The sequence below is a fragment of the Rattus norvegicus genome, chromosome 7 (genome assembly GCF_021556685.1).
Source record: "Rattus norvegicus strain SHRSP/BbbUtx chromosome 7, alternate assembly SHRSP_T2T, whole genome shotgun sequence".
NCBI classification, from domain to species: Eukaryota; Metazoa; Chordata; class Mammalia; order Rodentia; family Muridae; genus Rattus; species Rattus norvegicus.
In genome coordinates, this window is record NC_141540.1 from 119959212 (window position 1) to 120223279 (window position 264068).

At 51.2% G+C, this 264068-nt stretch overlaps 13 protein-coding genes and 3 long non-coding RNA genes across 37 annotated transcripts in view; 12 read left to right on the forward strand and 4 right to left on the reverse strand.

Moving 5' to 3' along the window:
• The first annotated feature begins 5244 nt into the window (after positions 1–5244).
• Positions 5245–13109, forward strand: Cdc42ep1 (CDC42 effector protein 1). 7 transcript variants are annotated; one of them, XM_087557444.1, is made up of 5 exons: positions 5245–5338; positions 6174–6259; positions 8291–8492; positions 9354–10093; positions 11439–13109. In XM_087557444.1, the coding sequence occupies exons 4-5, from the start codon at positions 9631–9633 to the stop codon at positions 12140–12142; spliced, it is 1167 nt and encodes a 388-aa protein (XP_087413570.1). In that variant the 5' UTR covers positions 5245–5338; positions 6174–6259; positions 8291–8492; positions 9354–9630; the 3' UTR covers positions 12143–13109.
• On the reverse strand, positions 13077–19564 carry Lgals2 (galectin 2). Its single transcript, NM_133599.2, has 4 exons — positions 19532–19564; positions 14555–14637; positions 13525–13684; positions 13077–13410 (listed from the first exon to the last, which is right to left on the reverse strand). The coding sequence occupies exons 1-4, from the start codon at positions 19535–19537 to the stop codon at positions 13267–13269; spliced, it is 393 nt and encodes a 130-aa protein (NP_598283.1). The 5' UTR covers positions 19538–19564; the 3' UTR covers positions 13077–13266.
• Positions 19565–38891: 19327 nt separating this feature from the next.
• Positions 38892–44454, forward strand: LOC148004878 (uncharacterized). 2 transcript variants are annotated; one of them, XR_015624902.1, is made up of 5 exons: positions 38892–39046; positions 42429–42730; positions 43198–43263; positions 43575–43740; positions 43855–44454. It is a non-coding gene; the product is annotated as an uncharacterized LOC148004878 (long non-coding RNA). The 2 variants fall into 2 exon arrangements; XR_015624901.1 differs by having other exon boundaries at positions 43861–44454.
• A 1538-nt stretch (positions 44455–45992) lies between these two features.
• Positions 45993–61564, forward strand: Gga1 (golgi associated, gamma adaptin ear containing, ARF binding protein 1). Of its 3 annotated transcripts, XM_087556561.1 has the most exons (18): positions 45999–46067; positions 46402–47512; positions 49000–49084; positions 50177–50252; positions 51176–51274; positions 52031–52154; positions 52875–52975; positions 53497–53577; positions 55425–55562; positions 55709–55790; positions 56302–56409; positions 57086–57238; positions 58386–58450; positions 58878–59050; positions 59397–59584; positions 60133–60302; positions 60507–60617; positions 60718–61564. In XM_087556561.1, the coding sequence occupies exons 5-18, from the start codon at positions 51191–51193 to the stop codon at positions 60826–60828; spliced, it is 1689 nt and encodes a 562-aa protein (XP_087412687.1). In that variant the 5' UTR covers positions 45999–46067; positions 46402–47512; positions 49000–49084; positions 50177–50252; positions 51176–51190; the 3' UTR covers positions 60829–61564.
• LOC120093687 (uncharacterized) lies at positions 50811–67016 on the reverse strand. Of its 2 annotated transcripts, none has more exons than XR_015624900.1 (3): positions 66847–67016; positions 58068–58156; positions 50811–51316 (listed from the first exon to the last, which is right to left on the reverse strand). It is a non-coding gene; the product is annotated as an uncharacterized LOC120093687 (long non-coding RNA). The 2 variants fall into 2 exon arrangements; XR_015624899.1 differs by lacking the exon at positions 66847–67016 and adding an exon at positions 60119–60767 and having other exon boundaries at positions 58068–58187.
• A 97-nt stretch (positions 67017–67113) lies between these two features.
• Sh3bp1 (SH3-domain binding protein 1) lies at positions 67114–79497 on the forward strand. 4 transcript variants are annotated; one of them, XM_087556565.1, is made up of 19 exons: positions 67114–67191; positions 67322–67438; positions 68443–68485; positions 68732–68836; positions 69873–69949; positions 70107–70218; positions 70312–70388; positions 70807–70951; positions 71518–71586; positions 71720–71810; positions 72301–72446; positions 73037–73148; positions 73479–73560; positions 73654–73734; positions 74493–74609; positions 75204–75301; positions 75600–75771; positions 77448–77539; positions 78769–79497. In XM_087556565.1, exons 4-19 carry the CDS (start codon positions 68822–68824, stop codon positions 79158–79160), a joined length of 1878 nt encoding a protein of 625 aa, XP_087412691.1. In that variant the 5' UTR covers positions 67114–67191; positions 67322–67438; positions 68443–68485; positions 68732–68821; the 3' UTR covers positions 79161–79497.
• A 2287-nt stretch (positions 79498–81784) lies between these two features.
• Positions 81785–87234, forward strand: Pdxp (pyridoxal phosphatase). Of its 2 annotated transcripts, none has more exon segments than NM_001135819.1 (2): positions 81785–82378; positions 85840–87234. In NM_001135819.1, coding segments are annotated over 2 exon segments (879 nt in total). In that variant the 5' UTR covers positions 81785–81816; the 3' UTR covers positions 86157–87234.
• LOC134479755 (uncharacterized) lies at positions 86461–95870 on the reverse strand. Its single transcript, XR_015624903.1, has 2 exons — positions 94441–95870; positions 86461–89712 (listed from the first exon to the last, which is right to left on the reverse strand). It is a non-coding gene; the product is annotated as an uncharacterized LOC134479755 (long non-coding RNA).
• Positions 94512–97606, forward strand: Lgals1 (galectin 1). Its single transcript, NM_019904.1, has 4 exons — positions 94512–94556; positions 95771–95850; positions 97027–97198; positions 97398–97606. Exons 1-4 carry the CDS (start codon positions 94548–94550, stop codon positions 97542–97544), a joined length of 408 nt encoding a protein of 135 aa, NP_063969.1. The 5' UTR covers positions 94512–94547; the 3' UTR covers positions 97545–97606.
• Positions 97607–102536: 4930 nt separating this feature from the next.
• On the forward strand, positions 102537–108184 carry Nol12 (nucleolar protein 12). Of its 3 annotated transcripts, XM_087558212.1 has the most exons (8): positions 102537–102662; positions 103503–103595; positions 103897–103903; positions 104205–104310; positions 105194–105242; positions 105694–105836; positions 107369–107469; positions 107760–108184. In XM_087558212.1, the coding sequence occupies exons 1-8, from the start codon at positions 102608–102610 to the stop codon at positions 107926–107928; spliced, it is 723 nt and encodes a 240-aa protein (XP_087414338.1). In that variant the 5' UTR covers positions 102537–102607; the 3' UTR covers positions 107929–108184.
• Positions 108185–115254: 7070 nt separating this feature from the next.
• Triobp (TRIO and F-actin binding protein) lies at positions 115255–178614 on the forward strand. 4 transcript variants are annotated; one of them, NM_001409036.1, is given in 25 exon segments: positions 115255–115322; positions 115513–115669; positions 117745–117896; positions 122522–122621; positions 123610–123755; positions 125247–125433; positions 126565–126721; positions 130475–130995; positions 131068–132881; positions 137154–137265; positions 137874–138914; positions 141250–141321; positions 152633–152689; positions 155456–155524; positions 155618–155707; positions 156000–156109; positions 157662–158190; positions 158826–158936; positions 165584–165731; positions 167072–167174; positions 167610–167769; positions 167846–167959; positions 169536–169622; positions 170259–170419; positions 170946–171618. In NM_001409036.1, coding segments are annotated over 22 exon segments (5910 nt in total). In that variant the 5' UTR covers positions 115255–115322; positions 115513–115669; positions 117745–117873; the 3' UTR covers positions 170418–170419; positions 170946–171618.
• Positions 178615–202118: 23504 nt separating this feature from the next.
• H1f0 (H1.0 linker histone) lies at positions 202119–203977 on the forward strand. Its single transcript, NM_012578.3, is given in 1 exon segment — positions 202119–203977. A coding segment is annotated over 1 exon segment (585 nt). The 5' UTR covers positions 202119–202259; the 3' UTR covers positions 202845–203977.
• Positions 203978–204516: 539 nt separating this feature from the next.
• Gcat (glycine C-acetyltransferase) lies at positions 204517–210734 on the forward strand. The gene is given in 9 exon segments (NM_001024277.1): positions 204517–204704; positions 206817–206947; positions 207829–207930; positions 208172–208318; positions 208690–208844; positions 208936–209018; positions 209490–209661; positions 209974–210095; positions 210364–210734. Coding segments are annotated over 9 exon segments (1251 nt in total). The 5' UTR covers position 204517; the 3' UTR covers positions 210516–210734.
• Positions 210735–214493: 3759 nt separating this feature from the next.
• Galr3 (galanin receptor 3) lies at positions 214494–218250 on the forward strand. Of its 2 annotated transcripts, NM_019173.2 has the most exon segments (3): positions 214494–214514; positions 215387–215749; positions 216176–218250. In NM_019173.2, coding segments are annotated over 2 exon segments (1113 nt in total). In that variant the 5' UTR covers positions 214494–214514; positions 215387–215390; the 3' UTR covers positions 216930–218250.
• Positions 218251–224214: 5964 nt separating this feature from the next.
• Ankrd54 (ankyrin repeat domain 54) lies at positions 224215–236976 on the reverse strand. Of its 2 annotated transcripts, XM_087558215.1 has the most exons (9): positions 236564–236976; positions 234763–234810; positions 231227–231325; positions 229106–229177; positions 228597–228644; positions 228392–228516; positions 227462–227569; positions 226978–227048; positions 224215–225412 (listed from the first exon to the last, which is right to left on the reverse strand). In XM_087558215.1, the coding sequence occupies exons 1-9, from the start codon at positions 236886–236888 to the stop codon at positions 225298–225300; spliced, it is 1011 nt and encodes a 336-aa protein (XP_087414341.1). In that variant the 5' UTR covers positions 236889–236976; the 3' UTR covers positions 224215–225297.
• Positions 236977–251735: 14759 nt separating this feature from the next.
• Positions 251736–264068, forward strand: part of Eif3l (eukaryotic translation initiation factor 3, subunit L) — a 20511-nt gene continuing 8178 nt past the window's right edge. Inside the window, 9 exon segments of the mRNA NM_001034134.2 lie at positions 251736–251799; positions 252257–252305; positions 253402–253612; positions 255154–255233; positions 256103–256164; positions 259521–259590; positions 259790–259863; positions 261352–261523; positions 262487–262641. Of these exon segments, the coding sequence (NP_001029306.2) occupies positions 251767–251799; positions 252257–252305; positions 253402–253612; positions 255154–255233; positions 256103–256164; positions 259521–259590; positions 259790–259863; positions 261352–261523; positions 262487–262641 (906 nt within the window). The 5' untranslated portion in view covers positions 251736–251766.

The following is a 264068-nucleotide window of genomic DNA, read 5'->3' on the forward strand; positions in this document are numbered from 1 at the left end:
CACCTGTCTACTTTCTCCTCAGCTTCATCTCCCCCAGCTCAAATGCCACCACCTCCTCCAAGAAGTCCCCTCCTGATTCCTTTGACTTTTAACCTCTCGTGTTTCCTGTCGCTGCCCACCCTTCTGTCCCCACAAGTCTCAGCCCAGGGTGGCCGGCTCCCAGTTCTTCCCTTGGCACACATGGTTGAATTCTACCACTTAGAAAAAGTAAATGACAACAACAGCCCCCTTCCCCGGCCACAACCACAACTGTGACATCCACTGTTTGCCATAGACCGTGTATGAATGTGTGTGTATAAATAAATAAATAAATAAATAAATAAGAGGTGGGGGCGGTGGTGGTGCATGCCTTTAGGCCCAGCACTTGGGAGGCAGAGGCAGGTGGATTTCTGTGAGTTTGAGGCCAGCCTGGTCTACAAAATGGGTTCTAGGACAGCCAGAGCTACAGAGAAACCCTGTCAAACAAAACAAAACAAAACATCCTCAATAACAACAACAATCAATCAATCAATCAATCAATGATAAAGAAGGGAGAGAGAGCGAGAGAAATTATATCTGGGTTTAATCCCAGAACCTGTGAGTTCAAGGCTACATAGTGAGTTCCAGGCTAGCTAACGCTGCATAGTGAGACCTTGTCTTTAATAAAAAAAAAAAAAAAAAAAAAAAAAAAATGGGCTGGAGGCTGAGTACTCTTCCGGAGGTCCTGAGTTCAAATCCCAGCAACCACATGGTGGCTCACAACCATCTGTAATGGGATCCGATGCCCTCCTCTGGTGTGTCTGGAGACAGCTACAGTGTACTTATTTATATGTAGTAAATAAATAAATCTTTTAAAAAATATGTCTAGAGAGAGCATGGGGTGCAGACACCCCAGTGACCCCCTGCCAATATTCCCTATGTATAAGGAGATCTCACAGCACAAAAAGTATTGGGGACCCCAATGCTGTCCCCTCCCCCTGGGGTGTCCATGAGCTCCTGTGGGAGTCCAGTTCCTGATCAGATACCTGCCTTCGGGAGGTTGGTCTGGATGAAGTGGTGAGGCCCATTTCCCAAACATGCCAGGGTACAAAGTAAGCATCTCCTTGAGCTCTCCCTGGCAAAGAGATATCCCTGTGGAGGCCAGCCCACAGCAGTCAGCTTGAGAGATGGCTTCCAGAGGGCCTCAGAGTGGGCCAACAGTGGGCATGATGCGCGTGTACTTGTGTGTGTGTGTGTGTGTGTGTATGACTGTGTGTATACATGTGTGTGAGTGTGTATGTATGAGTATGTGTGTATGAGTGTTTGTATGTGTATGTGTGTGTGTATATGAGTGTTTGTATGTGTATGTGTGTGTATGTGAGTGAGTGTATGTATGAGTGTATGTGTATGTGTGTATGAGTGTATATGTGTGTATGTGTTGAGTGTATGTATGTATGTGTGTGTGAAAATGTGTATGTCTGTGTATGAGTGTGTATACGTGTGTGTATACATGTGCGTGAGTGTGTGTATATGAGTGTGTGTGTATGTCTGTATATGAGTGTGTGTATGTGTATGTGTGTATATGTGAGTGAGTGTGTATGTATCTGTGTGTATGTGTGTATGAGTGTATATGTGTGTGTGAAAGTGTGTATATGTGTGTATACATGTGTGTATGAGTGTGTATACATGTATATACATGTGCGTGAGTGTGTATGAGTGTGTGTGAGTGTGTATATGAGTGTGTGTGAGTGAGTGTGTATGTATGAGTGTGTGTATGTGTGTGAGTGTATATGTGTGTGTGAGTGTATGTATATATGTATGTGTGTGTGAAAGTGTGTGTGTATGTATGTATGAGTATGTATGTGTGTGAGTGTGTGTATATGTGTGTGTGTATGAGTGTGTGAGCCTGTGCAGGTGCGTGTGTACAGGCTCAGAGGTTCGGTCCCCTGCAGAAAACCAAGAATGGGTCCGTATAAGGAGATCACCGAATGGAGAGTAAAATGAGAAACTGAACAAGATGATTATGCACAGCCGGGTGGCCAGATGGGGCAGTGGTCAGGGATGCTGGGGGAAAGAGGGAATAGACACCTAAGGAGCAGAAGCACCCGTGGGTGGGTGGATGTGGGGTGGATGGGGGACTAGGGCTCAGTGGAGGAGTAGTAAGCGTTTGGGGGAGTGCCTGGACGTATAGGTTGTGGATCAAGAGAAGGGTGGGCAGAGGGTGAGGAGGTATGTGGGAAGGATAGGTAGCTAGGCAGTTGGATAAATCAGCCTTTGCAATTGTGGGTGGATGGACCTCGGGACATGTAAGACACAGAGGCCTGGGAATCCTGGGCCAGTGTGTAGAGAAATACACGGGACAGCAATCCAGCCAGACACTGGAGTTCAAGGAAGCATGCTGCCCAGGAAGACATGGCCGAGCCCACTCAGTCACCCCAAAGTTCTCTGCTCTCTACGAAAGGTTGCTCCAAGTGGGAAGGACCCCATCTCAGCCTGTGTCTTCCCCCCTTCCTAAAGAGCTCCCTGCTCAGACATACTTTCTTCCCATAAATTCCCACCCCAGTCTGTAAGGGCAAAAGTCTGGGCAGCAGAGCCCTGATGGTATACAGCCCTAGGGCTCAGTGCTTATAGTCCAGGAGAATCCCAGGCAACCCTCCTCAGTGGAGGCTCCCCTTCCCTTCCCCAGCTGGGAGCCATTTGTTCTGCATCCTGCGTGGTAATTAGGGCTCTGGTGGAGTTAACCCCTGCACTCCTGGCACAGCCTTGGAGGCAGACAGCGGAGTTCAGGAAATCAGAAGAGGAGAAAGACACCAGAAAAGGGGGCCAGGGATGCTGACCCCTGACTCCTGGCTCCCAAGACTCTTCTTTTCCTTCCATTTTCCAGAGCCTTCAATCAGGAGTGGGACCAGGAGCAGGGAATGCAGCCTACATGGGAGATAGACTTCCCTAGAGACAACCTACAAATGTAAGCAAACCCCTCCACCCCTCAGTTTCCCCATCTGTACAATGGGAAAAGAATGTCTGCCTCCAAGAGAGAGGAAGAAGTACCTGGAATCTGGTCCAGAGGTTGGGAAGTTCTGAACCACTGAGCCAGGGTACAGAGGAGGGCGCAAGAGTGGAGGAGAAAACACTTGCATCCAGACAGCTTCTCAGTCAGCTGCGGTGGTGCAGGCCTTTACTCCCAGCACCCTGGAGGCAGGAGCAGACAGATCTCTGTGAGTTCGAGGCCAGCCTGGTCTATAGAATGAGTTCCAGGCTGCCAGGATGCTCCATCTTTAGTGAGTGAGATGCTGTCTCAACAAACAAAACAAAGACAGCTTTCTGGGCCGTGTCTTTGGGCTTGCAACACACCCTCAGGTATGGTAAATGCCTACCCCGGAGCTAGACCCATTTTAAAGAGAAGTCTACCCTGTGCTCAGGGCTAGCCTGGCACTGCTTCAGGAACCCTGACTGGAGGGATAAGTTGTTTTCCAGCACCAGAACTCCTTTGAGAGCGAAAGCAAAGGGGTTATTGCTAATCACACGGGACCCCTGGTGCTCTCTCTCTCTCTCTCTCTCTCTCTCTCTCTCTCTCTCTCTCAACAGAGCAGGAAATGTGATCATCCTGCCAAAGGAGGAGCCCTTGGACAAGTCGCTTCACCTTTTTGCAAAATGGACATGATGACAGGATTGTCCCCATAGGGCTGTCACAGAGATTAAATGTGATTACGCATGGTATGCATTAGATGCTCAATAAAAGCTGAGACATTTTTAATTGCACCTACGCATGCACAGACACATGGACGTAGTTAAATACCCAGGCCCTGGCCCAGTTCTCTCCACAGTGTTCCAGCTTCCTTGTCCATGAGGTTCTGTGCCTCTGAGTCTTTGGGACAGTGTTCCCAGAGTTCCTGGGCTGCCCCAGGGGAAGCACCACATCTGAGTCTTCTCTGCACGAGACTGGTATTCTTTGCGCCTCAGTTTCATCTTCTGTCCAGCTGGAAAAACTGACGGCTCCCCTGTCGGCTAACTTGAGGATATAGAGTGCCAGCCCAGAAGCACAGCATTCTGTGAGTGAGCAGTAAAGACCCAAGAGCTTGTGTCCTTCATCCTGTCCTTATGGTTCCTCACCCCTCAGGGACAGCACTGTTCTGCTCCATCACTGCCTCAGAACTCAAAGCCTTTGCCCACAGTTTGTCCACTGTGAACTTCCAAGGTCCTCTGTATCTCTGTTTAAGATTTAACCTGGGTTCTGTCTCCTTCAGGGAACCTTGGTCAAAAACCTCACTCCCAGACTACTTTAAGGACATGTCCCGCCATACACAGTCCCAGGATTCCTGTCTGTCCTCACAGAAAAAGCAGAGGGTACATGTGTCGGGGGCCAGGATCTGTCCTCTCTCCTTGAACATGGCTGGCTTTGTGCCTTCTCTGAAGTGGGGGGAGGGGGCTCACTAAAGGTTTCTAAGGTGTGACCTCATTTACCTGTTCCGCAACTCTCCTAGTTGTTAGAGCGGGGAACGGGAGATAATGTAATATCTGATGTCTGGTTTGATAACTCCACTTTAGTTGTGTGTGTGTGTGTGTGTGTGTGTGTGTGTGTGTGTGTGTGTGTGTGTGTTCTGGGAACACAACTTCCAACCTCTGGAAGAGCATGAAGCACTCTTAACTGTGTTGCCCTCTCTCCAGCCCCATGGGGAAACTGAGACACTTGAAAGGCAAGGAGGAACATGGGCCATCCCAGCTTTAGGGTCCATGAGATTATCACTTGTTACACCACCCTCTACATGGTGGTCGGCAGGAATGGCCTCTTCCCCAGAGCAGCTAAATGTTCTGCTGGCAGCCCACCGGGCTTGTATTGGGTTGCCAGAAATGAGGGCTGGAGAAAACGGGAAAGAGTGAATGACCCGCACTTAAAAAACAAAAAACAAAAAAACAAAAAACAACAACAACAACAACAAAAAAGAGTCTTCTGGCCAGTTCCTCCAACTCCAGCAAAGGCCGGAGGCCCAGGACAGAGTTGTCAATCCTGGACTCCCCGAGGTCATCTAAGGAGCAGTGGGCAGCAAAGAGTCCCAGTGGCCTCCTCTGGGTAGTCTGGACTCAGGACAGAGCGAACATTCCCGAGGTCGCCCCGCCTAGGGGCGGTGGGCAGGGGCCTGGTTTGGCATCCTCGCCGCGCCACTGCAGCCCTCCCGGCGTGGCCAGCCCGGGAGGGGGCGCGGCCGCCGCGGGCGGAGCAGGGGCGGAGGGAGCCCGCAGCCCGCCCCCGCCCGGGGATCCGGCCGCCGAGCCCGCGGCCAGGGCGGCGCAGACCGGCCCAGCGACTCTCGGGCAGCGCAGGGACGCGCCGCCGCGCCCGCCCCTGGACCCCCCACCCCACCCCCGGGCTCGACGACACGAGGTAATCGTGGGCGCGGGCCGGGGGAGTGCACACTGTCTTGGGCGCGTGGGGCCAAGCGGTAGAAGGCCAGGGTGTTCAGACTTCTCGGGTGGTTTTGACACGTTGCGGGAGGTCAGGGCACCAAAACCGAAGCACAGCGCTGTGTATACTGGGACTCGGGGAGAGGGCGAGCCTAGGGCCGTCTGCGGCATTTCTGCGCGGGCAACGGAAGGGAAGGGACCCCAGGGCCTCTCGGCGACGCCAGCGCGGGAGCGGGAAGCTGGGGGGTGGGGGAGACGGACGATGGGGACAGGGCACCCTGCCCCCTCCCCAGCTGCATTCCAGGCTGGAGCAGCAGATGAGGTCATCCCGTCCGGTTCCCTTCTGGCCAAGGCAGCCGCTGCCCTCTGTCCGCGCGGGACGGGAGCGAGAGACTCTCCCAAAGTCTCCCTTCCGAGGTCCCCAGAAGTGAGTGTTTCCTGGTTGAAGTCTTTCCTGGACTTCCCATCCCAACTGATTCTGCCCTTCGCCCAACTTTGCAAGACTCACCAAGTTTTGAAGGCCGTTTTCTAGAATGGGAAACTGAGGCTGAGAGAGCACAGCGGTGGAGTGAAGGGCTGTTTAGTTTTAACTCAGGGTGCTGGGGCAGGAAGAAGTCTTAGTCGGTAGTGTCACACAGCTTAATACCACCACTTGGGAAACTGAGGCAGGACGGTCACAATTTCGAGGTCAGCCAGGGCTGTATGTATATCCTACCGGCCGTGAAAGCTCAGAGAAGCCTGAAGTTCAGAGAAGCAGGATCCGGGAAGGTAACTCTGGGTAGCTTGCCTAAGTTTCTCTGTCTTCACCCCCAAAGTGCTGGCCTTTGAGGGGATGCCCCTGGAAGACTTCTAATCCCAAATGTTACAGATTGGGGGAAAATATGAAGCACAGTTTCCACAGGTCAGTGTTGATATCAAAGAGGTTCCCCGTACCTGCCCCACCTGCGCCCCCAGCAGGCTGCCCCGGAGGTAGGGCTCCGCACACCTGCCCGAGGGTGTGTCTGGGTACTCCAAGGAGCGGCGCCTCTGCTCACCCCCCTTCCCCACCATCGGGCCACGTGCCCAGTAAATCTAAGAGTTCTGTGGGGATACTGAGGTCTCACTGTGGCCACCCATGCCCTGGTCACCGACTATGAAGTGCAGAGCCTGGGTCCCATTCCTGCGTGCTAGCTTCCTCATATCTGCTACCTTCATTCAGATGGTTAAGGCAACTCTGCCAGTGTTGGTAGAATGTAAGCTCCAGGGTTCCTGCTATTTTTGTTCTGTAATCTGGATCCCTGCCGCCCCCCCCCCACACTATGTAAGGTGGGAGACATAAGCATTTACAGGTACTATTTCCTGGGCCACCTAAAGGCCAGCAACAGTCTGTGGTTAGTTAGCTCCACGTGGTAGATGGCTGGAAGGAAAGATTCCCCTTCCTCATGAAATGTTGGATTCAAACCCAGCCCTGCCCTGCTCCAGGGTGGGAGAACTGAGTTTCTCCATTCTCTGGCAGAGGCGGCTCCTGCTTTCTCCAAGGGAAAACAGGAGCAGTAGATGAAGTTGAGCCGGGGCGCTCTGCCTCAGTAAGTGGGTGAGGAGGATGCTACCTAGAGGTGCCCAGAGCATTTGGGGGGTGGCTTCATCACAGGGATGGTCAAGGGGTGAGATGGGGACAGGACCTCTCTCCCTGGAAGAACTTCAGACGTTAGAGGATCTGGTGGGAAGGGCACGTGTTCACACGGAGGGGACAGTTGACCCTTCCACGTACCATTTTGCAGAGTGAGCCCTACACAACTCCATAACGCCTTCCTCTGAAGACTAGTTTTTATAGTGCAGGGGAAACCTGGCCAGTGTTTACCTGCCACGGGACCTTGGATGAGTCTGTTGCCTGGCTGGGCTGGCCATGTCAGCCTTCTTTGTAGCCTGAGCCAGCCTTCCAGCCTCAGGGGGGTGTTGGAGACTCATCTGATGACATCATGTCATTGGTCGACCAACAGCAAAGCAGAGTGCTTTATAACTCCAGCAAACATTCCACGAGGACCTCTCGGTACTGGGGGTGCCAGGGAAAAGGATGATTCAGAAGTTGCACCCCCCCAGGTGGGGGAGGAGCTAGGGTTGGAGGAGGATCCAGTGGTAGGACGGAAGAGAATGTAGTCCCAAAACAAAGCAAGCTTTGTCCAGTTCTCCTCTTTGTTTTATCTTGTTAGTTAACCTATTTTGAATTTCAAATAACATTATGGAAGGGCTGCACTGAGAATAGTTCTTATGCTTGGAGGCGGCTCCAGAGCTTTGGAAAATTAAAAACAAAAAAAAAAAAAAAAAAAAAAAAAAAAAAAAACAAGAACCAAAGTTGAAACTCCGGGCTAGATCTTTATCCGCTGAGCAGGTGTGTGGAGGTGACTTGCCCAAGGTCACAGGGTGAGGACTCTGAGTCCCCAGCCTACTCTACCCTCTCAGAAGGTGCCAGGGGGTGGTCCTTTGGCCGGAAGGTTATCTCAGCTAGTGATTAGGCTGGCCACGTGCTGAGTGCTGGGAGGGAGAGAGGCTGGAAAATCCAGGCCTTGCCCCACCCTCACCTTGCTCAGGGAGACAAGACTGGGCCCCAAAAGCTGGTAAGAGCTTGAGTGAGTCAGAGGCACCGAGTTCAAGTCGGGACTAGCTTTTTGATGGGACCTTGAGCAAGCTTGGCCTTCACTAGGTCACAGAAAAATCAGAGTTCAGGGTATAGGATCCCAAATGTTCTCTAACCCCATAAGGAAGGAGAAAGAGAACACAGAGGAACCAGCCAAAAAGGTACAACAGCAGAGGGACCATGAGGGCTCAGAAGGGACATTGATAGGTAGGGAGAAGCTTTCGACACTCACAGGACTTTTTGCCCCCCTAAAACTTGTTCCCCCAACAACAAGACTCCTATATCAACTTGGCCATCAGATAAAGTCCTTTCTTGCAGGCCTTCTCAGAGCCTTGAGTCAGCTTAAGTGTGCAGGAGCCAGCTGGAAAAAGCCACTTCTGACCACAGGGTCCCTTTTCCAGGAAGCACCTCGGAGGCAAAGGCTTCTGTGGAACGTCAGTCGGCTGGCTGTGAGGCAGGCTGTGTACACAGCCGTTCACAAGACCTTGGCAGGGCGCCGCCTTTCTCCTGACCTCCCCAGGTGAATAGATTTGAACCCACAGATCTGAAATTTGCCAGCAAGAGGCACGTTGTACCGGGTCCGGGTTTGCAGGGATGGTGAGCCCAATTCCCCTTCCTCGCTGAGAAGCCCCAGACACTGAGTCACTATAGTTTCTCACTCCTGCCCTGGTGCCTGCCTCCACCGGATCTAGTGTCCGAGTCATCCGACCTGCGCAGGAGAGCCATTGGCACCTCACCCGAGGGTCTTACGTAGAGATTGGTCAATCATTTTTTCTGCTCTGCCGATGCCCGCTGTAGACTCAAAACAGAGTGGAGTCTTTGTGCCTGGTCCATGCAGCGGTACTCAGAGGCTGCCCGTCCACTCTGCCTGTTCTCAAACTCTGACGTGCACTTGTGTGGGCGTGCACGTGTTCAGGTGCTCACGTACAGAAACCAGTGGAGGACATTGGACGCCCCCATTCTGTCACTCTTGCTTAGTCCCTGGAGACGGAGTCGCTTACTGAACCTGAAACTCGTGGTTTTGTTTGGTTGTTTTTTTTTCTAAAGCTAGACTACCTATAATCCCCCTGTCTCCGTCCCTCTCCCTCCAAACACTGGAATTACAGGCACATGCAGCTATGCCCAACTTTTATGTGGCATTGGGGAGCCAAACTCAGGTCCTCAGGCTTGCTCAGTGAGCGTTCCCTCATGCTTCACATCCCCCCCCCCCCAAGCTCTTTTTTGAACTTCCTACACAAGCACCGTGGATCCTCCTTTGTGTGTAAAACCAAGGATCTGTGCGCTGTTGGTCAGCCTCGTTTGTTCTATTGGGTGGCTACTGTTTGGACTCGGATTTCCTCTTCTGCTGACATGTCACAATGCTGTCTTTCTGCCCTTCCAGGTCTCCGCTCCAGGGCAGGGACCACCCTCATTTAAGGCCCATCTCTTATCGCCTTCGAGCAGCCTCACCAGGACCAGGAGCAGGGCCTCTGGGAGAGAGAACCCATAGACTCCCTTGGCCTCAGCACTGGGGACAGTGCCTTAATAGAGTCAAGGGTTTGCCTTCTGCTTGGCCATCTTCATCGAGAGGAAGGGGCTAAAAGGATCCCTGAACCCAGGCTGCCATCTTCCCTGGCCCCAAGGTGGCATGGACTAGCAGTTGTAAGCAACCAAAGCTGATGCCCGGCCCCCAAGGGGGCACAGGAGCCCCCAGCATGAGCCTGGGTAAGCTGTCTCCTGTGGGCTGGGTGCCCAGTTCTCATGGAAAGAGGCGCCTGACAGCAGACATGATCAGTCCCCCGCTCGGGGACTTCCGCCACACCATGCACGTGGGCCGTGGCGGGGACGTCTTCGGTGATACCTCCTTCCTCAGCAACCACGGAGGCCGCTCTGGAAACACCCACCGCTCGCCCCGAAGTTTTCTGGCCAGGAAGCTCCAGCAGGTACGCAGAGTCGGCGTGCCCCCTCGAAGGATGGCTTCCCCGGCTGCAACGTCACCCGCCCCGCCTCCCATCTCTCCCATCATCAAGAATGCCATCTCCCTGCCCCAGCTCAACCAGGCCACCTATGACAGCCTGGTGGTGAGCAAGCTGAGCTTTGATAGCACTCCGGCTAGCTCCACGGATGGCCGCTCCGGTTACGGTGAGGAACTGCGTTCACGGTCTTTTTTTCTTCTGTTGAGATTTTGAGCCCAGAGAGATTCTGCCAAGCCTCCATTTCAGTCTTCCTCCAGAGCTGTTTCATCTCCTAGTGGAAGTCTAGTCCCCAGTCTAGGCTGAGGATGAACGGGATGGGCTTAGGGAGGTGGGGTGTCAGCCTGCTTAGTTAGGTCCTATAACACAGAGGTTGAGATAAATATGGGGTTCGCATCTAACAGGTCTCTGACTCTCTCTGTGGCTCACACAAGCCTCTCCCCCCGACCCCCGTCTCTGAGCTCATAACCTCACAAGCCAGACCTCCCCCTTCCTGGCTCATAACCATTAAGCAACCCCAGTGTCAGAGGTATAACTCTGAGCCCACTCTGGTTTCTAGTTCTCGTTCTTCCGACTGCAGTAAGCGCATGGACCCCCAAGCTCCGATCTTCACCTCCATGGGTCCCCTAGTCTCATTGCTAAGATTCAGTGAAGTCATGAGGCCAGTCTGATCTGCATAGTGAGTTCCAGAACAGCCTGGGGTACTACATTGGGAGACACACACACACACACACACACACACACCCGTCTCAAAATGCAAAACAAAACAAAGAAAACAAAGATAGAGTGAAATCGCACACGCTCTGGGCTGGTTTGTAGCAGATGCTAGGGGCAGGAGCTGTTATTTGGACAAAGGCTTCAGTGACTTGGCAAATTGACCCAGGTGTGAATGCCACCTGGGCCTTGGCAGGACAACTCACCAGGGGACCGTGGGTTACTTCTGCCCCCTCGTGGTCATATTCTGCATTACAGTCTTGCTGCCACTAGGTACTAGGAACTCCATCACCTGTGTCAGGCTTGGGAGTCCCAGAAGCAAGAGTTGTGCTGGTAAACTTTTGGAAGACATGTGCCTGTCCTGAGAGCCTGTGATTTCTCTGTTCTGGCCCTGGCTTCTGGTTCTTTCTGGTATCCACAGATCAACTCAGGTGCTATGAGTTTACCTGCAGCCATCGGTCAGCATCGGAAGCAGGAGCCATGGCCAAGCCCACACCAGGGACTGGGTGTCAAGACTCAAGCTGTATCTATAGTTCCACCCTGACAGACTAGCCTGTGTCTCATGCCAAACTGAACTTCTGTTTTTATTTGCTCTTCTGCAAGTGAGGTTCAGGTTAATTTCACAGAGAGAGCATAGAAGCCTGTGGGGTCCTTACATTAGAAAAGCAGGCAAAATGGAAACCAGCAAGGGGTACAGCTTACCTACTGAGGGCCACACTGTAGGTCAGGGTTGTCCTGACTGTGTGTCCAAGAACAGGCTAGGGACCCCACCCCTGACCTTCTCCCCATTTCTCTGCTAGGCCTGGAGTCTGGGTTCTGCACCATCTCACGCCTTCCACGAGTGGAAAAACACAGCAGCCGTGACCGTGACCATGACCGTGACCCGGACCATTCTCAAGACCGAGAGCAAAGTTCTTCCCCCTCTGAGCCTAACCCTAACCCTGAGCTTCGACGCTCTGACTCTCTCTTGTCCTTCCGTTTTGACCTTGACCTTGGGCCCTCACTCCTCAGTGAGCTGCTAGGAGTCATGAGCCTTTCAGAAGCCCCTGCTGCCAACCCCCCTGCTCCTGCTGCCAACCCTGCCCCTACTGCAAAACCCCCAGCCGATGCAGTAACCACTCTAGACACTGTGACAAGCCTTCCAGCCCCCACGGCAAGCTCCCCATCCAGTGGACGTTTCCCCAATGGGGTAACTGCCGTGTTGGGCCCCGTGGCTGAGGTAAAGGCCAGTCCTGTGGGAGAGGGTCCCCAGGTACCCTCCAAAATGGCCTTTGACAGGCGTGGAGCCAGCTGGGGGGCCATCCGGGCCAGCCGTCACTACACGGAGATGGATGCGCGGCGGGAGCTGGCAGGGGTCCTACCCCAAGTCCATGGCTCCTGGGAGAGTCTGAATGAAGAATGGAGTGCACCTCCGGCCAGCAGCAGGGCTCCTGTGCCCAGCACGGTGCAGGCCAATGCCTTTGAGTTTGCTGACGCTGATGAGGATGACGAGGTCAAGGTGTGAGAGACTGGCCGTGGGCCCAGGTCCTGCCAGCCTAGGGGCTCACACAGAAGGGCTGAGTTAATTTCCTTAACGACTGCGTCTGTCCTCAAGACATGGTCACCTGCCCAACGGGAGTTGCCCCAAACCCTTCCTGCTCTATGCAAGGCAGGCTTGGATGTGGGGAGGGTCCCTGCTGACCTGACCCAGCTCCCTCCATGCCCCTAGGCCCACTAGCCCTTTAGTCATAACATATGCCACCCCCCTGTGGCCTGACAGTATGGCCTTTGTGCCCCAAGATGTTTCCCTGGTGGGTGGGGGTGGGGCAAGGACCACACAGGGCCATTGTCTGAGTGGGACTGCCTGCCCCTGCTCATGGAGAGCTGCCGCAGAAGGCCACCACTGTGTTTTCAATAGCTGGTTCCAGGCTTCTCCTCAGTTCCCTGAGAAAGGTCAGGTGTGACCTCTAAGTAGATTCTATCTTATGTGTACCCCAGAGCTGCCTCCCATGCCTGATTGTAAAAGCCTTTCTGGTAAGATCTGTCTGCCCAAGGAGGCAGGCCTTGGCCCCTGCCGAGGTGTACTTTATCCTCCTGGGAGTTTGGAAAGTTGAGGACCCCCTTCCAGCAACCCCCCTCCAGCTAGGAGAGGGGGGCCAGACGAGGTAATGAGTAACCAGCCTGGAATGTTGGAAGATAAGAGGCCCAGGTGGGACCCTTATCTCCAGTTCCTGGAACACCCCTGCCCCAGGTGCCAGGAACCAGTATCTGCCCCATAATCCCATGGGGCAGCTTGGCAGGTGCTCAGATCACCCGGAGAGAGACAGGTTCCCATGCACAGGGTGGCTCAGGATCACCTCCCGTCCTCTTCTCTTGGCAATGCTATACCCTGTGCCTCAGTTTCCTCCCCTGCACCAAAGACGGGGAGCATTAACACTTATGGAAAGTGCTAACAGTTCTTGCTGTGGAAATAATAAAAATGGATTCTTTTATTTGGCCTTGAACTTGGGGAAGGGGTTAATTAGTTAGGGCAGGAGTTCAGAGTGAACGGTGAGTAAGAGCAGAACCTATAAAGACTGCGGTTCTGGTGGGGGCTTGCTGGAGGGCTGGCTGAAGCTGGTTTGGGGCTAAGGTCTTCTGAGGAGATGCTCACTCGAGCTTGAAGGAGGAGATCTGGAGCCCATCCATGCTTAAGTAGCGCAGGTGGTTGTGGCCCAGCCTGTTGGGGAAGGTCAGCGAGTGTCCATCAGGCAGCGTCACCTTGAAGTCTTTGTCTTGGAAGGTAAGGGTGAGCTGCAAGGGGGAGGAAGCTTGTGAGGAGAGCCTGGGAAGTGTCCTGACAGGTGCCTGGTGGGGCTCCCCAGGCCGGGGCAGGAGGACCACCTTTGGGCTCCCCTTTGACCTCACCTTGACCTCTGACCCTGGACTGAAACAGGAATGGTTTTCTCGTTGCTCTTGTCCCCAGCTGCTACCGTCAAGGGTGTTACAGACAATGGTGGATTCATTGAAGCGAGGGTTAAAATGCAGGTTCAGCGTTTCTTTCCCCTGGCCCAGGTTAATGGTGAAGCTGTAGAGAGTGGTGGGGAGAAGGGCTTAGGACAGGGGGCTTTGGTTGACCACAAGCTGGAAGAGTAAGGGAAGGTGTAACTGAGATCTGTGTTGGGCTGTGCATTGTACTGAGTGTTCTGTTGGGAATAGGTTCTGAGGCTGTTGACAGAGTTACTGGTCTTGACAACTTCAGGAGTCAGAGTTGTCTGTTCCAGGGTCGAGACAGTTGAAGGACTGTCACCAGAGGGGTATGGGCAGGGGTAGGTGGCTCAGCAGGATCACTAGAGGAGCCTGGGTTGGACGTTCAGAGCCCTTGAAAGTGGAACGTTCTGGGTGTGGGATTCTATCATGGGTAGAGGTGCTAAGACCAAATCTGTGTGTTTCTGCAAATGAGGGACCTGGGTAGGAAAGGACTGTTTCTCTTAGGTCTTCCTCTGGGTGCCTGCCTGCCTCCTTCCTAACCAACAATGGCCAGAGGTTCGTTTTAAGAGATACTGCTGTACACTTACCAAGCCTGGTACTAAATAGCAGGGGTGGGGTGTGGCGAGTGGCGCAGTGCTCAGAGGAAACAAGTGAGACCTTTGCTGCCCCCTGGTGGCTGCCTCTGGTTAGAGTCACGGGACCCGGTTTAGAGGGCGGTGTGTGGGAGGATGTATAACAATACAACTTAAGTAGGGACTCAGAGCGCCATCCCTCTCCAATTGAGAGAAGGAACAGAGAGCACAGTTTCAATTCTGACATTCTGAAGGTTCCCAACCCAAAGCTTAGATGCAAAGTCTGTTCCTAACTAGAGCCACCCAGGGGTGTGGTAAGGAGCATTCAAAAAAGAATCGCTCCTTCCTGAGTCTTTGAGGGTCCCAGTCCTCAGCCATCCCCACACCTTACTCACCTGTTAACATCATTGTGGATCTTGCCTTTAATCTTCAGGGACATCCCTGATTTCATGTTCAGGTTTGTGACCTCGAATTTCTCCTAGAGAAAACTTTTGTTAGATCCACAAGGAACCATGAGAGGGATCCGTCGGCCTGCTTCCACCTCACCATCCTGGATGACTCCGTCCCCTCTCTGCCCTCACAGAGACCACAGCGTTCTGACTCAGGCTTCCCAGAGCCCTCTTACCCGCTGTTGGCTCTCCTCCACCCCACAACCCAAAAGGAGACTGACTAGGACTGGAGGTTCACAGAGCGAACAGCCTGACCTTTGCTGATGTTGTAGTTTCCCATTGTTCAAGAAGCACAGTGCCCTCGGCAGACCCAAGCCATCTGAATGATGCAAAAATGACCAGGTTGGGCTGGGTGTGGTGGTATCTGCCTTTAATCCCAGCACTTGGGAGGCTGTGAGCTTGAGGTCAACCTAATCTACCTTCGCAAGTTCTAGGCCAGTCAGAGCTACATCGTGAAACCCTCTCTCAACAAATAAACAAACAACAATGCAATGCAGTGAGGTATATTTGCGATCCAAGTATGAGGAGGTAGAGTCAGGAGGATCTGGGACTCCCCGGCCAGGCAGTCTAGCCTAATTGGCTAATTTTAAGCTCTAGGCTGCGGAGAGACCTTGTCTCAAAGGAAGTGAACAGCATTTCCTGGGGGGTGACAGCTAAGGTTGTGCGTGCACCCCCTCCACACCCACATGCAGCCCTCCACATGCACTGAAAAGGGGAGAACACGCAGAATACATGATGTGCAAGCATACAATTGTCAAACGCCAAAATCAGTTAACCTATCAGGGCTGGGATGTAGCTAAGTGGTAGAGAATTTGCCTAACAGGCATAAGTCCCAGATTTCCAAACCCAGCCCTTGAAAAGAAAAAAAGACTAAAGCATTTGCAGAGTGTCCATTTTGCAGCAGATGCTGAGGGAGACGCCCGCCCTGCCCCGCCCAACCCCCAGACCAATAGCAGCCGTTTTCCGGCAGGTTGCTGGAAGTTCAGCATCCAGTTTGGGAGACCCAAGACCAGGCTGGGCCTAACCCACATGGCAGAATGAGGGTAGCCGCCCTGCCTGTTCTATCTAGCTGTCCCTCTGCTCCTGCTTCCAAACGGAATCGGCAGTTCTCCAGTTGGTTTCCTGGCAGCTGACTCCTCCTCTTCCATCGTTGATGGTTAAAAGGGAAAGGCTGAGTTTTCTAAGCCACCACTTTGAAATGTCCATCTTCTATACTGGTGACCCGAGAGTGACAGTTGAGCTGAGTGGCTCTTACAAGCAGCATTTCTGTACTGTGGGGTTCTGCTTATTGACATGGTTTCTCTGTCTAGATTCTTTTACTATAATTTTTTTTATGTATATGAATGTTTTGCCTGCATGGATGACTGTGCACCATAGGCAGGCCTGGTGCCTTTGAAAGCCAGCAGAGGACATTGGCTGTCCCTGGAACTGGAGTATCATATGGTTGTGAGCTACCATGAGATTCGAACCTGGGTCCTCCAGAAGAGCACCCAGTGCCCTTAACTGCTGAGCCCCTTGACTTGTTATACTCTGTTGACAACCATCACCAAAGATTCCTGTGTCAGCTCCCCTGTATGTGTGTGGGGGGAGAGGGTGGTGCAAACTGGGGGTGAGGCCAAGGGTTGTCTATCCTTTCTTACTACAAAGAAGGATGGAGGATGACTGATTCATGTGCAAGGGGATCTTTAGACCTTGCCCAAATACCCTCTCTTACTACATGTAGCCCAGGCTGGCTTTGAACTGATGATCTTCTTACATTCTTACAGTGACTTCCTAAGTGCTTTGATTATAGGCATGAGTCATGGTGTTAATCCAGACTCATGGGAGGCAGAGGCAGGGGGATCTCTGTGGTGAGAATTTTGAAGGCTTTGGTTTCTTTAAGAGAGAGAGAGAGAGAGAGAGAGAGAGAGAGAGAGAGAGAGAGAGAGAGAGAGATTTTAAGAATATGTTTTCATTTTAATCCCAGGCTTGGGATATGGGGCTGCCTCAGAGTGTCTACGGCAGCTGACTGTGATTTGGTTTGTGCTCTAGCAGAGGCATGGTTTTACCAGCTGCAGATAGTTTCTGCAGTTGTATGACATGGAATGCTGGGGACTTTTCAGAGGGTACATAAACGCTAGGGCCCCGAGAGGTGGAGGGCTGTTTTGGGTTGTCATTGGCCACCTATTGTTAAGTATTTGTGGGCAAAGAAGAAATAACAACAAGAAGTTAAATGGCGAAGATCAAACTTGCCCCAAAGGAACCTTATGCCCCTAATCAAGAGAATGTAGTTTAATGATAACATTGCCCCAGTTTCAACCCCCCACTTTCCTTCCCCCTCTATCCTTTCTTCTCTCTTACCTAGCTAGTATTAGGGCGTTGAAAGGGTGGAAGAAAAAGGGTAGGGAAGGGTGGAAGAAAGAACCCACAAAGTAGCCAACAATAGCTACAGATCTCTGTGAGTTCAAGGCCAGCCTGGTCTACAGAAGAAGTTATAGGACAGCCAGAGCTGTTACACAGAGAAAACCTGTCTAGAAAATAAGTAAAATAAAATAAAGGAAACATTCACTCTGGGAGGGGGAACTCTGACAGCAAAGTCATTTCAGTAGCAAGCACTTTAGAACAGGGTCCTGCACCTCTCCCTAGGGAATGGGGTGGGCAGGTGTCTCTTTGGGGAATCCTGTGTGCCTTGAGATAGCTCACAGTTTCCTTAGCCTCTGCTCTTCCTAGATGGTCACAATGAAAGCATGTTCACTGTGTTCTTGGGGCCGAGAGATCTGGAGTTGGGAAGTGAAACAGCCTCCTGTAGGAACTACTCTGGGTTTAGCCAAGTGAACACTCTGCTCTCTTCAGGCTCTTGGGAGCAGAGCTATCCCAAGGGACATGAGTTGATCCAGAAAGGACAGTTCATGGTTCCTCCCAGAGGAGCTAAGGAGCAGAGGCGTGAAATGGTGACACTCACACATTCTCACTGCGTGTGCACCCATGCCAGTACCCCGGAAACCACGCCATCCACCCTACCCTGGCTTCCTGGGATGGGTGGAATGAGCAACGGACACCTCATCTTTACATCTCTGACTTCCTGGCTAGAGCAGAAGAACTGAGAGCCCTTGAGACTGAGGGTGGAAGCTACCACAAGGGTACAAGGAAGGCCAGGGTTGGGGGCACATTAGTATAAATAGGGACGCTGGGACTTGAGAGCATGTGCAGACCCAGAACCGTGTCCCAACTCAACAAAGCCTAAAACCAGAGAGCTAGAAGGCAAAATCAGGTGGGAGATGGGTAGTTCATAGGTGGTGGGGATGGTAAGGGTGGGTAGGACCAAGTCCCAGCACTACCTCTAGCTGGTCATGTGACTTGGGGCCAGCCTTACCCCACTGAGTGGGTTCCCCACTCGTGCCGTGAAGTGGTTATATGGAAGGAGAAAGAAAAAAAAAGCAAAAGAGTTGAGATGGCCAAAGTAGAGAAAACCGAGGGAGTGTCTGAGGCACCACGGGGCTTCCTGAGAGGCAGAGGCAAGGATAGCAATCTCTCTTCCAGTGACAACACCCAGTCATATAGACATCCTGCACACTGCCTATCTGCGCGCGCGCGCGCACACACACACACACACACACACACACACACACACACACAATTTCAAAGAGGGCACATGAGCACACCCCCAAAACGAAGGCTAGCTGCAGATGGGGCAAAACCTGTAGTTACAAAGCTTCCAGAGAAGGTGCCTACAGGTCCCAAGCACCCACAGGAAACTGGAATAGATAATAAACTGCCTCCTAGATCCTTCAGGGAGTGCCAGGCCCTGCCCACCCTGGATTCCAGACTTGGCCAGGACCATGAGAAAAATCACTATGGTGGTGAGCCCCCTATTTTGAAGTGGTTTGTTCCAACAGTGCTAGGAGATGAACCTATCATTTAAACCCCAGGGGGAGCCATGTGGTCCTATCCTACACACATCAGGGGAGACCAGTTTCCAGAGAGAGGGACGTCAACTTGTCCAAAGTCTACCAGAAGCTTCAGAGGAGCCAGATTGAAACACAGGCTCTCGAGAGTGTGCAATATGTAAATAGCCTCCTATGATTTCATCTTGAGCCTCAGTTTCCCTCCCTCCATCCTTCCCTCCCTTCCTTGTCCTTCCTTTCTCCCTTTCCTTCTCCCTCTCCCCCCCCCCCTCTTTCTTTCTTTTGACAGGATGTCAGTCTATAGCAGGAACTCATTATGTACACCAGGCTGGCCTCAAACTCAGAGATCCCCCCGCCTCTGGGCCTTGAATACTGGGCTTTGTGTATTGCACCATCACATCCAGTCTATGCAGTGCTGGAGACCGAACCCAGGGCTTCATGCATGCTGGACAAGCACTTTACCCACTGAGCAAGACTCCGTGCAGTTCCTTTGAAAATATGCTATTTTCTGGTGCTGGAGATCCAATCCAGGCAGGGCCTTGCACCTGCTGAATCCTTGCCCATGCTCTAGCCCCTGAACTTCAACTTCTCATCTTTACGAGACTCAATAGAGGTTGGCAGTCATAATTAACATGACTATTGCTGTCCTTGCAGAGGGAGAGACAAGTCCTGGCCCTGAACCTGGTGGTAACAGACAGACAGACAACTCCGGTACTAAGGTGTTGAGATTATCCACCAGCTTTCGTTTTTTAGTTTTGGAGACAGGGTCTCTCTACATAGCCCTGGCTATCCTGGAACTCTCTGTAGACCAGGCTGTCCTTGAACTCACAGAGATCCGCCTGCCTCTGCCTCTCTAGTGCTGGGATTAAAGGTGTGTGTGTGTCACCAGCTTGGCAACCCAGCTTTCTTTTTGATTCTCCTGGAGAAACTGAGACAAAGAGAAGGGTGGCAATAATGGACCCCCAAGACACCCCCACCCCACACACTCAAGCAGACAAGTGAACCGAGGGAAGTGGGCCCAGAGGACCAGCATCCTCACCGACATGGTGACGGCTCCTGGACACAGCTCTCCCAGTTGCTCCTAGAGGCTTGAGCTCAAGGTACCCCCTCTCGGTCAGGCTTATAATCCCAGGATATTACACATTAACTACCCCAAGGCCCTAAATAGGGACTTTGGACCTTTATCTCCTAATATCCCCTGGCCTGCATGTGTAAGCACTCCACAAACAGGAAGACGGCGCCTCGCTCGCTCTGCCTCCCCATTCCGAGCGTCCCTCTGGTCCTTCTGGCAATTCCTACCAGCCTCCATGGTCAGTACTCCACAAAGCCCAAGGGAGGAGGCCCTAGGCCACCCCCACACAAACCACAGACACCCCGATCTTGGCAGGCTATCCAACCTCCTTTCTGAGCCCAGCTCCTACAACCACAAAAAGACAGGCTGGCTGTGTAAAAAAAAAATGTCCAGGCTTCTAATTTTCAGTGCGTCATGAGTCATTCAAAGGCTTTTTCCCTTCTCTCATCCGTGCCTTCTCTGATTATACACATAATTTGTTTCTTTTTCCTTCTTCTTGTGAAACAGAGTCTAACCATTTAGCCCAGGTTAGCCCCTCTGTCCTCCTGCTTCTGCCCCAAGTGCTGGGATTACAGGCAGGAAATACCATATCTGGATGCACACATTTTGTTTCAAACGTGATGCATGGCAGACTCAAAGAAACACCTAGGGCCAGTGAGATGGCTTAGCGGATAAATGTGCTTGCTGCCAAGCCTAACCACCCAGGGTTTGATTCCCGGAGCTCACATGATAGAAGGAAAGAATCAATTCTTGCAAATTGTCCCATTTTGACCTCCACACATGTACCGGGGCACACACATGCACACACGAATATGTATAATTTAAGTGCTTAAAAATGGGCAGAAGGAAGATGCCAAAAGTAGACTCTTCTGTGAGGGCTGGGTGGTTCAGTGGTGTGGATGCACACCCTGTGGCTTCTATCCCTGGCACCACGCACAAAACAGTGGGTTCTGCTGGGACAGAGACCAAATGTGCAGAAGGGAACCCAAGGGCTTGGGGATGCTGGGGGTTTATGTGCTTTGCCCTTAGTTTTTGTGAATTGTGTGGTGGTTGGGCTCCACATACACAATTAGATACCGTCAATAAGAAATCCTACGTACATACTTCCTCTGCTGGAAGGGAGCCTGCGCTCTGTCTGTCCTTCCAGCAGGTTTGTGTCCCAGACATGTCTATACAGTTGTCTATCCTCCGCCATTTGGGAACACTGAGGCTCACAGATCTGCCTTTCAGAACCCGGTGTCGCTGGCTGTGAAAGACTCCACTCTCCAAGGCTTAGTATATGGAACCCATGTCCTGCCTCTGATCGCCTCCTTTCATTGTAATTTGCCCCCACTAAAAACGCTACTCCATCAGCACCCCCAACAACCTCCCCAGTACACATTCCCAGAGACAGAACTTTGCCATCGCTCTGGACCGGCAACCCATAGAGCCTTCCGTCCAAGCTGGCAGTGACTGTGCTGGGCTGGGCACTGGGAGACCAGCCCTGCTGAGCCCCATGTAGTGCCAGGAGCTGATGGGTGGCTCACTGCCCAGTGCTCCCATCAGATGCCACCTTCAGTGCCAGGCCAGGAGGGGAGTGGTTGATTTCCTTGTTTTACCCACAAGGAAATGAATTGCTTCTCGGCCTTTCTCCCAGAAGCCAAAGGAGATAAGACATTGGAAAGTGCAATAGAAAGGGGACCTGGTGCTTCTCCGATGACAGCTTAACTCACTCACCACAGAAGTTGTGGAGAGGGGCTGGGGTAGTAGCTCAGTGGTAGAGCACTTGCCTAGGAAGCGCAAGGCCCTGGGTTCGGTCCCCAGCTCCGAAAAAAAAAAAAAAAAGAACCAAAAAAAAAGAAGTTGTGGAGAACAGATATAAAAAGAACAGAAAGTTCATGTTTCTGAAGAGAATCTTTGCAGCCAAAGGGACAGGGCAAGACATAAGGCTGTGTGCCTTTTTGGCTATATGTTATTGTTTGCTTGTTTTTAATACAGGGTGGCCTAGAATTCACTAGTTACCTCAGGCTAGCCTGAGATATCCTCCTGCCTCAGAGTCCCAGGTGCTGGGATTATAATTGTATAAACAAGCCAAGGTTGCATGTAGATCAATTGTGCTCGAGTGGTGTGTGTGTGTGTGTGTGTGCATATGTGGTCCATGCATGCATGCATGGGGAGCACACATCCACACACATGGATTTGGAAGCCAGAGAAGCACATCAGGCCGTTCCTCCACTGCTCCCTGTCTTATGCCTTGAAACAGATCTCACAGAGCCACAAGCTCTTCCTTTTGGCCAAGCTGGCTGACCAGCAAGCTCACAGCATCCTCCTGTCTCCACCCTCCAATGATGGGAGGAGGCGTGCACAGTTATGTGGGTGCTGGGGATTTGAACTCAGATCCTCATGTTCCAGAGCAAGTGCTCTTATACATTGAGCCATCTTTCCCAGAGGACTCCACCCTCTACACACACACTTTCGTAAGACCAGCTGCACTCACATCACTGGCCCTGTGCTTTGCTCCTAACTGAAAGAGTTACAATACACTAGTGATAGGCTGTCATGGCCAAGGTTAGGACTGGGGTCTGAACGTTCGCCCCCAAACTCATGGTGGATTCATCGTCCTCAGCTGGGCACAGTGGTGCAGGCCTACTACTCTAAGGCTTGAGGGGGATCAAGAGTTCAAAGTTATCTTTGGCTATGTGGTAGATGGAGGCCAGTCTGGGCTACTGAAGACTTAATCTCAGGGGAGAAAATGCCATTGGGTCAAAATACAAGGCTGGATCTTGAAGAGACGGTTAGGACACCTAGTCACCTGGTAGATTAATGCCAGAATGGGCTCCTAATAAAAGTGTGGGTTGGGCTCAACTTCCTCCTTGCCTGCCATATGTTCTCTCTTGTTCCTGGCTATGCCATGACACAGCGTAAGAACCCCAGCCTGGTGCAGTGGCACCGTGGAATTCTCATGGACTCTGTGTCCCAGCCTTCGGGACACAGAGAGTGAACATCTCTTGTCAAGCTTTGGTCTGTGGTATTCTGATACAGCAGCAGAAAAGCAGACTGAGACAAGAATATTACCAAGGGACGGTTCTCCCTGTCCTTATTCGGACACAAGCAGCACAGCCCCGTGGTGACGATCCTAATGAGAAGGCCTGTGTGCCAAAGAACTGGTCTCAATCTACACACAGCCTCACGCCACACGGGTGCTCTTGCCCTTGGGTCTGAGCCCACTTCAACCAGGAATGGTTAAATGACATCTCACAAGTGACATCAATGAAGGGCTCAATGACATCTCCTTGCAGCCTGGTAAGGGACTTGAGACTGAGGCGTGACAGACTTATCGCCCCTTCTAGGATTCTTACAGAAACTGTGAGAAATACACGTTTTTTGAGCCAGGGTGTCTTTACCTAGCTCTGACTGTCCTGGAACTCAATATCTAGGGCTGGCCTCAAACTCACAGAGATCTGCTTGTCTCAGCCCTCAAATGCTAAAATTAAAGGCATGTGCCACAACACCTAGCAAGAAAGCTTTTTTTTTTTTTTTAAGATTTATTCTATGTATGTGAGTACACTGTAGCTATTCAGACACACCAGAAGAGGCATCGGATCCCATTACAGATGGTGTGAGCCACCATGTGGTTGCTGGGATTTGAACTCAGGACCTCTGGAAGAGCAGTCAGTGCTCTTAACCACTGAGCCATCTCTCCAGCCCGCAAGAAATCTTTTATCTTAAATCTCTACATTTGGGTAGACTCATTCCCCGAGAACAGATACATGCTCTGTCTCTCCCCGTCTAGAGCTCAGGGAGAGCGATGCTCAGGAGGCAGAAGGAGCCTCTGCCTGGGGTTGCTCTTGCACAGCTGTGCTCTGAGTGGGTTTGATTTTGAGAGGCATCATGGGTTTCTTCTTCCACAAGTAGGCATGAAGGTGTCAGTGCCTATGCGTATGTATGTTTGCATGCGTGTGGGCACACATATATGTGGTGTAAGGGGTGTGTGTACGTGTAGAGGCTCGAGGCTGACCTGAGACATCTTCCTGGATCACTCTCCACCTCACAGGCAGCCCACCGGCTTACTGGGCTTTCTGTGGGTTCTAGGATCCGGACTCCAGCCTTCATGCTTGTATAGCAAATGTTCCATCAGCTAAGCCATCCCCTCCCCAGCTCCTGTTTTTGAAATGGGGTCTTGCTATATAGCCTAGGCTGGCCTGGGACTCTTCATCCTCCTGCCTCAGGCTCCTGAGTGCTGGGGTGGGGTGGGGTAAATGAACCCTTGTACACCCATCTGTGGAGGTACTTCTGTGCCCAGGGCACAGTGGCTAGTGAATGAGACAGAACAGAATCGGGTCTGAGTGCCTCTAAAATAGCTCTGGCTGAGCTGCTCTCATGAACTGGCCATGGAGACCCAGGCTGAGCTCCCTCGGACCGCATGGAAGCTCACAACAACATCTGTCACTCCACTTCCAGAGGACCCAATGCCCTCTTCCGGCTTCTGCAGGCACCAGGCACACATGCAGGCAGCCATATACATACAATCAAATCATTTTTTTAGATTTATTTTATGTGAGTACACTGTGGCTGTCTTCAGACACACCAGAAAAAGGCATCAGATCCCATTACAGATGGTTGTGAGCCACCATGCGGTTGCTGGGATTTGAACTCAGGACCTCTGGAAGAGCAGGCAGTGTTCTTAACCGCTGAGCCATCTCTCCAGGCCTCATCAAATCATTTTTTTAATTAACTAATTTGAACCATTTTGGGGTTAGAGGCCCAGGGTATCCTGTCTGCTGAGCCTAATGGGCCACTCCATCTTCCCTTTCCAGTACCTTTTTCCCACCAGACACCGGCTGTTGGGGGACTTTGGTCCTGAGCCACCAGAGATTCGCTGCCTATCTCTTCTCCTTTCCTCTCCTCCCAGAAAAACAAACAGATCCACACCTTCATGATACCAGGCTGATCCCTCCCAGCCCCACTGAACAGTAGCATCTTTTAGAGGGACAGGACAGAGAGGAAGAGGAAGCAGGTGGGGGTGGGGAAACAGGAGGCGGTGGGCATCAGGAGGGCAAATGTCAAGTCCCAGCTCTGTCACCTGCAAACTGAGTGACTGGGGAAGGACATGTAGACTCCCAGCTTCTTCATCTGCGAAATGGAACTCGAAGCACCTTGAGGGACTGACTGTGGTGGCTCATTGCTGCAACCAGAACATTCGGGAGGTTCACCATGAGTTCTAGACCAACCTCCATTACAGAGTGAATCCCACACCAACCTGAGTTACACGGCAAGACTGTGTGCTGTTTGTTTGTTTGTTTGTTTGTTTGTTTGTTTGTTATTTTCTTGAGACAGGGTTTCTCTGTGCAGCCCTGGCTATCCTGGAACTTGCTGTGGAGACCAGGCTGGCCTTGAACTCACAGAGATCTACCTGCCTCTGCCTCCTGAGTGCTGGGATTGAAAGTATGTAACACTATGCCCTTCTTTTTTTTTTTTAAGATTTATCTATTTATTTATTTACTTATTTATTTACTATCTGTAAGTACACTGTAGCTGTCTTCAGAGACACCAGAAGAGGGCGTCAGATCTCATTACAGATGGTTGTGAGCCACCATGTGGTTGCTGGGATTTGAACTCAGGACCTCTGGTAGGGCAGTCAGTGCTCCTAACCACTGAGCCATCTCTCCAGCCCTGTTTTTTTTTAGAGATTTATTTATTTATTTTAGGCATATGAGTACCCTGTCACTGTCTTCAGACACACATGAGAAGAGGGCATCTGATCCCATTACAGATGGTTGTGAGCCACCATGTGGTTGCTGGGAATTGAGCTCAGGACCTCTGAAAGAGCAGTCAGTGCTCTTAACCACTGAGCCATTATGCCAGCTAGCTAAATTCAGATTATAAGGACATATTAGTTACTTTTGGGGATGCTGTGTCCAAAATACCTTCAAGAAGAGCTTAATGGAGTGTGATGGTTAAGATTGACTGCAGCTTGACAGGATCTAAAACATTGGTTCTCAATCTGTGGGGTCGCGACCCCTTTGAGGGTCACATATCAGATATCCTGTATATCAGATATTCACATTATGATTCACAACAGGAGCAAAATTGCAGTTATGAAATAAGTTTATGGTTTGTGGCAGAAGTGTCACCACAACATAAGAATCTGTATCAACAGGTTGTGAACCACTGGTCTAGAACCATCCAGGAGACACGTGAGGCACACCTACTTTGACTAGGTAGGTTAATGGAAAAGGAAAACTCACCCTAAAATTGGCCAACACCATCCCCTGGGCTTGGGCTCTGGGCTGCATAGGAAGGAGAATTGTACTGGCTGGTTTGCATGTCAACTTGACACAAGCTGGAGTTATCACTGAGAGGAGCCTCCCTTGAGGAAATGCCTCCATGGGACCCAGCTGTAAGGCATTTTCTCAATTAGTGATCAAGGGGGGAGGACCCAGTCCCTTGTGGGTGTTGCCATCCCTGGGCTGGTGGTCTTGGTTTCTATAAGAGAGCAAGCTGAGCAAGCCAGGGGAAGGCAAGCCAGTAAGAGACATCCCTCCGTGGCCTCTGCATCAGCTCCTGCTCCCTGACCAGCTTGAGTTCCCATCCTGACTTTCTTCGGTGATGAACAGCAATGTGGAAGTGTGAGCTGAAGGAACCCTTTCCTCCCAGGCTTGCTCCTTGTTCATGATGTTTGTGCAGGAATAGAAACCCTGACTAAGAATTGAGCTGAGCACCAGAATTTGTATCTCTCTGCTTCCTGACTGCAGATGCAGTGTGACCAGCTGTGTGAGTGCTTGTCACCAGACCTTCCCCACCGTAATAGACTGTAGCCTTGACCTGTTAGCCTAAATATACCCTTCCTCGCTCAAATTGTTTTTCTCCGTATATTTTTTAAAAAGATGTTATTTATTTTATGTATGTTAGCACACTGTCCCTGTCCTTAGACATGCCAGAAGAGGGCATCAGACTCCATTACAGGTGGTTAGGAGTCACCATATGGTTGCTAGGAATTGAACTCAGGATCTCCAGAAGAGCAGTCAGTGCTGAGCCATCTCTCCGGCCCCTTTTCAGGGTATTTTATCACAGCAACGAGATAAGTAACCAATGTAAGGAGAGAATGTTGGTTTGAGCTCACAGTTTCAGAGGGTCCAGCTCATGGTTGTCTGATTCCTTGAACTTGGGTAAAACATCACTGCATGAGGCAGGGCATGTGGTGGGGGAAGCCACCCTCTACAGACCAGAAGAAAATAAAATCAGAATACAGGAAGGGGCCTGGACTAGCTCTTGTCCCCCAGGCCATACTCCTGGTGGCCCACTTTCTCTAAGCAGGATCAACCCTTCCTTTCTCCAATAATGTTATTAAACCACGAATCTACCAGGACACTAGTCCAGGACAGAGTCCAGGATATAAGCCCCCTGTATGCTCTACATGGGCACACCCAGAATTACACTTCACTCGTCCCTCTACACAGTTCCCAATCCAATTAAGTAAACGGCCAAGATTGAGTGTCACAAGGCTCGGCTTGGTGGTGCACACCTTTTTTTTTTTTTTTTTTTTTTTTTTTGGTTCTTTTTTTCGGAGCTGGGGACCGAACCCAGGGCCTTGCGCTTCCTAGGTAAGCGCTCTACCACTGAGCTAAATCCCCAGCCCCGGTGGTGCACACCTTTAATCCCAGCATCTGGGAGACACAGAGGCGGGGAGATCTTTTTGACTTCAAGAGTAGCCTTGTCTACAGAGTGAGTTCGGGGACAGCCAGGGTTACACAGTGAAAGCCTGTCTCAAAACAAACAAACAAGATTAGTCATCACAGTCAAGTGTGGCAATACATCTGGAATTCCAGCACTCAGGATGTGCAGGGAGGGGGCTTGTCACGAGTTCGAGGCCAAGCTTAACTTCATACTTAGACTCTGCCTCAGAGAATAAATGTCAAGCTAGGGGTTATAGCTTAATTGTTTGGGGTGCTTGCTAGTATGTACGAATCCCAGGTTCCCTTCTCCAGCACTACACAGACTCCACACGGTGGCACACTCCTGCAGCCCCAGCCCTCGGGAGACAATAGGGGAACCAGAAGTTTGAGTACTGTTTAAGGCAGACCTAGACTCTCTGAGACCTTGTCTGAAAAAGATAAAAATGAACTCCCCCTTCTTTGGTGTGGGGGATGCCTCACTAGGTTCCCCTGAGAGAAGGCCATGGGTCTAGCAAGGCAATGAGCGTGAATCTATCACGAACTGTAAAACAAGCACCCAGCAACGTTCCGCCCAACTCAGGAGGATGGGTTTCCTTAGAGAGGCAGTTGGGGATTTAGCTCAGTGGTAGAGCGCTTGCCTAGCAAGCGCAAGGCCCTGGGTTCAGTCCCCAGCTCCCCAGCTCCGAAAAAGAGAGAGAGAGAGAGAGAGAGAGAGAGAGAGAGAGGCGGTGCCTGACCTCTGACCTCATGGGCTCAGCATGGGGAAGGAGAAAGATGCCAGAGGCTGACATTGTGACAGCCAACACACCTGCCCAATACCAATGGCTCAGGCCAGCACAGGTTCCTTTAGCAGCACTAGGGCTTAGGTCCCGGATGTGCCGGTCAACATGCATGTATACGCCCATCGCTTTCACAGGAACATGAACCTCAGGATGGAGGAAGCCTTCCACCGCTATGTGACCTTCGGCAAATCACCCAGTCTCTCTGGGCCTCATTTTGCTCGTGGGGAACAGTAATATTTGTCTTTAATAACCTGGTAAGCCAGCCAGCTCTCTGTCATGGGTCTCTGCTGTGGTGTGAGTGAGTTCCTAGGCAGCTCCTATGTAGGCAACTGACTCTATGGATGCTGGGGTTAGCAGGCAGTGAGGCTGGCTTGGAAGTGTGGCCTCACAGGGTGGTGTCTGTGGCTTTATAAGAAGAAGGTGGGGTGGACTGGAGAGATGGCTCAGTGGTTAAGAGCACTGACTGTTCTTGCAGAGGTCCTGAGTTCAAATCCCAGCAACCACATAGTGACACAACCATCTGTGATGCCCTCTTCTGGTGTGTCTGAAGACAGCTATGAGGGGGGAAGAGAGAGAGAGAGAGAGAGAGAGAGAGAGAGAGAGAGAGAGAGAGAGAGAGAGAGAGAGAGAAGGGGCTGGGTATTTGGTGGCACACACCTTTAATTTAATTTTAGTACTGGGGAGGTGGAGGCTGGCAGAGTTCAAGGCCAGCCTGGTCTACAGAGTGAGTTCCAGGACAGCCAGGGCTATGCAGAGAAACCATGTCACAAAAAAAACCAAAAACAAACAAACAAACAAACAAAAAAAACAAAGAAGAGGGAGAGAGGAGAAGGAGGGGGGAGGGGGAGGAGGAAAAGGGACATGACCTCAATGTTTCTCCATCCGACCACATTAATGTGTGGCACAGAGGACTTAGCTGGATGTGGCGACATACCAAATTCCTGACAAAACCAGCTGAAGGAAGAAAGACTTGTGGTTCAAGGCTGGCATGGCAACTGGTCACATGGACCCACAAGTACGAAGTAGAGGGTGCTGGTGCTCAGCCCACTTTCTGCTTTGGATTCGGTCTGCAACCCCTGCCTGTGGGGTGGTGGTGCCCATCTTTAATTAACCCCTGTAGAAACCCCCTCAGGATCAGAGATCTGTTCCTGTCAGATTCTAGATGCATGATACCCACCGCATTCTGTCCTCTAAGTCTCCAGAACCATGAACTAAATAAACCTCTATTCTTTATAAAGCACCCAGTCTCCGGTGTCTTGCTGTAGTACTGGGACAGACTCAGACAAACACCCCCAGAGGCTTGCCTCACAGGATTGGCTTTCCTTGGCCTCATTTCCACGCTCTGCAGTCTTTCCAGTCCTCGCTGCTGGCCACTCTCCCCCACCCTAGAACCTGTAGGGCTCTGGCTCATCCTGCCTTACTGGAATCAGGGCTGGCCTGGAGGGAGAGAGAAACCGTGAAGTTGAAGGAAGAGTACAGGACCCCAACCACATACTGTCCCCTTCTCCAGCCCCGCCCACACTCCTCCAACCACCCTTGGCCTCCTCGTAGACTGTGAATGACAGCAACACATCCTATGCTTCAAGCCTTCCAGGGGCTGCCTCTTGTATTCAGGACAAAATCCACCATTGCCTGTGGCTAACAAAGGACGTGCCATCAGGTCTGTTTTCCTTGTAGCCTCATGTCACTCCCAGATCCTGGGCCACTTCCTCATCTCCTGAGCTCAGGCTCTCCTCTGTCCATGCTGATCCCTCCATCTGGAAGGTCTCCTAGGCCGGATGGAGTTCCTCACTGGGCAGAGCCAGATTCAAAGGTAGGCAGGGTGTGGAGGCCGAGACACTGTGAGTTTGCAGCCTGTGTGAGCTACATGGAGAGACTTTGTCTAAAAACAAACAAACAAAAACAAAGAGAAGGGCTGGGAAGATGGCTTAGTGAATAAAGGATTTGCAAAAGAACAAGGCCTTAAGTTTGATCCCAGCGCGAACAGTACATGACGTCTGTGCTTTGAATCCCAGCACAGAGAGGCAGAGACGGGGAGGTCTCTGGGCAAGTCCCAAGTCCCAGTGAAGAGACCCTGTCTCAAAACAAGGAAGTCAAGGTGTGGCACAGCTTTAATCTCAGCACTCAGGCAACAGAAGCAAGTGGATCTCTGTGAGTTCCAGGTAAGCCTGGGCTACACAGCAAATTCTGGGCCAGCTACATAGTGAGACCTTGTCTCAAACAAAACTAAATAAACCAACAAACAAAAAATCCAACATGGATAGCTCCTGAGATTAGCCTCCGGCCTTCACACACAGTGCACATGTGACTTCATGTAGGAAGCTACTTGTGTGCAAGCGCACACACCCCCAGAGAGAGAGAGAGAGAGAGAGAGAGAGAGAGAGAGAGAGAGAGAGAGAGAGGAGGGAAGAAGGAAGACTGTAGGCTGTAAGGTAGGAGTAGCTCTCCTCTGGGATTGGAGCCTTAACCCTGAGCCCGACTACTCCTCTCAGGCCCAGGACACCCAATCCTCCTGTGCACAATGGAGTCCTCTATTCCTTGGTGCCCCATCCCAGCTGAGAGAGAAAGCGGATATGTGGGGGCATCAGAGATAGATCTAGATTACAGCCTGACCCACATGCCCACCCCAGCCCTTGGCAAACTCTGGAGCAGCAAGGTGTCTCTCTGAGTCAGAAGGAGAGGGGTGGTCACCTGTCTCCCTCATGTGACAAGCAGAGGCGACCAGCCCAGCATGGTCCTAGTCACAGGGGTTTTCCCCCAGCCAAGGCCTCTGGTCCACTCCCAGCACTCAGGGCCACTGGCAGACTTTCTTCCTACTGAGAGCTGTTTCTGGGACTTGGGTCTGCCTGTGCCCACACAAACCCCGTAGGTGCCATGTTAGTCATGGTCCTCCAGTGGATCCGAATCCTCAAAATGGGAATTATCAGATTTGTTTACAGGCTGGGGCTGGGTGGTCCAGCAATGGCTGTCCACACAATAGAGAGCTGGAGAGCCTTGTGGCTGTTCAACCCACAGACTGACACCTTTAGCAGTCCCGGCCTGGTGCTGAAGGCCTGGAGGATTCCTAAAGAGCCACCGGTCTTCAACCCAAGTTCAAAATCCAAAGAGGCTGGATTGCAAAGTCTGTTCAAGATGGTGGTAGCAAGGACAAGATGGGTACACCAGCAAGAAGCGGTGCTGGGCGGGCAATGGCAGCCTAGATGCTCCCTCCTAGGGCTGTAGACGGCTCTCACCCGCTCTGACTGAGAAGCTTCTCTCTCCATCTGTATTCCTTGGACATACTCTCACAGGACCACCCAGAGGCAGGCCTCTAAGTGGACTCCAGATCCAATCAAGTTGACGCTCAACATTCACCATCACAGCTACCCTCACAGGGAGACACTTAATCTTCACCGACTGGACTCGCTTTAGCGTCGCCCAGGAGACGACTTCTGGTAGTGTCTGAGGGAGTTTCCAGAGAGGTTTGATTGAGGAGGGAAGACCACCTCCTTTATCATAGAGCTCATTCCTACCCTTTAGCAATTTATCCAGAGATGCTAAGAGCAACCAACCAGCAAAATAATCACTTTCCTTATTTTCCCCCAAACTAGTCGAAAGTTTTGTATACCGGGTCACCAAAACCATCGCTACTCACGACTGATGGGTCAAGATAAGCAAAGGCATTTGCCTCTGTAAGCCTAAAGCATAGTTTCCATTATGGGCTTTCAGTACCTCCTTCTCTATCCGTGGCAGTCTCATCTCAGAGACTGGGGTCCCTAATGCACAGAGAAGGGAAGAAGGAGGAAAGGGGGGAAGAGGAAAAGGGGAAGCCAGCTGGGTTCCAGCACTCATCTCTGCTTCCTGACTTCAGCATGATCGGCTACCTCTTGTTCCCAAAGCGTGAGTCCAGCCACCATGATGGACCACACTCCCCCTCCCCCATCCGCCCCCAGTGAACCAAAAATCCCTTCCATTTGTGAGTTGCATTGGTCTAGCATCTTGTCACGCTGGCTGACTCCCTCCTGTCTCTTCCCCCACAAGCAGTTTCCTTCCCACAAGAAAGGGCCCTGGTGGGCTGGAGAGATGGCTCAGTGGTTAAGAGCACTGACTGCTCTTCCAGAGGTCCTGAGTTCAATTCCCAGCAACCACATGGTGGCTCACAACCATCTGTAATGAGATCTGGTGCCCTCTTCTGGCCTGCAGTCACATATGCAGGCAGAATGCTGTGCATAAAATAAATAAATAATTCTTTAAAAAAAAAAAAAAAAAAAAAAAGAAAGGGCCCTGGTTCCACATCCCCTTCATTTGTTTGTTTGTTTGTTTTGTTTTGTTTTTCTTCAGTTTTTTTGAGATAGGGTTTCTCTGTGTAGCCCTGGTTGTCCTGGAATTTGTAGAGCAGGCTGGCCTTGAACTCTGTGATTCTCCTGCCTCTGCCTCCCAAATTCTGGGCTTAAAGGTATGTGCCAGCTTCACCCTTTTTTCTTAGAGAAAGGAGCTGGCTTCTCAGGTGCTCCTGTCTGCCCCATCCTCTGCAGAGTGCTTCAGTTGACCCACCCTTAACCAGCCCTCTCAGAGACTGCCACTGTACTCACTGACTGAATAAGGAAACTGAGGCTTGGTCAGGACCACACAGCAGGAGAAGCAGAGAGGGGCCAGTTGCCTCCTGATGCCCAGCCACCTTCAGGAATGAATATGGGAATCTAGGAAAGCTTCCATCCTGGGCAAAAGGAGAGGGACAAACCAGAAAGAAAGGAAGGAAGGAAGGAAGGAAGGAAGGAAGGAAGGAAGGAAGGAAGAAAGAAAGAAAGACAGAAAGAAAGAGAGAGAGAAAGAGGATCAAAGTCTGCAGGACTCCTGGGGAGCCTGATGTAAATAGGCCCAGTTCTTGGGAAATGTCCACTTCAGAAACCTGTTCTTATTTTTCCACAGCGGGACACAGGAATTGGGCTCCTCAATATCAGTTTTAAATGTTTACAATTTTTCTTTCTTTACAAAACAGGGTCGGGGTTGGGGATTTAGCTCAGTAGTAGAGCGCTTGCCTAGGAAGCACAAGGCCCTGGGTTTGGTCCCCAGCTCCGAAAAAAAAAAAAAAAAAAAGAACAAAAAAAAAGAGTAAAAAACAAAAACAAAAACAAAAACAAAAACAAAACAAACAAACAAACAAAAAAAACAGGGTCTTTCTCTGTAACCCTAGTTGTTCTGGAATTCATTCTATTGACCAGGCTGGCCTCACAGAGATCAACCTGCCTCTGCCTCCCGAGTGCTGGGATCAAAGGCCTGTGCCACCACTCAGCTCTGATTCTGTTTCTTCATGGCTGTGCCCGGCAGACCAGGTGGTACAAATATCTCAGCTGGAAGGTATCTGCAAGATTTCTATGTCTCAGAGCTGTCATAGGGCTGGGAGACAGCGTCTGTCACAGTAGGCTTGGCTTTCCAAGGTTGGCACTTAGTAGGAGCTTGTGCTGTGGTTCCTGGCTAACAGGCTGGCGCTGGCTGGATGGTCACAGACCTGTCCCTGTGTCAGTAGAGTATTACTGTCAAACACTCATCAATTGCTGGAGGATGGGGGGGGGGGGAGGACCCGGATGTCTCCTTGGATGCATGGCAATACAAACCTCATTTTCCTCAGCTGCAAACGGAGGGGGTGGATGTGACCACCTGCTGACTCAGCATCCAGGGGGTCTTGGGTCTCAGTTTCCCCTCATCATCTGCTCCTAGCTCTACTAAAATCTCACAGGCTAGAGTTTCACTGCCCTGCCCTTGTCTCTGCAGAATTCTAGAATCTTCTGGCCACTCCCTCCTTTTCATTCCATGCCTAGATGCCAAGAGCAAGAGACCATTAGACTATCTCGGTGCACTTCCTGGCTGACAGTGACGCCTGTTTTGGTGTTTGTTGGCTTGCTTTTGAGACCGGCTCTCCTGTACCCAAGACTCACATGGAACACTTATTTGTTTGTATGGTTTTTTTTTTAAAGATTTATTTATTCCATGTACATTGTCACTGTCTTTGGACAGACCAGAAGAGGGTATCGGATCCCATTACAGATGGTTGTGAGCCACCATGTGGTTGCTGGGATTTGAACTCAGGTCCTCTGGAAGAGCAGTCAGTGCTCTTAACCTCTGAGCCATCTCTCCAGCCCTTGTTTGTATGTTTTAACACAAGGCTGTCCTGGACCTCACTTTGTAGACCAGGCTGGCCTTGAACTCACAGAGAGCCTTTGTCTCCACAATGCCTGGCTCACCTGGAATTCTTCAGCAAATCCTACCAGTGTGCACCACCACAACCCGCTCACCTGGAATTCTTAAGTATCTGCGACCTTGAATTCCTGACCATCCTGCCTTAGCCTCTCAGTTACTAAGGTCACAGACATGAGCCACACAGCAATATAACCATGGTCACAGCAACACTATTCACAAGGGGCAGAAGGTTGAAACACTCCAGCGTCTGTCAACAAACGAAGACAAAAACGTAAGACTTATCCACACAGTACAACGTTATTCAACCATGAAAAGGTACTGAGAGCTGGCACCCACTACTACATGGAGAACCCTTGAAAACACAGCCAGCAAAAGCAGGAAGACGGAAGAGGGCTCCCACAGTAGGAGTCCGCTGTAAAATGTTTACAATAGGCGATTCACGGAGACAGGAAGTGGATTAGACATTCCCAGGGCCTGGGGGGGGGGGGAGAGTGGGGAGTCAGGTTTCAGTGTCTGTTTGGAAATAGATAATTAGGATGGCTGTCCATACTGTAGCTGTAAACAGTACCCCTGAATTGGGCACTTCCAATGTTAGAATGAAAGCCGGCTCTGGGGGCTCGTGCCTGGTGCCAGCACACTAGAGGCTGAGACAGAGGGACAGTTGTCATGGTTAATCCTGATTGTCAGCTTACCTGGATCTGGACTCAACTATGAAATAAGACACTGGGCACACCTGTGTGAGACCTTCTTGACCCTGTTATTTAACCGGAGGAAGACCTGCCCTAAACGTGGCTGCCCCTTTTCAGTGTTGGTCCTGGTAAAAGAAGTTGGAGGGAAATGGCTTTACTTTTTTGCTTCACTGTCTTGGTGTCTTGACGGTGAGTCACCTGCTCTGTTCTGTGGCCACTCTTTAGGCTTCCACAGTTCTCCAGGAATCTCCGGGCCTGCTGCGGCGCCCAGCCTTGTAGAACAGCAATGGCTTCTCAGGCTCTCTAGCATATAGACAGCCATTGTTGACCTACCTACCTGCATACCTGTGTCTACCCTCTGAAAAAAATCTCATCTAACCTGTCATGTAAACCAATCCAATGAATCCCATTTAAAGATTCATGCTATTAGTATTTTTTGGAGGGGAGAGGGGGCGTGTTCCAGACAGGGCCTCACTGTGTAGCCTTGGCTGTCTTGAAACCCGCTCTGTAGACCAGACTGGCTTTGAACTCACAGAGGTCTGCCTGCCTCTGCCTCCCCAGTGCTGGGATTAAAGGTGTGCGCCACCACCACCCAGCTTCATTCTCTTGGTTCTGTTCCTCTAGAGGACCCTGAGTAATGCAAGTGCCATGAGTTTGAGGCCAGCCTGGGCTTACAAACTCTATTCAAGTCTAGACTGTGCTGCAGAGTAAGACTTTATTTCAAAAACAAAAAACAAAAACAAAATAGTTTAAAGGTATACTATTTTAAATTTGATGATGTAATATTTTAAAAAACGTTTTGTACATTGATTGGGGAAGCTGTACAGCATGAGAGTAATATGGCAGTGAAGCCTGTCTACAAATTAGGGGTCAGGGCTGAAGCTCACAGTGCCAGCTTCTCCTTGCAGCTTCAACTGGGCCTTTTTTTTTTTTTTTTACGTTGTTAGGGATCAGACCTGGGCCTGGGCTCCAGCCCTGCACTGCACCCAAGCCCAAGGCCTCAACACTCAAGTCTGCAATCCTGCCACAGAGCTCAGCAACCATCCTGAAGGGCCAATGGGGCTGCCACGTGTAAGAATCAGGAGAAAGTGTTTGCTGCCCCCTGGTGGCCACTAAGAGAATAACCTAGGGGAAAGAAAAAAAAAAAAAAAAAAAAAACGCGCTTGTAAAAAGCCAAACAAAGGCATGTATGGGATTTAAAAATACTTCATGGTGTTGGAGAGGTGGCTCAGCAGTTAGACGAGGTTGCTGTCTTTGCAAAGGACCAAGTTTGATTTCCAATATCCACATTAGGTGACTCACAACCACGTGTAACCCCAGTTTAGGGATAACACCCTCTTCCAGACTTCATATAAAAACAAATCATTTTTACAAATTTAAAAACTGCTGTGCTGGAGAGTTAGCTCAGTGGTCAAGAGCACTGGCTGCTCTCCCAGAGGTCCTGAGTTCAATTCCCAGTACCCACATAGTGGCTCACAACCATCTGTAATGGAATCCAATGGTGTGTCTGGAGACAGCTATAGTATATTCATATAAATGAAAATAAATCTTTAAAAAAATGCCTCCCACAGTTTATCTTATTCTATTTAGGTGAAAGGATACCATGACCAAGGCTTATAAAAGAAGACATTTGGTTGGGGGCTTATAGTTTCAGGGGGTGAGCCCATGATTATCACAGCGGGAAGCAGACAGGCATAGTGCTGGAGAAGTAGCTGGGATTGTAATCTGCAGGCAGAGAGAGACATTGGGACTGACCTAGGCTTCTGAAACAGAAAGCTCACACCCCATGGCTTGTGACACACCTCCAACGAAGTCACGCCTGCTGCTATTTAATATATTCAAAACCTATTTTTAATGACGGCTCTTAAATGCTTTAACCTCCCTTTTAGCCCATACAGATAAGGGGGGACGTGGACCTGTTTAGAAAGGTTCTTTGGAGCAACTCCTGTCTGTGTTGTCTGGAAATTGGCAGTTCAGTTCCTAGGTCAGCAGCGGCAGCTCAAAAACACTTGAAAACACTTTGTGGATACACCAGCAGTCCTGTTAGATAGAGTTAGGAGAGCAAACGGGAATCAGCAGCGGTGGCACTGCCTAGCAGAGACAGCCAGGCCTTGGCCTCAGCTTGTGTCAGCAGGAGGGATCAGAAGGAAAGCCAGATGCTCTTGACTGAGCCTCTCTAAGCAAAGTGACAAGAGACCAAGAAGCACTTAGCTATGTAAGCAAGCCAAGCTCAGCCTCTGTCTCTGTCGTCTCCAGACGTCACGTGTTCTCCAGGGGTCTTGCCTTCGCATGTGCATCTGTCTTAGCTGGCATCACTCTGCCGCTCTGCCCAAGTCCACAGAAGCGTCAAGAAGCCGGAGCACAGTCCGGACAAATGCAGCTCAACTACGTAATGTAAGGCGGACCAATACAGGTGTGTCGTTAGCAAAGAATCCTTAGTCACGTGTCCTTTCACGTGCTTGCTTTAGCAGAACATCCTCTCTTCTGTGTCTGCTTCAGCAAAATATTCCTTCACAAGTCTGCCTTCGTCTTTCAACTGTATCCACTTCAGGAAAACACTCCTCCACGTGTTTGCCCTAGCAAAACTCTATCCTACACAACTGACTTTCCAAAAAAACCCTTAAAGTTTCCACTCACCCTTTCTGTTTAAGAATTGTCTTTTTTTTCTAACATTAACAATTTATACACAATAGAAATAATTATAAGAACCATCACATTTTTAATAAATTCCATTATGTACACTATAGTCAAACAATAGTTAACAAAACAACCTTAAATTTGTGTCGATATACAATGATTCAAACAAAATAACTTTAAATTTCTATTAATATATAATAATTAAACAAAACCTTAAATATCTATTAATATAGAATAATTAAACAAAAACCTTACATTTCTATCAATATAGAGTATAATAATTTAGACAACCGACCACATTAGATGGTCACAACCATAACATATCAAGTGACCAAACTCCCTCCTCCCCCCAGCTTAAGGGACTGGGACAATGGTCTTATACATATTTGTTTCCTAATGAATTGAGGTGAAGAAGTCCTGTTTGGGAGCCCAAAGGAAGAAAATGGTTAGCCTGAGAAAAGCTAGCTAAAGCATGTATTGCCCAGTCTCTGGAGATAAATAAGCATAACCACATCCCCATCTTAAAACTATTGCAGGTCTCCACCCTAATGTCTAATGTCAGCACATCCCCTAGAGTGTATGGGTTGGCCCAGTTCCCCGGGTTTTCCCATAACCCAGTGTCTCTCAGCGGCTGTTGTTCCTTCACCAACATTAAGAAAACTGAGAGTTAGACAATATTTAGTCTGTCCCTTGGCTTTTTTATTCTCCCTTTTTGTTTAATAAGCATCTTTTTTAAGGACGATGGCTCGTTCTAAGATTGCCTGTCCCGTGGGATTGTGTGGTATAGCGGTAACATGCTTTCTATTGTAATCTGCAAAGAACTACTTCATCTTATTGATACATATGCGGGAGCGTTGTCAGTTTTTTTTTTCTTTTTTCTTTTTTTCGGAGCTGGGGACCGAACCCAGGGCCTTGCGCTCTCTAGGCAAGCGCTCTACCGCTGAGCTAAATCCCCAACCCCGCGTTGTCAGTTTTAATTTGTGCAGGTGTCCCCGTAATTGCCACTACTTCCAATAAGTGGGTCACTAAGCAGTCAGCCTTCTAGACCTTAAAGCAGTTGCCCATTCAAACACTGAGCCCGTGTCCATGGTGTCGTTTTCCAAATTCTGTAGCATGAAAGACGTCCATCAGTCAGATGTCGTTTCTTTTGATACCCCTTGGGTTACTACCAGCAGGTAATGGAGTTTGGCTGTATCGAGAACATCTAGGACATGTTAGCACGACCCACACTAGGGGGAGAACTTTACCAGATGGAAATGGGCCGGATTTCCAGGCTTTGTTGATCTGAAGAGTGCACAGTTTGCTCTACCCTTCACCAAAGGATTATGGGTCCAGCTCTAAGAGATCGAGAAAAAAGTCATGGGTGGGAATTGGATTCGGACCAGTTGTCTTCATTCACTGCAGCCTGTGCTGCGTGAGGAGCCTGGAGTGCTGGAGGAAGCCAAGAGACAGGGCTCTGACAGAACCCAGATGCCAGCCCTGCAGCGACTGTCAGCTTAACGTGATCCATGGGACAGAGGGGAGGAACACAGTGATGCTGAGGTGGCCGTTCATAATAGATTTATTATTATGTGGGTGGTGCTGGAGTGCTAATGGAGGTCAGAGGACAACTCGAAAGATGGAAGGAAGGGACCGAGGGAGGGAGGGAGGGAGGGAGGGAGGGACCGAGGGAGGGACCGAGGGAGGGAGGGAGGAAGGTCCACTCCTTCTACCACATGGGACCTGGACATGGAAATCAGGCTGACAGCCTTGGCAGCCAGTGCCCTCGTGACTGAGCTACCAACCCAAAATGTTTTGACCAACTGTCCACAGAGGCTGACTGATCTTTCTCTTGCGGGAAACACAATGCTACAGGACAAGCACGCTGCACAAAAATGCACAAGACTAGAGTTAGGGGCATGGCGGGCAGGTAGAGAAGAACTCTTGTTCGGAAGAAATGATTGTAATAGAGCAGGCTCCATCGGCCTGTAACCCCAGAACTTGGGAAACTGAGGTGGACCATGAGTCAGAGAAGTAGACTAGCTAAATAGATCCTATCTCAAAGGACAACCCACACACAGGGGGAGGTTAGCCTGGGTTTGATTTAAGTTGCTTTCTTGTTTTGGTTGCTGGTTTAAGACAAGATCTCACTCTGTAGTCCAAGTTGTCCTGGAAATCACTAAGCTCAGGCTACCCTCAGACCCAGTGAGCCTCCTGTCTCAGCCTCTGAAGTGCTGCAGCCACCATGCACACCACCATGGCCAGCTCCAAGGCTCAGATCTATAGGAACTTACTTCTCATTCTAAATAACTATATGAGTTTCAACTCAGGCTGGAGAGATGGCTCAGTGGCTAAGAGCACTGACTGCTCCTCCAGAGGTCCTGAGTTCAAATCCCAACAACCATCTGTGATGGGATCCGATGCCCTCTTCTGGTGTGTCTGAAGACAGCAACAGTGTACTCAAATACATAAAATAAATGGGTTTACCCTCAAAAGTTATTTTTATTGCTTCAATTTTATTTTTAAAGATTTTATTATTACTACTATTACTATTATTATTATCATTATTATTATTATTATTAGATAAGATTTCTCTTTGTAGCCTTGGCTTGGCTTCCTGGAACTTACTCTATAGACCAGGCTGGTCTTGAACTCAGAGATGTGACTGAGCACTGGGATCAGAGGTGTGCACCACCACTGCCCAATGCATTTTTTTAAAGATTTATTCATTTATTATATATAAGTACACTGTAGCTGTCTTCAGATACACCAGAAGAGGGAATCAGATCTCTTTACAGATGGTTGTGAGCCACCATGTAGTTTCTGGGAATTGAACTCAGGACCTCTGGAAGAGCAGTCGGGGCTCTTAACCGCTGAGCCATCTCTCCAGCCCCATGCCCAATGCATTTTTAATGATGATGGTGATGATGATGATGATGATGATGTGTGTGTGTGTGTATGAGTGTGTGTGTGTGTGTGTGTGAGAGAGAGAGAGAGAGAGAGAGAGAGAGAGAGAGAGAGAGAGATCTCAGATCGCCTAGAGCTGCGCTACAGGTGATTGTTGGCCAGGGCAGGTGTTCTTAACTGATGAGCCAGTTCTCTAGTGGCCGCCAACCTCCTCTTCCTCCTCCTCTTCCTCCTCCTCTTCCTCCTCCTCCTCTCCCTTCTCCTCCTCCTTTTCCACATTTATTTATTTATAGACACAACTCACTAAGTAGCCTTGACTAGCCTGGAACTCACAGAGTTCTGCCTTTCTCTGAGTTCTGAGGCTGCAGTTTGGGGTGGGGAGAGAAGATGGGGAGCACTCCTGCTAGAATCCTGGCTGACCTAGCACGCTGTATGTGGACCATGCTGGTCTTGATTTTCTTTTTTAAGATGTTCCTAAGTTGTTTATAAACTTTAAGTTCCAAAAAACATTGAGTTTCACTTCATCCTGTAAACACATTTCTCATCTTGAATGTTTTTTTGAAAGATTCCCAGCGGCGCAGTGGTGGTAAACGCCTTTAATCCTAGCACTCGGGAGGCAGAGGCAGGTGGATCTCTGTGACTTTGAGCCCAGCCTGGTCTACAGAGTAAATTCCAGAATAGCCAGCGCTACACAGAGAAACCAGAGGGGTGGGGAGGCGGGGGAAGAGAAGAGAAGAGAAGAGAAGAGAAGAGAAGAGAAGAGAAGAGAAGAGAAGAGAAGAGAAGAGAAGGCAAGGCAAGGCAAGGCAAGGCAAGGCAAGGCAAGGCAAGGCAAGGCAAGGCAAGGCAAGGCAAGGCAAGGCAAGGCAAGGCAAGGCAAGGCAAGACAAGACAAGACAGGCAAGGCAAGGCAAGACCCAAAGGCTCTGGATACTTAGAGGAGACCAAAGACTCCATCATCTCTAAGACTGTCTACATCTGTGGCAAAAGTTCCATCCCCCTCAGCTTCCAGCAGCTGTACTGTCACAGAGCTGCAAGGAAGTCCTTTCTTGGAGTTTTCCAAGGCTTTCCTGCTGTCCTTGGGATCCCTGTCCTGCAAGGTGACAGGGAGATAAAGTGCTAGTGTGTGGCTCTGGCCAGGGCGGGAGGTGAAAACAGGCGCTGTGCAATTACCTCCGTGCTTTGGGGAAGGGGAGAACAAGGGTGGTTCGAGTCATACAATTACCGCTGTTTGCAGCCTTCTTTCATTGGAATAATTAAATGCCAGACTGGGAGTGTAGCTCAGTGGTCAGAGGACTTGTCAAACACGCGCAAAGCCCTAGGTTTGAAAGCCGGCACCACCATATGCAGCCTGGTGTGGGGCCCGCAGGACAGCTCAGTGAGTAAAGGCATCCACACCCAACTGTGTCTGAAAGCAAGGAAAGGGGGAAGAATCCCCTTCGAAAATGGTCCCGTCCTCCACCACGCGTGTGCCGTGGTGTATACACAAATGTAAATAAACAGGTAATAACTTTTTAAAGAATGTGTTTTGTTTGAGACAGGGTCTATGTAGCCTTGGTTATCCTGGAACTTGTGTAGGCTGGCCTCTAACAGCGATCTGCCTACCTCTGCCTCCCAAGTGCTTGTATTAAAGGCATGCACCACCATGTTCAGCCCAAAAGATTTTAATTTGTCTGTGTGTGTGTGTGTGTGTGTGTGTGTGTGTGTGTGTGTGTGTGTGTGCTTTCGTGTGTTTGTATATGAGTGCAGGAGGCCAGATGTGAGGTGTCAGATCCTTGTGAGGCTGATGGAACAGGAGGAGGTTGTGAGCCAACCAATATTAAGTGCCAGGAACTGCACTTGGGTCCCCTGAAAGAGCAGTGTTGGCTTTTTTTTTTTTTCTTTTTTTTTTTTTTTTCGGAGCTGGGGACCGAACCCAGGGCCTTGCGCTTCCTAGGCAAGTGCTCTACCACTGAGCTAAATCCCCAACCCCCAGTGTTGGCTTTTAACTGCTGAGCCATGTCTCCAGATTAAAAATGTAGTAACATTTTTTTTTCAGATTAAAAAAGGGAAGGCTGGAGAAGTGGCTTTATGCTTAAAAGCCTTGGCTGTGTACTTCCAGAAGATGCAGGTTCAACTCCCAGCTCCCACATGGAGGCTCGCAACTGTCTGCATCTCTAGTCCCAGAGGACCCCCACCCTCCACCACACTGAAGCCCACTGTGGAGAGCTGGGCACTGGTGTCCATTTTTTTCAGTGCGTACTTATCAAACACAGCAGGGGAGAAGCATCCTCCTCAGCCTTCCTGGAGTTCCTGGCTAAGTGTGAAATAAAATTGAAGACTGATCAACAGAAGGAAAGGGTAACAAATAGCTTTAATTGGTTTTCTATGTCAGTGCACTTTAAAAGGAAGGGGTAAAGACCCTGGGTAGCATCCAAATTTGCATGCTCCAGTTTGATGAAGCAGTGACAGCCATGGGGAATGCAGCCGGACAAGAGTGTGAGCTGGCAGAGGGAACATAACAGGGAGGCCTGGCAGCCCAGACTCTTCTTCTTACAGTGTGAGGCGGGCCCCTCCTAGAGGAAGGTCTTGTAGCCTAGTATTCGCTGGACACTGATAGGTGAGAGAACCTTCTTCTGGATGGCTTTTCCCTCAAAAGGCTGGGGAGTTTGTGAAAGGGTCAGGCTTTTGAGCAGCTTTGGAGGGGATTGTAGTGTCTATAACTCACCTTGCTGTGGAGAAGTCTAGTTTCTATGGCCTGCCTGGAAGGGAAACAGGAAAAAGGGTGACAGGAGAAGGTGAGTAGGCCTCCTTTGTGTTTCCTTCAGATCCACACGCAATGTGTAAAGGGCTTTCTACCAGGCTCAGCAGCATGGGAATCATGACACCGGCAGGTATGGCCATCCCCGATTCCCTCTCCCTTGCTAAACCATTGGATTACATTCCTGAGGCTGATCACCAAGGTCCAGCAATCCAAATTCATTATTTGGCTACGGTAATAACATGTCCAATTAGGATTTACCAAGTCATCCTAATAGAGACTTCCCCCTTTCTCTCCTTACAAACAAACCACTCCCACTGAGACAGCTGCCGTTCACCTTGCCCCCTGCTTGTCCCCTCCAACGTAAATAAAATCTCTTTTGGCTGAGGATTTGGTGTCTGCCTGTGTTCTGTGCAGACTCTAAGTCTGCTTCAACGTGGGCAGGTGCCATGCTTTGAGGAACTATGGTCTGAACACCAGCACATTCTGGACACCAGCAACTGCTTCAGGACACTGTGACGGCTAGTACGATCAACTTGGCAGATTTAGTATCACCTGGGTGATGAGCTACTGTGGATGCCTCAGGATTATCTTGCCTGAGTTTATTGAGGTGGGAGCATCTGTCCACTTTGGGTGGCGCTATTCTCTACTGGGAACCTGTACTGTGTAAGTGAGAAAGAATGGGGTAGCAGCATGTTTTCAACACTCTCTTCCTGTTTCTCAGCTGCAGGTGTGAGGGGCCCACCTGCTGCCACCTTGATTTCTCTCTCCACCAAGATGGACTGTACCCTTGAATTGTGGGCCAGCACAAACTCTGCCTCCTTTAAATTGTCTTTGTCATAATAGTTTAATCCCAGCAACAGGAAAAGAAACTCAGGGATTTGGCACATGCTATTGCTCAGGGATGGAACTTCCCAGAGGCAGGGAGAGACACGAACCATAAGCACCCAAAGGAATACAAAGTGGGGCAGCTGGAGGTTAGAGCTCAGTTGGTTAAGTGTCTAAGATGTTTGGATGAAACTTTATAGGCTCGATCCCCAAGACTACATAAATCACCAGCTTGGGCTGTGAAGACTTGAAATGGAGGCAGAAGTAGCTGGAGATGTTGCTCAGTTGGTAGCGTGCTGCTTAGCTTGCAAGAAGTCCCACTCCCTTGCAGGTGTGGTGATCCATGCTGAAGGTGGAGAAAGAAGGATCAGAGCTCAAGGCTAGTCTGTTGTGAGTTCAAGGCCTGCCTAGGCTACATGAGACCCTACCTTTGTCATCCCACCAAAAGTGCCAATAAGTGGCGTTCTGACTCTAAATAAATCAATTTGGCAAATGCAGTTTGGGTTTTTGTTTTGGTTTGCTTTGTTGTCGTTGTTTGTTTTTGATATAGGGTTTCTCTGTGTAACCCTGGCTGTCCTGAAACTTTCTCTGTGGATCAGGCTGACTTTGAATTCAGAGATTCCCCTGCCTCTTAAAGGCCAGCTCTACCACTGTCCAGCCTGCAGTTGGGTTTTAGCTCATTAACAATTTTAATAATAAAACAAAAAGGGTCAAGCCCATCTCCTTCTGGCTTATACCCCCTATCCTGTATCTTATAGATTGCAGGAGAGAATTAAATGTCTCGTTGAGAGTTGGGTTCAGAAGAAAAACCGACTGAAACGAGGTCACTGGTTCTGCAAGGTGAGTATAGATCCCTCTCCAAGGCCTCAGGCGCGCGGAACTGGATTCGCCGGTTCCTGGGTCTCAGATGCCCTTTAACTCTTACTGGCACAGGCTCGCTAGAGAGAACACGATGGCCAGTTCCCCCAACGGCCGCCAGAGGCTACAGAGAGCAACTGGCATTCCTGAGAATTGCCTGAGGTGACCGCAGATGATGGAAAAAGCAGGTGAAAGTACTTTAACCACTCCAAAACAAGAGCCTGACTTCGTCACCATCCCAGTTTGGGGAAAGAGACCCTCTCATTTTGCCACCACCCCTTCTGCCTCTGTCTGACAGGTGCTGGAGTTATCCTCATCACCTTGTCTAGCCTTGTCTTTCTCTCCAGGGCTTGTCACAGAATAACCCAAATGCAAAGTGCTCTTCAGGGGTTCTAAGCTGAATGCAGAAGGAAGTAGCCGGTGCAAGCACTGACCCTTAAGAGACCTCAGGCAAACTCATTACCTAGCTCCCAGGTTTGAGTGTGAATTCACGGGTTAAAAAAAAACTTTGCCCTTCGCTGGGCGTAGTGGCGCACTCCTTTAATCTCAGCACTTGGGAGGCGGAAGCAGAAGGATCTCATGAATTCCTGCCGGCTACAGAGCGAGTTTCAGGACTGGCAGGGAAACATAGTGAACCCTTGTCTCAAAGGGGAAAAAATTGCTCAGAACAATGCCCGGGGCTTTAAGAGCTAAACAAACATTAGCTTAACCTCATCATGTTCGCAGCAGCCACTGTACTCAGTTGCCCTTTTAAGGGACATTGATATTTTCCTACTTAAGCGGAAGTACCCCTTGAGGGCTCCGGAAGTGACTTCAGAGACCCTCATAAACATGGCTTCGGAGCGTTGTTCCGGAAGTGGTCACGGGTGTCTGCGTGACGCTAACTGAGTTAGAGCGTCCCGTGGTGTTTCTATGGTGTCGTCCGGAACCCCCAGGCTCTCCTCTTCCTTCCCCGCCTGAGCGTCCGGAGCTGCGAGGCCGTCGACCGGTCCCACCAGCGACTCCGCCAGCCGCCAGGGGGAGGATTGCCAAAGACGTGACGCTCTGGACGGCCCCACCTGCGTCTCGATGGTGCCCAGCGCCCCAGGGCAGCGGCCCGACTCATCTGGGCGGACGCGGCCCCTTTAACCGGCTGAGGGCGGAGCCGAGGAGTTCCCGCGAGAGCGGCGGGGGGCGGGGGGCGGTGCCGAGGCGGGGGCCCGTGGCGGATGGAGCCCGCGATGGAGCCGGAGACTCTGGAGGCACGAATCAGTGAGTGTCCGGGAGGGGCGCGAGCCGGACCGGAACCGGAACCGGGGGCGCGAGGCTGGCCCCTTTCCCGACGGGGCGGGGTCCGCGCGCCCCCTCCTCACGCCCCGCCCCCGACCCGGAGGGGCGGCGCCCCAATTCGGGGCTCGGACCCTAGCAGCTGCGCAGCCTGGTCATGAGCGGGCGCCGCCCACCCACCGGGTGACCCGGTTGCGGGGAGCACCCCGAACCCCCCGAAGGCCCTGCCTGTTGCACCAAAGAGCAGACCCTGGAGTCTTCCCCTTAAGGGACTCCCCCACTTACTCAGGGCCTGAGTCTTTCAACCCTGTTCCCGCAGCTCTTCTTAGATCTGCTCATTCCCCAAGCCGAGGAAGGGGTGGACTCCTGGCCCATCTGATCCAGCTCTGTCCGCGTCTGGAGAAACTCCCAATGTTTGGAAGGGTCCCGTTTAAGACTCCATAAGGAAATCCAAGTTGTTTGTCTATACCCAGACCAGCTTTGCTCTGCATCCCAGATTGCTTTCCTAGCCCCTGCTGAGCTTCCTCCTCAGGCCTCTGCCCTTGTTTCCTGTCTCCTCAGAAACAGCTTCCTAAACTCTGGCTTACAAGCCCCTACTTCCACCCCCTGTTCTCCCTGTCCCACACTGCTGAAAATCTCTGGCTTTGCCAACCCCATTCCTGAATTCTGCCCCTGGGAGCTGCAGGCTCCCTCTTCTGGTCCATCTAGTGACAGGTCTCTCCCAAGGCCTTTCTGGATGTGACCCAGGGAAGCCACTGGGTCCATCCTCAGTTTAACCTCTCGGCCTCGAGGTACAGCAAGGATCTGTGCGGGGTGGTGTGGGAAGACATGGTCAACACCTTTGAAGCCAGCCTTGAACGAACGAAGTTGAACCAGCAGGTCGATGCCAGACCCCACATCTGGCGGGGAGAGGGGGATGTAGGAGAGTCAGTCTGGCAGTGGGGTTGAATGGTGGTTAGGAGGAGACACGCAGTGGCCATGGATTGCATGAGATGCTGTAACTGCACGGGTCTCAGGAGGTCAGAGGTAGTAGAGCTTCCAGGGAGGACCATAGATATTTTCGCCAGTCATGCCCTGTTGTGAAACACCTCTCTCCCTCAAGTACTTTCCCCTGCCACTTGCCAGGGGAGGTGACCCCCCCAGCCCCCGCAGTAGAGGTTGGGGGAAGGGGAGGGAGGCTATCTCTTCTAGCTCTTGAGTTTGCTCAATGCTAGGGAGAAGCTGATCCTGGGCAGTCAGAGTTTCCTTTTCCCTGGCTCCTGACTCCAGATTGACTGGCTCCACCCTTGCTGGGGTTCACGTGCCTTTGACACTTCGAGGACTTCCTATTCTAGCCCTTTTCTCAGTTGTCATTGAGAGGCCAGTACCCTGAACATTCTCTCTGGTTCCAGATTGGAGTCTCTTCCCAGTGTTCAGTGGGGGACTAGGAGGTCAGTAAATGTATAGCATTCCCCAAGGAAGCAGGATATTGCTGGTGTCCCTGGGGGCTCACTGGTGACATCTGTTCCTCTCAAGGACCGCAGGGTCCCACAAGGTTCCTGGGATAGATTTGCACCAAGAAAGAATGCTTCCTCAGCCTCTGGCCATCCATATTGCTTCTGAGCACCTGGGAGAGAGCAGTCTCCCCCATCTCCTGCCATCCTTCCCCCTGCTTGGCCTGTCTTCATAGCCTTTCTGTGATCGCTATTCTGAGTGGTCAAAGATGCTTTGTTTGGGCCAGTGAGTTTCAGGAGAGAAGAGCTTTTTGTCCACCACTGTAATTTTTAAAAATAAATAAAGATTAAGTGCCGGGCACTGAGGGTGTCTAGGCCCCCAGATGCAGCACCAACTGGGCAGGTACCACATACAGGGCCCTAGCCTCTTCCTGTCTACAGATCTTTCACAGCCCCACCTCTTGGGCTGTGATCTTCTGCACCCACAGCTTGGGCAGAAGTGTCTGGAAATCATGAGGACACTTCAGCCTCACCATGCACAGCTATGTTTTGTCCAGATCTACAAGTAGGGAAATGGGGATTCAAGAAGCTTTCCTTACCTCAAAGCTCTTTACCTAGCCAGTGTTGGGGTCCAGAAGGGGGTTGTCCCGTTTGCTGCTCTTTGCTATTACTCATTCCTGCACCCCAGCTTCTTCAGCCCCATCCTGTCACTGATCCCCCAGCAAACCATTAGAGGGGTGTGTTCTCTGCAGGAGTCGCAGTAGCATTGTATAATAGTCCACTGTAACGAATAGTCAGGGTCAGAACCATGGTGAGCAAACTGAAGAGGGTACTAATGAAGTACCCTTAGGAGAGGTGTTCTTGAGCCACTCCCCAGGGACAAGGTCTGGCAGAACTAGGCATGAGGTCCAGGGTACAGTCTTGCCCAGACCCATGTCCTTAACTGAGCAGAGTAGCCCTCAGCCTGGTTAACTCCTTCTAAACTTAGCTGGACTGTTACTCCTTTGGGCAGCTGCCCTGGCCCCAGGCAGATCCAAGTGTCCAGCTCTTGGTTCCTTTGGTTTCTTGGCCACTTACCTTAAGAGCCTAGCTTCTCTTGGCCAATTGCCCAGGCCTACAGCTCCTCCAGGATAGGACCCTGGCCTTTTCCTTACCCCTCAGTTTCCTGAGTACAGAGACCAGGAGAGTTGGAATGCTGTTCTTGAGGACAGAGTCAGAGATGGTAAAGCCAGCATAGTGGGACACAACCACAGGGAGGTGGTGCCTGGGTGTAGTCTCTGAAGATGAGGCCCTTGGGTGAAAGCGAGGTAAGCAGCAGTATGTGTTCTGCCCATTGATTGCAATGGAGCTCAGACTTGGGGGCTGTCCAACAAGTGGAGGGAATCACCTCCCACGCGCTCAATCCCTCTTAACCGTGCCCGTTGCAGGATAGTTAGGGAGGCAGAAATTTCACTCTCCCATTCTGACTCTCTCTGCTCCTGCAGACAGAGCCACAAATCCCCTGAACAAGGAGCTGGACTGGGCCAGCATCAACGGTTTCTGTGAGCAGCTCAACGAAGACTTTGAGGGGTAGGTGGCTCCTTTTGGCTCACACACTCAAGAAAACACACTCTGTCCCTGCCATGCACTCTCCAGATCCTGGTCTTGGGCAGGCTAGAGACCCAGTTTCCACTCTAAATGCAGTCACAGTTAACAAAGACAGTGTCTCTTTCTGCTGGGGGCTATGTGTATGCTGCCCTCTTGAGGGGAACGGTCCTAGATCTCTTTTTTTAATAAATGAAGAGACTGAGGCTCAGCCTTGACCCTTACTGGGGCCCTGGCAGTCCCAAGGTCAGTCAGTCTAAACCTACCGTGCGGCTGATGATTAATTCGGGGCCTTCCAGAGGGCAGACTACATTCTCCAACAGGCCCTTCATGTAAGAATGAACCTGATCTACCTGGAATGAGTGTCCAAAATGCACACTGAGGGCCACTTCTAGAAGTGACTCCCCGAGGGCTTGGTTGGGATGTCCTAGGGTCCCTGGCGCTCCAGGATTGTAGAAACCTCGTCACAGTGTGCTTTGCCCCCACCCTCCCTGCTGGGACGGGTCCTTCACTCTAGCACCCCTTGATGTGGGGTTCATGGGCTGTGGGATAAATGAATTCCACCTCTGGCTGATTGGTCTTGCTCTGAGCCTCCTACCTGTAACATGGCACTGATGAGGTGCATATGGGAGGTTATGGAGGGTTTTCTGCCACTGAGGAAAGCAAGGAGCCCAGCTGCCCATGAGCCACCTTGCATGGCCTTAGCATTCAAGCCATGGCCACCTGTTCTTACCAATCCCTGTGCGGGCCAAGGACACAGCTGCTTTGTTTTTGATGGTGGTGAATGGACACAGGGCCTCACTCGCCCATGCTAGGCAATGGCTCTACCAATAAGCAACTTCTGTAGGCCCATGTCTTGTTCTTAAAGCCAAAGGGGGCTAGGTTTACATCTCTTGAAGGCCTTGCCTTTACTGGACGCCTAGCACTGGCTGTCACCATCCCAGGTCCTGTCTGATCTGGAGACACATGGGCTTTTGTATGTGCTTCGCAGGGCCAGTAGAGGGCTGAAGTGCTACAGGCTGATGTAATGAGTGAATCAGGTACCTTGTCGGTCATGACTCTGTTCCTCCTACCCAGGCCTCCACTTGCTACCCGCTTGCTGGCCCACAAGATCCAGTCCCCACAGGAATGGGAAGCCATCCAGGCCTTGACGGTAAGAAAAGGTCCTGGGGTTTCAGGAGCCCAAGGGGATTGTGACCAGATGATCCAGGATATAGGTCTGGGCCAACCCACAAGGTACCTAACAGCAGCAGTGAGTTAGGCTTGTCACAGCTGGGCCTCTGATGGTGGTGGCACTCTTCACTTCAGCTGCACAATGGGCACCTCCCCAAGATACATGTTAAACACACTGAATCAGCATGTGTGTTTTGCAGTCTGTGTTTGTAAAGCTCCCAGGCTCTCTGCAGGGGCCATCCCGACCACATGGGACCTGCAGCCCCCGGGCAGTGCTATCCTTTGCAGTAAGAGAGGCTCAGGATTGAGGATATGGATACACCAGAAGCAAGAGAGGAGGGACACTGTGACTCCCTTCATAGCCCACACACCAGCTACCTCAGAACAAGATTGTCTGAGGCTAAGGGGAAGCTGCTCTAAGTAACTGTGCAGGTTTCAACAGGTTAGTTTTTGTTTGGGGTTTCTTCCATAAGTATGTGGGGATCTTGTGATCTCCTGGCTTTAGGAAAAGCCAAAGTAGTGTCAAACTGCCGAGCAGTGATGGTGTACACCTTTAATGCCAGCATTCAGGAGGCAGAAACAAGTGGATCTCTGTGACTTTGAGGGCAGCCTGATCTACTGAATGAGTCCCAGGATAACCAGGGCTACACAGAGAAACTCTGTCTCTAAAAATAAGAATAGTAAGAAGGCCATATCCAAGTGATGCATGGTCAAGCCATGGAGGAGCCTATGGTCCAGCAGCTTGAGCAGTGCTGGTCACTAGAAGACCCCTGACCCAGTGCTCTAGGCTGGTGATGAACAGTCTCAGAGACCCGTGAACCTCAGGATCTTGTGCCCTCGAGGGTCATTCCCTTCCTCTGGGCCCTGGCAAAGATGGGGGCTACCTCACTGCTTCCCTTCCAGGTTCTGGAAACATGCATGAAGAGCTGTGGCAAGAGGTTCCATGACGAAGTGGGCAAGTTCCGCTTCCTGAATGAGCTCATCAAGGTTGTGTCTCCCAAGGTGCGTCATAGCCCAGGTCCAGAGTGCCAGCTCTGATGGAGGCTGCAGAAAGAAGGTCCCCATTAGAAACTCAGCACAAATCCCTCTCCAGGACCTGACTGAGTCAGGACAGCCTAGGCCTCTGAGGAACCAATCAGCATGCAGGGAGAGCTGATCCCAGGGCACACACATGCTGTCACTTGGGTGTGCCCAGCCCAGACTGCTTAGGTGTTTGATATTTCTCCCTGTCCACATCACCTAGATGTGGTTCCCTTGCGCCTCAGCATCTAAAGCCACAAACATGAGTCAGTTGTGTTAGCAAATGGGCCACACTTTGCCTATTGGACTTAGGTCAGTTTGGGTACCTATCTGATGCCCAGCCCCCTTCACCTTCCTCTGAACAGACTCTGAGTGGGCCGTGCAGCCCTGTGTCTCCCAGGAGAGAACTATGCAGTGAGAGCCACATCTCTTGGCCTAGTTTGCTGCTGGAGCTGATGTATGGGGCCTCATGGCTGCACACAAGCCCTTCCCTCCTCTACCTGGAGCCCCAGACTCCCTGCTGGGGTCTCTAGGTTCAGTCTTTATGCACTGAGTAGGTAGGTGGTCCTGCTCTGGGCCTCTTCCCTGCACCAGAGCCCTGACACAGCCAGTGGGTGGTCAAGTGCTCCTTGCAGGGCATAGGAGGACTCCAGAGGCATCTAAAAGGCTGCAGGTTTAGGGCTCAAGTGAGGGTGGCTGAGCAGTCTCAGAGAAGTTCCCTTCTGTGTGTCTTTGAAGTACTTGGGCTCCCGGACATCAGAGAAGGTGAAGAATAAGATCTTGGAGCTGCTGTACAGCTGGACAGTCGGCCTCCCTGAGGAGGTGAAGATTGCCGAAGCCTACCAGATGCTGAAGAAGCAGGGTGAGTGACACCCCCCCCCCCCCCCCCGCTCCGCTCTGTGTGGTGGGGCCGGTATCAGCTCCTCCCGCAGCATGGGCTCCAGCAGTCTCAGGCTCCCGCAGGCAAGGCCACAGGTCTGCCTTTAATGTCTTAGAACACAGCCAGTGAAGCCTCTCTGTGCCTGTGCCTATGGCCAGTTTGAGTAGAAAAATGCTGGTATGGGCAAGTTTACCTTCAGAGAGTAGCCTCAAAACATGGCTGCCCAGGAACTAGGACTGTAGCTCTACTGGGAAGGAGCTTGCCTAGCATGCATGGAGCTCTACAAGCCCAGGTCGGTACTCAGGCACTTAGGAAGTGAGGGCAGGAGGATCTGAAGTGAAAGGGCCACTCTGAGCTACATAGTGAACTCAAAAGTAATTACACCCAAAAAATATGTATGGGGGTTTGAGAGATGGCTCAGCAGTTAAGAGCACTTGCTGCTCTTCCAGAGGCTCCAAGTTCGGTTTCCTGCACTCATGTAAGGTAGCTCACAGCCACCCACACCTCCAGCTCTAGGGAAGTGGCTGCTTTATTACCTCACAGGCGCCTGCGTGTTGGGGTTCATTTACTGTGCAAGTCAGAAGTCCCACCATCAAAGTCCCAAGCCGGGAGCTGATAAAGTGTGACCTCCCTTTGACCTTGGCACCCTACTCCAGATCCTCTCCTGCTCTCCCTGGTGCTGACACTTACTGTCTTCCCCAGGGATCGTGAAGTCTGACCCCAAGCTTCCAGAGGATGCCATCTTTCCCCTCCCCCCTCCCCGGCCCAAGAATGTGATCTTTGAAGATGAGGAGAAGTCCAAGGTAAGGCTGAGTAGCTGCTTTCGGGTAGAGATTTCTGGTCTCTGAAGCAGAGGCTTGTGCTGAATGTGATTCCCGGAGAGGTGGTTTCCTATGTGGGAGCCTGCTGAATGCACGGACCCATGCAGGCTTCAGTAAGCAGAGTTCATAACCCAGGGCTTGGTTGAGGAGCTGCATGGCTTTATCTGTCTGTACTAGTGATTAGTTAACAGAGCATTTGCGTGCAGAGGAGCTGTTGAAATAAGTTCCCAGCCAGGTCCCAAGGCTACCACTGTAGTTTCTGGTGTGTCCTCCTAGGGGCCTGTAGGGAGGGGCCATATGCTCAGGACACCCTTCCGCTATGCTCTGTGGAGAGTATGCGCAGTTCCTCGGTTACCCGCATGGACGTCTATCAGGTGTCGATCAGTTTTGACCATTTCACGAAGAGCTTTAGTATCTTCCCCAGGTCCTACAAACAGTAACTGAGGAGCTGGGTTGTAGGCTCCGGCCCGGTGCTGCCCACAGTCATTTACTTGTCTCTGCAGATGCTGGCCCGCCTTCTGAAGAGCTCACACCCCGAAGACCTCCGGGCTGCCAATAAGCTCATCAAAGAGATGGTGCAGGAGGTAATGGCTGACCTGGTGTAGAAGGGATGGGGTGTGGAGCTGGGCCACCAGGCAGGAGCTGTGTGTGTGTACATGTGATGTAAACATGTACATATGATGTCCCATAGTGGCCCAGCAGGACAGCTACCATAGCAAAGAATTGACAGGTGCTCAGTGGCTGATGCTTAGAGGAAGAGCTGCCCAGTAGCCTGAAAGAGCCTGAGATGCATGAGTGTCTGAGCGGCCAGTATTTGTTAGTAATGAGGCCCAAGAATTGGTGGCATTTAATTTTGGAACTCCAGGGGCTGAGGCAGGAGGCTAGTCTGGGCCATATAGCAAGACCATGTTTCAAAAAAAAAAAAAAAGGAACCCACAAGTGCCCTTACTTCCAAGTATACACCATAGCACATGTATACACACACACACACATAAATAAATGCAAACATTTTTAAAAGTACTTCGAGAACATATTGGGGCTTAGGGCCATAACTTAGTGTAGCATACCCCCCCCAAAAAAACCCTGAACCTTAAAATATTTTTAAATACATATGTAAGTATGTATGTATATGATAGACTGCACACACACAGAGCAAAACACAGATGTTAGTATATGTTTAATGTGTAAGCTAGCATGATAGGCGCGTACACTGAAACTTAAGAAGGCCAAGCCAGCATGCTGGCTCACACCTTTAATCCTAGCACTTGGGAGGCAGAGGCAGGAGGAACTCCTGTGAGTCAAGGCCAGCCTGCTCTACAGTGAGTTCCAAGACAGGGCTATGTAGAGAGAGACTGTCTCAAAACATAAATTTTTCAAGAGGTGTTAGCAATGGGCAGGGTGGTTCACACCTCCAATCCCAACACTGGGGAGGCTAAGGCAGGAGGATGGCCTTGAGTTGAACTGAGCTACAGAGTGAAACTTTGTCAGGAACCAAACAAGATTTCAGTTTAGCACTCAAAAGCCAGACAGAAGAGGCCAAATATTAACAGCTCTCTCTGAGCTAAGAATTGACAGCAGGAAATGCAGGGTCAAGGCCACATGGCAGGTACCTCTGAGGCAGGAGACAGCCTATCCTGTGCCCAAGGTGACTACCCACCTGTAACCCTGTGTATCCGGATCATCAGGTGATTTTTTTTTCCTCGAAAATGATCCATAATTTCCTTGAAATCTCCCAGCTCACTAATACAGCAACAAATTTCTCCACGTTTTAAAAGTGTGTGCCCACAGAGACTGCTAGTTCATTCTTCCTCAGAGGCAAGGTCTAGCCATGCAGCATGGTCAGGGTAAGCCTGGGTCCCAGATCGACTGGCGGGGCTACTCTGCCTCCCCTGCAGCAGGAGAGTGTGTCATGGCCTGGACTGCTTACTTCAGGGAAGTCTTAAAGCGCTAAGCCATGTGAGACTGCCAAGAATGTGCCCACCTCCTGCAGAGAAGGACACTGGGGAGCAGAAGGGGCTGAAAGAGTGGGGCTGCCTCCTACGGCTGCACGTAAAGGCCACGGACCCTGCACACTTGCCAGGCACCTGCAGACCAAGGAGGGACACCATACTTGTTTCTGGGTTGTGAGTGCCGAGTTGTCTTCAGGAGGACAGAAGTGATGCGGGCCACAGTCATGATTCTAGAAGCTGCAGTTGTAACTAAGGGCCACCTCTGCAGACTCGCCTGTGCAGAGGCCTAGATCGAGGACTCTGGCAGGAGGGTAGGAACTGGCACAATGGTGTACACTGCTTCTTGGAGAGAGTACTTGTCCTGAGTGTCAGCGGGGCTTGGCCACACAGCTGAAGTCCTGCCCATCCAGCCCTCTTCCCAGACTCATGTACTGTCATCTCCAGAGGCCTGAGACAGCCTTTGGCCATTTGCTGCTCTGCAGGACCAGAAGCGGATGGAGAAGATCTCAAAGCGGGTAAATGCCATTGAGGAGGTCAACAACAATGTGAAGCTGCTGACAGAGATGGTGATGAGCCACAGCCAGGGTGCTGCATCCAGCAGCAGTGAGGACCTCATGAAGGTGCACCTGCCCCGGCCCGGCCTGGCCCAGCCCACTCCCAACTCACTCCCAGCCCGGCCCACTCCCAACTCACTCCCGGCCCAGCCCACTACCAGCCCACACCTGGCCCACTCATAACCCTTGTCTACTTATCCTGTTCCACTCAGGAACTGTACCAGCGCTGTGAGCGCATGCGGCCCACACTCTTCCGACTGGCCAGTGACACAGAAGACAATGATGAGGCCTTAGGTGAGCCCCAGGCAACTGCCAAGATCAGGCCCAACCCTGGCCTACCTCCTCCCACTTGCAGGCCCTGCTAGACACCCACAGTTGGAAGGAACTACCATGAGAGGGCCCCCTTTCTCCAGCACTGATCTGAGAAGGCCACAGACATCAGACTGCTCTTGGAGACCCCATGAACAGGTCCTGTGCAGGCCTCTCATCTGCCCAGGAGGGAGCACTCTCTCATCTCCAAAACAAAATGACTAGCTCAGGTCACACCACCAGTGTGTCAGATCACCCCAGCCCAGTCACTTAGGCCCCTCTGTCTCACTCAGCTCCCTACCTGGCTATCCCTGGACCTTCTGGATATACCTCCACCTCCAAGTATCTACAGCAGCCTGGCTGTCTGGACCCCACAGATGCAGTGGGGCGCCTGGTCCACCCCCTTTACATAGCCTTTGGGGTGGGTGCGGCTCCTCTCCCCTACCCAGAGGCTCCACCGCTCCTTCAATCAGCCTCTCCCTCCTCCCTGTTCCAGCTGAGATCCTGCAGGCTAACGACAATCTCACCCAGGTGATCAACCTGTACAAGCAGCTGGTCCGGGGTGAGGAGCTCAATGGTGAAGCCACAGCCGGCTCCATTCCTGGTAAGAAGAGAGCAGGAGTGCTCTGGGGGGGCCCCCCTGGGTGAAGGGTGGCATGACCTCCAGCTGACCCTGGCCCCTTAAGACCATGAAGGTCCCGAGAAGGGAGCTGAGGCATTGTGTGGAGCCTGAAGCTGTGGAGAAGGGAGCCCAAGTTTGCCATGAAACAGAAGGAAAAACACTTCATCTCATGATGAAGCGGGGGCGGGGCATCCCCTAGGCCTGCTTAGACTACCAGAAAAGGACAGAGCTTTAGATACCAAAGTGGCCGATGTCACTCCACTCTGGGTAATACTGCAGCATGGGGTGGGGTGGGCACGAGGAGTGTCACAGAAATGGCAAGTGGGGAGGACCTCTCCAAGTCAGCCAAGCAGGGGCAGAGCCTTTGGGTATGAGAGAGCAGCAGCCATCTCTTAAAGCTGTGTCTGGAGTCCACCTTAGGGGCCTTAGTTAGTATTGCCCTGCGGTCACACTAATGTCACATTTCTGACATGTCTCTGACCCTAAGCAAAGCTGGTTGATTCTGAACAAAGGTGGCATATGCTAAAGACAGGGCTAGGCAGGCTGGAGTGGCTGCTAGGGGCCAAGAGCCCTGTAAAGAAAAAGGGGCGAGGATTGCTGTGCTCTCCCCTGCTGCTCTGAGTGGCCCCCAGGACTTGCCCCACTCTTTTCCACTCAGGAAGCACCTCAGCCCTGCTGGACCTCTCAGGCCTGGACCTCCCTTCCTCCGGCACCACATACCCAGCCACGCCCACTCGCCCTGGCAACCAGAACAGTCCAGAGCAACTGAGTGCCTCAGTGTCCTTGCTCGATGATGAGCTCATGTCTTTGGGTAAGGAAGAGGACAGTGCAGGGGCAGCCTGCTGCCACCAGCATTCTGTGCACACTCCATTGGGAAGCCAGTGGAGGTCATGGCCCTCCTTATACTGGGTGAAGCCGTGGCTCAGGGAGCCTGAGAACAAGGTCAGCCTGGCGGAGGGGAGGGCTGGCCGGGAGGGCTGACTGAGAGGCGGGGCAATTCCCAGAGTGAAGCTGCCCTGGTGAAGGATCAGTGGGTTCTCCTTCCCTGGGTTCTCAGGACAGCAAGGACAGGATTTAGTAAGCTCCACTCCTAGTGAGCCCAGTACCCTGGGAACAGTAAAAGAGAAAAAGTGAACTCTGTTTTCTTTGGCTTTTTTGTTTGTTTGTTTGGTTGGGGATTTTGTTTGTTTGTTTTTTGAGACATGGTTTCTGTGTAGCCCTGGCTGTTCTGGAACTCACTCTGTAGACCAGGCTGGCCTTGAACTCAGGGATCCACCTGCCTCTGCCTCCCGAGTGCTGAGATTAAAGGTGTGTGCCACCATGCCCAGCCTCCCTGTGGTTTTGAAGGAATGCCATGGGAGAGCTGGCCGCTGCTGCCCGCCTGCTGGAAAGCACTTGCTAAAAACAGGGACACTTGTCCAAGACAAGTACAGGGCAAGCTTGGCTAGGTGTTCAGGATAGACAGGGATCATGCTGACTTCTCTGCCAGCCAGCAGGCTGGTCCCCAGGGCCCTCCAGGACCAATTAACTGGCCTTACTGACTTATGCCAGAGCCTCACCGCCTGCCTGAGCTACCTCCCATTGTCCACACATGGACACGGAGGCTCCCCCAGGATAGCACTCTGCCCACAGATACTCACCTGACACAGCAGGTCAGACTCTCCTTCCTTCCTCACAACCTCAGCTCCTGCTCCTAGCTCCCGAGGGACCGAGGTGAAAGTTCCAGCTCCTACCAAGAAATTGGCTTCTGTGGGGCCTTGCTGGAAGGAGAGGAAGCAAGTGTGGGCTCAGGATGGCTGCCGGGAGGGTGCTTTCTATTTTTGCTCTGCTGCCGGTTCCCTCTGAAACTGAGGGTTTCACTCCTGAGCCTCTAAGGAAGGGAGGAATCCAGGGAGCCCCAGGCAGCACATCCTTGCCTCTGCCCACCAGTCCAGCCAGCTACCCTGCTCTCTCTACAGGCCTAAGTGACCCCACACCACCTTCAGCTCCCAGCTCAGATAGTGTCGGGTGGAACGGCTTCCAGGTAAGAGGGTGAACACTGGCTCAGCCACAACAGACAGGCAAACAGATGGACAGACAGACAGATAGATGGATCCAGGGAAGGGAGGCTGGAGACAGTAGCCTGAGAGATGACAGTCAGCTGGATCCTGGACAAGAGTCCTGGGACAGGGCAGTACCATCCTAGGGAAGAGCCCAACAGTTTCTTAGGGTCCCTGATAGGACCACAGTCCTGCCTTCAAAGTTAAGCTCTTCTTCCCTTAAAAAGGTGACTTAGGGTCCCTGCAGTGGGGAGAACCACATAGGCCCAGTGTTTTGCCCATAGAAAGGTGGTCTATTGTCTTCTCTGCTGTAGCTGTCTCAGATGTAACCTGCAGGGAAGAGAGGGCCTCAGGACTCAGGTGGTGATGCTAACACTTTGGAGAGTCTCATTATGTCTCCTTTGCCCACAGTCATCAGATGGCACTGAACCCTCAGTCCCTCCTCCAGCCCAGGCCCCCTGCATGGACAGCCGACCCCCAGCCCAGGCACCCCCACCAACGAGCAGCGGCCTGGATGACCTGGACCTCTTGGGGAAAACCCTTATGCAACAGGCACTGCCCCCGGAAGCCCAGCAAGTGCGGTGGTGAGTGCTGCCACTGCCAGGGCCCTTCCTGTCCCAGCAAGCCAGCAGCTTCTGGGCCCAGCAGGGAGTCGCCATCCCCTGTAATTCCTGGGAGTCCAGCATTTGGATCACCCACCGTGATGAGGGTGTGCCCAAGGATGGTCCCACACTACATACAAGTTGATGAGAATGGGCACTGTGCCCACTAGCACGCCCCAGAAGATAGAAGGGGGTTCAGCACGGGGGATGCTGAGGCAAAGGAGTGGGGGAGGCTCTCAGTGCTGATGAAGGTGCTCAAAGCTGCCTGCAGGCACAGTGGTGGGTAGCTCACCAGAAAACCACGTGCTAATACACTGTCCCCATTAAGGGAGAAGCAGCAGCCAGCCCCCCGGCTCACCCTCCGTGACCTGCAGAGCAAGAGCAGCTCGCCCAGTCCAGGAGCCACCAGCCTCCTCCACACCACGTCCCCAGAGCCCCCTGGGCCTCAGCCTCAGGCCATACCCACTGAGCTCTCCTTAACCAACATCACTGTGCCCTTGGAGTCTATCAAACCCAGTGAGTGGGGAAGGGTTGGGTAGGGTGGGAAGAACTGGGCCAGGTCAGCCCTTGTCCCCAGAGCCCGTCACTGCTGACTCCAATGTTAGCCTACACAAGGGCCTTCCCATCCTTGAGTGAGGAAAGACTGCTTTCTAATCTCTGGGTTACACAGGAGAGGGCTCCTAGAATTGAACCCTGACCCCTCGTTCCTAGGGAGGGCAGGAGGTCAGAACGAGAAAGCTCCTTATGATTATAAAACAGAGCCTCAAAGAAAGATCCAGGAGGAGGCCCCAAGTATTTCTCACCCAGGAGCAGTCGGTAGCACTGGCTGACTAACTTTCTCAGAAGCTGTGACCAAGAGCCTCAAGCCCTCCCTGTCCTCCTTAGCACTAGAACTCACTCTAACCCCAAAGAATGCATGACCCAGACTTAGAACAGAGCCCTTGACTCCAGCCTGGGAAGGGCCTGGCTGTGACTTGGCTCCAGGGTGGGTGTCCCGCCTCTAGGAGGCCAGACCCGGTGTGATCTGGCTCCACCCACTGATCATCCTACCCTTCTCCCAACAGGCAGCATCTTGCCAGTGACCGTTTATGACCAGCATGGTTTCCGTGTCCTCTTCCATTTTGCTCGCGACCCACTGCCCGGACGCTCTGATGTGCTGGTGGTGGTGGTCTCTATGCTGAGCACGGCTCCCCAGCCCATCCGAAACATTGTTTTCCAGTCAGCTGTCCCCAAGGTGACAGGGCAGACCAGGGAGGCCTTCCTCCCTCAAGGCAGGGTGACCTTAGACTTGGTGGGCAGCCAGCTGCCTGAGCATAGTATATCCTTCACTGGGGAGCTGGGGAAGGGGTGGGAGGCCAGAGAGATTCCTGAGACTCTGGGAAAGGAGCTACTTCCTCCTCAGGGGCTGTCTGACCAACTACCTACCTCCCGCCCTCAGGTCATGAAGGTGAGGCTGCAGCCACCCTCCGGCACAGAGCTGCCAGCATTTAACCCCATCGTCCACCCCTCCGCCATCACCCAGGTCCTGCTCCTTGCTAACCCCCAGAAGGTGAGGGCCCAGCTATGACAGGGCAGTACCCCAGGGTGGCATTAACTTCCCTTCCCCTCCGCACGCTCTGACTGCTGTGCTTCTGCCATTTGTGCCCCAGGAGAAGGTCCGCCTCCGCTACAAGCTCATCTTCACTATGGGTGACCAGACCTACAATGAGATGGGAGATGTGGATCAGTTCCCCCCACCAGAAACCTGGGGAAGCCTCTAGGACAGGGGCTGGAGAGAGGAGGGGCAGCAGGACCTGTACCTGTTCATCCTGGTGCTTCTCTCCTTCCTGTGGCCCCCAGTGACTCTTCCCCCTCCCTCTTCCCCTGCTGAGCCAAACCCAGCAGGAGGCTGTGCCTGGGTTTGCCATAGCTGCTGGGACCTCCATCACCAGTGGGAGCCTGGAGCAGGGAGGGGCTGTATGCCCTAGAAAGGACTCTGGGGTGAGGGAAGAAGCATGGCTGTGAGGCCCAGCCCTGAACCCCAGCCTGAGGTGGGGTTGTCCTCACCTGTCTTTTATGCCTTATGGAAAGGCCCAGCCATAACTTGGAGGCCATGCTGGAACTGGGACCAGCCCAGGCCTCCTCTGTGGGAACCCAGTGACTGGGGGTGACGCCCATGCCCTAGCTGTTTGCACTTGGTGTGTGGTTTGGCTCTTTGCTTTTCTTTTGGAATGGCCCTGTGGTCACAGAGCTGAAGGAGCTCTCCACTCAGCCCCCAGTGCCTCCAGAGGCCTCCCTTTGCTCTCAGGCTCCTAGGGACCATGGAAACTTGAAAGCAAAGCCAGAGGACATGCCCCCTGGAGGGCCATGGAACTCCCAGAGTTCTGTGCTTCATTTATCAGCTTCTGCTGGGGCCTCCCATGAGCACCTCACATCTGCCACCCATCTGTGATCAAAGTAGGGTCAGTAAGGGTGACCATGGGAGTATTTATGAAAATAAAATGACTTTTTCCTGGACTAGCTGTTCGTGCACCCTCATGGGGTGAGGGAGTTAGGGACGATTCAGGAGTTGGGGGCCTAGGGACTGCCCTGTAGATCCGTTCCCATCTACCCATCCTAGCCCCAAGCCCTGCTGGGGCCAGTGGCTGCTACTGAGTCACGCAGGAAACATTGGTCTGTGGTGACCCAGAGCTGTTGTAGCTGAGAATGAGGGGCCACTGAAAGATCTAGCTGCTGCAGAAGCTGAAAGGAAGCTCCCGGCTACTCACTTCCTCCTGCACTCTACAGACCTCTGTGCTTCCCCCTGCCTACACTGCTTGCTCAGAAGCCCTGCACCATGCCGCTCCCCCTCGCCTGGTGTAGTAAAAGGCTGTGCCCAAGTAGGGTGCAGAAACCACACAGCAAGGACAACCTGCCAGTGGGGTACAGTGAGGAGCTGGCTTAGAGCCCCTGCAGTGAGAGGCACAGGCTGTCTACCCTCTCCAGTGAGCAGCTTCATGGCTGCAGGCTCTAGGAAGTCCCACATCTGAGGAAACACTTTCACTCTGTCTCATCTGGCAGTTCCTAATCTGAGGTTGGGTACTAAAACCCTTTCCTTAGATCCTGTGGAGACCTGGGTATGACACATCTGAGTTCCACAGGGCAGGACACCCTGTCAGGCCTACACTGGACATTCCGAGTGAAGGCATCTCAGGGTGGACTGTAAAGAAAAAGACGAGAGGCTCCCCACACAGCACCTGTCCTAGCACTCGCCCTCTCCCCACACAGCACCTGTCCTAGCACCCACCCTCTCTCCCCATCACAGCACCTGTCCTAGCACTCGCCCTCTCCCCATCACAGCACCTGTCCTAGCACCCACCCTCTCTCCCCATCACAGCACCTGTCCTAGCACCCACCCTCTCTCCCCATCACAGCACCTGTCCTAGCACCCACCCTCTCTCCCCATCACAGCACCTGTCCTAGCACCCACCCTCTCTCCCCATCACAGCACCTGTCCTAGCACCCACCCTCTCTCTCCATCACAGCACCTGTCCTAGCACCCACCCTCTCTCCCCATCACAGCACCTGTCCTAACACCCACCCTCTCTCCCCAACACAGCACCTGTCCTAGCACCCGCCCTCTCTCAAAACGGCCTCAAGTTCCCACCTGGGGCCTCGGAAATGTGTCTCCAGTAGAATTTGTTAGGCCACTGGATAGACGAGGTTTGCCCTGGGGCTGTGGGACCATGAACTGGGAGAGTCCCATGAATTGTGTGTGCTGGTTCCAAAGTCAGTGGCTTGCTCTCCCTTTCTAGATTCCTAGTTTGAAAAGGCCACAGGGTTGGTACCCAGGGAGCCACCTCTCCTCTGGCTTTGCCCTCATCAATCTCTATGCACATCTCCTGAGCCAGGCACGGCCCAGGTAGAAACCTGGGAGACTGAAGCCCACCCAGTATTGCACTCTTGGGGAGCTGGGGAACAAAGGGTGTCCCTGGAGCCTGCACCTGTCTTAGCATGGGTACCCTGGGAAGTATTGTCTCTGTCTTACATGAGGAACCCCAGGACCACACCAGAGCAGTGGGGCTTCCCAGACCTCAAAGCCACACTTCCATTTCTGGGACACTGATGAGAGTTCATTCTGCAGTAACCACAGGGCAGGCCGCTCATCTGTTAGCAGAAGTCAAGTGAAGCAGAGGAGCTCTGTTACCCTGGGACACCTTCTGTGACCTCTACTACCCGTAGGGCAGCCAAGGGAAGGCACCCACCCTGGCATGCTTCAGGGCCTGCTGCCAGTAGTCTCCCCCTCCCCAAGTCCTCAGAATTGTCCTGTGAGCAGGAGACTGGACCAGCTGTCTAGAGGGAGTAGACATCGAGATGGCAGACTGTCCTAGCCACTTGAGCCTGCTCTCCAGTTTTGTCAACTGGCCTGCTTTGCTCCCAGCTGGGACCAAGAGCACATATTCTCCCAGGGCTAGCAGCAGCAGGAGGGAGTCCTGCTTCAGCTCCACCCCAGGGTTCCTTGAAGCCTTTTGAACTGTGGAAGTAGGGGTGGGCAAGGAAGTCACCAAAGCCCCAGGAAAACACACCTTGCCTGGCTGCTGTGGGCAGAAACCAATTGGAGGCTTTCGAGTATAGCCACAGTCAAGCTGTGTGGCAGCGGCTCAACTAGTAGAATGAAGCCAACGACCTCCACCCCGGCCTGCCTACCAGCTGCCCTGCCCACATCCGCCCAAGTCACATTAGCAGATGCCACCCAGAGTGTCATAGGGATTGCCGGCAAATCTGTGTGAAGACTGGTCAGTTCCTCAGTGGCCATCAGGAAGGCAGGAGCAAGGGCCAGCCTTGAAGGAGTTTCTAGGCAACAGTGTACACAGCAGAAAGACAGCAATAATGCTTCCTAGGACGTCGGTCTGCCTTCTGACCTGGCCTCTACTGCACAGTCAGTGGGGTGTGCACATCTGCCAAAAGGAGGCAAAGATACCGACCTTAGGGAAGAATGACCCAAGGGACACATCAGTAAATTCTGGCCTAAGGCAGCCATACAAATGTCAAGGGCAACTAAGGCAGGGGTAGTCAAAGCTCTTCTCTCCGTCAGGAAGACATTTGAAAAATAACAGCAGACAATGCCAGGCACTTTTCTGAGAATTTTACACGCTAATTCCTGTAATCCTATTAAGTTATGCTGTTTGTGGCTGAGGGGTGAGCTGTCTTGTCCAAGGTCTTTCAGTTTGTGTGCCGATGAGAAAACCCCCCCTGCCCCACACCCCAAGCCAAATGGCTGTTCTTTGGGGATGCAGGTAATCACAGATCTGATACCGTGAGCCCCAGAGGCTGAGATAGATAAACAGGCTCATAGTTTAGGGAAGGGCCCAGGGAGGGGTTGGCTAGTGACCTCTGAGGTACTTTTGTGCAGTTCTAAAGTCCATGGTCCTTTGAGTGGTTCTTGGCCATATATAACTATAATATCTACTACTGGAGAGACAAGAGCACCACAAGTTCAAGACTAGTTGGACAACTTTGTGGGACTGGCTCCAAAAAAATAAAAAAGGGGGCTGGCAAAACAGCTCAGTGCATGAAGGTTCTGCCATCATGCATGAGAACCTGAGTTTGAACCCCAACCTGGTGGAAGGAGAGAGAGAACTGACTCCCATCCATTGTCCTCCGACTGCCCTACGAGAGTTGTGATCTTTACACACATGTGTGCACACGCACGCAGTCAATAAAAATTGTGACGGAGCTAGAGAGCTGGCTCAGAGGTTAATTTAAGGCTGCCCTTCTAGAGAACGAGGTTCAATTCCCAGCACCCGCATGGTGGTTCACAATAATCTGTCCTCCACTGCATCTCATGGTTCAAAGACACACATGCAGGCAAAACACGTGTATGCATAAAATTAAACTTTAAAAAAATTTAAATTTACTAATCAAAGCTTCTGATTACAACATTCTTTGACGGAATCGCCTGTGATCCAACCTTCAGGGCTTCCAATCCTCAATGATTCAACACCAAGGTCACCCAGCCAAGAAGTACAGCAACTCTATCTGCTCAGATCCAGAAGGTCCCCAGGTCTGGCTGCAGAGAAAGCCAGAACTGGAGACAGGAGGGAGGGGCTAGCAAGGGCTTGGATGGGCTGGTAATACACTCTGGTCATTTCCAAAAGACAGAAAAGAAACCTGCTATTTCAGCCCAGGGAGCTGTCCCCTCCCCAGGCTAGTTAGTACTAGGCCTGGACGAGCCTAGGAGGCATAGAGTATAAGCCAGGCCAACCTAGTGGTACCTTCCCGACCAGCCGACCAGCCATGGACATGAAGGCAGAAGCACCAGAGATCAGAGACTTCCCTAGAGGCGAGAAAGTGCTTCCTGGAGCTGGACTCATCAGCTTCCTAAGCCTCACCCAGTAGAATGTACCCATTGCCAAGGGAGGGAAAACTGAAACGGAAAGAATGTTTTAGGTAGGACCTGGATGATGGGGGGGGGGGGTGGGGGAAAGGCTAGGACTAGAAGCAAGATATCTCAAGTCTTTACACATTAGGAGGCCAGCTCTAGACCACTCTAGTATCCCCCCAAGGCTGGCCCCTCTCTGGAATCTTCTGCCGTCTCTTCTCCAAACACTGGCCAGCAGCCTTCTCTTTAGTAAATGAAAGGTAAGGAGTCTGTGCTGCGGTCTCAACTCCCCACCGCAGAGCCAGGATTCCACTGCTGAGGAGCTGTTCCTGGCTGGGATGTTCTGGTTCTTGCCGCTGGGACCCTTCTGGGCTTCCCCAGTCTCCATAGGACTTTTTTTTTTTTCCCCCCGGAGCTGGGGACCGAACCCAGGGCCTTGCTAGTCAAGCGCTCTACCACTGAGCTAAATCCCCAACCCCCAGGACTTTTTTTTTCTTTCTTTCTTTCTTTCTTTTTTTCCAGAGCTGAGGACGGGACCCAGGGCCTTGCGCTTCCTAGGCAAGCGCTCTACCACTGAGCTAAATCCCCAGCCCCTCCGTAGGGCTTCTTCTTAAATGAGTAAAGTGGCTGCCTGCTCCCAGTGAGTGCCTGTGCTGAGTACAAGATGTCTTGGGCAAAGGGAATGTCTTCAAGAAGCACACCAACTGTCTACCCCCACACAGTAGGTGCTCAAGTGGTGCCGGCTCTGAACTGAAACTAACCGAGCAGAGCAAAGCTCAGTGTGGTGTTCAGGGCTTCCTGTAGCTGCCCCTCCCCCTCCCCAAGCCTGAAGGGTGTACACTAGAGTCAGCTTACTATTGCCTACGGGCTCTCTGGCCCTGTAGTTATGAACACCTAATGTATGCCCAGGCTGGTTTTCAGCCGAGTATTTCGACGAGAAAACTTCTATCTGGTTTGGGGGCTCAGAGCAGCACCCATAGTAAGGCCTGACAAGAAGGAAGGGCAGGGACCAGGGACATTTGCTAGAAGAAATGAGAGTTATGCAGATAGAAGAAGCTGTCCAAGCTCAGGACCCTTAAAGTGTGGAGCGGCGACAGGAGTTCTAGGGCTGAGGAGCAGGCTGGGGTATCTTGTTTACCCTGTGGCATAGACTGGTCCAGGGCAGTTGTCCTATCGAGCCACTATACACAGTGAACTTTGGACATTAGTCCCTGGTGGTCCCCAGGTACCCCAAGTTCCCAGTCAGTTTTCCAGCAGGCATGAGGGATGGTCAGGGAATGGTATGGTGGAGAAGTCTCCAAGGAGCATCTCCTAGTGACTGGCCTGCACAGGTTCCTGAAGGCCTGTCTCTGGCCTGTCCCTTCTAGGCAGCCTTTTTTTCCCTTTAAGAGAGCAAAGGTTGTTTATACCCAGGGCGGTGGTGGCAGGAGCAGCTTACCTGCTTCCCGCCACCCGCCGCGGCGACCGGGCAGGGTGCGGGAAGGAAGAGCCCGCACTCAACTGTGGACCGCAGAGAGACAGACCGGCGGACACTCGGCAGGAGAACGGCCCGGGGGTCGTTGTGGCCCGGAAGCAGTGAGAGAGCGAGACTCCAAACTTGGAGAAAGGAGTGACCTGGGGTCCGGGGGCGGAGTCGTGAGCGGGGGAGGAGAGCGCCCGCGCCAGCGCCAGCACCAGCCGGAGGAGCGCGCCGGCCCAGGAAGCCAGAGCGCCGCCCACCCATCCGGGGCGAAGCGCGCGGGGAAGCAGGCTGGGCCGGGGGCTGCCAGCCTCAACCCCTTAGGTGACTCCTCGGCTCCCAGCCCGGACCCAAGATGATGAAAAGGCAGCTGCACCGCATGCGGCAGCTGGCCCACACGGGCAGCTCGGGACGGTGAGTGTCACCCGCTTCTAGCTGTGCTGTCGTCTCGCAGGACCTGAGCGGGCGCTGGAGAGTGGGGAACCGGTCAAAGAGGTCGAAGACATCTGGATAGCGGCCCTTCGGCATTCCAGAGCCCTGACCTGGCTCCCTGGGGTCTGAAGCCACTGTGGTCGTACAGGCTTAGCTGGCTTTTGCAGGAGGTTGGGGGGTTGGAGGGGCACCTCCATTCCTGATTGAAGAGGCTGCAGAGAGCAGAGAGCAGAATGCGCCCTGAGCCAGGACTCTGCCTGGAACCTCATTTGTCCCCTCTGGACAATGGGAACAATTAACCACCTCTAACTGGAGGGAAGGGGAGGAATGGAGCGAATCGGGGGCGCCCCAGACCCTGGGGGAAGGGACTGGCAGTGTTCTGGCTTGGGGAGGTGGGGCCTGCTCTGCTTTGGGTGTCCGTCCCCTCCCCCAGCCCAGGGGCCTCCTGCCTTTTGGTCCTGCTTCTGCTTTCGCAGGCTCAGGTAGAGACACCGCTTGGTCTTCTCGGTTCCCAGCTCCACAACTATGGGAGCGGAAGTTTGGGGAGTTTCTCGGAGCTTTTCTTTCTGTCCCTCTTCCCCAGCCTGGGAGTTCCCCATTCTTTGGGCCCAGAGAGGTGACTGTGTATCCAGAAACTTGATAGTCCTACAGTGACACAAATACTTACATGTACCTACGGAAGCCAAGCCACTTTGCCCTGAACCTATGTCCCTATGTATCTTTGGGCAGAGTCCCTGGACCTGCCCACAGCCGCAGTTCAATGTCGTGTGCCTGTGGGCCTGGCCACCCCGAGACCAGCTTCCACACTTCCCGTTCTGGGGGCCAGCTTAGGCCTCCTCTTTCCGGGCCAGGCAAACAATTTGGGGGATGGGAAGATGAGAAACTTTTCCTCTGTCCCAAAGTTGGGCCTTGGGTAGCTCCCTCCTGCCTTTTTGGTGTCATGGGTCCACCCTCTCTCAGGACACAGCCCTGGGTGGAGGAGGAAGCAGGCATGGAATGTGCCCCAGCTCCCATGTGGATGGGCCACCCAGGCTTGGTGGGTCCTGGAAGCAACTTGGGCTCAGGTTCCATATGCAGGGGATAGAGGGAGGCAGTGGGTATCCTAACCCAGACTGACTCAGCAGAAGCCCCCTTCCCCCACAGCACCCCTGAGACTGCCGAGTTCTTGGGTGAGGACCTGCTGCAGGTACGTGCCTGGGCGGGCTGGGCTGGGAGGCAGGTCCGTGCAAGCTGTCAGTATAGAGGCTGGCAGGCAGGGACAGCAGTCAAGGGCCTGGTTGTGTCATTCCTTGCTGGCCAGGGGAGGGGGGGGGTGGGGGGTGGGGGGTGGGACAGGGGAAAGGGGTCCTTGTTCTGGTGGAGAAAACAGAGCAATGAGAGAGGGTCCCTCACAATATACAGCCCCCACATGTCCCTCCCCTGTACCTCCCAGGTAGAGCAGCGGTTGGAACCAGCTAAGCGAGCAGCCCACAATGTTCACAAAAGGCTGCAGGCCTGTCTGCAGGGCCAAAGCGGGGCTGACATGGACAAGCGGGTGGTAAGTGGGATCTCCGGGAGGAAGAGACCTGTGAGGTGAAGGACGGGGTGGGAATGAGGCGCTCTGGGTGCTCTGTGGCGTCTGAGCTTTGCTCCCAGCTAGTACGCCCCCAAGTGGTCTAGGTGGGCGGAACACCATCTGAACTGGATGGAGGATGCTCACTGCTACCCAGCAGGCAGCGTTTTCTGACTCCTGCTACTCCCGTTGCTAAGACTGCCAATGCATTGTCTCCCCACTGCTGGCAACGGCCCTGGCGACACCCCCTTGTACAAGTCACCTGTGTATAATGGGAAACCGAGATCTAAACTTAGCAGCCCAAGATCACACAGGTGGCAAGTCACAAAAGTGGCCCTGGGGTCCCTCTGATTGTAAATGTAGTGTTTTCTATAACTCCTGGCGGAAGTCCGGGGATAGTTAAAAATTCACGTGGCCGGAGCTGGAGGATCCTCTCAGCAAAGCACTTGCTCTTGGAGAGACCTGGGTTCAGTTCCTATCACCCACGAGATTCACCACTGTACAGTCGCAGGGACTCCGACATGCTCTCTAGTCTGCTAAGAACACCAAGCATGCCTGCCCCCTCCCCGCTGCCCCAGAAGAGGGTCTGGGTGTGAGGCAATAGATACCTTGGGGAGCTTGGGCTACAGAATGATTGGATTAACCACCAAGGCCATAAGGCTGGGAAAGGAGGTTAGGCCATCCCACCCTAGCCACAAGACCAGCTCTTTGCAGGGGTGTAACCTTGGGACAGCTTACTACTCCCTCCCTCTGCGTAGTCTAGTCTCCCTGGGATTGCTCATTCCTTCTTGTCCAGTCAAGTAGCTTCTAGAAGGGAAAGAGGGAGGGATCCCAGGTCTGTGTGAGATGTGTGCATGAGTTGGGGGGGCACACCATCATCATCCAGTTTCCCCCTATGAATGTGGGTCTGTTCAGTTGGCTCTTCCCTCTGCTGATGTATGGGTTTGGCTGGGTGCTGTGGGCTCAGGTAAGGTGGAGGAAACTCGCAAACTCAGGCTCACTCACCCTTCCCTCCCTGCAGAAGAAGCTTCCCCTCATGGCTCTTTCTACCGCAATGGCTGAAAGCTTCAAGGAGTTGGATCCCGATTCCAGCATGGGGTGAGCATAGTTGGGGCCTGGCTCTTCACTAAAGAATGCCAGGAAGCAATGAGGGGGTCAGATCAGCCAGGGTGTCTACCTGGCTGGGTAGGATGGATGACCAAGCTGGGGTGAGGGACCAAGGGAGCCTTGGCCCACTGGGAATCTCTGTCCACAGGAAAGCCTTAGAGATGAGCTGTGCCATCCAGAACCAGCTGGCCAGAATCCTAGCAGAGTTTGAGATGACCCTGGAGAGAGATGTCCTGCAGCCGCTCAACAGGCTGAGCGAGGTGACTGTGCACCCCCACGCTCCCAGCTTCCCCAGCTTCCTGCTGTCCCTGCCCCCACCAGACCCCCTGAGCCCTCCCTGTGCCTGCCCTCAGGAGGAGCTGCCTGCCATCCTCAAGCGCAAGAAGAGCCTTCAGAAGCTGGTGTCTGACTGGAACACCCTCAAAAGCAGGTGGGCACCTGAGTCTAGGTCAAGTCATAGGTCGAGGGTTCTGCAGGCCCCGCTGGGTCCTTGTGGCCATGCTGGTCCTTGAGAACACATGTGGTAAAGGCATGTGTATGTGAAGGTGTGCATATGTTCCCTTGTGCCACAGGTGACCCCAAACCAGGAAAACCACTAGTCTCCAAGATCCCTAGATGGTTCTAGAGCTCCCTCCTATTCTGTATTCTGGAGCCAAGTAGTTGCGATCACCAGGACCACCACCAGAAGGAGGCCTAGAGCACTTTGGCCTAGTCTGGGCAGAGGCCCAAGGAATTTCTATTTTGCCTCTGTAAACCCTAGAGTCCTGTGTGATTACGTGTATGGAGGGGACACTTAGCTCTGGCCCTGCAATGGGGCCAGTGACCACCCACTTTGGGACCCTCCCCAGGCTCAGCCAGGCAGCCAAGAACTCGGGAAGCAGCCAAAGCCTGGGTGGTGGCTCAAGCAGTCACACCCACATGGCCACTGCCAACAAGGTGGAGACGCTGAAGGAAGACGAGGAGGAGCTGAAGAGAAAGGTGGAACAGTGCAAGGTGAGATGATTTGGGATGTCTGCATAGACGACAGGTGTGGGTCCATTTTACCGACGGGAACATTGAAGTGTGCGGGCAGCACTGTGGGTTTTTTTTTTTTTGTTTGTTTTTTGTTTTTTGTTTTCTTTTTTTCGGAGCTGGGGACCGAACCCAGGGCCTTGCGCTTGCTAGGCAAGCGCTCTACCGCTGAGCTAAATCCCCAACCCCAGCACTGTGTTTTAAACCCAGGCAGAATTTATGTAGTGGGGCACCACCCAGGACCTCTGCTATATTTATCGTGTATGTTAACAGCTGGGATGTGGTTGTTCACTGGATGCTTAACGTTGAATGAATGAATGAATGAATGAATGAATGAGTGGTGTTTGCTGAGTGAATGAATAGTATTTGTAGGATGAATGATTGTTGGGTGTTTTTGCTGGGTAAGATAATGAATGAATGAGTGAGCAGTGTTTGCTGAGTAATGAGTGAATGATGTTCATGGAGTAAAGCAAGAATGAATGAATGAATGATTGCATGGCGAGCACAGGATTCCCCGCCTCACCCATCCTCTCCCTTCTGTCCTCAAGGATGAGTACCTGGCTGATCTCTACCACTTCTCCACCAAGGAGGACTCATATGCCAACTACTTTACTCATGTGAGTCCATGGTCCAGTTCCAGCCACCAGCACCGCTGGGGGCCTCCGAGAGATGGCGGGTGTCTGTTCTGGAGACGCTGGGAAAGTCTCCACTTTTCTCACTGGTCCTGGGGGATGGCCTTTGTCTCCACAGCTCCTGGAGATTCAGGCTGACTACCATCGCAAGTCACTAACCTCCCTTGACACGGCCCTAGCTGAGCTGAGGGACAACCACAGCCAAGCAGGTGGGGACATGAATGAACCAGCCTCACCTCTGACCTTACAATGCTAAACGTTTGCTCCTTACTAGGCAGAGTGACAAACACTTTAATCTGGGGCACTTGGGTGGTGGAGACAGGTGGATCTCTGAGTTTGAAGTCAGCCTAGTCTACATAGAGAGTTCCAGGAGACTACCCTGTCTTGAAAAACAAAAACAAACAAAAAGTTTGCTCCTTATCCTGAAAGGCAGTAGAGAGTTGTGGAGCAGGGAGCAGGCTGGATTAGGTCTTCGGGGGCTGGCTTTCTACTGCTGTGGAGGATGGAGAAGGAACATGAGACCTTCTAGAAGGTTGGGATCTGGGCTAGGCAGAGCAGTGGGGGTGGGCAGATCCAAGATGGTTGTGTGTGTGGTACTGAAACAGGGTGGAAGGCGGATTCCTGGAGGTGCCCTGTCTGCCCTGGCCCTACTGCCTGGGGCAGAAAGGACCAGGCTACTGATGTGTCTCATTCCCACAGACTCCTCCCCCTTGATGACGGCTGCCCCCTTCTCCAGAGTATATGGGGTGTCCCTGAGAACCCACCTGCAAGATCTAGGCCGTGACATTGCCCTGCCCATCGAGGCTTGTGTCCTGTTGCTGCTGTCAGAGGGCATGCAGGAGGAGGTAGGAGCTGAGACATGAGTGGTGGGGGGAGTGACAGGGCTCCATGCCACCCCTTGCTGGTACCCATAGTTCCCTTCTCTGAGAGACCTAACCTCCCATTGCTGACCTGGACTCTGCCTCATTGAATAGGATTTCAGGGGCCTTGCACTGTCCCACAGATACTGAGCAGTCTTTGCTCTAAGATCCTCTTGGACTCTGTTTGGCAAGGGGGAGAGAGTCAAAGATTAAATGGACCAAGAATCATCTGAGGAACCCGGGGTCCTCGGTTCAGTCCATGATCCATGCTGGGCTTTTCCTGAAAATAGGCCTTAGGTGAAAAATGACCCAACCATGAGTGGATTGCTGGCTCCTCACCAACCATGCTGAGCCTTCTTTCCCCTTCCACCCTTAACAAGACTACTTCTCCACTGATCTCCCTGCCCCACACACTTCCCAGTTCTGCCCTCTGCTCAGAATTCCAGACCTTGGGAGTTGGGAGGGCCCATAGACACCATCATATACTGACCACCACCGGCGGGGACACTGAGGCCGGGCAGCCTGCTCCTGCTCTGCCCTCTGTGATGCACAGCCTGTTCCTTCCTGCACCCTAGGGCCTCTTCCGTCTGGCTGCTGGGGCCTCTGTGCTGAAGCGCCTTAAGCAGACCATGGCCTCAGATCCCCACAGCCTGGAGGAATTCTGCTCGGACCCCCATGCTGTAGCAGGTACCTGATCCCCTGGGAGTTCTAGGCAGAAGGGGGGACTGGGGCAGAGCTATCTAAGGTAACACTATCAGAGTTTGGCTTTAGGCCTGATAATGGTACCAAAGAAACACCACTATGGGGCACTTGGGGGTTCCGTGATGAATCCTCTAAAATGTATATGCAGTTTTTTGAGGGCCAGCTTGCTAAATACTATGTTAAAAGGGCCTATAACCCAAAGAAACTATCAGAATAAGACAGGAAGACTTAATATGAATACAGACTAGAGGTTCCTTCTAAGTAGAGAAAGCTGGGTCCTTAGGCTGCCCAAGACCTTCCCCTGCCTTGTTTCAGGTGCCCTCAAGTCCTATCTCCGGGAGCTGCCAGAGCCCCTGATGACCTCTGACCTCTATGATGACTGGATGAGAGCAGCCAGGTGAGCAGGTGGGGATAAGTGGGGGGTGTGTGTGTGAAAGTTCTGGAAACATGGCCCTGGATTGGTGGTGCATTGGTGACTCTCCCTCCTCAGCCTGAAGGAACCAGGAGCCCGCCTGGAGGCCCTTCAGGATGTTTGCAGCCGTCTACCCCAGGAGAACTTCAACAACCTCCGGTGAGCCCTCCCCACCCCATCCCCAGGCGCACAAACTTTGGGTTTGACACTAGCCTACGCTGTGCGTGTCTAGCACAGAACCTCAGCTGTAATGTCGGTTACACTAGACCAGATACCAGAGCAGACAAGCCAGTCGGGTGCAGCGACTCATGCCTACCGTGCCAGCACTCGGGGAGGCAGAGGCAGGTGAATCTCTGAGTTCAAGGCCAACCTGATCTACAGAACGAGTTCCAGGATAGCCAGGGCTATAGAGAGAAACCCTGCCTTGAACAAAACAAAAGAGGAAGGAATCTCCACCTTGTGGTGGAGTCCTTACCTAATATACCTAGCACGTATGAAGCCCTGGGTTTACTCCTCAGTATGTCATGAACTGGAGGTGTTGGTGGATGCCTGCAGTCGCACAGACATGTCAGGGTCATCCTTGGCTGTATAGAGTTCAAGGCCAAGCTGGGCTACGAGACTTTGTCTTAGAAAGCAAGCAGAAAGCCCCCCTGAACCTGTGAAACCATACTGCCTGGCTGCAGGCCCCACCTTGTCATTCTGGGACCCTGTGCTGGCAGTTTAGTGTCAGCACTGGAGACGGTCCCTACCGCTTTTGGTGGCCAGAAGATTCTCAACTTAGCTCGAAAAATAGATCAGGGAACTTCCGTAGTAAAAATGTCACCATGCCGCGTAGTATCTGTTCCCCTCTGCAGAGTCTAGCGTAGGGAGTTCTTGGGCCTTCAAAGACATCTGTGAGCATCCTCTCACCCACCCAGGTACCTGATGAAGTTCTTGGCACTGCTGGCCGAGGAGCAGGACGTGAACAAGATGACACCCAGCAACATCGCCATTGTCTTGGGGCCCAACCTGCTGTGGCCTCCTGAGAAAGAAGGGTGAGGCCCATGAGCCCAGGGAGCCTGTCCCCAGCTAGTCACCAGCTGCTGATTTGCCCAGACCTCCATTCTCTATCCCTGCCGTGGGCTGAACAGTTCTTAAATCTGAAGCTGCTTTAAGGAGCAGCATGAGGGACTGGGGTGAACAGAGTGGGCATGGATGACCTGGTTCGGGTGCTCAAAACCACGAGGTGTGATTGAAGCCTCACTCCCAACCTTCAGACGTGGGGCTTGGAGAGTCATTTTCTCATCTGTCAGTTGGGGAGACATTATACAAATTCTAAGCGGGTGGGGCGTAGGCATTGCTGTGGGAACTGGATGGGAAGTGCTTTACACACTGAAGTTCAAAGACAACACGAGAAGTCACCGCTACTTTTCAGGCCATAGAACTCATCCTATGTCCTGAATTGTAGTTGGGGGAGGGGGGCAGTCAACCCAAGACCTGGGGATAAAGCCCAGAATTGATTAATGATGTCTCTCATCGGTGAAGGAATAGGAGATGGGTTATGTGTGCTACACGTGTAGAATCAACCACGCCCAGCAGAGCCCCGCAATGCTAGTATCACTAAAACTCTTGCTTCTCTTTTATACCAGGGACCAGGCTCAACTGGACGCTGCCTCTGTGTCCTCCATTCAGGTGGTGGGTGTTGTCGAGGCGCTGATACAGAATGCAGACACCCTCTTCCCTGGAGGTGATGTCCTCTATGTCATCTCTAGTCCCCACTTCCTCCAGTTCCAGGACTACAGCCCAAGCTCAAGCCCTGATTGCCCCCAAAACTCTCTATGTGGCTTAAAGGAAGCTGCTTTCTCTGCACTGAGCCTCAGTCTCTCATCTGTAAAATGGGAACAGTGCTATCTGACCCATGGGAGTAGGAAGGCTAAGAAAGAGATGTCCCATCATTTCAAGGAAAGAGAGTAGCCCTGACTCTGGCCAGGGCAGGCAGGCTTGGCTAAGGCTCTGAACTTGAACCCTGTTCATTCTGCCTCTAGATATCAACTTCAGTGTATCAGGCATCTTCTCAGGCCTGGCCCCCCAGGAGAAGCCCAATAGTCAACAGGTCTCAGAGGAATTGGCACCTGTTGCTGTGCCTGCCCCAGCCGCTACCCCAACTCCCACCCCAGCTCCTAGCCCAGCTCCAGCCTCCATGACAGTAAAAGAAAGGTAAGAACTAAACAGGAATAGCCTAATTCTGGCCTGGGGCTCTCAGAGGATTTAGGAATGTAATTTGTGGTATTTGTTCTGTAGATCTGGTCCCACAGGTTGGAGTAGGTGGGAGGAGCCTGTTCTCAGCTCTAAGCATGTTCCCTTCATTGTAGGGCTATTTCTACAGCACCTATTATGTGCCCCAGGCACATGCCCTGGGAATTTAGGGAATTGGGAGGGGATGGTTGGGATTCATAACTTTCCTGTCTTCAATCCTGTAAGTCTGAAAGGTTTTGTGGCAGACTGGCATTTCTCAGTGGTTCACACGATGGGACTCCCTTAAATGAGGCGGGTATATGCCACCCTCAGCCCCTGCCTTGAATGAGGCAGGGAGAGTGGACATTGCCCCATCTACATTCCTGTGATGTCAGGATGCACGTTCTCCTGGAGGGTTATACAGTGTACAGGCAGCATAGAGAGCTGTACCAGCCAGGTAGGAAACAAAGGCCTCTCTGGGGAAATGGCCAATGGACCGACGTTTAGGAAGCCAGCTCTTTCAACTGCTGCTCACATACTCTGACTCTGACTTCTGTTGGCAGAACATTCCCTACAGATCACATGGGGGTGGGGGGGCTAGGGGTGTAGCTTTATTGGTTGCCTGGCACACGGGAAGGCTGGGTTCAAGCCCCAGGAGTGCACAAAATGGGCACAATGATACTTATCAGCACGGAGAGGTGTAGGCAGAAGGATCAGGAGTTCAGGATCCGCTTTCTCGGCATGGAAAGTTCAAGGCCAGCCTAGGCAGTTCCAGAATGAGACAGTCTCAAAAAAGGAAAAAAAAAAAAAAAAGATCACCTAGAAAAGCGGAAGGCTTGCTTGCTTCCAACCTTTGTGGCTCTGATAAACACTGTGAGCAGATCAGCTTGGGAGGGAAAAAAGGGTTTACTTTCTTTCTTTCTTTCTTTTTTTTAAATTTTTTTTAAAAGATCTATTCATTTATTATATATAAGTACACTGTAGCTGTCTTCAGACACACCAGAAGAGGGCATCAGATCTCTTTACAGATGGTTGTGAGCCACCATGTGGTTGCTGGGAATTGAACTCATGATCTCTGGAAGAGCAGTCGGGTGCCCTTAACCACTGAGCCGTCTCTCCAGCCCCCAAGGGTTTACTTTCTTATACTTCACTTAGCAGTCTATCAGGGAGACAGGATCTCAAGCAGGAGCAGAGGCAGGAGCCCTGGACATTGCTTACGGCCTTGTCTGCTGACTGGGCAGTTGGCTTTCTTAGACAACTCCGGATGCTTGTCAGGAGACAGCATGGCCCACAGTGAGCTGGTCCCTCTCACATCAATCTGAAATCAAGACAGTCCCGCACCGGTAGACCCCCACCTCCATGGCCTCAGGCCAGTCTGATTCGGTGATCCCTCAGTTGAGACTCCCTCTTCCCCTGTGACTCTGGCTTGTGTCAAGTTGGCTGTTAAAGTTAACTAAGCCAGGATTAATGGACACAAACCCTGCTGATACCTGAAGTATCTAGTAGAGAGACTAAGACCGAGAACGCATTCTTGGCGCAGCCATAGCTGGTGGGAAGCAAATCCTTCCACCCAACACTTTGGAGTCATGTGGAACCCTAGTAGGAGCTTTCCAGGAAATAGCCAAGCTTGATTGTCGCACCTCTCTTTCCCTCGACAGGACAGAGTCTGAATTGCCCAAACCAGCTTCCCCCAAGGTCAGCAGGAGCCCCACAGATACAACTGCTTTGGCAGAGGACATGACTCGGAAGAGTAAGTGGGCTGTGGGAGAGAAGAGTTGGAGAGTGGGAACTCCCACCCCTGCCGTCTCTACACACCTCCAGAGAGGCTGGCATTAGACGTAGTGAGAAGGTCGGGGTTCGCTGCCCGGCACCTGGACCCGGCTTCCAGTTTATTCCTTGGGCAGGTGGGGCAGCCTGTCAGAGCCTCTACACTCCTCTGTGTGGCCGAACTGTAATTGCCCCCCAACCTTGAAGCGCTGGGACCTCAGGGAGTGTGCAGGGCTCTGGCACACAGGAAGTGCTAGAGAAAGGAAGTCAGTGTCAGAGTGGCGAGTGTTCCAGCCCTCCGGAAGCCCAAGGACTATGAAGGACAGGACCAGAACTGTATTTAAGGGAGAGGGAAGTGAGAAGTTTGCAAGGAGTCTGGAGGCTCCTGGAGCTCCCTGGCACACTCAAGCCAGTCTGGCCCAGGATGGATATAGGTAAGAGGTCAGGGATCCTCATGAGGACTAGGTCACTGCAGAGCACCCATCCCAGTTCTGACAAGGAACTTTAGAGCTGAATGCATCCTGCCGTGCTAGGGGAGCAGCCATAGAAGTCTACAGGCCACACAGAGACCTGGAAACCAGGGTACTGTCAGAGTCACCTGAACTGGCTGGTGACTTACCAGTGAGGAAACAAGCCCCAGAGAGCAAATGAGCCATTCCAGACACCAGAGCCCACAGAGCCAGGGAGAGTTTTGATGTCAGCTCCACCTAGCTTCCCCGCAGCCTCCAACTACCTCACAAGGTTGGAACTTGCTTGAGGACCTGGGGCTTCTGAGAGGCAAGCAGGACCCCTGTGTCCCATGGGTCAATAGGGACAGGAGGCATTTATATAATTAACAGATGTGTAGCCACTCCTGCTTGACGCCTAGACTGAGCTAACTAGCAGCCATGTTGGGTTTATGTTCTGGGGAGAGACACAAGAAAGATGGGCAAGATACTTGTGAGGACAGGTTTTCTGAGAAAGATGATTGGCAGCATAACCGGGGTGGGGTCTGGGATATCTACTGTAAGCTGAGAGGTCCACGGAGGAGGACCACTAGGGAGCACTTCCACCAGAGAGGACAACCAGGGAGCACCTCAGTGATGAGGACCCACTGTGGAAAGTGAAACCACCCCCGCATGAAGAAATGTACAAAGGCCTAGATGCGGGAATGAACATGTGATGTACACAGACACGTGAACCCCTAACTTTCCTGTTTCGCTTCCTCCACAGCCAAGCGCCCAGCACCAGCCCGGCCTACCATGCCACCTCCCCAGCCTTCCAGCTCACGCTCATCCCCTCCAGCTCCATCCCTGCCCGCTGGCTCGGTCAGCCCTGGCACTCCCCAAGCTTTGCCACGCCGTCTGGTGGGCACCAGCCTCCGGGCCCCCACCGTACCTCCCCCATTACCCCCTGCTCCTCCACAACCTGCCCGGCGACAGAGCCGGCGTTTACCAGTCTCCCCCTGCCCAGCCTCCCCTGTCATTTCAAACATGCCTGCTCAGGTGGACCAGGGAGCGGCTACAGAGGACAGAGGAGGCCCTGAGGCTGTGGGTGGGCATCCCCCTACCCCAGTTCTGCCACCCCAGCCCCGGCCCAGGGGCCTCATTTCAGAGACAGATTAAGCAGGCCCTCCTGCCTGGCAAGTCTTCAGTGTCCCCTTTCTCTCCTCCTCTCCCCTTCCTCCCTTGTCTCCCATGATAGCCCTCACCATGTGCCTAGGTGCCTGCTGGGCCGGCCCCTATGGCCAGGAGGGCTCAAGCCAGCCCTCTAAATTTCAAACCTTTCCTCTTCCACTTTGAGCTTGGAGTTCCCACCCGACTCCCCACTCTCTGGCAGGGTTTCAAGGGAGCTACCAGAAGGAAGGACAACAGACATGCCTGTTCCTACGGGACTTTTATTTTTCTCTTGCCAATGTATTTTTGTAAGGCTCGTAAATAAATTATTTTTAACAAAACTGGAGTAAACGGCCAAACAAAAGCTTCCTCTCCTGGAGATACAGAATCTACCCCCATAAGGAGGAAAGGGGACAGATAGAGTATCTTCCCCTCCTTCCTGATTTAATAGCCAAGGGCTTGGGACTTTCTCGGAGCTGCTTGTCTGAATATGGTTCCCATAGACTAGTTTCTCACTGAGGTAATGGCACCACCTGCAGGTGACGTCTCTGAAGCCAGTGAGAGGGGACTGTACAGGCCATGCCAGCCTGAGGTGTAACACATGAGCTTAGTTCTGAAGCCTGGGCTCTTCCTCCCACCCAGGGCAGTTTGCTCAGCCTCTCAGGAGAATGGGTTCCTCTGAGGCAGTCTGTGGTCGGAAGACCAAAGCGCCCATGCACACACACACACACACACACACACACACACACACACACACAAACACACAACCTTCCCAGGAGCAGGGATTGATCTACTCATGGCCTTCCTGAGTTGCTCTGTGTAGACCCAGACTAACACCCCTTACAGCTCTACACCTGAGGGTCTTTTGGGAGTGGGCTGGCAGAATTGAGTCAATACAGCTGGAAGCCCAATTTAATAGCCTAGAGTGGGTGGGGGCATGCTGTCCAGAGTCTTATAGGCCAAGAAGATGGATGACAAAGGGCACAGAGAACAGAAATTAATTGGGCTCAAAGGCGTGGTTTTTCCCTTAGTCTCTTAAAAAGAAAAAAAGACTTATGTATATGAGTACACTGTAGCTGTCTTCAGACACCAGAAGAGGGCATCAGGTCCCATTACAGATGGTTTTGAGCCACCATGTGGTTGTTGGGAATTGAACTCAGGACCTCTGAAAGAACAGTCAGTGTTCTTAACCACTGAGCCATCTCTCCAGCCCTCCCTTGGTCTCTTAACTTCAGTTGCTCTGGAGGTTAGGCAGCTACAGCTCTGCTTAGAACCGCAAAATTGTGACAGTACAGATCCCCATTCATTCCTGGTCCCCACGCTTTGAACTATTGGTTATTCAAAGGCTCGACGGATTAAAAGGTCCCCATCTACAAAATGGAGACTTAGGCAGCTGGGACCACCCCATCAATAACATGGACAACCAATTGGCCCTGATGACCAAAATAATGTCTAGCTGTTTCCCCCACCCCACCCCCCACAAAACACATGAAGTCAGATTTCTAGGTTCCTGTCTTAAATCCATGTAATTGTTTGTTTTGTTTTTTTTATTTTTTGGTTTTCGAGACAGGGTTTCTAGTACAGAATGTTTAGTACTTGCTCTGTAGACTGGGCTGTCCTCGAAATCAGAGATCTTCCTGCCTCTGATTCTGAGTGCTGCGATTAAAGGCATGTGCTACCATTGCCTGGCTACAATGTTTTAACATCCATTTGTGTGTGGATGTGCCTGGGGAGGTCAGAAAACAACTTGAAGGAGTATGTTCTCTCCACCGTGAGGTTTCTGAAGAAGGAACTCAGGTTCTCAGCCTTGACAGAAAACTGCCATCATCTGCTGAACCATTTCACTGACCCTGCATCCGTGTTTTAAAAATCATTTATCCTGGGTTCGGTCCCCAGCTCCGAAAAAAAGAAAAAAAAATCATTTATCGTGGTAGAGCGCTTACCTAGGAAGCGCAAGGCCCTGGGTTCGGTCCCCAGCTCCGAAAAAAAGAACCAAAAAAAAAAAAATCATTTATCTAAAGCCATCGAACTGTAAAGTATACATCTTTTTTTTCGGAGCTGGGGACCGAACCCCGAAACCAGGGCCTTGCGCATGCTAGGCAAGCGCTCTACCACTGAGCTAAATCCCCAACCCTTTTTTAAGTATACATCTTACTAAACGCGAATTATACAACAACAACAAAATCTAATTCCTCGGGGAACTTTACAGCACAGTCAGATGACCAGAAGGGTCACTGGTCAAGCCCAACAGCCTAGACTAGACTGTGAAGACATAGATGATGCGGCCCTTGCTCCTTCCACTTGTTTCTAAATGAGCGTCAATGGTTTGGAGGGCAAGATCTAGCCAGAAGACAACAAATCTCTCAGCCTCTGTTTTTTTTCTCCTAGCAACCAGCTGGCCTACGTTTCTAATTGGCTGGGAAGCGCACGGCGATTCGCTCCAGACCAGTCTGGCTCACCATTGGTCCCCTGGCGCCCTGCGGTCCCGCCCCTTTCTCCGAGCTCCTTCGAGATCGGCTAGAGCCTTCGACTAAACTCTCGTCGCCACTGGCTGAAGCCTGTGATGGTAGCCCCGCCCCAGCCCCGTTCTGCACGTCAATTGGTGGAGCTACCCCTTGTCGGCGGAGGGAGCGCAGCGCGCGCGTGCGAGCGGCCAGCCGGCTGCATGGCGCGCTGCGAGCGGCTGCGCGGCGCGGCCCTGCGCGACGTGCTGGGCCAGGCGCAGGGCGTCTTGTTCGACTGCGACGGGGTGCTGTGGAACGGCGAGCGCATCGTTCCGGGTGCCCCTGAGCTGCTGCAGCGGCTGGCGCAGGCGGGCAAGGCCACGCTGTTCGTGAGCAACAACAGCCGGCGCGCGCGGCCCGAGCTGGCGCTGCGCTTCGCCCGCCTGGGTTTCACGGGGCTGCGCGCCGAGGAGCTCTTCAGCTCCGCGGTGTGTGCCGCCCGCCTCCTGCGCCAGCGCCTGCCCGGGCCTACCGACGCACCGGGCGCCGTGTTCGTGCTGGGTGGCGAGGGGCTGCGCGCCGAGCTGCGTGCCGCGGGGCTGCGCCTGGCGGGAGACCCCGGCGACGACCCGCGCGTGCGCGCTGTGCTCGTAGGCTACGACGAGCATTTTTCCTTCGCCAAGTTGACCGAGGCGTGCGCGCACCTGCGCGACCCCGACTGCCTGCTAGTGGCCACAGATCGCGACCCTTGGCACCCACTCACCGACGGAAGCCGGACCCCCGGTGAGCGCGGGACTGGGCGCTGGGATGTGCGCAGGGCCCCGTCTCACGTCTCGTAATTACTGCAGCTGCCGCCTGTCCGGCAAGTGGCCGAGGACCGGTTTAACAGACGAGCCACCTTAGGCTCACTGTAGCTCAGGGAATTGAAGGTGGGATCCAGGTTTGGAACTGGCCTCCTGGGCTTTTGTTATTGGCCCCACCCACTTTGGCGGTGGGCTTGTAGAATAGGTCTGAAAGGATAATGTTCATGAAGAGCTGGATTCACGCTTCCAGAATCAGGATGGAGGCCAGCGTGGAGACTGGAGGGCAGTGGAGCTTGACCTCAGTTCCAGGTCCGGCCCTACTTGGCTAACCCTGTGAGTTACATAACCTCAGAGCATCTCTGCCTGGGTAAGGGAGTGTGGCTCTTAACCAGGCTGGTCATCCCAGGGCTCCCAAACCCAACCCTTCAGTTTATGAATAGCTTCCTGAAGCCCTTTAATGGTGCCTTCGTTTCCTTTCCAGATTAGTTCAAAATTAAGAGTGTTGGCCCATTTTTCAGTTTCGATGCTCAAAGGAAGTGTGCTGCCCGAGAACACACAGCATAGGGTAGGGGAATCTGAACTTGGCCTTTGGAACACCCCCATCCATCCGTACATCCATCTGTCCATCCGATATCCATCCATCCAAGAGCACTTCGGGCTGTTGTTACTGGGAATACTCAGGCCTACACCTAGACTGGAGCACTGACAGTTGGGAATGAGCCAAGAGGTGGAGCGGCAGAGACAATCAGATAGTGATGAGTGGCTATAGACAGGTTTGGGTCCTCCGGATAAGGCATGGGCGTATCTCTGCCACTCCATCCTGCTAGCCTTTGGCCCAGATAGTCCTTGATACCAAATTCTGGGGTTCTTCAGGGTGGTGTTGAAGGAAGTGAGGCAGTCATGGGTTCATGGTGGGGCAGTGAAATGGGTGCATGTGGAGAGGATCTGGGAAGCCTTCCTGGAGGAGGCATGCTGCAAGGTGGGATGGCAGTGAGCAAAGAGATATTAGCATTCGGTCAAGATGGTGTAGCCGAAAAAGGAAGTTACTGCCTGGGCCTTTCCTGGCTCCTGGCTTTGCGTGATACCTATGGTCCACCTCCTGCATGAGGCTTCTCCCCACAAATCTTGGGGGAGAGGTCACAGCTGCAGCATCCTTTCTCCCATCCTGTTACTGTCAAGTCTGATTTCCCAAAAAGCTTGGGTTGAGGCTGTGGGACAAGAGCTTCTCCTGGGTCCCCTGAAAGGTGGCCTAAGCAGCTTGGGAGAGGCAGGGCCTAGCCCCAAACCTCTGCAGGAACCCTCCTGGCTTCTCCTGTCCAGGCACCCACCTAACTGTACTCGTCCAACCTGCTGGTCACTCCTACTGCCTGGAGGGGGAGACAGAGCATTAGCAGACACAGGCTGGCCGCCACATTTGTGAGTGATGTAGCTTCCAAGCATTGATTAACAAATGCCCTGTGGCCATGCGCTGTAACCAGGAGCAGGGGAAGGTAGACCAACGGTCACTAACAGAGATCTCGATTGTGCATCAGGTCTGAAATAATGTGGAGCCCACCCCATCCCAGTTCTTACCCGACTTCATCACAGGCCTGCGAAATTGTGTGCTTGTTTGCCACTGGGCAGCCCTGTGAGCTGGCAAGTAGAAGTGGCCGCCACTGCGGGAGTAGGCCGTCACACACAGCCGTGAGTTAGGAGTTAGGTGTCACATTCATGGGCTCCCCTGCTGGGATGCTTGCTGCTTAGCCCCAGTGTGGACTGTGGGTTGGAAGCTTAGCAGGATGACTGTAGATGTGGGGCCAAGAGAAACTAGCCCTGCCCTGGGAGCTGGGACAATCTTTTTGCTCACTTCTGTGTTTTTGAGACAGGGTCTCAGCCTCGGCCTGCCTCCCAAGTGCTGGGATTAAAAAGTGTGCACCACTACCTCCCAGCACGAGGCTCAGGTTCTCTGGCTGTGCCCTGGTTGCTAGAGCAACTCCTTGCTTTTCCTGTCCACTCTCTCTGGCTGCTGTAGTTCAGCAATGTCCCTATGAGAGTGGAAAGAGGCCCAGGTATTTGAATCAGACTGGCTTATAGTAAGAAATACTCATGGGAGGGTCTTGACTTATATCTCCAGATGGTGTCTGGTGAGAGCACTCCTCCCTCCTTGGCTGGTGTACCGCCAACAGCCTGGGAAGCTGTTGTTGGTATGGAATTGCCACAATCACCTCAAGAATACAGCAGAGTTAGTGGTGGTGGCAAGTGTTCAGAACTTGGTACTTTTCTTGTGAATAATTCATTGTTGGTGGTGGTGTTCGAGACCGGATCTCACCGTGTAGCCTGGGGAGGCCTCTCACTGAGCCTCCTGCCTCAGCCTCTACAGTGCAAGTCGCTATGCCCTTCTGAAATATGTTCCTTTTCTATGCTGTGATAAAGCACCGTGACCACGGCAGCTCATAGAAGGAAGAGTATATTGGGGGCTTCTGGTTCCAGAGGAAGAAGAGTGGGAAACACAAGTGGTAGGCTTGGTGGCTAGGGCAGTGAACATTGTGAACTACCCCCAGGAAGCTGAGAGCGTACCCTGGGGAGACGGTGGGAAGCTTTCAGACTTCCAAGCTTGTCTCTAGTGGTGCACTTCCTCCGGCAGAGTGGCATCTCATCTCATAAAGTATCCAATTGAGGACGACTATGGGTGATCACATTCAAACCAACACACTAAGGAAGCTCAGCTCTGGGCAGATTTCTTCGTGCCATGGGGTCTTGGCTTTCTCGTCTGTGAAATGGGCTTTCAGTACACTGAATAAAGGGTGCCGCTTCTCTTCATTTAGTTGTAGGTGTTGGTGTAAAGGCAGAATGTTCTGGCACGAGGTCACGCCAGTGGGCAGGAATAGGAGACTCATTGTGCCAGCAGATAGGTGCTGGCTGGGAGGCAGAGCCTAAACAGGCCTCTGTTGTTAGACTCTCTGGCTTCTACCCCAGCCTTGCCACTTCCCATGCTTACTGTAGCTGTAGACATTGTCCAGGGTGTAGCTTTTTGTCTCTGGCTGAAATTTTCTCTAGGGGATCGTTTTCCCTGCGAGGCCGACTGGGTCAGAGGTGTGGATATTGCTGTGCCTTGCTACATTCCAGGCGGGCTGTGCCAAATTTCCATGCCACAAGCGTGGCTTCTTGAAGCAGTAACCACACTGCTAAGTGCCCTTCCCCAGCAAGGCCCACAGCATTCCTTCAGGGGAAGTGTTACATGGACCCTGTCTTACCACAGTTAAGAGAAAGTCAGAGAGGCTGAAGGGCTTACCTACACACAGGAGGTGAGTGTCATTACCAGCTTCATGTTAGATTGAGAAACTAAGACAGTGTGCCCAGTGCAGTGATGATTCTGAATTCAGTGTCTGGGACAGGCAGCGCCCAGCCTTTAGGTCTGGCCCAGCTGCCTCCCCCTTGCTGACCAAGTATCCCTGCCCACAGGTACCGGAAGCCTGGCTGCTGCAGTGGAGACAGCCTCAGGACGCCAGGCCCTAGTGGTAGGCAAGCCCAGCCCTTACATGTTCCAGTGCATCACAGAAGACTTCAGTGTGGACCCTGCCCGCATGCTGATGGTGGGAGACCGCCTGGAGACCGACATACTCTTTGGCCACCGCTGCGGCATGACCACCGTGCTCACGCTCACGGGTGTCTCAAGCCTCGAAGAAGCCCAGGCTTACCTGGCGGCTGGCCAGCATGACCTTGTGCCTCACTACTATGTGGAGAGCATTGCAGACTTGATGGAGGGGCTGGAGGACTGAGTCCACCTCCCCAGTTCCCTGATCCCGTAGATGGAGGCTACAGGCCATGAGTCACACCCAGTACCATGAGCCTCCTGGCGTGGGTGTCTGTATACCAGTGAAGGGAGGCTGGGGTGCAGGAAGGTTTGTGGGCTCTCACACCCCTCCCAGCTGTGCCTGGACACTCTGCTCTTCAGAAGCTGTCCCCCACATCTTGAAGGTTCACCCTGGCCTGACCCCACCAGGTGGCCTTGTTTCCTGCCCTGTCCACCTCCTCTCCTTGGGTTCCGAAGCCAAATGCAGATTTTTTTTTTTTCCAACCTGGAGTACCTAAGCTCCTCCCGTTCTCTGGGACCTCTAGTGCTCTGTCCCTAGGTTCTTGTTGACCAATCAGGTCCAGGGATCTCCAGCCCATTCCTGGCCTGCATAGGCCTGTGGAAGGAAAACTGCTGGCTTATTAGTGTCTCAGAGTGAGCCTTCAGTGGACCAAGTAGGAACTTAAAGAATGCCTTGTGTATCCTGGAGCCCCAGAGCACCAGTCAGAGGCTGAGTGTCCATTAGGACAACAATTAACGGCCACCGTGCTCACGCTCTCTGACCTCTTAGATCCCAAACAGAACAATCTACAAGTCCAGGAGACTTGTGCCCTTTTGACAATCCTGGCCTGACTGGACCAACCAAGCAACCAGGTCCTGGCAGCATAGGGTGATGAATCCCTGTATGGATACCACTTGGGAGGCTGAGGCAGGAGGGTTGCTATGAGTCTGGTGACCTGGGTTGCAGAGTCAGACCTCATCTCAGAGGGTCAACTTTGAAGTCACCCCCCTCCACAGACTGCCCGGTGGGCTCCTCTGTTGGCCTGGGGTGATATGGAGAAGTCCCCCCTCCCACCATAGTACCGTCCAGTGTTGATGGCTTTTACAGCTTGGAGGGGACCCTCAAGTCCCCGCCTGCAGTCAGTGTTTGCAGCTCCACCTCTCCACCTGCCCATTCCCAGCTATTTATTTATTTATTGTGTGCCAGTGAAGGTGGGGGCAGGGCGGGACCGTCCCACCCCCTCCACCTGTTGTGAACTTAATAAAATGTGAATGGAAGTGTCTGTGGGCTGTGTCTGAGCCTGCCTCCCTGAAGCACCAGCCCCCTGCACTCACACCCCACAAGAAAAGATGCCTCCCATTTCTGTGTTCTCAGCACAGATACACCTTGCCTGCTGAGCTTTTAGCATCTCTGAGGCCTTACATTTAGGTCTGTTTCAGTCCCTTAAAAACCCAATGATGGGCCAGGAGTGGTGGCCATTGATTCTAATAGTGGGGAGGCAGAGGCAGGTGGATCGCTCTCTTGAGTTTGCAACCAGCCTGGTCTACAAAGTGAGTTCCAGGACATCCAGGGGTACACTGAGAAACCTTGTTTGAAAAAAGGAAAAGATATTGCTGGAGTGGGGGATGCTTGAGGTCCTCTGGCCTCCACAGAGACATCCATCCACATTACCCAGTACTTGAATTACTCCTAGGAACCCGTAGGTATGTGGTGCAGGCATGTAGCTCAGTGGTAGATCAAATGCTTCCTGTGCCTCAGGTACCAGCGCCATCCAGAAAGAAGAAATGTGATGTGGACTCAGACCAGGACAGACAGCTAATCTTTGCTTTGAACTGGAGATAAATATTTGCCCAGAATGTTGCAGCCCTCTGGAGAGTAGAAACTGGAGGACACAGGATGAGCTCCCCACCCTCAGGCCATCTCGCCATCCCCTCCTTAAATTTTAGATAACGTGGCATTATGCACTCCTTAAAAATCTCTCGGGCTGGAATTTCTTCAAAGGGTGATTCATCCCTGACTCCCTCTCCCTGCTCTGCAGCCTTCGACCCTTCTATCACTGCAATTTATCAGAATAGGTGCAATCCATTTACTTCTCTACTGTGTAGGATACATTTCACACACCTCACAAAACACCAGCATACCTCAGGGCAGTGACCTAGAGCGGTCTTCACTCTTCAATGCGAAGTGCATGACCCTGTCTCAAAAAGCAACAAAGCCACCGCTTGAGACGCCCAGTTAAGAGCACAAACTGTGCTTGCCCTCAGATTGGCAGCTCAAAACCACCTGCAGCTTCAGCTGCAAGGTATCTGACCCAAACACTAACCGAAAAAAGTGGTGCCACATGCCTTTAATCCCATCACTCTGGAGGCAGAGGCAGGTGGATGGATGTCTCTGAGTTCCAGTACAACCAGAACTACACAAAGAAACTCTGTCTCAAAGACAAACAGCGGGACTGGAGGGATGGCTCAGCTGTTAAGAGTACTGACTGCTCTTCCAGAGGTCCTGAGTTCAATTCCCAGCAACCATATGGTGACCCACAACCATCTGTAATGGGATCTGATGCCCTCTTCTGGTGTGTCTGAAGCAGTGACAGTGTAGTCATATACATAAAAATTAAAAAAAAAAAAAAAAAAAGACAAACAGCAAAAAACAGTCATTGGGCTGGAGAGATGGCTCAGTGGTTAAGAGCATTGACTGTTCTTCCAGAGGTCCTGAGCTCAATTCCCAGCAACCATATGGTGACCCACAACCATCTGTAATGAGATCTGATGCCCTCTTCTGGTGTGTCTGAAGACAGGTACCCCATACTCATAAAAATAAATAAATCTTTTTTTTTAAGTCATCTTTGAAGCTAAATGAAGCCCCAAGTAGAGAGTGACCTAAAACCCATGAAAGTCCAGCATGAACATCTTTATACTTTTGTTTACATACTATTTAGGGGGAAAAAAGAAAAGGACCTCCAGATCCAATTGACTAACTGATCCCTAGGAATACCTGGAAATTCAGAGGAAGAAAAGCCCAACTTTCAAAGTCTCATTCCAAAGCAAAAGAAGGCTTGAGACTAGTCCAGTTACTATTTCCTTTGAGCTTCAATACAGTAACCATTTATTTCAGCACTGCATTAATTTTGCCTTTTTGAAAAGAAATGACCAAAATTTATAAGCATTTGCTTGCATGTATGTCTGTATTTGCATGATGTGTGTGCCTGGTACCCACGGAGGTGAGAAAATGGTATTGGACATCCCTGGAACTGGAGTTACAGGAGGTCGTGAGCTACCAAGTGGGTGTTGGGAAGGAGACACAACCTTGAACAGGTCTCTGCTGATATTTCCCAGAAGGGTTAACTGAAGAAGGAAAGCCAACCCTGAATGTGGGCAGCAGCATCCCACAGGCGGGGAACAGTTAAGAAAGAATGAGGACTGAGGCCAGCATTCATCTCTCTCTGCTTGCTGATGGCAAGCATAGTATGACCACCTGTCCCACATTCTGCCACCGTGTCTTCCTCATTGAGGTGGACCGTTTCCCCTCAAACCATGAGCCAAAATACACCCCCCCCCCTTCCTTTTGGTTACTTACAAGGTAGGCAGAGCAATCAGGATCAGTACAGAAAATGCTGTGGGAAGAGGGGCCGCCATTGTGAGGAGCCTTTGCGTGAGGTTGGTATGCCTTCTGACACATCTCTGGGGACACCTGAGAGGATGTTTCCAGAGAAGTCTAACTGATGATGCAAGTCCCATCCTGAATGTGGGTGGCACTGACCCTGGGTGAGGAAAAGAGAAAGTTTGGTGGTCGCCAGGATCCATCCCTCTCTTCTTCCCAAATGCAGAAACAATGTGACCAGCTGCCTCACAACCCTGCCACTATGCCCCTGACACAACAGACTGTATGTACTCACAAGCCCAAATGTAACTAATCCAATAATTTCAAACTAACACTCTAAAGCATATGAAAAAGACTTAGGCCTGGGCTCTGGAGTTTGGGGCCTGGGATCAGACGAGGACAAACCCCAAATAGGAAACAAACTAGATGAGAAAGGTGGCTGTCTGGAAAAGTGGGTCACGGGGCAGCAGCAAGGAGGTGCAGTGGGGGAGGTCAGAAGGGGTACCAACACAAGCTGCCCTTCTATTCTTCATGAAACAGATTTCAGAGTCTTGGTGCCCAGGTCCATGTTGTTCTCCTCAGCCCCAGCTCCCCGTGAGAGCACAGCCAAGTATCCTCCCTTTCTGGTTTCCACAGATGTGGGAGAGCATCTGCGGGGTCCCTCCCTGCTCTGACTTCAAGGACTTTGTGTTGGAGCAAGCTTGGTGGGTGCTGTGGATGGTACTGGTGTGCTCCACGGCACTCTGCCAGTGTTGGCTGCAACCAGTACAGACTGTTGGGGACGGGTAGGAGCTGGAGGGCTAGGAAGGACCTTGCTGGCTGGGACCAGTATGGATAAGCTAAGCCCGGATCCAAGGGCCGGGCTTCGGAACAGAATTCCAGAGGACTCTGCTGCCCTACTGCAGGAGCCTGAGGAGGAATCCTCAGGGCCCAGCTTTGGCCTTAGGGAACGAGGAAGGAAATAGCCATTGCAACTCAATACCCGTGATCCTCAGCTCACCATGGAATGATCGACATCTGCTACCTTCTAGAATCTGGACATTGTTCAGAATAACCAACGCCCAGGGCCACGGCCCCCAAATCCATGCTCGCCTCTGTTCCGCATCCCGCCTCTGTCTGGGATCTGGCCACAGCTGCTGTTCCCTGGACAGAAGTTCACCAGGTGGGCAGAGACGAAGGAGAGATGATACGCTCAAATGAGATAGGCTTTGAAAGCAAGGCGCCGGGCACTGGGCCTGACAGATAAGTAGGTGCCACCACCAGGAGGCCCTGAGCACTTAAGGGTGTGGAGCACAGAAAGGACTTTATCTCTGTCCACCCTGCCTTAAAAACCACAGTGCCTGTTACAGGGGCCATTAGCAAATCCATACCACAGCTCAGGTGGGAGAGGGCCCCAGGAGAGGGTTAACCAGACACCAAGGAAGGTAACCTTGAAAGTCAACAAGGGGACTGTAAAACCTAAGCTCAGCTAGGTATGGTGAACTCTCACCTGTTATCGCAGGCCGGACTGCTTCAAATTCCAGACCAGCCTGGGCTACAGCATCCGATTGTCTCAAGGCAAAGGTCACCTCTGAAGGGCCACAGACCTGAGTCCTGCCCTATGGTGCCCTCAGTAAGGAAAGCAGGACTTACACGTACAGTTGCAAATGGAGAAACTGAACAAGCAGGGATGGAGGCAAAACCAGAATCTCCAGGCCCCAGTCCAGAGACTGATCCTCATACCATGCTCCTCTGTGGCCAGCCTGCTCGGACAGCACCTACAGAGAAGTGTCCTCAGGCCTCAGACACTTCCTGGAGACACAGGCCTTCTATTCAAGTCATGACCTGTCAGGGACGTCTCCTGGAGCCCTGAGCTCTCAGCCCTTGGGTTTGCCTGCCTCACCTCTCTGGTCCTCTTCCTGGAACCCTGCCTGATGTGGGAGAGGGGCACACACAGTTGGAACTGTAGAGGAACTGGCCAGGCTGTAACTGAAGTCTGGAGAGGCCTCAGAGGGAAGACCGAAGCTGCTGTGGTTAGTTTCCCTGGTGGTTACTTGAGGGCGGGGCTGGGGATGATGGGGCAGCCCAGCCTCGCTGCAGATCTGACAGCATCTCCGCTGTGCCCTGCAGGCTCCCCTCTCCTCCCATTCTGGGTGGGCTTTCCACATCTGGAGGAAGGAGCTAGAGATGAGCCTGGGAGGGAAAGGCTGGGTAGGGCAAGGAGGATTGCTGGCCTGGCCTCCAGATGTGACTCACGATTCCTTATCTTTACGACTCTTCCAAGATGGCAGTTTCAGAAGGGGAATGGCAACATGGACTCCCTGTTGCCCTCGCCACCACCACCTGTTTCCCCAGTGTGAGCTGAATACCCCTCTAGCTAACCAGAGATTTTTGGGTAGGAGAGGGGGGCTCTCATAGCCAACCAGTAGAGCTTGGCTTCTACAACCATTAAAGAAATAACTATTTAGTACAATGATCTCTTAGCACCAGTGAAGGTCTGGTTCAGTCCCCATCAAGACTGAGTTGTCACAGGCCTAAAATCCCAGAACTTGAGAGGCAGGAGCAGGAGAAACAGAGGTTTAAAGTCATCCTTAGCACAGCAAGTTGAGGCCAGGCTGTACCACATAAGACTTGTCTAGGGCTGGAGAGATGGCTCAGTGGTTAAGAGCTGAGTTCAGTCCCCAGCAACTACATGGTGGCTCACAACCATCTGTAATGGGATCTGATGCCCTCTTTTGGTGTGTCTGAAGACAGTAACATACAGTGTACTCAGATACATAAAATAAGTAAATCTTTAAAAGACTCTTGTCTAAAAAGAGGCTAGGGCAGCAATGGTAAAAAATACACGGGCTGGAGAGATGGCTCAGCGGTTAAGAGCACCCGACTGCTCTTCCAGAGGTTATGAGTTCAATTCCCAGCAACCACATGGTGGCTCACAACCATCTGTAAAGAGATCCGATGCCCTCTTCTGGTGTGTCTGAAGACAGCTACAGTGTACTCATATATATGATAGATAAATAAATCTTTAAAAAAAATACAAAAGGATTAATTCAATGTGGCTACCCTGTTTTTGGAGACAGGGTTTCTGTATGTAGTTCTGACTATTCTGGAACTTCAATCTGTAAACCAGGCTGCCTTTGAACTCATAAGAGATCTGCCTGTGTCTACATCCTGAATGCTGGGATTAAAAGTGTGTACCATCACTGCCTGGCTAGCTGTTTGAGCCAGTGTCTCATGTAGCAGATGGTGGCCTGGAATTCCTAATTGTCTTGCCTTAGCTTCCCAAGTGCTGGTGTTACAGGCACGAGCCACCATTGTATGTATTTTAAGTTTAAATATTGGAAGAACTGGCACAGACAGCAAGAGGTATGCATACCTGAGCAGACTGGCCTTGTAAGATGGCTCAAAGAGGTCGCATCGCTTAAGGGGACATGTGGGTTCTCGGGAGAGGGTCACTCCGGCTCCTGGGTGTGGGGGTGTGCTGTACAGAGTTACCTGGGGAACACCGGCCCTCATGTGGGGAAGCAGTTGCCCCACAAGTCTTTGCTGGGCTGGTTTGAGACAGTGACTTGTCTTTGTGCCTTTGGCTCAGAAGGGTTAGGTCAGGAAGGCTGAGTCAAGCGGAGTCTGAGCCAAAGGAAAGGAGACAGATACAAGACAAAGGCAGAGAGGGCAAACTCGCCCTTTCAGTAACCTTCTAGCGCTCGGGAGGAGTCCAGGCGTCTTGGCAAGAGCACCCTTGAAGTGCCTTGTTTTATCACAAACCCTCCGCTCTGCTCAGTGAGCCTTCCTAAGTCTCATATCACCCCATGACTATCTGTAGCTCCCCAGGACTCTCAGGTAAACGAACACGAAAACCCTTTTCCTGGCCAATGAGGCCCTTCACAATCCTTAACTCTCAGCTTTCTTCTACATGGTAAGCAGCTCATTCCCCAGGCATGGGCTTCCAGCCCCTGCTTCATATGCCCATCTTCACCCGGCCTGAGTGAGTGGCTGCCCGATGCCAACACGGTGTTATTTCTTATTTCAGCTCATAGTCAGATTCTTTCCAACCCGTGAATTCTGAGAGCAGAGACTAGGAGAGGCTCATCTTCTCTGAGGCCAGCACGGGGCTAGACACATAGTAGGTGCTCAGGAAAATAACTGCTAAATGGATGGGAAGGGATGACCATGTCTCTTCTCCAAAAATAAGAATGAGACCAAGGGTGCAAAGCTAGCACATCCTGGGCTGCCTCGAGGTCTGCCTCTCAGGCCCCAGGGATGTCACAGCCAGGCCCTGCAGTGGGGTGAAATCCAAGGTATAAGCCAAGGACATAGTCTCAGGCCTGGCGCCCAGCCCAGCCCTAGTGAGCAGCACTGAGCCGCAGCGGCAGTCCTCTGCTTCCGGGGAAAACCCGGGTGGGGCCTGTGCTTTGTGGTCCTCCTCAGCCCTCCGCAGAAGCCCACAGAAGGAGCAATAGTGAGAGCCACACCCTGGCCTGCCAGGCGGCAGCCTCTTAAGAGATTGCTTTAATGCTCTGCAGGCGGGGGGTGGGGTGGGGGGTGGGGGGTGGGGGGGTGTCTATACACCCCCTTCCCCACCAGCTGCGCTGGGCCTCAGGGGCTTTCTCCCTGCTGGCCCCAGGCCCCATCCCGCCAACTCTTGAGCTTAACTCATCCTTAAACTATTTTCCACTGGCTCCCCCAATCTCTGCCACAGCACAAATCTTTTTTTAGTGGGAAGAGGGATGAAGAAGAATAAGAGGCGGCGCCTGGACCCTGAGGGAGGGACTAAGAGAGGGGCTCTCCTCTCTGACTGGTCACCTCTGCTCCAAATTGACTTTATAAATCCGTTGACTCCGCTTCTGGTGACCCCCAGCCCTGTCCTGACAGGCAATTGGCTGAATTCTCGGGGAGGGGCGGGACTCACCGGGTCTGATCCAGTTAAAAAGGTCGGAGCGGGCCTGGGGCCCATCTCTCGGGTGGAGTCTTCTGACAGCTGGTGGAGCAGGTCGCAGGAATCTCTTCGCTTCAATCATGGCCTGTGTGAGTGCGGGACCCTCTGTTCCAAGGTCTAGGGGATTGAGCAGAAGCAGATGAACACAGGGGAGTAGCCAATTGGGAAATTGCTTCTAGTCCCAGCTGTGCAGCCTTGGACAGGTGTTTTCTCTGGTCCTCACTGGCTACATCTGTAAAATGGGGGTGGCTGTCATAGTCCCCCCTGAAACTTTCAGCCTCTCTGGGTTAAGAATGTTCTGGATTTCTCTGAGTTGTGGCATGTCTTGCAAGGTCCAGTACTCTGCCACTTTGTAGTTTTCTGAGAAGTGGGAGTGGGAAGGGTGTGGCCCCCGAGGAAGAAGGAGGCAGGGGGACATTTTATCCAAGGCCATTCACTATTCCCTCTGCTCTATTCTAGAGTCTCCTGACCCCTCCCCCGCTGCAGCTGTCCCCAGTCACAGAGCCAGGGCTCAGTTGGTCACCCTCTGCTCCAGAAAACTTTTGGAGAAAAAAAAAACAAAACAAAACAAACAAAAAACACCTCCTGGGCCCGAGATAGGCGGCAGGCTGGTCAGTGGAAGCTGGTCAGGTCTGAGCCGAGGAAACTGCATGCATTTGCACACACAGACACACAGGCAAGCCCTCCGGAATGGGGTTCAAATGTCAAAGAAACTCCTTACCCAAATTAACTCCTGTGCACTCACCCAGGCAGCTGCGCGCAATGCCCAGATAAATGCTGGGCTCTCTAACTTACTAAGTCCACATTGCCACTCTCAGTCTGTCCTCTCCCGCAGAGCAGGCCCGCCTCTTAGCTTCTCCGCTCTAGTTGCTGTGCCTCTGGACTGAGAGCCTTGAATCAGATTGCGGAGGTTCGGGCTGCATTCTCTCAGAGAAGCAGGGCCTTGGGCTAGTAGTCGCCTAACCCTGTCCATCAGCTAAATGAGGATTTAGGTGGTCATATGCCATCTTCCCCTCCACTCTAAGTCCAGATCCCCAAGCTGATGATGGGTGAATCTTCTAGGGCCTGTTCTGTAGGACAGCCACAAGTTTGACACCCTGCTGGGAATGGGGACTCTCTCCAACTGCAGGGATAATCAAGACTAGAACCTACACCCTATCCTGACCACCCATCCTACCTTGGGCTTCCCCTAGGGTTGGTCAGGGTATCCCAGGGTGGAAATGACCCCATTCCCACACCCCAGGCCACTGTAGGTCGCTCCTAACTCCAACCTAAACACAGCTGGGTGGTCTTGTCTACACAGGGTCTGGTCGCCAGCAACCTGAATCTCAAACCTGGGGAATGTCTCAAAGTTCGGGGAGAGCTGGCCCCGGACGCCAAGAGGTGAGATTGGAGAAAGGAATGGAGATGGCAGGGGCGGGGTTCACAGACCTAAAATGCGATGGGCGTGGCCGGCCAGAACCGCTTCTCCCCCCCTACCTAACCCCGCCGCGGGTTAATGGGCAGCTGCAGATGCTGCGTTTTCTGGGTGAGTCATTGCCTCGCCGGGTCTGGTCGACCGACATCGCCGTGGTCTCCCCCTCCCTCCCACCTCCTCTCTCCCGGCTGGAGTTTCTTAAACTAAAACAGCTGCTGCCTCAACTCCAGCTTGCCCCCGCCCCTTCCGAGGAGAAGGAGGGGGACGCGGGGGGGGGGGCGAGGAGGGCGTGGTCACCCTCGTGCCTGCTGCCTGCGGCGGCCCTGCTGAAGCTCAATTCCCCCCCCCCCCCAGCGCTTTCCCCTCATTCATACCGCCTAATTTTTCAGCAGCCATGTGAGCTTGGACCAGTCACCCAAGCTTAAGAGGTCTCGACTTTTTTCTTTTCCAAAGACAGAGTCTGCCTTATAGCCTTGGCTATCATGGAACCTACTATGTTGACCAGGCTGGCCTCCACGGAGACCCACATGCCTCCGTCTCCTCAGAGCTAGGATTGAAAGTGTGCACCTCCGTATTCCACACCCCTAAGAGCCTAGGTTTCCTAATAAAGCCAGAGGAAAAGTGGTGGAGTAGAGAGAGCCAGGGGCCAGTTTCAAGGCGGCAACTGCTGCTGTCTGTTGTCAGATGTTAGTAAGCTCCCGAGCCCTCTTTCCTCTTCCCACCCATACCTCCATGGTGAGCACTGTTGCCAGGCTCCGTGCAGCAAACTCCGAATTATTATTTGCTCTTTTTTCTCCACAGTGAGGGAACATCTATGGTGTGTCCCACTCTGTGCTCAGCACCAGGGACTCAGATACACAAGATGATGGGTGACAACGATCAATGTCTGGGAGAGAGAGCTCCCTTCAGGACAAGCCCTCTGACTGACAGACAGGGAAGGAAATGTGGGTCAGAGAGAATCTGCAGGGTCTAGCTCAGTTCACATGGTGAGGCCAGAAGTAGAATCCAGGTTCCTGGCCTTCCTGTTGACTGAGTTTCACCAGGGCACATTAGTGGCCAGCTGCTGATGTTGCATTTTCTCAGTAAGCCAGCCAGGGGCTAGAGCCATGCAACACGGCTTAAAGCCCACCTGTCATCCTTAGCTTTGTGTTGAACCTGGGGAAAGACAGCAACAACCTGTGCCTACACTTCAACCCCCGCTTCAACGCCCACGGAGATGCCAACACCATTGTGTGTAACAGCAAGGACGATGGGACCTGGGGAACAGAACAACGGGAGACTGCCTTCCCTTTCCAGCCTGGGAGCATCACGGAGGTAGGTAGGACTGGGGCTGGGCAGGGCCCTGGGTGGACTGGACAATGTGGTCAGAGGCGGAGGTTGATCCGTCCTGGCTGTGTGATTACCACTGAATGGCATCCCACTTTGAACATAATGGACCTCACCTATACAGGGGCCATCCCCAGGGCTCTGAGCTGGTCCAGGCCCCAGCTCACTGCCCTTCTCCATCCACCAGGTGTGCATCACCTTTGACCAGGCTGACCTGACCATCAAGCTGCCAGACGGGCATGAATTCAAATTCCCCAACCGCCTCAACATGGAGGCCATCAACTACATGGCGGCGGATGGTGACTTCAAGATTAAGTGTGTGGCCTTTGAGTGAAGCCAGCCAGCCCCAGCCCGTAGCCCCCAATAAAGGCAGCTGCCTCTGCTCCCTGTAACCCAGCCCTTCGTGTGTGAGTGTTTGTGTATGTCTATGTGAGGGGCCCTGCCCAACCTGGTCCATCTGCACTTCCATTCACTCCTCCACGTGTTCTTGGTACCAGTGACCTTTCTTCTTGTGCTCTCCAGGCTAAGGCGAGCCCAGCACATAGAGGGGGCTTAGTGACCGCAGAGTGTGAACCAGTGTACCACTGCAACAGGGCAGAATGGTGGGAGGTGAACTAATGAACAGAACACAGGACTTCATTTGTTTCCATAAAGGCCAGAAAGGGCATGGTGACACATTCTTGAAATTTAGGAGGCCAGGACAGACACATCGTCGTGTGTTTGAGACCATTCCGGACAGCCTGGTCTACATACTGGAGGCAGCTGGGACTAGCTGTGCAGTTCTGTACTGCTAACTACTTGGGAGACTGAGGCAAGAGGACCACTTAGGGCTAGCTGGGGCAATATAGCATGACTTCATATAGAACGGAGGAATCTTGAACTAGGTAAGGGGCTACAACTGTTGTGTGGCCTTGTGCTTGTTAGCTGGTCTCTCTGTGCCTTAGTTTATCATTTTTATGCAGTTCTCGGGAGGGTCGTGGAGTTAAAGGAGATTTTAGTGGAAGCCAAGTTCTGCTCTGGGTACATCATGGCCAATGCCATGTGGGTAGTTTCTGGTCTCCCTCACACTACTACCTTGTTTTTGCCTACAAAGGGAAGGGGAAGAGACGGTCTCTGAGGGACAAAATGACGCACCAGCAGCTGAGGAGCACATGTGAAGCAGGCTTCCTAGTCCTATGATCCTCGGCTACATTCTTCTGCTGTCAAAGGGCAGCTAGAGGCCTAGGCTAGAAGCTGCTAACTCTGTGGCACTGAACAGATCCCCTCCCTAACAATGGGAATCCAGGATGAGGTCACAGCCCTGTAATGTGGTTGGGGGCTCTGAGTGGGTCCCTTCGGAGACGTGGGGTGAGGAATGGGATGGGAAGGCCCAGAAGCAGGTCTTCCAGAGGGCAGGTGGCTCACTGCAAGCTTGCTCCTGCCTTCCAGAGCAGTGGGTGTCTTCCCCTGCCCTCAGCTCAGGTTCTGCTGCCTCGGGATGTGGTTGTTAGCTGAGGCCTGCCCCATCCAGTGCAATTAACTGCATCAAACCGGTGGGCCACCATTGTTCATCCATACCAGTGTCACCACTTCCCAGGAAACAGCTGCAGGAACTGAGCCAAGGTTCTGGAAGGCTTCAACTATAAACCTCACTGGGCTCTCTCCAGCTCTCAAATCCGGGGTTCATATCCTGAGGCTGGGAGGTGGGTGCCTGTGAGATGTGCCATCTCATTTTCTGGGACAACTGGCACCCTCTTGGTAGGGTCCATCCCCCAGCCTCAGTTTCCCAATCCACAGCAAGATGAAGACTTTTCATGGTGGTGGGTCCAGGAAGTGGGGGTACCCATAGGAGAAGGCCAAAGAGAATGGAATACATAAGCCTTGGGCTCCCATGAAACACACCCCAATCACTGTGCTTTTCTGAGGCTCCCAAGTGTGGCTGTGGAGGAATGGCCCTCTGCTGGGTCAAAGAAAATGTGCCTCAGACTGTCTTCCTGTGTTCACAATTTACCCTAGAAGCTAAACATTGATCTTGAACAAGGAAGGGATGACCTCACAGGGAGGTTGTAAGGCTCACCACAGGTGTGGGGCTGGGAGATGGCTCAGTGGGTAGGAGCACTTACTGCCCTTCCAGAGGACCTGGGTTCAATTCCCAGCATTCAGATAGCAGCTCAGAGCCATCTACAGCTGTCTGTAACTCCAGGTTCAGACGATCAAATGCTTTCTTCTGACCTCCTTAGGGAAAACACCTATATAGTGAAATAAATTACAAATAATAATAATAATAACAATAATAATAATAATAATAATAAAGATTATTTGCACGGGTTGCCAGCTTGATGGTGCTTTTACAGAGCTCTGTGAGTTCGAGGACAGCCTGGTCTATATAGTGAGTTTCAGGACAGCCAGGGATATGTAGGGAGACTCTGTCTAAATAATAAAATGAAAATTCAAATTCAAATAATAAATTAAAAAATAAAAAGGGGGGACTGGAGAGGTGGCTCAGCAGTTTAGAGCACTGACTGCTCTTTCATAGGTCCTGAGTTCAACTCCCAGCAACCACATGGTAGATCACCAATATCTGTAATGGGAACTGATGTTCTGGTGTGTTTGAAGACAGCTACAGTGCACTCACATACATAAAATAAATAAATAAATCTTAAAAGTAAAAAAAAAGTAAAAGGAAAAAAAACGAGGGATGAGATGGTGGTAGGGAATGCACAGGCCACAGCCTCAGCCCAGGACACATCCAGCACATGATCCACAGAGAGGGGAGGAGTCTGAGAAGGGGCCGAAGACAGAAGTGCAGGCTCTGACTTACCAAGTCAGACCACAGAACTTCTGTTAGTCCATAGCCACAGGGAGGAGGGGATAGTAGGTGATAGCCCAGTGGCAGAAGGCAGCTCTCAGCTCTCTAGGTTTCTTCAGGGGGACACAGTGTGGCCAGGACAATGCCTCTACCCAGAGAGGAAATGACAAGGGAACAAAAATGACCACCCAGAAACACATGTTGTCTAGTAGCCCTTTTCTTTAGACAGTATCTCTAGCCCAGGCCAGACTCTAGTTTTCTATGTATTGGGATGTCTTTGAACTCCTGATCCTCCTATCTCCACTTGTTAGGATAACAGGCTGTGTTACTCTGCCCGGTTGGTTTGGGGACCCAGCATCTAGCGTAGAGTCTCCAAGTAGGAGACTCATGTGAGAGGAATTTGACATTCGTGGGGTGCCGTGCCTACCTGTAAGTGAGGCTCCTTCAAAACTCATCATCACAGCCTGCTTCCTACCTCTCTAAGCAGACACATTGGCTTCTGAGGGAGTGGCCAGGGAGCTGGGAAGGGAGACCAAACACCAAAGATCAGACAATCCAGCTCACCTTTTAGCACTGGCACAATCCTCCCCCCACCCCACCCTTTCCTTTGTTTTTTTTTTTTGTTTGTTTGTTTGTTTGTTTGTTTTTTGCTTGCTTTTTTTTTTTTTTTTGGACAGGGTTTCTCTGTGGAGGAGCCCTGGCTGTCGTGGAATGTACTCTATAGATCAGGCCAGCCTCAATCTCAAGAGATTCCCCTGCCTCTGCCTCAAGAGTGCTGGGATTAAGGGTGTGTACCACCATGCCTGGCAAGAACAGTCTAGGGTGACAGCTTGCCTCTCTGTGTGCTGGTACACAGTAGGCATTCAATATGTGTAGTTTCCTGGCTCTCAGAGCTTATATCCAGAAGAGGACTGGATCCTAAGAGTCTGTTTTAAGTCTGATTACCTTGTGCATCAACACTGGCTCCAGGACCCCTCCGTACCCTCCACATTGTTGGAGACACCTTTCTTTTAAAAAGATTTATTCATTTATTATATATAGGTACACTGTGGCTGTCTTCAGACACACCAGAAAGGGCATCAGATCTCATTACAGATGGTTGCGAGCCACCATGTGGTTGCTGGGATGTGAACTCAGGACCTCTGGAAGAGTAGTCAGTTCTCTTAACCAGTGAGCCATCTCTCCAGTCCCAAACTGCAATGTTGGAGACATCCTGACCTGCAACTTCCTGAGCTTCTTGCTGCAGACACATCATCTCCAGGACTATCATGAAAACTGACTACAGTCAAAGACATCAGTCCTGCTGCAACACAGGACTGGGTCACCAGATGCACATAGCCTTGAGAATGGGAGGAAGTCTGTACAACAGGGTCAGTAAAGTCCCCTGCCCAGTGTTATTTTATCCCGGGTTTCACGTTCAAACTTTTGTGGTTAGTAGAAGGTGTGTTGTTAAATTTCCTCTCCATACTTGAGGATACTGAGGCACATAGCTGGATACGGCTTGTGCACCAAACCGGAGTATTGCAGACTATTGTGTGACACACTCCTAACAACACACTTATCCCACCACGGTCGTGGCTCTCAGTTTGTTGCACGCAGGAGCAATATTCAGGGCCACAAGAGAATGTGCTAGAAATAGACATTCTGGGATCCTGTCAAATGTGCTGAACCCCCAAGTTCTTGATTTGGATTTCAGCAAGCCTTCTAGTGCATGCCCAGAGTTCTAGAGCCACCTCTTTACAATAACCTTACAAAGTCACTACAGCGATCTGTGTTTTATAAATAGGAAAGTGAGACACAAAGAAAATGGTAATTTGGGGGCTGGAGAGATGACTCAATGGTTAACAGCCCTAACTTCTCTTGCAGAGGACCAGGGTTTGGTTCCCAAAACCCACATGACTCACCATCTGTAACTCTAGTTGCCGGGGATCCGATACCCTCTTCTGGGCACTTACTCATGCGGTGCACACAACTCACTCAGGCACAGTATTTTATTAATCTTATTTATTTATAGACAAGGTCTCTTTATTATGTCGCTCTGCTCTGGTTGTCCTGGAACTCACTATGTAGGGTAGGCCGACCTCGAATCCCCTGCCTCTGCCTCTCAAATGCTGGGATTCAAGACATATGCCACCTTGCCCAGCTCATAATTTATGTTTTTGGTTTTTTTTTGTTTTTTTACGGCAATTGCTCCTGAGTCACATACTTTGTAAAGGAGTACCAGTGTTTGGATCTAGGCAGTTTCCCGCGACCATAGAAATCACAAAAGAGTTGACATCAGAATTCAATTAAAATCAGTAATTCTTGGACATTTATGAATAACTCCAGATTGAGCGTCTGTTTGAGGCAGGGCAGATGATGGAATCAGGAACCTAGTGCTCACTGGAGCCATTCTAGGACAATTACTCAGAAGACCTGAACCAAAGCTAAGACAGGATGGGAGGCTCCTTTAAAAGGTGGAGCCAAATCAGTGGAACTCTGGAACAAGGCCACGATGTGCGCCCCTACCGGAAATATGAAACGGCTCCGCCCGGAAGTGTTTTAGGTCAGAAGCAGCCACGCTGCCGGAAGCTTCACTGTTATGGGCCGCAACAAGAAGAAAAAAAGAGATGGAGATGACCGGCGTCCCCGGCTCATCCTCAACTTTGATGAAGAGAAGCGGCGGTGAGTGCCAGGGTAGAAACAGATTCCCGTCCGGCTGCCGGGGTTAGCGCGCCAGTCCCGGTGCGCACACGCCCTCGCAAAGGGCACTTCCGGTCCCGCCCCTGGATGTGACTGAAGAGCGTGTTCCCCTTTCCCGTGGAGTGAAGTCTCCTGCTCTGCCCCTCACTCGCGGTTTACGGTTCTCAGGGCTATGCCTTGGACCACGCGAGTCCAACATCGTCCTTTATCACGGCATATAGCCGGCTCCCAGTCGTTGTCGACGAATCGACGAAGGACGAGCGAATGGGATGAGAGAGATTTATGTTCATTCGCTCATCAGACCGTGTGCCAACCAAGCTTGAGACCAGAGGCTGAACCTCTGCGTTTCAGTGTTACCGTGGATAAATGGTACCTTGTAGTCCGGTGGTTCTCAACCCGTGGGTCGCGACCCCTTTAGACCCATTGGAAAAGATATTTACATTTACGATTCTTAACAGTAGCAAAATTACAGTTATGAAGTAGCAACAAAAATAATTTTATGGTTAGGGATCACCACAACATAAGGAACTTTTATTAAAAGGTCATTGCATTGGGAAGGTTGAGAACCACTGTTTGCAAAAACCCTGGTGCAGTGTACCAAAGACAATTGCCAAGCATGGTGGTACAGACCTGTAATCCTCAGTCACCCGGAATGCTGAGGCAGGAGGATTGCAGAGTCAAACCCTGTCTGGAAAAGTTCAAGAACAGAATGGGTATTTGGACAATTTATGGAGTCCCTGTCTCCAAGTCAATATAAACTAATTAATCTATTAGACCATTTGTCTAGCTCGAACAAGGTACTAAACTTAATTAACCCTCCAGTACAACAACAAACTCAGGAACAGAGCAGAGATCAGACAGGAAGAGGAAGCAAGAGTCAGGAAGGTGGGGGCACTCCTAGGTCCTGCCACACAGGTGGGTTCAGGAGTCAGGTGTCATTGGGGACAGGGTGTTGGTTGGTTCAGTGAAAGAGTTTTGGGGGTCTGGGTGAAGGTATTATTAGAAAGCTTTACTAGAAATGACTCCTATGAGATAAAGTTTGCCAGTGTAGAAATAGTGACTACTTGCTCTACATGTTGACCACGTAGCCTGGTGTGTACTTACCTAGGGGCAGGAAGCCCAGGTGAGGTAGGTGAGAGACCTTGTCAAGACACACATTGTGTTACGGTGTTTTGGTTAGTAATGGGGCATGTACTGAGACTGTAGCTTGGCATAGGTGTACGGTAGGTTAATACCTCCTAGGATTATATAAGTACACTCTGATGGTCCAGCAAGGACTACCAACTTATTTCTCTTAAGGTACCCTTGTCATTGAATGACTAATAACTGCATTGTCTGTGACCTCGGATAAGTACCCTAGTCTCTTCCTCAAGTCCCTCTCTATAAAGTGAGGACTGGCTGTTGAAAGGGTAAAGTGGGTTAGTGGGTGGGATAGAGCCTGACAACTCATGGAACACTCTAGAGCCCTGCTTTCCCGTGGCCCCTCCTGACTTCCCCCACTTCTCCCCTGCTTCCTTCCTGCAGGGAATACCTGACAGGCTTCCACAAGCGGAAGGTAGAGCGCAAGAAGGCAGCCATTGAAGAGATAAAGCAGCGGCTTAAGCAAGAGCAGAAGAAGCTTCGGGAAGAGGTGCGGTTGAGGGTGGGGTATGGACTGGGTGGGGGCTCAGCTACCAGGGAGGGTCAGCCTTGAATAGGGCTGCTGGAGTCAGCTGTGGGACAGCAGCGTGAGTGTGCTGGGAGCTCTTCATACAAGTGGAGATGCTAAGGATCTCTGTAAAGGACGGTCTCCCCTTGACTTTGCTGTGTGAACCATGGTCCCACACGATGGCAGTGAAGTGCGTGGGACTGTCACAGGGCATGGATGGAAAGGCCGTTCTCAGTGTGTTTATTTCTGTCTTAGTGGCTTTTCCTGGGACTGTGATTAAAAACAAAAAAAAAAAAAAAAAAACTCTTGAAAAAAGGCAGCTTAAGGGAGAAAAGGTTTGGGCTAGAGACATGGCTCAGCAGTTAAGAGCACTGACTGCTCTTCCTGAGGTGCCAAGTTCAATTCCCAGCAACCACATGGTGGCTCACAACCATCTGTAATGAGATCTGATGCCCTCTTCTGGTGTCTGAAGACAGCTGCAGTGTACTTATATATAATAAATAAATAAATCTTGGGCTGGAGAAATCTTGGGCTCAACTGTTAAGAGCACTGCCTGCTCGAGTCAGCTGGTCCCATTGCACCCACAGTCGGGAAGCAGAGTGATGAAACAAATGCTGCCCCTTGACTCCCTTTCCTCACTTAACAAAGACCGGGAATGGCTCACCTATAGTGAGCAACTCCCTTTTCTGACTTACGCAATCCAGGATCCCAGCCCGGGAATAGCACCACCCATAGTGGTCTTCTCACCTCAGTGAACAAAATCAAGATAATATCCCACAGTGTACTCAGAGGCCCATTTCCCAGGCTATCTTAGATTTAGTCAGGTTAACAGTTAACACCTTCACATTTTCCCATTTGGCTTCAGCGCCACCAGGAGTACCTGAAGATGCTGGCAGAAAGAGAGGAGGCACTAGGTAAGTCTTTAACTTATGTGGAGAGCATCCGGTGAGCCTGTGCTTCTGTGTCCCCTCGGGGGCCAAGGGGGAATGGGGAGAGAGCTGTGGAGAGGGTTATTTCCTTAGCGTAGAGATCTTGGTGGTGGTGTGGGGGGCACGGGTGGTCTGAGTACCTCATAGGGTAAGCTGAGGCTGAGCAAAGAACCTGGGGATGGAGCAGCTCTCTCTCCACAGCAGGGATGAACTGGAGCACAAAGGGAAGAGAGGTTCGGGTCCAGCAGTTAACATGTGGGTGGGACTCTGGACCACTCTGTAGATGCGGAAAGAAAGGGAGAGGCAGGGGAAGATGCCAGGAGAACATGGCTGTCTCTAGAAAAGCTGTGTGCCAGTCCCCATCCTCCAGGGCTGGGAGGGAAGCTGGAGCCCGAACTGAGCCAGGCCTAAGAACTACTTTGTACCCACCTTACAGAGGAGGCCGATGAGCTGGAGCGGCTGGTGACAGCAAAGACAGAGTCGGTGCAGTACGACCATCCCAATCACACAGTCACTGTGACCACCGTCAGTGACCTGGACCTCTCAGGGGCCCGGCTGCTAGGTCTACCCCTGCCTGAGGTAGGCCCCAGGACAGCCCTGGGGAAGAAGGGGTTTGGGAGTAGGTGGGTTTGTGGGGGCTGCTCAGAGCTGGTCCATATCAAGAGTCTCGTACTGGAAGTGTGCTCCTGCAGCTTTCTTAACGCAGCTCAGCTCATCAGTTGAGGGTTGCCATGGTAGACTTGACTGGGTATGGAGGTGGGTAACCATGAGGGTGCAGGGATGAGGCCCTTGACACTGACTTGGCTCATCTATAGAAGCTCAGCAGGCTTAGAGGGACTGGAACCCTTGTGTGGCAAACAGTACCCTGTGGCATGTGTGTGCAGGGGCAGTGAGTTTGTAGTGTGGGTACAGTAACAAAACTGTGCCACTTCTGTGCCTGTGGCTTGTGTAGGAATTTCTATGTCAGGGTCCCTTCAGGCCTGCAAATGCTCAAGTCTTTTGAAGAAAATACTATAATATTTGCATAGAGCTTACGAATGTCTTCCCTTGTCCTTTAAATCACCTCTGAGTTACTTAGAAAACTGCATGCTAAGCCAGGCAGTGGTGGCTTCAATCCCAGCACTCAGGAGGCAGAGACAGGCAGCTCTACAGAGTGATTTCCAGGACAGCCAGGGCTACACAGAGAAACCCTGCTTCAAAAAACAAAAAAATGAGGGCATGGGAGAGATCGAGGAGCTGAATGCCGGACCAGCAAGATAGCTTCGGGGTAAAGCACTCTGGAGCACCACATGGTGGAAGGTTATTCTCTGACCTCCTGTACCCATGCTATGGTATTCATGGTGTGTCACACACACACACACACACACACACACACACACACACACACACACCCCAAAATCTGAGTATCCTGTAAGTGTTACTTAAATTGTTACACTACAGTACTCAAAGAGGAAGTCTGGGTCCTGGTTCAGTGGTTAGGAATGCTTTCTGCTCTTGCAGAAGACCCAGGATCAATTGCCATGGAGTCTCAGAAGCATCTATAACTCCATTCCAGAGCACCTGATACCTCTTCTGTCCTCTGCAAGCACCAGGCATGCATGTAGTACACAGACATACAAGCAATATAGACATACACATAAAACAGATTTAGAAATCAAAAACAATTTTTAAAACAAGAAGTCTGTTCTTAGCACAGACACTGTATTTCCTTCCAGATGTTATATTTCTTTCTTCTTTTTTTTTTTTTACGATTTATTTATTTATTATATATAAGTACACTGTAGCTGTCTTCAGACACACCAGAAGAGGGCATCAGATCTCATTATAGATGGTTGTGAACCACCATGTGGTTGCTGGGATTTGAACTTGGGACCTCTGGAAGAACGGTCAGTGCTCTTAACTGCTGAGCCATCTCTCCAACCCCCAGATGTTATATTTCTTAAACCGACAAGGCTCAGCAGATTAGACACAGACAGTACAGTTCTGCCCAGAGCCTTCTCTGAGCTCTACTCAGGCCTTTAAGGTAGCTGGTCAGACTTCTCGGTGAAAGCCAGAACTGCTCAGAGCGACTGTCCACACCCTGTAATGGTCCCTGTCCTTTGTTTCTCTAGCAAGGGGACCAGGATGGGTCCCAGGAGGAGGAGGTGTCATCCATGGAAAAGCCAACAAAAGCCTTGCCCAAAAAGTCCAAGGATCCCCTGCTCTCTCAGCGGTGAGTTCTTCTGTCGTTCTTGGGTCCTCTCCTCTCTGGCACTAGTGACTGGGTATGTGGAACCCCTCGCTTGAGAGGTAGAGGGTAGGAGAGGACGCTGCCAGCCTCGTGGAGCCAGACCAGGCCCAGGTTGAAATGTGTTTGGCACTTGTTGCAGCTTCCCATCCGCAAGTCAAATGATCATACTCATCTGTAACTGAAGATCACTACCTAGCCTCCCGCCCCACCATTGCTTGAGTCTCGAGGGTAAGCCAAGGCCTTGGCCTCACCAGCCTCTACTTTTCCCACAGCATCTCCTCCCTCACAGCTACACTGCATGCACACAGTCGGAAGAAGGTCAAGAGGAAACACCCTCGGCGGGCGCAGGACTCCACCAAGAAACCTCCAAGTGCCACTCGTACCAGCAAGACCCAGCGCCGCCGTCGGATGACTGGAAAAGCCAGGCACAACGGGGAGTGAGCCCTCAAGCTTGTGGGTCCCCAGCCTGAGTCCTTGGCTGCCCCTATAACCCAGCTACACCAAGGGTCACCTGCAGCCTGAGCCTGAAAATCAGGACTTTGCCAGCCTGGGGTCATCCTTGCTTTGAACCACCTGGGGTTTGAGCCCAGAAGAAACGGGCTTCTGAGAACCCCGGGTTCCCGGGGCCTGTAGGACAGTGTTGCGGCTTGTTTGCAAGTGTACGTTCACCTGGGACTGAACAGACTTTTGAAACTCCTCCTGTCTGTGTTTGTGATTTGTCCTGGCTTTGATGCCATGCACTAAAGGTTGACTTCTGGGGTGATGGGAATAGTCAGGGATCCATCAACCTCCAAGTTTTCCTGAGGGTATTACAAGGTCCTATCATAGCTGGGTCCCCTCATCCCAGTTGAAGACCAGCATGTCCCCTGTAGCATCCAGAGCTGTAGTCAGCTTTGGTGGTATATGATAAAACTGTACCAAAGTGGCTGAGGCAGGAGACTAAATTCAAGGTCATCTTCAGCTACACAGGAAGTTTAAGGCCATCTTGGGCTGATGGGCTATCAGGAGTTATCTGAAGACTGAGAGGCAGTGTCAGAAGGCCACATTCAGGGACAGAAAGCTTACTCTGGGCCTTTCCTGGGAGCTGACTTGGCCTGGCCTCGGCCCCTTCTCTCCATTCTGTGCCCTCTGCTCCAAGAGCAGTAACTACCTGTCTGGCTCAGATGAACCTGTGTCTCCAGGAGGTCCTCGTACTCAGCCCAGTGAAGGAGCCCTGGGCCTCACCCTTTAGACCACTGATCAGGACAGAAACCCAGAAGAAGGGAGTTAGTCCCCATGTGAGCCTCAAGTAGTGCTATCCTATTGGTGTTTCCCTGTATGAATCTCCAGGGCCTCCCTGAGGCTGGAGTGGGTATTATAGGATGCTCTGCACCACACTGGGCTCACACCTCATGGCTCACAGCATGTCTGTCTCCTCGGTGGAGATGTCTGCCTCTGGCTATGTGAAGTCATTTCCAGTCTGCACAAGAAGTGAAATGCCTCTGCTCCTCTCTCTCTCTCACTCTCTCACTCTCTCGCTCTTTCCTCTCCCCTGCTCCCCTGCTCTCCCCTTTGTCCCTTCTCTCCCCATCCCCCACTTCCCTCCACTCTCATGGTTGGCCTCCTTTACTTCTCCCCTCTTCTACTCTTCTCTTATTAAACCTTTCCACTTGGAAGAAAAAAGAGAAAAAAAAAGTGAAATGCTATCCACCACTTCCTGTGTGTCACTGGTTTTTCTAGCTGACCAGGGAAATTGAGTCATAGTAATTCAGCCAGTCCTCAGGTCAGGGAGGTAGAGTCAGAAACCCTCAAGGACTTGTGTCTTCTCCAGGACACACACACATACACAGGAGACCCCCCTCTGCATATACACACACAACACGAGACTCCCACACACACAACATACCCTACACATATACTATGTTTCTCTAATCTTGAACTCCTTCCCTGTCTCTCCAGCTGGCCAGAGTTGCATCGGTTGGGGCTTCAGCAGCAGCAGTGAGGGGAGCTGGCATGGTGGCACACACCTCTGGTCCTGGCACTTAGAAGCCTGGGAGGAAGGATTGCTGAAGTTTAGCAGTCCAGCCAGGGCTACAGAGAGCCAGCCTCAAAAGAGCAAGCACAAGAGAAGGGATGATGAGGTTACTAGGCTGTTTGCACATATCACTAGTGCCAGCAGCAGACACTGAGGTAGGGACCCGCAAGTTCTAGGCGAGCTTGGGCTGTGTGGCCAATTCGGATCCATATGACAGCAAAAGATCAGAACTAGTTTGTGTAGTGAGGACTCTCAGACCGACAAAGTTACCAGCCTGGAGCTGGAAAGGCTAGAAGCCTGGGGTGGTGGACTTTTATGTCATTGACTTTTTGACAACTTGGCCTCATATCGTAAGACAGTTGCTTGAGCTATAACCATCATACCTGCATTCCAGTTAGCAGAGAAGAGGAGGGGATGGGAAAGGACATCATAATCTTTTTTAGAAACCTTGACACTTGTGTTCTGTTGGCCTGGGATGGGGAGGGAGGCACTCACTGCCAACCCAGGCCTGTTCTAGGAAGGAAAGCTCCTGGAGGAGACCTAGGGGTGATCTGCTAATGGGGGGAAGAGGAGGTATTGGGATATAACTAGCAGACTTCCCCAAGGAGAGCCTTGGGGAGAGTGTCCAACAGCAAAGAGTTAAAGGCTCCCAGCAGGCTCTGGGCGGGGTCAGCAACAGACAGCTGAGGAACTCCAGAGCAGGACAAGAGCATTTGAGAAGGCTTCTGATCAAAGATGCCCTTTGACATGTCTGGAGAGGCTCTTCCTAAGCTGGGTGACAGGAGGGGATGGAGTGTGGCTCAAGGTCCCTGGAGAGCAAAGGATAGTGGGTCAGAGGAGAGGAGGAAGCTCTGGCTGACGGAATGAAGTCAGGGCCAGGTCTTTATTTTAGAGAGGCCCCCTGGTGGCAGTGAGGGTGTCTGCAGGCAGATCAGAAATTCTGAAATTCAGAGCAAAGGTCCAGGGAGAGATGGGAGGGCTCCTCCTGCCGCCCTTTCACTCTCCAAACACTAAGAGGGCACTTGCCAAGTACAGGGCACGGCAGATCAAGTGCCATGAGCATGCGTCAGGGACTCCAAGAAGGGAACGGAGGGAAGATGGTAACTCTAACATCAATGGGAAAATTAAGTCCACCAAGCTGGCTGACCACACCCAGGGAGAAAGGCCAAAGCACAGGAGCTAGCCTGTAGAGGGGGTTGCTCAGGGGTTCCTGAGGCAAAAGACAACCCACGAGGATTGTGGGTCCTGCCCAGACTCTCAGCTGAGAGCGCTTGCTTCGGGTTGGGGTTGGGGTGGCAGAGAGATCTTCCTGGAGCGAGTGGGATTTGAACCATCGCAAGGCAATGAAGATTTGCTGGGTTCACCACTTCAGAGATGGCACAGGAGAGGCCTCAAGCTAAGAGTGGCTTTAGTCACATGTCAAAAAGCAACCTGACTTCATAGCACCACTTGCGTTCCCTCAGATAAAACAAGCTTTTGCCATCACAGTTGGCTTGACTCTGCCTCCATGCCTTTCGCTGTATCCCCTTAAATTGCGAGCTGAAATCAATATCCACTAATTTCAACTAAGTTTTCCTGTGAAAGTAAAGAAGAGGAGAACAAGCCTGACCGTGTGCAGTTATCACAGACAGCCCTGGCCACAGCCAGTTCTGATGACCCCCATAAAGCCTCATACGCCCTGGTCTGCCCTCTACCTTGCCCACCCAGGCTCTGAACCCTCCATAGCCTGTTAGAGAAGGCTGGGTAAAGACACCGGTTCTGGGGGTTGAACAGAGAGTTGTGGCACTCTGCAGATCTCTGAGGGGGGTTCTCAAACAGGGCAGGCCACAACCTGAGCAAATGTGTGGAACAGAGGCCTAATGAAGTGACTGCAGGTAGATGTTTGTCTTAGTTTTGTTTCTGTTGCTGGGATGAAATACGCTGTGAAAAAGCAATTTATGGAGGAAAGGGTTTATTTTAGTAAATTCCAGATTATATGGTCCATCGTGCAAGGGAAATCAAGGCAGGGACTTGAAGCAGCTAGTCTCATTGCATCCAGTCAAGAGCAGAGAGGAAAAATATATTCATGCTTCTTTGTGCTCAGCTCCCTTCCTCCATTTCGGCAGTTCAGGACCCTCTGTCTAGGGGATGGTGCTGCCCACAGTGGGTGAGTCTTTCCAGATCAACACTAATCAAGACAAACCCCCATAGCCCTGCCCACAAGCCCTGATCTAGGCAGTCAGTCCTTCACTGAGACTTTACACGTGATTGCAGATTGTGAAAAGTTGATGATTAAAATTAACCATCACATCATTTTATTCTGAGAACCTGAGTTTGATCCCCACATAACTATGGAAGGAAAAAAAAGCAATGGTTGTATAAGACTATCCTCTGAGCCAAACTGAAGACATCTTTTAAATTATTATTATTATTATTATTATTATTATTATTATTATTATTAGCGGCGGTGGTGGTGGTTTTTTGAGAGGAGGGTTTCTCTGCGTAACTTTGACTGTCCTGGAACTCGATATATAGACCAGAGTAGCCTCAAACTCATAGAGATCTGCCTGCCTCTGCCTCCCAAGTGTTGAGATTAAATGCATACACCCCCATGCTTGGCATGTATGTAAATGTATCCCATATGTACAGGGCCAGTGGAGGTCAGAAGAAGGTGCTGGATTCTTGGAAAGGAACTTACAGTTGGTGTGAGCTACCATATGGTTGCTGGGAACCAAACCCAGGTCCTTGACGAGAGGAGCATGTGCTGCTAACGGATAAGTCATCTTTCTAGCTCATAGGAGTTCTGCTAGACCTGTTTATAAAAGGTCGCCACGGGCTGGAAAGATGGCTTAACGGTTAAAGGGAACTGACTGCTCTTCCAAAGGTCCTGAGTTCAATTCCCAGCACCACATGGTGGTTCACAACCATCTGTAATGGGATCCGATGCCCTCTGTATGTGTGTTTGAAGACAGTGACAGTGTACTCATATAAATTTAAAAAAAAAATCTTTTTTTTCCCTTTCTTTTTTTCGGAGCTGGGGACCGAACCCAGGGCCTTGCGCTTGCTAGGCAAGCACTCTCCACTGAGCTAAATCCCCAACCCCAATAAAAAAAAAATCTTAAAAAAAAAAATCACCACAACTGGGCCTGTTGACTTTGCTTTCCCTTCTAGGAGGAGATACAGTACCCTCCTGGCCTGAGTCGCCACTCCTCCAAACCAGCCATATGCAGTTCTGCTCTAATAGCATGTGGCTTCAGTCTTGTAGTGGGGACAGGCTAAAGGCTATAGGTGGGAGAAGGGCTAAGGAAGGGGATGGGCTCTATGCATGCAACTCTGGGGAAGCTATAATCCCTGCAGTGTAGCCTTTGTGAAGGAACACCAACATTTCTGTAAGTAACCCCTCACTTGTGTTCCGAAAGGAAGCCCAATAAAACCATTGGTTCCCCTGAGAGGACTGTGGTGGAAAAGTGCCTTGGCTTGTCATTGGGAGGATGGGCAGACACTGTCTAGGGAGAAATTTTAGCAGCGTTCACTCTGCAAAGTTGTCTTCCACAATTGTGCCCTTCACACGTCACATGATAAAACAATACAATTTAAAAGACTCGATGCCGGCAAGTCCAAGCTGGAGGGGGAGACAGGAGGAGGAACAGCGACAGTGGTGACTTGACTGGCCGCCATCACACTACTCTCAACTGAATCCCCTCAACAGCTCACAGAGCTCTGGGACACCGTTCCTAGACAAACACCCTCATGGAGCCACAGTGGAGGTTAGGGGACTCTGGAGAGCTCACTAGAGCGACTTTCTTCTGATAGGATAAGGACTAGGAGGGCTGTATGGTCCCTGTGCCCCAGACTACATGGGAGGAATGGCCACAAAGGGAGGCTTCATTCTTCGGCTGCCACTTTACCAACCCCTAAGAGCTCTCTGGCCTCCACCATCATTCTCCCCGACCCTACAGGAGGGGCCCCTTCCCATAGTCCACTCTGCTCCCTGCCTTCAGCCATTCTCTCGGCAGGCACTCCAAAGTTAAGGTGAGGACATAATCAGGTGCCCACTTGGTCCGGCTCTCCTACTTGTCACTCCAGGTCTTGCTGTCCTTCAGCTTGTGACCTATCCAGACCAACAGGCTCATCCTCTCAGAGTCGCCGCTCAGATGACCGCCCTAAGGTCACTGGCAACCTCTTGGAAACACGCTCCCACTCCACGCCTGCCACTCCATGCCTGCCACTCTCTGCTCTGCTTCTTTCTCTTGCCTGGGTCTGTTTTCCTCCACCACATGACCACACAAAAGCAGTGCTCAGGTCCCTTGTTCTCTGATGAACCCTTGGTAAACATGACTGACAAAGGGCTCCATCCATTTTTAACGAACTGCACTGTCAGGAGTGCCAGCCTCAGTTGGCTCTGGGATGAATAGCCTGGTAGGAGCAGAGGGCTGGGGCCATGTCAGTTCCAACTCAGTGGAAACACCCGTTCCACTCCAGGCTCAGAAAGATCAAGGAATTGTCTCAAGATCACCCAGCCAAGAAGTGCTAGAGGCTGACCCTGAGCCCAGGTCTCACTAGCCCCTTTCTTAGAGCTAGCCAGACCAGGAATAAGCCTATTGTGCTTGTCAGCCAGATTCATGCAGGGTCGGGATGTCTTCACTTTGGAAGAAATTACATTTTTTTTTTCGGAGCTGGGGACCGAACCCAGGGCCTTGCGCTTGCCAGGCAAGCGCTCTACCACTGAGCTAAATCCCCAACCCGGAAGAAATTACATTTTATTCATGCCCCCCCCAGCACAAGTGAATGAAAGTATTAGTAAATGGGGTGGGGGTGTTCCACAGTGGCCTGCACAGTCAGACATTCTGAGATTTTAGTCCGGATTCTGCCCTTTATTAGCTGTGTGACCCTGGCAAGTCTGTTGACATCTCTGATCTTTGTTGCTATGTGTGTAAAGGCCTGGCTTAGGAGCCGGTGTTTAACCAGTGCACAATAGAGCTTAACTTGAAAAGTTGAGGTGGGGCTGCTTGTTTTGTGGGTGAACCCAGGTCAGTGTTCAAATGGAGATGAAGATCCCTGGGCAAGGAATGCTCTGTGGTCCCTGAGACCCTGACTGCAGTGACTTAGAGTGGTGTGATTTTGGTTCTGTGTTCCATTCGTGTTTCACAACTGTTCTGCCGGAACAATATACTTGGTTGGTTGGTTGGTTGGTTTCAGTTTTTGGTGGTTTTACTTTTGTTTGACAGGGTCTCATGTAGACCAGGCAGGCAGAGCTCCAACTGTTTCTGGCCTTAACCTTCTGATTTTCTTCCCCTTACTTCCCTACTGTCTTCACTTCTCAATTTCTGGATTTAGAGGTGTACATCACCAGCCCTCTGGATATGCTTGGAGCGGTGGGCGATTCATCCTCCTGCTTCAGTTTTTCAAGTGCTGGGATAACAAATCTGTGCCCCCGCGCCAGATTAACCACATTTTGTACTTTCCATACACGCATTAATGCCTTTTGGGGGACCTTAGCTAGAGAGAGTCAACGAGAAAGAGACAAGCCCTCAGGTCCTGTCCTCAGCCCCATGGGGACAGGACTGGACCAAGATGCGGGTAGCGCGGGCAGGCGAAACATACCCTGCATCCCGCGCTGCAAGGCGCCTGGGCACCGCCCGCCTCTGCCCCGCCTCTAGTCCTCGGTGTGTCCAATCACACACTGACCAAATGAAGCTCTTAGGGCAAGCCTATTGGAGCTCGGCAGGGGCGTGGTCTTACACGCACCTCCTGGGCATCGTTTTTGATTCATTGTTAAAATAGAGGCTGTGACTCTGGCACTAGTACCTCCATCGCCCCGTGAGTGGAAACCCGAGTCCAGGTCAGAACCCCGCGGCTAGCGGAACTGAGCCGCCTGGAAGGGGAGGCCAGGGGAGGGAAGCTGAGGGACCCCGAGGAGCTGGCTGACTGGCTGCGGGAAGAGGAGATTCAGGGTCTATTCTCCGGGTGGGGCGTGTAGATGTACAAAGGCTTTTTATGGTTAAATTCTTATCATCTAATGTGTATTTTAGGGAGGATTTTTCTTCCAGTTTGTTGGGGGTCGTGAAGAAAACTGGAGTCAGAAGGGGCTCATGAAGAACCCCTGTTTAGCTTCCCTGGAAAAGGAGCCACATTCTCCATCCAAGAGGACGCTCCTCTCGGTGACTGAACCAAAAAAGAACAGCCCAGGTTTGTGTGGCACATCCATCTCTCCATCCATCCATATATCCATCCATCATACAAAACGGGGACTAAGTAGGGCAGATAAGTGGGCACCTTAGGAGAAATCCAAGCCCCGTGGATCTTCCTGTGGGAGTTCCACTCTCCAAAGGAACGACCTAGAGCCCCAGGGGGGGACCCAAATTCCTCAGCTCAGCAGAAATTGGCAACAAAGGTTTGACCCCCCCCACCCCAGTTCCATCATCACCAAGTAGGTCAGGAATGAAGTGACCTGTGGTGCCATGAGGTACTTGGGCTCTGAAGCACGATAGATACCTCTCCTACTTGGGATGAGTGGAGATCAATCTCCCCACCCAGAGCCACTTCTAGGGTGTGGACATTGTAGCCTCCAGAACAGAGAGGACTGGACAGCCTCTCAAGACCTGGCAGTAGGCTAGGTTGGGGGTGTAGCTCAGTAGTACAGCAATTGTCTAATGCCTGCCAGGACTTGGGTTTGAGCTTTAGAAAAGGGAAAAACCAAAACAGTCACACAGGTGCTTTATAACGGTAGATGGTTGTTCACTTTTGTGTTAACCCTTTGTTCTCCAGTCTGGAAATACCTGGCCAGCCCTTTATACCCCTCTGTGTTTGCCAAGGGACCCCAGGTGCCTTGGCAGTATGATCCAGCATCCTCATGTTCACCTCTGAGCTGTAGGAGACAGACCAGAACCTCCAGCTGGACCAGTACCACCTCTGTTGGGGAACCTCTCCGTGCCTCGATTGCTTCCTCTAAAACTGGTGTTAAGTTGAGCTGAATAAGAGGGAAACTCTAAGTTTGTAAAACTACACACTCTGGGATGACCCAGGGTCTCCCTTACATGGTGTAGTATGGGACTCAGCACCTTAGATTCTGACTGGATGGGTCACAGAGAAAACAGAATTCTGGGGGGTTGTTGTTAGCTTCTTCATTTGGTGTGTGTGGGTAAGGGGTGTGCATGTGTATGTGTTTGTGTGTGTGCACGTGTGTATGTGTGTATGAGTGTGTGTGCACATGTGCGCGTGGGCATGTGTGTACATATGTATGTGTTTGTGTGTGCATGTGTGTGTATGTGTGTGCATGTGTATGTGTATGTATTTGTGTATGTACATGTGTATGTATTTATGTATGTGTGTATGCGTGTATGAGTGTGTGTGCCCATGTGTGTGTGGACATGTGTGTACATATGTATGTATTTGTGTGTGCACATGTGTATGTATTTATGTATGTGTGTGTGTGTGTGTGTGTGTGTATGCACGTGCCTGTGGTACACACAGAGGAAAGAGTTTGGGGTTGAGTTTCCTTTTCAGTCACAGTCCACATTACTTTTGGAGACAGGGTCTCACTGAGCCTGGAGTTGGCTGACTCAGCAAGACTGGCTGGGCAGTGAGCACTAGGGATCCCTCAGTTCTCACCCCACTAGCTCCGAATCTCGTGCTTGGGTTCTGGGCTTTCAGATGCAGGTCCTCGTGCTTGTTGGCAGCCCTTTGGCTTTATTTTCCCTTTCAAGAGATGGAGACGGTATGTAGCCCACTTGATCACAAACTTGCATCCTCACAAGGTCCTCCTGCCTCCTACTGGGATCAGGGGCATAGTCACCACCTATGGCTGGGAACTTGCTTTGTTTGTTTGCTTTTTGTTTTGTTTGTTTTCTGAGTTTCTCTGTGTAATAGTCCTGGCTGGCCTCCAACTCACAGAGATCCATCTGTCTCTGCCTCCGTAGTGATGGGATTAAAGGTGTGTTCTATCACACCCAGCTTTTTCAAATCTTTCTTTCTGTCTGTTCATCTGTTTGTCTTTCTTTCTTCCCTTAGTGAAAACTTGGATTTTATGAATAGCACAAGCAGAATATAATCCAGGGTCTGGATTTTCAATCAACACTTTATATTAAAAAATCACATCTAAACACTTGGCAGCATGTTTGGGCACTTAGCTGATGTTACTGTTTGTTGAGTGAATACATGAACAAAAAATGGGTAGACAGTTTTGTCTGGCTTGGACATATCAGAACTAGGGTCTACATAGTGGCCCACCAGTTATCAGGTTCTTGTCCCCCTATCTTTCCTAGGCCCCACCTAGAGAGCCAGCCACTGTGGCTCACCTGCTATGGAGGAAGCGACTATGAATGTTCCAAGTGTACACTCTGAAGCCAGTGTATCTGCCAAGAGCCACTGTCTGAGCTGCTGTCACCCTGGGGATGTCCATGGAGCAAGACACCAGGTAGGCTGGCTTGGTCTTGCAGGTGGTTTGGAATGCAGTCAGTGGCGGGTTGAGCCATGAACATGCAGTTGTTGGAGGGTGCTTCCCCCTGTGCCTTGTGTGCTTGGGCTCTGTTAATATTTCTACACATTGTCACTTTCCAAAGACGTTATTTTTATTTATTTATTTTTATTTTTTGACTCTCCTGGAACTCATTATGTAGGCTAGGCTGGCCTTGAACTCACAGAGATCTGCCTGACTCTCTGACACTGCCTTCTTCCTCTTTTTTTTAAGGTAGGATCTCTTATGATGTAGCCCTAGCTGGATGGCCTGGAGCTTGCTATGTAAACCAGGCTGGCCTTGAACTCAAAGATCCAGCGGTCTGCTTCTCAAATATTGGGATTAAAGGTGCACTCTGTCATGCCTGGCTGTTTTGTTCTGCTTTTGAGATAGGGTTTCTCTGGGCAGCCCCAACTGCCCTGGAATTCACTCTGTAGACCAGGCTAGCCTCAAACTCAGAGATCCACCTGCCTCTGCCTCCTGAGTGCTGGGATTAAAGATGTATGCCACCACTGCCTGGCACGCCCAGCTTATTTAAAGAAAAATTTAAATTATATTTACTTACTTCTATGTCTGTGAGCGCCATGGTCACTCATAGAGATCAGAGAACGATTGGTGGGAATGACTTTCCTCCTTTCACCATGTACATCCCAGAGATTGAACTCAGGTCATGAGACTTGGAGACAAGTGTGGTTGCCCAGTGAGCCATCTTACCAGCCTATGCTTTTATGGTCTTTTTGAACCATAGGCTCATCTAACCTATTCCCGGCTTAGCTGATCTTTTGTCTTGTTTTGTGACAGGGTAACACTCTGTAGCCCTGGTTGACCTAGAACTTACTGTAAAGATCAGGCTGGCTCCAAACTCACAGTCACATGCCCCTGCTTCCCAAGTGCCGGGATTCCTATGATTGTGGCTTCTCAATGATAATGCAGTAAAGCTTCCGGGGGGGGAGATTAAAAATAAATAAATAAATAAATAAATAAAGGCCAGGTGTGAGGGTGCATGCCCATAATCCCAGCGATTGGAGGCCGATGCAGGAGGATTTGCATAGTGTTACCAACATGGCTACCTAGTGATTCTAGGCAAACCTGAGCTACAGAGTGAGACCCTATCTCAAAACACAAAGCAAAACGAAGTGCAGAAGAAGAGACTGAAAGAGACAGGTTGTTAGACTGTTGTCTGTCCACGGCCGCCCTTAAATTCCCACCTCTGTGGGAGAGCTTCCTTGGCAGGTATGAGAGGCAGGGAAAATGCCTGGTGTCTCCTCAGATGCTGGAGTGAAGGAGGAACCATCCTCTCACTCTGCAGTCAGTGTGGGCAGATGCCAAGCTGCAGTCACACACAAGCCCAGAGTGCCCAGGCTCGCACCTTGAGAAGCACAGAGCCTGTGACTCTCCAAGGCTCCTTCAGCCTCCACCTCATGTGTGCCTGTTGTTCCCAGCAGAGTCTGAGTCCTCTCAGCCTGGCAGTCAGCTTCCCAATTGTAAGGGTACCTGTTTGTCTGGAGCGGGCGGCCTGCATGGTAACCTCTGCTGGCCAGTTCCCTACAACACATGCCCCAGGCCATCTAAGCCCTCCTGCTGCCAGCACTGTGGTGAGCACAGCAGTCTCTTTGCTCTGGATACCTGGTATAGCTTAAGCCCTAGATGTAAGGAGCTCTTGCAGGATGTTTGCTTCCTGCCCAGAAACTAAGCTTTGGGAGTTCTATCTACTGCAGACCTAGACCAAAGGGTTACGGATTCAATCAGATCTGAGGTGTACCCTCAGTCCCACAATTCCCCAACAAAGATTCCAGTCAACTCATGTAGTCATTTGGAATAAATAGTTGCTTGAACTGAGCTGTATTCTATCGAATAAGTGTTCTAGCTCAGCGATGTTAAGCAAGCCTGTGACATCACTGGGTCCAGGGGCCTGATGGTCTAGTCAAAGACATGGAGAAGAAGGGAGCGTCCCTGGAAATGGCTGTTTCATCATGATTATGATCTGGACTATGAAGTTGTCAGATCACAAGGAAAGACCTCTGAGGACCTTTGGCCACTTGCTGAAGGCAGCTTGCCAGTGGAGCTGGGGAGAAGAGAAGAGAAGGGGATACTATGGAACATATAAAGGTTTTTTGAGGTAGAAAGGATGAGGGACATCCTAAAGGGGAGAGTCACTCAGAAACAGGATGGAGAACTGTCTGGGGCCTGACTCTTTGTGAACTTCAGTGGACACAGTGAGGGCCTTAGATTCTACCTCAGTTGTCAGGGGCCACACACTAAGGACCCTTAGTAGTCAAGAGAGCGAATGACTAAAGTGATCCGGGTTTCATTTTCAGTGTTTCCTGTGGTTGCTGGGCAAAGTGTGGGATGCAGCCGGGAGAGAGGGAGACAGGGGGATGCTGCGAGTGTGTACTTGGTCCAGAGAGAATGGTGGCCTTGAGATGGGGACACAGGACTGTCCAGCCCCCAGAATCAGGTTTTACTACCATGTCTCATGCAGAGAAATTTGTCCTTCTTAGAGTTGGGTCCCAGGGCTTCCTTGCTGACCTTCTTGGGCTTTCAGAAGTGAGCAGAGCTGTTGTTGTTTTAAGATTTATTTATTTTATTTATTTATATAAGTACACTGTAGGTATTTTGATACACCAGAAAGAGGGCATTGGATCCCATTACAGATGGTTGAGAGCCACCATGTGGTTGCTGGGAATTAACCTCAGGACCTCTGGAAGAGCAGTCAGTGCTCTTAACCACTGAGCCATCTCTCCAGCCCATGAGCAGAGTTTTAAAGCCGAGGTCACCACTGAAACAAATAAGATGTGACTCCAGGGCCCCTTTAAGCAGTGAAGACTCTCAACCTCCTGGGGGAGGAGGGCCACAGGTTGGTGTGTGCCCAGCCCTCTGGCTGCTCATCTCCATCTTAGGGGCCACCTCTGCCTCCTCTGGCTTGAAATTGAAACTGACTGGGGGCCGCAAAATAACTCAGCAAGTGAGCCCAGTGGCGCCCAGTCTGGGTCTGATGACCTGACTTCAATCCCCAGGACCCAAGTGGTAAAAGGTGAGATCTGACTCTTGCAAGTTGTCTTCTGATTTACATACACGCACACACGCACACACAAGTAAATGTTTTAGAAAGGAAGCTGGGGCTGAGAGATGGGTCAGTGGGTCAGTAGTTAAGAGCACTTGCTGCTCTTACGAGGAGTTTGGCTTAGTTCCCAGCCCCATGTCAGGCTGCTTATGACTGCCTGGAACTCCAGTTCTGGGGACTCTAATGCCCTCTTCTGGCCTCCATGGGCCCCTGCACACAGGTGATGTACACACACACACACACACACACACACACACACACACACACACAGACACCTGTCACAGGGGATGGCTTAAGCTTACCTGCTCATGGTTTCAACTGCTCTAGAATATGTAGAAATGGGAGGCTGGAGAGATGGCTCAGAGGTTAAGAGCATTGGTCCTGAGTTCAATTCCCAGCAACCACATGGTGGCTCATACTCATATCCATCTAGAAAGGCATGGTGCCCTCTTCTGGCCTGCAAGCATACGTGCAGGCAGAACGCTGTGTACATAATAAATTAATGAATCGAAATTTAATAAGTATGTAGAAATGGCTTGGGTCACAAGGGGTCCCCTATGACCCAAAGTGGAGCCCTGGGAAAGTCACATAGTACTGAGCAGGCCATGGCCTGGTTTGGAGAGAGGGAGGACAGGTTGCATGAGAGAGCCTTGCTTTATGCTAGGGCCACACAGACCTTTATATTCTATTTTCCGTCATTCCATGCATGCCCCCTCCCCGCCCCTTTTTTAGACAGGGTCTTTTTATACAGCCCAGGCTGGCCTTGAACTCATAACCTTCCAGTCTTAGTGCTTCCATTGCAAGTGTACATTACCACGTCTGGTTAATTTATTTATGTTTTATTGTATTTAATGCGATTCTAGCAACTTAACATTTGTTAGGTTCTACTTAATCGAGTTTTATACTTGGATAGACAAATGTCACATCGTGCAATTCTCCTCATGTCCCCTAGGGGGTGGCTGTGGTTATCGTGACAATTTTATAGGCGAAGTAATTGAGGACAAGTCACCCTCTCCAAGGTTTTGGTCACACCTCTGCCTCCTTTCCATAGATAAGAAGGCCCAGAGAGGGGAAGCCACCGAGTGAGATCATCCAGCTGGGATGGGACCCAGGTCTGTCTATAGCCAGAGACTGTGACACTGACTAGGCAGGAAATCAGAGCTGGGGACTGACAATCGGACTCGTTCATGTGGACAGGGGAGGGGACAGGGCTAAGGATGAAAGCAAGACCCAGGTGCCATGTCAGCCCTGGGGTTCGTGCTGGGTGGGGTTCATGGGAAGTGCAGCGGTTAGGAGAGAGTCTGCTCCTCCTTCATGCCGTGCTGTCCCCTGGGTGGCCAAGGCGCCAGGCTCGACTGTGGATCTGACACCTCCTGCTGCCTGGCTCTGATCAGATTCTGGCTGTGGGGCAGGTGTGAAACCGAATGCTGAAGGGTTGTTCTTTGGCCTGGATATGGCTGCTGACCCTCGCCCTTCCTTAGCACAGCCTGGCCTTGCTCATGGTGACTTTCTTGAATCCTAGAGCACTTCTGCCCACCCAGGGCACTGCCTGGGCTACAGCCTCTGTTCCAGTCGCCAGGCTCCAGGGTCCCCAGGGAGACTCCCACCAGGCCTGCTCTCAGGTGAGCCGACAGGATCGGGTTCCTTCGGTTTCATGTCCCTGCATTGTTCTTGGCTGGGCCCCGGCTTATGAAACAGTAATGAGGGGCCCTGCTCCCGAGGCTGGCCCCTCTAAGGTTTCTGCTGCCTGGAACACTGCAGCCACCACGGCACAGAATCGGGGCCTGGGAGGGTGACAGCGTGGGGGCCTCAGCCGGAGCCCCCCGGGAAAGAGGGTGCTGACAGCCGCCAGCTGCCGCTGCCGGAGCCCGCTGCCCAGGTAACTTGAGAGGAGGCGGGGCACAAGGTGCCATGGCCCTGTCTCCCACCACCAGGGGAGGGCCCTGCCATTCTGGGAGGTGGAAGGAATAGGGGGACCTTCTTTAAGGGGAGCAGTCATTCCTCCTGGCTGAGACCAGTACCAGCCTTTCCAGGTGTGGCCCTGCTGTGGGCAGTGCCAGGGGCTGTACCCCCTGCTTTGGCTCTTGCCTCTCCTGTAGAGGAAGAGAGCCCTTCATTTCTTCTAGAGCTCCCTAGCCCCTCCACCATCAGACTTCCTCAGGCCAATCCCCTTCTTCCCTCTTGTCTTCTGGCTGCGATGGTGTTCTGGGACCTTTAAGTTCCGGTTCTCAGGAATGCACCCGTAGATATGTGTTTACATGGTCTTGCATGCATACATGCATTAGTGTAACTGACAAGTCTGCACACATGCACATATCACTCAACAACAATGCATTCATGGGTGCCCCAAACCACAGATGTACCTGTCCCTAGACCTGTGCATGGGTGCACGTGTATGTATGCAATCGAGGTAGCTTGCCCACTCGCTCTGACCTGGGTCCCCAGGGCACCTCCAGCTGATGGGAGGGCATGTCTTCTTGAGCAGGGAGATCTCAGAAGGTGACTTCTGGAGACACCTACCAGTCTGAGCTGGGAGGGGCTGTCTGGGGGAGGGGGAAGGGGAGTCCCACGTGGGTCTGAGCTGTCTCCTCTCTCCAATGCGGGGCCCAGGAGCCTCACAGCCCTCCCAGTGCTGAGGCACCCTACTGTGACCTGCCTCGCTGCCCACCGGCCCTGCAGGACCCACTCCACACCACCACCTGTGTTGGCCAGTCTGTGGACAACCTTGGTCTTGGCCTTGACCAGGAGCCTCAGAGGTGGGTAGACCCCAGGCTTTAGGAATGGGCTCCCTGGGGGGAAAATGCTCGCCAACCTCCACCATGCATCTCTTCATGACGGCAGGGTCCATCTACAGAAGCTGGCATGGGTCACGTGGTCAGCCCACAAAGTCTGGGCACAGAGGGCTTTAGGCATGATTCTTGGGGTCCCTGGAAAACTCACATTGAGCTGTCCTTGTTTTACTGGGGTCTCTGATCCTAGCCCTGGTTTTCTTTCCTGGTGGTCCTACCCATCCCATAATTCCATGGCGTAAGGAGGGATAGCTATGCACTTCTCCTGGTCCTTGTGTATGTCTTTAAATGATTGAAGGAGCTGGGAGCCGGTGGCAGATGGATGTAATACCAGCACTCAGAGGTGAGAGGATTTGGAGCTCAAGCCTAGCTTGGGTTACATGGCTAGACTCTGTCCCTCTTAGCCCCCCAAAAGGCTGAATGGTCCTCTTGGCAAGGGCACCTCTTATTACCCCTGCTTGATTGGGTTCCCGGGTTTTGAGATTCCTTTCAGTCCAGGCTTGACCCAAGGTTCCCTGCTGGGGTCTTGAGACTTTGGGAGGCCGTGGCTTGAGGGTCCAGAGAGCTAGATCCTGCCTTCGCATCGCTGTGATGGGCTATGGAACCTTTGATATGCTGTTCCACCTCTGTATGCCTTACCTTTCCTGGCTGTAAAATAAGAGAGGCTGAGACTTTAGCTCGATGACAGGAGGTGTGCCTAATATTCTGGGGTTTGATTTCCCATACATCAGACATAAAACTTAAAAAGAAGAGAGGCTATACCAAATCCTCATTGTGTGAGAGAGCAAGTTTTCCCTTCAGGTGGGCTGTGGTGGTCAATGTATTTTAGGAAAATTTGGGGACACATTCGTTAGTGGAATCTTTCCTGCAGGACTTGTCAGAGCATTTGATTTGCAAACCCTCGTCCTGTGGTTTAGGCGTGAGGGTGTACGCCCACGGGTGTGTGTCGAATGTTCCATTCTTCCCTTAATGGTGGCAGATCTCCTTTATCATAGCCTCAGTCCAGCCTGTCTTTTATTTTGGGTTTACTTTTTGCTTTTAACAGCAGAGCCACCACTCCAGCCCTTCTCACTATTTTATGGGCCTGAGTGTGGGTCACTTAGGGAATACCGTGAGCTGCAAGCCTCTTGAACCAGGGCACAGACTTCGTAAAGTGCACTTATTTCCACAGCGCCTGCCCTCGGAGCTTGCTTCACCTCACAATGCTTAACAGCCTTCATCTGCGAGCCCAGCTTAGCGTCCCCATAGCTGCCCACTTCCATGGGAGGGTGCTATGGGTCTAGGAGGTGGTCGATATCCCAGCCCTACACCCTCGGCACTGACTTCCTGTTCAGCAGTGCAGAACAGTTCACACCCTGGCTCGGTGTGAACACACCCACTTTTACCTGGGTGGGCAGGGCTCAGTCCCTGACTCTGTTACCTTCTAGAGGAACGTTACTGATCTCTCACCTCTTCCAGGATTGGGTCCCCAACAACAGCTCTCCCTGCAGACCCAAGGAACAGGCACCGGGACCCCGAGGCGATACCCTATCTGGAGGGCCCGGCCTATAGCACTGACGAACACAAAGACGAGGACCCCAACTCCAATACCAGCTCCAGCCAAGACAGCAATACCCCTCATGATACCAGCAATTCCTCTTCTGTGGTGAGCTGAGGGCAGGCAGGAGTCTGGGAACAAGAACAGGATCACCTAGTGTCCTCAGCCTTGGAGACAGGAGGAGCTCTAAACTTCCAGAGGGCTGAACTTTTTATAGCAGAAAGGCTAGGCCAAACTTAGCCCTTGCCTTTCCTGCTGGGAGGTCAGGGCTGTTGGGCTGGCTTGGGGTGGGGAGGAGGGAGGGTGTGTGGAGAGGAGGAGGGTGTAGTGATGGTGGGTGGTGGGTGGAGTTTCAGTCCACAGGGACTTTCGTTGAGTCACCAGCTGGCTCAGGCCTCAGGACTGAGAAGTAGGAATGGTGTCCAGAGTAAGCATGAGACTGGCCCCAATTGTGCCCTCGCCACGTGCTTGAGTCCATAACCAGTCCTAGTGTTGATTTCCAAAGGTGGAGGGAAGTAACTGGGCTTGGGAGTTGTCAGGGGCTGGCAGGAGAGAGGAGCCTAGAAACTGTCCCTTTGCCTGCACACTCAGACCTGTCCCATAAGACATCCCCACCCCGGGGCTGGGGATTTAACTCAGTGGTAGAGCGCTTACCTAGGAAGCGCAAGGCCCTGGGTTCGGTCCCCAGCTCCGAAAAAAAGAACCAAAAAAAAAAAAAAAAAAAAAAAGACATCCCCACCCCACCAAGAAGGAAATGACGGGGAAAAAAATGGACACCACAGAAACAGCCTAGCCAGCCTCACACCTGTGGCAAGTGCCATGCACAGGGCTTGGCCTGAGCCCAAGGAAAGTTCTCCAACACCCTCTAAGCTCGAGACTGCTGTGGCCCTATAAGGAGCTGAGGCCCAGAGACTGGAAGCTCATCACTGGAGACCACACAGCTGGGAAGCGGTGGGCCTGGGATTTGAATCTATTTCTCCTATCTGTGTGTCTTTTGCCCAGCTTTTGGCTTTAATGACTGTGTCTCCTCAAGACTGACAGATGATCCACTGTGGCTAAGAGCGTCACACAGGCAGCAGGGGTGTCCTTAAAATTCTATTATTCTTTTTTCTTTTTTTTTTTTTTTTTTCGGAGCTGGGGACCGAACCCAGGGAAAATTCTATTATTCTACCCTTCATTCTGGGAGTGCACACCTAACCTAGGGGTCCTCTTCCAACAAACTCTTTTTCTCTCTAGCAGGATTGGGACACTGTTGAGAGGCCTGGGGTGGTCCCCAACAGGAACAGACTCACCATGATGATCCCAAGGAGGCCTCAGGAGGGGTTGAGAACTGACAGTGCTCAAAAGGTCACCAGGTCCCCAGCCAGAGGAGACACAGCAGGCCAGAGGAAGGAGAGTAAGTCCTTCTAGGCTGCTCTCATAACCATGAAGTAGTGATGGCCAAGGGCCCTGGTCTTCCTTTGAGGGATCAATTTTTTAACTAGTTTATTTCTATTTTATGTGCATAGGTGTTTTGGCTTCATGTATGTCTGTGAGAGTGTGTTGGACCCCTGAAATAGGAAATTGTGAACTGACATGTGGGTGCGGGAATTGAACCCAGGGCTTCTGGAGAGCAACCAGTGCTCTTAACAGCTGAGCCATCTCTCCAGCCTTGAGGGCTCAAATCTTGTTTGTTTGATACAAGGTTTCTCTGTGTTCCCTGGCTGTCCTGGCACTTGCTCTGTAGACCAGGCTGGCCTCGAACTCTCAGAGACCTGCCTGCCTCTGCCTCCCGAGTGGTGGGATTAAAGGTGTGCACCACCACTACTGTCCAGCCAAGGGCTTGAATATTAATAATAATAATCTTTAATCTTAATAATAGACATTCTTGTATGTGTCATACTGACTTCTCTTGAAAGATTGGGGTCTCTGAAGCTGCCTGAACACAAATGGAGTACCTACCGTAAACAGAATGATCAGGTGGGACCTCGGGTACGGCTGGGCCCAGGGGTTGAGACGGTAGTGCTGAAGTGGCTTCATTCTTTGTTAAACACTTTTCCAATGATAGCGTGATGATGGTCTGCCTCACACAGAAAAAGGGCGTGCCTTTCCTGTAACTACAGTTAAAGTGTCAGGAAGCTCTCACCAGCACCGTTGTGTGTCGTTTTGATGGCCTCCTCAGGGCAAACGTCATAGCTTGAGCTAAGAGGAGGGAGAGCCTCCAGAGAGCAGTCAGGGTGCTCTTCTGAGAAAGAGAAGGGGATGGAGACGTCTGGTGTGCCAAGTCTATAGAGGCTGGCAAGGTTGGCCAGCATCTTGCTGGGATGTGAGTCCAGTATGGTGGGCACCATGTTCTGGCCCTGGTGTCTTTCTTCAGCATGATCCAGGAGTTGGGGTGAGGATGCCTGCTACCTCCCACCCCCTTCCCTGATGGCAGTCCTGGCTTTTCCTGGTCCCTGCAGAAGTGTCATCAACATGCATGAGTGAAGTTTGGGGTCTCAGAGGGAGTTAGCATGGACCCTTGACCTAGAAAGGTCATACTCCAGCCAAGCAGACAGACAGGAGCCATCCACAGTGACCCAGGACACAGCAAGAGAATACACAGAAATGACCGAAGACATGGGTACAGGGCTGGCACAGGACAGGAGGGCTGTTTGGATCAAGGAGAGCAGGGCAGGGAGGCAGGACTATGTGACCCATTGGCAGCTGCAGTTTAAATGTGGGTAAGGGGACACAATAGGGGTGGGCTGTGCCAGACCTCTCAGCCTTGCCAAGCAGTTGGGATTCTCTAAGCATGGTTTGGACAGAATGCAGTCAGAATGCAGTGAGGCAGGAGGATTTGGAAACAGGTAAACTCGTGGCAGCCACCTGGTAACATCTAGTTCAGTCCAGAACTGATGCTGAGATGCTGAGTTCCAGGGTGAGGGGTTGCTCCCCAACCGGGACGTTCAGGGACCTCACCATGTTCCCCCAGACCACACTTGACCTACAGGGAGAGGCTCCCCGAGTCTGGGGAGCTTTCCAGATACTGCAGCAGCCAAGAGGCCACTCAGCATCAGACAAGCTGTCCCCCTGATGGTTTCCCTGGGGACAGGATCGCAAACAGCCCCTGGGTGTGGGGGGTCCATGCCTCTAACCTGGCACAAATGAGCTTTGGCTATCTGGAGCTGAGGCTAGTCTGGAACTCCAGATCCTCCTGTCTCCACCTCGTCTATGCTGGGATTACAAACAGGCTTTCCTTGGTCCCTCTTGAGAGTGGATGGTATCCTCTCTGTGACCTACTTAGCCAGATTCTGTCTGTGGCCACTGTCCACCTGGTGGCCACTTGCTACATTGCAGTCGGAGGCTAACTAGGCACATCCCAGTTGGCACAGCCTACTGGGGTGCGAGGAGGGGTGCAGGACACAGATCGCCCAAGCACAACTGTGTGTACCTGCCCTGTTTGGAGACCTCATTCTGTGAGAGGCAGGCTCCTAGAGCATCTTGACGGGTGGGGTGGCAGGAGACAGGTCGTCCAGTATGTGGCACAAAGGGTAAGGCAACTGGAGGAGAGGCCAAGCCAGAACCAGAGGTTCTGCATTATGGGTACTGCATCCCTGTGTGCTGCCCACCACTGCAAGTCCCAGAGGCACCATGGGAATGCAAGGCCCTTCCACACAGAGCTGCCAAGGGGGCAGGTAATCAAGGCAACAGTCATAAGGAAGGGCATGGAAGGCAGCCCTTGGGCAGGGAACCTAAGCACTAGAAGGAAATAGGCATCAGCAAGACAAACGGCCTTGGCGTCATGAGGCTCCTGTGCTGTATCGGAGGACCTCAAAGAGTGGGTGCCGGGCCTTGGAGAGTGGGCGAGGAATGGAGAGGGGAAGGGGACAATTCCTGCACAGCCAGAGTCTTATTCCAAATCCAGCGGGGAGCCCCTGGAGGGGTTTTTCCTTCTTTGCATTTTGAAATAATCTGTGGTCAGGAAGCACCTATGCCAGTGGTTCTCAACCTTCCCAATGCTGCGACCCTTTAGTACAGTTCCTTGTTTTAATACAGTTCCTTGTTATGTGGTGACCCCCAAACCATAAAGTTATTTTTGCTGCTGCTTCCTAACTGTGATTTTGCTCCTGTTATGAATTGTAATGTAAATATCCATGTTTTCCAATGGTGGTGGGCAACCCCTATGAAAGGGCCATTCTCCCCACCCAGGTTGCAGCCTCCAGGTAGAGAAACACTGATCTAGACATTCAGCGTAAGCTCCCCCGCCCCGGTGCCCTCTCTTCAAATAGTCATTTATTTATTTTTGTGTGAGTGTGAATTTACACGCATGCATTTGTGCATGTGTTAACGTGCTTATGTGAGGTCAGAAGACAACCTCTCCACTATCTAAGTCCTGGGGATCACACTCAGATCCTGAGCCTTAGCCGCAAACACGTTCACCTGCTGAACCATCTCACTGGCCCTCCCTAAGGAGTCACTCTGGGACCCGAGTGTGGGGGACAGCACTGCCCATATTTCAGCCGGCCCTTTCTTCTTCAGTTAACCCAAACTTGAAACACCCTCACAGACATGCTCAGGGTTGTGTCCCCTAGGTGAGTACATCTTGTTGACAATATCAACTGTCACATGCGGTAACCTGGTTAGGCGCCGCTTCTGCTTGCTAGACCTGGCATTCTGCATCTGCTGCAGACATTCAGGTCACCATTCACCAGCAGCCACACTAACCTTGCACATTTCTAGACTCTGGGATGAGTGTCTGAGACAGGAGGGTAGGAAGGGTCCTTAGGAGTAGGCATAGGTGAGGGCACTATGCCTTGGCACCCATGAAAGAGGGTTCTTAGGAGTGGGGGTGATTTGTGGTCATTTGACTCAGGAAGTAAAAGCGAGGAGCCAAAGTCATCAGGCAGATGCTCCTGGTTCATTCATCCTCTCTGGGGCCACCGTTTTCCACAACTTTGATCTCCTTTGACATATCCATGGCCTTCTCCATCTGGCACCATCCCATGAGTCATTGCGTAGCCTTGACCCGGCAGCAGAGGGGTACCTGTGCTAGTCTCGGCCTAAATAGGAAGAGGGTGTCTCTTTAGAATGGACGCTGAAGCCTATGAGTAGTAGGTTGGGGGCTGCCCTAGTTTTCTGTCCTGCCTGGATTCCTCTCCTCACCTGTTTAATTCTCATCTCTCTCCAGATTCTGGCAGTGGTGGACAGAGTGCTGGCCAGCACTGGGTGAAGCTGCGATCAGAAAGCGGCTACTTCTCTCTGGAGCGACAGCGCTCAGGGCAAACCCAGGCTTCCTCCGGGACACCACCAAGCGGACCTCGGACCACCACCCAGGCTTCTTCTGCTCAAAGGGATGTTTCCCAGGCTGCTTCTGCACAAGAAACTCCCCAAACCTCCTCTCTGCCCCGAAACACCCAAAGGGATACACAGCGAAGCACCCCTAGAACTTCCTCTCCTTCAAGAGTATCCCAGAGGGATACTCCTAGAATCATGTCTACCCAGCGAAAGAATACTCCACTTTCCTCTCCCCTCAGACCCACTCCAGAGACCCTGAAGACCTCTGCTCCAGAAGATGGTCCCCATGTTACATCACCTCTGTGTGCCCAAGACTCCTCTCTCAATAGAACCACCCAGAGGGACAGCTCTCGAACTTCCTGTGCCCAGAGAAACAATCCCAGAACCTCATCTCCCAACAGAACCACCCAGCGTGATAACCCCAGAACTTCTTGTGCCCAGAGGAACAATCCCAGGACCTCCTCCCCCAACAGAACTACCCAGCAGGATAACCCCAGAACTTCTTGTGCCCAGAGAAACAATCCCAGAACCTCATCTCCCAGCAGAACCACCCAGCATGATAACCCCAGAACTTCTTGTGCCCAGAGGGACAATCCCAGGACCTCATCTCCCAGCAGAACCACCCAGCATGATAACCCCAGAACTTCTTGTGCCCAGAGGGACAATCCCAGGACCTCCTCTCCCAACAGAACCACCCAGCAGGATAACCCCAGAATGTCTTGTGCTCAGAGAAACAATCCCAGGACCTCCTCTCCCAACAGAACCACCCAGCGTGATAACCTCAGAACTTCTTGTGCCCAGAGAAACAATCCCAGGACCTCCTCTCCCAACAGAACTATCCAGCAGGATAACCCCAGAACTTCCTGCGTATCACAGAATACCCCCAGGACCTCTTCTACCCAAGTAGACAAGACTACAGCTTCCTGCAGCAGATGGGAACATCTCCGAAGCGCCTGCACCCAACGAGACAACCCCAGGACCCTCTCTCAAGGCTGTACCCAAAAGGACAATCCAGGCCCATCCTCTCCCCACCGTGCCACTCAGGGGAGTAGCTCCAGGAATCCTTCTCCCCACCGTACCAACAAAGATATCCCCTGGGCTTCCTTTCCCCTTCGGCCAACCCAAAGTGACAGTTCCCGAACCTCATCACCATCACGCACCAAACAAAACCAGGTGCCTTGGGCATCCATTTCTCTCCGGCCAACCCAAGGGGACAAGCCTCAAACCTCAGCTCCTAGCAAGCTAGCTCATAATGACCCTCCCCAGCAGTATTCGCCATCCCTGGCCACCTCCTCCTCCTCCTCTCATAACCCTGGCCATCCCAGTGCCTCTAGGACTTCATCGCCTCTTCACCCAGCACCACGAGGGGCTCCCCAGACCTCTTTGGAGCCCTCTCAGCCACCATGTGCTGTGTGCATTGGGCACCGGGATGCACCTCGCGCCTCTTCCCCACCGCGCTATTTTCAGTATGACCCTTTCCCCTTTTTCCCAGATCCCCGCTCGTCTGAGAGCGAATCACCCCACCATGAACCCCCCTACATGCCCCCTGCAGTGTGTATTGGGCATCGTGATGCCCCCCGGGCCACTTCACCACCTCGTCACACCCAGTTCGATCCCTTCCCCTTCCTCCCAGACACATCAGATGCTGAGAATGAGTCCCCCCAGCACGATCCTCCTCAGTTTCCCCCACCAGTGTGCATCGGGTACCGCGATGCTCCGCGGGCCTCTTCCCCACCACGCCAGTTCCCAGAGCCCTCCTTCTTCCAAGATCTCCCCAGGGCCAGCACAGAGAGCCTTGTCCCTTCCACAGACTCAATGCATGAGCCTCCCCACATTCCCACTCCTGTGTGTATTGGGCACAGAGACGCTCCCTCCTTCTCCTCCCCACCACGCCAGGCCCCTGAGCCTTCCCTCTTTTTCCAGGATCCTCCTGGGACCAGTATGGAGAGTCTTGCCCCTTCCGTTGACTCTTTGCATGGCTCCCCACTGCTGCTCCCACAAGTATGCATCGGACATCGAGATGCACCCAGAGCCTCCTCTCCTCCCCGCCACCCACCTAGTGACGTAGGTATCCTGGCACCCTCACCTCCACCAGGTAGCTCAGGCTCCCGGGGCTCAGCACCCCCAGGGGAGACCAGACATAACTTGGAGAGGGAAGAGTACACCATGCTGGCTGACCTGCCCCCACCCAGGAGGCTGGCTCAGAGGGGGCCAGAGCCCCAGGCACAGGGCAGCAACGAGGGCCGTACCCGCAGCCCTGGCCGAGCAGAGGTGGAGCGCCTCTTCGGGCAAGAGCGCAGGTGAGCCAGGGCAGGGGCAGCCAGGTTGGGCTGGGGAGGAGAACAGTTGGAAAGTTCAAGAAGCAAGAGTTCAAGTCCTGCTGCCCACTGGCTGTACAGTCTTGGGCATGTCACTCTCTCCATCTATCTATATCAGTTTTTTTTTCCTTCCTGAGGTTGAAGTAACACTATGGATAGTCAGGTAGTCAAAAACACTGGAGTCTAATGGTCTAAGTTCAAATATGGGGTCAAATCTACCCTATATCTTGTGATACCTGCTTAAAGCAATTTAACTTACTTAAGCCTCAGTTTCCTCATCTGTCAAATGGGGAGAGACTATTTTTTTTTTTTGGTTCTTTTTTTCGGAGCTGGGGACCGGAACCCAGGGCCTTGCGCTTCCCAGGCAAGCGCTCCACCACTGAGCTAAACCCCAACTCCGGGAGAGACTATTATTAGTATATTGATTTCATTGAGGCAAAATTCCAGAAGGGTTTGATCCAGAGTGGTGGGTTTAGTGTTTCTTCCCTGCATGAAGGAGAAAAAGAAAGTACCTGTGACTTTTTCTCTGTGCATTGTGGGAAGAGAGACATGGTTTTGTTTTTTGTTTGTTTGTTTGTTTTTCTTTTCTTTTTTTTTTTTTTCGGAGCTGGGGACCGAACCCAGGGCCTTGCACTTGCTAGGCAAGTGCTCTACCACTGAGCTAAATCCCCAACTCCAGAGAGACATGTTTTACATGTATGGTCAGAGGCTGGGGATGTAGCTCAGTGGTAGCAGCACACACAAGCCCTTGGCAGCATACACAAGCCCTGTGCTTGATCCACGGCTCTGAGTAGATAAATGCCTTGGGCTTTATTCCTCTGGGTGCTGGGGATGGATCCCAAAATGTACACCTGCCAAGGAGATAGTCACCTCAGAGCCATGTGCTTTATGGAAAAGCTCCCAGAATTGCAGACTTTCAAAGGTGAGGCATTACTTTCCAGGGACAGGGTCACAGAGTCCTGAGTCCTTGTGTCCTATGAAAGTCCTATGTCACCAGTAGCATTTTACTTCCGGGACCCCTCCCATCCTCCTGTCCATCTGGCTGGGGTTTCTCTCCTCAGGGAAGGCAGCACCTGAGGCTTTTTTAGAGATGCAGTTCCACTGATTAGAAACAAGAGAAATAAGGTAGGGGTGCCTAGAAGCCTGGAAACATTCTGAGTATTATCTAGTGGGTTTTAGTGTATGACTGAGTGGGACAACCCACACGGGAACGTTAAAGCATTTCCAGCACCTTCTTTTTAGACACAGTTTCTCTGTGTAGCCCTGGCTGTCCTGAAACTCCCTCAGTAGACCAGGTTGGCCTCAAACTCAGAGGTCCACCTGCCTCTGCCTCCCGAGTACTGGGATTAAAGATGTGCACCACTGTGCCAACCCTAGCACCCTAAGATTCTTTTCTTTGCTGGCCCTCAGGCAACATGTCTGTAAGATCTGAATTTGGATGAGAAGTTTTATTCAAATGCCCATCCCAGTAAATCAGATTCATTTACTATCCAAGAGAGAAGCCTTGTCGACCCTGGCATTCGTGTGTCTCTTTCTTTGATCTTTAAAAAATGGAAAACCAATTTTGGGGAAGGAATGGGCTGGAGACAGGGACTCATTGAAGCCCAAGTTGGCACTGAACTCATGGTGCAGCCAAATGCACTGCCGTGCTGGCTCTGTAATAGAGATCACCTATGTGTTTACGCATTTATTAAATATTCCCTCTCAAAGTTACTTTTGAGATAGTGCTTTGCTATGTAGCTCAGGCTGGCCTTGGACTCTCATATTTTCTCCGTCTAGTACATTTCCAGGTTGAGCACCATTTGCCTTCTGTGGACAGCATGTATTTTGTGAGAGGCAGAATTTATGAGGCAGCAGGGTAGGGGGGTGTACAGGGTTGTATTTTTATCGTCTTCAGTTTACTCCTCTGACATGTATTTATTGAGCATCTGCTTTGTCCAAACTTCATTCTAAGCCTGGAACATTTTTCTCAAAGAAAATCTGGAAGAGTCATATCATTAGGCATTTGACTTGGTGTTTCAGCCTTCTTCCCCCAACCCCCATTAGATGCCTGAATTTTAAAACAGTCTTCCTTGGGCCACCTAGACTTGGTGTCTTTGGTTCTTTTAAAAACAAACGAACACAAACTATGTAGCCCTAGTTTGTCTGGAATGTGCTCTGTAGACCAGGTTAGCCTAGAACTCCTAGTTGCTTCTGCCTCCCAGTGCTGGGATTAAAGGTGTGTGCTACCCTGCCCTGTTGGTTCTTTGACACCATTTGGAGGCCCAGAGGCCCATCTGAGTATCCAGAGGAAACTCATTTCCTTGGTCAGCCACATCAGCCCTTGGGAAAAGGTTGCCCCAGGCAGGACCTGTTGCAGAAGAGCTGGCTTTCCACCAGGAGAGGAGGTGTCTCAGGATATTTTAGGGCTTTCAGTCCTGTCTTTCAAAGCTTCAAGAGGGATAAGGGAAGACGTATTGGGAGGAATGGCCATTGAGCAAGCTGGAGTTGGTATGGAAAATGAATGTTTGAAAGAGCTCAAACATTTACACTTTCTTTTTCTTTTTTTTTTTTTTTTTCTTTTTTTCGGAGCTGAGGACCGAACCCAGGGCCTTGCGCTTGCTAGGCAAGTGCTCTACCGCTGAGCTAAATCCCCAACCTCACATTTACACTTTCTTATTAGGTCCCCGTCATGTTTGAGACGTTGCTTCATCGAAGCTCCTACATGTCAGTTCTAGGGGAAACTTGCTCAGAGGCCTTAAAATTGATTAAAAATGGAACCTTATCAGGGATTCCTCAAGCTTAGAATCCAGGGAGCTCAGGATTACTAAGGACTCCAACAGCCTCCAGAACGAATTCTAATGACATCAGCAAAAGCCACAGGACCATAGCAAAGCCTGACGCCACACTTCTGGTAGACAGGGTCTCACGTAGCCCAGCTGGCCTCCAACTTTCCATGTAGTGAGTGATGAGCTTGAACGCCTGGTCTCCCTGCCCTACCACCTGAGCACTGGGATCTCAGGTGTCATCAACCGCCCATGGTCCATTCCTTCTGCAAACCTCTGCAGTGTTCTGCATGGTTCTTCTGCTGTGCAGACTTGGGAGAGACATTCCCCACAGATCCCCTCACAGACCCCCCTCAGGGCCCCCCTCACAAACCCCCTCACAGACCTCCTTCAGGGCCCCCCTCACAGACCCCCTCACAACCCTCCTCTTGTCTCCTTTTGGGACTCTGGGCTCACTGAAAGCTTCTCTTCTTCCTGGTGTCCACAGGCATGGCTCCACTGACTTTACTTAGTTTTGCTGGACTGGGGATGGACCCTGGGATCTCACACACACCTCTTTCCTTTACCAGTTTAGATGAAGTCCAATAGTCAGACCCCACAGAAGGTAAATGTTCACAGAGGCTGGGTCTTTGGTGGTAGCTCCCAGACCAGGAGAGGGAACAGACTGTCCCGGGTCTTAGCCTTCTAATGGCGGTACTGTGCTGAATATAACCTGTGCTGAATATAACCTTGAGTGCTCTTTGTCGACCCACACGAGTATCTGGATTTTGGCACAGGCTGAAGGTCACCTCCGTTGTGTATGGTGACATTTGCTAGTGACCTTTCTGGGATCATTGTGTTGGAGGGAAAAGTTTCTTCCTAGTCACCCAGCCAGGAGCCAGTAGTTAAGAAGGGACCAGCGTTGTGGAAGCTGAGTGATGGAGAGGCCGGTTTAGCTTTAAGAGAAGCAGAGAATGCAGCTGGTTCGAGGAATCTGCAGTGTGCATGTGGACGGGGAAGGGGCAGAAAGAACGGGAAATGGGGTACCCAACATTCACCCCTCTTGTCCTCTCAAAGTAGCTGTACAAAGTGGGACTTCTTGGCACACAAGCGCTTGGCATCTAGAATGTAGGAAGTGCTCAATAAATATTTTTTTTAAACATTGTGATTATTTTTGCTCAGTGCCTGCTACACAATAGATGCTCATTAAATCTGAATCCCCACAAGGACTAGTCTAACCTTTGTTGGGGGGGGTGGCTGGCTACTGGGTGGCTCTTGGCTGAATGAGGTGGCTGAGAGCCATGGGCTCCTCCCTACCCCTCACTCCTGTGTCTTCATGGCCTCATGAGTCAGATTACATGTCCCCATTTTCCAGAAGGGGAAACTGAGACCCTGAGAGGGTCATCCTCATGTTGGGCTTTCAGTGAGTCTTTTATCAGGGTTGGCTGGGAATGCGGGGTGCTGGAGTGGAGTCCCCAGGGCCCTTCGGAACAGCTACGTTTCCTCATAGGAAATCGGAGGCACCGGGGGCCTTCCAGGCTCGGGATGAGGGACGGTCACAGCGGCCCAGCCAAGGTCAGAGCCAACTTCGAAGACAGTCCAGTCCTGCCCCCAGCAGGCAGGTGAGCACCGCTAGCCACCAGCCCTTATGATTTGTCACTGCTTCTCCCAATACCCTCGGTTCCAGGCAGGTGTCCTGGGCAGGGAGGTCCTCTGTGAGAAGGGCAGGGCCCCAGCATAGGATTGAACTCCATTCTTTCCCATGGTCCAAAAACTCTTAGTAAGATGTGAAGGACTCTGTACAAATCTTTTGAAGACATTCCCTCAGTGCTGTCCCCTCGGAGGCACCTGCTATCTTGCTATCTCTGAGAGCCACAGGTGCATCAGGCAAGCTCTTGGGGCTGCCTCATCCAGTCTAGAGATTGGATCTCAAATGAAACTTAGAGGGCAAGGCACACCCCAATGGCACAGTTACCCACGGTGGAAATTCGGGTACCTGATAGCTTACGGAGGGGAGTCTGGAAAGTGAGCAGCTCTCTGCAGATCTCTTTCTGGAGCAGAGGAAAGTGTGTGAGAGGTGAGAGCTGCACACCACAGACAGAGCCGTGACTTCCCACCTGCTTCGATCCAAGCTTTTAGGAAGACACAGCCTCACTTCTGGGGTTTGGCTAAGACAGTCAGCTACCGGGTGCAGTCGGGAGCCTCACCCATCTCTTCACCTCATCCGCAGGTGACCAAACCTTCTGCCAAGCAGGCAGAGCCAACTCGGCAGAGCCGAACAGGACCTCCACATCCTAAGAGTCCGGAGAAGCATTCTGAGGGAGACCGGCAGCTCCAGAGGATCGCACCACCTGCCAGGACATCAGCCAGGCCTCCTGAGAGGAAGGCTCAGATAGAGAGGCATCTGGAGAGTGGCTACACAGGCCTGAGGCAGCCTCTGGGAGGGTGGCAGAGCCGGGAGGGGCTGTCAGGACCCCAAAGTCCTAACAGACACCCAGAAAAGAACTGGGGCAGCCAGGAGGAGGGCCTAAGTCTGGGAGGCTGGCCGGAACTTGGGGGTCCCAGCCTGGAGGGGATATGGAGGGGCCCTCCCCAGGAACACAGGGAAAGGTGGGGACAGTCAGAGGCCTGGGAGGAGCCTCCCAGTAATGGAATACAGGGGGGGCCCCCAAGGGGCCAAGGTAGCCTTCAGGAATTGCCCAGGCCCCACCAGCCTCCACCTTCCCCAGAGAACTCCTGGGCAGGCCCAGCAGAATGCTTTTGTGCTCGGCAGCCTGAAGCTGGCACTGCTATGGGCTGGAGGGCTGAGGGAACATCCCCACACCAGTATAGTGCTGAGAGGCCACCCGACTTAGATTGGAGGGACCTGCTAGGCCTTCTCCGGGCACCTGAGGATGGGGCCTGGACCCGGCTCCCAAGGCTGGACTGGGAAGGCCTCTTGGAGCTCCTGCAGGCTAGACTGCCCCAAAAAGACCCGACTAGGCACTCGCGTGACCCAGCCAAAGCTCCAGGACCAGAGCCGGGTTCCTCAGACACAGAGGACACCCTGAAGACAGAGTCGCAGACCCAGCCTGAAGGATGGGCCAAGGCCACCCTAGCCAATGGACACAGGCCTGGCCAGCAGTCAGAGAGCCCCGCACAGCTACCCAGCCCTGCCTGTACCTCCACCCAGTGGCCAACAACCAAAGTGACAAGTGGACCAGAAACTTCACCTCCGGTTGCTCTGGAGCAGATAGATCACCTAGAAAGCCACAGCCCACCAGACCTGGGGGTAAGTCTGCCCAATATCTGAAGGATGTCCAGCAAAGGCCATTCTTTCAAACTATGCTCCCTGCCCCCTGCCACAGGACAGCAAGACACCTGGCAGTTCTCTCACCAGCTCATAGGCAGTGTGTAGGCCATACACACCATGCACAGTGAAGAAGCAGCTGCCACTGTCCCCAGTTTACAGATGATGAAGCTGAGGCCCACACTCCTTAGAATTTCCCAGGGGTCATACCTGCAGGAGCTTTACTAAAGTGTTCCACCCCAAAGGCCCTGCTTACTACACCGTCAGCCTCTCTCCCACCCTATCCTGTGGACTGTCTATTTCAGTACAGAGACACCAGGATGCAGGGTCAGATGACATGGTCTCAGGTTGGCATTAGGCTATGGAGAGGCAGGCCAATGGCAGGATGCTCAGGGGCCAGGGGTGGGGGTGGGATGGGGATTCAAAGATGCCTCCCAGTGGTCTCTGGCTTGCTTCAGTTTGACTTCTACAGGGGAGATGGGAGGTCAGAAAGATTGGGGTTCCTCTACTTGAGGCTCAGGATCCTTGGGGGGTGTCGTGGAGAACCCATAGTCTTTTTTTTTTTTTTGTTCTTTTTTTTGGAGCTGGGGACCGAACCCAGGGCCTTGCGCTTCCTAGGCAAGCTCTCTACAACTGAGCTAAATCCCCAGCCCCTGCACCGATAGCCTTTTCAGTAGCTCACATAGGCTGTGAAGTGCTCACTGGCTACTCAGGATAGTAGCCAGAACAGATCAGGGGCTAAGCCAGTGATGCCTCCTAGCCCAGAGCACTAATGTGTGTGTGTGTGCGTGCGTGTGTGTTGGGGGTGGCTGCACCCTGGCTGCAGTTCTATAGGAACACATATGTCACACATGAGTCAATCCAGCGTGAAGGAATTTCATGGATGACAAAGCAGAGAACTCTGCTGGTCCTTCCAGGGGCTCCAGGTCCTCCTCTAATGAAGATGCTTTCCATATTATTCAGGGCCCCTTCCTCTGGCTCCCTCCACATATTTTGCTCTCACCATGCGGGGCTGGCTGGAGGACTCTGTACATCATGTTTTTGCACATGCTGTTCCCGTTGCTGCTGCTGATTCTGCCATCCCTTGTCACCTGCCAAATGTCTGTTCACTATCTAAGCCTCAGATCTAATGTTCTCTTTTTTTTTTTTTTTTTTTTTTTTTTTTTTCCGGAGCTGAGGACCGAACCCAGGGCCTTGCACTTGCTAGGCAAGCGCTCTACCACTGAGCTAAATCCCCAACCCCAGATCTAATATTCTGAGAGCACTTGCATATTCATACTTACACAGCATGCTCAAAGCCCTGGGTTCCATTTCCAGCACCATAAAACAAGCAAACATGAGCTCTATGGGGTCAGGGGCCGTGGTGAGTACTTTATCCCTGTGCCTCTGGCTCTCAGCCCAAGACCTGCTAGAGAGGAGATGTTCAACTCAGTGGCTGGTAGATCAGTGAATCCGTGGATGCTTCTTGGCACACAGGAGCGAGTGGACGGGATAGTAGTTAGGTGATGGATGGACAAGAAGGATGACCAAGTGGTGATGGTCAGGTGGCAGATAGACGGGTGGGGGATGGGCAGTGGTGGTTGCTCAGTGACGGGTGAGCATATGGCTAGGTAGGTGAACATTAAGTGGAATATGATGGATGGTATGGCGTGGATGTTTAGTTAATGATGAGTGACCACTGGAAGGATGAGTAGACGGGTGAGTGGATGGGGGTGGGGTCTACATGATGGTAGATGGATGGCTGGGTGACAATCAAATGAAAGTGGCTAACAGTGATGGGCAGTGGGTGGCAGGAGGGTAATGTGGGACACATCCGGGATGGCTGGATGGACACTGGCTGATGTTGGATGAAGAGAAAATAACTGAAAAATTTGGAAGGTAAATGGATGGGTGAATCACAGGGGTGGCCAAGGCTAAGCTGTGATCTTTTCTTCTTTTCTTTCTTTCTTTCCTTCCTTTCTTTCTTTTTTCTTTTTTTTTTTTTCGGAGCTGGGGACCGAACCCAGGGCCTTGCGCTTGCTAGGCAAGTGCTCTACCACTGAGCTAAATCCCCAATCCCCTTTCTTTTTTTTTTTTTTAATTGTGTGTATGCACGCCTATGTGCCTCATGTGTTTTGTTTTTTAATTTTATGTATGTTGGTGTTTTGCCAAATGTATGTCTGTGTGAGGGTATCAGATCTTGGAGTTACAGACAGTTGTGAGCTGCCATTGTGGGTGTTGGGATTTGAACCTGGGTCCTCTGGAAGAGCAGTCAGTGCTCTTAATTGCTGAGCCATCTCTCCAGCCCCAGTTGTGTTTTCTTATCTCCCAATTTCAGCCAGAGGAACCTGAGGCGTCAGAACCAAGCAGAGGCGAAGACTCACTGGCTGACCAGAAGCAGGCTGATTCGGTAGTTGGGTTCTAAGCTTGGGCACATGGGGAGGGGAAAGGAAAGAAAATCAGGTTGGAGGTGGGATGAGCTCTGGGACCATCGTGACCCAGACTGGCTCTGCTATGAGTTCTTGAGAAGGGGAACTTTTGGAGGAGGTGGTCAGCAGAGCCACCATCAAGTGGGGACCTGGGTGGGGATGGTCCTGGGGTCAGAAGCTCAGGGCTCTGCTTCTGACTTACTCGCACACTGTCCTTCCCTAAGCAAATGACAGTTTGGTCCCAATAGTTCCTGGGAGCAATGTTCTTTTGGGTGTAGAGGGCTGGACCAGGCTTCCTGGAGCTAGGGTCTGGAGTAGTAGAGTGGGTTAAAGGAGGCTCTGCAGGGTCCTGGAGGCCAGAGCAGGTGATGGGCTGGGAAGGCGTCCTGGGCCTGGCTGTAGCAGCATAGCTGTGTCCTACTCCTCCTTGAAACCTGCAAACAGACTCTTCTCACCAGAAATCTCTGAAGGAGTGAGGCAGAGGCAGAGAACAGGCAGACGTGAGGGAGGACGCTGTGGCTATGCCTTTTCCTTCCCCAGTGTTCCCCATGCTGTCTCCTGAAAAGCCAGAGGTGACTAGTAGCCAAGACTGGCCAGCCACTGATCAGAGCTAGGGACAGACATGTGCTGTCCAACCCATCTCTACAGACAAGGCAACAGCCACTGTGTGGCTGGACCTAAAGTAGAACCAGGACTCCACTTCCCTACTCAGGGCTCCCTCTGCTCCCCATCCCCACCCTGTCTTCCTGCTTCCTGGCTCTGTAGAGTGTATGTACCTCTATCTGCTTGGTGGCCAGTCTTCTGTGAAATGCGGAGGGGACAGAGGGCTCCTGTCACTAAAAGGGGCCCTGACAGCTCTACTCTTCCTCTTTTGGGGTGATTTCTTCATGCTTCCTGGAGCTTGGGCTTTGTGAGCAAAGAGGAAATTAGCAACATGGAAAGCCCCCACCCCCTCCCCAGGCCACCTCTACTGGACGGAAGTGTTAACTGCCTCATTCAGTCATCATTCGTTCTTTTTTCACCTGTTCCTACTCACAACACGTAGTGAGCATCTCTGCGTGGTGGTGTGAGTTGAGGAGAGCCAGTATGGTGCCATGTGATGGTCAGGGCCGTGGGCTGTGACGGGAGTGTGCTCATGGGGACACGCCTTTTCCCCAAAGCTCCGTGGTACCTGTGCTTCGACACGTCACATACCATTCTAGAGACTTACAGATTCCAGTCAGAGGACAGGGAAATTCTGCCTCCTCTCCTCAACCTGTGGGCTGCTGTGTTGCTGTTGCTTTAGGCCAATCCGTCTGTTTTGCTGGTTGATTCGGTTGCCCCAAGAGAGATGACTTCATAATTGACTCGCTAGGGCTCTGCCATAGGCATCCGTATTAAGCTGATGATTCATTCCTTTCAAGGTAATGCCCGAGAGGCCAGGCAGATTAAGAAGCTCCAGATGAGAGTGAAAGCTGGGGTCACATGTGAGATCCCTTGTCTCTAGATGGTAGCGGCTGAGAGGTTGGTAGACCCAGACCTCCATAGCTTTTAGATGTTTCAAGAGAACTCAGAAATACATATTTAATATTTCTTTAAATGCGGTTTTAATTTGGGCCTGCTGTAGCCCAGGTAGACTTCAAACTGGCAATGTTGCTGAGGCTGCTCTTGAATTCCTGATCCTCCTGCCCTCCACCTCTGAAGTACTGAGATCACGGATGGGCACTACCACACCTGGCTCAGATTTCTTGGTTTTTAATGTTAGAACCAGATTGGCACACACCACATGAGCTAAATGTCTGTGACCCATACCCCACTCCTTGGCAGTCTACGGTTTGACCTTAGGTTTGTAGATACAAATCCCGTTGGGGATTTAGCTCAGTAGTAGAGTGCTTGCCTAGCAAGCGCAAGGCCCTGGGTTCGGTCCCAGCTCCGAAAAAAAAGAAAAAAAAGAAAAAAAAAAGAAAAAAGAAAAAAAATGTAGATACAAATCCCAAGGATGTGTGGGGTCCCAGGGCCCCTGTTGGTCAAACACCATGTAGTACAAGCAAGGTGACAGTTGTCTCCTTCGCAGCTCTGATGGGGAAGGTGGGGGGGAGCCCTGGGCCTTTGCAGTAACAGAATTGTCAGGGGAGGCTGTGGCCAGGGATGCCACATCCCACCAAAGGGACCTACAGCCAACACCGGACCCTGTTTGACAGGCAGACAAGAGGCCAGCAGAGGGCAAGGCTGGGAGCCCACTCAAGGGCCGACTGGTGACTTCATGGCGGATGCCCGGGGACCGGCCCGCGCTGTTCAATCCATACCTGCTGTCTCTGGGGGTCCTCAGGTGGCAAAGGGTAGGCGGGCTCCTGAGGGGTTGGAGGGGTGAGGGTGGATAGAGAAGGGAAGTGGGGAGGAGGCTGGGGCTAGCCAAGAGAGGAGGGGGGGCTACGAGGGAGGAGTGGGGGAACCTCATGGAAGGAGAGGATGGTCCAAAGCTCTGGCAGGCTCTGGAAGGTAGTCTTTTCTGCCTTGGGGCAGCGCACAGATCCTGCAAGCCTTCAGGATGAAGGGTGTTTGGGTAATGTGCAATCAGCAGCTACTAGCCTGGACCAGTGAGCCAGGTTGGGGGAGGGGAGAAGGAGGAGGGCCTAAAGGGGCTCTGAGATTACAGAGAGTGTCTCAGACTTGGGCCTGGGCCAGTTTCACAAACATCTGGCCTTACGTAACCCATCTCCTGCCCAGAGAGGCCTGTAAACATTGGGGCCTCTGGTGGGGGCTTCCTCCAGGGCACTGGGAAGAGATAGCTATGACTTGTCCTCTCCTGCCCCTTCACAGCAGGCAAGAAGCAACCAAGGGCTCACTTTGGGGCGGCAGGGGTAGGAGGTGGGGGGGGGTGTCAATCGTGTCAGTGACTGGGTGATTCTTGGACTTTCTTGTTGATGCTGGGCCCTTGGAGGCAGACACCAATTTTTACAAATTGGGCGCTGGGCTCACTGAAACGAGCTGACAGTCAGGATCTCGTCAGGGTGGTTTTGCAAAGTCCCAAGTGAGAGTGTTACAGAGGAAGTCAGAGCACTGAATGTCACATCTGTCACATCTGTTAGCTAGGGTGGTTCATGGAACTGTCTAGGATTTAGGGGAAGAAGCTCAGGATGCCCAGAAACTGTAGGGGGATGGAGGAGTGGGGGTTGCTGTCCATAATGCTTCCCATTTATGTCATGGAGTCTGTCCTGCTGTTCTTTGTGGGTAGAGGCACCCATGACAGCCAAGCAAACATGGCTACCTGGGTGCAGTGGTCCTTCAAGCATGGGCAGGATTTGCCTTATCAAAATAACTAAAGGTCACCCATACACAGCAGGGTTGGGAGGGGTGGCTGGGAACACCTTGGTGGAGAGATGGGTGAGGGAAGTGTGGGACTGCATACCACCAGCAATTATTGTGTACCTACTGGATTCCCAGCCCCATGTCCCACGCAGGATGTGCCTGACTCTGTTTGGTACAGGTAGCAGTGAGGTGTCTTGTTCCATGCTCTGGCCTGCTCTGGCCAATCTGAGCTTCAAATAGCTACAAACCTACCCGTGTGATGGTGACTTCCCATAGCCCTCTGGCTTGTTTACCCATCATGTTCCCTGACAGACTGTGGCTGCTGAGGCTAGGTAAGTCTGGGGGCAATGATGTCTTTATCTGTGGACTAGAATTGTACCAGAGACCTGGGGCTTCTCTGAGAATTGCTGAGGACCCAGAAAGCTGCCTGGAATTCTATCTCTGCCCATACCTGTCTGTGTGCTCTTGGGCCATTGTCTCTTTTCCTGAGCCACAAACTCAGGTAAGGGGAAGGGCATGAGGAGCACTGAGCAAGGAATCAGATGCAGGGAGCACGGGATGAAGGGTCAAATGTGGGGAACACAGATGGAGGGGTCAGATGCAGGGAGCACGGGATGAAAGGTCAGATGTGGGGAATAAAGGGCGAAGATTTTTTTTCCACCACTGGGGATGGAACCCAGAGCTTTGTGTGTGTGTCGGGCTGTATCCTATAACTATGTGCTCAGGTCTCCTGAGCAAGGTACTTGGATGAAAGGACCAGTAGGTGAGGAATGGGAGCACTGTGCAGTGAGTTTCTAAGTCTGCCTGGAATGTGTTTAGACTGAGGCCTGAAGGCTGAAGAGAATTTTCCAGGCATCTTTTTTATGGGGTAGCAGGAGAGAGAAAACTCTCTGTCTCTCTCTCTGTCTCTCTCCCCACGTGTGTGTGTGTGTGTGTGTGTGTGTGTGTGTGTGTGTGTGTGCGCGCGCGCGCAAATACAGAAGGCAGGAAGGAAAGTGTTCCATACTCGGTAGTCTAGCTTCCAAAGTTCTGCCTTTACAGGGGATTCTAAAAGTCCAGCATTGTGTCCCTTATATGGAAGAAGCACATATAGAAGTTAGCACAGTCCTGGGCAGGTTATAAAGGATTCCTGGGCAAAATCCAGTGTATCGAGCCCATCACCAGCACTGCAGCCCTTGGGTGGAGGTTACCAGAAGGTGAACCTCAGAGGCCAGGAGCCAGGAGGCTGGTGCTTAGCCCAGGCCCCTAGTGGTAGGAGGTTTCCTCTTCTCACTGACTCTCTAAGGGCTGACAACCTCTGAGGATTGCCCACACGGGTGGGAAGCAAATGGGCACCAAATGGCCAGCGTCTAGAGTAAATTAACTTAATACGTGGATTTGTGGGCCGTAATGAGGAGACTCCAACAGAGATGCCACGAAAAGAACTCAGCTCTCTGGGCCTCTGAGTCCTCATCTGTGAAATGGGTAAAGATTCAGAATACCACAGTCATTAAAATATACAATACACATTTATTTCTTTAGTTTTGAGACAGGGTCTTGATAGGAAGCTCAGTCTAGCCCTCAAGTCACCATTTGTGGTGATCCTCCTGCCTCTGTCACCCAAGCGCAGGGATTACAGGTGTGCACCCCTATGTTTTTTGTTTGTTTACTTGTTTGGCAGAATATTGCTATGTAGCTCAGGCTAGCCTAGAATTACACGTGTTACTCATGCTGGATTGGAACTCTTGATCCTCCTGTCCCGTCCCCCCCCTGCCCCGCCCCCAGCCTATATCAGCATGGCCAGCAAGAGCAATGCCTCTCCAAATCAAGGTGGCAGAGTATCTGAAACTGCAAGTGATCCAGGCTTCCTGGCTCACACCTAAGCTAACTACAGACAGAGAAGTTGTTTTAATTACTTGACTGGATTAACATTCATGGGCGATCACATCGACTCATTTTGTCGAGTGTGAGATTCAGGTATAGCGTATTCAAAGTTCCTTGCTTAAGCTAACACGGTTGAATGGCTACTGCCACACAAGCTTCCAGTGCAATCAGCAACTAATTCTAAGGTCCCTCCTCACCTGCAGGACCACAGTTAAAACGTCCACAGGCAAAGAAAATACAGCACATTGATAAGGGAGCTGGGAACATGCGCAACAGGTGTACACCCACATCCGGGAACTCAGCACTTCTTAGCAAAAAGTCCCACCTGGGAAACAGGGCACTTTGAGAAAGTTTTACGTCTCCATCTACCAATCCGGAATTCATTTGGTGTGCAGCTTACTTGCTAGAATTCTCCCCACTCCTCTTTCCCACCCTCCCCAATTCTCCCTCTCCGTGAGACTTCTGCCAAGTAAGTGGGTCCATCTTTGAACCACCGCGTTCTCATGGGTAAAATAGAAACGAATGAGCCCCCTTCTCAGGGGAGCACGAATGCTGACACCGCGGGTAACTTTAGTAGAGTGCTGTACTGCGTTCGCTTTGCAACACTGACGTCTTCGCCAGAGGCATCTATCACTCTGGCGGGGGCACTCAGGCTCTCTGTCTCGGCTGTGCGGCCGGAGTGTCCCGCCCCTACGCGGTCTCCGGCGGAGTCACCTGCACGCAGGCCCTTCCTTCCTGCGAACTACGGCCGGAGCCGGGCCCGCCCGGCCGGCCGCCCCATCCGCCCGCCCCGTCGTACAGGCCCCGCCCCCAGCCCGGCCCTCGCTCCCATTGGTCTTTCCGCCACCCCCGCCAATGTTTGCCCGGGCTTCCAAGTTGCCCATTGGTCCGCCCGGGTCCTCCCAGGAAGTTTGAAAAAAAAAAAAGTTTTATGGGCGGATGGAAGGGGCCGGGGCAACTCCGGGGAAGGGAAGGGCTGGAGCTACGGCGGCCGGCGGCCGAGAGGGGCGGCGGGCTGGGTGCGCCGCGGAGCCCGGCCCGAGAGTCCCGTGCAGCGTCCTCGGGCGCCGCCATGACGGTGAGTGGCCCCGGCTGGAACCCAGCGAGGCTGGGGACCGAGTGCCCGGGCAGCTCGGTCCAGACTTGCCCCCTTGGTTCCCTGCCCTCCTCCCCCCGCGGAGCCCGTGCTGTGGAGGGCAGTAGTCACTGACAGACTAGGGCTATATTTTCTCTGCCCACCAGATCTTATGGTGGAAGCCCGAGTTCTCCAAGGCTGCTTGGCTTGGGCCTCGGAAGAGGTGTTCCCGGCCTTGGTCGGGTCGCGCTGACCTGACCTGAACAGGGATGGTTGTTCAGCCCATGTGGGATCTGGCCAGAGGTTTGGGGTATCCGGCCCCGCCCACCCCATAGTTGGGAGACCGCTCTAGGGTAGCTGAAACTGAGTCTTCACAGCGTTAAGAGCTGGGGCCTTGGGCGGGGTCAGAGGTTTCAGTTTCTCTTGGAGGTCGGCTGTACCAAGACTTGTCAATCAATGGCTGTGCCCTGATCATCCTGTCGAAGCTCACAGTTGAGAGCACTCTTCTCCCTGTTTCACAGCCAAGTGGATTGATACTCGGGGTGGGGTGCTAATGAGGTGTCCTGAATGTAAGAGAAGCAGCAGCCTTGTTTCCAGGTCGGTCTGACCACCTGGCCATCAAGTTCTGGAGTGGAGGGGTGGGGCAGTTTTTGATTTCTGGCTAGTACCCCAGACAGGCTCTGGGAGTCTAGTGGCCCTCCTGGGGTTGGGAGGAGGATGAACAGGGTGTGTATGCACATGCGCAACCCAGCCTTCTAGTGAGGGGTGGGCTGTGCTGCTGGGGGTGTGGTCTGTCTGTGGGGCCCCTGCCCTGTGTGTGTGTGTGTGTGTGTGTGTGTGTGTGTGTGTGTGATGACCTGGCTCTGTTGTCGGGGGGCGTGGTCTGTAGTGCCCCTGCTCTGTGTGTGTGTGTGTGTGTGTGTGTGTGCGTGCGTGTGTGTGTGTGTGTGTGTGTGTGTGTGTGATGACCTGGCTCTGTTGCCTGGACTTCCTCGGCCTCCCCACATCCTGCCACCTCCCTACTGGCCTTTCCTGGCGTCAGCAACCTCCCCTTCCCTGTTAGGGAGCCGAGGGATGTTGGGGGAGGAGTGGAGGCAGTGTCCTGGTGTGGGGGGGAGGTGGTTGCTTGGCTCAGTGGGCCCCTAGCAGATGCTAAACTGGGTGCTTTCATAGTACCAGATTCAAAGTTGACAGACCAACCCCATTGGACAGTTGGGGAAGCTGAGTGTAGGAATGAAGTGTAGAGCCCTGGTGATACAGTTTGGCCTTGGCTAGGCCAAAATTTATGCCTCAGTCAGTCTCAGTTTGCTTTCCAGGGAGAGATAAGAAATGTACACAGTTGCCACTCCCAAGAAGCACGCGCTAGGCGGGGGTGAGTCTGCTGAGCGCCTCCTGTGTGCCTGCATCCTGAGCGAGGGGTGCCAGGAGGCGGGAGAGTACATACATCCCTGCTGCTAGGAGGGCTTCCTGAAGGAGTTGTCCTTTGATTGCAAGACTTTGTCAGATGGTGATGGAATGTGGAGGAAGGGGTGTGTAGATTAAGGCTAGTGGGCAAAATTGGGGATGCTGAAAGCCTAGAGTAGGGTCTGGGGAAGGGCCAGACCATGAGTAGTGAGTATCATGAATGATTTGAAGCAGGGAAGAGGCTTGAGGTTTCCGGCCACACTGCTCACTGGGCTCCTCCTGGGTTCCATTCAGAACCCAGGGCTTGTTTTCAGGTCCTTCCAGCCTTCAAACTCTGTTCATGTCTGCCATCTGACACACACACACACACACACACACACACACACACACACACACACACACAGAGAGAGAGAGAGAGAGAGAGAGAACGCTCACTCCTAACTGAGTAGTGTTCTATACAGAGCAAGTGGCACAGGACCGGGCCGGGTAAGAAAGGCTTCTTCAGGGAGCCAGTGGATCCTGGTTGACCTAGAATCCAGAGCCTCTTTCTCATTTCGCCTTAGCCAGGCCAGACTGTGTTAAGGAGCCTCATTCTGCAGCCACTGCTGCACATCAAATTATATACTTGTTCTGTTCTTATACTGTCTGTCTGTCTGTCTCCTAAGTACCTGGTGCCTTCAGGACTGCTTGGGACTCTGAGCCCTGTCTGTACTGCATCAGCCCACCCAGAGGGAAAATGAAAGCGTTTTATTTTTTTTTTTTTTCTTTTTTTCGGAGCTGGGGACCGAACCCAGGGCCTTGCGCTTCCTAGGCAAGCGCTCTACCACTGAGCTAAATCCCCAACTCCTGAAAGTGTTTTATGAGGGGCCTGATGCCTCAGGGGGCTCTGCAGAGGGAGGGGGGGAGGTGGCTGGGTAGATGATCTTATGGGGTGAGCTCTGGCTTGGTCAGCAGAGGAAGATGCCTAGTATTTCAAGGTGAGGACATGGCAGATGTAAGAGACTTGGAGGGAGGTGTCCTTGTGTGTTGGGGATCTGTGAGCACAGTGTGGTGGAATAAACAGGGTCGGGGCAGACGGGCGGGAGAGATTAAGGCATTTAATGACCCCAGTAAAAGGGTCCCCTTAGCTGTCCGCGCTTAGAAGGGTCAGCAGCTCGGGCTGAATGACAGGCAGGAATGACCTGTGGTACTGGTTGGGGAAGGAGGGTGTTCCTCATGCTAGTCTTGCTGGTGGAGAATGGGCCTCTGGGCCTGAGGAGTTGGGGAAGCTGTGGCCCTCTGAATGCACCTTGTCCAGGTTTTTTCAGTTGTGTGTGTGTGTGTGTGTGTGTGTGTGTGTGTGTGTGTGTGTGTGTAGCTGTGTCTGTGTCTGTCCGTCTGTGGATGCACACTTCTGGAGGAAGCTAGAGGTTGGCTTTGGGAACGCCTCTCTCTTCACTGTATTTTTTTAAGACAGAATCTCTTACTGCATCTGTACTGTATTTTTTTTCTTTTTCTTTTTTTCTTTTTCTTTCTTTTTCTTTTTTCTTTTTTTCAGGGCTGGGGACCGAACCCAGGGCCTTGCACTTGCTAGGCAAGCGCTCTACCACTGAGCTAAATCCCCAACCCCTGTACTGTATTTTTTAAGATAGAATCTCTTACTGCATCTGTACTTTCCAGTTTAGGCTGACTCAGCAAACCAAAGGGATCCTGTGTCTACATTGCCTGGGTAGGATTATAGGCGCGTACCGTCCAATCCAGCTTTTTATATGGGTGCTAGGGGTCCAAACTCTGGTCCTTGGGCTCATGTGGCACACGCTTCACTGACTGAACCACCTCCCTAGTTCTTGTCAGATCTCTCCACCCTGCCCATAGGTTCCCCTCCCAGAAGGATTAAACACTCACTTTGCTGGTCTTCTCTCCCTGAAGTTGCTACGCTGCGTCACACCAGACTTGACATGCCTTCGTTGTTACTGGGCTTGAGTCACCTGGCTCTCTGACTGGGGCAGGGGCAGAACCCATGGTCATTTGCCACACATGAAACAGAGCCTGGATGGGGCCACACTTGTGACGAAGGGAACTGGTCGCTGCTATGGCGCACACTTGGAAAGCAGCATTCTGGGTCCCTGTCTGTCATTGTGCCTGGTGGCCTTCTCCTCTGGATTAGCCCCATCATACCAGCTTTTGGCTGCTTGGAATCAGGGGCTCTGCCCCAAAGCACAGGAATGTATGCGAAGGAGATAAAAATATTCCTACACAGCCTCTCCTGAGACCTGTTGTGTTAGGCCTCTCCTCCAGGTCCTGAGGCTGTGGTCAGGTGTTAGAGTCTATGTTGAAGGGAAGGTTTTTTCAGCCCACCAGATATGGGTGATCACCGTCTTCAGTCTTAGCTGGGAATCATCCTGGGTTGCCTTGTCACAGATGGGAGACGCTCTGACAGAAGAGAAAGCAAACAGGATGAACACAGCCCCAGGGTTTCCGGGCTTGGAGCACAGCCCACCTCCTCCCTCAGACAGGTATACAGGATGAGGGAGCCCCAGCTGTAGCCGTGGATGGCTCTAGGTGTTTAGGCTGCTTGATGGGGGTTCTCTCAGCACACTTACGCTACCTGAGGAAAATGGGGTTCTCTAGAAGAGAACAGGCCCACAGAGATGGCAGGGTCAGGTGGCTCTGGTTCCCAGCTGCCACTGCCACCCTGCTACACGGTCCCAAAGACTATCTTCGTGCAACCAGACACCTTGGCCTGGTGAGGCTCACTTGATGCACATTCTGATAGGTGGGCTCAGAGCCATGGCAACAGGTGGCCACCTCCTCCCCGCCAGCCTGTTTGGTCTGCCCTGTTGTTCTCCCTGCCAGTGGGCAGAAGCTGAGGCTACTGAAGGACAGGGGACCTAGATAGGAGAGGGCCCCAGTGGTCAGAGAGGGTCTGGTGGATGATACATTCCAGATGAGCAGGTCAGGGAAATGCCAGGATGCGCACCCACATGTAGACCCAGGCAGAGACATCCAGCTCACAGCCTCCCTGTGCCTGTGGAACAAGCTGCAGCTGGGGGCTCCCAGACTTCAGGGCTATGCCACCCTGGGTAGGACCTGCCAGGTAGGGCTTGCCAGGATTGAGGTGCTATGGCCTGTCTAAGGAGACATAGGGGAAAGAGGCCCTAGAGTATCTGACCTCAGTCTGGGCCTGGCTCAACCTTTCAGGGTGTCTAGGAGATGAGGGAAGGGCAGGAGTAGCGGCTCGGATAAAGCATTAGGTTGTGCTCTGCATGGCCCACCTAGATCTTATCGAAGAGGACTCGGACATTGGCTAGGCTGTTTCTCGGGGCTACCCTCTGGATTCCCCAGGGCTCTCTTTATAGGCAAAGTTCCTTTTGTTGGCCCCCCATCTTGGGTGGGGCCAGGGAGCTTGGACATCTGGGATGGGTGTTAGCCACTCAGCTCCACCTCTTGGCTCTCAGGAGATGCTGGGGAAAGGTCCAAGGCTATCTCAGTGGCTGGGAGTCTGCTTGGTTCTGCTTGGTTTAGGAGGGGAAGTTAAGTTCTCTGGGTTCTTTGCTCTCTCCATTGGTCTCCCAGGACCTCAGTGTCACAGGACTAGGGCAAGATGACTGTCACGTTTCCTTGTAGCAGCACAGTTGGCTTTCTTACTAAGTCTGACCGTTTGCCTTCTGATCCACACACAGCCCGATCTGCTCAACTTCAAGAAGGGATGGATGTCGATCTTGGATGAGCCTGGAGAGGTAGGAAGCTGGATGGGAGAGGTTGGCTGGGCTGATGCAGGGCTTCTGTGGAACGGCTCTTGGGCTGGGCAAAGAGGTTCATTGTGAGGGCCAGTGACAACCCTAATGGAGTCAAATCTCTGGTCCTAGTGAGTACTCAGGAGGGACCGGTTGCTAGCTTTAGGCTTCCTCATAGTCCTAGTGTGTAAGTCACAGGGTAGAGCTTCTGTACCCTGCACGCTCCAGATCCCATCTTTAGCTCTCACCAGCAGTGTCTTGGCTCTCCTTCCTCAGGACAACACTGGCTAGGAATCTGAGGGTCTTTTCTGTGAAGCCTGAATTGTACCAACTTCCAGACAGTACAGAGTAGGGCACGGAACACAGGCCAGACCTGTCGGTGGAACCACAGCCTCCGTCACCAGATCTGTGACATGGGTGTGATGGAGAACAGAGTCACGGAGGTCACTGCGTTGAGGAGCCAGAAGCCCCTGTTGTCTGGGTTGATAAGCTCAGTTCTTCACCGTCCATCTTTCTAGTCTGCTGTGGCTGTCCGTGGAAATAGCTGGGGCCGTGCTGTCCACTAGCCCTGCTCTTTCAGCTGCCAGGCAGGCCGACGGCTGGGAGCTGCACTGGCTCTCTGCCTACTCTGCCTGCATGCGCCTGTGGCTCAGATCTGCATGTGGCCTGCATGCCGGGCAGGGCTCAGAGCCAAGGGGAATCGCATTGTGTTTCCTGCCCACGCGCTTTAGTCCCCGCAGCCAGCAGCCTTCTGTCCCTCCTGCCTGCTCGCCATCCCTTAGTGGCTGCTCTCCAGGCTCACACAAGGCCTGGCGCCCTGCCAGTGACCCCTCTCTGGCCTCCCTACCCAAAGTCCCCGGAGGGCAGAAGGATTATAGGCCCCACCCAGAACTGGCCGTTATTCATGCTCTAACATTGGGTTTTGGAATGTCCAAACTGGAAGGGCCTTGGGAGGGCAGCCAGCCCAGCCCCTCATGCACAGATGGGAGTCAGGTCCACAAGAATGAGCTCTTTCTGGCTGAGTGATACCCTGGGCAGCCCAGGCCTAGAACCTGGTACCTTGGGCCCTCAGAGCTCCACCAGCTTCTGTTGCAATTAGTGACAGAGTAGGCCTAGACCTCTAAGAAACCATTTTTCATAGAACCCACCTCACTTTGCAGAGACAGTTGAGTTCCCAAGTGGTACCTTAGTCCACTCCAGGAGCAAGATTGTTCTAAGTGGCTGGTGTCTTTGAACTGTCCTCAGGCTCCTGTGCTACATGCCGTGAGAGACACATGGGGGACAGATAACCTCCAACACGACCCAACATCGGGGGACTTCTTGCCAACCCCAGTATACAGTCAGAACACTGAAGGTTGGGGAGAGGTGACCCTTGCACATGGCAAGGCAGCACTCACACTCTGGGTGTTTGGTGCTAAAGCCTGTTTCTCAGGGGAGATGCCTGGGAAGAAGTAGAAAACATCACCCTCAAATGCTAGAAACCATATCATGTCCCTGAGGAATAAAAATAGGAAACAGCCTAGACAGGGTTGGTGCTATTGGGGGAGCCCCAGGAGGTTTCACTGGAAGACACTGATCTTGGAAGAGGGCTGATCTCAGCTGGAATCCCAGTAAAGTGGCCAGATGGGGTCTGAGATACACAGGGGATGCCAGGCTCAGCCGCCCGTGTGGCTCCCCAGCCTGAGGGAGGCACTGCAGAGACTCAAACTGCAGAATCACAAATGTGAGGGGTTAACCAGTGTATTCTCACACTAGAACCTCCCCACACCCCACAGCACAGACCAGGAGGCGGCACTCAGTGGCCTGCCTCAGACCTCTTTCTAGTCCTTCTGAGAGGCCTTTGTCCTTGACCCTGTATCAGTCCAACGGGCCTGTGGAGAAAGACTTGCAGAGGTCTGACCCCACTTAGTCACTGCCCCTGTAGGCATTTAACCTCACAAAGCCCTGTCCCTTCCCTCATCTGCACTGGAGGAAGGCACGTGCTATGCTGAGCTTTGGCGTCCTGAGAGGTCTGGAATGGGCTGCGAATACTTCAGTTAATAGAATGGTTGCCTCCCAGGCAAACAGTGGCCTCGACCCCCAGCATCACATAATCCAGGCATGATGGCACATACCTGTAATTCTAGTGCCCAGAAGGGTGAAGGCCAGACGATCAGAAAAGTTCAGGGTTGAGGCAGCAAGACAGTTTAGCCGCTAAAGCACTTACCATGGCAAACTTGGTGACCTGAGTTAATTCCTGGAATCTGGGAAGAGTAAAGGTGACGGAACAAGAACAGTCTCCACAGAGTTGTCCTCTGACCCATATGCACACTGCTGACATGTACCCTTCCACATGACATACATGTGCACTTACATACATGTACCCACCAACATGCTCTGACACACGTGTGCACTGACATACATATACCATCCACATGCTCTGATACACATGCACATATACCCATCCACATGCTCTATGTGCATTGACATACCTGTACCTGGTCATCCTTGTTCCATCACAAGCTGAAAGCCAGCCCAAGCTACATGCAACTATGTCTCAAAAAACTACAAAAACAGTAGTGTGGGGGTGCCAGCGAGCAGAGAAAGGCTGCACGCTGGAGCACAGAAGGCCTAGTTACTGAGGAGGGGCAGTCCATTTCATAGCCTCTGTCTGCTTGGCTTCAGATCTGATCTGCCCTTCACACCCCTCAGCTGTAGGAACAAGGTTAAAGGATGGACAAGCACACACAGGCTTCCCAGAACCTTTCCTCACTGTCTCCTCTTTCACAGTGGAAAAAGCATTGGTTTGTGCTGACAGATTCAAGCCTCAAATATTACAGAGACTCCACGGCTGAGGAGGTGAGGTGCCTGGGTGGGCGGGCCCCTGGGAGGGCTGGCAGCTGTGGTTGGTGTTCGAGCAGTGGGAACCCATCGTGGATTTTCTTGCTTTAGGCCGATGAGCTGGATGGGGAGATCGACCTGCGATCCTGCACGGACGTCACAGAATATGCAGTCCAGCGCAACTATGGCTTCCAGATCCATGTGAGGCTGCATGTAGATCTGGGAGGCGGAGGGTGTAACCCGAGGCCCTGGGCAGGCAGTGACCTGACTCACTTGCTCATTTACTCTCAGACTACCCTCTGCCAGTCAGCAGTTCTGATGCCCATACTTAACATACCTAGGGAGGCACTTTCCACAGACAGGCAGAGGGTGTCTGTCATACCCTCCACTCACTCAACCCCATACACCCTCCTGGGAAGGAAGGGCTACCTCCCCAAGGGGAGAGAACCCAGGGCTGGCCATGTGTCGAGTTACACGTAAGGTGTCCTTACAGACCAAGGATGCTGTATATACCTTGTCGGCCATGACCTCGGGCATCCGGCGGAACTGGATTGAGGCTCTCAGGAAGACTGTGCGTCCAACTTCAGCCCCAGATGTCACCAAGTATGTATTGGGCTGGACTGGGACCCCGGTGGGGGATGAAGATGTTGTGTCCCTGAGTGGGGTTCTGTGCACTCACCTGAAGGCCCTGTGACTGTACCTTCTGGGGCTCAGTTAATCTAGTAACAAACTGTGGAAAGAGAACACACGTCCTTGGCCATCCAGAGATCCTCTGAGAATGAGGATTTTACCTGCTGTCTCATTATTCCGTCCTCCTATATTCTAACAGCTGGATGGGGTCCTAGTGACTTAGAGAGAAGGCTTGAGAGGCTCTTCTGCTAGCTCGGCCTCGTCACACAGCTGCCTCTAGTTGCCTCGGTTAAGGGGGATGCAAGCATGAGTCCCCAAGCCTGACTAGACCCTGATTATTCAGCCAGAGGGCAAAGGCCTTTCCATCTACACCTCAGGCTCCTCACTTGTCATGTTCGAGCTGTGTAGGCATGTGCCCAGGGCCGTTGGTGAATTCTGCAGAATTGCACTGTTGGGCCGTTCTGGTGTAGGCTAGAGTGCTCTGCAAGACTGGCCCAGAAGTGTGCGGTACAGGACTGGTGTTCAGCACAGCAGCTTGGTCCTCAGGTCAGAAGGCACAGCTGAACTGCAGAGAGAAGGCCCTTTAGAGGGAGTTGCTTCTACCCGCCCCCTAGTAATGTGGTCACGTGATCACATTGCTTCAGGGGATGCTGGGAAACATAGGTAGAGCTGAATGACAGTGAACACAGCCAAGCTGCTGCTGTCACTTACTCGACATCTCAACAACATACACACTGCTCACTCAGGTTTCAGTGTGTCCCCTCGTCAGCAGGGCCTACACTGAGCCCCTGAACCCAGGGCCTGGCCTTACGCATTTTTAAGGTTTCTTTTGTGTGTGTGTATTTGTGTGTATGTGTATGTTGCCTGTATATATGTCTGTCTGTGCACCATGTGTGTACGGTGCCCATGGAGGCCAGAAGAGGGCATAAGATCCCCCGAGTCATAAATGGCCGTGCAAGTGCTGGGAGCCAAACCCAAATCTTCCACGAGAGTAGCTAGCGCTCTTAACTGCTGAGCCATCGCTTCACTATTTGTGTATTTGTTGCTGTTACTGTTGTTTTATGACTTCCGTAACACATGCACAAAGGATGGGATCTCCTGTTTTGCACACTGAGCCCCCACATCCATGCCATATGAGACACTGCTGTCCTGTGTTCCTCATACAGTGACCAGAACTTCAAGAGGGACCAGCCTGGGGGCTGGGGATTTAGCTCAGTGGTAGAGCGCTTACCTAGGAAGCGCAAGGCCCTGGGTTCGGTCCCCAGCTCCAAAAAGAAAAGAACCAAAAAAAAAAAAAAAAAAAAAAAAAAAAGAGGGACCAGCCTGGCAGATGATCTGCTAAGGTCTTCCCAGGGTCTGATAATAATGAGGCGTGAGTTCTCAATCTCTAGGCTGGACTGCTTGCTCACTGGGGTCCATGTCCAGCCCCTGCCCAGGGGCCTGACTTATGAGTAACCCCTCTGCAAGTGCTTGTATGAGACTTGAGTGGACAGAGATCCCCTGACGAGGCTCTGCTGATTCCTAGGCTCTCAGAATGCAATAAGGAAAACACACTGCATGGCTACGGCACTCAGAAGAGCTCCCTGAAGATAGGGGAGCAGCGGACGGGCTCTGAAGTTATCGGCCGGGGTGGTCCTCGAAAGGTGGATGGATCACGGCAGTCACTGGACTATGTGGAACTCTCTCCATTAACGCCAAGCTCCCCACAGCGCGTGCGTACTCTGTCCCGCTCCACTCCTGAACGCCCAAGCAAACAGGAGGATCTGGAGCGGGACCTGGCACAACGCTCTGAGGAAAGACGCAAGTGGTTCGAGTCCACGGACAGCAGGACCCCAGAGACGCCCAGTGGTGATGGGTCTCGAAGGGGCCTGGGTGCCCCACTGACTGATGACCAGCAGAGCAGGCTCAGTGAGGAGATTGAGAAGAAGTGGCAGGAACTGGAAAAGCTGCCCCTGCGGGAGAACAAGCGAGTGCCGCTCACTGCCTTGCTCAACCAAGGCCACAGTGAGCGTCGGGGACCTACAAGTGACAGCCATGAGGCCCTGGAGAAGGAGGTAGGGTTCTCTCCCCAGCTGCTGACTGGGTCAGTGGGCATGGCCTGACATTGGCCCTGCAGCCCTGTGGTGATGAGGAGCTCACCCCTTTCTGACTTGCCAACTGGCACCTCAGGCTCCTCAGAGGGCACTGCCTCTTTGCCTGATTTGCACATTGCCTTTGTTTTGTATGGCTTTTTCTGCCCTTAACCACAGGGAGGAGGCATGAGGAGAGGTGACGAACAGGCCATTTGCTGGATACTGTGACACCCTGAGCCGGGTTAGGTGCCCCTTTGCCCTCCTTGGCTTCTGATCTGCTAGATCCCACTACAGCATTCATCCAGGGGAAGTGAGCACAGGGATGTCACCCCATTCCCTTCATGGGCTGATAGATACTGCGACTACAGTGTGCTCTTCCCAATCTTGTCTTTTCATCTCTGGGCCAAAGCTCACCCGGGTCACTGACCTAGCCATCTTGGACACAGACACAGAGTCCTTTGTTGGTACCTCTCAGGACTGCTGCCCTTCTCCAAACCAGAGCTGTTACTATACAACCCAGGGAACCTGGGCTTGTAATGTATGGAGCTGTGGGCTCCTCCAACCAGCCCCCTTCCCCATTTTAGGACACCCACTGATCTGGGCTTCCTGTGTCCTAGGTCCAGTCTCTTCGTGCCCAGCTGGAGGCTTGGCGTCTCCGAGGGGAAGCTCCTCAGAATGCACCCAGACTCCAGGAGGACAGCCATATCCCTCCAGGCTACATCTCACAGGTAGGGTTGAAGAACTGCTCTGTGGGCCAGGGGCAGGTTTTTGGTTGCTGTGTTGTCAGAGATCACCTGTGTTTGGGAAACCCTCTGTGTGTGAGACTCGTGCCCGGCGGTTGCTACACATCATGTTGTTTAATCTCCCCACAGCTGGTGGGCATGATCACTGTGCCCATTTTACAGACAAGGCCACTGAGCTCTGAGAGGGTATGTGACCTGCCCGAGGTTGCCCAGCCTGCAGGTGTCAGAGGTGGGATTTAAGAATGGGTCCAGCTGACTGCAGAGCCTGTGTGTGAGTCCCCGTGTGACTGGTCTGCACTTGGACCTCTTCCTTGCATCACTGTGGGGAAGTGGGGACCCAGTGGTCCTGGGAGTCACTCCTAATACAGGGAGAGGCTTTCCCTGCCCACCAAGGATGTCCACAGGACTTGGGAGCCTCCAGTTTGCCCTTAGGAGTTTGCCTGAGACAGCAGTTCTCAATGAGGGAGGGTGACTTTCTCCCTCTAGGGCAACCTTGTCTGCCCCTGGGAAATGACTTAGTCCCCTGGGGACATTTGTCTGTGTCTGGGGAAGATTTTGATTCTCACAACTGGATAACTAGCTCACCAGAAAAAAAAAAAATGTGTGTGTGTGCTCATATTTATTATAACTTATAAAAGGTTGTTTACTATATAATGTACAAATAAAGTCTACAATCCTTTTATTGTGAATTCCATACAGAAATGGATTTCCTCGGACGGCTTTAATGATTTCTCCATACTCTTGTGGCCACAGCTGATTAACAGTTACGGGCAGTTCTCAGACGTGTATTGGTTGATATTTTTATACTAATGAGTAGCTTTTCAAGATCAACGTTGTAAGCAAATCTTTGTGGAACTGAACAACAGCTTTCTGTCGAGACCGAGAACATTCTAGTTAGAATAGTTCACCTTTGTGTATTCTGTACAGAAGTAATTGTAGACATGATACAGCGAGAGGCTCCATCTGCGTTCCTAGCATGTTCCCGTCACTTCCAGACAACGTGGAAGGCAGTAACTGAGTCTCAGGATGGGACGTGGAGCAGTTTCCATGGTGTGAGCCTCCCCGTGCGGTGGACCAGCGCTGCTGTGTAGGCTTCCTGCTGTCTGGGTGCAGTAGCCATAAGCAAAACCAAGGCCACACACAATAGAAATGCTTTGCTTTACAGAGGTGGGACGTCAGCCATGACGTCTCTGTCTTCCTTACTTCTGTGTTGTGGTAAAGTATCCTGATACAGGCGCCTCAAGGGAGAGAGGGTTTCTTTGGGTTCAGGCAGGGTCCGTGGTAGGATGGCATGGTCACGGGAGTCAGCCGCCACATCACACCCATGGCCAGGACATAGAGATGAAGGTGCCCAGCTGCTCTTCCTCCATGCAGAATGGGACCCGGGGACAGGGGCAGGAAGTTGGTACATCTCTCCTGTATGGCGGTCTCTCCACCTCAGTTAAACTTCAGGAGACAGTTCCTCACAGACATGGCCAGAGCCTAGCCATAAATAATTTCTCACAGGCGTGTCCGGAGGCTTGTTGCCTAGGTGATTCATGGTCTGTCTAGGTGATAACTGACGCTGATGCATTTAAGTTTTCCAAAGTAGGTTTGCTTAGCAGCAGAGTCATGGTTCTGACTAATCGGATCGTCTACACCATACATACCAGTGCCAAGAGGAGGAGAGAATGCTGGGATGGGAGGAGGGGCACAGACTGAGCTCCTAGTGGCGAGTGGGTGGGGACATTGCGACGGCAGGTGGCAGGCTAACTGGTGCCTACAGTGGAACCTCCAAGAACAAGCTGGAGTTTGTCTCCTGCAGATGTTGGGAGTTCTCCAGTGACACACCAGGATCTCCTGGAGTGCAGTGATCAGAAGAGGACAAGGCCCAAGCTTGAGGAGCTAGGGCAGGCTGACTGAGAATAGATTGGCCGAGGTCAAAGGGAGATTTGGAACCCTGGTGACTGGGGCCTGGGAGGGCAGGGGAGCCCTGGCAGTCCTGGGGCTGGGCTGCTACATTAGCAGGGTCTAGCTGTTGCTGAGTTGTGGGGACAGGGGGTAGCTGAAGGGGCAAAAGTCTGGGTGACTGGTGAGGAGGCTATCCTGGGGTTACCTGAGCTAAGGGAGGGTGGAAGTGGGGACAGTGTTGTCAGGTCCTGTCATGGGTGGTTTCCAACCTGGGGTCCCTGAGTGGACTTCGGAGATCCTCTCTGGGAGGGTTGGTTCTCTGGGATCAGAGCAGCTGTATGTGTTCCCTTTTCTATTAGAGCAGGCTTTAGACTTCATTTAAGAAAAACCCTGTTTTACTCAGCTGAAATTTTAGAGGCACTCACTACAGTAGCTCCCAAGGATGCCCAGAAGTTTGGTGTGATCGTTGAGCTGTAGGCAGACCTGGAGCCTTGCATTCCGCTCCTCTTCTGCCCCACTAGGCACCTCAAACCTGCCAGTGCTCCATCTGCATAAGTTGGCACAGGCTCAGGGCAGGTGAGACTGAGGTGCTAAAAGATGAAGTGGAGGGACTCGGGGAAACAGTGAAGGCGGGACAGCAGACACTAGAGAGAAGAGGAAGCTTATAAGTCCCATGTCCCTTGGCACAGGAGATGGTGGTTGGAAACTCAGCTGATCCTGGAGAGGTGACCACTGGGAAGCAATTCTTCAGCCTGTTCTCTCAGGCTGAGTGGGTGGCCCTCTTGCAGGGCTAAAGGACTCAGAACAGGGGCTTCAACACTGGGCCTACTTGCAGCCCTGAAGTAGCTATAGGAGAAGGGCTCTATCTTGATGTCATAGCAGAGAGGTGGCCAGTGTCAGGACATCTTTATTTTTTTTTAATTTATTTATTCTTTTATGCTATAAGTATACTGTAGCTGTCTTCAGACACACCAGAAGAAGGCATTAAATCCCATTGCAGAGGGTTGTGAGCCACCATGTGGTTGCTGGGAATTGAACTCAGGACCTCTGGAAGAGCAGTCAGTGCTCTTAACCGATGAACCATCTCTCCAGCCCCCAGGACATCTTGAGCACTAAGAAAGGCAGGTCGAAGTTGCCACCTGGCTTGCCCTCACCCCCTTGTGAGGCCTCTCTGGTGGAGGCTGAAGCTCACAGGTGAAGCAGCATGGTAGAGCACAGTCAGCTCATCTCTACTCCCTAGGTGACCTACAGGGAGAGGACAGGGGCAAAGGCCCGGCAGGACAGGTGACCCCCCCACACACACACACTCACACACACTCACACACACACACACACTCAGAACATCGGGACCCAGCCTTTTACATCTACAAGTCTCAGGAGTAGCTGCCCAAGAAGTGGGTGGAGGTCTCAGGGGGAACTACTCCTTCATGTGCCCTTCCGTGTCTCAGCTTCTTCCTGGCCCTGCCCTTTTTAGTGACCTCATACTTGTTTCTTTCTTCTTTTTTCTCTGTGCATGTGGTATGTTCTTGTGTGTGCATGTGTGTACTCACCTGTGTATGCAGGTGAAAGCCAGAAGTTAACTTTTTTTATTTTTTGTTTGCTTGGTTTTGGTTGCTTGGTTTTTGTTTTGTTTGTTTTTACAGACGGAGACTCTGTGTAGCCCAGGCTTCCCTACTACTCACCTGCCTTGCCTCCTGAGTGCTAGGATTAAAGGCATGTGCCACCACACCGGGCCTCTTTATTTTTATTTATGTGTAAGTGTACATGTCCATGTGTGAGCATGTGTACGTGTGTGTATGTGTGAGCATGCGTGTGAATGTATATCTTGTATATGTGGATACCCACCAAGGTCAGAAAAGAGCTTCAGATCCCCTGGAACTTAACAAGGGGTTGAGCCACTGACTTGGGTGCTGAGACGCTCTCTAGACATCCCCTCTTCTTTTCTTTTTGGGACCGAGTTTCACTATGTAGCCTTGTCTGGCCTGCAACTTGGTACGTAGACTAGTCTGGCCTCAAACTCACCTCTGCCTCCCAAGTACTGGGATTAAAAAAGTGTACCGCCATGCCAACTACACATTACGTTTTTCAGACAGGGTCTCTCACTGAACCTAGAGCTCGCTGCGAGCTGGGGGTCTGCCTGATTCATTCCCTGTAGCACCGTGGTTACTACTGTGCTGTTAGGGATCAGGACCCAGGTCCTGAGCCACAGAAAGTAGTTTACCCACTCCCCACTCTGCCATCTCTCGACATCTCTTCAGCCTCCAACCCTTTTTTTAATCATACAAGAAACAGCCCAGCAGGAAAGCACATACCTTTAATCCCAGCACTTAGGAGACAGAGGCAGAGGCAGGCAGATCTCCATGAGTTCAAGGTCAGCCTGGTCTAGTGAGTTTCAGGGCAGCCAGAGATATGTAATGAGATCCTGATTCAAAAAAACCAAGAAATTAATAAGTAAATTACATAAGAACATGTTTTTTAGTTTTTTTTTAAGCAGGGGTGTGTGTGTGTGTGTGTGTGTGTGTGTGTGTGTGTGTGTGTGTGCGTGCGTGTAGTTCTGGCTGTCCTGGATCTAGCTCTCTGTGGACCAGGCTGGCCTTGAATTCACAGAGATCTACCTGCCTCTGCCCTCAGAGTTTGAGTCCTGGGATTATAGGTATGGTCGTGCATCATCCCAGCATTTGGGAAACTGTAGCAGGATCCTCCATGCAAGGCCAGCTTAGCTAGAGGCTAAGGTCTTTAAAAAAAAAAACAAAAAACAAAAAAAAAAAAAAAAAAAAACACAAGATCACAGGATGGGCCTGGGCTTTTCTTTAGTACTAGAACATTTACCTCGGATGCTCAAATCTCGAGGTTCCACTGCAAAATCTATCTAAATCAAAAGGTTGGAAATAAGCTCACAAGTGCCATTAATGACTCAGTGGGTAAAGTTACTTGCCTCCCAGCCCGGTGACCCGAGTTCCACCCCAGGAAATAGAGAACCTTTGACTTCCATATGTGCATGGTGGCGTGCACGGACCCCAGCCCTGTGCATGCCTCTCCCACCATTGCCTTGTCTGGATCAGCTTTCTGTGGCCAAGGGGACCAGTCAGCACCAACAGCTGACTTGATGGCAGACTTGCTGAAGTCCTTACGGGCTGGGGAGCGGGTGTGAGCTGGACACCACTTTTTGGTAGGCCGCAGGCGGGCTCATGGGATCCGCGTCTTTGCTGTGCCTGCTTTCCCAGCTCATGTTCCCTTCCTTCCTTTCAAGGCCTTTCCCTCACTGTTGCTCTCTGCCCTTGTCCCCTGGGCTGTCCTCAAACATCCCTCAGGCCTCCACACTGTCTAGGACAAACTTCTGCTTCTAGAGCCAGCTGGTCAGAAGCCCTAGTTCCTTTGTTCGTGGAGTGAGATGGTCTCAGGTCATATATGGATATCTTTGGAGGGCTGCTATTCTGCGTGCCACAATAGCCTTCCAGCGTTTTCTGTGTTTCTGCATACCTAGACCAGGGCAGGCAGTGGCCTGTTTTGCACCCCTTAGTATTGTCAGGAGTCAGCTTTCATTCCACAGCAGTCCACGTGGCATCCCTGGCCTCCAACAGCCTCCTATTGTGCTTCGCGGTTTAGAGCCCATCACTGAATCAAGGGTCTCCTGGTGAGCATGTCGGTTACCTTCAGATTTCATACCCCAACTTTCAGTGGGAACCCTCTTGTCCCCATCCGTGGGATGCTCCTAGGAGTCAACCTGCCCAAGCAAGGGCTAGAGTGGTAGAAATGCACTGATGCCTGAAATCCCTTGGGAGGCTGAGGCAGAAATGCTGAGAGTTCAAAGCCAGTCTGGCTACATAGCCAGACCCTCTCCCAAACAGATGGTGATGGCTGGGCAGTGGTGGCACACACCTTTAATCCCACCACTCAGGAGGCAGAGACAGGGGGATCTGTGGTTTCCTGGACAGCCTGGGCTAGATAGAGAAATCTTCCCTCAAAAACAAAACAAACAAAAAGATGATGACGGTGATAACCTCAGCTGCCCGTCCACATTCGTCATAGTAGACATGGGTCTAACTGCTTACTATCTGGCCTACAAAACCATTTGCATGCTATGAGCAGTTCCAGCTCATTTACTAAGCCCCTGCCACGTGACCTACCCTGGTCTGTACCCCAGGCCTAAGCTGGGTCAGGTGTATGGTGTCACCAGGCTATTATGTTCCTGAAGAAGCAAGACCTGGGGAGGCAGGGTAGAGGCAGAACTAGGAGAGGTGTTTAAGATGGTCTGTGGGGGAAAGCGAGCGACCCAGGAGAGCATTCCTATCGCAGGCAGAGGTTTCTAAATTGTTGTTATCGAGGGGGTGGGCGGACACACGCATGCCAGAGCATGCATGTTGCACTCCGAAGACAGCTTCGTGCAGTCATTTCTCTCCTTCCGTTCTTGAGCCTGCTCTGGGGATTGAACTGCAGGCTTATACCTGATGAGCCCTTTCACTATCCCAAGAGCTGGTTTCTTAACTATGAGGTTATTTGGCAGTACCAGGCCAGGCAGAGATGGGACTGTGGGAGCCAGACTTAGTCCTGCAAATGGAGAGTAGCTGCAGGGCTTGAGGCTGAAGAGGGACTGGTGAAGTCTGTGAGTGAGGAGAGCTGGGCGGAGGAGGGGAGCAGGTATGGAATCCTGGTGTAGCATTTCAGAGCATGGAAATGAGCCAGGCTCCAGACAAGCCTACAGGGGTCACCACCTCATGACCTCCCTGGCCTCTGGCCCACAGGAAGCCTGTGAGCGCAGCCTGGCAGAGATGGAGTCCTCACACCAGCAGGTGATGGAGCAGCTGCAGCGGCACCATGAGCGAGAGCTGCAGAGGCTGCAGCAGGAGAAGGAGTGGCTACTGGCTGAGGAGACGGCAGCCACGGCCTCAGGTGAGGACCCAGGATGGCCACGGGCAGCGCCTGATGCCTCCTTGTTTGAACTGGGAAGCCCCTTAAGGACATGGGGGAAGGATCCAGTAGCAGTGGAAGCCCCAGAAGTAATCTGCGGTCCAGCTTACAAAGGGGAAAGTGAAGCAGTAAAAGACCCTCCCCTCCCCTTCCTCCCATGGGCTGTGACTTCTCTTCCTTTGGTTCTGTCAACATTGTGAAGGCAGAGGGGAGAGACACCGGTCAGCCACACACTTCTGGTAGAATATCCCCCACCTAGGTACTAGGATCAGACCCTGGGATGCTCAAGAAGTGGTTGTGAGCCTTGCTGTAGCCCACATATTCGCGGCACCGAGTGTTTATGGTGTGCAGCGAGTGAGGAAGCTGGACCTCAGAGAGGTTAGTGGCCTGTCCCAGATGGCACAGCTCAGAAATGGCAGAGCTGCAAAGCTGGCCTCTGAACTGCCCACTTCCCAAGCCAGAAACAGGAAACCCCTGAGACAGACAAACTACCTCCTCCTCTGTCCGTTGCTCACCTGCTGTGTGCCTGGAACATCCTGGGCAGCCCCTCTGGTCATGAATGGGGTCATGTGACCTGGAGCTTGCATCCTGCTGATAACGTCTAAATATTCCCTGTGCTCAGGTCCACTTGGTCCTGCCAAGCCTTGGCTGTGCTCACATTTTAGGGCAGGCCCGCCCAGCAGGCAGCCTAGAGACGCTGCCCCTCCCCAGCAGGATGCAGGCATCGCCCACTGGTCTGCACCAAAGTCTCTGCAGTGAACTTTAGATTGCCCTGTGCAGTATGGGAAAAATATTGGGTTCTTGGGAGCTCACCGTTAGAAACAGCCCACAGGAGCCAGTGTTGGGGCCTTATTCACTGTGTTAGGCCTTACTTAGCACCCTCTGGTGAGGAGAAGCTATAGTTAAGCACCTCCAGGAAGGGTCCTGAGGCAGAGCCATTGAGTCACCCACACAGCATCACACAGGTTTGTGGTGATGGGGTAGCGAGCTGCAGAGCTTGCTATCTGGATCACAGGCAGGGCAGGGCAGATGGGCTGTGACGGATGGTCCTCCAGACAATGCAGAGATGGTGTGAGGCACTGTGCGAGGCTAGCCAGAAACCACTAATAGAAGATACTGACATATCACCCCAGGAGAGCCCTTCACAAAGAATTACCTCAAGAAGGACCCAGAAAGGTTGACCAACTCACACAAGGCCACTGGGTGCAGGACACAGCTTTGACCGTGTTCTTTGCACACCTCTGGCCCTGTCTGCACCAGTACAAACGGAATTGTGATGACCCCCTTCCAACTTGTCCTCTGCCTGTCTGTCCTGCTCCTAGCCATTGAAGCCATGAAGAAGGCTTATCAAGAAGAGCTAAGCCGGGAGCTGAGCAAAACACGGAGTCTCCAGCAGGGCCCAGATAGCCTTCGGAAGCAACACCAGTAAGATGGCGGCAGGGTGGGGCGGGGCCTGGGTGTGGGTGTGGCTCGGAGCCAGGAGCACTAGCCTGACAGATGTGCCTGGGGCTTTGCTGAGGGCCTTGGCAGAGACCACATGGGTCTTCAGTGCCCAGGGCCTAGCCTCTATGCCCCTTCAGTGTCTCCCAGAGCTGCAGTGTTGTTCTTGACCTCTAGGAAAGTCTCCCTGCCCCAACAAAGTTGTGGGTACTGGGGCTGTGGTAGTGTGAGAGGTAGCTCCTGAGCTCATCCTGTCAGCGGACACCCCTACGGGCCAGAGTGCTACCAGCCCACAGCCAGTATAGGCTGAGTTCAAAACCCTGATGTATCTAAAACCAGTAATGTCGAGATGTGACTCCAGGCCAAGTGGTGGCAAGAGAGCCCACATGGTTCATCTCTGCCCCATCCCCTGCTGGCTAGGTTGGACATGGAGGCGCTGAAACAGGAGCTGCAGGTGCTGTCTGAGAGGTACTCGCAGAAGTGCCTGGAGATCGGGGCCCTGACAAGGCAGGCGGAGGAGCGAGAGCACACCCTGCGTTGCTGCCAGCAGGAGGGCCAGGAGCTGCTGCGCCACAACCAGGTAGACTGGCCCCCAGCAGGCTCTGAGTAGGCCAAACGGGCCTGGGGTCTCCGCCCTGACTGCCCTATCCTCTCAGGAGCTGCACTCCCACCTGTCTGAGGAGATCGACCGTCTGCGCAGTTTCATTGCCTCTCAGGGCACAGGCAACAGCTGTGGGCGCAGCAATGAGAGGAGCTCCTGTGAGCTGGAGGTAAACCTTCCCTTCTCCTCCTCCTGTGTGCCAGGCAACCCCTGGCTCAAAGGACTTGTGCGGCAGCTCTCTAGAATACTGGGTGTCTCCCGAAGGTGTCACTCAAAACTCTGCGGTCTTCCAGGCTAAGCCTTCTAGCCTTTGACCCGGGCCTGGCATCTGCCTGCTGAGTGACCTGCTCAGTCTCTGCCTCTGTGAATAAACAGCTAGCGTGCTGGGCACGGTATGTACAGCTGAAGTCCCAGGACTCCAGAGGCAAAGGCAGAGGCAGGCAGATCTCTGTGAGTTCAAGGACAGTCTGGTCTATATAGCAAGTTCCAGGACAGCCAGACTACATAGAGAAACTCTTGTCTCAAGGAATAAAGATTTATTTATTTATGGGGTTGGGGATTTAGCTCAGTGGTAGAGCGCTTGCCTAGCAAGCGGAAGGCCCTGGGTTCGGTCCCCAGCTCCGAAAAAAAGAAAAAAAAAAAGATTTATTTATTTATTTATTTATTTTATTTATGTGAGTACAGAGACATACCTGAAGAGGGCATCAGATCCCATTACAGATGGTCGTGAGCCACTGTGTGGTTGCTGGGAATTGAACTCAGGACCTCTGGAAGAGCAGTCAGTGCTCTTAACCGCTGTTTTCAACTATATCCCTAGCATCTAGTCTCAAGGAATAAATAGATAAAATTAAGGGGGCGCAGGCTGCTGGTGCTCTGTATATGGGGCATTGAAGGTAGAACGTGTGTGTGTTTCCAGGATCACCCAGCTTTTGTTTCATTTATTAGCAAAGATCTCAACATTCCTAGTGCTGTGACCCTGGAGTACAGTTCCTCATGCTGTGGTGACCCCCCAACCATAGAATTATTTTTGTTGCTACTTGATAACTGTAATGTTGCTACTGTTATGAATCATAATGTAAATATATGATATGCAGGATGGTCTTAGGCAGCGTGTGAAAAGGTCGTTTAACTCCCCAAAGGGGTCTCGACCCATAGTTGAGAGCCATTGATACAAGACTCGTTTCTGTGCCCAGAGGCTCTAAACCCTTTGTTCCCTTATCAGCCATCAAACCCATTAGTCAAGCACTGTTACTGTCTGCTTTAAACCAGTGGAGAAACCTAGAGGAGTTGATGGCCTTTTGAAAGGTCACATAGCTATCTGTGTGGGAGCTGGGGCTGGAACAGGGCAGTAGATTGCTAGTCTGAAGTTTAGGGACTTTCCTGCCAGGCTGAGTTTATGTCCGCCACGTGTAAATAGTGCTACTCCTTAGAGTTCAGAGAGCTCAGGGAGTAGGCCCACCACTGTCATACGGCTACTGTTCACAGTGGAGCCACAGTACAGCCTGTGCCAGGGACTGCGTCAGGCCATGCTGAGGGAGCAGGGAGAGACCTACGTACCTTATAGGAGGGGCGAGAGTGAGGAAGAGGAAAGCAGAGGCAGTGGCCTGGGGGAGTAGACTGTGGCTTGCAGGGGCTTTCACTGCTGTGCACGGAGGCTTGAGTCTGCGAAGTCCCAGGCTGCAGGGAAATGGATCTGGATAGCCTTGGCCTCTGGTCCTGCCTCAGCCCAGCACACGTGTCCCTAGGTGCTGCTGCGAGTGAAGGAGAATGAACTCCAGTACCTGAAAAAGGAGGTGCAGTGTCTCCGGGACGAACTCCAGGTGATACAGAAGGTAGGCAGCGCCAGCCTTGGGTTAGGTGAGCACCAGGTGCTGGCCTGGGCCAGCTGCCATTGGCCATGGCCTCGCCTTAGGCCTTCCACTGCCCCACTACACACAAGCATGAGAAGGGAGGGCTGTGACTCATCCAAGGCCATGCCTGGTTTTAGTCATTCAAGGTCATTTGTTACTGTTGAGCACCTAGCAGGTGCTGGGGTTAGACTTGAAAACAGAACAGAACTCTCCCAGCCTGGCTGTGGGTTGATTCCAAGTGTTGCTAGCAATCGGGAAACCTACCCAGTTCTGTACAGCCTGTCTGGCCACCCTTGATGTATTCCTGCCTTCATCTAGCTGTGAATATATGGTGACTCTGAGAGTGTGAGCCAGGGCCACTCTGGCTGTACTTGGGAGAATAGGCAGAGAGAACTCAGTAAAAGACCAGAGCCCCTGACATGCACTCCTTGTGACCCTGGCAAAGGCTTCACCTCCCCAGGCCCTGGCTGCCACCCATCTCATGGGCAAGGAAGGACAATGAAATCCCCATCACTGGGGGAACCTGGCCTTCTACGCGACCAGCAGGGGCCAAAGTGGGTATGTGGCAGGGAGTGGGTGTGGTGGGCTCCAGCCCTCAGTGTTCCTCTGTGGCCCTAGGACAAGCGCTTCACGGGAAAGTACCAGGACGTGTATGTGGAGCTGAACCACATCAAGACTCGGTCAGAGCGTGAGATCGAGCAGCTGAAGGAGCACCTGCGCCTGGCCATGGCTGCCCTGCAGGAGAAGGAGGCTGTAAGGAACAGCTTGGCTGAGTAGAGGTGGGTGAGGACCCTGCAGTGCAGCTTGATGGTCATTTGTGTGCAGCTTGTGGACCAGCACATCCCTTCCCTGGCTCATTTCTCTGACTGCCAGTGACATTGTTGTGCTAGCTACAAAGGGTTGTTATGGCCATAAGACTGTCCGGGTCTGCTCTGTCAGCCTGTACGTGTTTGTCCCCAGGTGATGACACATGGCTAGGTTGGTATCCCGAAGGCCTGCATCTTAGCCATTGTCATGACCACTTCCCTAGTAGTCTGACCCTCCACAGGCTGGTGGTGGCCCCTGGCACATTCCAAACTTGCTTCACGCTGCAGTCAGCACTGACTAAAGAAGCCCTTCCTTCCGGTTTGACACAGCCTGTCTACCTTCCCTTCCTGAAAAGCCACTTGAGTCAGGCCGCTCTAGGCTGTGTGTACAGTGCAGAAGTATGGGTCTGGCCCAGCCTTGAGGGCAGCAGTCACGGCAGTCTCGCTCACACACTTTGGCCCACACTGGCAGTGCTCAGTGCTTACTCTTACCTTTCAGGTCCCTGTGGTTCCCATCAGCTGAGGACCCTCCAGCCCCAGGGGACCAGCCACCCTCCTTCTCTGGCAGAAGTCAGAAGCCAAGCTTTCTCCCCACCCTGGGTCACATGTGCACTCACACCACACACACACACACACACACACACACACACACACACACACACACACATGTACACATATATGCACAGACACACCCTGCGGATCTGAGCTCGTCCCTTGCACAGGGTCTTACCTTGCACCTTCTTCAGGATTTTATATGTGAAGAGATTTTTATATAGATTTTTTTCCGCCTTTTTTTTTCTAAAACATTTGAACTTTTTAAAAAGGCAGTTCTCAATGACGTGTGCCTCAAGCACTGGCTCCTGTTCCTCTCTGATCCCTGGCATGGCCCTCCTTCCGACCCTGGTTTCTCACAAAGGCCCAAGCAGGGTCAGGGTGATTGACCAGAGAGAGAAGGCAGGGAGCAGCCCTCTCTTCCTGCCCTACCTCTACTAACCACTTCCTGCCCTGGCCTCTGGACATGGGGACCAGGGGGCAGAGGGAGGAGCCAGTAGCTGTCCCCATAGTTCCACTCCTCTGAGGGGTGCTGAGTGAGGACCACCAGTGCCACCCATGAAGACGCTTCTCCTCTGTTCCATGAGTCATCCTAACTTAATAAAACCTTCCGGCAACTATGGCTTTGTGGATGCTGGGCAGGGTGGGAAGTGGCAACCAGATTGTTAAAAGTGGCTTCTGTGTCCCACTGTAGCTGAAGCAGAGTCTGTATGCTTCTGAGGCCCGAGCTGACCCCAGTTTATCCCCTGAGCCTGAGACCTAGACATTTGAGTGACGTGAAGGTTAGCAGCAGCAGTAGCAGCCTCAGAACCCAGGCTCCACCCTCATGGCAATCAGAAATTGCACTCTGACCTGGTTCTCTGGTGAAACACCAGTGGCCCCGCCTCAGACTCATTAACTCATCGACTCATTGGCTGAGGAGTTGCAAAGAGGGCTAGTGCCAAGTCTGTCCTCCCCAACCTCCTCCCCATGCACCTCAGTTCGCCTCTCCAGAATATGGGTGTTTCCCATCATTCCCTGCACTGGGCTGAGACTATGCCCAGAGAGTCTCTTCCCCTAGGGAAAAGTAGGAGTGGGAATGGCAGATGCGACCATCATGGCAGGCTGTACCTGTGGTCACTTTCCCAAGATACAGAAACCATATTGGGTTGAGTCCCAGGAATCCCACAGAAGACATTGGCTCAGCCTGCTGCTGGTTTTAGAGCAGCTTCAAGATCAGTTTTCCCAAATGGAAAACTCAAAAAAGGGCCTTCTGAAGCAGAACCACCAGCAAGAGGAATTGCTCTGTGAACATCAATGGTGTGTTTTGGAAAAGACACAGCCCTGCCTCGTAGAGTATAGCAGTGTCTCTCTATATCCTTCCCTGTGATTGGTTTGTGAATGGCAGGCAGTTCCACCAATGAGATACCAGAGAAGAGATGCTGGCCATCTGTGGATGGTAGCTCCAGCACCACACACTCCTCCCTCCCCAGTTCTAGACTAGCTCAAAAGACCGAGTGTTAGCCAAGACGGAGGTGCCAGGGATTGTCATGCTCGGGGCAGAAGCATACTTGGCACACAGTGGGGAGTTTTTTGGCAGTTTCTTTCTGAGACATCTCCCTTCTGACCCAGCCCCTCCCTTCCTGTACAGGCACATAGAGCATCAAGGCCAGCCTTTGCACAACTAGCCCTATTCAAGGTTGCCCAAACCTTACCTGTCAGTCAATGACAGAAGTGTCTGGGGGTGTGGCTTAGTTGGTGCACTGGGTCCCATCCATAACCCCGAGTAAGCTAGGGGCCGTGGTACACATCTGTTAATCCTAGCACTTGAGAGATGGAAGCATGAAGATCAGAGGTTCAAAGTCTCACCCTCGGCTCCATAGCAAGCTCCAGGACCCAATTCCCTGCGCCCAACCAAAGGACAACTGTGGTATAGTTGTATATGGTAATATAATATGACAATAAACCATAGTCACTATATGCAAAAGTACAGGTAAATCATCCAGACTTAATGGTGTAGTAGAAGCCATAGAAATCACATGTGGAGGAGTTCATTCACACGAAGGAGGAGGAGTTCACATGAAGTTCAAAGGCAAGGCCTTGAGCTGGGGACGGAGGGACACTACCTGGCAGTGGGCATAGGGATCTCGAGGTTGCAGCTGTGTACTGCCTCAGTCTGGGTGGTGGTGTCAGGGCACACACCCGTGTAAGAGGTACCGAGCTGCACATGTCTGCATTTTACTGGGTACAAATCTCGTTAGTAAACTTTTTAAAAACTATTTTTTAACATGTGTGTGTGTGTGTGTGTGTGTGTGTGTGTGTGTGTGTGTGTGTGTGCGTGCGCGCGCGCGTGCGCGCGCGCACATGCATTTTGCCTGCATGCAGTTTGGGTGCCTGGTCCTCACAGAAGAGGGAGCTGGATCCCCTGGAACTGGACTTACAGATGGTCCAGTTGTGAGCTGCCATCAGGGTGCCAGGAATTGAACCCAGGTCCTCTGGGAGAGTAGCCAGTGCTCTGAGCAATCTCTTTGGCCCAGTAAACTCACTTTCAAAAGAACAAACCAGGTTTCCAGCAGGTGTCAGGTGAGCTACCTTGGGAGAGGAGCTCAGTCCCCTTCATCATTGGCCATTCGGTCTGTTTGTGGCCTCTAGCCATTGCTCTGTCAGTAGCCTGAACTCCCTTGTACTCCACTACTGCCTCCGGAACTCACTTCCCTCTCGGGCCTTGGTTTCTTCATCTGTTAAATAGGACAGTAATCCCTCCCCTCCAGAAGGCTTGGAGTACTGAACCACAAACATTCAGTCATCTATTGCTTTGTCCACCCTCCTGGACTTACGGTGGGCCTGGACCAGTCTCCTGGGCCTTTCCTGCAGCTCTGTCAGGTGGTGGTCAAAGTGCAGGTCACCCGACGTTCCCTGTGGATGTGCGTGATAGCTTCTTCCTTCACAGGTCTGCCACCTTACTAAGATGTCTGCTCCTCTACAGCTCTCCTCATGGTTCCTGAATATCCTGAGTGGTCCTAAGACATCTGTAGTCTGACTCCCTTCCTGCTGGCTGATTCCGATAAGAAGGGTTTCAGATGCAGAATCCATGGAGTTTATGAGCAGCACTTGGATGCTGTGACATCACTTCCCCTTGTTAATCAAAAACAAGTTAGGGCTAGTCCAGGTTCAAGGGGACAGGACAGTAGCTGGACCTGATCACCAGAGGTGGATCCTTCAGACCAGATCTCTTCCCAGCCTCCTGTTCCTCTACTAAGGTGGGATTCTTTGCAGGGCGTTCTTTAGGGTCTTCTTTTTTTTAAAAAAAAAATTTATTCATTTATTATATGTAAGTACACTGTAGCTGTCTTCAGACACCAGAAGAGGGCATCGGATCTCTTTACAGATGGTTGTGAGCCACCATGTGGTTGCTGGGAATTGAACTCAGGACCTCTGGAAGAGCAGTCGGTGCTCTTAACCGCTGAGCCATCTCTCCAGCCCCCTCTTTAGGGTCTTCTATAGCTGGGTGTTTCTTTGTTCTGACCTTGACCATTTTCCATTACTTGCTTGCATGCATCTAACACACTGATCTATCCCTACCCCGTTTTCAGGAACTCGGGGAACCCCTGTCCCAAGGTTTACCTGCAGGGTGTCGGCTCTCTAACCCAGTGGTTCTCAATCTGTGGGTCATGACCCCTTTCATGGGGAGGGGTCTCATATCTGCTATTCTGCACATCAGATGTTTACATTACCATTCATACCAGTAGCATAATTAATTGTGAAGTAGCAACGAAAATAATATTATGGTTGGAGGTCATCAACATGAGGAACTGTATTAAAGGGCTGCAGCATCAGGAAGGTTGAGAACCAATGACCTGGGCTTTAACTCCTCCTTGTCCTGGGAGCCACCTTCTGGATGAGGCCCCATGAAGCCAGCCTTCCATCCTGAGGCTGCCTTGGCCTATGAAGAAGGTTCGGAAGTTAGAGGCAATCAGCTCATCCAAAAAGCCACCATCAGGGTTGGGGATTTGGCTTGGTAAAAGCGTGGTAGAGCGCTTGCCTAGGAAGCGCAAGGTCCTGGGTTCAATCCCCAGTTCCGAAAAAAAGAAAAAAAAAAAAAAAACCAGCTGGGGAGATCAGGGAGGCTTCTTGGTGAAAGAGGCTCTGGAGCTGAGCAGGAATTAGCCAGGCCAGGGGTTGGAAATGGGTCTGCCTCTGAGCATGGCGTTCAAGGCTGAGTCTGAAGAGATTCTCATCCTAGGAATGTGCTGCTACTATAGCTGGAGCTCCATCTGTGGAGGGGCAGCAGATGAGGCTGGAGCGGGGAAAGTGGGGCCACTGCCCTGAATGAGCTTCAGGAGTTGAGGAGCCTCAGGGGTACATCAAACATCCTGGCTCAGGACAGAAGTCTGGGTAAAGATGCTGGAGCCTGGAGCCCGGTCAGCACAGAAATGCTAGTTAAGGCGTCAGCCCAGGAGTGGGACACAGAGAAGCTCCAGGCACACCAGGTATCAGGTATCAGGGAACACGCAGGCTCCCTGCAGCCAGAGTGGGGAGCAGGTGGCCAGCTAAATGGCCACAGAGGGCTCTTGGGTTGGCCCCAGGGTTGTTTCCAGCCCATCCCCTGTACCCCAAGCTTCTTGCCTGAGGGCCTTCCTTGAAGTGACAGTTTCTATTATCAGAGGTCGGCCTCTCCCTCTCTGTGCTTCCCTGGAGTTCTCCAGTCCTCCTCCCTTCCACAGCGACTCTGCAACCTTACTCTTGGCTTCTGAGGAGGAGGACTCTTGTCCCTGACCTATGGGAATGAAGATGCTCTGAAGAGACACTCACTGTCCCTCAGATGGCTGTGGACCCCAGAGAAATGGGGAGTCTCTGGCTGAGAGAAGGGAAGGCCACCACCAGAAGGGATCTCAGTTCTAACATCTTGTCAGACCCCCATACAGAAGGGCCAGACAATGACCAGTCAACGTTGAATGGGGCTGCCCCTTGACCCCTAAGACTGCCTGAAAATGCAAATCCTTGACCCTCTATCTAAACTTACCTCACTTCAGGACCCGAAAATGGATTTCTCCCTCTTCCCATTGTGGTCACATTGACCAAATCTTTTGCTGCTTTCCAGTATTTATTTATTGGGTTGGCTGAGTGGTTTTGGCTTTTTGAGACAGACCAGGCTGGTGTAGGACTCAGCAGTCCACCCGCCTCTCAATGCTAGGACTAAAGCATGCACCACCAGCACCTGGCTGCTCTCCCTTGTTAATTTGGCTCTTTTGGGTGTCTTATTGAAGATAAATGTCTGAACCTGAGCCAGGCTGAACCCCCAATAAGAAGATGGCCCGAGGAAGCAATTCCCACCCTCTTCCCCTGGGCACCTCTCCCCTCACCCAGCACAGATGCCAAGGGAGGTTTACTAATGGAGAGAGGACAGGTCTGAGAATCAAGGAGACCTCTCCCATATCTGTCCGTAGCTGTGCAACCCGGAGCAGGTGACAAAGTGTCTCTGAACCTCCAGTTCCTCATCCGCACAATAGAGCTGGTGGCTGCTCTGCTGAATATCCCAAAGCTGAAGACAGCAAATGACAGGCACCATACTGAAGAGAGTGACTGTGCCTCACCAAAGGAAATGCAAACACGGGTTGTCACCACATTGTCATTCTCCTCCACATCCGCAGGGGCTGTTGCTCCCTGGCCAGCTGGAGGCCTCCTCTCCCCAGCCCTGGGGTCAGCTTTAAACCTAAATGGCAGCTCTGAGACTGCAGACCCGCCCTTCCATTCAGGCAGAGCCCCATGAATCACTTCTCAGCCATTCCTGGGGCTTCATTAAAGTTGTGGGGCTGACAACAGCTGCTAGGCACAAAGCCAAATGGTCCGTTCTTTGTGATGGCTGAACTTAAGAGTCCTTTGGCTGACAGTGGTGCAAGTGACTCACTGTCCGTGGTGAACCTGTGAATTTGGATCTTTGTCTAGGCCAGCATGACTCCTCCAACTGACCCTCTCTGGGTAGAAAGGCAGGACCTTGAACCAGTCTCAGGGTCAAAAGGGCACCTTGACAGGGAAGTGGGCTAGGTTTCCCCCTGGGTATGTGGGACACCTGGTGGTTCTGCAGGACCTGGTACATTTTCAGAATGGCCACAGGTCTTTGAGGACACAAGCAGAAGAGCCTCTGAAAGTCCCTTGTGGGGCTGGAGAGATGGCTCAGTGGTTAAGAGCACTGACTGCTCTTCCAGAGGTCCTGAGTTCAATTCCCAGCAACCACATGGTGACTCACAACCATGGAGTCTGATGCTCTCTTATGGTATGTCTGAAGACAGCTACAATATACTTATATATAATAAATATTAAAAAAAAAAGAAAGAGGGGCTGGGGATTTAGCTCAGTGGTAGAGCGCTTACCTAGGAAGCGCAAGGCCCTGGGTTCGGTCCCCAGCTCCAAAAAAAAGAACCAAAAAAGAAAGAAAGAAAGAAAGTCCCTTGTGGAGGTACCCATGACACCTTCTGTCAGAGCTCCTGGAACTCGAGTAACAGTTGTGAACAGCCATGTGGGTGCTGGGAATCAAGTGTGGGTCTTCTCAAGAGCACACTGGCTTTTTTTTTTCTTTTCTTTTCTTTTTTTCGGAGCTGGGGACCGAACCCAGGGCCTTGCACTTGCTAGGCAAGGGCTGTACCACTGAGCTAAATCCCCAACCCCGACACTGGCTTTAAAAAAAAAAAAAAAAGCATCATTCTGTCTGTGTAGATATGTATGTACTGGCATATGCATACTGTGGTGTGTGGTATGTGGTGTGGGGTGTGTGTGTGTCTGTCTGTCTGTCTGTCTGTCTGTCTGTCTGTCTGTCTGTCTAGGTCAGAGGCAGTTATATGGCATTGGTTCTTTCCTCCTACTGCAGGTTCCCAGAAAGACTTCTGTGGCAAGCACTCCTGACACACTTGCTTTTCAAAGCAATGCTGTTTCCTCTCCTGAAGTCCTGCCCTGCCCTCCATCACCTTTGTGATGACTCTTGGCACAGTAGCCCCTCACTTGCCCTTGACTTCTACAGGATGCAGCCTGCCTTGCTTTCCACTCCCTGGTCCATGCCCTCCCCAGTGGCAGACCCCTCCCATGCAACCTCAAGGTCCAGCTACCACCTGCCATCCCTCGGATTCCCTCCCAGATGTAGATATTCAGAGTTAGATGCCTGCTCAGGTCCCCACAGTCCCTCCCACATGCCATGATCTCTCCATGGTCTCCCGGACATGAAAGCTCCAAAAGGAAGCCAGCTTCACTTTGCCCATTACCCGGCACCTGACCTCTCAGCTGGGTGAGAATTTGTTGACTGACTGACAGACCGTCTGGAAATGAATGGTTGAGCCAAGCACCCTATAAACGGCCTCAGCTTCACACCAAGCAGCAAGAGGTTGTTCTCCCCCACACCCCTGCCCCCACCCCCAGGAACCCCAGCAGCTAACCTGAAGGGCTGCAGGCTAATAGCAGTTTCTGAACATGAAAGGGCTCAGCTGTAACTGACTCATTTCAGCCACCCTGGCGTCCCATCTGAACTTCACAAGGGCTGGGTGGCCTCTGAGGGCCTGGGAGGGAGGGGTTTACTTTGATGAGTATCTGCGTCAAGCAAACTTCATACACAGCATCTCTCCTAATGTTCACAATAAGCCTTCCAAGTACCGGCAGTTCTCTCTCATTTTACAGGGAGAGGGTGGGGGGAACCCCATGATTAGAGAACAGCATGACTCACTCAGGGACAATAAGGGGCATAGTAACTCACACCTCAGCCACTCTTAGTTAGGGTTTTACTGCTATGAACAGACACCATGACCAAGACAACTCTTATAAGGACAACATCTAGTTGGGGCTGGCTTACAGGTTCAGAGGTTTAGTCCATTATTTTCAAGGTGGAAACATGGTGGCACGCAATCAGGCATGGTGCAGAAGGAGCAAAGTTCTACATCTTCATCTGAAAGCTGCTAGCAGAATACTGGCTTCCAGACAGGTGGGGTGAGGGTCTTAAAGCCCACGCCCACAGTGATACACTTCCTCTGATAAGGCCACGCCCACTCAAGGCCACACCCATTCCAATAAGACCACACCTCCAAATGGTGCCACTCCCTGGGCCAAGCATATACAAACCACAACAGCTCCCAAGCCCAGATCCTGTCCTGACTGGATATGATTCCTTCACTTGACCATTGACAGAGGCAGGCTCTGTAAGAGCATTTCATGGCCATCCCAACACTCCAGTCCCAAGAGTGTACAGCCAGTGTTCTTAACCACTGAGCCATCTCTCCAGCCCTGCCTACTCATGAACATACCTCTTCTGACCCCAGAGGAAAAGCCCCACTCTCTGGACTTGGCTTTCCTGCCCCTATGAGGGTATCAACAACACTGTCCTCAGAGGTGTGTGACACACCTAGGACAGTTTGAGGCACAAGTAGACATAGCTCTTGGCAGCAGCCGGGCCCAGCATGTGGCCTAGGGTCAGGCTGCCTGCCTTCCCCCACCCCATCTCTCTCCCCCACCCCATCTCTCTCTCTCTCTCTCTCTCTCTCTCTCTCTCTCTCTCTCTCTCTCTCTCTCTCTCTCTCTCTCTCGTTTTTCTGTGTAGCACTGGCTGTCCTAGAACTCTCTGTATAGACCAGGCTGGCCTCGAACTCAAAAATCTCCCTGCCTCTGCCTCCCAAATGTTGGGATTAAAAGTGTGAGCTGCCACTGCACAGCATCGGAATTCTTTCTATTGCTTCTTCAAAGATTCATTCCCATGGCCACTATGATGATGACACGTGATGGGGAGATGGGAAAGACAGAAAACAGTGGTGTATGCAGACATGGTGGTGGTGACAGGTGAGAGAGGGTTGACCTGCTGTCATTGCTCAGTAAGGTCCACAGCATGGTGTGTGGCAGCCTGGAGCTTACACAAGTGCGGACTTGGGTCCTGAGCCTGCCACCGGGCCAGGCCACAGAATCACCCTGGCTCTGTGCGAGGACAAAGGCCTGAGATGAGAAAAAGTTCAGTTTCTGGATTGGCCCTCCTGGAAGGACCACCATGGTCCATGATGTCACCAGTGGTCATGTTGGTGTCTGTGTCCGTGCTGCTGCCCCAGGCTGAGGTGAAGCCGGGGATCCACGTGGATGTTAGCAGTGCCTCTGTGCCTCTGACTGAAGCCTTGGTGATGTCATCCAGCTTTCCTGCCTCGGGGTGGGGTGGGGGCATGTTGATGTGAGTGGCTTGTGTAGCCATCTGAAACCATGATGAGACCCGAGGTCCTGCTGAGGGCTATGACTGGGTCAGTGGTCCAGATCCAGACAGAGGCTGTGTTGATGTCTGTGGCTCATGCTACCACTGAAGGTTATGTGGATGTTTGTGGTCTGGGCTGCTGCCTGAAGCCATGCTGATGTCTGTGGGCTGTGCTGAGCTGCCCCACAACCCCGTTCGGCTGCCACTACACCAACTCTGCTCTCACCTAGGCCCAGATCCTTTGAGTTAGCCCGTCCTAACGTTTACTCCATCTGATCATTGCTGGGGTGCACAAGGGGGCCAGTCCTGTAGAGCCAGAGCTGCAGGATCTCCATGACTCTGGGCTACAACCAAATATCTGAGAGGAGTCTCCACAAGGGTCCAATAGCGATCATGTGGCAGAAACTAGAGGCCTCGAACCAGATTCACTGCAATAAACATCTGCAAGTAAACCTGTGTGGGCAAAAGGATATACCATGTGACACACTGCAGCTACAAACGCCACTGCAATGATTATTTTCTTTCAGTTTAATTTAATTTTTGCAATTTTCTTGTGTGGGGGAGGTTACAAGGGTGGGGCAGACATGGAAGGACAGGGAAATGAGTGGAGTTGGTGTGCATGCTGGGAAACTCCCAAAGAATCAATTAAAAATATTATGTTGACAAAAAATGTTTTCATGTATGTATGTGTGCACATGCGTGAGCCTGCGTATCTGTGACTTTAGGATAGCACCTGCATGCAGTGCTCTTGGAGGCCAGAAGAGGGAGTCAGGTCCCCCCAGAACCGAGGTTACAGGCAGTCGTGAGCTGCCTGTTGTGTGGGTTCAAGGAACTAAGCTCAGGGCTGCAAGAGAGGTGAGTGCTCCAGAGGTCCTGAGTTCAATTCCCAGTAACCACGTGGTGGCTCCACATGAACCACCACAACCATCTGGAATGGGATCTGATGCCCTCTTCGGATGCGTTTGGAGAGAGAGAGAGAGAGAGAGAGAGAGAGAGAGAGAGAGAGAGAGAGAGAGAGAGAAAGGGAAAAAAAGACATTCCTTTTCCCAGTCAAACCCTGGCCACTTTGCAAGGAAGGCCTGCACCAAAGAATAAATACAGGGCAGGAGCAGGGGATATGGGGCTTCTGGGACTCCTCTTGTGGGCGCCTGTGCACCCAGACCTGAGGAAAAGAGTCATATAGAGAGCCGGGGAGCTGGAACAGGGCAGGGGAGCCTCGGGCAAGGCCACAGGCAGTATCAGGGTCCTTGTCACAACACATCTGGCTGTGCTTGTTTTTGTCAGCCTGACACAAGCTAGAGCTATCTGGGAAGAGAGGCCCTCAATGGAGAAAAAGCTTCCATCAGATCACCTGTAGGCAAATCTCAATTAATTAATCTTGATTAATTCTTGATTTATGACTGATGTGGGAGGGGCCAGCCCAGTGTGCATGGTGCCCACTGCCTGAGCAGGTGGGTTTGGATTATATAAGAAAGTAAATTGACTAAGCCACTACCCAAAGACTATACATGGACTGACCCTGGACTCTGACCTCATAGGTAGCAATGAATATTCTAGTAAGAGCACCAGTGGAAGGGGAAGCCCTTGGTCCTGCTAAGACTGAACCCCCAGCGAACGTGATTGTTGGGGGGAGGACGGTAATGGGGGGAGGATGGGGAGGGGAACACCCATAAAGAAGGGGAGGGGGAGGGGTTAGGGGGACGTTGGCCCGGAAACCGGGAAAGGGAATAACACTCGAAATGTAAATAAGAAATACTCATGTTATTAAAAAAAAAAAAAAAAGAAAGTAAGTTGAGCAAGTCATGGAGAACAAGCCAGTAAACAGCCTTCCTCTGTGGCTTCTGCGTCAGTCTCTAGCTCCAGGTTTAAGTTCTTGCCTTGACTTCTCTTCATGATGGAATGAATGTAATTTTGTAAGCTGAAATAAACCCTTTCCTCCCTTTGTCACTTTTTCTTTTCTTTTAAAAGATTTATTTATTTTACATATGTGACTCCATTGTTGCTCTCTTCAGACACACAAGAAGAAGGCATCAGATCCCATTACAGATGGTTGTGAGCCACCATGTGGTTTCTGGGAATTGAACTCAGGACCTCTGGAAAAGCAGCCAGTGCTCTTAACCACTGAGCCATCTCTCCAGCCCCACTTTCTTTTTTCTAACGGTGTTTTACCACAGAAATAGATACCTAAGTAATACAAATGGCAAAAACAAAACAAAACAAAACAAGCCAGGCAGTGGTGCCACACACCTTTAGTCCCAGTACTTGGAAGGCAGAGACAGGTGGAGCTCTGAGTTCGAGACCAGCTCAGTCTGTATAGTGAGTTCTAGCACAGTGAGGGCTACCCAGAGAAACCCTGTCTCAAAAAACAAAACCAACCAAACAAACACAAACCAAACAAAGACAAATGCCAGTTAATTTGCTAAAGACCTCCAGGGCGGGGGCTTGGAATGGCTGTCTCCTAGAGCCATAGGATTAGGGCTGATTAGAAGGGTCTGGTTACAGTCTCTACCCTGAGGCTGGACAAAGACCTCTGAGATAGAGATCTGCTGAGGTTCCCCGGCCAGAGGTGCCTGAGGCTGTGGCTCTCAGAACAGGGGAGAAGAGGAGCAGGCTTAGTGGCATTCAGGAACAGACTTGGGCTAGCCTTTGTGAACTGACTAGCTCTGCCTCACTGGCCCTGTTGTGGGCTTGTGGGAGCCTGGCCACCAGACTGACTCTTCAGTGCTTTTTTTCTAACCAGTTGACTCTGTAAGGCCTCAGACCTACAGAAGAGCTGTGTGACTGGATGGCACGGTACTATCTACGCGGATGCCTGGGTTCGCCAGCTACCAGAGTTCTGCCGTCTTGTTATTCTATCGTGTTCCTGATGCTGACACGCCTATGTCTACATGTACTGGCTCTTGGGGATCCTTGGGGATAGAACATCCCTCAGGATGCTGAATCCCCCCACACACACACACGATGGTGTGGTATTTGCAAGTTAACTGTGCACAGCCTTCTAAACACCTTAAGTCAACTCTCCACGAACTCTAGCCAGTCCCTGATACAATGCGATTACTGTGTGCACAGCTTTTTTTTTTTTTTAAGATTTATTTATTTCATGTATATGAGTACACTATCACTGTCTTCAGACACACCAGAAGAGGGCATCAAGATCCCATTACAGATGGTTGTGAGCCACCGTGTGGTTGCTGGGAACTGAACTCAGGACCTCTGGAAGAGCAGTCAGTGCTCTTAACCACTGAGCCATCCCTCCAGCCCGGGTGCACAGCTTTTACGTGGTGTCCGAGACCCAGTCTGGTAAGGTCTGGGCCTCTTCAGCACAGGTAAAGCCTGAGGAGCTTGCTAATGCTGGGTGCTCAACCACTGAGCCACACATCCAGCCCATTAACCTTTTTATTTATTTTAATTGTCGTTGTTGTTATTGAAAGAGCGTACCCCCAAAACGGGGAGCCGCGTCTCTCGCTCCGATCGCAGGGTGGGGTGCCCCCAGGAATCACGAGGAGCCATTCTTGATGTAACAGCAAGAGGTAGCTTTATTAACGAGATCCCAGGTCTTAGTGGGATCCCGGGTCGACACATATCTCACACAGGAGACAGAGGAATCGACCCCGAGCTTCCAAACTCGGGGGTTTTTATAGGGGAGGTAAGGGGCATTCGCGCGGTTACACATGATTGGTCAATTCAAATGGTGCACAGTTACTTTCGGCGCGAAATGACATCAGCAAGGAGTACGTGCTCTCTAGCAGCTCGGCAGGCAGGTACGGTGGCTCATCTCACTCAGGGGGGTGAAGGAAGGGGAGGGGGTGGCTACAGATGATCAATGTCCTTGGGGCTGATAGCTGGTTTGGCAAGTCCTATTTCTGGCTCTCCCTCAGGCACGTCCGGCCCTGCACATCGGACTCTGACAATGAGCAACCTTTATGAAACTCTAGTTCTGCACATTCGGGCTCTGACAATGAGTAACCTTTATGAAACTCTAGTTCTACATTATGATGATGATGATGATGGTGGTAGTGATGATGATGATGTGTGTATTTGTGTGTGTGTGTGTGTGTGTGTGTGTGTGTGTGTGTGTGTGTATACGAAAGTGCAGGCACAAATGTTCCAGGACGTCATTCAAAGATCAGAAACTTTTAGGAGTTGGTTCTCTCTTTCCACCATGGGTTCTGGGAATCAAACCCAAGGTGTCAGGCTTCTTCTACTGCAAGTACTTTTGAAGAGTTAAATTTCAAAAAGTTAGTCTCAAACAAAGTCCAGACATGCCTGAGAGAATTTGAGATAGGGCTCACCGGCCCGATATCAGCTCCCAAGGACACTGGCCATCTGGAGCCACCCCCTCCCCTTCCTTCACTCCCTGCTGCAGTGAGATGAGTTGCCCTGCCCACATTGCTGAGATGCTAGATTACACGTATGCTTTGTTGATGTAACTCCGTGCCAAAAGTAACTGTGCACCATTTGTATTAGCCAATTATGTGTATCCACACGAAACCCCTGGTTTTCCCTATATAAGCTCCTGCCTAGAGAGGCTCGGGGCTTGACTCAATCTCCTGTGTGGGATATGTGTCAGCCCGAGATCTCGTAAATAAAACTGCCTCTTGCTGATTACATCAAGACCGGCTACTCGTGTTTCCTGGGGGTACCCCAACCCGTGACTGGAGTGAGAGTCTCCCCAAGTTTGGGGGTCTTTCATTGGGGGCTCGTCCGGGATAGGAGCGTGACCCCCGGAGACCTCTTGGAGGTACGTTGGTGTGAGTGTTGAAAGCGGCCGCTGTGTGTGTGTGTGTGTGTGTATGTTGTGTATTACGTACTGTATATTGTGCCATGGTCTAGGTTTAATTTGAGTGCGCTCGGGTGGATGGGCTTCCCACCCCGAATTTGAGTGCACCCCGTTTTTGAGTGCACTCGGGCAAAAGGGTTTCCTGTCCCTGACAGACGCCTGTAAGTACACTTGGGTAGATGGGTTTCCTGCCCCGTATTTAAGTGTGCTTGGGTGGAAGGGTTTCCCACCCCGGACAGACGCCTGTGAGTAGGTGCTGGGTTCCTACTCCGAATAGCCGTTTTCTTTTTGTTTTCTTTTTTTAGATAGCAGAAGTGGGGACGCCCCAGCTCTGGGAGACGTTCCAAGAGCCGAATATTGTCGGGAGAACCCGGCGACTGACAGTCGAAAAGATCTGACTGTGACTTGACTTCGGAGGTTGTGTTCGGCTGCCTATTTAAGTATAGGCAGGGACAAGTGTGCGTAGATGTGTTAGTGTCTGTTGTCTGTATTCTGTTTCTGTGTTTGGTATCCCAGAAGCAGCTAAGGTTAAGCTGCAGTTTGGGCCAGGTACTGAAGGTACCAGGCATCTGTGGAAATTGGTTATAGGATGCTTTGTCTTGGTCTTGTTTGTCTGGATTGTTTTCTGTGGTATTGTCCAGTGTCTTTTTGACTTTTGTTTTGTGTTTGAATTTGGACTGACGACTGTGTTTAAAATCTTGGACTGACGACTGTGTTTGAAATCATGAAACTGTTTGCTTTGTTTGTCAAGGAGTTTTACTTGGTCCTCTTGGTGCTTAACTTAAAAGTTAAAAATAATTTGCTTGAGAGAAATTGTTTTCTGCCGGGGAGTTTTGTCTTTCTCTCTTGAGCCTCCTCCCCAAGGAGAGCTGCCCCTTTCTTTACTCCCATTGTCCAGCCCAGCTGCTGTTAACCATTGTGTATGAAGGATTCCAGGTTAGCGAGTGATCCGTCTGAAGCAGGCATTAACAAGAACCTGAAAACTTTACCTTAGATCCTGAAGAAAAATTCTCCCTGTTGCTTAAACATTCACAGCTTCTAATGAAGGGACAGCACAGAGTAGGAAAATGTAGGGGCTGAGGGTGGCAAGCATGCAGGCCTGCTGGCAAGCTACAGGCTGTGCGTGGGCAGCAGCGCAGCTCTGGCCAAGTCAGCGTAAGAGGAGTTTCAAGGTAAGGAGGCCGGCTGGGGTTGATGCTTTGACAACAAAAAGATAGCATAGGGGGCTGGGGATTTAGCTCAGTGGTAGAGCGCTTACCTAGGAAGCGCAAGGCCCTGGGTTCGGTCCCCAGCTCCGAAAAAAAGAACCAAAAAAAAGAAAAAAAAAAAAAAAGATAGCGTAGAGTTAGTGGTTGTATTATGAGAAGACTTTTGGCCCTGAAAAAAAAAAATTCCAGTTGCTGCCTTCAGTGGCCAGACCTTCAACACTTGCTCACAAAAGGAGAGTGTTCATTAAGAGAAGTTCTTTAAGGGAGCCTGCCTTATCTGCTGGCCCTATTCCAAGAGAGGAGTTGATCTCCAACATTAAGTAACCTTCCCTGTTAGTCATCATTGACATGGAGAGTGGCTTTGATCCTATCCCCACAGCAGCCAGTTCCTGCCCCTGTGGTCAAAATGCCCCAGGTTGGGGGGCAGAGAAGCCCCTAAAATAGTTTCAAAGAATCTACAACAAACTGTGAAGAACTTTGTTTTGCCAGTCAAAATTTTGAATTCAGGCTTTGGCCGTGGCCAAGGTCAGGATTAATGTTTTCTTTTCCATGGGCCTTTAACCCAGTGAGACAGTTTGGTAAAGGGCTGCTACTGAGGTCCTGATAGCCCCAGGTGAACTGGTTACAATTCTTTTGTCAGCCACTTAGTATCTAACACCCAGGTTCTAACCCTCTCTCCATCCTTTTGTTATTAGTTCTTACTAGAAGCCTAGTGTCCTTCAGAGGCTGGGTTTATTGAGAGACAGAGCCACTGAGCTGGCACTGAAGGGAGAGGTACTTCTTAAGTAAAATCTAAGTCCAGAGAAATAGTCGATAACAGATCAGCTGCCTCTCTGCTTGCCTTTCTGTTTCACAGACACAAAGCTTGTGCTTATTTCTACAACGGCCTTTTTGTCCCAAGAAGGCCTCCTGGTTTAGCTGTGTGACTAAATGCTATTTGTCCTCTTCAGTGGACCTCTATTCTCAAGATTCTCTTGTTTTCTCACCATCCCATCTGAGATGCTTGTTAGTAACTGTTACAGGTCTTCTTTACCACTGAGGAAAGACGGAATCCTACTAGAGGCCAGAAAGAATGTTCCAGACACGGATGGAAGGCCCTCACTTCTGCCTGTTAACTTCAATACGCCTAAAGGTAGGGAGTGCCAGGTCTGCCGCCAGGCTCCAAGGGTGGGTCTCAGAGGGGCTAGAAAATGCCCCACCAATCTGGTTAAGATAAAGAAAGGATATAAAGAAAAAAATTACAGAAATTTAAAGGGTTAAGTTAAGTTGCTGAGAGTTAGTGTAAGTTACAGAGAAAGTAAAGTTAAAGTGTGGTTAAGTGGACAGCATCTAATAGCTGTAGAAGAAGATACAGAAGATATGAGAGAGACTGTGGAAGAGAAAGAGGAAAAAAGAAGGTAAAAAGAACAGGAAGCTAGGGAAGAAAAAAGACAAGAGAGGAACATATACTGGCCACAGTAGTTAGGGAACCTAGGAAGATAGTACCTGGCAACAGAAGAGAATTCCTGGCTAAAGATCAATGTGCCTAATACAAAGAAAAAGGACACTGGGTCAGGGACTGCCCAAGAAAGAACAAGAGGGGCCACTGGAGAGCTTCTTGGTCCTAGAGTGCTGGCTATGTACAGAGATAGAAGGGAAGTGTGGATACAGGGACCCAATGCTCTGTGCTCCTATGCCCCCCCCCCCCAGTGGGCCAATATCCAAAGACTTTGAGTGCAAGAGGCTACTGGCAACGAACAATACTTATGGACTGCCCGAAGAACAGTGGACCTTGGCGTGGGCCGGGTAACCCACCCACTAGTTCATGGTCATCCCTGACTGCCCCTATCCCTTGCTCATGAGAAAATTGCTCTCCAAAATGGCTTGCGTGGGCTAAAATGGCTGGGTGAGGCCATGTGTATGCATATCTACAGACTGCGTATGTGGAGCTTAAGACCTGTCTCAGTGCACCAGTACCTGATGCTGGGAGATGTGTGTGTGTGGCTTAGTGCCGTTCTGCCTGGAACACATCATTCCTGCCAGCCGGGCTCTGACAATTATCACCCAATCCAGGACTTAAACTGTGGTAGAGTGGCTGATGTTTTGCCTTTAAATGAAATGTCCCAGAGGATGGGATCACTGATCAGCTGACATGGACTAGATTCTCCACCTGTTGGGGGCAATCTGGTCACCTTGCTGCCCAATCCTGACCTGGAGCCACTGCAACATGAGTGTCAAGCACTGGCAGAAGCCCATGGGTGGAGAAAAGACCTCTGTGACTGGTTGATTGACCCCTGCTGAAAGCCGAGGCTACCTTGTCTACAGATGGGAACAGTTCTCTTCATGAAGGTCAGAGATAAGTGGGTGCTGCCGTGGTGGACAACACAATGTCATCTGGGATGGCTGAACTTCTACCCCCCAGCACATCAGTGCTGCAGATGCCTTTACCATCTCTTGGATGCCCTGGTGAAGCCAACAACTGTGAGTATTATTCATTGCTCAGGATATCAGAAGGAAGAGATTCAGTGGCATGGGGCAGTAACAAAGCAGATAAAGTGGCTCAGGAAATGGCTATACAGAAGCCTATCCTGGTTACAGACCTATAAGAGACAGCCACTGGGGGGCTGGGGATTTAGCTCAGTGGTAGAGCGCTTACCTAGGAAGCGCAAGGCCCTGGGTTCGGTCCCCAGCTCCGAAAAAAAGAACCAAAAAAAAAAAAAAAAAAAAAAGAGACAGCCACTGGGAACTGGGATTGGACTAAGGGATGGCCTCACTTAGAATGTACAACAGAAGAAAAGGCCCAAATTGCTTAAAAAAAAAAATAAAAAAGACAATGGCACACTTGAGAAAGCTATACTCCTCAGAGAACAAAGAAAAAAACTCACTTTGCCAAATACAGAAATGGACTCATTTAAGAGATAAAAAGTTTGTCCAAGTAGTTAAGTGTATATAATAGACTTTAAGATTTTAACCAGAGAGACAGTAAAAAGTATAAGGTATGTCAATAAGTGAATACTTAACAAGTAAACAGGGCAAAGAGACCTAGAGAGTTTAATGAAAAGTCGAAGTAAACTTCACTGAGATGAAACCAGGAAAATATGATCACAAGTATCTCCTAGTGCTTGTAGATACCTTTTCAGGAATAGACAAAAACTTTCCTCACCAAACAAGAGACGGCCTCTACAATCATCAAGAAGATACTGGAAGAAATCTTTCCCCGGATTTGGAATGCCCAAGGTAATCTGGTCAGACAATGGCCCTACTTTCGTTGCCAAGGTAAGCCAGGGTGTGGCCAAGTATTTAGAGGTCGATTACATTCTATTTACAGACCTCAAAGTTCAGGACAGGTAGAGTAAATAAATAAAACTCTAAAAGAGACCCTGACCAAATTAAATTGACCATGGAGACTGGCGTAGACTGGGTGGCCCTCCTTCCCTCTTGCTCTCTTCAGAGCAAGAAATACCCCTTCCAGATTCAGCTTTACCCCCTTTGAGATCTTATATGGGGCCTCAGATCCTCTGACTGTATTAGATGATGTTACTGAACCAACATGTCATAGTAATAATGATTTATGTGCCAGGCTAAAAGACCTACAGGTGATACAGAAAGAAATCTGCTCACAGCTGGCAGCAGCCTATGCCCCAGGGACCTCCGAGACATCTCATCCATTCCAGGTCGGAGACTGTAGGTACATACAATGACACGGAGCCCAGACACTGGAGCCTTGCTGGAAAGGACCGTACCTGGTGCTGCTGACCACCCTGACAGCTGTCAATTCTCAGCCCTCACCAGTCGCATACTAGCTGTTGGGGCTGAGAGCTGGGACCTAGAGGGACACTCAGATCTTCAAAAAGCTCCCTAGACTTACACATCAGATAAGTGACTGGGAGGTTGTTATAATGCTCACTTGAGGAGTGTGCTTTAGAAACAAGAATTTCATGTTTGCCCTGGGTTCCATCGAGAAAAATATAGAGATAGGCTTGATTTCTATTACAAATGATGTAACATTACATATGTTAATACTCCTAACACTTCTTGGGACTGTGCCTCAGGGGCCATAAGTTTAAAAGTTCTAAGATAGTCATGACCTTGGTGTATAGGTTTAGATAGTGTTCAGATTGGAATCCTAAAGACTTTTTAGCTGACCTCCAAGAATACCTAACCTCCCTCTCAGAAGTAGTCCTTCAAAATAGGAGAAGATTAGACTGATATTCCTTAAAGAAAGAGGGCTATGTGCTGCTTTGAGGGAAGAATGTTGTTTTTACCTCGATCACTCCGGGACCATTAAAGATTCTATGGCTAAACTTAGAGAGAGGTTGGACAAGAGACGACGAGAACGAGAAACCACTGATAACTGGTTTCAAAGCTGGTTCGATAGGTCCCCATGGCTTACCACCCTGCTGTCAGCCTTAGCTGGTCCCTTGATTATCTTCCTCCTTTTGCTCACTTTTGGGCCCTACATCATTAATCGCCTTTTAGCTTTTGTCAGGGAGCAGATTAGCACTGTACGCATCCTCATGTTAAGACAACAGTACCAAGCTGTTATGCCAGATGAAGCTGAACTCTCCATGTAGTTCTAAGATTAGAACTACTCACAACAAGTAGAGGGGAATGAAGAGTTAAATTTCAAAAAGTTGGGGCTGGAGAGATGACTCAGTGGTTAGGAGCACTGACTGCTCTTCCAGAGGTCCTGAGTTCAAGTCCCAGCAACCACATGGTGGCTCACAACCATCTGTAATGAGATCTGATGCCCTCTTCTAGTGTGTCTGAAGACAGCTACAGTGTACCTATATATAGTAGATAAATAAATCTTTAAAAAATTTTTTTCAAAAAGTTAGTCTCAAACAAAGTCCAGACATGCCTGAGAGAATTTGAGATAGGGCTCACCGGCCCGACTATCAGCTCCTAAGAACACTGGCCATCTGGAGCCACCCCCTCCCCTTCCTTCACTCCCTGCTGCAGTGAGATGAGTTGCCCTGCCCACATTGCTGAGATGCTAGATTACATGTATGCTTTGTTGATGTAACTCCGTGCCAAAAGTAACTGTGCACCATTTGTATTAGCCAATTATGTGTATCCACACGAAACCCCTGGTTTTCCCTATATAAGCTCCTGCCTAGAGAGGCTCGGGGCTTGACTCAATCTCCTGTGTGGGATATGTGTCAGCCCGAGATCTCGTAAATAAAACTGCCTCTTGCTGATTACATCAAGACCAGCTACTCGTGTTTCCTGGGGGTACCCCAACCCGTGACTGGAGCGAGAGTCTCCCCAAGTTTGGGGGTCTTTCACTTTCATCTCAGTTCTCCCCCACCCGACCCCAGTCTGTTCTCTGACTTTCTCTTCTAAATATTTTTGAGTGTCAGTTGCTTGAATCTATGCCTGAAGAGAGCCTGCGGTGTTCAGCCGAGGACATCTCTGAGTTGATGGTGCGTGGCACTGAGTGGAATGACTGCAGACACCACGCCTGTCTTGGTTAGACCTATTTCTATTGCCATAAAACATCATGACCAAGGAAATTTATAAAAGAAACCATTTAAATTGGAGCTCACAGTTCCAGAGGGTTAGTTCCACGATCGTCATGGCCGGGAGCTTGAGAGCAGGCAGGCAGGCATGGCGCTGCAGCAATAGCTGAGAGCAGGTATCTTGATGCATGAGTGTGAGGCAGAGAGACGCAGGAAATGTCCTGGGCTTCTGAAGCCAAAACCTCACCCCCAGTGACACACCTTCTTCAATAAGGCCACGACTCTTTTAGCTTGTTTGTTTGGTTATGGAAACAGGGTTTCTCTGTGTAGCCTTGGCTGTCCTGGAACTTACTCTATAGACCAAGCTAGCTTTGAGCTCACAGAGATCTGCCTACCTCTGCCTCCCAGGAGCTGGGATTAAAGGCGTGCACCACTGCAGCCGCCACCGCCGCCACCACCACCACCACCACCACCACCACCCAGCAAGATTTTTCTTTATTTCTTTTTGCTTGTGTGCAATATAATGACAGTAGCAACAGCTTGGGGTGAAAGCCCATGTGCTAGTCAAATGTTCCTCCATTCCTATGCCTCACTACCTTTTTTCTTTTCTTTCTTTTTCTTTTTTTAAGAATTATCGGGGACTGGAGAGATGGCTCAGTGGTTAAGAGCACCAACTGCTCTTCCTGAGGTCCTGAGTTCAAATCCCAGCAACCACATGGTGGCTCACAACCATCTGTAATGAGATCTGATGCCCTCTTCTGGTGTGTCTGAAGGCACAGTGTACTCATACAATAAAATAAAATCTTAAAAAAAATAAATTTATAAAAAAGAATTATCTTATGTATATGAGTATGCTCTCACCCTCTTCGGACACACCAGAAGAGGGCATCAGATCCCCATTGCAGATGGTTGTGAGCCACCATGTGGTTGCTGGGAATTGAACTCAGGACCTCTGGAAGAGCAGTCGGCGCTCTTAACCACTGAGCCATCTCTCCAGCCCCTCTCTCTTTCAACAGAAACACTGTCTTCTGGATGTGACACGGCCATTACACTCATGTACTCAGAAGTTGTGGCTACTGTAACAAGACCTGTACAGGATGAAGGCTGTCAACATTCCATTGTGGATAAAGGGGGGCCCTATCCTTAGCTGAGGTGCTATTGGTGATTAATAACTGCTAGGAAGGGGGAGTCATATTTCTTCATTGATGTAGTGACCGGTAAGTTGCCGTGTGCTTCAAAATAACCCGTTTACAAGTGTGCCTGCCACTCAGTTCAGTGGCTCACACGCATATGGCATTACATACATGTATGGAATTGTCAGAGAATACGTTTAAAAATACAATCAAAGTGGGGAAGTATGTGCTGGCTGTTTATAGAGAACTACAACAGTACAGGAGCTCATGGAGTGAAAAATAAAAACCAACAAACTGGGGCTGGAGAGATGGCTCTGTGGTTAGGTGTGGTACTGTGAAAGGCATCCTGGTTCCAGGTTGAGAAGGCTTGAAACCCCAGTGACCCTGAAGGGGATGGTAGGCACTCGCCTGACTCCCAGCAAACCAGGCAAATCATTAGCTGCCACCCTTCATAGACTTGTGGCCATCAGTCACGTAAGGGCAACGTCCCAAGCCCCTCCACAGGTAGAGGACGTGACCACAGGCTCAAGACAGAGCTCCATTATAATGAGGTAACCAAAGGCCTGGAGGTTTAGCCAATAAGCTTTCCTTCCCAGACACTCCACCCTGCAAAAGATATCTAACCTCAGGTCCACCCTGGGAAGTGGAGTACAATCCTACTCATCCACTCTCCACCATGATAATCAACCTCATAGGGATCCACCGTGGGGAGCCACAGAGAAGGCCTTCGCCTACACAGCTGATGTCTCATCTCCCATAGGAGGCCTCCCTGTGCTCTCAGCCAGGTCTGCCACCAACCCTGCAGCCTACTGTCCAGCCAAGGACTACCCCTCGGGACCAGCCAGAGCACCCCTTCATTCCCCCCTTGGCTCGGGCTAGATCCAGCCTGTGGGCCCCCACTCTGTTCTCAGCTCTTCTGTGGCATCCCAGCAGTGCCTGGATACCTAAGAGCCAGAGAACCAACCTTGGTCTCCTTGCAGGTCCGGGGACCCCCGAGTCAGCTCTGGCTGTGTCCTGCACTCACCCCCAGAGTGATGTCCCGCAGCTTCCCACAGCCCGACACCCGCCCAGCGGTGGTGTGTGGTAAACCCCACCAACTTCCCACATCTTGACCCAGAGTGACCTGAGCCCTGCGGCGGAGCATATGCAGGACCCCAATAACACTACAGTTAGGAGCACTGACTGCACTTCCGGAGGTCATGAGTTCAATTCCCAGCACCCAAATGGTGGCTCACAGCTGTATCTCCAGCTTCAGGGGATCTGACACCTTCACATAGACACTGATCGGGCAAAACACCAGTGAACATAAAGTAAGAATAAGTAAATATTTATTTATCATTAAGCAATGTGACCACTGCATTGAGGTGGGTTTTCTAGATGAGGTCTTATTTCTCAGGCTGGCCTAGAACTCACAATCCTCCTGCCCCAGATTTCCCCAGACCCTGTTGTGCACTCCTGAGTTAGTTAAAAGACCAGAGTCTCCCTCTTGAGGTCTCTTACAGAATAGTCTGGAAGTCCTGCTGCCTCCAAAAGAGGCTGGCCTCTGGAGGGCCCCGCGGTCATAACCTTCCCATTTCCCACTTCCTGTGCATGCCCTGGGCTCCTGGAAAAGGGAATGGATGGAATTTGTGGGTTCAATGTGGCCACTGGCTTAAAGCACATGAGTCATTGCACACCCCAATGCCTGGCCTCCGGCTCTAAGTAATATAGGTCACCACTGGTCAGCAACTTGCCACACCGTGAGGCGTCTCCTTTGAAGTCCAAGTGTCCTCTCTGCCAGCTGACCTGGGACAGGCCTACCCTGATGAGCCAGGTGGCAGCTAGTCCCACTGAACCTCACACAGGATGAGAGGCCTGAAACTCTTTCCTATCAGCAGGCTCTTCAGTCATCTTCAAATTTACCCCCTTGTCCCCAGTTACGGGAGGAGCAGCTTTGAGCTGGTGAAGTAGGGGAGTCAGACTTGACTCAGTCCTCATCTGGCCATCAAAGTGATCACAGCACAAGGGCACAGAAAAAAGGGAGGCCTTCCAGAGGAAGGGTCTGCACTCAAGTCTCAGCCATCACATCTCCAACCCGCCCATCCCACCCATCTGCTGCTGAAAGCAGAGAGTTCTCCCCACTCCTCCCTGACCCCCGTCTTTCTTTCTTTCCTTCTTTCCTCTTTGTTATTTAAAAATATTTATTATGTATATATCACATAGCTTTCTGCCTGCATGAATGCCTATAGGCCAGAGGAGAGCACCAGATCTCCTTACAGATGGTTGTGAGCCACCATGTGGTTGCTGGGAATCGAACTCAAGACCCCTGGAAGAGCAGACAGTGCTCTTAACCTCTGAGCCATCTCTCCAGCCATCCTCTTTCTCTTCTTGAGACAGGGTTTCTCTGTGTAGCCCTGGCTATCCTGGAACTTGATCTGTAGAACAGGCTGGCCTAAAACTCAGAGACCCCTCTGCCTCCTGAGTGCTGGGATTAAAGGCATGCACTGCCACCACTGTCTTGGCTGTGCCCTGTCTTCTTACATATACAAATGTATCACTCCGTATATCACACGTCTGCAGTGGGCTAAGTTTACCGAGCCAACTGGGTCATGTCCCTTCTGGAGGCACCAGTGGAGAAGCCTCTCTGTTATGGTCACCTTGCCCAGCTCCCCCAGCTGTCTGCCTCCAACTCCTACTTAGGTGCAAGTTCTTTCTGGGGGTTGGAGGGGAGAAATCCATTTCAAAAAGAGGTCTTTTAGGGCTTTGGTGACCAGGAGACAGTTGAAATGAAGTCTCTCAATACAGCCTTGGCTGTCCTGGACTTGATGTGCACACCAAGTTGGCCTGGAATTCACAGAGATCCACCTGCCTCTGCCTCCCAAGTGCTAGGATTAAAGGGGTCCACCATGCCTGGCTGCAAGGGCTTTTATCTACTGAGCCATCCCCTCCCCTGGCAACAGTGAATCAGGCATGCTTTTTTCTTCTTTCATTTTCTCTCCTCCACCACCAAGTTTCTTACGTTGACTACAGAGAATTGTACAAATGTGACCTACTTTTTTGGTGGGCAGTAGATGCTGTAATTTTTTTTTTTTTTTTTTGGTTCTTTTTTTTTCGGAGCCGGGGACCGAACCCAGGGCCTTGCGCTTCCTAGGTAAGCGCTCGACCACTGAGCTAAATCCCCAGCCCCAATGCTGTAATTTTGTATGCCATAATTTAACGTGTTTACTTTAAAATAACTGTATTATTATTATTTTTTTGGTTCTTTTTTTGGAGCTGGGGACCGAACCCAGGGCCTTGCGCTTCCTAGGCAAGCACTCTACCACTGAGCTAAATCCCCAACCCCAACTGTATTATTTTTATAAAGTATAATGTTTCTATTGTAGATTCTCCAGTGTTTTCTGACTGCCCCGTGAACAAATTCCAAGCCCTCCCATAACTTAAAGGCCATATGACCTGGCCTGAGCACCTCTCCGCCCACATTCTCCTTTAATGTCCTCAAACCACCTACACAGCCTTCCCTGGCACCTGGCACCTGGCACCTGGCGCGCGCGCGCGCGCGCGCGCGCGCGCGCGCACACACACACACACACACACACACACACACACACACACACACACTCCTTCCATTGTCCCCAGCTCCCTCTTTCTGCTGGATCTCCTCCTTTCAGGCCCCCTACTCTCTATAGTGCCCAATTTTCCCACCGATGGGCTCTACTCAAGTTGTCCTGTCAGGCTGGAGCTGTTGCACGGCTCTATAAAAGCCTTCCTCTGGTGCTCCAAAGCCCAGCTCTTTCCTTCCACTGAGCTCCCTCAGCTCCTCCTGCCCTTCAGCCCCCACCCCGCATTAACCTCAGCAAGGCCTTGCTTCTGGAGAAGACGGGTTAGAAACTGAACTTTGACCCCCACAGAGGTTTGCAGACTCTGGGGATCCTTTGTCAGACTTTCATCTCCTGGAGGGTAGCAGCCTTACAACAGGGTGGACTATGTCCTTGTTACCCTGGCTGGTGGCATCTGATATGACTGGCCTTTTTTCCTGCCTGACACTTTCCTTCGTCATTGGCCACTGCTGCTCCTTGTGCTCCACCCACTCACCTTGGCCCTTCTGTGTCTCTTTCACAGTATCTGATGTCAGCTTCTACACACAGAGACACAGAGACTGTGGGTGAGGTTGTGTCCCTCCGGTGGCTCCCACCTCACTGACTGAAATCCAAAGTCTCTAGTCACACACACAGACCCCTACACCAGGTGTGCCTCCTTCTGCGGCCACCTCCTCGTGTCACTTAAACGCACCTGTGCCCACTGTGTTTGTTTTAGCCATTCTGCACATCCCTTTCTGCACATCCCTGCCACATGTCCCTAGTGACAGCTGTTTCCTTGGCATAAAAGTCTTCCCCCTTGTAATAGGAACGGCTCCTTTCCTTCCCTCCTTCAAATAGTTGCTTAAACGTTGGCTGCTTTTAAAAATGGTTTCATCAAAAGAAAAAAAAAGAAGAAGAAAAGTGGTTGGGGATTTGGCTCAGTGGTAGAGCGCTTGCCTAGGAAGCGCAAGGTCCTGGGTTCGGTCCCCAGCCCCCAGCCCCGAAAAAAAGAAGAAGAAAAAATGGTTAAATCAGTCGGGCAGTGGTGACGCATGCATGCCTTTAATCCCAGCAGGGGCAGGGGCAGGGGCAGGGGCAGGGGCAGGGGCAGGGGCAGGGGCAGGGGCAGGGGCAGGGGCAGGGGCAGGGGCAGGGGCAGGGGCAGGGGCAGGGGCAGGGGCAGGGGCAGGGGCAGGGGCAGGGGCAGGGGCAGGGGCAGGGGCAGGGGCAGGGGCAGAGGCAGGTGGATCTTTGTGAGTTTGAGGCCAATCTGACCTACAGAGTGAGTTCTAGGACAGCCAGGGCTACACAGAGAGACCCTGTCTTAGAAACAAAAAGCAAAACAAAAAGTGACACTTATTGTCTGTGCACACACATGAACTTATCACAAGCCATGGGCTGGGGTCAGAAGAAAATTACCTGGAGGGCAGATCTCTTCTCCAGCTTTGTGGGTCTGGGTACTTGACCTGGGGTCCTTAGGTTTGGTTGCAAGCACCTTTATCTACTGAGCCATCTCACCTGCCCAATGTTGGTGCCTTTTATTTTTATTCATATATGTGTGTATGTGAGGGTGTCCGGTAAGGACACCAGGAAAGGACACTGGATCCCCTGGGACTGGAGTAACAGCCCGTGAGCCTGCTGTCATAGGTGCTGGGACTGAAACTCAGGTGTTCTGGGAGAGTAGCAAGTGCTTTTAACAAAGGAGCCACCTTCTCCAGGTCTCTGTTGGTTTTTTGTTAAATAATTTTAGAGGGCTGGAGTGATGACTCAGCAGTTAAGAGCACTTAACCACTGCTTTTCCAGAGGTCCTGAGTTCAAATCCCAGCAACCACATGGTGGCTCCCAACAATCTGTAATGGGATCCGATGTCCTCTTCTGGCCTGCAGGTATACATAGAGATCACTCATATACATAAAATAAATAAATCTTAGAAAAATAAAGAAAATATAATTTTAATTTCGTGTGTGAGAGTTTTGCATGTATGTATGTCTGTGCACACGAGTGCCAGGAAAAGGTGGAAGCCTAGAAAGGATGTCAGATCGCTGAGAACTGGGGTCACAGATGGTCATGAGCCACCACGTGGATGCTGGGAATTGAATCCAGGTCCTCTGGAAAAGCAGCCAGTGCTCTTAGCCTCTGAGTCATTTCTCCTGCCCCCAGATGGGTTCTGAATGGAGCTTCAGTCCCTCTGAAGACCTCTACTTGTCTGTCTGTGATCATCCCTTTCTTTTTTTTTTTTTTTTTTCAGGAGCTAGGGACCAAACCCAGGGCCTTGCGCTTGCTAGGCAAGCGCTCTACCACTGAGCCAAATCCCCAACCCCCGATCATCCCTTTCCAACAAACACATTTTCTTTTCTTTTTTGAAAGAAGGACCTATGTAGCTCAGCCTACTTCAAACTCTCCAGTCTTCCTGACTCAACCTCCCCTGGGCTGAGGTTACTGATGTGCATCACTGTGCCCATCGGATTTAATGGTTACCGTTCATTTTCTGCTTTGTGCGTCTATTTTCCACTGCAATTTCATCCCCCACACAGGCAGGCATCTCTTTTCAGCTCCTGGCTTTACACTCAGTGCCTAACACATACTAAACACATTAGGAATCTTGAGCTCAGAATGAGCCAGGGGGTCTTACCAGGAGATGGAAGGAAAGGAGTCAGCCACCCTGTAGAGTCACTAAGCCTTTCAGGGCTCCCGTGTATAACTTGCAGATGCTATCGTCAAGAGCATAAGCCCCACTGCCCGACAAGAACCTGATTCCCACTGTAATGAGATGTATGTTTTTCCCCTCAAGGTTTCATTTTTCTGTCACCGAGGTGGCAAGGCCCCTTTTTGGCCAGTAGAGAAACAGCCCGGGAAGCAGCGAGACTCCACTCTATAGAGACTACATTTCCCAGGAAGGTTGCCTGCAGCGCCGCAGCTCTGAGGCTTTTAAAGAGCCTCAGCTGCTAAATCTCGAGCGATCTGGTCGGGAGTCCGGGATGGGGTGGGGGCTGCCGGATGGAAGCCGGCCACGGAGAGCCACCTGCGAGGGGGATTGTGTGAGCAGGCAGGAGTCACCAAGCCTCCTGGCTCTGTAGTGTCCCGGAAGTAAGCCTAGGTTATTCCAGCGGCAGCCCCTCTCATCTTGCCCAACTCGGCATCTCTCAGAAAACCCCGATTCTTCCCTTAACTCCCCAGAACCATAAGGAGGTGGAGTTGTTAATCTTGTGTCTCAGCGGGAGGTGCCTCCCCCACTTCCCTACACGCCCCTCCTAGTTCCAACCCAAGGAGTCCCCTTCCTTCCACAATTCTGTCTTCAGGAGATATACTGTTTTGGGATGGGGTCGGGCGCAGGAGTGGGGCAGGTAATAGATGTTAGAGGACTGTGTGGGGCGGTAAAGATGTTGTTAGAACTGCGAGACTAAATGAAGGTCTGGGGTTTGTGTGGACCTGAGCCTCACTGCATAAAGGCTCTCACCTCTCCTTCCAAGCCCCAAAACCTCCCGGTAAAGGTGAGTATGAGGTCCTGATCCTAATACACAGCCTCTCTGCCAAAGAATCGAGGAACTGCTGGAAAGCATCTTGCAAACTGTAATGGATATGAGGATAAAAAAATTTCAACATTGTGTGATCGGATTAATTTCGTTTGTATTCGTGGGGAGCATTGTACATTATCTCAGAGGTAAGGGCATGTGGGTGCCTTCTCCATAAAGATTTTAGCGGGAACCCAGAGAATCTGTTTTCAAAATATCCCAAACCAACCTACTAGAATGTATTTTCAAATTAGGAGCCTGCAGGGTCACTGACAGAATCAGAATTAAAATTAAAAACCTTGACCTTTTGAACTAACCCGGCCTCCAACAGCAACTCATCCCTTCACCTAGATAAGCCTGCAAGGAAGGCACCCGACTTGGTTCCTCCTTCCCCTCCTCCAATCATTGGGATTAACCTATAGAGTGTGGTGTGTGTGTGTGTGTGTGTGTGTGTGTGTGTGTGTGTGTGTGCGCGCGCGCGCGCGCGCGCGCTACCTTGGTCTCAGGGACTCCCAAGTCCAGTAGAGCTCTCCCCATACCTCCCCCAGCTCCATCATCTAAGCTGCTCCTTCTGGTGTGACAAACAGCCCCAGGCCTTAGCAGACATTAGTTCATCTAGATCAGCTACAATTCCCCACTCCCGGGTTACTGTTTAATTAAACAGCTTCGTGCCTTTTTGATAGGGAATGAAAACACTGGGGGGTCCAGGGATCGCGTTCAGGCAGGCAAGACCACCAGAACCGTACTTCAGGGCCGCTGCCAAGAGGACCTGCCATTGGGAATAGGATGTCCGCTGCAGACAAGAGGTTCTGGGCTCTCTGGGGGTGTCTTCGGCAGATCTCGGAGCCTCTAAACTCTCTCGGAGCCTAGGACTCCCAACAGCCCCAGGTCGGACTACAGATGGTTGAGCCCCTTCCTCACTTCGTGGATTTTTGCCAAGCAGGGAGAGGAAGATGGATACATTTTAACAAAGACACAGCATCTTCCAAGCAAAATGGCGGTGGTCCGGCTCACGGCTCCTTGGTGGACTACATACCTCCTATATACCTAAGTCACAACTTGCGAAACGAGGACTCCCTCCCCGGCTTCTCCCTCTGCTCCCATTTTTCCAAGTCTCTAAAGCACACGGAGCCCTCTGCTCATCCCAAGGGTCCCCAGGGCAGTTTGCTCAGAGCCATGGGGCAGCACCTATGATATAGACTGCACCCCCCATCAAGGCACACCCCACCTTGAAAAGGCAGTGGGAGAGGGGACCTTCCCCCCCCAGGGTGGGCCTCGGCGTCCTGCTTCTCACACCCCCAAAACTCCCAAGCTAGCAAGGCATGTAAATGAACTCTTATACTCAGGTATATGGAAGATGTGGGGGGGTCTTTGAGGAGAGCAGTCCACCCGGGAGGCCGGTCCGCATCTCCCAGGGGTCTCAGGAAGCTTTGGGGGGCTCGGGCTTAGGGAGCAATCTCCTCGCGGAGGTCCGGGGGTGCATCGAGGGGAGAGGAGACTCAAGAGGGGGAAGGGACAAAGTTTGAAAGTGCCCTTCCAACTCTTCCTGGGAAAGTTTCCTTGAGGTCCCCGCAGGCAAAGAGGGGGTAGGGGTGTCAGGGGAGCTGTGGTCCGGTGACCCCCGAGAGGTGACCGGACCCCGGGGAGGCGACCCCTCCCCCCTTGTCCCGACTCGGCCCGGTTGGGAGTCGCCCAGCTCAGGGCCGCGTGTGTTAGTTGTGGCCGCTTCTGAGCCGCTCCGCCAGGTTGGGGGACCCCGCAGGCAGCCGGGAGTGGGGTCCCTGGTAGTCCCAGGGGAGAGCTTTCCTACGGGGGGTCTCAAGTCCCGGGGCTCCCCGCCTCCGCAGAGCCAGTCCCCCGCAAAGGGGAAATGTGCCGGTGCCCCAGCGCTCCTCGGCGCCGTTTGGGGCTTGTGGCGGGCGCGGGGGGCGGCGGCCGGGGCGCCAGGGTCCCCAGCGGGGAAGCCTAGGGAGCCGAGCAGAGACCCTGAGAGACGGCGGGCAGCGGGAGGGCCCGGGCCGCTGGGAAAGGTCGAGTTTGCTCGGCGGAAGAAACACAGATGGCGGCAGCGCGGCGCCATTCCGGGCCGGGAGCAGGCAGCCAGCAGCCCAGTCCTCACCGCGGTCCGCCCGCCGCCGCTAAATACCCGGATGCGCCGCCCGAGCGCCAGACGCAGAACTGGGAAAAGGGAGGCCGTGGAGGCGGAGGCGGAGGCAGCGCCAGGCGCCCGGAGAGCGACGGAACACTGGGGGCTGGGCGCGCAGAGCAGCTCGCGACCCGCGCCGGGAGGACAGGAGCCACGCGTCTTCCGTGTCCCCGGCAGCCACACTTTAGTCTGGCCTGCTAGTGGAGCGGAAGAACAGATCGCGAGTCAGGTTCTGCACAGCCTCCGGCGAAGGCTGGCCCTTTGGAAGGCTCCTTGAACAGCCGGAGCAGGCCGGCCACCATGACCGAGAACTCCACCTCCACCCCGGCGGCGAAGCCCAAGCGGGCCAAGGCCGCCAAGAAGTCCACGGACCACCCCAAGTATTCAGACATGATCGTGGCTGCCATCCAGGCAGAGAAGAACCGCGCCGGCTCCTCGCGCCAGTCCATCCAAAAGTATATCAAGAGCCACTACAAGGTGGGTGAGAACGCCGACTCCCAGATCAAGTTGTCCATCAAGCGCCTAGTGACCACCGGTGTTCTCAAGCAAACCAAAGGGGTGGGCGCCTCGGGGTCCTTCAGGCTGGCCAAGGGCGATGAGCCCAAGAGGTCGGTGGCTTTCAAGAAGACCAAGAAGGAAGTCAAGAAAGTGGCCACTCCAAAGAAGGCAGCCAAGCCCAAGAAGGCTGCTTCCAAAGCCCCAAGCAAGAAACCCAAAGCCACCCCGGTCAAGAAGGCCAAGAAGAAGCCGGCTGCCACGCCCAAGAAAGCCAAAAAGCCCAAGATTGTCAAAGTCAAGCCAGTCAAGGCATCCAAACCCAAGAAGGCCAAACCCGTGAAGCCCAAAGCCAAGTCGAGTGCCAAGAGAGCCAGCAAGAAGAAATGACAATGAAGGCTTTGCTTGGGGACACTCCTTCCTCCCTCCTGTTTTCTGTAAATACATTTCTCTCTTGATCCCATCTGCAACCCTTTGCCCATTCTATTTGGACTCTATATAGAGGACAGAGTTTGGCTTCCTCAGACAGACTTTGTGGAATATTTTCCTTAACCCATTGTTCAAGGACAGCAAACAGACCTCATCTTTATAATGATGGAGATGTACTTTTTTCTTGATTTGATATTAACCTTACGGGGTTGTGGGGGGGGGCGTTGTGTGTTTCCTTCGGTGGTTTGTTTACTATGAAGGTAAATGGAACTGGCAAAGTTCTGGGTAGGTGAGGACCCAGGAACTAGGTTGCTTGTCCCTAGTGAGCGTTTCAGAACCTTTGATGAGCAGGTGATACCCCATCTACCTGGCCAAGGGGGGTTGTGGGGGAGAAGAGGATAAACTCCCTGGGCTGCCCTACCAATGGTGGTAAGTTGGGGGACCTGATTTCTTTTTCTCTTCTGCCCTAGTGCCTCTCCAAGTGACAGCTGGTTAGAGAAGCCATAGCTTCTCACAACCGGGATTTAGCCATTGGGAAGGAAGGGTCTTCTCAGCAGTCTCTGGTTAAATGGGAGTGGACTTAGGGGGAGGGGTGCAGAGTCAGCCAAGTGCCTCAGTGTGCCTATGGAAACTTGGGTCTTTCCACACGGTTGATGGATTGTGTCCTAGGAGGACGTTGTTCGTTTCCTTTCCCCTCTTCCTGTGTAAGATGTGGCATTGCTTGGTGCCACTTCAGTTCTACCAGCTGCCACTTAAAACCCCTCCAAGCTTTTGAGTCTTTTCTAAGTAGCCGAGGAGGGGGAGAGGCAGGGAGTGGACTGTGGGATATACTCCCGTGGATTCGAATTTGCTAGGTAGCTTTAGAGAAGCGGGATTGTGTGCATGTGTGTATATGTATATATCCATATCTAAGACTAGTACTTAGTCTCACCTCGGGAGCTGGGAGAAAAACTCTGTACAGTTGTCCTCTTATTTTAATAAAGTAGGAAACTCGGGTACCCTACCCCACTTTTTAAACAAGTGTAACTAGTGCCGGGAAAAAATTACTGTGGTTGTAATTTTAAAACTTTAAAATAAAACTGGAAAGGAAAAAATCTGAGTGGTGCATTTTTTTTTTTTTTGGTTCTTTTTTTCGGAGCTGGGGACCGAACCCAGGGCCTTGCGCTTCCTAGGTAAGCGCTCTACCACTGAGCTAAATCCCCAGCCCCAGGTGCATTTTTCTTTAACTGGAGAAGAGAGGAGCAATCTGACGGGCAATGTGGGGAGAGCTGGTGGTGCCACGTTCGCGCCAGAGAACAGCAAAGCTTTGGAGGGACCGGAATGCTCAAGCAGGTTCGCTGAGCACGTAGGTGGGTCTTTGGGAGAGGTGTGTTGGTAGGCTCTAAGAAGGAGAGGCATTGAAGTCGCTTTTCTCCCCCTACTCAGCTTCCCCAGCGCGGACCTTCCCAGTCTCGACTTACAAATCAATCTTTGCGTCGCGGGCAAACGCTGTCAGGCTCCGCCTGCGGGTGGGGTTAACCATCCAGTTAAAGTAAGCTCCTGTTGTTCTGATTGGCTGCCTGGGCCCTGCCCACACCTCGTGACGGGGAGCTCTAGGCGGCAGGCTGGCCGGCACACTTCAGTCCGTGGGCGCGATGTGGGTCAACTTCTTGTGGCGCGCGGCGCTGTCCCCCGGCCGCCGTGCTCACTCAGCGCTGGCTCAGCTGCGCTGCGTCCTGGACCGCGAGCTGGAAGGGATCCGCGGAGCCGGCACCTGGAAGAGTGAGCGGGTGATCACGTCCCGCCAGGGACCGTGTATCCGCGTGGAAGGCATCTCCGGAGGTAACTTCCCCTCCTGGGAGTCCTCGTACCTGACCAAGAGCCCTTCCAGGGCTTGCATGTGAATGGAGGACCTAGAGTGGGTGTGGGAGAAGCACATGCACTCGTAGCTGCTTGGCTGTCTGGGGCACACTATGGCCTCCTAGTGTTAATTCCACCTGTTTAAACCTGTTTCACACTGGTGATTTACCCGTCAGCACCTTTTGGGTGCTGAGGGCTGGGCTGCAACAAGACCCAACCCTGTGAGAAAAAGAGAGCGATATCCAGCTGCATCAGCTCCCCCTTACACCCAGGTTCCAGGAGGAACAAAACCCTCCTACAGCTGTGTGTGAAGGGCTCCAGTTGCTACACCTTTATTCCTGACGACATCTGCTTGTGAGAGAGACCATTTCCCCCCTTGACTTTTCAAGACTTTTCTCTGCATAGCTCTGGCTATCCTGAAACATACTTACTCTGTAGACCAGGCTGGCCTTGAACTCCGAGATCCTTCTGTCTCTGCCCCCAAATTGCTGAGATTAAAGATGTACAGCACCATGCCTGGTTTGAGAGACCAATTCTTACACGGAAAGGAAGCATGCTTTTAATCCCAGCATTCAGGTCTACAGAGAAACCCTGTCTCGAAAAACATAAATAGGAAAGGAAGAAGGTGAAATGCAACCAGAATTCTCCAGACCCTCTACTGGCCAGCTCCAGTGTCATAGGATATTGGAGTGGAAGGCCAGCCTCCACCAAAGAGGCTAAAGTCTAAGCAAACAAGCAAGGGGATTAGGGCTGCAGAAGTTCGGTACCTGTCTTTCCTTAAAGAGGACCATAGAATGAACCTCTTGTCTCCTAACAAAACTTTCAGTCAGACCAGAGAGCTATATAATCAATCGGATGGGGATGTGGCTCAATGGCAGAGCACTTGCTCAGCCCACATAAGGCTACAGGTTCAATTCCCAGCACTCACACCACACACAAATGATAAGACATCAAGAGAATCAAGTTCTTGGGCTGTTTTGTTTCTTTTTACTTTATGTGCCTTGGTGTTTTGTCTACATGTATACCTTTGTGAGGGTGCCAGATATTAGAGTTAAAGACAGTTGTGAGCTGCCACATGGGTGCTGGGAATTAAACCTGGGTCCTCTAGAAGAACAGTCAGTGCAAGTAACCGCCGAGTCATCCCTCCAGCCCCGCCTTCTTAGCTTTTTAAGAGGGATAACTGAGGTCTCTGGGACATCCCTCTAGAGATGGCAATGTTATGGTAGCAGATGTGTGAGCTTTGGAGCTGGAGGACCTAGTCAGGCCCCTTTCACAATCAAGAAAAATAAAACCAAGATGGCCTTCCTTGGTCTTGGGGCTGCAGAACCTTTGAGGAAGGTCTGGGATCCTCATAGATGGAATGTTATTCAAAGCCAGCTATTAAACTTCTCATCCTTCAAGGTAGAAAGCTGAGAGGGACAGATCTCGTATAACCCTCCTACACTGTGGCAGTGGATTCAAAGGCTTCTGGCCTCTCTGGAGAATGGGATCATCTATGCAGTTGTCGCCTCTCAAGGACAAATCCAAGTTGACTTCCTCTGGCCCCTGTCCCAGGTCCTAGCACTATGGTCTTTGCAGGCCCTTCCTTTTCCTGTCTCCGTCTCCTTCTCCGTCTCCCTCTCCCTCTCCCTTTCCCTCTCCCTCTCCCTCTCACTCCCCCTCCCTCTCCCCCTCTCCTTCTCCCTCTCTCTGAACTTACTCTGTAGACCTTGGTTGGCCTCAAATCCAGAGACCCACCTGCCTCGGTCTCCTGTGTGCTGGGATTGAAAGGGTGCACCACCATGTCCAGGTTCCCTTCCTTGAATTCCTTCTTTTCTTTTCTTTTTCTTTCTTCTTTTTTTCTTTTCTTTCTTTTTCTTTTCTTTTTTTTTCTTTTCTTTTTTTTCTTTTTTTGAGACAGGGTTTTTCTGTATAGCCCTGGCTGTCCTGGAACTTGCTCTATAGACTAGACTGGTCTCAAAATCAGAGGGATTCCTCTGCCTCTGCCTCCCAGTTACAGAGATGTGCCTGCCTCTGCCCTCTGAGTGCTGGGATTAAAGACATGGGTCCCCTCTTTGCATTTCTAAGCTGCAATCTTGGTCTTCTCCACCTTAGGAATCCTCAACTTCTGTGCCAATAACTACCTGGGCCTGAGCAGCCACCCTGAGGTGATCCAGGCAGGTCTGCAGGCTCTGGAGGAGTTTGGAGCTGGCCTCAGTTCTACTCGCTTTATATGTGGGACCCAGGTATACAGCATGTGTTGGGTGGGCACTGGCTTTGGTTATCTGTGTGTTCAGCCAATTTAACTAGCCCCAGGGCAGGGCCCACTGTCAGCCCCAGAGCTTCAGTGCTACTAGGCTGGGGCAGGCCTCTTCTGAGAAGCCCGGGACCAGGAACCTGACCTCTGAGTTTCCATTTCCCCGCCTGTAGGACAGACAGACCTGCCATGGCCATGCTGCAGGAAATGGGCAGAAGACAGAGCTGGAGCTCAGTCTCCAGAATGTCTGCTAGAAGCTGTGCCACTGAAGGTGGTAGCCTTCTTTTTGTTTTTTTGAGACAGGGTTTCTCTGTTTAGCCCTGGCTGTCCTGGAACTCCCTCTGTAGACCAGGCTAGACTTCAACTTCAACTTCAACTTCAACTTCCACCTGCCTCTGCTTCCTGAGTGCTAAGTGCTGGGCTGGGATAAAGTGTATGCCTGGCCGTACATCTGTTTTCTAACAAAACTCTTAGGTCAGACCAAGCAGCTTCCAACTGTAAGTGGTAGAGTCCCAGATAAGCATAACCTCTCTTAATGTGATCCTTTCTTTGCTATGGAGAAACCAAAAGGACAGTCTGATGTGAAGACATGTCTTCTGACCCCCAGCATCAGTCAGAATCCCAGTACTAGACAGACCGCCACTGCAGACAAAGGTCCACTCAGGATTGGACCTGCCAGGCCCCAACTTCCAAGATGGGAGCAGCTGCTATAGTCCAAGGCTTCAAAAGTCACCTGTGCCTAAGGAAAGGTGTGGCTGAGGCTGTAGGCTTCCTGCACTAGGTCTGTTGATGGCTATATAAGCCTCTGTCCTCTGGGACTTGTCCCCCAAAGCCTGTAGGCACTGATCTTTACTTTCCTGTGTCCTTTAGAGCATCCATAAGAATCTAGAAGCCAAGATAGCCCGCTTCCACCAGCGCGAGGACGCCATCCTCTATCCCAGCTGTTTCGATGCCAACACTGGCCTATTTGAGGTATGTAGAGACTGTGGATGACTTGGCGTTGGGCAGCTGGGGGAGCTCGGCAGCACGTCGGTCAGCACGTCAGTACTACAGAAAAACCTACGTAAACTAGAAGGCAGGAGTGATGGGGGCCTGGTACTAACCTGATGTTTTCATCTGGCCCTAGGCACCTGGTAGAGGGAGAGGTTTGCCTCTAGGGGAGTTATGAGGGAAGGGGAACTTCTGGTGGCTACTTAAGAGCTCCTCCCCGTAGGCTCTGCTGACCCCAGAGGATGCAGTTCTGTCAGATGAGCTGAACCACGCTTCCGTCATCGACGGCATCCGACTGTGCAAGGCCCACAAGTACCGTTACCGCCACCTGGACATGGCTGACTTGGAAGCTAAGCTGAAGGAGGCTCAGGTGGGGTGAGGCCCTGGGGCTCCAGAGAAAGGACTGCATTTCCCTGCTCAAGGAAATCAAGTTTGGAGGGTTTCCCTCTTCACAGAGAGCCGGAAGAGCAGAGGAAACTATTTTGACTTTCTCATCCCTAATGCCCAAGACTGTTCTATAGCTCCATGTTACCTGAGATCAGGAAGCACCTTTTGAGCAGAAGGTGTGTGGGTGTGACTAGGACCTGTCCCCGTCCCACCTTGTCTTAGCCCTTTCTCAGGGACAGGGCTAAAGTTGCTAAGCCTAGGAGAGATGGGCAAGACTCAGGATACAGCCTCAAGGCCGTAGAAGAGCAGCTGGGTTGGTCCTACTCCGCATCACCTGCTCTTCTTGTCCCACAGAAGCACAGGCTGCGCCTGGTGGCCACGGATGGAGCCTTCTCCATGGATGGTGATGTCGCTCCCCTACAGGAGATCTGCCGCCTTGCTGCTCAATATGGTGCCCTGGTCTTTGTGGATGAATGCCACGCCACTGGCTTTCTTGGGCCCACTGGAAGGTGGGAACATTTGAGGCCTGGGTGGGGGCTTCTGGAGGTGCGTGGGGAGTCGGGAGGAGGCCAGTGACAGCAGTGGTTGCTTTCTTTGCAGAGGCACAGATGAGCTGCTAGGTGTGATGGACCAGGTCACCATCATCAACTCCACTCTGGGGAAGGCGCTGGGTGGAGCATCAGGTGCCTACAGAATCCTGTCTATGGGGTCTCCTTCCCTGCACGCAGGGCCTGTCTTGTAGCTGTAGAGAAAGTGGGGACAGAAATCAGAGAGGAGGATGGTATGAACTAGAGGAGGGGTTTCGGGCAGTTCCTGGCCCCTGACTGGCCCCTCTTCAACTTTTTTTTTTTTTTTTTTTTGGTTCTTTTTTTCGGAGCTGGGGACCGAACCCAGGGCCTTGTGCTTCCTAGGCAAGCGCTTTACCACTGAGCTAAATCCCCAACTTTTTTTTTTTAAAGATTTATTCATTTATTATATATAAGTACACTGTAGCTGTCTTCAGATACACCAGAAGAGGGAATCGGATCTCTTTACAGATGGTTGTGAGCCACCATGTGGTTGCTGGGAATTGAACTCATGACCTCTGGAAGAGCAGTCGGGTGCTCTTAACCACCGAGCCATCTCTCCAGCCCAACTTTTTTTTCTGTTTCCAGGAGGCTACACCACGGGGCCTGAGCCGCTGATCTCCCTGATGCGGCAGCGTTCTAGGCCCTACCTCTTCTCCAACAGCCTGCCCCCTGCTGTTGTTGGCTGTGCTTCTAAGGCCCTGGACCTGCTCATGGAGAGTAATACCATCGTTCAGTCCATGGCCGCCAAGACCCGGCGGTATGGTGCCCACAGGGGTGGATCAGAGAGGGAGATGGTAGCCACACATCTTTCTGCTTTCTCCTGCCCACCTCCCTCTTTTCCCTCCCACCCCCTCTGCCGCATTCTCTTCCTTCAGTCTCCAGTGCCCTCTCTTGTTACGCCTATTTTCCCACCTCCTGTTGCCCTTCCTGCCCCTGCCTGTGCTCCACCTGCTCTTTGGGCCTGTACCTCTGTCTTTTTTCCTTCCTCTCACTGGTGGACATAGATCCTGAGCCTCTTCCTCAGGCTCCATGGCCTTCAGCTACCCGTGACACTCAGCTGTGCCCCCAGGTTCCGAAGTAAGATGGAAGCCGCCGGCTTCACTATCTCAGGAGCTGATCACCCCATCTGTCCTGTGATGCTTGGTGATGCCCGGCTGTCCTCTCAAATGGCTGAGGACATGCTAAAGAAAGGTAAGAGGATTGGGGCCAGAGTCATCCTTAGAGAAAAGAACGCCTGTAAACTGTAGCTCCTCCCTAGAGCCACATCCTGCTTCTTGCTGCCCACATCTCCTTAGATCAACTATCTTCCAAATTTAACAAACCACAGGTTATCCCGTGGTCCCGTATCTGTGAGGTTGGGTGTCCCTTGTTCTTGTGGGTGGACCATGGGGCAGTAGGCTCTTATATGTCATAGCCCCAAAGCCTGTCTGCCTCTGGTGTACCCCTGTTATTTTCCCAGGTATCTTTGTCATTGGATTTAGCTACCCTGTGGTCCCGAAGGGCAAGGCCCGGATCCGGGTGCAGATCTCAGCCGTACACAGTGAGGAAGACATCGACCGCTGTGTGGAGGCCTTTGTGGAGGTGGGGAAGCTGCACGGAGCTCTGCCCTAGGCTCAGACCAGAGGCTCTGACTCAACCCAGAGTTCTAGAGCCTGGTTAAAAATGGGCCTGTAGGGGTTGGGGATTTAGCTCAGTGGTAGAGCGCTTGCCTAGGAAGCGCAAGGCCCTGGGTTCGGTCCCCAGCTCCGAAAAAAAGAACCAAAAAAAAAAAAAAAAAAAATGGGCCTGTACCTGTGGTTAGAGAGACAACAATGTGGAAATTGACTTTGACACTTGAGTCTGCTTTATTCTTTCTGGGTAGGCCTAGTCCTCTGGCTAACTGACGAATCCGGTAGGAGCTGGATCTCTGAGGGGAGTCCTCTGTATGAGATGCACCCTTCTCCCAAATTGAGTCTGGATGCTTTGTTTGGGAGCCGCCATTACATACAGGAGTGTCCTGAGTTGCTATGCCGGGCAGTGGGGAACCAACCCTGTGGATCCTTTCCACAGTCCAACCGTGGTGGGCACCTTGTCAACTGTGCCCTATCCGAAAGACAGAATGTAACTGCTAAATGAGGATTGTTCCTGCACCTGTGTTTGGGAGGAAGGGGGCAGAGATTCAGGCCTCAGAAAGAAGAAAGCAGGTCGCAACTGAAGGACCTCTAACTCCTGTTTTCTAGAGCTCTCTGTCCTTAACTCCGTGGCCTTAAGTCCCTGGGCATGTCCCTCAGTTTCCCCCATTTTAGTGTTCCATAGGAAACCACACCTTTCTGACTGTGGTTCAAAGCCGATAGTCTGTTGGTCAGCCGCCAGGGGGCGCAGCGCGTTCAGCCTGCAGCCTCTGGCTGCCCCGCCTCTTTGAGCTGAGGGCCTTGGACCAGGCTGTTAGGCAGCCCTGAGGCAAGGCCAGAAGGGCTGGTTTGCTGCTGCGAGGGCCGTGTCCTTTGTCTTCTTGCTGCTTCATTACCATAGGTGTTGTCTCCTTCCCTGGTTGCTGACTGTATCTTGCTGTAGGAAGAGAGGGGCGGAATCTGGCAGGCTCAGCCTAGCAGGCTTCTGAATGCATCTGCAGGCTGAGCGTGGAGGTGTGGCCTTGGGAAGCTTCTTAGTTTTCTTGAAGTAGAACTGAGAACAAATGGCACTTGCTTTTTCATTAAAAAAACAAACAAACAAACACCCCAGGAATTAAGCCAGTGCCTCTCCCCCCAGCTCACCTGACTGGAACCTGAACAGCCTGGGAGGGACAGACCATCAGAGCAAACTCCAACCTAACCTTGCACAGTCTTAAAGCTGGGATTCTGGGAGTCCTCCTTTGCAACCCTAGTGCTGAAAGGGTTGCAGCCTAGCAGGAGGCGGCTGTGGCTGCGTCTGTTATGAAATACAAAGCGATGGTAGAGAGAGTAAGGGGGTCCCTGGAGGGCCCAGGCCAAGGTGTCCCCCTGAGAAATCACACCACACATCAGACCTAATATGAGAAAGTTTATTGTGGGGGAAGGGATTAGAGACCTGGAAAAGGGGTGGAGGCAGAGAAGGGGACGGGGGGGGGGGGGGGGGACAGAAGGAGAAAGAGAGGCCAGCCAGGAACACATGGAAACAGAAAAAGAGAGAAGGAAGGACTGGGCTGAGGAGCTATCCTCTTTATAGGCTGCGGTTGCAGTTGGCAGGCTATGTCAGCAGGTAATGATGCAAGCTGTTGCTAGGGCGCTGGTGGGAGGAGCCTAGCGGAACTGTCTATAAACCAACAATGTCAAGAACAGAAACACCTGCAGGCCTCCGCTGCCAGCAGGTTGGGCACCTGATGCTAGGTATCCCAGCAGCAGCTTGATGTGTGTGTCCTGTGCAGGCTGACAGCTCATACCCAGGGACCAAAGAGCAGCCAGTAGGTGATGTGTGTGGCATACCAGCCAGGTCCAGAACACCAGGTCCGGGCCCACCCACACCTACATGAGGCTGTCATCCAGCCGCACAGCAGGAGAGCCACCTCCTGCAGCTCCCAGTCACTGCTGCTGGCACTGTCAGGAGGCACTTCCTGTAGCAGCTGCACCATGATGCCCCTAGTTGGCCGCGGTGTTACTCCATGCTGTCAAGGAGCATGGGGCTCAGCAAACCCTGCCGTCCAGAAGGGGTCATGGAAGGTACCCAGTAGGCACAGCATGTGATCCAGAGTGGGCACATAGCATTAGTCTCCAGGGCCCTGTGACAAACTGTAAGGCATTGGAAGACCAGCTGTGGATCAGCCTTAAGTCCTCATCTTGTTTATTCCAGGCTCCAGCTCTCAGGCCAAGTTGTCCTTGTTCTCTGTATCAAGCATGGGGTTAGGGTGGGGTGGGGGTTCAGGATGGAGGCTGGCAGGAGCAAGGGGATGAGGGGGTGGTAAAGACACCTTGAGGCTCCAGCCATTATGGTCCTGATCCATAACCAGACTCTCTGACTGACACACTTCCCTTCTCTCCTTCACAATTGTATCAGCCCAACCCTGCTGCTTCTAAGAACCCCCTACACTGGTACTTTGGAGCCCAACCCCAGCATGGAAGGAGGGGTTCCAAGGGGTGGGAAGAGGTCATGGAGTCCATCTGAGTCTGGGATTCAGGTATGGATATGTGGATCCCCACTTCTGGAAGTAAGTTTACTGCATAGACACCCATGATTTTAAAAAATTCACATTAAGTCTAGAGACCTACAAATGCCCTGTCCAGGGATCTGAAGAGCCTGGCTTTCTGATCATCTGCTCCAAAGGTTCTGAAGTTCAACTTTGTGGTCTGGGTCTGATTTCCTAATCACTTCAATCCAGTGAGTCTCTGGGGGATGGGGCTTGGTGACACTAGAGAGGCCCCTGAAACACTGGGAACCGCATAGGGGCTTCCCACAGGACTGATCTTGAAGAGCGTTCCCTAGATCTTCCAGTCCTGACTCTATGGAACACTCTTCTCTGATGTACCCTCCACTTTCAGTTCTAGAAGGATTCTTTACCCTTCTCAACCCTTGATACGGTTGCCCAATATCCAATCTCTTGGTTGCCAAGTTTACTGCCCCTTCCTCCCCAAGTGGCAGCTGCTCTACCCCTGGAAGCTTTTGGCCACAGACCACTCCCCCAAAGGTTCATGCCAACCATTCAGCAACATGTCCTAGCCTGGTTTGTGCCTGGGCAAGAGGCTCTCAGGTGAACTAAATGTACGTCCTCTTCTTTTCACCTCAACCTTAACAAACTTGTTACAAAATGGAAAGGCACAGGTCATGTTCTCCCTCCGGAACCTTCTCTAGGGCCCCCGTGGCTTTCAGGCTAAACCAAGGCCCGGTTTCCAGTAGATGAAGCTCTCTGAAACCAGCTTAGGGAATGAAACGGGTCTTTGGGGATTCACAGAAACTGAAGCTTGGGTTCATACCCGAAGTCCACAACAAAGAGCTTTTGGTCCTGGTTTCCCAGCCTCGGAAACTCGGAAACTCCGTTTAAAAGTAGAAATCCTGGGGTTGGGGATTTAGCTCAGTGGTAGAGCGCTTGCCTAGGAAGCGCAAGGCCCTGGGTTCGGTCCCCAGCTCCGAAAAAAGAACCAAAAAAAAAAAAAAAAAAAAAAAGTAGAAATCCTTTCTGAGCTTAGATCAGAGTTCTACTTAGAGCCAGAGAAGCTCGGCACTAGGGGGAGGAGTCACAGGCCACAGAAGGTGGGAGGTGCCAGGAATGGGCTGAGCCCTGGGCATCATGGGGTTAACCACGAAGCCAATCTCATAGAGCGGAGATCAGTGGGTTACTGCCCGTGAAAGCGAGAATGAGGTAGCGACAACGCAGACAGGCAGAAAAGAGCCGGGCTGAAGAGCATGCCACCCCGGGGAAATCGGGGTCTGAGGAGGAGGTGGCCGGTCCACTCCGGAGCAGTAGGAGCAGTAGCGAGTGCCCACATCCAACTCAGGGGACTGCTGAGGGCAGGGGAGAGGAGAGGAGGGGCCTTGAAGATGAAGAGAGACAAATAGGAAGCAGAGGCGTACCTGCATGGAGGCGACCAAGGGCTGAATCAAGAAGCTCCAGCCTAGGCGTTCTACCCGGAAGAATGCAGGGGCCCAGTACCTAGGACTGAGGTGGGTTCCGCCTATGCTGGGCTTGGGGGTCTGCTGCATGCTGGTGCTGTGTAGGGGCAGATGTCCCCCTTCTTCCTTCCTCCCTGCCTCATCCCCTGCTCCTAAGTCATTCCATTGCTGCACTGGTCCTAGAGTACCAGGGGATCCACAGGTTAGAAACTGTGGGGATGAAACCCAGCAATGTGGAACCCAGACACATGCACTGGGACATATGTGAGCAGTTGGGAACCACCTGTTGCAGTCTTTCAGATGCGCATTCCAGCCTAGGAGTCAGGATCATGGCAGCCCGAGATCTGTCACTCATGTGTGATATTAGCCACTCGTGTCACCTCTCTAGGCCTCAGTTTCCCTATGTGCAGCGTGGAGGCAGTGACTCCTGCAGTCTTCCTGGCTCTGCTGCTGTAGTACTTTCTACTCTCGTAAGGAAGGACTCTCCAATGACTCAGGGGTGTCACTGGTGCGACCTGTCACCCCAAAAATGCCCCTAAATGCAAAGGTCTCTTCTGAGCTTCCAACGTGGTTGGGAAAAAAAAAACACACACACAGCCAGAGTTTATGTTGCGTCTCACTAGTTGCAGCTTTTTCGTCTTATTCTGCCTGTGTCTTCATGTGCCTTATAAATCCAGAACAACCCGAACACACACACACACACACACACACACACACACACACACACACACACACACACGTCACTGTGGCAGGTTCTTGCTCAAACGCTGACTTTGGTTTTGCTCTACCCTCTTCTATCCATCATGAACTTCTAGCCCAGATACCTGGTCAGATCCAGGCTGGAGGAACCAGGTCCCTGGGTCGAGTGCCTGGAGACCTGGCCTCCTGTCTAAAGACCCATTTTTCTCTCCCTCCTCTGATAGGAAGATGGCTGACATCCAGAACATTTCGCTGGACAGCCCAGGGAGCGTAGGGGCTGTGGCAGTGCCTGTGATCTTTGCCCTCATCTTCCTGTTGGGCATGGTGGGCAATGGGCTGGTGTTGGCTGTGCTACTGCAGCCTGGCCCAAGTGCCTGGCAGGAGCCAAGGAGTACCACAGATCTCTTCATCCTCAACTTGGCCGTGGCCGACCTTTGCTTCATCCTGTGCTGCGTGCCCTTCCAGGCAGCCATCTACACACTGGATGCCTGGCTCTTTGGGGCTTTCGTGTGCAAGACGGTACATCTGCTCATCTACCTCACCATGTATGCCAGCAGCTTCACCCTGGCGGCCGTCTCCCTGGACAGGTGAGCCATACCTGGGGCAGGCTGGAGAGGGACCTGGACAGACTCTTATTAGCTTGGAGTAGAGACTAGGGACCAGGCTTTGGTGGGAAGAAAGGAAGGCCTCAGTGGTACCTTCCAGCCTACAGTGTGAACTTCCGGAGGGCATTTCTGTGTCCCAAGTGTCAGCGCAGGGCCTGGTATAAATTTGAATTGTGTAGCAACAAAAGAAACTTTCAATGCATTTTTTCAGATGCTGAGGTCCCTATACCTGGCCCGCATTACCCTCACATCTGCTTCCATGCTCGAAATTCCTGAGATGATGAGTCTCTTTTAGCCCTCTTCTGGATGCCAGTCGAGGGGGTGGGATGGGAAAATTAAGGCAGGCACGGGGGGCCGGCTCTCGGGAGGCCCCGCCCCTGATCCCCCCCCCGTCACCCCCCCCCGCAGGTACCTGGCTGTGCGGCACCCACTGCGCTCCAGAGCCCTGCGCACCCCGCGCAACGCGCGCGCCGCCGTGGGGCTCGTGTGGCTGCTGGCGGCTCTCTTTTCCGCGCCCTACCTAAGCTACTACGGCACGGTGCGCTACGGCGCGCTCGAGCTCTGCGTGCCCGCTTGGGAGGACGCGCGGCGGCGCGCGCTGGACGTGGCCACCTTCGCCGCGGGCTACCTGCTGCCGGTGGCCGTGGTGAGCCTGGCCTACGGACGCACGCTATGTTTCCTATGGGCCGCCGTGGGTCCCGCGGGCGCGGCGGCAGCAGAGGCGCGCAGACGGGCGACCGGCCGGGCGGGACGCGCCATGCTGGCAGTGGCCGCGCTCTACGCGCTTTGCTGGGGCCCGCACCACGCGCTCATCCTCTGCTTCTGGTACGGTCGCTTCGCCTTCAGCCCGGCCACCTACGCCTGTCGCCTGGCCTCGCACTGCCTCGCCTACGCCAACTCCTGCCTTAACCCGCTCGTCTACTCGCTCGCCTCGCGCCACTTCCGCGCGCGCTTCCGCCGCCTGTGGCCCTGCGGCCGTCGCCGCCACCGCCACCACCACCGCGCTCATCGAGCCCTCCGTCGTGTCCAGCCGGCGTCTTCGGGCCCCGCCGGTTATCCCGGCGACGCCAGGCCTCGTGGTTGGAGTATGGAGCCCAGAGGGGATGCTCTGCGTGGTGGTGGAGAGACTAGACTAACCCTGTCCCCCAGGGGACCTCAATAACCCTGCCCGCTTGGACTCTGACGTCTGTCAGAATGCCACCAAGGAACATCTAGGGAACGGCAGTCTCGCCAGGCTCCACCAAAAAGCAGAGGCAAAGTTGCAGGGACACATAGGTGATTAAAATTGGTCCACCCAACTAGACACGGTCCCAAAGCAGGCAGCCTCAGCCCTATCCAGAGCCAGTCTGGCAGGACAACAGCCCATTCGCCTGGCGGTACCTTCCAAGCCCAGTTTGTTCTATCACCTCTGACTAGACCCTTTTGGTCCCAAGCTCTGAACTAACTTAAGTAATTCTGGGAAGAAGCAGCGGAGACTAATAGTCCAGGCTGATCTAGAACTGGCTATTATAGCCAAGGACGACCTTGAATTTCTGATCCTCCAGTTTATATGACCCAAGTGCTGGGATGATGAGTGCCCCAGACTCCTAGCTGGTTCAAGCAGGGAATAACAAATATCCCTTTAGCTCTTACTGTGTACCTCGCAGAATGCTAAGTTCCTTAGTAATCAAGGCGTTAAGGTAGATATGGTTAGCTTTCTTTTACACGCATAGAAATCAAGGGTCAGAGCAGTCACCTTGGGAATGTTTGGTAGAGGCTGGATCTAAATCTATGACTGTCTAACAGATTTATGCTCCGTGGCTGGCCTTTTTTTGTACCTTGAAGTTTCTTTGGTTTCCATTGGTTTATTTTTTTAAGCATTCATTTTTTTTTCCTAAAGATTTATTTATTTAGTATATGTAAGTACACTGTAGCTGTCTTCAGACACACCAGAAGAGGGCATCAGATCTCATTACAGATGGTTGTGAGCCACCATGTGGTTGCTGGGAATTGAACTCAGGACCTCTGGAAGAGCAGTCAGTGTTCTTAACCACTGAGCCATCTCTCCAGCCCTGTTTGTTCTTATGATGCTTTTTAGGGAATCCAAGCCTTTGTGAATGGTAGGCAAGTACTCTACCACTGAGCTATATCCCCAGCTTCAACTTGCAGCTCCTTGTCTGCACCCCACATCTGATTCCATGTTCTAGAAGCTTCAGAGCTCCTAGGTACCTTCCTTCAGAATTATCCTTCTGAGGCAGTGTGGCCAGTGGGCTTCCTGTATTCGTGTGGTCTTGGGTCAGTAGCCCAGATACCTTGTAGTATTCCCTGAGCTCTTTGGTATTCCTGGCTGACAAGAGACACTGAGCCTCACTTTGGCCCCAGCTGGCCTCCTATGGGCCTTGACTGCCTTACCCGCCCCACCCCCTTCCTCATACACAGCTGAGGAAGCCCTGGGGCTGTAGAAAAGACTAATTAACCAATAAATCAGCCTTGCTGGGTCCCAAGCTGCCGGCTTCTGCCCTCTCTTCCCACATGTCAATAATGTTGATTAGCTTTGTGGCTGAAGTCTGCACACCCTGACACACCTCCTGTCTGCTGGGTAGCACTCTGTGAAGGGCTCTCCCTATGAGGAGGCAGCTGCTTGCTGGTCATTATGACCTGCCACCTGCCACTGATCAGTCAGTAGTGAGAAGAAGCTGACATTAGCCAGGAAAGCAGCTGCTTCCAAGGCCCAGCCAGGCCCCACACCGGGCCTAGTGTCTTCTCCCACCGTTTCGCCAGGATTCCAGGCTCAGTGGGGTAGGGAGTGTGTCGTTACCTCTGAGTAGCACCCACAGTGGCTGACACTTCTGTGCCTCATCCAACACTGGTGAGCAAAGGGGAATGTCTCCATTGTCAGAAGAGACACCTTGGGCACAGGGAGGCAGGTTAACAGGAACCAGAGACAAACAGAAAGGAGAGCTGGATGGTAGTAGCATCATTTAAGCGGATGTGGAAAGAACCAGAGTGTTTACCAGCCCGAGTGAAATGTGGATCCCCACACTGGCATTTCTTTCCATCCATAAATAGGAATATCAGTCACAGAGGTCAGGCCTTGAAAATAGGCAAATATGTATCTCCATCCTCCGTTTTCATAAAGTTCCAGGAATCAACAAATGTATAAAGACAAACAACCGTTTGCTGTCTGCTGAGGTCCAGGGGTGGTGGACAGGTGAGAGTGCTACTAGGTGGTACTGAGTTTCTTCTGGGTTGGTCGATAGAGTGAATTACAGGCCAGCTAGGGTGTAGTGACAACAACAACAACAACAAAAATAACAAAAAACCAACCAAACCAAAAAAAACAAGAAACAAAAAACCTTAGCCTTGCTTATGTAGCAAGTTCAAAGCCAGCATGAGACCCCATCTCAAAAGGAAAAAAAAATGGTCTCAAAAGGAAAAAAAAAATGGTGGAAGGGAGGGAGTGGGCAGGAAAAATGACTCATCAGGTGGAGGAGCCTGACAACCCGTGTTTGGTTTCCCACAACCCACTCCTACGTGTGAAGACCTGACCTCCACATGTGTGTGGTGGCATGTATGAATATGAATGTACTCTCCCTACATACACACTCATACAGGCACATACCGTGTTCCTACAAGCGGGACGTTATGGTGCACGACTTGAGTTCCATCCCTCAGGAGACAGAAGCAGATTTCTGAATTTGAGGCTAGCCTGGTCTACATAGCAAGTATCAGGCCAGCCAGGGATAAACAGATCCTGCCTCAAAAGAAAAAGAAAAGCAAAAGTAAAGTAAAATTAGATCATTATAATTAGACCATCATCATACGGTGCAGCCCCTGGACATGCCAACAATGTTCCAGTGTGCAGATTATATTTCATAGATAAATTTGGAACATAACCAAGGTGCGTCTGGGACCCGCTCTACACCTCGGGGACACTTTCAGGGCAGCCCAGCATCGTCGGGGGTGTGTGTGTGTGTGTGTGCGCGCGCGCGCGCGTGTGTATGGAAGTGTGGCTCAGAAAACTGACAGAGACTGTTCAGATCTGCAGAAATGAACACAGACTACCTGGGCTGGCTTAGAGGAAGTGAGTCTAGTCGCCTGGTTGGGATGTTTCTCTGGCCCTCTGTAGGTGACCCAACCTTTGTGAACAGAGGGGAGGATGATTTGTGGAACCCTTCACAGCGGTCTGAGACTGTTCAGCTGGTAGAAGACCACTGGACAGCCAGGCCCCTAGCTGGTTCTCTGAGACCTGTGTTTGAAACAGGACTGTGGCTCAGATGCCACATGGAAGCCCAGGAAGTAGGCTACGATTGCCTGTGGATGGACACTTGTACTTGGTCCTCTTAGTTACCAGGGGAGAAAAGCCTGAGCCCTCACTGTCTTTCTTTTCTTTACCCACAAAACATTCACCCTAAGCCTGACTTGCAGAGAAGCCAAGGATGGACTGAGTTCATCTTGGCCCTGTCTACTGGGAAATACCGAGTTAACTCCCAGGAAAGGGACACCACAGAGACAAAAGTGTCATCCCAGCAGGGTCTGGCAGGGCAGGTCAGAAGCCGGTTACTGTGGAACCGAACAGAAGGTTCTCAAGTCCCATGTCTGTCTAGGCTATACAGGAAGTTCAAGGCCAGCCTGGTGATTTAGTGAGGCCTATCTCAAAAAGTAAGGAGAGACCAAGTCAGTGATGTCGTAATCTTTAATCTTAGCATTGGGGAGGCAGAGGCAGGAAGATCTCTGAGTGTTTGAGGCCAGCCTGGTCTACAGAGCAAGTTCCAGGAGAGCCAGGGGGTCCATGTCCACAAAGAAATCCTTCTCAAAACAAAAGAACAAAAAGTAGAAGAGCTAGGGCTACCATTTAGTGGGAGAGTGCTTGCACGTGTGTGTGTGTGTGTGTGTGTGTGTGTGTGTGTGTGTGTGTGTATTTATATGCATGAAGCCCTGAGTTCAATCCCCAGTACTGCCAGAAAGAGGCCCTAACGGAAGAACAGGCTGACCAGAAGTGACCCACAGAGGGAAGCTCCTGCCTTCTGGTCAGTGTAAACAAGGATTCCAGAGGGAACTTTAGACCGTGTGTGTGTGTGTGTGTGTGTGTGTGTGTGTGTGTGTGTCTGTGTCTGTGTGTCTGTGTCTGTGTGTATATCTATATGTGTGTGTATCTGTGTCTCTGTGTGTGTATATCTATGTGTGTGTATCTCTGTGTGTATCTGTGTATGTCTGTGTGTGTATCTGTGTCTGTGTGTATATCTATGTGTGTGTGTATCTGTGTGTATGTCTGTATATCTGTGTGTGTATGTCTGTCTGTCTGTGTATGTGTGTGTGTGTGTGTGTGCGTGTGTGTGTGTGTTGTAAGCAAGAGGTCCTAATTGAGCAGCTCCCTGATCAACCTTACTTTCTCTCACTTAATCTGAAGCTCCCCACTTTGGCCAGAAAAATCCCTGGGTGCCTCTTGTCCCAGCTTCCTCTGCACTAGGATTACAGACTTATGGCTTTCCGTTTGTTTTGTTGACATAGACTCTTACTATGTAACCCTGACCAGCCTGGAATTCTGACCTGCCCCTGCCTCCTACATGCTGGGATTAAAGGCACATGAGGGTCAGCAGTGGCTTTTTACATGGTAGCTGGAGATCAAACTCAGGTCCTTATGTTTACAAACCTGAACTATCTCCTGGCTGCTGTTATAGGGCTCTGCTTTATGGCCTGGCTGACTTGGTGTAGCCCAGGCTACAGTTATTATGTAGCCCAGGCTAGCCCCAAAGTCACAGCAATTCTCCTTCCTCAGTCTCCTGAGGGGACACATAAAGACAGGGTCTTCTGAAGGAAGGCAACCCATAGGAGGCAATGTAAGGCAGTGAAAGCAACCATATACAGCTCACATGGCCTCCCCCAGGGAGAGCTCAGTGAGGACAACAGAGAATTCATCTCTCAGACAGACCAGGCTGGGCAAAACATGGTTTCCAGGAGGGAAAAGATGAAGTAGGGCTCCCTCTGGGGCATTACTCAGAAAGTTGCAGGGTTTCCATGTACAGCCTGGGAGCCCCAGTGAGGAGAGCCCTCAAGACCTGGACCTGAGCTAGGAAATGGTTTTTGGACAGACATGACAGGAAGATTGATGGCCTGCTGCTAGCTTTACTTGGCTGCCAGGACTCTGGGGTTTGTTTCTAGGACTAATGAAGTGCTCGAGCGAGCAGGTGGGTGCAATAAATAACTTGGTTAGGAGAAAACCACGTGTCCTGTGGAGCCCAAGGCAGACAGTGTGGGCTGGAGTGGAGTTTGAGTGAGGTCAGGTCACCTGAGCTGAGGGCCCAGCCACCTTTAAGTCAAGGCTGGGATAGCCTTACAGGGAAGAAGCTTTTCCTAGCTGGAACAAGGTTTGGATTCTGTAGCCCTTGCCTTCTTGTGGTCTCACTAGACCAAGCTGGCTTTGAATTCACAGAGGTCCACTTGTTTCTGCCTCCTGAGTGTTGGGATGAAAGGCGCCCCAGCTGGTACAAACTGTGTAAGGAGCAATGTGTAGCATTCACATTTGAGTACCTGCCGGGCACGGCAGGAGAGACAGACAGACTGTGAAGCCAGAAAAGGACCCATCAGTGTGGACCCCCAGAAAAGACTTCCTGGAGAAGCTTGTGCCCAAGGCCAGTCATTAAATGTGCATTCACTGTGGCACAAAGAGGAAGGCATGGAAGACCATTTGCAGGGGCCTGTGATGGCACAGGATGTCCTCAGGGAGGGAGGAAAGGTGCTGGGGACACATCATGAAGAAGGCTCTGGTTCTCCTCTCAAGACCGGATTCTTTCTGGGGGCACCTGTTCTGAAACCAGTGATTTGGTGAGGGTTCAGGAGCTCTTTGTGTCTGCCAACTCTGGTGGTAACTATGGTGGAAGAACCAAGGGAGGGACAGGGACAGGGACACTGGTCAGGCTGCTGAAAATCCAAGACAAAGACAGTGGAGACCTACCTAGTCAACCATGTTAAGGTTGACAACAGTTGTCATCAAGGTCGAGGAGGAAGAGAGGTACCTAGGCTTCTAGCTTGAGCCCTGGGGTGGCAGCGGGGACAACTAAGGGGACAGATTCAAAGGAAGGTGATGAGCTGGGGTGAGACGCATTTGACTACAGGATCTATGTGGGGGATGGTGGGGCATCATCAGGGAAATGGCCTGCTACCCCTGCCACGTTTTATATAGTTCTTGCCCTTGACTCTGGAACTTGTGTCTCATCTGGTTTGAAGAGAGAGTGAAACCAGAAAGGTTAAGTTTCTTGCTCTAGACCACAGAGCTCAGGTCGATCTGATTTGGTTTCATGCAGTCATACAAGTGGCAGGACGGAGCCGATTGACTCAGGGTGAGAAGAACGAGAACAGGTAAAGGAGGTGGTCTCCTTGAAGAAGAATGAGAACAGGTAAAGGAGGTGGTCTCCTTGAAGAAGAACGAGAACAGGTAAAGGAGGTGGTCTCCTTGAGCCCAACTCTAGGCCATTGGCAGGGCTGCCTGACCCTGGCTAAAGTGAGGGCTCTAGCGCAGACCCTCTCATCAGCCCCTCCTCCCGCCTTGGGCTGGCAGGGACAGCATCATCTATTAACTCTGAGGTGTGGACCTGGGGAAAAACCACCAATTAACTACCCCAGCTTTCCTGTTAATGAACATCGCCTCCTGGTGTAGGACTCATTTGTGAGTGGCTGCTGTAAGATGGTGGGAGGCCAGAGGCTGGGCTGAGAGTGGGTTAAAGAGGCTGAGACTGATTATGGAGACATCTGTTTGGCAACAAGCAAAGTGGCTTATTGTCAGGGTGAGGCTGGACGGGAAGGATGGTGCCAGGACGGGGGAGATGGGTACACTGAGGCTACCTCAGCATTCGGGGCTCTGGATGACTGTGGAGCTGGGGCATGCAGGCACCGGTCTCAGCCTCTGGGCAACTCGGAGCAGCAGTGTAGCTTGGGGAAAGGGGTGGGTTTCTTTTTTTTTTCTTTTCTTTTTTTTTCTTTTTTTTTTTCCCGGAGCTGGGGACCGAACCCAGAGCCTTGTGCTTGCTAGGCAAGCGCTCTACCACTGAGCTAAATCCCCAACCCCAAGGGGTGGGTTTCAAATTCTGCTGAATCCCAGTTGGGAGCCCTCTGGGTAGAACTGGAGGTGTTTGAGCTGGGCCCCCACTCCAACTATGGTCCCCCACTATCCTATGGTCCTAGCCTAGCGCCTCCCTGGCCAAACCTACTTTCCTTTGTAGCCTACCCCTCACCCTTTGTGGAGTATCCTCCCCAAAGATCAGCCAGACTACCTAGGCTCCTGACCCCATGACCTCTGACCATTGTCTTAGTACCAGGTGTGCATCTTATCCACCATGTACACTGTACTGTGAGCTCTGGCAAGGAAGAGTGTGAGGCCTCTGCTTCTGAGAACACTGATCAGTCAGACGGGCATTCACACAATGTGCCCGTCTAGCAAGCGCATCCCACAAGCACCACAAATACAGGGCTTTTGGAAGCCAGGCAGTGGGGAGAATGCTAGACTAGCATCCGACACTTTATTTCAATCAAGTCTGCAGGGGAGATGTATATACATAATGTGACAACTGCACATGTTGGCACACAGTAGGCACTCAACACATACCTCCACCCTCTGTGAGGACATGGATCGTGAAGAGGCTCTGGCTTCAGGCATGGTAGAAATAATGAGTCTGAGGTGGATCTAGCTGCCTGGGTGGGGGAACCTGGCAAACCTGTTTGTTCAGGTGTAGATGGCAGCAGGAGCAGGCCCACCTCAAACCTGTGAACATTCGTGGTCTGAGTAGTGCTCCATCATGACAGTTTGTGTTCAGAAGGAGTCGGGCCCAGGTGAAGCCACGAGCTTTCCTTCCGGCCCTGCACACATCGCCCTCCCCCACATCGGGGCCTCTCCAACAGCCAGCTCTAGAAGCCCAGAGGACTACTGCAGCTGTGTTCCTTCCTGCCCCGTGCCCAGCCCGGCGCCCAGGGCCCACTTGTGCTTTCTGACTCACTCAAGTGTCTGAGACAAGTCTCTGGCTGGCTCTTCAAACTGATTCAGGGCTATAGGAAATATTGTGGCTGGAAATAGGACAGGGAAGATTGTCTGGCCGCCTGACCAGTGTTGATGATTAACCTAGAAGCCAACTTCCTTTGGCAAGCCCTCCCTTCACTGTCTGCATAGCCACTGGGGGAGTTAGCAACAGATGCAGTGTGGGACCGAACCTGTGGTAACAGGGATTCAGGACCTCCTTGTTCCTGGAGGCCCAGGCTTCAGGAATTGATTGGTCCCTGTTTCCTGGAGATTCTGGGTTACATAGCTCTTCATATGCAAAGCAGAAGCCCAGTCAGGGGCAAGGAGTCCTTGGTGTGCCCGGCAGCCCAGAGGAACCTGGCAGCCCTTTATGCCTCTGCTGCCAGGGCACCAGAGCCGGATTTCCCAATTTCTCTTAGTGTGGATTTTTCCCCAGCATAGCAGTGCACGCGCCACACAAACCTTCCTCTGTTCTGGGGTTCCTGTCCCTTCCCTAACAGCCAGAGGGCTGGTAACTAGGCCTCAAGTCCTTCCAGGAGGTCTAGGGTGAGGAGCCCAGAGATGCAATGCCTGAGGAACTGGTTCCTTCAGCCCTGCCTCTGCTCGCTCTTGGTCTCCAGCCTGCCCAGGTCTCCAGCTCCTGCCCCAGTGGAGCCCTAAGAATAGAGAAAGATCAAGTGAGCCCCTAGGCCCCAAGAAGTCAGGGTCACCTGCAGAGTTGGTCACTCAGGCAGAGGAGAAAGTCTGCATCATACACCCAGCCCCTCCCTCTTGTCACTCCGCAGGGACAGCAGCTGCCCCTCCCCATCTTGAGGCCACTGAAGCACTTTGCCCTCCCAACCCTACCGACATAGATTTTGGGTTTTCTCTCACAAGGAGCTGGGGGTAGAAATTCTATCCAGTTCTTCCTCAGGGTCTGGGGAGTGGCTGAGTTTCAGCTCAATACCAAGCTGGGATTTGAAGAAAGGCCCTCCTTGGCTAGTAGCCAGGGCTTCCAGCTTGGAGAGAAAGTGGGGCAGTGCCAGGCTGGACATGGGCTGGGAGCCTAGAAGCCATTGGCCAAAACCCTGTCTGGAAGGAGGACCTCCTAGGTGAGGATGTGTCCCCCCCGTCCCCCCCTCCCCCCAGCCCAGGAATGTCTCCTTCATAGGCCAGACAGGTTCAATAGACTTGAGACCTCTGCAATGAATCTGGCCCCACTACTTCCTCAGTTCCTAGTGCCACAAGAAGCCACCACAAACCAAAACCAAAAATGAACCAAAAAACAACCACCAGTTCAACCAACAGATTTCTTTTCACAATTCTGGAGGCCAGAAACAAAAACATGTCCAGCTGAGCTCTGTCTGGTGCAGTTGTCAGCAGAGCCAGTCCCTGCTGGAGGCTCCGAGGGACCCACTGGCTGTCCTTAGCCAGCTCCTGGCTTCTTCCTCCATGACTCACGTCCACATGGCATAGGTCACCTCCGGCCTCCTCCCCAGGGCTACCTGGGGTGATATCCAGTCCACCTAGGTGATCCAGAATCTTCTCCCCACTAAAGACCTCTAGTTATATATCTGTATAGCCTCTTATCAAAACACCCAAGGCCTAGAGGATCCTGGGATAAGGACCTGGGCCCATGACCCACTATCAACCACTGATAAGTAGGCTGTGAAATGGACCCCCATGTGTAGTGTTCCAGTGACTGGGAGAGAAGGTGTTACAGATCTTTCTTTGGGCTAAAAAGGGTCCTTCCTAATCTTATGAAGGCCTAAGCTTGAGCAATGTCCCTCTTCTGCTCAGAGACACCCCACAGTGCAGTGTTTCCTTGAAAGTCAGGAGCAGGGCTAAACTGAAGTGCTGGTGTAAGGAGCAGGCGAGCTTAGAGAACAGAGCAGCCCTGGTGGCCTCAGAGCGGCCTACCCAAAGCCAGGTGGAGGTAATGGAAATCCACGGCTGGGAAGAGAGAGGGCTCTGAGGTGGGCTGAGGGACAGGGAGGCCACAGGAGGAGTGGTGTCTGCTAGGACAGCACGTGTGGGCCTGGAGTGTGGCTACAGAGCTGGTATTATGCAGCAGGAGCAGGGGCTGTGGTCCTGACCCAGGGAGATGTTGCACATTGTCAGTTCTGTCCTCAGCATCTCAGGGCAAGGGCAAAGTGGAACTCCAGATCCCTTGGGCTTTCCCTGTAGCATGTGCAGAGGGCAGGAGTGCGGCGGTAAAGCAAGAAGCAGCCTTCCTTGCTACCTCTTCTCCATACTCTGCATCTGCAGACTGAGGGAGGTGAAGCTGGCCAAGAGGTCCGTCACTTCATCCACCTGCAGGGAGACAGTCAGGTTGAACCAGGGGTATCACAATGGGCACTGAACATGGGCACTGCCACTCTTCAGGGCATGCAAATGCTTCCCCTCCATGGTATTTCAATGAGCAGGATGGGGGTTTGAGACCTTTGTGTTGTGCTCAGCAGAGTCCCTGACCAGTGAAGGGCCCTGTCACCCTTTCTCTCTGACTATGGGTTCATCCTAGACATCACGTGGTCTGGTACTGCCCCCAAGAGCAGACCTGAGCACACACCAGCCACTTCAGCTTCAAGGACATAGACAGAGGCTGTGAGGGGCTATGGTAGTAGCAATACCCTAGGTCCCATCTTTTTTTGATACATGGGTCTGGCTGCATTGGAGCAGAGCTGGACTGGCTGAGGCTATTGCTTGGTCCTGTGGCTGAAGCTCACCTGTTCTTTGGTACTTGTCATCTGGAGGCGGGTACAGAGGTCATCTAGCCGTTCACGCTGTTCATGTCGCCCCAAGCGCTCCAGGTACTCCCGTAGCATGTGGATGATCTGGAAGGAGATAGGAAGTCACAGGCTAGGAGGCAGGCACAGGCAAGTTGCTACTATTAACATAAGCACTGGGAGTTGGTTCTAACGCTTTGTCTATTTCATCTCCTGACAGCCAAGCTTCCACTGAGGGTCCCTGCCCCAGCTGGCTTAGATTGATAGTAAAGATTTGCCATGCAGCCAATGGCTGGGCAGGGAGACAGGGAGGGACTTTTAGACTGCTGCATGGCCAAGGGATCCAGAGAGAGGGAAGGAGGAGGAGAATCACCATGACCTGGAGGGAGAAGGATTAGATCTAAGAGCTACAGTAGAAAATTCATCCAGCAATGTAGGTGGAAAGGGAAAATGCCCCTATAGGGGGGGCTGGCCAGAAGGTAATGGGGCAGCAAAGATAAAACAGATTTAGAAAGTGTTGGTGGGGGGCTGGGGATTTAGCTCAGTGGTAGAGCGCTTACCTAGGAAGCGCAAGGCCCTGGGTTCGGTCCCCAGCTCCAAAAAAAAGAACCCCCCCCCAAAAAAAAAGAAAGTGTTGGTGGGGAAGATTAGAAATGCCCACCCATTGAGCTAGTCAAGGCATATCCAAATTAGCTGGTGTGTGTGTGTGTGTGTGTGTGTGTGTGTGTGTGTGTGTCTGTATTTGCAAATGCAGAGAGTTCTTGGGTGGGTGTATCATGAGACTGATCCCCCCTGGGAGTCAAAGTGGTTTAACTAACTCACTACTATACATAACAGAGAAGGGATGTTGGGGTTGGTAAGATCAGGAGCCCTAGGCCAGAGGCAGGCAGTCTGGTAAGCATGGTACCCATCCGAGGAGGACTCACTCACCTGCTTCACCTCTAGGCGGACGGCTTCCAGGCACTGAGAATGACCCTCCTGCAGGATGTTCAGTTTCGACTTGGCCAGGTGTAGGGGCGTGCGGCCAGCTCTGTCTAGGGCATCTACACGGGCCCCTGTGGGGATAGGCAGAGGAAGCATGCTGGGGAGGAGATGGAGAAAAGGGCAGGAGACTGGGAAGGGGTCCCCCACATACCTCCTCGAAGCAGTGTGGTGATGACAGGAACATGGTTGGTGCAGGCCGCTGTGAAAGAAAAGTGATGTAAGAACCAGGACTGTGGGGATCAAGGGAAGAAAAGCTGAGTCCTGAGTGTGGCTGTGCTGTGTTACCTCCTGAGACAGTGTCGCCAGGGCAGTATGCCCTATTGAGTAGGGCTTAGATCAAGTCCAGTTTACCCTGTTTAGCTGGGGAAACTGAGGCATGGAGCTGAGACTCACTGTAATTGTTGGGGTGAATCAACAGCAAGGCTGGGGCAGCCAAAGGGCTCACAACCCACTTCCTAGCAGAGCTGTGTGCAGCCAGTCCAGGGTGCACAGCAGTCCTGCCAGGTGCATAGTCTCCTGGGAATGGATGGTCCGTGGGACAGAGGCTGTGGGAAGTGCATACTTGTGGTGCAGGCCCTGCCAGAATGCTAGGGGATCCTGCTGGGAGCCTCCTGAAACCTAAGCTTTACATGCTAGAAGTCTAGCTTGTGGTGGACTTACCCAGGTGCAATGGGGTGTTGCCCAGACCATCCTGTTGGTTGGGGTCGGCCCCATGGTCCAGGAGAAGCTGCACTGAAGACAGAAAACACCACAATATACTGTTAGAGGTTTCCTCCAACTAATCCTCACCCAGAGCCAGCAGAGGTCTGTTTGGAGTGTGGAGAAAAGTAGAAACCGTCTGGTCTCTCCCTGTCCTGCCACTAGTGTCACCTAGCCATATAGGCCTTGGATGACCCCACTCCTCAGGGATAGACCTCATCTTATCACTTCCAACGACAGGGCCACCTATAACAAATACCAGGCTGAAGACCGTCATGTCCTTTTATTTGGGGCTCAGAGCAGTCACTTTGCCAACCTGTATCTGTAGGAACACACTTGTAGATGTCCCTAAGTTTGCAGATGAGATCAGGGTGTTCAGTAGTAACTGGGACATCAGAGGTCAGAGGTTAGGAGTCAGAGGTTGGTCTCATTGCTGACTATGCCATTCTGTCTTCAAAGAAACCAGCAATCTCTACTTCAGTGGAATGCAGAATCCAGACATGGCTCCCCATGTTGTGGCGTGCATTAAATAACTTACTTGATCTACAGGGTGCAGGACCCAAGGGTCAGGAACCAAGGACTCTAGGAGGGTCTCTTGGCCTCTCAGTCCTATCTGACTGAGGAGAGGTCTCCTAAATGTATTTCCTATTCCCCTGCAGTGTCTAGGCGACAATAGACGATGCTGCACTCTGGGAACTATCTTCCTTCTTTAGCAGCCTTAGGCTGCCTCATGGTGACAGGGCTTGCCAGTCACCAGCTAGAATCACCCTGGTTAACAACCAACATTGTACAGGGAGGCCAGGCTAAGTTTCACAAAAGAACACAAGCTAATTCCAGAGGGACTGATCATAGATTAATTGTAACAGTCACCTTTCTAGAAGGAAATAGGAGGCTATCTTTGTGGGGTAGGCAAAGATTTGTAAAGAGTCATACACAGAAAAAACCTACTAACCATAGGAAAGGGGCAGCATGGAGACATATCTGGGCCTGGTGGCTCAGGTTTGTGATTCTAGCTCTTCAGGGGTCTGAGGCTAGAAGGTTTCAAGTTCAAGGCCTACCAGGGTTGTAGCATGAACTCAAGGCCAGTTTGGGCAACTTACTTAGATTCTTTCTTAAAATAAAAAGGAAAGCTGGGTGGTGGTGGCACACAGCTTTAATACCAGCACTCAGTAGGTAGAGGCAGGCAGATCCCTGATTTCAAGGCCAGCCTGGTCTACAGAGTGAGTTTCAGGACAGCCAGGTACACAGAGAAACCCGGTCTTGAAAAACCAAACCAAACCAAACCAAAAGAGGGCTAGTGTGGTATATATGCTTGGCCCATGGAGTGGCACTGTTAGGAGGTGTGGCCTTGTTGGAGAAAGTGTGTCATCTAGGGGATGGGCTTTGAGACCCTCCTCCTAGTTGCCTATAAGTCAGTCTTCTAGCTGCTTTCAGAACAGGATGCAGAACTCTCAGCTCTGCCTGCCCCATGCCTGCCTGGACACTGCCAGGTTTCCTGTCATGATGATAATGGACTGAATCTCTAAGCCAGCCCCAAGTTTTATGTCCTTTGTAAGAGTTGCCTTGGTCATGGTGTCTCTTCACAGCAGTGCAAACCCTAAGAGGGCCAGGGATGTAGCTTAGTGGCAGAGCACTTGCTAACATGACTGAAGCCCCTGGGTTCAATCTCCAGAACCACAAAAAGAAAGAAAAAATGGATGGCCCAGGTTTGTGGACTCCTAGCATTCTGGAGGCAGAGGCAGGGGGATTAGTTATTCTAAGCAATACAGGAAGTCTGATAGCCTGGACTACATGAGACCCCATTTCAAACATACAAATACAAACACACACACACACACACACACACACACACACACACACACACACACTGTGTTCATTCAGCAAGGCCCTCTGTTTATTAAATGACTACTTGCCAAGCCTGCCACGGTGGGACACATCTGTAATCCTAGCACTGAGGATTCCCTTCACAAGCCCTCCTTATTCCAAACCCCGGGTGCCCTGAGGCATGCAGACAGCAATTCCTTCCCCACTGCTTAGAAACTGTTGCTGCCTTTGACCAGCTCCTGTTGCTCCAGAACTCACCAATCTGGTCATTGCCATTGCAGGAAGCAAAATGGAGGGCTGTTCGGCCTTTGTCATCAGCTGCGCAGGGATCCGCACCATCTTCCAGAAGCTGCTGCACTGACAACCACGATGGGGGAGGGAGGAGAAGGGTGACAGAGCAGGCGTGTTAGCTATGCTGCAGTCCCAAGGGATGGACGATACTCGAGGGCCCCTCCAGATGAGCCATCCGTAGTTCACAGGAAAGTTGGTCCCTCCTGGATGCTGGCCCTCTAGAGACTTCTAGCCCTGTGAGGAACTCTCTTATTGCAATGGCCATGGATTCTGTGTTTAAGCTATGTTTCTAGGGAGAGGATAGGGTGTCAGAAGGGACTCTCTATCCCCATGGTAGGACTGAAGAGTCACAGAAATTCTGGTATAGGCTGTGGTCCCATCTCTGTGTCTCTGCATAGATATATATGCATTCCAGCTAGACACAGCTGCCCAAGCTGCTAGCTGGTATTTACTTGGTTCTCAAGAAGTAGCACTTTGAAAGAGGAGGAGAAGCAGCCGCTCTTTGAAGAGGAGAGAGTACAAGCCCCAGGGACATACAAAATCCCAGGCGAAGCTAAGCAAGGAAGAACTGAACAGCCCCCAATGTGAGGCAGTGGCAGGGCTGGGCTGAGAACAGGCATGAAGGCCTGGACTTGCAAAGCAGCCACCAGAAAACCAGGGCGTCTCTGCCTTGCCTATCAGCAGCGCTGCTGTGATGGGATAATAGATGTGGTATTCCATCCCTGACAGCGCCAGGCCCTGTAAAGGGGAAGACATTATACACTAATGACCATGTCCACGCAAGTGAGGAAAATTGCTGCCAGTCACTTTTGTCAATGCAAGTGGAGAAAATTGCTGCCAGTCACTTTTGAGTCAGTGACATTATAGGCTTTTTTCCCGGGAACCCATCAAGGGTCTGAGTCCTTGCAGCCAAAAGAAGAATTGCTTCCGGTCCACGTGGCTCTCCCAAGCTGAGTCAGCCCCTTCTTTTCTCTCCCACACCTCTCCCCTGTTCATCCTGTTCCTGAACAGCAAAAGACTGTGCTCCTCACTGTACAGTGTGCTCAGAGTTCTGGCCGGGCATCAGCCTCACAGTAACCCAGCGAGGTGTCATAGACCAGGACACTTTGCCCAGTGAGACAGCTTAAGGTTCAGAGGTCACACTGACCCAGGAGACAAGAAGCAAAGTGTATGACTGCTGTTTTGTGTTCACTCTGGGTTTTGACCTGGTTCCTCCTCAGCTATTTCACAGGCTAGAGCTTTGGTATGCGGCAGTGCCCTGTAAGTGCCTGCTCAGGTAGTGCTGGTGACTGGCTAGCTGGGTGTGGTGGCACGCTCCTGTGACCACAGCACTCTGGAGACAGAGGCTGGGGAATCACACGTTCACGGCTAAACTCAAACCCACTAGCCCGAACCCTATTCTCCTGCCTCATACTAGAGACAGTTTAAAATTTTTTTAAAAGGGCCTGAGTGGAGAGGAAGGCTCAGGAGCTAAAGAGCCTTGTCATCAAGACTGATGAGCTAACTTCAATCACACAGGGTAAAGGAGGGACTAGGTCCCCACAGTTGTCCTGTGACATCCACTAGCGCACCATGGCACCTGCTTCCCCAAAGAAGAAACATTAAAAAATGTCTTTAAAAAAAAAAAAACTTTTAGGTGATGTTCGAACATCTTAAAACATTAAATTTCACGGCACACAGATCAAGCTGAGATTGCCCAGGTCCTGCGCCTGTTGACCACTGATGCACCAAAGGTAAGGGGACCATCAGGAAGCAGGTTCCTGAGGTAACCCCGCGCCCCCCATGCCTGCTGGAAGTGGGCTCCCGTAACCATGGGTCTGCATCAGTGTTGACAGCTTATATGTTCATAGTGTGTGCAAGTGCACATGCCTATGGTATGCACGCAGAGGACATCGGCCATGTATCACTTACCATCTTGTAACACAAGACCTCTCTCACTGAACCTGCAGCTCCCTGTTGCAGCTCAGATGCTGTCCATCAAACTCCTAGGACCCACCTGTCTCCAGTCACTAAGACTGGGGTTACAGTGACATGGAGCCATAACTGACTTTACTTGCATAGGTCCTGGGGATTTGAACTCAGGTCCTATTGCTTTTACAGCAAGTGTTCTCACCCACTGAGCCATTCCCCCAGGCCAATCCTATTATTTTTATCTCCCTCTCTACCCCAGGCTGTTTTAGAGTTTGTTGTGCAGACCGGACTGGCCATAATTTGTGATCTGACTACCTCTGTCTCCCAGAGCTAGGAATGAAGGCACACTCCACCACCCTGAGGATAGAAATAATCTGAGGACTAGAAGATCTGAAATCACGAGCCAAAAAGAAAGCTCCCTCCTTAGGTGCTATTTTTCTTTTTTTTTTCCTCTTTTTTTTTTTTTTTTTTTTTTTTGGTTCTTTTTTTCGGAGCTGGGGACCAAACCCAGGGCCTTGCGCTTCCTAGGCAAGCGCTCTGCCACTGAGCTAAATCCCCAACCCAGGTGCTATTTTTCTAAATGGTCTATGATGGAGGTCTGACAATACAACAGGCACAGTAAACTAGCACCCTGTTTCCCCCTACATGAGGAGGGCATTGTCAGCAGGTTAAATCCTTATTATTATTTTTTTTAAATATACTTATTTTATTTATATGACTACACTGTCCCTATCTTCAGACACACCAGAAGAGGGCATCAGATCTCATTACAGATGGTTGTGAGCCACCATGTGGTTGCAGGGAATTGAAATCAGAACCTCTGGAAGAGCAGTCAGTGCTCTTAACCACTGGGCCATCTGTCTAGCCCCAAATCCTTGTTATCATCATCATCATCAGTAGTAGTAGTAGAAGTAGAAGTAGAAGGAGGAGAAGTATTTGTTCTAGAAGCAGTCCTTGTACCTCTGATGCTCTACCTCAGTTAGGAAACACTTAGAAGCATCAGTAGAAAGCCAACCTCAGTGTCTTGAAGGGAGCCCCACCCATGTTTGCCAGGCGCCCTGCTAATAAGAAATCTAAAACAGCACTCAGGAGACAGGCAGATCTTTGAGTTTGAGGCCAGCCTGGTCTACAGAGTGAGTTCCAGGACAGCCAGGGCTGCATAAATAGATCCTATCTTGGGAAAACAAAACAAAACCAAAAAACTCATCTAAGGACCAGCTACTGAGTAGCCAGGGTTGCCACCTACCAGTCAAGGTGGAATGTTCACTCCTGGGAGCCACGAATTCCAAAGAGCCACTTGCTCTTTGCTGAGGGATATGCTGAGTCCCACGGGGGAGGTGGGGGTGGGAGACAAGCAGACAGACATGGTTGCTAGAATCAGGAAACACACAGCATGATAAGCACTATGACACCAGGAAAACTCCGGGTAACAGAAGAGCATGGTGAGGGAGTTTTGCACAGTGACTTCAGAGCAAGGAGTAAATAGAGCAAGCCTGCTCCAAGGGAGTGAGGATGAGCTGGTGGACGGCCCAGGACAGAGTGCTTGGCTCTTTCCTTCCCCTCAGCCCATAGGCCCACCTGGGTACACTCACCTGTTTCTATGTCATTGGCATTAGCTGAGTCCCTCAGCCTCTTCAGAGCTATAAAGAGAGAAGTGACAGTTAAAAAAAAAGGGGGGGGGGTTGGGGATTTAGCTCAGTGGTAGAGCGCTTACCTAGGAAGCGCAAGGCCCTGAGTTCCAGTCCCCAGCTCCGAAAAAAAGAACAAAAAAAAAAAAAAAAAAAAAAAAAAAAACCAGAACCAAATAGGAGGTGCACGGTTCCCTAGCTTTTCCTCATCCCCCACCTTTAGTCATGGCAGTCCTGAAGCACAGGTGTCAGGATAGAACCCACTGGCCTGGCAATAAGGAGAAATTGGCAGGGCCACAGTTGGAGAGGCCACTTTCTGCAGCAAATCTGACTTCTGGAGCCAAATCTAATTTCTGCCACTTGTGGTAGCTGGTGACCTTGAGCAAGCCAGTTACTTATCCTGGGCCTCAGCCTGTTATCTATAAAACATGGCTGAATTGTCTTGCCAGCTCTAAGCTGTTACAAAGAAAATTGAGATTAATTTTTTAAGAGAGAAAGAATGAGAGGGTTTATTTAGCTCTTTGTGACCTAATCACATTCAACCTCTTACTATGTGACTTCAAAGCGGGTCACTCCCAAATGACTTAGCAAACTTTCTAATTCCTAAACAGAAACTTTCCCCCTTTCAAAGGCATCGCCTGTTTTTCAGAAGGACCAGGAAGCAATGCCTTAGTTGTTAGAGAATGGTCCAAAAAGTTGCAAACGAGATATAACAATTGCACACATCCATAGACCACTGTTTTGTTTTCTTTTAAATATTCTTTTCTATTTTTTTTATAACACCAGCATACTGGATCAAACGCTGTTAGGTGTGAAAAAGAGACCTTAAAACCTTTCATTCTGGGGCTGGGGATTTAGCTCAGTGGTAGAGTGCTTACCTAGGAAGCGCAAGGCCCTGGGTTCGGTCCCCAGCTCCGAAAAAAAGAAAAAAAAACAAAAACCTTTCCATTCTTAATTATTCTGCACCCCATTTTCCAATATAACAGACATACTAAGGCATTCTGGCTGACCTGTTTGCTATGTGACTTCGAATCAGAATAACTAAATGGTAATCACTGTAATTGTCAGCCAATAAATATGTAAGCTTTAGGGATGTTGGGATGGCTCGCTGGGAAAAGATGCTTGCTACAAGGCCTGACCTCCTGAGTGGAATTGCCAGGACTCACACTTGTGGACCTGGAACTTGCTACTTAGAGCAGGCTGGCCTTGAACTCACAGGGATCTCCCTGCCTCTGCTTCCTGAGTGCTGGAGTTACACACGTGCACTGCCACATCTGGCTGTTTTTCTTGCTTACAGTAAAGTCTTTATAAGTCACTTTTCATGGGTCACAATGTAACTCTGAATGTGTATCAAACAAGTGTTTGGCCCTTCGTTAAGGTAGAACATACGTTGAGACCCTTGCCTAACTTTTGAGAACCTTGCCTAACTTCTTTTAATCCCTGAATAAGGCTGGTAGTGTACCCATCCTACAATCAGAAAATCGAGGCCACAAGTGACTATAGTGCCTAAGTAAGGGTCCAGTGTGAAGCAGTCTGATTCAGACCTGTGCCTTCACACAAGTTGGTGCAGCGTGGACACTGGCTCTGGGCTACCGTCTCTACTAATAAAAGTATTCTCCATTGTCCCACATTACTGTCTAATAACCACCCTCGGGAGTGTAAAGTTTTTATTCAGGGATGAACAAGTGGATGAAGTCACAGTCCTCTGCAGCTCGAACTACTGCGATCACACACGAGCGACCCCAGGGTCCCTGACTTAGCTCACCGTGCACCTCTTTGCCGGTGGGCCCGAGCCGTCGGTGGGGCCTGGCCGCACGCCTCAGCCGCCCGGCGGGAATCTTGCAACGCAGTTCGTCGCGAGGCTCGACGTCCTGCTGCCACAGGACTTGGAGGTAGCGCAGCGGGGACTGGGCCCTGCCCACCGCCCGACCCGGGAGGCCTGCGCCGCTGCCCAGTGCAGCGCCGAGGTCCGCAAAGGAGAACAGGCCTCCGGCTTCCGCCAGAGGCTCCGGCGCCACCGCGCACTCGCCCTCGGAGCTCGAGCGGCCGGATCGCGACTCGTCCTCCGCGCCCTCGCCGGTGGCTGCCATGGCAACGGCTAGGCGCGGGTCTGGCAGCGCCAGCCTCGTTCCGAACCGACCAACGGACCCGCTTCCCTCCAGGAGAAGCCTCGCTGTCAGGGAACGGGCGGGCGGGGCCTGCAACCACGGCAACAGAGTGCGGGAGGGCCGGACCGCGCCAGAGCGTCGGACCAATCAGAGTTCGCAGAGCCTGCATGGCACACCCAATCAGGTAAGGAAGGCAGACTACAAGGAGAACACTGGTTTTTCACTAGTGTGAATGGCGGTAATATGAACCAATCACAAATTAGAATTGTTTTTTCACTAAGCGGTGTAGCTACCGGAGCCAATAAAATAGCTGAGTTCAGGACACCCCTTTCTTCCTTTTCTTCCTGTCGTAGCTCCGAAAAGAAGACTGGCAAGTGCTTTAGCCAATTAAGGTAAGATGTTTTCCAGCCAATCAGAAAAGAAAGTGAAACCCCCCCCCAACTCTGTTCTGGAGTAGGTGTGTTTTGACTCAATGAACTTTAAAAAAAGAAAAAGAAAAAGAAAAAGAAAAAAAAAAAATCCAGACACACTATGATTTGAAGATCATCACGAAGTAGGCGATAATATCTTCTAACGTAATAGATTTTGCTTCATCGAGTTCTCTTGCCCTCCTCGGGGATCATTGCTTTAACAAAAAATTATAGTCTATGGAACCCTGCAGTAGGCAGATTAGGGAAGAGCAATTAATTCCTCAGTCTTGAAAGTCCTTTGGATCACTGACCTGAATTTGACCCAAGGGAGGTGCAAGTACACACACACACACACACACACACGCCACAAGTCATTAATATTCATCAGTTAATAAATTAAATAGAGAGGCTGGAGAGATGGTTCAGAGATTAAGAGCATTGGCTGCTCTTCCAGAGATCCTGAGTTCAAATCCCAGCAACTACATGGTGGCTCACAACCATCTGTAATGAGATCTGGTGCCCTCTTCTGGCTCGTAGGTATACATGCAGGCAGTAATAACTAAATCTTTAAAAAAAAAATTTTTTTTTTTTAAATAGAAAACACCTGCGAGGCCAAATAAACACCTGTAGCACTACCTTGTACTAATTAAAGGACTTGTGTTCTAGTCTACCTACCCGAAGTTGGTGATTTGAGGGCAACTTCTTGGAGTGGTCTTTCGGACTTCAAAGGATTGGTTTCTCCCTGTAGCCCTGGCTGTACTGAAACTCATTGTGTAGACAAGGCTGTCCTCGAACTCAGAGGTCCACCTGCCTCTGCCTCCTGAGTGCTGGGATTTTAGGTAGATAGATGGATTGATGGATCGATGGGTAGATATTTCTTTCTTTTCTTTTTTTCTTTTGGTTTTCTGAAACAATGTTTCTAAGTGCAGCTTGGCCGAGTCAGAACTTGCTCTGTCAATCAGGCTGGCCCCCCAACTTACAGAGATTCAACTGCCTTTGTTTTCCTAAAAATTATTTTTAATATTTTTTTTCCGGAGCTGGGGACCAAACCCAGGGCCTTGTGCTTGCTAGGCAAGCACTCTACCACTGAGCTAAATCCCCAACCCCCAAAATTATTTTTAATTGAAAAACTTTGCATACAATATATTTTGGGGTTGGGGATTTAGCTCAGTGGTAGAGCGCTTGCCTAGCAGGTGCAAGGCCCTGGGTTCGGTCCCCAACTCTGAAAAAAAGAAAAGAAAAAAAAATAGATTTTGATCATGCTTTTCTCTTCTCCCAACTCCTTCCAAACCCTCTACACCTCTTTACTCACCCACTTTCATGCCCTTTCTTTCTCTTATCAAAAACAAAATAACAGCAAAATACACACACAACAACAACAACAACTGCACAAAAATAGTAAAGGACCAATGATACAAAAATGCCCAAACAATGTAATAGAAAACAAAAGTTTGTAAAAACAGGTTCAATTTATTTTCTGTTGGTCAATCACTCCAGTGTAGGGGGCCCACACAGAAATATAGTTTATGTACCCCTGAGACGTCACTCAAGAAAACTGTGTCTTTGCAACTTAGTATTGATTAGGAATTGATGGGTGGAGCCCGTGCCCACTTCCACCTCTGGTCACTGGGATGACCCCCGTCTGGCCCACAGCCTCTGTGAGTTCATTTGTGTATTGGTCCTGCTGGATTTGGAGAACACCGTTTTCTTTGAGCCATCCACCACCTCTGTTTCTTTCTGTTTTTGCTTTTCTAGACAGGGTTTCTCTATATAGCTTTGACAATCCTGGAACTCACTCTGTAGACCAGGCTGGCCTCAGCCTCAGAGATCTGCCTCCCTCTCCCTCCCCCTCCTGAGTGCTGGGATTAAGAGCATGTGCCACCACTGACCAGCCTCTATTGCATTTTTTTCGGGGCCTGTTGCTGTGGGGTTACTGGGTTCTGTTGGAGGCACCTTGTCTCACCTGTTCATATTTCGTGGTTTTACACTGAGGTCTAAGCTTCTGGAAGTGTACTTTGAGGTGTTACTTGGTGTTTGTCTTGTCTTTGTCTTCTGCAGAGGGGTGCTTTGTTCTTTGATTATGGTTGCCCCCTCTGGAGCCTAGGCAAGTATGGTGGCTATGGGGTCCTAAATTCTGCATGTCAGTGTGTGGTAGAAAGGAAAGGAGCTGGCTAGAGAAAAAGGCCGAGAGGGGAGGAGCTATGGAAAGAGCTAGAAGTTGGCTCTTCTTCATGTCAACTCAAGCTGCTTTCCTGCAGTGGGCAGACCTTCACTTCCTGTACTTGTAAACTTCATAACCCCTTAAGGCATGTGAGTGGCTGGGCTTCTGCTGGCCTGCCTTCTGACTGGTGTGCTCCAGTGGCTGAGGCCTGCCCCTAGACTTCCCTAATGGCAGTGTAGGCTGTTTTCTAAAGGCTGTAATGGCCTTCCCAGGCTCCCCAAGGCAAGAGAGTGGCCACGCTCGCTCTATAGAAAAGCAAAATCCCATCAGTCCAAGTTTGCCCCAATCCTGGGCCACACTGGAAAGTTCCATCCCTGCCCCTAAGAAACCAAATAGACACCCTTCACTCTGCCTGGGTCTCTTCTGATTCCCTCCAGAGCACAGGTAGCCACTCTACTAGGCTTTTCCCTCCTCTGCTAATTTGAATAGGAATGGCCTCCATAGACTCTCCTGTTTTAATTCTTGGCCCATAGGTAGTGGCACTTTTAGGGGGTGTGGCGTCATTGGAGGAAGTATGTCACTATGGGGTGGGCTTTGAGGTCTCTTATGCTGAAACTATGCTAGTATGGAACCCAGTCTCCTTCTGCTGCCTGGTGATCAAGATATAGAACTATGGGGCTGGAGAGATGGCTCAGCAGTTACAAACTCTTCCAGAAGTCCTGAGTTCAATTCCCAGCAACCACATGGTAACTCCCCACTACCTGTAATGGGATCTGATGCCCTCTTCTGGTGAATCTGAAGACTGCAACAGTGTACTCATGTACATCTAAAAAATAAATATTTTTTTTTTAAAAAAGATGTAGAACTATGCCTGCATGCTGCCATACTTCCTGCCATGATGATAATTGACTATGCCTCTGAAACTGTAAGCCACTTCTAATTAAGTGCTTTCTTTCTAAGAGTTGCCATGGTCCTGGTGTCTCTTCACAGCAATAAAACCCTAACTAACACACCTCCCATTGAGTCTCTTGTGTGAGGTGTGTTGTGCAGTTTGATTTTGTCGTATTCTTTGGCTCCTGATTGCCAGGATGCTGTTCCCATCCAAGCGGGAACCTTTACACTAGGTCATCCTGAAAGTAGGAATTCCCAGACAATGCAAGTGTGGCGAGAGGAAGGGCATCTGCAAGGACGCTGAAGAAGGACAAAGTGTAAGTCTGGAGGGAGATGAAAGGCTACTGGGACACACAGAGTCCCTAATGAATAGGTCTGGGGTGCGAGCAGAGGCTCCTCCCAGCAGGCTGCTACAGGGCTAAGAATAGGTATAAACATCTCAACAAGGGACCCATGTAAGCCCTTAGAGGCACATAAGCAGGTTCCTCCCCTGAGGCCCTCGCTCTCAGAGTTTTATTGCTATGAAGAGACACTATGACCAAGGCAACTCTTACACAAGAAAATATTTAATTGGTCCCGGCTTACAGTTTCAGAGGTCCAGAGGTTTGCATCATGGTGTGCAAGCATGTTACTGGAGAAGAACCTGAGAGTTCTCCATCTAAGATCTTCAGGCAGTGAGGAGGAGACTGTGTGACACACTGGGCGGAGCATGAGCATAGGAGACCTCAAAGCCCACCCCCACAGTGACACACCCACTCCAACAAGGCCATGCCTCCTAATAGTGCCACTTCCTATGGGTCAAGCATTCCAATACATTGGTCTATGGGGGCCACACAACTTCCAGCTGCCAAGTCCCAAGTCCTACCCGCAGAACCCTTTAACTACTCTAATGGCTGGATCCAGCCTCAACCCTGCAGGGCCAAAAGCCTATGCTCAGGACCAATCTGTGGGCTGACTTCAAGCTCTAGACTTGAAATCCCACCAATCCCCACCCTGGATAGCTGTTATGATGGGGGGGAAGGCTCAATTTTCCCCATCAACCTTATATAAACCCTGTCTTCTGCTCAGTTCTCTGCTGCTGCTTGCCTGAGCAGAGGCAACCACCCTGCTGGGGTTTTACTTCTAATAAATCTCTCGTGTGAGGTTTGTAGTGCGGTATGACTTTGTAGTATTCCTTGGCTCCAGAGTGCGAGGATACCGTTCCCCTTACAACTGTTCCAAAACAGGAAGGGTAATGAGAATCTTTTTCCTGAGTCCCAGCCCAGTGTGGCTACTGGCAAGTCCTTGGTAGAAAATGTTCTTGGGTGTCTGAAATTGGCACAAAGGAATAGAGAGGAATTAAAAAGGGAAGGCTGAGCGGGGCAGTGGGAACTAGCTAAGTTGTGTCCCTAAACCTAAATCTTTTTTTTTTTTTTTAAAGCAAGACTTGTGGTTTGAGAGATGACTCAGCAGTTAAGAACTAGGTCCAGAGGACCTAGGTATGAGTCCTAGAACCCACGAGGCAGCTCACAACAGTCTGTAACTCCAGTCCCAGAGGATCTAACGCTCTTTTCTGGTTTAAGAGGCATGCTTGTGGTGCATAAACATACACTCAGGCAAAACACCTGTGCCCACTAAATAAATACATATTAAAAAGAAAAGGCAGGGGCTGGAGAGATGGCTCAGTGGTTAAGAGCACTGAGTGCTCTTCCAAAGGTCCTGAGTTCAAATCCCAGCAACCACATGGTAGCTCACAACCATCTGTAATGCCCTTCTCTGGTGTGTCTGAAGAGAACAATAGTGTACTCACATACATAAAATAAATAAATCTTGGGTTGGGGATTTAGCTCAGCGGTAGAGCGCTTGCCTAGCAAGTGCAAGGCCCTGGGTTCGGTCCCCAGCTCCGAAAAAGAAAATAAATATATAAATAAATCTTTAAAAAGAAGGAAGGAAGGAAGGAAGGAAGGAAGGAAGGAAGGAAGGAAGGAAGGAAGGAAGGAAAAACCATATCTCTGGGCTGGAGAGATGGCTTAGAAGTTAAGAACGCCTGCTATTCTACCAGTCTCAGAGGATCTGATGCCCTCTTCTGACCTCCAAGGGCACTGAATGCATGTGGTGCACAAAACACACACAGGCAAAACCCCCACAGAGATAAAATAAAGTAGATAAATTTATAAACTTTGAGTGAAGTAAAACAAAAGCACCCAGACAAGGAAGTAGATTATTTATTTGTGGCTATGAATAATATAATCTTTAAGCCTACGGTGAGAGAAAAAGACACAATTTAAGATGCAATAAGAAAGACGTCCTGCCCCTTCGGTGGCCTCAGTTTAGGTTTTGCTTGATGAAACTTATCCCAGAGCATCCACAACACCACTTCTAGCTCTGATTGGTAAAGTGTAGGCTGGGGTAGGCAGGGCTTCTGGGATTGTGATTGGGGCAGTCAAACAATAGGACAGGGGAACTACAAACCTCATGACTGTGGAAAAGGGAGCTGTAATGAGTATTTTTGTTTCTTTAAAAACCCAGTTATATGAATAAGTTTTTGTTTAATCCCAGACATGGGATATGGGGCTGTTTCAGATTGTCCACAGCAGCTGACTAAGATTTGCCTCGTGCTCTGGCAGGGTTGTGACTTTGCCAGCTGCACATGGTTTCTGCTGTTGCTGCTGTTAGCTGGTTGCTGTCTGCTTGTTGGAGATCTCCTGATAATGCAGAACAAACTGGCCTCGCTCGACACCCCAAATCAGCAGGAAGTAGCCTAGCAATATTGACTCGCCCTTTCACGTTAAACTTCTCTCTCTCTCCTATCTAATGTTGGGAAGTTGGAAGGGATAAGGTTGATAGAAAAAGGTAACCCATAAAGTAGCCAAAGTTTGCCTACGGGAAGCTTAAATACATCCATGTGAAAAACCATGACAGGCTGGGATGTGACTAATAACCAAAGCAGAGAATTTCCTACCTCAAACCCCAGGCAACAGATCAAGAGAAAAAGGCAGCATCTTAGCGACTAGATCCTCTACTGCAGGAGCTCAGGGCTGCTCTGCTCTTTTACCTTTGAAGTCCTGCTCTTCCATTTGCAAAAGAGCCTTGCAAACTCAAACGCCCTGTGATGAAAGATTGCATGGTCTGTAGGGGCTTTCATCTGCTCACCAACCCAACATTGCCTTTCTAAGCTGAGTTAATGTGCTGTCCAGTCACCAGCCTAGTTCAAATCCCAGCAACCACATGGTGGCTCACAACCATCTGTAATGAGATCTGATGCCCTCTTCTGGTGTGTCTGAAGACAGCGACAGTGTACTTATATGATATAAATAAATAAATCTTTAAAAACAAAACAAAAAGCCAGGTGTGTCGAACACACAGGCTTCTCTCCCCATGGGGTGTGCATACCTGTTTTCCTCACAGAAGCCTGGGAGTGAATATGGTTAATAACCTGATGACCTTTGCTCTCTGTAAGGCCAGGCTTGCCCAGAATCCCCCAGACTCTCCCTCCCTAGACCTTTGGCTTTGTTTCTCCGTCACTAGAGCCCATCCTTAGGGGAGATTTTAATGCACCTTATAGCGTGGGGACCTCAATACTGCCTTGGTCAGAGGCCACACTAGATCCTAGGCTTTTAAACTATAGAGCCCATCCTCATGATAGAGGTCACATGTTCTTTACCAAAGAATTCTGATCTGATCCTGCTAAACTTTATTGTCTGAGGGGGACTGAGATAACTGTTAATAGGAAAGTTCTTTTCCGAAATTATATTGTACTTAAATGTCTATAATAAACTCGCCAGTGTCTGACTGTGGAAGCTTGAAGGAGCTCAGTTTTGTTGAACCTCGTTTCCTTTCTTGACTCTCCCTTCCACTTTCCTGCTGGCATAGCATTTGCAGAGACCCCTGGAAGCAATCAAAAAACTAAAGTTGTCCTTAATTGAAAAGGGGGAACTGCAGTTGAAACAGGGTTGAATCTGAAAGGCAGAGGTCAGTTTGGAATTGTTGTTGCTGTTGTTGTTGTTGTTGAGTCCCAGCTGTTCTGGAGCTCGCTCTGTAGACCAGGCTGACCTGAACTCAGACAGCCACCTTCTCTGCCTCTGGTGCTCCTAGGATTAAAGGCGTGAATCATTTTGATTGATGCTAAGACCGAACCCACAGCCTTACACCTGCCATGAAGCCCTTGCTGCTGAGCTACAGCCCTAGCCCTGTGCTAATTTTGAGGTGTCTTTTAGACACCCAATTACATAACCCATGTTCCAGCTTCAGTAGTGCAGTCTGGGATGAAGACAGAAATTGAAGGTTTACAGCATGTGGGTGGTCGGGCCTTACACCTACTGGACTGGATAAGCTACCAGGGAGTTAAGATAGGCAGGTATTCAGAAGAGGGGGTTAGGGATTAAGCCATGGAATCTGTGACTGGAGAGAAAAGAAACAAGCCAAAGAAGCAAAGGGAAATGAGGAAGAGTAGCCAACGAGGGAGGACCTTTCAGGGCTTGAATGATTCTCTTCGGTTCTGTACTTCTCAAGTTCTTGGGAGCTAGAGAGATGGCTCAGTGGCTAAGCAGTGGCTTGCAGACAATTCCACAAGGCTTCTCCCAGGAACCTAGGGACAGTGACCTAGCAACAGCTGACATCATCATCTGCTGCCAGGTGCTAGCTACGTGTGGCAACTTATAAGAGGCCTGCTTACTCCCCCCCACTCTCTCCCCTCCTTCACTCTCCTTCTCTGAGTCCATGTGTTCTGGGTAGCCTGTCTTTCTCTCTTCTCTTCTCTCCCTCTCTTTTTCTGTCCTTCTCCCCCTATCTCTGCCTCTACTCCTTTCCAGGTCGCTGCTCCTGTCTTCCCCACCCCCATAGTAAATAGGCCTGTTCTATGGTGTGATTCCTCAAGGGAATACCCTTGGCATAGGCCCACCAAGGTATTCCTACTGTTGCCGCATTATGCCGTAATTATACCACATTATAAAACATAACATTGGGGGCTGGAGAGATGGCTCAGAGATTAAGAGCACTGTCTGCTCTTCCAGAGGTCCTGAGTTCAATTCCCAGCAACCACAAGGTGGCTTTTAACCATCTATAATCAGGTCTGGTGCCCTCTTCTGGCCTGCAGGCATACATGCAGGTAGAAAGCTGTATGACATATACATAATAAATAAATGTTTAAAAAAATAAATCATAACATTAAGAGTACTTGCTATTCTTGTGGTGTTTGGTTTTAGGACCCTGGGACTGAGGTGCATATTTTTTTTTAAGATTTATTTATTTAATGTACATGAGTACACTGTCGCTGTCTTCATGCACACCAGAAGAGGGCATCGGATCACATTACAGATGGTTGTGAGCCACCATGTGGTTGCTGGGAATTGAACTCAGGATCTCTGGAAGAGCAGTCAGCTTTTTTTTTTTTTTTTTTTCCGGAGGTGGGGACCGAACCCAGGGCCTTGCACTTGCTAGGCAAGCGCTCTACCACTAAGCTAAATCCCCAACCCTGCAGTCAGTGCTCTTAACCTCTGAGCCATCTCTCCAAAACCTGAGGTGAATATTTTACATATCAAAGTAGACCTGGCCTTCAGTGTCCCTCAGTCCCTACCTAGAATACCCTGTCCTTATCCCTGAATTTCCCTTACCCCAGAGGCTCTTCCCTATATAATCCAGACATTTTGGTCTTCTCTTTCTCCCTCTTTCTCTTCCCCCCTCCCTCCTCTCTCTGCATATCCATCCCTCTTTCTCTCCCCCCACCATAACTACCCCTGGCCTCTGTCCTTGGGGCCAGTAAACTTGTCCAAGAGCAGCTTCTCAATAAACTTGCATTTAATATAATCTAATCTGTCTTGAATTGGCTCATGTCACTGATGGAGAAATAATTTACAGCAGTGGGCCTGAGTTCAGCGCCTAGCACCTGGGGTAACTCACCACGGCCTGTAACTCAGCTCACTCTCTGACAGCCTCCGCTGGCTTCCATAAGCATGCATATAATGTGGTGTGGATGAACATGCATGCACACACACATTCTTAATTAAGAATTAAATACATTGGGGTTGGGGATTTAGCTCAGTGGTAGAGTACTTGACTAGCAAGCGCAAGGCCCTGGGTTCGGTCCCCAGCTCCAAAAAAAAAAAAAAGAATTAAATACATCTCCTTTTAAATTGTGTGTTCTAGTGTAACGGTCCACGATTTGCCAAAGAATGATACCCAGGACTCAAATATTATATAAATGCAGAGTATTTTATTCTGCAGAAGTCCAGCATGCTGGGATCTCCCATTAGTAGAATAGAGAGACAACCAAGTGAGCTCGCAGGCCTGATTTAAAGCATGCTAGGGGATTCCGGGGTAGGTGACCTATATCTTGCGCCATCTCTAGGGACATTCCACTAGTGGGGTGTGGGGGCTAGAAACAGATCGGAAAACTTGCTGAGGAAATCTAGAAACTGTCCCTGCCTCAGGCCAGGTGGCTGGGCAGCTTCTGATGGCAGGGCTGTTTCTGACTAGCTGCCTGAAGCCTGGGTTTTTTTTCTAGTGAGTGGGCATATTTTACATATCAAAGTAGACCTGGCCTCCAGTGGCAGCCCGAGTGCACGGTAGTTATAATTAGGGGATCCAAGTTTGTGATATGGAAGTTAACATGAAGAATAAAAAATAAGCTGGGGGCTGGAGAGATGGCTTAGCAGTTAGAGCACTGGCTGCTCTAGCAGAGGTCCTGAGTTCAAATTCGAGCAATCACATGGTGGCTCACAACCATCTGGTTTTTTTTTTTTGGTTGGTTTTTTTGTTTGTTTGTTTGTTTTTGTTTTTGTTTTTGTTTTTCTTTTTTTTTCCGGAGCTGGGGACCGAACCCAGGGCCTCGCTCTACCACTGAGCTAAATCCCCAACCCCTGCTCAAAACCATCTGTAATAGGATCTGGTGCCCTCTTCTGGTATGCAGGCATGCTTGCAGAGAGAACACTGTATACCAAACAAATAAATCTTAAAAAAAAAAAAAAAAAAAAGGGGGGGGGGTTTGGGGATTTAGCTCAGTGGTAGAGCGCTTGCCTAGGAAGCACAAGGCCCTGGGTTCGGTCCCCAGCTCCGAAAAAAAGAACCAAAAAAAAAAAAAAAAAAAAAAAAGGCAATATAAAGTTCTCAAAACCCAGGCAGCAAATATTCATCTTGATGTTCTGAAACACATACTTTTCTTTTCCTGATTGATGATCGAATATGCTGGGTATTTCTGGATCTGAAACTATTTTGTGTCCTTTCTTTCTCCCATCCCCCCCTTCACCACTGGGGTTGGAACATAGCATCACCCACAGTGTTCCAGACCTGGGCTGTTTCCCCAGATTGTTTTTTACTTTTTGAGATAAGGTTTCACTATGCTGACCAGGCTGGCCTTAAACTCAGTTTTTTTTTTTTTTTCTCGGAGCTGGGGACCGAACCCAGGGCCTTGAGCTTGCTAGGCAAGTGCTCTACCACTGAGCTAAATCCCCAACCCCTTAAACTCAGTTTATATCCCATTGAGGCCTTGAACTTGCCCCAGCCACTTGAGTAGCTAGGATTTACAGGCTTGAAACCCCAGGCCCAACTTTAACATTTGTCACAACTGAAAATGGTCAAATAATTGTTTCCTCTGGAATCTATGTTAGATGGAAAAATTTTTTTTTTCACTCTTGAACTTGTGATTTTCCTGCCCCAACTTTTGAAGAGCTGGGAGGACAAAAATGTGTTGCCATGTTTGGCTTAAAATGTTTTTTAATTATTTATTTTATGTATATAAGTATGCTGTTACTGTCTTCAGACACACTAGAAAAGGGCATCGGATCCCATTACAGATGGCTGTGAGCCACCACGTGGTTGCTGGGAATTGAACTCAGGACCTCTGGAAGAGCAGTTGGTGCTCTTAACTGCTGAGCCATCTCTCCAGCCCAAGACTTTACTTTTAAGATAATTATTCCTTTGTGTGAGTGAATGAGTAATGACACAGGGCATCAATCCTCTGGAATTACAGCTGCTTTTTTAAGACAGTTTTTCTGTGTAGCTCTGGCTATCTGTAGACCAGACTGGCCTGGAGCTCAGAGATCCACCTGAGCCTTTGCTTCCTGCTTACTAGGATTAAAGGCCTGTGCCACCGCCTCCTCACTCATTTATTTTTGAGACAGTCTCTTTATTATGTAGTTCTGGGTGTCTGGGTATTTATTATGTAAACTAGGCTGACCTCAAACTCATAGAAATCCCCCTGCCTTTGCCTCCTGAGTGCTAGGGTCAAAGGTGTTTACTACCACACCCATCCCCCCAAGATGTTTTACCATAGGTGAGGGACTAGCATTAAAGGGAATAGAAGCGTTCAGAACAATTTAAGACGCACCTGAGAACAGAGCAATGAGCATCTCATGTAGTCATAGTAAAAATGGGTAAGGGTCCCCTAAGGGAGGGCTACCTTTGCCTTCTTAAAGTATGACCAGAGGTGACTATGGTCATGGGACTAATGACTTTTTCTTTTAAGGTTTTTTTTTTGTTTGTTTGTTTTTTTTTTGTTTTGTTTTGGTTTTTTTTTTTTTTTTTTGGTTCTTTTTTTCGGAGCTGGGGACCAAACCCAGGGCCTTGCGCTTCCTAGGCAAGCGCTCTACCACTGAACTAAATCCCCAACCCCTGTTTGTTTTTTTAATGTATGTGAGTACACTGCAGCTGTCTTCAGACACCAGAAGGGGGCATCGGATCCCATTACAGATGGTTGTGAGCCGCGATGTGGTTGCTGGGAGTTGAACTCAGGACCTCTGGAAGAGCAGCCATTGCTCAGACACTGAGCCATCTGTCCATCCGAAGATTAGATGACTAACTTTAGAGTCCCTCGGGGACTACTTCTGGGTGTACTGAGGGGATGGTAAGGTGCTCAGATAGTTACATGTTTTTATAACATTTGCACAATAATAATTTTGCTGCAATTGTTCAAGGAAGCAGTTTCCACTCAGCTTTCTCTTATGCTATAGTTAGTTCCCCTTGTGTCTAGTAGCATCTGGAATCCTGCTGAAGGAAGCCCACCTGGGAACATGTGCATGCAATGGGCTTCAGTAGGGATTTAAGTTATAGCTGGTGGGCTGGAGAGATGGCTCAATGGTTAAGAGCATAGACTGCTCTTCCAGAGGTCCTGAGTTCAACTCCCAGCAACCACATGGTGCCTCACAACCATCTGTAATGAGATCTGATGCCCTCTTCTGGTGTCTGAAGACAGCGATAGTGTACTTATATATAATAAATAGGTAATTTTTTTAAAAAAAAGTTATTGCTGGCATTCTGTATGCAGGACACAGCAATAGCCATGGTTATCAGTGAGTGCTCACAATGAGAATAGATTTAACGGTTAATTGGGGCATTAGGAAATTAAACTTAACCTAATTTCTCACAGTGCATCTATGCCAGGGGTTTCATACAGTTTCTCAAATATTGACAGTGTTTCTCTAAATGTTTAATGACCTTTTTTTGAAAAGAGTTGTGAAATTGGAAGGAAAAAAATGTTTTAAAAAATTTAAGCCAAGGAGGCTGGAGAGATGGCTCAGTGGTTAAGAGCACAGACTGCTCTTCCAAGAGGTCCTGAGTTCAAATCCCAGCAACCACATGGTGGCTCAGAACCATCTGTAATGGGATCCAGTGCCCTCTTCTAGTGTGTCTGAAGACAGCTACAGTGTACTTATATACAATAAATGAATAAATCTTTAAAAAAAAGTCTTTATTAAACCCTAATTATTTTCTTGCTTAAACAAACCAAACAAACTACACACACACTCACACCTGCCTTAAGGAGTCTAAGGCTTAAGGAGTTGGGGGGAGAATGGTAATTTTTTTTTCTTTTTTTTCAGAGCTGGGGACCGACCCAGGGCCTTGCGCTTGCTAGGCAAGTGCTCTACCGCTGAGCTAAATCCCCAACCGGTAATTTTTTTTTTAATGAGTAAGTTTTTGGGGTTTTGTTTTTATTTATTTAAGGAGTCTAAGGCTTAAGGAGTTGGGTGGAGAATGGTAATTTTTTTTTTAATGAGTAAGTTTTTGGGGTTTTGTTTTTATTTATTTATTTATTCCATATATGTGGGTACACTGTCACTGTCTTTTGATAGGCCAGAGATTCCATTACAGATGGTTGTGAACCACCATGTGGTTGCTGGGAATTGAACTCAAGTCCTTAGCAAGAGTAGTCAGTGCTCCTAACCACTGAGCCATCTCTCCAGCCCGAGAATGGTAATTCTAAATAGGACGCTTGAGTAGAGTGCACGCACCACTGGGCAACTTGTCCAGCAAACACCTGTCTTCAACAGAGAGCCGTAATACTGGGGTCGTTTGTACTAACGTCTAGTCAGACATAACCGTGAGTACTGAAGCCCAGAGTTCTGTACCTCGATGTGATAGTGTTGCGACCACGAGACATGGATGCTGGTGCCAGAAGGCATATCAGTCAGGCAGGAACTGAAAAGCACATTTTCTTACATGCGATTACTTAGTTACTGTGGAATCCGAAGAACTCTACCTACCAGCTATCAGTTCCTGCTGGGTTGCTTTATAACCCTACCCCTATTTCCAGAAACTTGGGAGGCTTCTCCTAAGCTCTCTTGCAGGAGTCTAAGGTGAGCAATCCAGATATTTCACAGTTGACCTCATCTTTGCCTGCTCTGACCCCAAAGTAGAAAAGCCCGGGGCACCTTCCCAGGACTGCATGGGACCAAGTCTCAACGTTTAATTTCTACCCCTTTTTTCTTGACATTTATTTAGTTTGTGTTTCCTTGAGTGTACATGGTCAGAAGACAACGTTCGAAGTTGGTTTTTGCCTTCCATCATGTGGGTCTCCCACATCGAACTCAGGTCGTCAAGGGCCAGCTAGCTGGGTCGTCTTACCTGTTCTCAGGTTTTGTTTGTTTGTTTGTTTGTTTTTGTTTTGTTTTTGTTTTTGGAGCAGGGGGTGACTCGCTGCAGAGAAACCATTTACACCTAAATCTAAGGTTAGCCCCGGTACAACTTGAAGCCGACAGCTATCTTTTCTGTACCGTTTTCTTCTGATTCCTCTTCTTTCCTTTTTCTTTTCCGTTGTTCTGTTTTTAGGACCTCGCTCTATAATCATATTGGCCTGGAAATAACTCAGGTTACCCTCGAACTTGCTGCGATCCTCCTGCCTCCGCCATCCATGAGACCGCAGACGTGAGCCAACAGGTCGGGTTTCCCCTTTATCTCCTGCCGGCGCCTATTTCTGCGCGTACACCAACATCCCAGAATAATATCCTTTGAAATGTCTGTTTTTGTGGGGAGGAAGGAACTCCGATAGTTTGGGAAATTCGTCCTTCCAAACAGAGCTCTATCGGTTCCCCAGCGAGCCCGGAAAGGGTTCCGGGCAGGTTAAATTGGGCGGGACTTCCGGTCCGGCCCGAGCAGGCGCGGAATACTTCTTCCGCTCTCTTCCACGGGCTTCTGGAGCGCCGTAGCCATGTCTTATCCGGCTGATGACTACGAGTCTGAGGTAATGAAGCGGTGAGCGCGTGGTGGGGTCCGCTTCGGGGACCCGGTTCGGTAGGATATGTCCCCGAGGTGAGGCGGCGTCCAGATCGGGCTGGAATATGCGGGACTCGATCATCTCGGCCCTCTCGGCGACCAGACTCCTCCCCGACCTCCTGCGGTCTTACTGGACGTTTGTCCCGGCGCGTGGTAGCCGTAGCCCGAGGCGAGCTGAAAAGTGGTGCTGAGCTCTTGTCTCAAATTGCGTCTGCTTCAAGACGGGCGAATACTGTGCTTTTCTTGTCTTGTTGCACCTGTAACCATGTTTCGTTCTTGTTCATGCTCCCTTTTCTCTCACACATGTGAATACCTCTGAGGTAGCGACTGTCTTATTTGCCTTCTGCTTGACATGGATGCCCGAGGACAAGCATTTTGGAGTCCCCATTTGGCGTGTCTCCCTAACGTTGTCTCTTTCTTTGCAGACTGCTTATGATCCCTATGCCTACCCGGGCGACTATGATATGCATACAGGTAAGGCTCTGAATTTGCCGGCTGTCTCGGTGCCTCCTGTCTTGGCACCCTTTTGAACGTCTCAGCATTGACTCCCAACAGGGCCCTGTTAAAACTGCTTTCTGATGGCCCAAGTGTAGAGTCAGTCATTAGGTCTGACTGGTAGGGTTGCCTAATAAACCAGTCCTTTTTTTGTGGACTACCTGACCTCCTCGGAAGAGGAGGATCACTGACCAGGGTAGGTTTTTCTTGTGACAAATCTTGTTGGGGTGGAACCCATAGACCCGTGTTTGTAGATAATCTCTGAACCACACCCACAACCCTCCTCCCTGAACTGTCAGGTGAGGTCTTTGTGGGTTTGTCGTTTTGGTACTGGAGATGAGATTGGGGTCTGGTGCATACTAAGCACACTCTTTACCCCTTGAACCACACACTCCAGCCCCAAGGAAGAAAATCTTGGTGTGAAAATTGTCCTTGATTCAAACCAATTCTAAGTAAAATATTTCGATGTCTACCTAATGTTCTAGCGACTTTGAGATTAAGTAAGTACCAAGTGGCTTGCTTTGCTCACAGTATGTGTTTTATTAGCCCTTACAGGAGAGTAATTTTACAAAGTAAACATGTTAATGTTTCTTTAAAGGTGAAATAAAATAGCTTACCATGCATCATTTAGTTAGATACTGGGTTTTCTTATTTATTTATTTATTTATTTTTCTTTTTTTCGGAGCTGGGGACCGAACCCAGGGCCTTGCGCTCACTAGGCAAGCGCTCTACCGCTGAGCTAAATCCCCAACTCCTATTTATTTATTTATTTTTTAAAGAGGGGTCTGATTATGTAGTTCTGGCTATCCTGGAAATCACTGTATAGACCATGCTAGCCCTACAGATCCAGTTGTCTAAGGGTTGGGATTAATGGTACGCATCCACCTACCCAGCTGAGGAATAACTTTTACGGTAATTGTTCTGAAGGCACAAGAACAGTGGAATGGGACTGATGATGACTGTAGAATTTAGGCCCTAGCTCATGCTGGGCAAGCATTCTGTGACTGTGTTCCCAGTCCTGAAGGGTGGTCCTGCCTTTATGTTTTAAAGAGTTTTTGTTGTATCTCTCCTCTAGGAGATCCGAAGCAGGACCTTGCCTATGAGCGACAGTATGAACAGCAAACTTACCAGGTGATTCCTGAAGTGATCAAAAACTTCATTCAGTACTTCCACAAGACTGTCTCGGATTTGATTGACCAGAAAGTGTATGAGCTTCAAGCCAGTCGCGTCTCCAGTGATGTCATTGACCAGAAGGTGTATGAGATCCAGGACATTTATGAGAACAGGTATGGACCATGATGACTTTATGAGTGGACTGGCCTGATGAAGGGGGCCTGCAAGATGAGACAGCTCCGGGGTTGGGGATTTAGCTCAGTGGTAGAGCGCTTGCCTAGGAAGCTCAAGGCCCTGGGTTCGGTCCCCAGCTCCGGAAAAAAAAAAGAACCAAAAAAAAAAAAAAAAAAAAAAAGATGAGACAGCTCCTGCATGTGCAAACGTGAACGTGTGTGTGTGTGTGTGTGTGTGTGTGTGTGTGTGTGTGTGAAGAGGGCTTACGGTTTCTGACTTTAGAGACAGTTTCACTATGTCTTTGTGACTCCTGAGCCAGAGCTCTGGCTTAACCTTCTTTTTTTTTTTTTTTTTTTTGGTTCTTTTTTTCGGAGCTGGGGACCGAACCCAGGGCCTTGCGCTTCCTAGGTAAGCGCTCTACCACTGAGCTAAATCCCCAGCCCTGGCTTAACCTTCTTAATGCTGGCACCCTTTAATATAGTTCCTCATGTTGTGATGCTCCCAACCGTAAAATTATATTTGTTGCCACTTCATAACTGTCATTTTGCTACTGTTACGAATTAGAATGTAAATAGTTTTGGAGGTAAAGGCTTGTCAAGGAGGTGTGACCCACATGTTCCAAACTGCTGGCCTGGAGCCATGTTAATTAGCTGGTCTTTGTATCCCAGAAACAAACAAGGTCTAAAATAATGTCATTACTAATAAGGGCAGTTGTACCAATTTGCACATATGACCATGTAAGTGAAAGCAGTGTTGGCATGTATGTTTACTACTTTACTCTTTTTTTTTTTTAATATATATTTATTTATTATGTATACACCATACAGCTTTCTGTCTGCATGTGTGCCTGCAGGCCAGAAGATGACCCCAGATCTCATTACAGATGGTTGTGAGCCACCATGTGGTTGCTGGGAATTGAACTCAGGACCTTTGGAAGAGCAGTCAGTGCTCTTAACCACTGAGCCATCTCTCCAGCCCACTACTTTACTCTTAACAGTAATCCCGTGATGGAAGTTCTGTGCTTTCTCTCCTTTTACAACAGAGGAAACTCATAGAAATGAGTTGCATAGCTAGCACTGTGTAGCACTGTGCATACACCGAGTTCTGAACCTCCATACTCCGACACCAGAGCCTAGTGTTTGAACTGTGTGTTCGCCCAATGCATACCGGCATGAATTAGACTCCAGAGTAGTGTTGAGGGGATGCCCTGATTAAGGTGAATGCTAGGTATAGACAGGTCAGCTAGGGACAAGATAGGAAATATTTCAGCAAGGATGGGTGTGTGTGTGTATGTGTGCGCTCATGCATGGTGCACACAACACCTATTGGATCAGTGAGTAGGAGATGAACTCTATTCCCACATCACTGAGGGTCCGAAGAGGAGAGCTGGGTTGAGAAAAGCTGTACACAGACACCTCGGGCTCTGTTTCTGTTTCTTTGATATCTCCCATGTCTCTAAATCCCAGTATATCAACTTCGAGGGTTGGGTTCCGAGCCCTCCTTGTTTTGCAGTTGTGAACTGTATACATTTGGCTTTCAGCTGGACCAAGCTAACTGAGAGATTCTTCAAGAATACACCGTGGCCTGAGGCAGAAGCAATTGCACCCCAAGTTGGCAACGGTAGGTGTAAACGCTGTGTCTTGTGTGCTAGACAGCAGATGTCAAGACTGGGCTCGTCAGAAAGGTCAAGAGGGCTTGTGTGGTTTTCTTCTTTGCTTTTACAATACTGGATTTCTCTGTGTACCTGGCTGTCCTTGAACTTGCTCTGTAGACCAGACTGGCCTCGAATTCACAGATCCACCTGCCTTTGCCTCTGCCTCCTGAGAGCTGGATTTAAAGCCTGTGCTACCATGCCTGGCTTGTTTGTTTTACATAGCATTTTGTTTCCCCAGAGCTTAGGATGTAGGTTGTCGGTGAGTCACACAGTGGGAGAAAGCTGTGTAATCTGAGCCCCGGGCCCCCAGATCTACAGTCTTATTTTCCTCCCTTGGTGGTGGGGTGATCTTTGAGTCCATTTGGCTTTGGTTTCTTAGCCTCTCACCTCTCGCTCTCCTTTTCTGTATGGATGAGGTCAGCAGATGTGACTTGACTTCTCTTTGGCATGTAGTGTTTCAAATATGACCCCAGGACCTTAGGCATGCTAGGCAGGCTCCTGTTGAGCTGTGCTCTGTGTTTTCAAGCACATGTTTGTTTTTTGAATTTTTGTGTGTTTGTTTTTCCAGACTAGCCCTGGCTATCCTAGAGTTATCTCTGTATACCAGGCCGGCCTGGACTTCACAGAGGTCTCCCTGCCTCTAAGTCTCTCAAGTACTTGGATCAAAGTATCGAGCCACTGTGTGTTGGATGTGTAACTTCTTGGGACACAAGCTTAAAAATTCAGAAGTTTAGTCTCAAAATCAGCTCTGTCTCTCCACCTGAAAGCCTGCAGCTGCAGGAGACAACCGGTTGGCTTATAGACTAACAAAGTTCCCTTCAACCATGTCTTTCAGATGCTGTCTTCCTAATTTTGTACAAAGAATTGTACTACAGACATATCTACGCCAAAGTCAGTGTGAGTACTTTACATGAGTGTCAGTGTTCGCATGCCTTTGTGAAATGTCTTTATCAGCCTGAGTAGTTTACATTAGTGTCATTGTTGCCTACCATACCTTTGTAAAATGTCTGCGTCAGTTCCATCTCTAGTCCAGTCTTTCGTCCATGTCTAATGATGCTTCCTGTGCTTCTTGTCGTTGCTTTTTACGTTTATTATATATGTATCAGTGATGCCTGCATGTATGTCTGTGTGCCATGTGTGTGCCTGGTGCCCTCAGAGGTCAGACCAGGCCATCAAATTCCTTGAACTGGAGTTAGAGGCAGCTGTGAGCCACCATGTGGATGCTGGGAATCCAACCCTGGCCTCTGCAAGAACGAGTGCTCTTAGCCATGAAGCATCTCCTGCCAGCCCCCACCCCTACCCCAGTAGGTTTTTGTTTGTTTGTTTTAACTTTGTTTGAAGAAAGGCAAAAGGAATGGTTTGACCCAGAAAGTTGGATCTGCTGCAGACACTTGAGCACTTGAGCTTGTCTGCCCTTAATGTCTCCATCACCCCAGGCCTCAGTCATGAGCACATATGTCCCCACAGCACATCCCAAGGCAGGTCCACAGATCTGCAGAGCCGGGTTGGCAGGTCTGCCGGTTTCCTTTCATTTCTTTTTTTTTTTTTTTTTTTTTTTGTTTGTTTGTTTTTTTGTTTTTTTGAGACAGTGTTTCCTGTGTATAATAGCCCTGGCTGCCCTGGAGCTCACTCTGTACACCAGGCTGGCCTTATGGTTGCTCATTTCCTGTTACTGGCGTGTTGTGCTAAATATTAGCCATCAATGGTGGGGAAACAAAATTTTTGTATTTATAAAAAGCCTTGCCCCAACCCCTTTCCCTCCATGTGTTCATGGCCGACCTTTACTACTCTCCTCTTCTACTCTTCTTCTCTCATTAAACCTCTCCACTTAGCAACCAAAAAAAAAAAAAAAAAAGAGGCCTTAGGTAGCACTAGAGCTGGTCAGATATCTACCCTCTGTGTGATGATGTCTACTTCCCTGCTGATAACCCTGAGACATGACGTGCCATGTGGTCCGCCTGGACCGCTCTTACTTCCACTGGCCAGGTCTCCTGGTCAGTTCTCAGGACCCCTTACCTTCTTACCCCAAGGCATCTTCTACCCCCTCTCCCTTCTCTCCTTCTCTTATGGTCCTGCCTCAGACCTACCCGAAGCCCAGGAACTGAAACTCCACCTACTTCTCTTCTGTGCAGCTATAGGCTGGCTGTAGGCATATTTATTCAACCAATAGTTTTAAATTGAGGAGCAAGGTTACATAACATCATCTGATGTATGCGAGGATCTCCTCATCCCTGAGAGCAACCAGACCTCGAAGGCCAGTATTTAGCATCACAATACATAGCAACAGACCAAACCTCAATAATTCCCCCTTTTTGTCTAAAAGGTTCTTTCTCTTTTTGTTATTTCGTACCCCCCTCCCCTTCAGAGGACCGAACCCAGGGCCTTGAGCTTGCTAGGCAAGCGCTCTACCATTGAGCTAAATCCCCAACCCTAAAAGGCTCTTTCTCTTGGAAATAAATAACATACAGTAGGAACAATTACAAAATAATTATAAGAATTATTAGGAGAGAGTTACATTCAAAAAGTCCAGTTTGTATTTGTCAACTCAAGAGAAAGTATTTTATTATCTATCTGATCTTGGTGAGTTCAGAATCTAAACCAATTTCTATTCTACCATTATTAACTTAAAAATATTTTCTGGGTTGGGGATTTAGCTCGATGATAGAGCGTTTGCCTAGCAAGCGCAAGGCAAGGCCCTGGGTTCGGTCCCCAGCTCTGAAAAAAAGAAAAGAAAAAAAATATTTTCTTAGTCCTAAAACATCTTTTTTTTTTTTTTAAGATTTATTCATTTATTATATATAAGTACACTGTAGCTGTCTTCAGATACACCAGAAGGGGGCATCGGATCTCTTTACAGATGGTTGTGAGCCACCATGTGGTTGCTGGGAATTGAACTCAGGACCTCTGGAAGAGTAGTCGGGTGCTCTTAACCGCTGAGCCATCTCTCCAGCCCCTAAAACATCTTGCTAAGTGCTAAACAACTTAAGTTTAATTGTGAGACTGACTGTCCGGTCTTCTACCTCATCAGGGACCTGATAAGGAATAAATACTACCTGAGTATTCAGGAACTCAGGTTCCAAAAATTACAGAAATGACAGAGATAGCTGACCACCTGGACAGTCCCCAGGATTCTTTATAACGTTGGGGCATCTGTCCTCAGCCGTCTGGTCCAGAATATCTTGACAGACTTTATGTGAAGCAGCAATTATGAAGGACTAACTTACCGTGTCTTGACGGAGCTTGGGAGTCAACTGCCCTGTGTCCGTTTGTCCTTTCTGGACAGCATTTTATCTTCAGATGGAGTTAGGGCACTTTCTCTGCCCAGTGGCTTGCTTGCCACAATAGGAATAACTTCATCTGGGAATTTTGATGCTCATTCTTTCCCAAGTGGAATGAGGCAGTGCCAGGAGTTGACTTGTCTTAATGTCAAAAAGAGCTTAAATTAATGGAATTATAGCTAAATGCCATGTTCTTTGAGTCTCTAAGGTTTTTGAAGATCATCCGGGGGTTAAAGCATGAGCTAAAACGCAGCTACGCACCCTACATCTTGCACACCAGGCAGCAGAGCCCATGAGCTATAACAGCAGTTTTTTTTTGTTTGTTTGTTTTGTTTTGTTTTTTCCTTTTTTTCGGAGCTGGGGACCGAACCCAGGGCCTTGCGCTTGCTAGGCAAGCGCTCTACCACGGAGCTAAATCCCCAGCCCCATAACAGCAGTTTTAAATGCTAGGCAGCCTGGGCTTTTCCTGGGCACCACTCTGCACTTCCACTGCAGTGCAGCTCTGGATGCTGGGGACAGATGTCAGCCTAGGTGTACAGGTGCAGACACAGGAGACAGGCAGATCTCTGAATTCTGGACCAGCCTGGTCTGCACAGTAAAGTCAGGGTGGGAGCCTCTGGTGACAGAGCATCTACTTGCAAACAGCAGTCTGGCACTGGACACCTGTGGAAGCCCAGTGCTGGGTTGTCTCCTTTAACTCTGACCTTCAGATGCCCCAGTGTTCCCTCCTCCCCGTGGTTAGGTCCATAGCTCCAGAAGCATCTTCCCTTTGTCTCCTAGATCTGCATGTCTGTTCTGTGAGTGTTGCTTGTGATCTGTAGCCATAAAACATGCCCTTGTCCTGATGTTCAGTCACTGTGCTCCCGTCTTTTTCTTTCTCTTCTTTATAGTACATGGAGAGGACGGGCCACATTTCTCAGCCATGATGGTAGGCTGCGAGCAAAGCACTAAAACCTCATCCTGTTCTCTTTCCAGGGGGGACCCTCCTTGGAACAGAGGTTCGAATCCTATTATAACTACTGCAATCTCTTCAACTACATCCTCAGTAAGTCTCAGATTTGGCCAAAGGAGTGTTGTGAGCACCTAACTAGCTCTTCTTAGCCCAGTTTCAATGTGATCAGGTGGGGGAGAAGGGAGGTTTGGTGGTTCTTTTGATGAGGGAGATTACGATGAGCACTCTGTAGCCCTGCTCTGATAGACGACAAGTCCCTGCCTGGAATCTGACTTTCTTGTTCTCTCTATAGACGCTGATGGACCTGCTCCCCTTGAACTCCCCAACCAGTGGCTCTGGGACATCATCGATGAGTTCATCTACCAGGTGTCTGTCTGTTCAGCCTCAGCCTTAACCTCAAATAAGTAATTCAACAGACAGTAGCTATAGTCGGTGTTGAATTATGTCTCTATCATGGCCGCGTGGCCCTGGGGCCCTGAGGCCCTGGGGCTCTGGGCTCTGGGTTAGAATGGTTTTCTGAAGAGAATAGTTGGCTGACCTTTTTTTTTTTTTTTTTTTTTTTTCTTTTTTTCGGAGCTGGGGACCGAACCCAGGGCCTTGCGCTTCCTAGGTAAGCGCTCTACCACTGAGCTAAATCCCCAGCCCCAGAAAAGAATTCTTGAAGAGCTGCTTTTGCTCTCCAGAGATCTCCGGACAACTCTGCTCTCAGTAGAGAAAAATTCTAAAGAACTGCCATTGCTCTCTGCTGGCTCACCTCGCCTAGGTTTTTCGGTTTTTGTTTGTTTGTTTGTTTGTTTGTTTTTACATATCAGTCTTGTCTTTTACTCCAGGATTCCTTCGATTGTCCTATGAATCAGCATCCCATGACCCTAGCACCTTACCTCTTAGGAGGCAGCAAGCACACATTTTCTTTTTTTTTTTTTTTTTATTTTGGTTCTTTTTTTCGGAGCTGGGGACCGAACCCAGGGCCTTGCGCTTCCTAGGCAAGCGCTCTACCACTGAGCTAAATCCCCAACCCCGTTGGCTGACCTTTTGACTCAGGAGAAAGGAGGAGAATCCTCCGGCCAAGCTGTATCCCAAGATAAGCATAATCCCTTGGCTTAGCTGCTGTTCTTTTGTTAAGGGCTTTGAGGATCAGTCAGTAAGTGCCCTTGAGAGTCTTCAGGCCAGCACACTAGACAGTGGGTGTGGCACCTTTTTGGCACTCTTTTCTTTTAAATTGAGACAGGGTTTTACTATGTGGAACTCACTTTGTGAACCTGGCTGCACTTGAATCCACAGACATCTACCTTCTGCTGCTGGGATTAAAGACACTTGCTACCACCCTTTTTGGTGTAGTTTAGTGTTTTCAGTCCTCAGATAACATGAAAGTGCCTGTTTGTATCAGTAAGTCTCGGGACATTGGCGCATAGGTGTTTATATGAATTTATCTGTTACTTAAAGTAATATGCTTTTTTTAAAGGTTTATTTCTTTCATGTGCAAGTGTTCTATCTGGAACCTTTGTGCCAGAAGAGGGCATCGGATCCCCATTCCAGATGGCTGTGAGCCACCATGTGGGTGCTGGGATTTGAACTCAGGACCTCTGAAAGAGTGTTCTTTACCACTGAGCCAGCTCTCCAGCCCTACAGTTGATGCTTTATTTCACCATCTGCTGTGACTTGAAGACATACCCTTCGTCTTCATCCCAGTACTTAGGCAAAAAGAGGATGTGTGGAAGTTTGAGGCCACCTGAGCCAGATAGCTTTGCTATTTCCACCTCTGAAAAGTTTAATGAAAGCCCGTGTCACATCATTCTCCGCATGTGACTGTCACTTGGATTTATGCCCCTGCCACATTGTTTCCTTCTGCAACAGTTCCAGTCATTCAGTCAGTATCGCTGCAAGACGGCCAAGAAGTCAGAGGAAGAGATCGACTTCCTGAGATCCAACCCTAAGATCTGGAACGTGCACAGCGTCCTCAACGTGCTGCATTCTCTGGTGGACAAATCCAACATCAACCGGCAGCTGGAGGTGTACACCAGTGGAGGTGAGTGTGTCTGAGATCTGCCTGTTCCACTGCCGCTGTGTCTTGAACCTTTGTCTGGATTAATACCGCTCAGAGTTTTTGTTGGAAATGCCTTATATGTTAAAAAAAATACTGTGGGTTGGGGATTTAGCTCAGTGGTAGAGCGCTTAGGCCCTGGGTTCGGTCCCCAGCTCCAAAAAAAAAACAAAAAAAATACTGTGAATATGTGTGAATGATGGTGGGCGCGTGAGCTCGTGCAGAAGTTGATGCCTTCTACCGTAACATGGATTTCAGGATTGAAACTTGGGCCAATGCTGAGCCCTTTTACCCGCTCTTCCTTATTGAGAACCATAAGGTTCTGATTATTTATATGTCACCACTCTAGTTGTAGGTATGACCCTGGGAAATGGGAGCCCAAAGTCTCCTACAAAAGCCAGCTCTACTTGGAGCATCAGACCATTTATGTTTCAAGACAGGGTTTCTCCTCATAGACCAGGCTGTCCTTGAACTCAGATTCACCTGCCTCTGCCTCCTGAGTGCTGGGTTGTCCACCGCCAGGCAGGAAACTTTAATAACAAACCCAAGTCTGAAATAAACCCACTCCTATTCACTACACCTGGGAGGAGCGCAGAAGCTCGTTCCAAGAACAAACTCAAATTTAAGAGGAACAGGTATGTGAGGATAAGAACAGAAACAATCAGCAAATGAACTGCCCTTCTCAAAGCAGCTGTTAGTCAGCAGAAGCCGGGAACACAGCCAGGTTCAGGTTCCTGAGATTACTGGGCAGAGGTGTTCCGTGGTATAGGAGGTTACCTGGTTACATGGGACCTGGCAGTGGTGGTCAGGCCTGGCCTGTTTTGTTTTGTTTTTGTTTTGTTTTGTTTGTTTTTGTTTGTTTTTGTTTTTTTTTTTTTATTCTTTTTTTCGGAGGCCTGGCCTGTTTTATCTTCCCCTTGGAAACAGCATGGCATCTGTCCCTCACAGGTGACCCCGAAAGTGTGGCTGGGGAATATGGACGACACTCCCTCTACAAGATGCTTGGCTACTTCAGCCTGGTGGGGCTTCTGCGCCTACATTCTCTACTGGGGGATTACTACCAGGCTATCAAGGTGCTGGAGAATATTGAGCTAAACAAGAAAGTAAGTACACCTGTCTCCTCTGTTCCGACTTCAAGAACACTGACCTGCTGAGTAGCCAGGAAACACCCCCTATCCCCACCCCACACACCGGTTGAGAGCTGAGCCTGAAGACTCTGTGCTGGATGACTTGGTTGGCTGGCCATACTGCAGTGAGTACTCTTGGAGTCTGTGTCCTGTTTTCAGAACACGAGAGTGAGAGCTCTTTACTAGAGTTAAAGCTGGGCATGGGTTGCGCATGCACTCTGGGGAAGCATGGGCAGCAGGAGCACCACAAGTTCAAGGCCACCCTGGTCGCCATAGCAAGTTCAAGGTCAGCCAGGCTTCTATATAAATAAGAACCTGTCTCCAAAAGCAAAAACAAATTCCCGAGACACGTAGGGGTTTTTTGTTTGTTTGTTTTTTTCTTTGACCCAATTGATAAGATATAATTGTCCACTTAAACATACAAAGCCCAGAACCATCCATCCCTTAGGAACATTAATAACAACCTGTAAATACACAGAGCAGAATCTTAACATCACCTGCCATGGCTTCTCACCTTCTCTCTCCTGTCTCTTCCTTTCTCCTCTAGTCTCCTCCTCTTCCTTCAAACTTCTCTCCTGCCCATCCTTCCTTCTCTTCCAATGACAGGCCTCCTTCTATCCTGTACCTGCCCCTCACCTGTACTTTACAAATTCAATGGGGAGGTTCTGGTGAAGTCATCTGATTCCGGAGACTAGGTAGCTGTCCTTGGGGCAGTGGAATTAGCATCAAAATACAGATAACTTCAGGGCAAACCACAACATTTCCCCCTTTTTGTCCAGTTAAAAAGCCTTTTCAAGGGATTGGGGGATTTAGCTCAGTGGTAGAGCGCTTGTCTGGGAGTGACCAAATATCTATACACATGGGAAGCCTAACACGGCTTCCAGAACTGAGAGGTTGTAGAGACAAATCTCCACTAGCACAGTCCCCTGTTAGCAACATGTGAGCGCAAGTCTTCAGCCTTCTGGCCCAAAATCAACTGACAGACTCTCGAAATGCAGATTTTGAAGGGCTGATCACCCTGTCTTGGCAGAGTTTATCAGTCAACTATTCTGCATAATTTGTCCTTCTCTAGACAGTATTAGTCTGCGGATGAAATAGGCAGTTTTGTCCAGTGGCTGCCTAACCACAAAGTATTGCCTCACCTGGAGGTAGAGATGTTCAAATTCTTCATTAAATCTGCCAAAGGGGAACTGTTAGGAGCAGATATGTCTCAACGAAAGATAAATAACTTTAAATCTCAAATTTTGTGGATATCTGACGTTTTTGAAAACCATCTATCTATATAAGGTAATCTGAACTATTGTCTCCATATCCTAAATTTTATCTTGAAAGTACTCTTACAAACTCAGAGCCATGACTTTGCTATTTGAATCTTAACTCACAGGTGTAATCAACTCAGAAGT

Coding starts and splice junctions, on each gene's coding strand:
- Ankrd54 (XM_087558215.1), bottom strand. CDS start 236,888: ATGGCAGCCACCGGCGAGGGCGCGGAGGACGAGTCGCGATCCGGCCGC. Junction 228,645..229,105: donor CAACACCCCATTGCACCTGG/GTAAGTCCACCA, acceptor TTTCTTTCACAG/CGGCCTGCACCAACCATGTT. Junction 227,049..227,461: donor TGACAAGTACCAAAGAACAG/GTGAGCTTCAGC, acceptor GTCTCCCTGCAG/GTGGATGAAGTGACGGACCT.
- Nol12 (XM_087558211.1), top strand. CDS start 102,853: ATGCCTTGGACCACGCGAGTCCAACATCGTCCTTTATCACGGCATATA. Junction 105,243..105,693: donor AGAAAGAGAGGAGGCACTAG/GTAAGTCTTTAA, acceptor CCCACCTTACAG/AGGAGGCCGATGAGCTGGAG. Junction 107,470..107,759: donor GATCCCCTGCTCTCTCAGCG/GTGAGTTCTTCT, acceptor CTTTTCCCACAG/CATCTCCTCCCTCACAGCTA.
- Gga1 (XM_087556561.1), top strand. CDS start 51,191: ATGAAGAGCTGTGGCAAGAGGTTCCATGACGAAGTGGGCAAGTTCCGC. Junction 57,239..58,385: donor TGATGAGCTCATGTCTTTGG/GTAAGGAAGAGG, acceptor CTCTCTCTACAG/GCCTAAGTGACCCCACACCA. Junction 60,303..60,506: donor TCCAGTCAGCTGTCCCCAAG/GTGACAGGGCAG, acceptor TCCCGCCCTCAG/GTCATGAAGGTGAGGCTGCA.
- Lgals2 (NM_133599.2), bottom strand. Junction 13,685..14,554: donor ATCCACAATGATGTTAACAG/GTGAGTAAGGTG, acceptor CACTCTCTACAG/CTTCACCATTAACCTGGGCC. Junction 13,411..13,524: donor GTCCAGGGTCAGAGGTCAAG/GTGAGGTCAAAG, acceptor TCCCCCTTGCAG/CTCACCCTTACCTTCCAAGA.
- Lgals1 (NM_019904.1), top strand. Junction 95,851..97,026: donor CTGGCCCCGGACGCCAAGAG/GTGAGATTGGAG, acceptor TGTCATCCTTAG/CTTTGTGTTGAACCTGGGGA. Junction 97,199..97,397: donor AGCCTGGGAGCATCACGGAG/GTAGGTAGGACT, acceptor TCCATCCACCAG/GTGTGCATCACCTTTGACCA.
- Galr3 (XM_087556003.1), top strand. CDS start 215,391: ATGGCTGACATCCAGAACATTTCGCTGGACAGCCCAGGGAGCGTAGGG. Junction 215,750..216,175: donor GCGGCCGTCTCCCTGGACAG/GTGAGCCATACC, acceptor CCCCCCCCGCAG/GTACCTGGCTGTGCGGCACC.
- Cdc42ep1 (XM_087557447.1), top strand. CDS start 9,631: ATGCCCGGCCCCCAAGGGGGCACAGGAGCCCCCAGCATGAGCCTGGGT. Junction 10,094..11,438: donor GGATGGCCGCTCCGGTTACG/GTGAGGAACTGC, acceptor TTTCTCTGCTAG/GCCTGGAGTCTGGGTTCTGC.
- Sh3bp1 (XM_087556563.1), top strand. Junction 69,950..70,106: donor GATCCCGATTCCAGCATGGG/GTGAGCATAGTT, acceptor CTCTGTCCACAG/GAAAGCCTTAGAGATGAGCT. Junction 74,610..75,203: donor TGGCCTCCTGAGAAAGAAGG/GTGAGGCCCATG, acceptor CTTTTATACCAG/GGACCAGGCTCAACTGGACG.
- Triobp (XM_087558213.1), top strand. CDS start 147,423: ATGGGCGGATGGAAGGGGCCGGGGCAACTCCGGGGAAGGGAAGGGCTG. Junction 167,175..167,609: donor AGCCTTCGGAAGCAACACCA/GTAAGATGGCGG, acceptor CCTGCTGGCTAG/GTTGGACATGGAGGCGCTGA. Junction 167,960..169,535: donor GGAGCTCCTGTGAGCTGGAG/GTAAACCTTCCC, acceptor ACGTGTCCCTAG/GTGCTGCTGCGAGTGAAGGA.